This window comes from Dermacentor andersoni, chromosome 1 (assembly GCF_023375885.2).
Source record: "Dermacentor andersoni chromosome 1, qqDerAnde1_hic_scaffold, whole genome shotgun sequence".
NCBI classification, from domain to species: Eukaryota; Metazoa; Arthropoda; class Arachnida; order Ixodida; family Ixodidae; genus Dermacentor; species Dermacentor andersoni.
In genome coordinates, this window is record NC_092814.1 from 261,403,179 (window position 1) to 261,646,971 (window position 243,793).

The 243,793-nt window shown below is 47.9% G+C and overlaps 1 protein-coding gene and 1 long non-coding RNA gene across 13 annotated transcripts; both read left to right on the forward strand.

Annotated features, from left to right (window-relative positions):
• Positions 1–101,246: 101,246 nt before the first annotated feature.
• Positions 101,247–243,066, forward strand: raw (NDT-like domain-containg protein raw). Of its 9 annotated transcripts, none has more exons than XM_055063724.1 (18): positions 101,247–101,600; positions 163,500–163,579; positions 223,704–223,792; positions 223,993–224,102; positions 225,087–225,186; positions 225,377–225,453; positions 226,633–226,650; positions 226,770–226,861; positions 226,953–227,006; positions 227,161–227,239; positions 228,325–228,604; positions 230,745–230,805; positions 231,255–231,428; positions 231,548–231,614; positions 233,567–233,702; positions 239,321–239,465; positions 241,925–242,008; positions 242,665–243,066. In XM_055063724.1, the coding sequence occupies exons 1-18, from the start codon at positions 101,270–101,272 to the stop codon at positions 242,791–242,793; spliced, it is 2,106 nt and encodes a 701-aa protein (XP_054919699.1). In that variant the 5' UTR covers positions 101,247–101,269; the 3' UTR covers positions 242,794–243,066. The 9 variants fall into 9 exon arrangements, with proteins under 9 accessions (XP_054919699.1, XP_054919698.1, XP_054919700.1 ...); XM_055063723.1 differs by lacking the exon at positions 223,993–224,102 and adding an exon at positions 224,168–224,280; XM_055063725.1 differs by lacking the exon at positions 223,993–224,102 and adding an exon at positions 224,168–224,280 and having other exon boundaries at positions 226,956–227,006.
• LOC126547904 (uncharacterized) lies at positions 217,501–220,674 on the forward strand. 4 transcript variants are annotated; one of them, XR_008609365.2, is made up of 6 exons: positions 217,503–218,323; positions 218,460–218,525; positions 218,598–218,689; positions 218,816–218,921; positions 219,483–219,642; positions 220,460–220,674. It is a non-coding gene; the product is annotated as an uncharacterized lncRNA (long non-coding RNA). The 4 variants fall into 4 exon arrangements; XR_008609364.2 differs by having other exon boundaries at positions 217,501–218,323; positions 218,460–218,689; XR_007602814.3 differs by having other exon boundaries at positions 217,508–218,689; positions 218,763–218,921.
• Positions 243,067–243,793: the final 727 nt, after the last annotated feature.

Consider the following 243,793-nt stretch of genomic DNA (forward strand, 5'->3'; position numbering starts at 1 on the left):
TGTACTTTCCCATGAACACAAGGAGGAGTTTGCTGGAACCGATTTACCCACGGATGTGCAACATACGTCGGAGTAAAAAGACACAAAGGCCGCCTGTAGCTACAATCAACCGCGTGCCAGCAGCAGTGCAAGAGACAAGATGTCGTTAACGAGCGCTCCGAGTCGTCGTGCAACATATAAAGTGAGAGAGACAGAAGGAAGGGGAAATACAGGGAGGTTAACCAGATGGGAATATCCGGTTTGCTACCCTACGCTGGGAGAGAGGGGAGGGGAGGTAAGTGATAGGAAAGTAGAGAGATAGAGAGAAAATGAAGCGGAGTGCAAAGACACAATCATAGTCGGTAACTATGGCGGCATACTATCATCGTACAGCAAAGTAGCACTATGGCACTATAAACATCAGTTCAGGCTGCAACCGCTTGTCCAAGTCTGTTGTCCTTTAAAACTGCAACAGTGCTCTCGTCGCGCTCCGCTGCGATGGCTTGTAATGTCGGCATTCTAAAATGACTTCCTCTGTCAAAGGTCGTTTATCAAAACGCGTTATCGCGATTGAGAGCGATCGTTTCTATGAGTTGTAGCGCGGACAGCCGCAGAGGACGCGTTGAAGAGTCTTCTCGCTACCACAGTCATCACACGAAGCGTCGTTGGCCATTTGATTCGGAAAGTAAAAGACTTCGTAAACGCTACGCCAAGCCATATTCGACAAAACAGGGTAGCATCACCCCGGCAGACTTCAGCTGGGATGCGAAGGCGGAGAAAAGAGTCTAGGTGGAGCAGCCGGATTCGCCGCATTCGAAGTTTTCTAGCGGCATCTGTCCTTGATAACGGTATCGACTCCTCTTTGCCGCTTTTAGGAGCTCACTGAGCAGCATTATCGACGTGTTTGTTACCTATGACGCCACGGTTACTTGAAAGTCGCCGAAATGTCACGTGATATCCTTTCTCAGCCAAGCTATAGATTAATTCTTTAATCTCGAACACCAGTTGTTCGTGTGGTCTGCGACGCAGGGTGATAGTAAAGACTGCATGCTGCCTTCGAGTCACTGTATATTGACCATCTTCGAGTTTTTTCTTGGCTGATGAGACTAAGTGCAGCACGAAGAGCTGAGTGTTCCGCAGCCGTCAATGTCGTTCAATGACACGTCTTCAAACTGATGGCACTGGCTCTCGCTGGGAAAACAATTGCTCCAGAGGAACAGTCGGAAATTGCTGATCCATAAGTATAAGTATGTACCTGGTCAGCGTACTTCTGGTGCAAACGGAAAAAGGTGGTTGTTTAAGAGCAGGTGATGACAGCTCAGATTTTATTATGATTCCTGGTACGATGAGATGCACAGCAGGTCGAGCCAAGCACCATGGAGGAATTGATGGCTTAGTTGCTGGGATGAAGTCTGATGGAAGGCGGGTGAATAATTCTAAACCGTAAGAAAAAATGATGTCTGCAGCTTTTCTGACGGAAGTGTTGCAACGTGATGGGAACGGTCTCGGGCAAAGTGCTCGAGCGAAGTGCCTAATGTGCACTCTCAGCACTTCCACCCCAATGTGAGTTTGTATTGGTTGGTCTCGGGTGATTGCAATAGTCGGCTGATGCGCATTTTTGGCAAACCAAGACAAGCTCTGAGAGTCCGAGTTTGAATAGCCTGTCGAGCACGAATATTTGCCCTGCAATTGTTGGTCCGTACGGACAAACTGTATCCCAAGAAGCACAGAGAAAGGGCCCTGTACAATTCCAACATTGCATGCAGTAGCACTCCCCAGGTCATTCGACCCAGAAACTTGAAAAGCTGGGAGACTGCTGTCAGGCGCCTTTTCAAGTAGGTCACGTGTGGGATCCATAAGAGCTCTCCATCACTTATTACGCCAAGAAATCTGTGCGTCCTCTCATAAGAGATTATCTGACCATTTATAGAGATGGAGTAGGATGTCATTGGTTTGCGAGTGAGTGCCACCAGTGCACATTTGTCTGACAACATTTCGAGACCTTGGTTTTGGAGGTATACAGCTGTCAGAGTAGCAGCTTTCTGAAGCCTTGCACGTATCTGAGGACATGTCACACCTGAAGTCCATACACATATGTCGTCTGCGTACATTGATATCCTAATTGCTGCTGGCAGATGTTCAACGAGACTAATGAGTGCGAGGTTGAGTACGGTGGGGCTTAGTACTTCGCCTTGAGAAACGCCTCGGTAGGTGTATATAGTGTCGTGCGGTTTGGCCATCGCCGGTACACACAAAGAACGATCTCTGAAATAGGCAGTTAGAAATCCATTGAAAAACTCGACCCCCAAAGCCAACCATCTCAAGAGCATCGAGAATAGCCTCGTGAGATACGTTATTGTATGCCCCTTTGACGTCTAAGGACAAAGCTACAGATAACCTTTTATTTGACTTTTGATGCTGCACATACGTAGTGAGAGTAACAACGTTGCAGGTATACTGATGGGCGATCTCGTCGAAAACCAGCCATGTGATTTGGATACATGCTGTAGTGTTCCAGGTACCACTCCAAGTGGACAATGATCATATTTTCCATTATTTTTCGCTCACAGCTGGCCAGCGCTACTGGGCGGTATGAGGTGAGTTCGAATGGAGACTTGCCATGCTTCAGGAGAGGGACCAAGCGGCTTGTCTTCTACTCTTCGGGAACCATGCCATCACTCCCGTGGGTGTCGATTTCTAACAACCATTAGCACATTTTGTGAAAGAGCTGGAGGCTAAAGCTAGGTCAAGACAGCTGTCATAATTCACGCCTCGTAAGAACGTTGTGCTGCCGTCATTCACGAGTGAAAGGCCGCGGTTGCAGGTGAAGGTTGCTAGTCTTTGTTCTCTTGCATTTGTCCTCGTGCTTCAACATACGATATGTTGTGCATTAAGATACCCGATGATGACCCATGGAGCAGGATACACCGTCAAGAAGACGTTTGTTAATCTTTTGGAATCAAAATTACTTAAAGGCGATATATAAGCGCCTACAAGTGTAAACATGAGTTCGCCCTTGTTAACTGTTAGGCAAACATATTGATTGTCATCACGAGGTGGAATCGGCTGGCGAATATAGGTGAACTCACGACGAATAAAAACGATTACTTTGCTGCATGCACCAATTGTTGTGAACATAACAGCTTCATATCCCGATAACCTGACTGGTTTGGATACGTTAGGCTGACACATCACAATTATTGGGAACATATATTAATATATATAAACTGACTAAACTCAGAAAGGCGTGACTTTAGACCTCTTGCGTTCCACTGGATGATCTGCGCTGCCTTGACTTCTTGAAAGGATGGGTGATGGTTGGCCATGTCTCTATTTGAGAGATTCAAGCACCGGGCTTAAGGCGTCCAGTACTTTCAGTGGACTTTGAGCAGGCGTGGTTGCAAGGTTCGACAAAATCACTCGAATGCTATCTATGAGGGAAGGAAGCATTAAAATTACTTGACGATCTGCTTTAAGCGTATCATCAACAGTTGGAGTAGGCTCCCGAGCGGGCTTGACAATCTGTGGTTGTGCGGTAAGTTGGTGGCTCACAAACACAGGCCATTCTTCTGGAGAAACGTTCCTTCAACTGAATTTCGTGTGCTGCTCAACTCTTAAAGGCCCGCGACAATCAAAGGCCCGCGACAATCAGAAAGAGAGTGCAACGACTGCTGATTGCCTTCCTGCGAGACATGGAGCTCATCGACACCTGGTGACACCCGATCTCAACTCACAGGAGGCTCAATCGGTACGATTGCCGGCTATTTCTGCCAGGCTAAACCCGCCTGCTGCAGCAGCACCACCACCAACACCACTACCGTGATTTGTTGCAGTTTTTCCAGCGCACCCTCGTTGGAAACATCGACTGCGAGGACATTTTCTCGTGTATTTATCCTGATGCCCTTAATTTCATTAGGCACTACCCCTTCCAAGAAAACAGATAGTGCTTGCCTGTTCAACAATCGTAGGTTGCTTGAAGACTCCTCGGGCACGAAGACGGTGGCGTGAGGCCAGTGTTCAGGCCTTGACTTCAGAGTCTCCGTGCTCGCTCGCGTTGATGCATGCGCCTTGAAATTCCTCCTTTTGGCCCTCTTTCTGCGGACAGAGATGAATGCAATGAGTAGCCACCCGACACGGAGTACAGTTAAGTGTCCTCGGTGTCGCTGGGTTAGCTTCCTCTCTTTATTGCGAAAGACAGCCGTGGCGACTTCTGGCCAGGCGGGCCTCTGGAAGGTTCCGCGCCCGTGGCCACAAGACAGGGAGACGAGGCACCAGGAAATTCCGAAGACTTCGCAAAAACCAGAGAACACAGAAGCGTTCTGCGAAGAACGGTGCGTACTGTTGCGTGTGCCGAGGTGTGGCCGGCCGGAGGTCAGGACCCCACTTCACGCAGGGTCAGAGACGAGGAGAGCTTTCTCGGCGGAGAATTCTTTATACGATGTTTACATGTTGTGGTAATTAGAGTAAAAGCTCAACAGAGCAGCTGCAATCTGCTTAAATAACATCTCTCAGTCCTCAGATTCCCCAGACTGTCCCTGAGGACGATAGAAAGTCGAGGGAGAGAAGGTCCGGGCATCCTTCTTGGTAATAACTCCACTTTCGGTGGCTGGCGCTTCGTGGAACCGCGCTGCGGCGTTGGGCCGATCTGGCGTTAGGTCAGAGTGGTGTGCCGGGCGAGTTTTACGGCCCGGCATAGTCCAAAGGGAACTGCCAGGCAAGGGGTCGAAACACAGCACTAATTTGGAAACCGTCACAAAGGCAGCGGGAGTAGTAGTAGTAGTAAACATTATTTAGAAAAAAAACTGTGCGATGAACTGGGCCCCTCAGTGCAGGCTGGTGTGGTGGCTGCAGTCAGCCACTCGGCTGTAGGGGATAGGGCGAGGAAGGAGCCGTTGGGAAGTGTTGGGAAGGGAGGCCCGCAGTGTACGTCATGTATGTGCGGAGTGTTTCGGGGACCGCCACAGATCCCGGACTGTGGCGGAGGCTCTGTTACTTGTCCCCATATAAGGTGTTGTCTAGCTGGTGTATGTAAGGTGTTTGCTTGTGCTTGGTGAATGAGAGTGCCCTCTCGTCTGGTGAGCTGTGGGCTGAGAGTGGAATTATGTCTTCCGTCTTCTCTGTATGGTGCTAGGGTGGTGATGGCGGGAGCCTTGTGAGAGTCTAGAAGCGTACGGTGAGGGGCTAGTTGGTATGACATTGTGAGAGGTTCGACTTGAGCATGGGATGGAGGGGGCCTGACGCAGTGCTTCTGGGGCGAGCAGGTTAACCCCTCCATTGCCCTCCATTCCCGCGTGCCCCGCTATCCAGATGACCTCAGTGGGCAGATGCCGGTGTTTGTGGGTCGCCCACAGTAATCTTTGGGAAGTTGTCCGCTCTAAAGTATCCGGCAGGCTTTCGTCGAATCTGTAAATGTGATATATTTCTCCGCGGTGGTTGGGGCGAGTTCAATTGCCTTGATAATGGCGGCAAGCTCAGCCCACTGTGGCTACGTCTTCTTGACGGTTTGCGTGTGAGTGATCGTGCGGGGGGGGGGGGTCGGTAACGGCTAAGGCTGCTGCGCTGCTGTTCATGACAGCATCGCTGTACAGGTGTTGTGTGGGTGTTGGCTCGGTGAATGTACTTGCAGCAGTACGTGATGCGCTGTTCTCTGCGTTCATGTGCCTTGGTGTGGGGGCTATTGTGAGCAGTGCTCGGGCACTTTTGCCGAGCGTACTTGTAGCAGGCGGAGGGATGTCGTTGGGTTTGAAACCCAGTGTTTGCAGTTTGCAGTATTCTTCTGCCTAATGTGGTACTGTTCAGTCTAATTTCCTGCCTGTGTTTGTGTGTGCTAATAAACTCTTGTAGGGTGTTATCGTTACCTGCCTTGTCTAGCAGCTCTGTACTTGTGTTGGGGTCATTTTCATTGCAACTTTGGTGGCTTTGCGAATTCCCGAGAATGTCGAGTTTGTTGTGTGTTGCCTTTGTGAGGTTAATGTACGGTGCGTGATAGTGGAGGCGAGACAAGAGTAAGGCGTCACGCAATCGCGGCTTGTCTGTCTCATGAAGCCCTCGGTGGCGATTGGAAATGCACCGCATCATGTTCAAGACCTGTTCACCCTGCTTTAGCAAGTGCTGAACAGTCGCCGAACCTCCTCCATCCTGCTGCATGCGTAGGCCTAGTACTTTGATATTATGTGTTTGTGGAATGTATTCAGTGGAGTGCAACACACTGAACAGTTGCACTCCACTGATTCGTGTGCACTCCAGCGCGTGGTGTGCACACGAATCAGCTCTGACTTCTCCGGCGAGCACTCTGAGCCAATGCTCGCAGCTGCTGCTTGGGCTGCATCTATTGCGCCTTGCAAGGTGCACTGCATTTTCCTCGGAGAGCCTTTGTTGACCAACGTGTTCATGTCATTGGCGTACAGTGTGTGACGTATGTCTGGTACGTGGAGTATAGCTCTCTGTATGCGACACATCGCTAAGTTGATCAGTGTTAGGGAGAGAATTGCTCCTTGCGGTATGCCCCTTTGCAGGTGTGGGTAAGAGTTACATGTCATATGGCCACTTTTGAGGGTCTACGTAGGGTGTCGCAAGCCCCGCACCTAATTGTATATCTTGGTGCCACAGTTGGTGGAAGAGAGCTCCGGAAGCATGGCATCGTGGGCCACGTTGTCGAAGGCTTTATTCAAATCTATGGCTAAGATTGCTTTAAGTTGGGAGCTGCTGTGATGTTTGGTGATATCGTCATGTATCTGGAGTAGAAAAGGCGGGAGTCGCCCGTGGTGCGGGCGCTGCCGGACGCAGGCGGGGGTGCATTGATGCCGGCACGGGGAGGGACCGAACAGCAGTCCGTGAGCCTGTGGCCGCGTCCGTCGTGGACGCCGTGCCGCCGCGAAGAAACCCGAGCCGTGCACGCAGTCGTCGTGTGCCCGAAGCAGGCACCATGCGGAAATGAATGCGGCCTCCACGGTCGCCACACCATAGCTCTGGCCTCCCGTCAAGCAAACCCCAGGGCACAAACATAACAGTAGCTGGAGCGTATATGAATGTGCGGTCGACCTGCGTGCATTCAATTTATTATTCCCGGGCACAGTTTTCGAGAGCCGCGCGCTGCTACGCGCCGTATAGTGCGATGAGGGTAATAATCTTGGCACACGCCGACAAGATGCCGACCTAATGGATAGGGGCGACTCGGATGCTCTATCTGAATCGTGCGCTTAGTCATGGCCCTTGCACGAAGTCCGGGTGTCGGTGCATTCTTTTCACGAAACTTTAACACACTGAACAGTTTCACCAATAACCTGTTAGTGGGCCGAGGTTAACGTTTCTTGTAAATGAATGAGAGCCATTGCTTGGAAGTACTGTACGCATCCTAAATAAAGAAGGTAAAATGTTGGAGGGAGAAGAAACAGATAAAGTAAAAGAGAGATAAGAGGTGAAAGAAAGATCGCTGGAAAAGCTGCATCACTACAGGAGCAGTGGGGGTAAGGCAACTCTGGTCGCACTCGCAATGGAGGTTGGTAACATTTCGAATGCCGACACCTCAAATTTACCAGCTATTGCTGCTTTAGAACAACCTTCGAAAAAAAAAAAGAAACAAAGGAAGACAAACCGAATTTATATTGCACGAAAAGAAAAAGCTTTTGACGTAACCGGGGCGTTAGGGGGCATTCGCGTGACGCAGATTCATGAGCGAATGCGATAACTGTTTCAGTTCACGTGCGCGGTCTTTTTTTCCCGCAGAAATTACAGTGCGATGTCACATTGATGATACACACCGAGTACTTACAAAGCAGGCACTTCTGCAACGTGGACACGTTGTTACGCATTGTCCGCGTAACACCCTCAGTGCGCAACGACGTGATAGAGCTGCGTCACCCAGTGAATGCCCCGGGAAAAAAGTGCACCGCGTGAAAGAAGAAAGAAGATACTTACGGTCGTGCGCCCGTTCCCTTGTTGCAAGAGTAATTGCAGGGCTGTAACGTTCCACCGCTGTATATCATTGTATTGAGTAACATGAACCAAACCTTAGTGGAGGTGTTATTGAATTTATTTTGATTGTCAGTGGGACGGGGGTGGGGGTTGACAAGCACAATCACTTTTTATTTATTTATTTAGTTGATAAATACTGCCAGCCTTCAGAGAAGGCCGTGGGCAGGAGGGGACAGTACATATGAAGAAATGATCAAAAAAGAAGACAAGAACCTCGCACCACGCACTGAAAAGCAGCGAAAGACCGATAGTTTGCACGTCGCTTGCGTACAACCCCGTTCTACAGATACAAAATTGTGTACTGATATACTGACAGAGTGCTTGGCAAGGAAAAATTAGATAAGAACACGGACCATTCAAGCTGCCCATGCGCGTCGCACGATATGACAAACTGCTGTAATTCATCACCTATCGAAGCATTTTGCGGGTGAACCATAGCATATGTCGCGAGATGATAAGTGTTGCTGAAGGTCGAAGGCTGATGGAAGAATTATAAATCGCTTAAGAATGACTGCATGGTGGGTTTCTCGACAATGTGTGCACTGAGCCGGTTCCATTCTCGAATGGGTGCTTTAAGGGTGCTTTTCACGGCGTCGATGTAAAGAACTTGGTTCGTGCACCACCAGGAAGATTTTTCTCAACATGGCGGTTTATTCAAGCGGTCCAAGTAACAACTTGCAGAGAGCACCGCACCGTAAAAAAGGTCATGGTACCCGTTCAAAGCGGTCGAATTAATAGAATAGCAACGAGAAAGAACAGTCACTTCTCTTTATAACACCGTCGCGGTAAAACTAAAACCACAGCTCATGTGGTTTGCTTCGAAGCCGCGAAGTTTGCACGCAAAGGCCTTCAACAGTCACGGAGGTCGACGTGCACGCTTTTATACCGCCGCACACAAGGTGACTAGCGTTTAGGACTTCCTCGCCTTCAAGCAGGCTTCGAATTCTGCGTTCTGCTCGCCCAATGTGAGCCATTACGCAGGATAACGACTGCGGGCGTGTAAACTGAAGAGACATTTGAACATGACGACGCGAAACAACATGTCACTCAGCGAGACGACCGCACCGACTGCTCTAGTTCTTAATCTCTCGGACAGCCATGTTGGATTTAAGGTGGCGCCCCCTATAGGCCGTGAAAGTTGCGAATAGCGCAGCAGCAGGTGTTCCTTTTCGCCCGCTCTGTTCCGTCGAGGCCCCAGCCGCCATCGCCAGCGCGCTCGTGACAAGCATACAGTTGTTGCGAGAATACAGTTGCGCCGTATAGCGGAGAAGCGTATATGAAGTGGTGCCGACATGTTCGCTCGTTCGCGTACACACCGTATACCTTATCCCCGTACGCAGCAAGTCGGACCAGAAGTCTGACTGACCATGTAACCATGTGCACCATGTCTTCTTCTTGGCTCGTCCCCACGGTACAGCAGCGCACGGTAGAGCTCACGCATACGCACTTCGCGGCAGCACTGGCGGCGGTGAAATTGGGAGAATTCACGAATGCGCAGTTCATTTCCACCCCCCGTCCCTACCACGGCCGCTGAATAGTTCAGGTACGCATCCGCGGCCGATAAAAGATAAACAGGTAAATTAAAATAACATGTGCTGTCTATACGAGCACTACTTTTGTGGTGCGAAGGACAAGGTCCTTGTGACTTGGTCCAAGCCGTATACATATGTTGGAACTGCGACACTCTACAGTGCAGTCGTAATGTTTCCAAGTTCCAGGCAGTGAGAAAGACGGGCTTTGCTCCTGCTATCCGAAACCTTGAACAGCGCTCACCGTGTTTTTGTGTGTTCTGGTGCAGACAATCGGCACGTGAATGCACATCGCATAGTACTCGTGTTCACGCACCGTGCGGAAGTTCGTAGCCGCCTGGCCTCTTTTGTGACTACGTGTCTTTTTCGTTTTTCTAAGATTCTTTCTTTTTTTCTTCCTTTGGAGCTGCGGTTTGTTAGCAGTGGGTTCTGAAAGAATAGACTACTCGATAGCCGAATTCCCCATCTCCGAATGAGCGATAAATAGAATCACACGCAAGCGTTACTCGAACTGCAGACTGTGTGATTTTCACACAATATGGTGTCTTGCCCTCTGACACATGGGCAGTTACACTATACCTATAACCTTCGCTGCAGCGCGCGAGCGCTCAGGTGAGGCCGACGCACGAAATCATCCCTCGAGGCGACGCACCATATGTGGCAGGGCGAGCAGCACTGACTGGCCGCCGGCTGCAGCGCGTTTCTTCGCGGCTACCATGCACTGCTTCTGTATGCGTGCCGGAGCGGGCCGGGTCGGCTGCTTCAAAGGTGCGTGTGCCCCCCCCCCCCCTCCCCTCCCAGCTTAGGGGAGGGCAGGCCAGGATGGATTAATGTTCTGGCCCAAGTGGTGAAAGGCTCCCCCGCAGTGTGAGCACGACCTCCTCGTATGCACGCGATGGCCGGCAATGAGTCGCGCGCGCTCTCGCTTTCTGCGGAAGCGCACTTCGCCGCGAGCGCGCACCTACTGCAGGTCGGTCCCAATTACGGGTTACGGAAGGCGGGCGTCACCGCTTTCCTTTCCGCGAAGCTGAGTAGAAAAAGGCCCGGCGAAGCAAGGGTGCGCCGGCCACCGCGAGCAGTGCATGCGGCACCTGTGCGTCGCGCGTGGGAAAGCCGCGACGCGTTTGCGAGCCCCTCTCGGCGGCGTCACGGAGTCTGCGGGCCAGCGATCGCCGACAGCTGCTCGCGCGCCTTTCCCGCAACACCGAGCTGGCCCCGCGCTGAATGGCTTCTGGGCGCAAGGGCGCGGCCCGTGTAGTAGCCTGCGTGGCACGCGGCGAGATGCACATCAGCAGGCGGAGGGGGGGTGGGGGGGCGCACGATGACCGTGATTGAGGGGCTATAGGAGTTCTTTGCTCCGCTACTGTTGCCGTGACCGTGACCTGAAGGGAGGGGGGGGGGGGGGGAGAGCGAAATTATCTAGGTTGTTGTACCGTTTCAACCGCGCGGCTTTGAACGCAGTTGCTTCAGAAAAGAAAGGACCCAATTCGTGCTAAACGCGGTTGTCGTGAATTTCACAGCCCCGCGTGCTTCCGAAGATGTAGTTTCGACAGCGCTGGCTCGCGCAAACCCGCGAAGATCGTATTCTTGGCACGGACACAAAAGAAATACGGAACGCACTGCAACACGCCGTAGCTGGCGAGTAATTATGTTCCTTCTCGCTTTGTTTCATTTTTGCTTTCGAACAAGACAGCGCTTCAAGCCTTCTACCGGCAGACCTCATCTCCTCCGGCTATGTCACTGTTGCAATTCCAATCTCACGCTCGTCATGTGGGAATCCTTCGGCAAGTATTTCCACGTAAGTCTCGACGCCTGCAGTAAACGCCAGGGATGCTACAGCAAACGTCATCATTTCGACACAGCGCCATGTCGTCGCTTCTGGCCACACGAAGAAAAACAGCTCCATCGACGTTTGGTTTTTCGCGCTCACTAAACACCACAGTGAGGCCAGCGCTTGCACGCTCGCTTAACTGGAAAATGACCACAGACCTATATCGAACGGCCTTCAGCATACCACGCTGACGTCATTAGAGCCAGCGTCTTACGGTTCTGAGTTATCTCGAACTCGGTCAGCGTGTCTATATCTAAGCTTCAGTCACGAATTACGTTCGACTGTCGATAAATGTGTGAAATTTACATAATTTTATGCCAAGGTGCTGGAGACTCCATAGAAATCAAGTCAAGGTGTGGTCAGAATGTCTCTGCGCATTTTACAGAGAGCCACCGTAATTACATAGTAATTTATTATTAATTTTTGTACAGTCAGTCATGCTACGTTTCTTCATTAACAAAATTGAATCACCCGCTCGAATTACATGCACAGGTTAATTATTGGGCACAAGCATTGCAACTAGGGAAAAACATCTTTCGAAATTACTACCGAAACGCCCCACTTCGAACGTCCCGTCAAACACGGTAGTGCTTCCACCAAAGCGGTCGTCTAAAGCCATAAATTTCACTCAGAAGTGAAATTTTTTGTTGGTGTACTTCAGGAATTAAAGCAGAACGTTCAATTTACTCAAAGCTTAATGTTCGTTGTCTATTCCTTGCAACCACTGCAGAGTAATGGCAAAAAATTGGCAGTGGCTTAGCTCGGCCATGCCAAGATATACGTAGCGAAAGCTATAGCATGGATAGCCTTGGTTAATTCTGATTGCAAGTCCAGGTTAGTCTGGTCGTCTAGCTATGTTGCGGCGTTTAGCCAGCCGTTCGGCGCGCTGTTCGTCTGTTTCCTGTGCGATTCGTTTCCTCTTCATCTCGTTCCGATATCGATTCTAGGCCTCCTCCTGCTTATCAGAATTTTCGCCGTCCATACTGCCACCTCAACTGTGGTTGCGGCGCACGCGAGCTCTCCTTTTCAATCCTCCGACATGTTATCAGGCGTGCGACGCAGCTGGCGAAGCGAGCGGAGGTGAGCGAAACGACGAGGAACTCGATGTGACGTCATGTGCCTCCTAGGAGCACCACCACGGCGAAATCGCAAGTTCGCGGCCAGTAAAGCTTTCGCTTTAAAATAAGTCGCCTCCAGAAACGTGTACGCCGTGACTGAAGGGGATATAGCCGATTTCGAGAGCTTATCGCTGCACGACATGCTGCGGTTACGCCATCATCAGTACTCGCCTCCGTTAACCCTTCCTGGGCTAATTGTTCCTGTATAGGAATGAAACCATCCGCAACAAATATCCTACATGGAGAAAATTAAACAGCAAATTAAAGCTAATCGTAGAAATCTGAGCGTCAGCAACTCTAATTATACATGGCTTATCAATTTGTTGCTGCAAATAAATGTAGTTCCCACTGGTATTTCGCAAACGTCCATGCACCGCATCAAGCTGAGATTAAGCCTCCTTACGGTGTATTTGGAGCATGCGACCTAAAGCATATATAACTTGCCTTTGCTGACACAAAAATAATCTTAAATATTCTGTGGTCCTACTTCACACTGTTGTGATTCTGAATCGAGAAGTTTGAAGACCCCCAACGCTTTGATCGCTTTGATTTGTTAACAGCTTATGAGAAAATCCTTTGATACGTTGCCAGAAATTGCACTGAGATTGCATTTTTTTTATTGGTGCCTGTCTTTTCTCACTCAGACGCACAAAATATAAATGACTCACTTCAGTGAAAAAAATTGGACCCGAAAGGTTGAACTTAACAGAACAGTATTTTTAAAGGGAGAAAGTGTCATCCTACTGAGAGTACCGCAAAAAAAAAAAAGATAATAATAATAATAAAAAATATACGCATTTTTTACAGCGAAAGCTGTATATGACTAACCTCTAACCTTCCGTAGTTTTTTCGGCGTCCGGCAACCGAAACGGACTTAACGATTTCTAAAAAACCCATACACAATGGGTTTCATTGTTTGCTTTGTATGTGATCACGTACGGGTGCAGTGCGGCGGCGCAGATGTCAAAATGCGGAACAGATTAGAACGCTTGCCGTGAAAAATAGCGTGACGTCAAGGTTATTGCAGTATATAAGCAGGAGCGGTACCGGCGCTAAAAACAGCTGCGTTATCGATGGTGTGGACACATACGCCCGAAGAACAACATGCGTACTAGGAACGCCGGAGGGAACAGCAACGGCGCCGGCGCTAAACGACCACCGACGAAGAACGTTGCTGCGATACTAAACGAACAAATTACAACCCTTCCACTCTGTGAAAATGGAATGGCAGTGAAAGCACTTTGCTTTTCATTTGAGGGATTTGACTGTCGTCAGCTTTCGCTGCCATTCCATGTTCACAGAGTGGAATGGTTGTCACATTTCTTTTAACTGCTTCGCAGTTGAAAAATTTGCCTGAATCCGGGGATTGAAACTGGGACCACTGGTTTGCTGAGGTGGTCGCTCTACTAGGTAGCTCTGGTGAAATAGGTTTGGAAACAGCCTCTACGAACGCCTTTTATGGGCGTGATTTCAGTTTCAGTGTACTAAGAACTCACCAAGCCTGATTTCGCTTACCTGCGTTGATCCGACGAGAAGCGGCGCTTGCGGAAATGCATGGACGTTGGAAAGTTTAGTGCAATACAGTTATCCTTGAAGCTTCATTGAATAATGCATTACACATAAAATCACCTCATCAGGTTTAGTTGATTAAGATATACGTAAGACCGAGACTAACGCTGCTAACCCAGCACTATCCGAAAATGGCTTTGCTGTTCTTATTCGGCAGGTTTCACCTTTATTGGATAAGCTTCCCTGGAGATTAATGGTGCGTGTTGGAGTGTGCGGCTTTTGAATCTGGCTACTGACTGGCCCCACGGGACATTCATTCATTCATTCATTCATTCATTCATTCATTCATTCGCGAAGATACAGTTGAGATAGTATGCTCAGAAAGTCTCCCATTGACTTATGAATACAAGTAAACGACGGAAGATGGTGCGCCTTCACTCATAATTTTACCATGTGCACGCTCTATGACATATGTCGCTCGTAATCATTTCAGCCATTCATGTACGGCTCATTTGTAAAGCTCTGTTGCGAGGACCCAGCATGGAATGTTTCCTGGTGTGATCGTGTTACTTGATCGTGTTGCGTGCACAAAAAGAAAATGTCAGTGAATGGCGTTACTTTTTTTTCATAACACTCCGAAAGGCCCTCGAAAGGGATTTATATGGGCGGGAGGTGGTGCAGAAGAAATTAGGTGAGCTATATGGGATACAGAAATTACGCAGTAAAACGCATTACACAAATCCCAGTTACAGTTAAACTTTTGCAATTTTAACCTATTCACCTCCACAGACTATATTACACACATCACAGGTTTACAAATTGCACCGTTATGCAGTGGCTCTATTCCCCATCTGCGTTTTTTTTTAAAGGGACACTAAAGGTTACCAGAAAGTCAAGTTAAAGTGGTAGAGCAATGTTCTAGAACGTCTAAGGCGTCAATATAATCGCGAACAGAGCTTTAGTAACCGAGAAATTGAGGTAAATGCATGACACGATTTGAGACCCCCCAGCGACATTCCGGTACTATCCCGATGACGAAAGCACTCCTCATAATTTGTGTTACTAATACTCAACTACTCGTATTAAAAATATTATTTCATTCGATTATAAGACGGAAGAAAATGCTACTTGTCAACGTCTATTCGATTCTAAGAAAAAATAACATTTTGACGTTACCCTTCAGTAGTATGGGTGGTCGAAAGGTTTCGTTTTCGCTCGACTCTGCACGCTCGACTCTGCGCCGCGCACGCTTTGGAGTTTCAATAGTTTCGTTATCGCGTCGTGCTGTGCAGGTTCTGCTGGCTCGCGAAACTTTCATTTGGAACAAGCAGCGATAATGCCACGTCCATGTGATGTCGTGGGAAGCCCTCGTTGCTTTCCCGCTCCGGAGTACGCAACTACGCCGGCAGCGCGAGCCCTCAGCAGCAGGTCGCGCTCGTCAGTGCTCAAATCGCTGAAGTTGAGCCCAGCGTCGCGAGTCAATCTGTGGTTGTCAGGGTCCATTGCGACGAGCGTCGAAGTTTGCGTCATAGAATGAAGTAGCAGCTCATGGTCGCGCGTTTCTCCTTCCGCTAGCCACCATAGTCCCGCTTTCGCTCTGCTGTCGGCTCTGTCTTGACTCTGTTTCTGGCCGCGCGTTTGCGTTTTGCACAGAAAAGCCGTAGCGCCGTCCGCGGACGCCGTTCTACTCACCGATGGCGCAACGTCACTATGAGACCATGATGTCAGTACTCCTCGATCGGAGGGCGGGCGATTTGAACTGTGCTAGAGGTACGCGGATGCTTCAGAACGCATTTTCTCTTAAAATAAGTCTCTCCTTGGCACGAAACAAGCGTTTCGAGGTTTTTGGGATGGTATTTCAACAGTCCACGTTGACTTTATAGTAACCTTTAGTGTCCCTTTAAGTGTGCGCCAAGAACTCCGCACTACTTTGACGCGCCTGCATTTAGCGCTCACCGAAATGGCGGCCATCAAGAGCAGGCACTGTACCAGCGACCGTGTGCTGAGTAGCGGAACGCATCAGACGACGCCGATCAACTGCTGGCGAAGCCACGGCTCGATTTCCTATAGGCGTTGCTCGACTCCTGTGGCGTGTACTGAGAATTCGGTTGCCACTTACGCAAGTACAGCAATCAATGTCTCTTCCCCCGTCATTTTCATTTCCTCGCAATTTCCTTCACGCGTGCGCCCTCGCAGCTGATTGCGTTCGGCGCACAGGATTCGCGTACACCACTCGCTCAGGCATTGTCCAAAGACGTGCGAGACAGAGACAACTCGCAATTCGCATCGCAGCGACGGCAGCTGATGCCAACGCGGCCCCGTCCTTGGGCGACTCCCCATAACACACGGTGCGGTTACAGTCGCCAGCGTTATCAGAAAGGGCTTGCCCAAGCGCCGAGAAGCTCCGCCGCTCCCTTTCGCCGGTCTCCCACGTAGGCGAACGTGCCTCTGTTCACGGGCGCTTGAAACTGACTCAGTAGCTGTCGGAAGTAGGACGGACCACGGTTGTCCTTCACGGTTTATCAGAATTGACAATGGAGAACCAGCACGCGGTAATTGGAAACGCGTGACGCTCATGAAAGGATGAAATTAGCTGCGCTGAAGGTAATATGTGTCAAGCCTGGTGTTGCTACTTGTTGTGCAAGTAAATGGTGACTAGCGGTGTGCCTGTTCTTACGACTTATATGTGAGCGAATGCGCGGCCGCGTGCCATGCTTAGTGGACCTCTCCATTACGGCGTATGTCATGACCCTTGTGTTGCTCTCGGACGCTGGGACTGAACGCGTGTAAACACGAACATCTCTTTTTTTTCTCTTAACAGAGTCCGCTAACGCAATATATATTCACAAATTTAATGCAGCATCAAAAAAGGTCATGCTACCTCTTTCACACCTCTAAGCTGTGACAGAGCTGAGGATATATCTGGGTGAGAGAAGAGGTGGGGCTTGCACAAATGAACCGGCGTGCTCGCGGTATACCACTTTGATTTGAGCTCACCACTTGGTGTGTATGACAGTAATGCACTTTTTGTCGCTGTTTGGTGATCCCGCAGAAAAGAAGAAAATGCAGATCCCACGCACTGTGAGAATCAATCTTATGCGAATTATTTTGCAGGTACCTGGCTATCTAGCCTTCTTCGGGGTTATGTATGCGGGACCCGCTGGCCTTGTCAAGCTGTAGAACTGACAGCTTTTTCTGCTGGGCTCTATAGCATCGTGTACCTTCTACAATGATGCGAATAAACATTATTATTATTATTATTATTATTATTATTATTATTATTATTATTATTATTATTATTATTATTATTATTATTATTATTGTTGTTGTTGTTGTTGTTGTTGTTGTTGTTGTAATGAAGAAAGGAAGAGAATGACAAACCGATCATCATCAAGAGCGGAGGGCACGAGACCGGCGCTCGAACACCACCATCTTGCTCTCCCTGCTCACTGTTCCGAGCTACCGCCAGTTTGTTGGACTCGTCCAATAAACCTCCTTACATTTGGTGGATCATGCTGGGTACGCACATCGCCGGCACCCTGGAACTCCGATCCCGCACGTTGCACTCGACCATACAAGCGGACGCAGCCCAACAGCCGCCACCTTTCCCGGCCGCCGTTTGCCCCGGCCCGGTTCGCCAGCGAGACCCCCCGGTATTTTCGGGTACGAAAGACCAGGACGTCGAGGACTGGCTGTCGTCCTACGAAAAAGCTAGTGGACCCAACAAGTGGGATGACGCTGCTAAGTTGAGTACCGCGAACTCTTACTTGGCTGGCATGGCGAAGCTGTGGTATACGAACCACGAATCGGCATTTGAGAACTGGTCTGCTTTCAAGGAGGCAATATCTGCCGTTTTCGGTCGCCCTGCCGTGCGGAAGTTACGTGCCGAGCAACGGCTGCGCACACGGGCACAGGAACCGAATGAAACTTTTACCGCCTATATTGAGGACATAATCGACCTCTGCAGGCGCCCCGATGCCTCAATGAGCGAAAGTGCCAAAATACAGCATATTATGAAGGGCGTCGACGACGATGTCTTTCAAATGCTTCTTGTGAAGTCTCCTGGTACTGTGTCTTAAGTTGTAACTCTGTACCACAGCTATGACGAGTTGAGAAGGCAGCGGGCTCTCACCCGACGTTCATCTCAGACGTACAATCAACGGCTCGCTGCACTGGACATCATGCCTGACCAGTCATACCTTCTCGCACAAATGAAATAATTTGTGCGTGAGGAGGTGGCCCGTCAGTTGTCTCTCCTGCCGTTTGCTCAGCGTCAGGAGCTCCCACAGCAGCAGCAACTGCAGCGACCAATCCCGTTGGCTCCCGTGCTTCGACACGTAATTCAAGAGCAGATTTCCGAGGCCATGCCGGTGCCCATTCAGCAGCAACCTGTCGCCGCGCCTCTTAGTTATGCTGAGGTAGTAAAGCGGTAGCAGCTTCAACAGCCCTCACCGCCCCATGGTGTGTCGTATGCTGCAGCACCGATTCAGCCGTCCGTGACATGGGCTGCTCCCATCCCTGCAAATCCCCGGCGAACGCGCGACAACCGGCCGATCTGTTTTGCATGCGGCGGCCCTGGTCATATCGCTGGATTCTGCCGCCGTCGCGCGCCAGGATACTCAGACGCCCGTTCACCGAACTACATGGATCGTCCCCGCTCTCGTTATGAAAGTCTGGGTCCCCAAACAAGCACGTCTTCACGTGACTATCCGCAACCCACGTCTCGTCGCTCACCTTCACCCCGTCGCCGCTCCTTCTCGCCCATGCGTCGTCGACCAGCCCCTGAAAATGAGGGAAACTAGCCCCCGCAGTTCGTGAGGCAAGAACTGCGCTGTCGAAATGCTCAAGTCCTCGAAGCTTGCCGTCGAATATTGTCGTAGTTTTTGTAGAAGGCACCCGTGCATATGCTCTTGTCGATACTGGTGCTGCCGTTCCTGTTATAGACGCCACACTTTGCCTCAAGCTTCGGAAGGTGACCACGCCTCTTGAGATGATGCCCTTACGTACAGCGAATGGAGACCCTGTTCAGCCTATAGCTGCCTGCACTGCTCGACTTATTATAGCTAAAGAGCACTACATTGTTGAGTTTATCGTCCTTTCATCCTGCTCGCACGACATCATACTTGGCTGGGACTTTCTATCGTATAATCACGCCGTTATTGATTGTGCCAGATCTGAACTTGAGCTCTTCCCGTTGTGTGACCAGTCCTACAACCCCGCTCATCAAGCCGCACACAAAATAGTCGTCACAGAAGACACAGAAATTCCGCCGACAGCAGCTGTTTTGCTCCCCGTGTTCTGCAACAGCATATGTGGTGAAGCTGCATTCTTTGATCCATCACGCCTTCTTCTAAGTCGGAAGCCACTTCTTTTGCCTTATTCGACCCTCTCTATTTCGAATGGAACAAGAGCTCTCTGCCTCACAAATCCTCTTCCATATCCCATCAGACTGCTTAAAGGTGAATCCCTTGGATGCGTGCAACCCATTGATAGCGGCCAAATCTTTTCCGCGCAGCAAGATTCAGCTCGACGCGACCGCGACGTCATCAGTGCTCTTAGTCCTTCTGATGTACCAGCCGCCGACCTATTCGATTCGTCGATCGCAGATGGACTGTCACCATTTGAACGCTCTGCTCTTCTCCAGCTGCTCTACCAGTTCCGCAACTCTTTCGATGTTGCCCAACGTGCCCTTGGCCGAACTTCTACCATTGTTCACTACATCGACACCGGCTCCAACTCGCCAGTGCGACAACGCCCTTACCGCGTCTCTACCGCGGAACGTCAAGTTATTACCGACCAGGTTGACGATATGCTTAAACGCGACGTTATTCGCCCTTCACAAAGTCCGTGGGCATCCCCTGTGGTTCTCGTTAAAAAAAAAGGATGGATCGATTCGCTTCTGCGTGGATTACCGGCGCCTAAACAAGGTCACTCGAAAAGACGTGTACCCTTTACCCAGAATTGACGATGCCCTTGATTGCCTACAAGGTGCCGAGTTTTTTTCGTCGTTAGATTTGCGTTCCGGGTATTGGCAGGTGCCTTTAGCAGATTCCGACCGTTCAAAAACAGCCTTCATCACGCCTGACGGTGTATATGAATTCAATGTCATGCCCTTCGGCCTCTGCAATGCGCCTGCCACCTTCAAGCACATGATGGACTCGGTTCTGCGGGGTTTGAAGTGGCACATGTGTCTCTGCTATCTCGACGACATTGTTGTCTTTGCGCCAGATTTCGCAACCCATCTCGAACGCCTCAACCATATCCTGACGTGTCTGAAGACCGCTCAGCTACAACTAAATCTCAAGAAGTGCCGCTTTGCTGCGCGAAAACTTACAATTCTTGGTCACGTCGTATCAAAGGACGGTGTGCTTCCGGTATCAGCTAAACTACGTGCCGTGACCGACTTCCCCAAACCGACGACTCTAAAGCAGTTACGAAGCTTCATAGGGTTATGCTCCTACTTTCGTCGGTTTGTGCGCAACTTCGCCTCTATAATTGCGCCTTTGACCCAACTTTTAAGCAGCCCCTCCAATATCTCGTCATGGTCTTCTGAGTGTGACCAAGCCTTCTCCACCCTTCGCCGTCTCCTGACGTCACCACCTATACTGCGCCACTACGATCCTACGGCCGCAACTGAGGTGCACACAGACGCCAGCGGTGTCGGCCTCGGTGCTGTTCTCGCGCAACGAAAGGCTGGGTTCGCAGAGTATGTCGTCGCATACGCCAGCAGAACGCTCACCAAGGCTGAGTCAAACTATGGCGTCACCGAGAAAGAATGCTTGGCAATAGTCTGGGCGCTTGTCAAGTTCCGCCCTTACTTATATGGCCGCACGTTTGATGTAGTTACGAACCATCATTCATTATGTTGGTTGTCTTCGTTGAAGGATCCATCAGGTCGCCTTGCCCGCTGGGCTCTTCGACTTCAAGAGTTTGACATCCGCGTTATATATCGTTCCGGACGCAAGCATGCCGATGCTGATGCACTGTCGCGGTCACCACTATCCACCGAAAGTGCGTCTATATCCACTATAGACCACCCATTGTCAGCTCTTGACGTCGCCACCGTCTCCTCTGCACAGCGCCACGATCCCTGGATCGCTTCGCTTCTTGACGTTTTATCCGAGGCACCCACCCTTTCGACCACTCGAACACTGCGACGCCAAGCTTCGCACTTCAGCATCCTTGATGGCCTCTTGTACCGGCGCACCTACTCGACAGATGATAGGAAGTGGCTCCTAATTATCCCCCGAACGCTGGGCTCTACAATCTGCGCTTCCTTTCACTCCGACCCGCAGTGTGCTCACGGCTGTGTCTTCAAGACCTATGAACGTTTACGGAAAAGCTACTACTGGCGCGGAATGTTTCGCTTTGTCCGCAAGTTCATTCGCGGCTGCCACGAGTGTCAGCGACGAAAAAAACCACCGCATCCTGTCGCAGGTTCATTGCAGCCCCTTCCATGCCCAGACCGCACATTCGACCGCGTTGGAATTGACCTTTATGGACCTTTACCTTTGACCACGGCGGGAAACCGATGGGCTATCATTGCTGTCGACCACCTTACACGATACGCCGAAACCGCTGCTCTTCCCACGGCGACAGCACAGGACGTCGCCTCTTTCATCCTCAAGCGTTTTGTGCTTCGGCACGGTCCTCCTCGCGAACTCCTCAGTGACCGTGGCCGCGTATTTCTCTCCGATGTAATTCAAGCACTTCTCCACCAGTGCAACATTGTACATCGGACGTGTACTGCCTACCACATTCAGACGAACGGTCTCACTGAGCGGTTTAATCGGACACTGGGCGACATGCTTGCGACACATGTTGCATCTGATCAATCAAACTGGGACCTAGTTCTTCCATTTGCGACATACGCGTATAACACCGCTACGCAAGTCACAACCGGGTTTTCCCCCTTCTTCCTTCTGTATGGTCGCCAGCCGACGCACACTATCGACACGCTGCTGCCATACGCACCAGATGCCTCAGAGCGCACGCGCGTGTCAGTAGCCGCCCGTTACGCTGAAGATTGCCGACAACTAGCCAAGCGCTTTACTACAGCCGACCAACAACGCCAGAAAAACGCCCGCGATGATGGTCACTCTCCTGCCGCAACATTCGCTCCTGGAGCACTTGTGTGGCTGCTTGTGTCACCCTGCGCCCCTGGCTTGTCGTCCAAACTGTTCCCAAATTATCATGGTCCCTACCGCGTCGTCGAGCGTACTTCCCCCGTAAACTATGTCGTTGAACCTCTTACGCTGCACGGCGACCGTCGTCGACGTGGACGTGATGTTGTTCACGTAGACCGCCTCAAGCCGTACTTCGACCCTCTTGTCCCCACCTGTTAGATCGCCAGGATGGCTCCACCTTTCTCCACGGGGGCAACTGTAATGAAGAAAGGCAGAGAATGACATACCGATCATCATCAAGAGCGGAGGGCACGAGACCGGCGCTCGAACACCACCATCTTGCTCTCCCTGCTCACTGTTCCGAGCTACCGCCAATTTGTTAGACTCGTCCAGTAAACCTCCTTACATTATTATTATTATTATTATTATTATTATTATTATTACTAAGTGTTACCAAATGGCGCAACATACTCCTTAGTAGGGTTCTTAAGTCAATGAAATGAAACGGCAAGGCAACGCAAGGAGGACAACGATTGCATGACAACGACGGTGATAGTATGACATCGACGACGACCGCGTCACGACAATGGCATGGTAACGACGACATTGGCGGCGACAATCACGATATGATGATTTATTTATTAATGCGAAATCCCTGTGTGTTCCATGGAGCAGAAAATCCGGCGTGATCAAGCGATGGCACCAAAAGTCATCATCATTAGTGACGTCATTAGTGTCTTGTATGACGTCAGTAGTAATACAGAAGATAGTAAATTGTATGCGTCTTTTATGACGTCAATAGTAATAGTAATAGTGAATGATATAGCAACGTTATTTAGCAGTAATTGTTGGTAATTAACGTGAATTAAAGTTAATGTTAAAGTTAATGTCCTGAACTGGATCGTTTATTTTTTAACTAACCGACACCAGTTTGTCTCTGCCAATCTGTTGTTCTGCACAAACCCGTGTAAAGTCTGGTGTGCCGCTAGGTTCTGTGCTTGGGCCGATTCTCTTCCTTATTTAAATTAATGACATACGCAGCAACCTTACTTCTACTATTAGACTATTTGCCGACGACTGTGTTATTTACAGAAAGATCACTGATCCTTTTGATACTAATGCCTTGTAATCCGATCTTGACGAAATTGGTAAGCGGTGACAGATGGAGAATAATGTTTCGAAAACAAAATTCGTCCCATTTACCACGGCTAAACTCGCTGTGTTCTTCTATTCTATCAATAACGTGGCCATTGAGAAAGTTCCTGCAGTAAAATACTTAGGCGTTCACATTTCTTCAGACCTGACGTGGCATAAACACATTGATTACATCACCACCAAAGCGTCGAAGGCCCTGGGTTTTATTAGGCGCCACTTACGTAAATCAAGAAACCAAACTATTAGCATACGCAACTTTAGTGAGATCGCAACTAGAATACGCCGCCATCATATGGAACCCGCGTCAAGCACGTTGCCCGGAAACTCAAATCGTTACAGAATAAGGCCGCTAGGTTTATCACAAGGAAGTACTCTCGCTACTCCAGCATTACTGATATCAAATCGCGTCTGAACTTACGTTCACTGGAAATGCGAAGACTTGTTAGCCTGTTATCTCACTTTCACCGACTTTGTTGCAATCCTGCGCCATTCACAGAATCTCATATCAAGCCGGACCATCGCATCTTTCCCCGATTAGACCAAGGCTTTAAAGTACAACCAAAGATCCCTCGTACCAAAGTTATGCGTCATTCGCCATTGTCCCTTGCCATTTACCATTAGAATAAGCTGTCTTCGGAAATCGTTTCTGTCAACAACCACGACGCTATTGTTAGCAAACTGAAGTGCTTATTGAGTGCCGACTGTTAGAATTGTATTATTATCTATTCTTGTCACTACCATTGTAGTTCTACTTTTTCCAGTATGTTCTCAGTGTTTGCAGTGTATATTTCAGTATGTTTTATCAAGTCATGTTCTCAGCAAATAACGCTCGTGTTGCTTCTATATTTTCATTATATATTCACCGTGACATGTTATGTAATGTTATGTAACCCCCATGTAATGGCTGTAAAAAGGCCTTTAGGATACATGAATAAAAAAAATTACAGTAAAGTGAATTAAAGTTAGAACAAGTTAGAGTAAGGTGACTTAAGGTGGAGTAAAGTGAATTAAGGCGAAGTAAAGTGAATGAAGGCGAATTAAAGTAGATTAAGGGTGTGGATTAAGGTTGGTACAGATTAGAGCAAGGTGGATTAAGGTAGAGTTGTGAAGGACACGCGACAATGTATGACGCCACGTATCAGGGACGTAACCAATTAGAGAAGTCATAATGCTTTCGCATTCAAATCACGTAAGGATACTCAAGTGACTGTCAATGTTTGTGCTCCGACGAACAAACGTTACAACCTGTTCCGTTACAACTGGGAGATAAACTGGGCCGATTCCGAACGCCGGGAATTTTCACGTAGCGTCTAAAAGTGCTATAGCCGTGCCTAGAGAAGTGGGGAAAGTGTTTCGGAGAAGTTATACTTGACACAGTAGAGTATTTCGCTCACTACTCACTAACGACATACCCCCACACCCATCTTGCAATCCGCAACGGAGAGCACTAAGCTTGTGGGATATCAATGTATTCATGGCGTAAATAATTGTGTACTCATGTATGTGGCTGCAACCGACACGAACGTTCCAGCTGTGCTTTTACGTCCGTTGCACAAGGCGCCGCTGACTCCTGCAATGTTGCGGAAGGACGAATAACGCTCCATTCACCTTTACTTGAGTCCCGGCCCGTATACAAATGAACTGTGTTTCTCTCGAGCAACGTACTTGTCATTACCGGTAAGAAGTACATTACGTATTCACGACCCAATCAATAATATAGAGAAACAGCGCGGAAAACCGATGAAGACCAAGAATGGTGCACAGAAGGCACATACAGCGTTTCGTGACGCTCCTCGTCTTTGTCGGTTTCTGCACTCATCCCCTGTGCGATGAACAATCAACAAGCCCAACTGGAAACCCAATCAAAAAACTTATTTTCACCACCACCACCACCATCATCATCATCATCATCATCATCATCATCATCATCATCATACACTTAAAGGCCCTTGCTGGTATTTCGTTCGAGAAATGTTGGCGTAGATCAGTCTTGTCAGTTGTCACAGAAATTAAACATTAATAATAAAGTTCTGATCCAGTAAATCATCCAATTAACAATAAATAAAACTAAATACATTACATATAATAAGCGCTGACATGTTGGATAAACATAATGGGTGGACAACATTCGATAAATGTTGACATGCATCATACATCTTGAGTTGTTGCAAGAAGGATACATTAATATAAAAGCTAGGACACAGTAAATCATACAATTAGCAAGAAGTAAATGAATAGTAAGAAGGATAGAGTGGTTAGTGCATCTGTTTCGTTGACATCTCTAGAAATTTGTTTTTATATAGTTCATTGAAAATGAGATCAGGCAAACAATTCCATGATTCAATCGCAAAGGGTAGGAATGATTGAAAGCCTTAGTGGATCCATGCAAGCATTGCATACCGAGATTGTTAAAAAGACGGCGAGGAAACCGAGCAGGGGGCAATAGAAGTGTTCATCGTAGATAAGGGAAACTGTAATAGAGCCTGTGGAAAAGACATAGCTTGCTGATTTTTCGACGCAAGCGCAGAGTGGTAAAACCAAGGGCTGATTTGACATGCCAGATACTGGTGCGACCGTCGTAACTAGAGGAAGTGAAGCGAGCCGCACGATTTTGTATGGGTTCCAGAGCATTAATTAGATAAGTATGATTGGGGGACCAGATGGTAGACGCGTGCTCGAGTTCTGTGCGCACGAAGATTTCGTAAGCAAGTTTGCGGACATACGGTGGTCTGCTCAAAAAGCCAAGTGTTTTTGCTGAGTCAGTGTCTATTTTTAACACGTGATCACTCCAGTTAAGTGAGCTTGTTATTTTGACGCCGAGATGCCGAGACGAGTCTACTTGTTCAGTTGCTAAAGAATTAAGGTAATGCTTATAGCTGAGGTTAGAGCACTTCCGACATATATGCGAGAAGTTGCATTTCGACGTATTTTGTTCCATCTACCAGCGAGAGCACCACGTAGGTATTGCATTAAGGTCATTTTACAGTAAATATTGGCCTTTGCGAAAAGGCGGACACAAGAAGGGAGGCTGACTGGAAGATCGGTAATGAAGATGATAAAAAGGAGGGGGCCAAGAACTGACCTTCGCGGGACACCGGATGTAACGTTAGTCGTACTAGACACATGACTACCCACTGCTGAAAATTGCCTGCGATTGAAAAGAGAGCTCTGAATCCAAAATAAAAGTAAGGGGTCGAGGTAGATGCACGCAAGTTTACTAAGTTAACTGATTAAGTGACGATGCGCCACCCTATCAAAGGCTTTCGAGAAGTCTAGATATATGACATCGGTCTGCAGAAGGGAATCTATATTCAAGTGCAAGTCGGTTGTGTACTCGAATAGCTGGGTTTCGCAAGACAGGCCTGCGCGAAAGCTGTGCTGTTTTGGGAAAAGGAAAGAGTGGCGATCAAGGCGACTGACCAGATGCGAATAGATAATGTGCGCCATTAATTTACAAGCAATACAGGTTAGAGATATGGGCCGGTAATTTGAAGCGTCAGACCGATTTCTCGATTTAAAAACAGGGAAGACTCTGCTTAGGCTCCAATCGTTACGAATGGTGCTGCTAGCGAGAAACTGCGTGAAGATAAACTGTAGTATTTCGCTAGAAATTACTTTCGTAGCTTTAATAAATTTTGCTGGTATATTATCCGGTCCCGGGGCCCTAGAAATGTTAAGGTTGTCTATCAACTTCGAAATTCCTTCCACTGAAATGATAATGAGGAGCATTTGGTAGCAATTACAGCCCGGCCAAACGAGGAATATTACTAGAGCGTTGAGGCGTGCGGAAGAAAAAAAATTATTCATGACCTCGAGGCGCTGATCGACAGGGACTTGTGACCCGTCTTCTTTAAGCAAGCATATGTTGTGGGACGGATGGGACTTCGAAAATAGTAGATTCCAGATTTGTTTTATTACTTTGCAGAATAACTTGCATATCTTGGAGATAAACCTTTTTTTTTTTTCGTAGTGTGCTACAATACTGTCGTAGACATGTGAAGTACTTCTTTACATTTCAGAGGGCTGTTCGCTAGGTTTGCTTTTCGAAATGATCGCTTTTTCTTCCTTCATAGTTATCTTAGAAGATTTCAGAACCAAGGCTTGTTCGCATCACCACGAATGCAAACAAGCGGAACGTAGGATTCCAGTAAGGAATTACTCTTTTGCTTAAAAATAAGCCATTTATAGTCAACTGTTCTTATGGCAAAGGACCTACTAAAATGTAATATGAATTTCTGTAGATCTCTATTAATTTTTGTGAAATTTGCCTTTTTATAATGCCGAATGTACTTTGTTGATAGTTGACGGGAAGGAATAGGGACGGATAGGTGAAATAATAGCAGCTTATGGTTGCTTAGACCATCAATACATTTCAGCGACTTAATCAGTTAAGGATTAATCACAAGCACAAGATCAAATGTATTTTGGCCGCGAGTTGCCATTTATACTGACTAGACAAAATAAAACGTCAGCCTCAAGTTAAGGAAGTATATTGAGAGGCTGGAGTGCGCAATTAAGTTGTTCCAGCTAATATCAGGGAAATTTAAATCTGCGCAAGCAATATAATTAGCTCGTGGGAAACTGGAATTTAGGTCAAGTAGGACTGAGTACAGTTCACCAGTGAATGAAATTCCGCAATCTGGTGCACGATAACAAGCCGACACTATGTTAGTGCTTGAAGCAAGTGATACACTAATACATATAATCTCGTTATTACACTTTATATTCAGAGGCATAGAAGACAGACTGGACTTAACAAGCACTAAAGCCCCTCCTCCCCGACGCCCTACCATGTTAAGCCTATGAATCGAGTAAGATACGTTATTTTTTAGTAGCTCATTATTTTCCACGTCAGAAGTAAGCCACGATTCTGTGAAAATGGTTACGTCAGGGTCGTTGTCTTCCAAAATGGCTTACACAGTTTCCTTTTTAGCTAGACAACTTCGCATGTTTGCCATCAAAAATTTTAAAGGATGATATCAAGGAGCAGTCTTCAAGAATTGACAGGGACGAGAGGGGGAGGGATTGAAGTCTAATTGAAGTCGTCCATCGGCTGTATGGTAGTGAAGGCTACACATATAATACAGTATAAAACAAACCCGAAATGACCCGTGACATTCCATCACGCACACCTGCTATCGTGAACTATTTCTCAGAACGCCATGTGACTACATTCTTCAATTCATGGAGTTGACGTCATTACAGCGATAAAACCGATTGTTGCGTCAACTGATCGAAAGAGCTTTGTGTTGGATGGATAGATGGGCATTGTGAGACATCGTACACTCATTAATGGATTTCATAGAGCAGTATAAGATTACTAGAGTTCATAGCTCACTTGTGTCTGATTATACTCTTGTTTGTACAGAGCATTAGGTAAATTAAGTGGCGCTCTTTGGCCAGAACTGGCCTTGCCCCATTAAAGCCTATTGATCAATCAAATTAAATTCTGAGGTTTTACGGGTCAAAACTACGATTCGATTATGAAGTGCGCGGTAGTGGGGGGCCGAATTCATTTTGGCCACTTGAGGTTCTTGAACGTGCACCCAATGCACGGTACGCACGCGTTTCTACATTTCACCCCCATTGAAATGCGGCCACTGTGGCCGGGATCGAACTCGAGCTCGTAATTGTCTTCGCATGCTTTATTTTCTCTTTAATCTGTCTAGGTATACTAACCATACTGATCTTAAGAAGTTGCAATTTATGGCAAGCAGAATCAAATACAAGATCCCTAAACATGCAATCAATAAGTGGTGAACGATCATCATTGGTAAAAAATAAGAGCTGTTTTACATGAGTAGTCTTTTTTTTAAAGCTATGCATGGTGAGCCCGAGGAAAGGATTATTTTCAAGACAACTTAAAAGGTGCAGAGGGCGTGCTCAATGAATTTGCATAATATTTTGCTATGGATATTGGTCTGTAATTGCTATGATCGACAAGGTGACCAGATTTGTGATACGAGACGACCTTCTCACCCTTCCAGTCATTCGGGAAAGCACGGGAATCCAGGGAATGGCAGAATGGCTTGGGCTGGATTGGAGCAGAACAAGCTTCATTAGGGGAGTTCTAGAAATAGGAAACCCAAAGTTAGGGGACGCTATCACCCAGGCGTACAAAAGAGCGTAAAGAGAGTACAAAAGAATGCAAAAGGCGTACTAACGAGTTTCGGTGTTTGGGTCCGCAAAGCCGATTTGGGGCGCTATTTCTGAAAATCCCTATCATTTTTTGAAAACTTGCGGCTGATGCCGCCTTTACTCGGAGTACAACGCACCTTCAGTGGTTGTGGTGGCAGGGGTGTTGCTACAGGCGGGGTTAACCTGTCAAGCTTTTCTTTCTTGGTTACGAAGATATTTCGTCATGTGTCCATCAATTGAGTCCCTCGCAGAAATATTAATACAAAACGCGAGATCTCCTTGCGCTTTATTCTCGGTCCGTTCGGGAAACTTGTTCTGCGCACGCACGAGGAAGCCCTCTTCTCATGAGAAAGACTTCTTTTCAACACAGAAGCGCTTGCAGTACAATATTGACACGTGGACTTGTTCATCGTTTTCGGGTGAGCGCTTTTCCCCGTCTAACAAATGTTATCGCTCAGCACTGGACGTGCCCGCATATCGGAAGTTTCTGGAATGTTATCGATTGTTCTATGCGCTGTCTGTTGTCACCGGACCTTGTGTAATCTGATTGCATATATGCTCGAGGCGAAGGGTGTAGAACTTTCTGGAAGACACGCGGGCACCAGCGATTACTCTGGACCATTCGATGGCTCGTGTATAAAAGCCGACGCGCTTGACCGGCAGATCAGATTACTCAAGGTTCGGTGACTACAGACAGCTGATAGAACCATCGATAACATTCCAGAAACTTCCGATACATGCAGGCGCGTCCCGCGCTAAGCGATAACATTTGTTAGACGGTGAAAAACGCTCACCCGAAAAAGATCAACTAGTCCACGTGTCAATATTAAGTGCTCCGAGTCGTCCACTCAGTTACACTCAGTGCAACATAGAGGAGCAGCATGCCCGACCTTAAAGGAGAACGGACAGATTTTTCTTGTCCTGTCTTTGTTTCTTTTATTCAATAGCAGTCCACCCAGTAATTCCACTATGGAGCCTGAGTTCCACGAGTGCGCAACATATTATTAATTACTTCACCTATTAGTGCGACCAGTTCAAAACATGCGAACGTGAAAAAAGGAGGCTATTCACGCCTCTGAAACCTGATATAACGGACTAGCGGTGCCAATTCAACCTCCAGCTTTGCGGCGTGACGGCAGCGACGCTCGCTACCCTAGCGGCGAAAAGTTACAACGGTGGTCGTCTTTGCATCGACTCTCGCTTGCACGTGCAGTAAACGTGCCTCTCGCTGTTATTTTTGTCTTGTGGCTCTCAAGATGGCTGCCGGTCTTTTGCCAACGTGGAGAGTAGCCTCATATAATACTGTTGCGTCGCGAACTACTGCAACAGTCGACAGTAAGGACCGAGGACTATATACTCGCGCGATATCATTCTTTCCCGGGCAAGGTGCACGAGGAACACAGCCAGTGCACACGTTCAACTAGTGATGCATTCTTTGTCGTGTCAACATTTCCGTACGTTGCGTGACAGGTAGAACCATTGCAGTCGTTAGTTGCCCCGCCGCAAAGAAACAAAAGTGCAAGCAATACATTCGCGAATTAAAATTAATAATGAATTGTGGGGCTTTTCCGTGCCAAAACCACGATCTGATTATGAAGCACGCCGTAGTAGGGGACTCCGCAAATGTGGACCCCCTGGGGTTGTTTAACGTGCACCTAAACCTAAGTACCACGGGTGTTTTCGCATTTCGCCCCCATCGAAATGCGGCCGCCGTGGCCGGGATTCGATCCCGCGACCTCGTGCTTAGCAGCCCAACACCATAGCCACTAGAGAACTACGGCGGGTCACATTAAAATTGCCGTGGGTGTTTATGCCGACTTTACACGCGCACGTGTCGATAGACAGCTGGCCATTTTGATAAGTCCATCAAACCCAGGCGAGAATTTAAAGGCTGTGCTTGAGTTTGCGTGCGTGCGTGTGTGTTTATGCGTGTGCGTGTGTGCGTACACGATACGAAAATTATCAGCACTTGTAAGGATGTACAAGTGTTAGTCATGAAATAAAAAAAAGAGCATGTTGGAGGTGACGTAACTTATGCATGAAGCCAAACAACAAATAAGGTTTTCCTGATTTTCTTTAGATCGGCCCATAAGTCCGTCCCGGACCAAGTTAGATGTAAAAAAAGTGTCGTAAGCGGTGCAGTTGCCGTTACATGGGCGTCATAATCATTCTGTATGAATCGGGTCATAATTCTGCATGCCGACACAAGATGGAATGGCAGCTGCACATGGCGCATAAAACGCCCGAGTGCTGGGCGCCAAGTCCAGGCACAGAGAGAGAGAGAGCAAATGGCAGAGAGGTTAACCAGGTACAGTGCAAACATATATGCATATGCCCTGCATTTAGAGCACGCAATAAATAAGAAACTGCGCGGCTTCTTCGGCTAAACACGAAGGAAAAAAACGTGCGCAGCTTGCACTAGTGGTGCAAGGCTGGCGTCCACAGCGGAGCTTGTGATCGCCTAGCTTTCACGTGGCTTGCCTAAGTTGTTTATATGTTTTGCGAGGTTATGCTAGGTTTTCCTAAGTTGTTGGTAGGCTTGGCTAAGCCATTTTTTGGTTTTGCGAGGTTATGGTAGGCTTGGCCAAGTTGTTTCTAGGTTTTGCGAGGTTATGCTAGGTTTTGCTAAGTTGATGTCTTGGCAGGCTTGACGCTGGAAGTTTTCGAGCAGTCGCAGAGCCGGAAGCGCTTTCTCGGCAGCGTCGAGCGTTCAGGCGCCGACTCTCGCGTTCCCTGGACTGAAACTCGGGATCCTCGACTCGGCGTCGCTTCTTCTCAGCTGTAGCTTCGGCGAGGTGTTCCGGATCAGCTCGGCGGCGACGCATTGCTTCTCGCTTGGCAGTACGACGCTCTTCCTGGTAAGCCGCTTCTTGTTCGGGCGTCCGGACTTTCTTCGGTCTTCCCACGGCAGCAGCACGTACGCACGGAGCAGAGGAGGCGAGAGGTGTGTTGCCGCGCCGGCTGCAGGGTTTTCAGATGGCCCCAACAAAATATAGCCAAATTATCTCGAAATGTAGCTCAAAAACAGCCAGATTCAAATTTTTCGTGAGCGAGAAGTAGCCAAAAACATGTGCAGGTGCCTTATAGATGGAGTAAATGATGTCGAAACCTCACCGCGTATTTCCGGCTCCAAAATTACCTCCGCCGCGCATGCAACCAGTACAACACTGGCCTCAAGATCTGCCTTAAAGAATTCTAGTGAGAGCTGCCACTCAGACGTGGATTTGGACAGCACTTATTGTTACAATGAACCGAATGATTCCCTTTCCGACTTAATCGTAACGTTATCGGTATTTACTGAACCACGTTCTTAGCTAACTTTAATTCACGCCACGCTGTACCCGAAACATTTTTCTATAAGAGTCGGCCAAATATTGCCAGCTCCAACGTCGAGGATCAGCTTCGGCTATTCACGATCGGGTGCCTGAGAAGCGGTCCGAGCTCAAGGCATTAAAATAAGGATGGCTTTTCTAAACTTGATTCATACAATAAACATGTTATTTTTCTCCTGCTATCTCTTTTTTTTTTTTATTTACTCAAATGCAGCTCGAAGCTGAGTTCGCAAATGCTGCCGCTTGGAGGCACACTGAAGAAAACTTGAAACCTTCTCGCGTATTCCTCGTGCGATGAAGCGGAAGTTGTGACTGCAATTCGCCTTTGAGAGGGAACAAACAGAATTACCTGCTGGCCCATAAGAGAAGAGGTGAATGAAAGTTTATGGTTTTAATTGCCACCTGGATTATGGCGCTGGCAATAACTCAGGTGGTATTACTACCGAAAAGCGTATAACGGCGCAATATTTAAACAGGCATTCACTGGTAAGCTTCGTTCAATATGAAAACGTGTACGCAAGTTTCTGTGAATACAGGCCCGAATGCACGTGTTACCAAATTTCCGAGGGGGGGCTATGTACCTTACTTTCAGTGCGACTTGGAAAAATATTAAGCAATGTAATTCCACTAGCGGACACACAATATATATATATATATATATATATATATATATATATATATATATATATATATATGGGTCGCCCACGGCTGTCTTGAAGTTAAGTAGAAAGTAAACTCATTTGTCTAACAAATTCAAGCGCTATACATCAGAATAGGAAGTCAGTAGAAGACTGTACAGGATGTTTCAGCTAACTTTAGCCAGAGCTTAAAAGTATGCCGACGCACTCTAAGACGACGCGACCAAATGCATGTTGCTCACTTTTGAATGTAGTGTGTCACGCTATTTTCTGTATTTTGCTTCATAAGATAATTAGGGAAGATTAATTAAACAACTTCTGAAGCAACAAACCTAGGAAAAAAATTCCGATTAGACAGTTGCAGAGCGGTTTGCAAAACGTCCGAATAAACAGTTTCTGTTTAGTGTTTTTCAGCTTACTGCGGATGCCAGTGAAATAAAAAAGAGAACACCACGGGACATGTACGATTGCGCGTTGTGATTGCACTGCTCCCAAGCGTTGCGCGCACAAACGAGCATAGCATTTAGCCGGGTGTATTGAATTAACTTCTACTGCCCACTTGGACCATATAGAAGTGCAGAGTTGAAGCGCGGCAGAAACTGTTCATCTGGCTGAAAATCTTTGCAGCAGTCTCCGCTCTCTGCCAGACCAAACTTAACTTGAGGGAGAGCTTGCAGTGTCTCGTCCGACATGCGGTTTCTCAAATCATTCTTTGTCAACGAAACCTGGCTGAACACGCGTTGGACTGGTGCGTTCGAAAGAGGTTGCACAAGTAGGCACAAAGCGAGCTCAGGCAGCAGGGGGAACATTGGATTTCCGGCAATGTTTTTCGCATTCCTTATGCTTGTTGATGCTTGGTGAAAGCGCTGGAATGACGTATAAGTATGGCAGCCGTGACTTAACGACATCCTCCCAGCGCCAGCATTGCTAAAAACACAGCCTTCGAGATTGCCTACGTATCTTTGTAGCAGCAATGAACTTTGGGTTTTACGGCGGCCTTCCAGAATTTTATCAGGGTTGACCTGTCCTCGGGACTCGGAAGTCCTTAAGACAAAAATAGCCCCAATATAGCCATGTAGCCAACTCGGAATCTTCGATGTCAACCCGCGTAAGAAGTAGAACAATTTGGCTATTAATAGCCCAATCTGGCAACCTTGGCCGGCTGTTCCGAACGTTTACTCTCCTGTGACGTCACGACTCCGCCCTACGCATGTGGGGTGCGAGGAGGTTACGTGGCTCGGTGCTCTCGCAGGTGGTTGCTAGGCAACGCAAGGCGGCGCACATCTGGGCTGATTTTTCTGATAACGCTCCACGGCGGAACTGAAGCTTAAACAGTTCCGCTCTTAAAAAAGTTCGGCAGGTGTTACACGCTTGTAACACAAGGAGGCGAATACCTGCTGCACATTAGGCAATACATGAAGTTATACAACCGGGGTTAGACCTCCTTGTAAGACATATTGGTAATGCATTAAGTTATGCAAGGGCTCGAACAAGCACAACCGCAACTTGATTTGACCGCCCAAGGCCATGTTCCATGATTTCTTCGCACTCACAAACTCTGCGCGGGGCAACATGTCCATCATGCCGATACGGAAACAGTAGGTGTTCGTAAGAGCGACGCCCAGCCACAAGCGACACAATAAAGTTGCGTCGCATCCAGGTGGACCAGGCGGTATTTTCTAAGCTGCCATAAAGGGACCAAGAGAGTGCAGTCGCGAGTTGGCAGGTTGCGGCGAGTTTCAATATTTTAATGCACTGCGACGAGCAGGTACCCGAGGTGGCCGTGCTGAATCAGGCATTGACGATGATATAGGCTCACGCTGGACTTCTTTTGGGGGTCCATTGACTCAACCGTCATCCGCGCAGAGGGCCAGAAAAGCACTGCTGCACTTTTCGAAGACGACTGGGCTCTGTGAAGGCCTTTGACTGCGTGCTCAGCGCCGTCGGGTGTTCTTCCTTTCCTTCTCCTTTTTTATTATCTTCCCCTTGGCCTTCCCCAGTGTAGGCTAGCAAACCAAGTGCAACCTGGTTAATCTCACTGCCTTCTCTTTCCTGGCTTTCTCTCTCGTCTCTCTCTCATGTAGGTAGTCAATAAAAGAGTAGGTTGCTTTCTTGTACTCAAATGCTCGGCAGTGACATACGTTAAAGTGGGGCAAAGATAAAGGAAAAATAGAAAAATTAAATAAATAACTCGGCAGTGACAATAAGAACGCTGCATAACACCTACTGGAAGGAAATATGAGGAGCTGGAAAGTAAAAGAAAACAAAGAAGGGCGTTTTTGTTTTTCGCCGATCTGGCCTTCCTTCTATTTTTTAACAATTGATGTTCATTTCGTGGCGCTTTTTTATCGAAAGCGGTAACTTGAAAGCATACTAATAAGCAAACAACAGTTAAAAGGTAGTATACCACGATGACTACTTTCGAGCCATAAAATATTGTATGCTACGAGGATTTAGGCCGAAATCTTTCTTTGGGGTTCGCTGATGCACATCCCGAAATAAAATGTCATTCATGCAGCTAATGAACCAATATTTTATGCATCATTGAAACACCATTCATCATTTATCGTAAAAAGAAGAAAGCAGACAGACACACTCTGCATGCACAAAAGCTGGTAATCGAACATCATACACCTCTATTTCGTAAACGTCGTTGTTTTATTCTAGAAGAGGAATGAGTGGCACTCTTCAAACGTGAACATATATTTCATATTTTACTGCTTACGAGGAATATACAGCTAATTCGGGTTAACTGGAGGACCAGATAATAGGTGGATGCGATCCAACTCGCTTCTCTTTCCAGGACTGAACATCGACTGATTTGGAAGGGCACCGCTGGCGCGTCACGCGCCTAATCCGGGACCCTCGAGACAGCTTCTGCTCGTATATATGTGATTGAGAGGCAACGTTGAAGATGAAAAATCAAGTTGATGTAGTTTGGCGAAAATTGCGCGGCTGCTCGTTGCCTTCCTACAGGCAGACAAATAGAAGACGTAAAGGAAGGATGGTTAAAAGGAGATAGGAAATTTTGCGTGAGAGCAGGTCGAAAAGAACACACAAAGAGAGGACAGTACTGACAATTCATTCACAAAGAAGAAAGAACAGCTTGTCCTATGCGCTTAAGGTCTGACTGAATTCATAGCGCGCGTGCAACTGGCTTTCTGGGTTGGGGAAGGATGAGGTCAAGCGCTCAGGACGTCCTGGGCTGAATTGACCGCGCATGCAAGGGCCTGGAAGCAGCCACGCCATACTGGCGTTGCACAACAAAGTGGGGAAATTGCACTGGAGGTGTTCTGTAGTATCGTCGCGTGTGTAATGTTCGTGCAATGGGGAGTCACGTACTCAAGTGAGGAATGGGCGGATATTTCCGAGGGCTACGCACTCCCAGCAAGAGCCCAAACAGCGGTATATTGCATTGCATCGAGATATACGAGGCAGCAGTTGTACAGTTGCAGCGATGAACCATAGGTGTGCAAGCGACGATTAGAGTTCTCTGGAGTTTATCGAGGAAGGGAACGTGTCAACGAGTACAAGCTAGGCAAAGCGTTCTTGCAGAGTGCGCTCTAGACAATCGGATAAAGACACGCTGTGCGCCGTCACAGGCGGATCGAGAAGTTTTGTCGGCAAATTGGTTTCCCACAGTGCCGCGACGAGTTGATAGCAATTGAAAAAAATGTCACGCTTTTCTGAGGGGCGACAGTGAATACTTCTGATTCCGGGCACCAGCTGCTCGCTATTTGCCGGGCGTGAAGCTGTTTGTTGGCTTCGAGCGGCTGCCTTGCAATCGCGCAGCACCCTCGTCCACTTGCAGGGTGACTCCCTACCGACATCATCAACCACAGAACTAAGTCTGCTAACTGTAGACCCTGTGTATAATGCTATTCAGGAGGAAGGGAAGGGGGGAGGGGGGAGTAGTTTACACCGCAAGCACTTATACAGGGTGTCCCAGCTACACTTTAGCCAGAGTTTAAAGATACGCGAATGCCACGTAGCTGTACAGAACCAAGGTAATGTTGTTTGCCTTCGCTTGAAGATGCTCGAATTATTTTTTTTATTCTGACTAATTACATAATTAGTCTTAATTATGTGACCAATTTCTCAAATATTGTAATTAGATTAAAAGTGTTCATGAGGAAATTGTAGAGCGACATGAAAAACTCCCGATATAGCTTTCTGTTGCTCAATACGTGCTACATAAAAGCTTTTTTTCTGAACGGAAAATGCACGCAAAATTGCCGCGCGACTGGCCGCTCGAGGTACTTTCGCGGGCTTCTTTCACGCTCTGAAAAACACTTTAATGTATCACGTATTGAGTGACAGAAATATATGTCGGGAGTTTTTCACGTCACTCTACAATTTTCTAATTGACACTTTCCGTCCAATTATAATATTCGAGAAGTTGATCAATTAATTAAGACTAATTATCTAATTCGGCGGATTGAAAAAAACATTCGGTATCTCCAAGCGACGGCAAACAACATTACCTTGGTTCTGTGCAGCTACGTAGTATTCGCATATTTTTAAACTCTGACTAAAGTTAGCTGGTACACCCTGTATAAGGACTTTCCAGCTGAAGTATATATATAGAGAGAAATGTTAGAGAAGGTAGAGAGGGGTAGCCCGTACTACTGCGCACCGGTCCGCTCCTGTGTACATGGGAGGCAGGAAAGGGGTCGAAAAATAATGTGTAATGTGAAGAGAAACCGTATGTCGTCGTGTTACAACCTTAGACGTACGGTTCTTCTAGATATGTTGAGAAGCGATTATCACAGATATTACTCAAGCTGTTCGTAAATCACAACCCCGTCAAGCCAAGAGATAATGAAGCCAAGGAAAGCACAGGGGTATTTGTTTGTAGTTTTTTTTTAAGTGTAGAAATGATACTCTAAAGGCATACGGAATCGGACCAAACAACACCTTACTGCCGGTGGGAGGCGAGCCCACAACCTCCGCATTACGTGTGCGTTGTACTACAAAATTGTCTGTCGGCTTGATGTGGTTGTGGTTAACAAAAATAAGGCTCCTCGGTTCGCCCTTTTCTCGTTCAAACACGTTTGTAGTAGGAGTTAGTCACTGTAGTAACATTTACTGACCAGGAAAATGCAGCAATAATGTAATAAATAATAACAAAAGAAATCAAAAGAAGAAGGAAAAAAAAACAGTGCATCGCACACTGAAGCAAACGGGATACTATTTTGTTTTCTTCATTGCCTGATTTTCTACGTACAATACAGCTATACAGACACAAATGTTGAGGTTAACATGCCACGCTGAGAGCAGCACCCTTCCCGGGAATGTTTGATTCATGTTACCCGCACGACTGGAAAGGGACACAAAGAGGCGACGCAGACGCCACAAAAGCTGTCGGCATCCCGTTTCTAACGCGATGGTGACATGAATGAAGCCTCTAACATGCACCTAGGTCGTTTAACATCTAAGCCACCAACTAATAGGGCTAGAACTATTTTAAATGATTTCGTGGCTCCAATCCTTGGACCCACACTGGTGTTGGATTTTTTTTTTCCTTCTAGAAACTTCCATAAATTGCGCGACATATTCACGTAAACAATGAAGTATAAAGTGCGCACATCAAGATCGGCGTGAGACACGGCGCTGAGTTTCAGCCAAAGCGCAAAACGGACCTATGAGCATGACGACCTCGAACGGCATACCACCTCCATCAGAAATAGTTAAGAGAGACAAAGAGAGAGGAAAGGCAGAGACGTTAACCAGAAGCAAGTCTCAGGTTTGCTACCCTGCACGTAGGTAGGAAAAAAGGTGTTAGGAGAAGAGAGGAGGATATAGAGAGAAAGAAAAATACACAGTAAGTACTCATAGGCGCTCACTGAGTCAGGTAGATCGCAAAAAAGCACAATGCTTTAACAGTCCCGTGATGGGACACTGAGTCAATTCTATGTTGGAGGATTGTTTACTCCTGCAGAGGTTCCCTAGAAAAGAGACCAAGTGCTGAGTCTGGTTTACATATATTTTTTTTTTGCTTAGTTCTTTATTGCGTTCATGATAATTAGAAAATGAGACATACGTGTACATACATAGCGGTCACACCAGATGTAGTATAGCGCCTGCAAGCGCAGCACCAGAAATGCTGTGCAAGATGCTGACAGTTCTTCCTCCACTCATGAAGCAATCTGCGAAAGCGATTTCCGGCCTGACTGGTATCCTCTCTCGATCAGATGTTAACGCTTACCATACATTTGAATTAAATTGCGGGGTTGGATTTTCCGATGCTGCGCAGTGGATTGTGAGGGAGGCCGTAGTGTAGGGCTCCGGATTAATTTCGACCACCTGGCGTTCTTTAACCTACGTGCACCCAAAGTACGGTACACGAGCGCTCTTGCATTCCGTCCCCATCGTTGCTGCGATTGCGACGGTTGCCACGCCCGAGAGCAGCCTGAATAAACGCACACAGCATTATTGCTTGCTCCTCTTTAACTTCTTTCTTCCTTTCTTCCTTCCTTCCTTTCTTCCTTCCTTTCTTTCTTTTATTTATTTATTTATTTATTTATTTATTTAGTGAGCAAACGTTGCTCCGTGTCTTGACGTACCAATTACGCAGATGACGCCAGGTTCGACATGTCGAGACCATATTTATTACGGAACTAAAGTATCCTACAAGTGTTTTCCAAAGTTCGTAATCGCCAAGTGTGCACCTTTTACGTGCAAGAAGCACGTAGTAGAGTTTCTACTATTGTGAAAGTGTGTGTCAGTACGACTTTTCGGCCGGACCCGCCGTGGCGGCGTAGTGGTTTTGGCGTTGCGCTGCTAAGTCCGAGGGCGCAGGATCAAGTCCCAGCCAGGGCGGCTGCATTTCCATAAGGGCGAAATGTGAAGAAAAAAAAAACAGCCCGTGTACCGTCCACTGGGTGCACGTTAAAGAATCCCACTTGGTCAAAACTAATCCGGAGTCCCCCATTACGACATGCTTCATAATCGTATCGTGGTTTTGGCACGCAAAACCTCAGAATGTAATTTTTTTTTTCAGCCAGCCAGCCAGACGTTGGACAGTAAAGAAGGCGTTTGCATCGTTTTCATTTCTTGACGCTATATATGTAGGTATGACGACCGAACGCCGTGGGTCTTAAAATCGTATGTTGCACGTTGTCTTCTGACTTTTTTTTTTTTTTTCTTGAAGAGCTTGACTAACGTTAGGTGTGACACGCGGTACATACAGGGTGTGCCAACTATCGTGTATCAAGATTTAAAAATATGCAAATGCCACGTAGCTGGACAGAGCCAAGGTAATGTTGTTTCCATCGCTTGGAGATACTCAGATTGTTTTTTTCATTCTACCTAATTACACAATTCGTCTTTAATAATTAATCAACTTCTCAATTATTATAATTAGGTGAAAATTGTCAATGAGAAAATTGTAGAGCAACATGAACAACTCCCGATACAGCTTTCTGCTGCTCAATGCGTCCTGCAGAAAAGTGGTTTTCCGATCGTGAAAGAAGCCCGCGAATACACGCAAGACTGCCGCATGACTGGCCGCTCGAGGCACTTTGCATGTATTCGCGGGCTTCGCTCACGCTCGGAAGAACACTTTCATGTAGCACGTTTTGAGCAGCATAAAGCTGTATCGAGAGTTGTTCATGTTGCTCTACAAGTTTCTCACTGACAATTTTAACCTAATTATAATAATTGAGAAGTTGATTAATTATTAAAGACGAACTACACAATTAGGCGGTATGCAAAAAAAAATGATCTGAGTATCTCTAAGTGACGGCAAACAATATCACCTTGGTTCTGTACAGCTGCGTGGAATTTACATATTTTTATATCCGGGTGCATGCTAGTTGGGACACCCTGTATAAGAAAAAAAAAGACGTTTGCGTTCTACTGGAAAGAATATGTTGAGCGTGTTCGTTATTAATCTGCATATTTTGCCGGTAATCGTGGGCGTCGGTCCAGATTGCTGCATTATCAGTTCGGCGATATAACGGCTCTTAGCTTGTATTGCGGCTCTTAGCTTGTATTTCAGTATTGCGATGTCTCGTGGCAAGAAGAAGACACAAACAAAGGGATTTGTGGGATATCTCGATTCTTTCTCATAGCTCTGTCCCATCTTCCCTGTGCGTTCGCTCAAGGAAAAATCGCACGATGCGGAATCCACGCGTCCCAGACAGCTCGCGACGCGACCCATGGGCATGCGCGGGAGTGCAGATCTACGTCCTCCAGGACGCACATTGCGTCTGGCGTAGATAAGCCGAGCGCTGAACGTCACTCCTTGGTGGCTCTTATCAGCAACGGCGTCACGGGGCGAATACATGCTATACACGGGCAGCAATTACACTGCTGAATCCGATGTCCATTCGTGTAGTGACGGACATACGCTTACCCCATAGAGTATCTTGCAATTACTAGAGGGAACTCTGGCGTTTCGATCGTGCAGCCGCCATGGGAATGATGGCTACTACATGAATTTGTCTGATCTTCGTGCTTGTCGCTTCATACGTTCTTGTGGCTTCGTTCATTGCGCTTTATCTGCGTTAATTGACCTAAATTTCAAAGCAATGTACACTTCTCTTTTTTTTCTATGGAGAAGGCAATGAGACTCTGCGAGCACGCATAGTCACTGCTGATTGCAGTGGTTCCGCCTGTACATGCGACCGTGGCATAAATGTTTCAATATCGGGCTTCATGTGCTAGAGGTCTTGTGTTCGCATCCTGTTGTCGGACTATTCTAACAAGTTAATTATTTATGATGCAGCACTTTCTTAAAAATGGCCACTTTGCAAGGTCACGACTAAGCCGTTTAAAGCCAGAAGGACAAAGTTCAGGCAGATGCATGTACTACCCATGAATCCCATGCTGGCTGAACTTACAGCTCCCGTAGACACTAGCGCCACAGTTCACTCTATAGTAATTGTATGAAACACTGTATGAGTTACCGCAATGGTTTGTTGGCCCGGTGCACTGGCAACCACGGTTTTCCCAGCTGCGGTGCAATGCAGCTCCACTCGACTGCGTTATTGAAGCGGAGTTGCAACGCTACAGCTCGCTCAAACGGACCAACGATAATTTCGAATTTCTACGCTTTAAATTCACGGCCGCCTGCCGTACCTACTTTGGTGCTCGTTTCGGACGCGCGCTTAACTTGAAGATGTTTAAACCTAGCATTAACGGAACTCAATTTTAGGATCATCTAATTTAACAAAGTGCTCGAATTTCCTCGACACATATTCACAGAACCTAATGAGCCGAGAACCTCGAAGCAGCGAAATGCACTCAATCTCTCGCCTGATTTTACGCAGCTTTGCGGGAGAGATGGGGAAAATGTGCATCAAATATGGGGAACATATGGTGATGTTCGGTTTAAGTTTGCGTGACTGCCGCTATTTTCCGGTTAAGGTTTACCGCTACCATGAAGGAAACGGAAGACGCGCTCAAGGGGCTCGCCATGCAAGTGCGTACGCTGCAAAAACTACGTCTTTCTTCCTTTAAAATTCAACAAATATAATGTTATTCACATCAATGTTTTAAGTGTGGCCAATTTAACTATGTTCTCGATTTAACGAAATAATTCTCGAGCCCCGTCGACTTCGCTAAAATCGAGGTTTAACCATATAAGCAACTCGGTGCGCCTGAGCTCGTAGCTGGGCACTTAAATCTCCTGCAGCGAATTCCTCCAGAGGACTCGCGATCAAATTTTGTGCGCTGCGCACTCAGTGGTCCAAGATACAGTTGCAGCAGCCTCACATCCTGTCTCGCTAAAAGCGTGCGGTGACATGTTCGGGAAAACTATGGCTGGCGTCATCATAACCGGAGCCTGAGTTCGCAGTGCTGCTTGAGAATAATAGTACACACTGAGAAAGGGCCGGCGCCTTGACTTACGTGTCATTAGCTAAACGGTGATTTGCGAGCACATGAGTGCCTTCAGGTCCCGGTGGTGACATTTCAGATGATTCCCTAACGAGGAGCAGTTTCACTACGTATCATAGAGAACCGCGTCTTCGAGAAAGGAGATTAGGGGAGATGCCACTTCGCATCTATAGCAAACGTCTCGGGGCCCCTGGGAAACATAACGATATACTGCGCAAACAAATTAATTATGATAAAATCCACGAGATGGAAGAGCTACAGCGCCCTATAAATGTAAGCCATATGTGCGGGTTCTTCGGGAAGAAAGCTTAGCTTCTGGGGGAACAAAATAACATTCAGCTCCGTGGATCGAACCCGGTACGACCAAATTCCGCCGCAGTTCGCGAAGTAGAGGCGAACGTGCTGATCTCTCCAGCCTCTTCGCGCTACTTTATGGTGGATGCCAACATTCAGCGATGAGTGCAGTCATTCCTTTTATCTTTTTTTAAGAGACACCAAATAGCAACACCACATCAGAAACACTATTTCAAAAATCTATTTTCGTTCATTTGGAGGTAAAACGCAGATTAGTAACGGAGAAAAATGTACGATAAATTTTCATTTCTTCAATTTCGCTGCGCATTATAGAAGCGCCTGTGCTTGCGGTGTCACGGATTTCAGAGCCTTTTCTCGTATTCGGGCAGCTTTAGCGAATGAAGTGTTCGCAAGACTTGGTTGCAGCCGCGGTCTATACTACTTTAAAGTGCGAGTTGCTCTTCCTTTGTCGGTAAACAAAGAACCAGACTCGTGCAAATGTGTTAAGAAACCTTGGATTTCGTTGAAAGCCGGCACGGGAAATTCAAGGTGGGACTTCGCCAACCGTACTTCGTTCTTGCTTCCTTTCCCGTCTTACCAAACCTCCCAGCAAGCGAACAGAGGTAGGACAAGGTGTGTCGCCAGAACCACCGTTCCGACAAAAGGATATTGCCTTAGTCAAAGTTGCTGCCCTGAGAAAGACAAGTCTACTTGTCGAAACGTTGGCTCCCGTGATACACCTTGTTCTACCACTGTTCATCATTTCACGGCTTCACAAATTCCTGCGAACCTCTCCCTTGTTTGGATTTGCAAGATCGACATATTAGCTAGTGCATAGCCATAATTGAGTAATGCAGCTCCATTTACTATTCCTCAAAAGGCGCCGCAACATACCGCCCTCCCTTTGGAAGAGTTGGAAGCCGGTAACATCTCCCACAAGATCAGAATATGCATGTTGCCGTGGAAGTTCTGACAAGCTTTTATAACACCACATTTGCGAAAACTTGGAAACGCTACGCATATTCTTTTATGCATGGTCGTTTTTTCCCTGGACAGTACTCTGGGGGGGGGGGGGGGGGGGTGGAGGGGCAGGGCCCATACAAAAGTAACTTTAGTGACGATACGTGGCCCTCTACGAAACATTTAGTGAATCTTGGGTCTTCGGGAAAATTGATAGCTGACCATCGAGACCACAGGGACCATCATTACCTTTCCAGTGATCCATGCCTTCGTAGGAAAGTTGTATACCATGGAAAAAGGCGGTAATCTTTTTACTGGAGATCTTCGTGCACCCACATAATGCGGTTCCTTAGCGTGTCCAGGAAAACTGCCCCCCATTGGCCAAAGTAATGAGTCTGTTAGCACAGCTGGTTTGACCTCCTTCACACAAAAGCAGTTCAGAGCGGCACTAATAGACATATTTCAACCAGCATGTAGGGGGACGATGCGTGGGGTTCATCGTGCGTAAGACATATCGAATGATAGTTTGCAGTCTCCAGTGTTGACTGACCCATCAGATATACTTGTTAAATATATTTTAAGTGCTAGATCACTAGAGACCTCACCTCAGACGAGGAGGTTTGCGGTTTTGAGCGAGCCCCTTGTATCATCAGCTGCCGCATGCGCGAAAGTTCTCAATCTCCCATGATGGGTCCTCTCAGTATCCGCAGGAATCCAGGGGTTTGGAGTGTCGAAAATGCGTCTCCTCTATCTAAACCGGAGGCGACAAATTTTCACCATGCAGCATGCAGCTATTTCTGTTTTTCCCGCACCCTAAATTTTTTATGCAAATATGAAAAAAATATAAATCATTATAACTCGCCGAGTCTTTGTCCCCTTCGCTTAACCATCCGATTCTTGGCCAATTACTCCATTATGGGCATGTGCCACTGACCTTCAAGTTAACAACGACATGACAGTCAGCCACACGAGTAGCGCAACTCGCACGACTTACGCAACACGAGTTGCAGTAGTAACCTCACGAGTAGCCGCGTGAATTGCAGCCTGAATGCGTGAAGCTGTCGACAGTGCCTTCTTCGAGACATTCGCTGAAGACTCTTGCTGGAGGACTCTTTCTCTTCTCAGGTTCGTTCTACGGATCGAATCAATCTTTCCGACGGTGTCATGGGCGGCAGTGGGCAATTCTGTGGTAACCGCGGATGCGCGAAGCTTTAACATTAAATGAGAACTGATTCTCTAATACGCTGCTCCAGTACCTTCAACTTTGGCACCACGGCACAGGACAAGAGTTGATTTCTTCGATGACTAAGAAAGACCCAACTTGGCAAAATGTCCCTGGATGTACAAAATGACCACTCGTGATATAGTGGCCAAATGATCGTATCGGTATGCGGAGACCAAAACATGCATGCCTTCATAAATGGGTAGCTATAGCTTACTGAAGCTAGGCTATCCATTCATGGGCTTCTGTAGTAGTGCATTTGGAAATGATGCCTCTAAGCAACATCGAAAAAAAAGAACAATATTCTGTTGCGTATCTGATCGGGGCTTCTTAGCTCGTGTGGAAGCTTTGTTGCGTACAAACACCCATGTGAATTTGACCCATAATTTGGTGGCGCCAGCTCTATATTGCCAATATAGAACAGCTTAAAGGGCAAGACAGAGCTTTCACAAAGGAGGATGGAGACTCGCAAAGTGAGCAACGGTGGTCGAACAAGGGATGCCTCAAGCTGTATAGCCAGCGTTTCGACAAGAGGACTTGTCAGGGCAACATACGAAGCACGGATAGGTCAGTCCGCTGGTGTGCCCTACCATGTGAGACCGTGAAGACGACGCCGACCGTTCGTGGGTCATATAGCGGCGACGCGCGGACGTCCACGAGGAGCCGCCGCCCCGCTCTGCGCGCTGCGTGTGCCGTGCCACGCTATCTCCGGCGCGGGGTGGCCTCCCCTTAGCGCAATGGATTCGCTCCAGCGGGCTTGGCCGTCGCGCCTCCGTACCGGAGCGGCAAAACACTTTGCACGCCGCCGAGAGCTGCCCATGTCAACGGCCGGAAGCCTGGCAATTCGCTATTCGCCTTTAGGGAAGCGGCCGACTACGCACATTCCGCGAGATACGGCTCAGTTTATTGGCTCTTATCTCGGGCCCCGCTATATCGGCAACGGCTAGCGACAAAAACAACCGCGCTCTCTTCAACGAAATTGCAGGCGAGAGCACGCTCCGAGGTCGCTATCTCGTCGTTATCTCTCACAGACGACCGCTAGCGAGAGTCGTAGGAATCAATCGGATCCGTTGCCGTCGCGAAAACACGCGGCAGAGTCCGTGATCGTGTTCCCAGCAATGTGCATCTCGTGCCGGGTCTCGTGCAGTCTACGTGCTCGCCCTTCAGTGGGTAGCGGTGTTACGGTGTTATGACAGAAACATGTCAAACATATAGACTTGTCGAGCTGGATTTGACTGTCGCGTTTATGTCAGCCATGTCGATGCCATGGACCTGCTCAACCGTGAGGTGTATAGTAGGACAGACAATATTAACAAAGTCAGCGGGTCGACGTGCGTTTACTTGACCTCGCACTATAGGCCCGCTGGCGTATCCGATTCACGGAAATGAGGCAGTTGTACCCGTCCCGGTAGCCCAGTCGCTCAGCATGGCGTTGCACTGCAGTGCTCGAGGTCGTCGGTTCGATCCGGACTGCGGCGGTCGCATTTCAATGTGGGCTAAATGCAAAACTGTTCGTGTAATTAAATTTAGGTGCACGTTAAAGAACCCCAGGTCATCAAAGTAGTTTATAGTCCCCTACTACGACGTCCCTTATAATGAGATCGTGGTTTTGGCACGTAAAACCCCAGAATTTAATTTAATTTGATATAACAAGGCTAACGTATAGTGCGACTACCGGACGCCGAGCTTGTCTCGATGCCTTGAGTATTTCCGGGAGGGAAAGACACCCGAAGGAAATCAACTTCCTGTTTGGAACTGTATGCTCGCCCGTCATTTGCGCGATCATGCAGTGCTACAGTGTGGGCTTTTGCTAGAACATAGAGAGATAGAGAGAGAGAAAGAGAAACAAAGGAAAGGCAGGAAGGTCAGAAAAATTGCGGTATGTTACCCTGCACGGGGGAAATCGGAAGGGGGATTCAAGCAGATAGGAAGAGAGAAAGGCGAGTCAGAAACGGAAACCGATGCACAAAGGTAAAGTGGCATACATCATTCTCGGCCCGTAGACAACAGGAAGTGAACTGGCGCTATGGCTGCCTTTAGCGCGTATGTCCGTTGTGGCCACTGTCCCAGTATCTTTCGCTCAGGCAGTGACCGGCTGTCCAATGTCTCCAACATGGTTGATAGCATCTTCTCCGTGCTATAACGTGGACAGATGCAACCAGAATATGTGAAATATTTTCTTCACAGCCGCAAGTTTCACACGTAGAGCTGTCAGCTGATCCACTTATGAACGAGTATGACTCGGTAAACGCGACATCAAGCCACAGCCGGTGCAGCAAAGTTTCTTCGCACCGTGGTAGCCCCGGCGGTAGGTAAGGAGTTAAGTAAGCAATCAGAAAATATAGGTGACTGTTCGTGGAACTCGTTGACTTCCACAAAGACAATGTGCTGTCGCGTGCCATAAAGCGAAGTGTAGCTGCTTCGTCTGTTCTTGCAAGTGGAATTGGCACATATCTGCGACTGTGATGCGTAGAATAGGCGGACTGGTCGGACCGATTGTTTCCGGTGACATCACAGTGTGCTGCTAACCACTGATAAAGCATAGCATGTCCTTGTTCTGTTTCTCGATGGCGTAAATGTTGTATCTCTGACGCAAGTTGTTCGTGAGAATAGTGGCGCATCGAACTTTGTTTTTCTTTGGAGGGCTGCGGGATCACAAAAAATTGTCCAGCGATGAGGTAGCTCCCTGAAGAATAAACTGGAGTGCTACTCGAAGCGCAGAAAGCTCCGCTCCTGTATAACTCGTCAGACAGGATATCTTGATCTTGATTTCAACAGACTTCACTGGTATGACAACTGCTCCTGGATGTTGTGCTCCTCGTATGGAAATTGTAACACTAATTGTTTTAACACGGCTAACGGCATTACGGCTTTTCTTCTGAAGCCACGAATAGTACGGTGTACCTTGCGTACACCACATACACGTACCACAAAGGCGACAGCGGTCTTCTAGCGGGTGTAAAAACTGATGGCAGAGAGCCGTGGGGCTGTGCAATGATGTTGGCATGCAGTGCACGCGACCTCATTGTAGGCAGGCCAGCCAGATGGTGCAATAGCAGCGAGTAAAAGATTGACGTGTCTTGTACGTGTGCAAAGCATGTCAAATGAAATGTATGTCGTGATCAGGTGATCATATGCGATGACTACGGTAGCCGCTGTAGATGCACGCATCGGAAGTCCAAGACAGGTACGGAGTGCTTGAGCTTGGAGACTCTGAAGTCTACGGATGTTGGTTGAGCAAGTGTTTCTCAGCACAGGCGTACTGTGCCTTGGGAAGCCCAGAAAAAGTGCACGGTACAATTGAAGCACTGATTGCCCTGATGAGCACCAGGACTTCCCGCCGAGAAATGCGAGAAGATGAGCAATTTTTGTCACCCTTTTTTCTTATATGATATGTGCGGACTCCAGGATAGATCTGGGTAGATAATGATCCCCTAAAATTGATGTGTTCTTTTGTTTGGGATCGTTTGACTGTTGATTCGAATGACGTGCGATGCCATCGGTTTGAGGGGTGAGCACAACCAAACAGACCTTTCCTGGCGAAAGCACTAGGCCTTGTTTCTGTAGGTACATGGATACCTTCGTCGCGGCCTTTTGCAGTCTCGCCTGAATTTGTAGGCGAGTTACACTTGAAGCTCATATGCAGATGTCGTCTACATATACTTCTGCGTATAATTGTACGTTTTGTGGCAGTGACTTCGAAAGACCAATTAGCGCAAGGTTGAAAAGTGTAGGGCTTAACACCCCACCCTGCGGAACACCACGCGATGTGGGCTAGAAAGAGTTGGTCCATCTTCAGTCACAAAGAAGAAAGGTATCTTTCACATATATAGCTGCGTATCCAACGGTAAATGTGACCGTCAATTCCTACAGCCTCGTACCCGAGCACACGATGGTTGGACCCTCCCGCGTGAAGTTGTGCGCGGCTTAGCCGTGTCCGGGGAAAGGGGGATCCTGGGGGTTGAGCCGATGCCGGGTGTTCGGACCTTTAAGGCGCCCGGCGGAGACAACACACCTCTTTGGGCTCTGCTTCACGTAGACGGCACCTTCAGACTGACCCACCTGGAGGAAACCGGCAGTCGCCTTTTCCCTGTCTCTCTCTACCCTCATCTTCGTCTTTCTCTTCCACTTTTAATCTTTCCTGTCATCTCATCTTTTCCATTCACTCCGACTTTTCCTGGCGGCAAGGGTTAACCTGGTGTGGCTGTTCTACCTTGGGTATACCATATTGTGTTATAGTAGCGGCATACTGCTGGCGCTGTGCCGACTTGTTTACATGTTCTGCCACATCCCCTCGTTGGGCTCCGTGGCGGGTGGCAGACGCCATTGCCGAACAAATCAATTATTTACATGGGATCCTCGAACCATTTTTCAACCGATCGTGCCTTGAAAAGGGTACGCACCGACGCAACCTCGCTATTCTGGTCCAAAAACAAAGAAAATTTCCCGAAATTCCACGTCCTTCACTGTGAGCAATCATCCACAAAAGCTAGAGCAATTCCACCATTTCTTGTGGCTAAGTGCCTAAAAGAGACCGTTGGAACTGGTTATAAGGTAACAAAGATGGCAAGTGGGGATTTGCTTCTCGAACTAAAAGACGAGGAACAATACAACTGACTCGCACAGCTCGTAGCCTTTGGTAACATCCCTGTTTCTGTGAGCGCACACCGAACTATGAACACAGTCAAAGGCGTAGTATCAGATGAAGACTTAATGACATTGAATGAAGAAGAACTCCTGGATGGATGGACGGACCAAGGCGTAATCCATGTGCAGCGCATCAAAATCAGACGGAATGACAACGAAATCCCAACAAAGCATTTAATACTAACTTTCAGCTCGACTACTTTACCCGAAACTTTATGTTCAACCTTACATTCCGAACCCGCGACGTTGCTTAAAATGTCAGAGACTTGGTCACGCATCCCAGAGCTGCCGAGGACAGCTTATGTGCACAAAGTGCTGCACAACCGGTCATTCTGCTGACGACTGCAATAATGATGAGGTACATTGTGCGAACTGCGACGGCAGTCAGCCTGCATACTCCAGAGCTTGTCCAGCCTGGAAGAAAGAAAAGGAAATAATTACGTTAAAAGTTAAGGAGAATATAACATTCCGTGAAGCACGGCAACGGATCTCCTCGTTATTCTTGCCGAAAACATCTTTCGCTGAAGTGGTGCAACGGGGGGCGGCACCACAACGGCCTCTGCGGCAGCACGGACCACGCCTAGCGTGTCCAGGCTAACGCCACCCGCCCCTACGATGGGAGCAGCCAACGCTGCCCTGCCATCTCTCAAAGTGTCCACACCAGTGGCCTCTTCAAGATCCGGCAGCAGCCAGGGCACCGCAGAGGCCACAGGGGCCCTGTCAACCTCCGGCCCGGTGGGGACGAAGACTTCGTCGCTTGAGATGAAGTCTACGCGACGCACACATCGCTCCTCTGGAGCAGGTGTCCAGTGCCTCGCAAGAGGCTATGGAAACCAGTCCAAGCCAAACGACGCAGGCAGCGTCGAAGGAGCGGCGAGGTTCTCTTGACTGCTAAAAAAAAACAGCAATTACAAGGCCTAACAAAGGCTCTGTAAACTCTCCTCCCTTTTGAGACAGAGCACAATTTTTTTTCCAACATGGACGACATCATACAGTGGAATGTTAGAGAGCTATTAAGAAACCTAGATGACGTCCAAGAAATTCTCTAAGTTTAATCCTAAAGTGCTGTGTGTGCAAGAAACACATCTAACTTCCAAGCACACCAACTTGCTCCAACAATACATGACTTTCCGGAAAGACCGCGAGGATGCTGTCGCGTCATCTGGCGTTGTAGCCATCATTGCTGATAAAAGTGTCAGCATTTGAAGCTCCAAACAGTCCTTGAGGCACTGGTCCCGTTCGAGCCGTACTTTTAAATAAACTCATTACCATCTGCTCCTTGTATATACCACCACATTATCAGCTTCACAGACGCGACATGGAATCATTAATATAGTTGAGATCCCAGAGCCCTATCTGATTCTTGGTGATTTTAATACACACAGTAGTTTGTGGGGCGATTCACGCTGTGATGCGCGAGGTCGCATTATTGAACAGCTGCTTTTTTCCTCTGGAGCATGTCTCTTGAATACGAAGGAGCCCGCGTATTTAACTTGGCTAACAAGTCATACTCTGCCACAAATCTTATCATTTTATCACCGACGCTTTTACCCTATTTTAAATGGAATGTGCTTAATAACCCGTATGGCAGTGACCCCTTCCCAATAATCCTAAGTACGCCGAAACAAGGTCAACTTCCCCCGCAGGTCCGTCGGTGGAAGGTTGACTCAGTCGCCTGGGAACGGTACCGAACTCTTACTCACATGACGTGGACTGAGCTGTTCGGTATAACCATAGATGATGATGTTACATATTTTACAGCTTTTATACTTGATGCCGCCTGTAAATGTATTACTCAAGCGAGCGGCATGGGTTCCAAGCGGCGTGTTCCCTGATGGAACGATGCATGTAGGCAAGCACGGAGAAACCAGAACAAAGCGTGGGCGCTGCTTCGCGATTCACCAGCAGCAGAAAGCCTGGAAAAATTTAAGCATGTCAAATCCCAGGCAAGGAGAACGCGCCGACAAGCAAGACGAGAGTGTTGGGCAAAGTTTATATCAAGCATCAACTCGTACACAGATGAGAAAAGTCTGGAATAGAGTGAAGAAAGTTAATGGGCAACAAACGTATTCCCTGCCTTTAGTAAAAAGCCATGGAGAAAGCCTGGAAGATCAAGCCAACTTTCTTGGTGCACATGTTGAACATATATCGAGCTCCTTATACTACTCGGAAACCTTCCTAAAGTACAAAATGCAAATAGAACAGCAAAAGTTAGAAAGAAAATGTGCAAAAAGTGTGGCGTACAACGAACCATTCTGCATGCCAGAACTGCAGGCAGCACTGAACTGTTGTAATACATCCGCCCCAGGTTCAGAGCACGTAATATATGAGATGTTGAAACAACTACCCTCCGAAACACAAAAAGCCCTCCTTTCCCTTTACAACGTTATATGGTTTTCCTTTGGAAGGAGGCTATTATAATTCCAATTCTGAAGCACGGAAAGGATCCTTCCTCTGTACCAAGTAACAAACTTATAGCATTAACAAGTTGCCTCCGCAAAGTATTCGAAAAAAATGATTAACTGTCGCCTACTACACTTCCTGGAATCAAAGAAATTGCTCGACCCATACCAGTGCGGGTTTCGGGAGGGTCGATCCACCAGTGACGATCTCATACGTATCGAGGCACGTATCCGTGAAGCTTTTGTTCAGAAGCAGTTCTTCTTATCTGTATTTCTTGATATGGAAAAAGCCTATGATACTACGTGGTGGTTTGGGATATTGAGAGACCTCTCACACTTAGGTATACGCGGTAATATGTTCAATGTTATCGAAAGTTATCTGTCTAATCGCACATTCCGTGTTCGAGTGGGCGATGTTTTGTCACGGAAATTTGTACAGGAAACTGGAGTGCCGCAGGGCGGGGTGCTAAAAAAAAAAGTTATGGGGTTTTACGTGCCAAAACCACTTTCTGATTATGAGGCACGCCGTAGTGGAGGACTCCGGAAATTTCGACCACCTGGGGTTCTTTAACGTGCACCTAAATCTAGTACACGGGTGTTTTCGCATTTCGCCCCCATCGAAATGCGGCCGCCGTGGCAGGGATTCGATCCCGCGACCTCGTGCTCAGCAGCCCAACACCATAGCCACTGAGCAACCACGGCGGGTAGAGCGGGGTGCTCAGCTGCACGCTCTTTAAAGTAAAAATGAATTCTCTTCGTCTGCACATACCACGTAACATCTACTCAACATATGTTGACGATGTGCAGATAGGATTCCAATCAAGTTCTCTCACAATCTGTGAGCGACAGGCCCAGCTTGGTCTTAAGGTCTCCAAATGGGCTGATGAGAACGGGTTCAGACTGAACCCACAAAAAAGCACCTGTGTCGTTTTCTCTAGAAAAAGAGGCCTGCACCCTGATCCTGAAATTGTGTGGCACCGTGAACGTCTGCCTGTAAACGGGGAACATAAATTTTTAGGCATAATTTTAGACGCGAAATTAACCTTTGTACAGCACATAAAGTATCATAAAAACAAATGTATAAAAAGAATGAATATCTTAAAGGTGCTGTCACGCACAACCTGGGGCAGTGATAGAAAATGTCTTACGAACTTGTATAAAAGTCTCATACGCACACGACTAGACTATTGAGCCATAGTTTATCAGTCGGCTACTCCAACTGCTCTGAAGATGCTAGACCCTGTCCACCACTTAGGCGTTCGCCTGCCCACAGGCGCCTTTAGAACAAGCCCAGTGGATAGCCTTTACGTTGAATCGGATGAGTGGTCACTTCACCTGCAGAGAACATATTCGTCTTTCATGTATTTTCTTAGAGTGAACGCAAATAGTGAGCAGCGCGCGTATTCCACCACAAATAATTTGACCAGTTCTCAACTTTTTCGCAACCGGCCCACAGTGGCACAACCTTTCTCCCTGCGTGTTAGAGGCATAGCTGAAGAAACAAGGGTTCCACTGCTTGAATACCACCTCATGGCCCCTGCTATACGGCCCCGCCGTGGCAGTGGCAACCTATACACTGTGATACATATTTCGTAGCTAACCGAGGGGCCCGATTTTTATTAGTCATATCATGAAAGTCAACAAACACTGACACCATGCAAGGACAACATAGGGGAAATTACTTGTGCTTAATAAATGAAGTAAAGAAACGATACATTAACGGAAATTAAAGTGGATGAAAAAACAACTTTCCGCAGGTGGGAACCGAACCCACAACCTTCGCATTTCGCGTGCGATGCTCTACCAACTGAGCTACCGCGGCGCTGTTTCCCCATCCACTGTTCTTGGGTATTTATGTGTCCTAGTAGAACCCTAGGAGTGTTAGCCAGCGCCCCCACTCACAGACCTTGGCGGCGGACGTGGAACGCCCTTTTTGCCACAGGCGTCACGAGAACGTGATCTTTTTGGGTGAAGGCAACTGGTCAATAAACCCACGCATGCTACCTGAAGGCATCAATGTTGCCGGATTCGAGACCCTCGTTATGTAATAAACGAGAAGAAAGGGGGTTAACCGAGGGGCCCGGTTTTTATTAGTCATATCATGAAAAGCCAACAAACACTGACACCATGCAAGGACAACATAGGGGAAATTACTTGTGCTTAATAAATAGGCTCATTTTCATTTCATTAATAATAGTAGGCTCATTTGACGTCTAGAAAAAGCGCCACGTTTAGTCGCTTAAGGTGTTTTTTTGTTAGTACCGACGTCGCAAGATCAATAACATTGTCGATTGATGACTGACCACGTCGAAAGGCAGCCATAGCTTCTGTGTAGACGTTGTATCTCTCCAGATACCATTCAAGGTGCGTCATGACCCTCCTCTTTCACTTTCTGAACGACGTTGGTCAGTGCACATGATGTCGGGTACAACGGAGACTTGCCCGGCTGTAAAAGTGGGACGAGGTGGCCTTTTCTTTTAATTCTTAGGTTTTTACGTGTCAAAACCATGATATGATTATGAGGCACGCTGTAGTGGGGGACGCTCCGGGCTAATTTTCACCATCTGGGGTTGTTTAACGTGCACCCATTGCATGGTACACGGGTGTTGCTGCATTTCGCCCACATCGAAATGCGGCCGCCGAGGCCGGGATTCGCTGCCGCAACCTCGGGCTTAGCAGCGCAGCATCAAAGCCACTACGCCACCACGGCGGCTTGACTTCCATTGTTGAGGGACTAACTCTCCTTGCCATGTTTTGTTGTAAAGGTTGAGAAGGCTATTTCGGGCTTTTGGACCCAGGTTTCCAAGTGCGGAATATGTGATTTTCTCAAGCCCTGGGGATGACGAGCGCTGACACGCGGCCAGTGAGGCCTCCACCTCTTCCGGAGAAAAAGGAACATCCATTCGTAGATCTCATGAACAGGGTGTAGCGATTGGAAGTAATATAGCAAGCAGAGTAGGACGCTAGGGGCTTGCTACCTTTGTGCAGACATCTTCAGCTACGTCAATCTTGCGACGTCTCTGATAAGAGACGTGAAAGAGCAGCGCTGCTGAGGAGGCCTCACAAGGTCTTGTACAGTCCTCCAGACTTGTGAAAGACGCTTACATGGATATAGCGATTCTCAGAGTGATTTCCAGCGCCGCACCTGGAGTGTGTCAATAAGTCGTTGAATCTTTTTTCCGAGTGCGCCTAGCCTATTTAAGATCTATAGGATTGATTTGGTACGCCTGTATTTGCGTTCTACCCTTCGGCGGATGGCTCGAAGCCGCTGTAACTGCTCGTAGTATTCCGTATATTTAGGCAATGGCTGAAATGTGCACAACGCCCTCTTGCATCGCCTTTCCGATCCGATTTTCCAAGCTCGAAGCGAGTTCATTTTGATTTGCTTCCTCAATAAGTGTCCGAAATAGTGACCAGTCGATTCGGCGAAGCAGATTATGTGAAGTAAGGTCCTTCAAGCCTTTAATCTTCCGATAAGTAGGAATGCGGTCGCTGCTATGAGTCTCTATAGTCTGAGAACCATCGGGCGCTGTCGGCTAGACACCTCGAAACAAATGTTGGTAGAAAGTTGGCCAACCTGTCATACTAACGCCAAGTTCTTTCGAATATGTTTGCTCTTAAAAATTTATCTGTGACCCGAGTTTGGGCTTAAATATTGTGTGTGCCAAAGACACAAAAAATATACCTGTAGCGGTGACACACCGGGTACGACGTACTGCTGCTGAACGACAAGTTCGCGAGTTCGGTTCGCGACCACATTTCGACTAAATGTAGAACGGCTACGCAGTTAGATTTAGGTGCATGCAAATTAGTCCAGGAGGTAAAATGTATGCGAATTCATGCAGTACACCTAATTATTCGAGTGAAATTACCAAAAAGGGATGGGCACGTGCGCCAGTCGCTCATCTGATGTGTTCGTCCCTTTTTAGGGCTAATTCTCATGAATAAGATGCTTCGCTGGGCTAAGTAAGTAAGTGTGTTGACGTGACGAAGTGCAGCACAATAAGCGAGGAAAAAGGGAGGGCTCGAAGTTGTCAAATGAAAATGTAGCAAGATACCAGCAAGTTTGATTACTACCTCAAAGTGCTCTCAATAAAAATGCATGGCATAGTTTCTGTTTCAATGCGCGCACTGGGCACATCTGGTTGCTGAAAACGAAGTATTCATGTTGGCATTGTAGTCGTCCTTCCAACTAGTAACGTCGCGCTTAAATATGTAAAGCTATAGCAATACTCTTCCCCGAATGATGGAGGCTATTGGCAGCTGTCGACATCGCGCAGCAATATTCATTTCTCCGACTTACGCCCGAAGCACCTGCGAGCATTGGACAAGCCGCGTGCACGCACAGTGGCTGTAGTGTAATATGGTTCCCTGGCCTGTGCATACCGCCAGCGTTTTACGCGCTGAAATTGCCTTGCAACGTTCGGACTACAACGGACGCAGTCGTGGAACACCGGTGCGCACCTCATACATCAAATGCAATCACTGCAGCCCGTGCGCATGCTTCTGTTATTAGAACAGCGGCGGCTCCGCGGTGTCCCCGCAGGCGTTTTCCGTGGAGACGCGCTATCCAGAAGCTACACGCACCTTCGTGACACGTCTTCAATTTTGAGCCGAAGGGGCACGGTGTTCGTCAGCCGCTCTTATATATATAGCGCGTGGGCCTCGCGCTCCACGATTCTCGAAATGCAGCGAACACGCTGCCGCTCGCTGCGTGAGGAGCCCCGCAAAGAAAACTGTGCCGCGTTGCAGCTCGGCGACGAAAGACCGGATGACGAGCGCGGATGTTGCCTGGGAGAGCAGCCCGCAGCTGGTGCAGCCCCGCCGCCATGTGGGAAGATGCAGCCGACGAATGGGCGAGAACGCTGCGCTACACGCGCGTCACTCCTCGTTGCTATCCGCCTGCTCTCGATGCCCCAAAAACGCTCGGTTTACCAGCACCGCGCGGCTTCTATAGCCGTCGTTGAACGATTGGAGCAACGCAAGGCCGTGGGCCACTAAGCGCTGTAGCGATGCCTTCCTATACGCAACCTTCAAACAGAGGGCAACAACTTTCCACGAGTCTATATAGCCACATCATCTGTGCGTTTAGCTACGCACGGCCGAGCGTACGTCGTAGAAAAAAAAAAGCAATGCGCAAATCTGTCGCGTACGCGCCACTGCACAAGGTTCAACATGGTGTTTCGTATACCGGCTGTTTGAACGAACACTTTCAAGAATTCTTAACGGTCGCCTATGGCAGATATCACAATTCTATTTCATGAGCTGGTCTACTCGAAGAGGTGGACATTACTTATGCAAAAAAATTGAAATGCATAATCGACTAATTAAGAAAAATTCAATAATTTAGTTTCTAACTAACTATATTATGGACCATATTGCAATTTACATATTCTAGCCATGGAGTTCGCAAGGCGGATCCACTTGGAACGAATTTTCACAATGACGCCAGTTTCGACATATTAATTCCCGAACTTTGTGGAGAAATGCATTGCCGTTCCAGTTATTTTCTTAACAGAATGTAGTTTTATGCATTCACGCTCAAAAGTAACTGGAACGCCAATGCATTTCTCCGCAAAGTTCGGGAATTAATATATCGAAGCTGGTGTCCTCCTGAGAATTCGTTCCAAGTGGATCCGCCTTGCGAACTCCACAGCTAGAATTTGTAAATTGCAATATGATCCATCAGGTAATTAGTTATAAACTTAATTATTGAATTTTTGTTAATAAGTCGATTATGCATTTCAATTTTTGTGCAAGTAGCGTCCGCCGCTTCAAGTACACCACGTCATGCCACTGGCAACCTTTAAGAATTTTTGAAAGGGTTCCCTAAAACACCCTGTATATACTACTGGCATAACAAGTCTTTTATATTTATATAAGTTGTCTTCGGAGGGAGGGAGGGAGGGTCGTTGGCTTGCATTGCTCTTCTACCTGCAGTGCTTTAGGCGCGTGCTTGCTTGAGAATATAGTTTAATTTCCTGCAGTAATACATCCAGCCAGACCTTTGACAACAAAAATTTATCCCTTTGTGGTGTGCGCGACGTCCTTACCGTGTGGTTGAAGACGTGTTCGACGGCTCCAACACAGGAGCAGGAAGAAACAAACGACGGCCCGAACGAATGATGGGCGCCAAAAGAACAACAACGACAACAAAAATATACGGCAGGGACAAATAAGAGTGCTTACGTGCGGGAATGCGAAAACATTATAGTTGCTTTGGTGAAACTTGTTTTTTTTTTCTGCGCGTTCCTTGTCCGCGCAAACTCTCGCCTGCGTTTCAACTGCGCCTCGGTAACGCCGAATAAAAACGCGCCAAGCGTCTCAATGCGCTCGCTTGCCCGCGAAGATTTCATAACTCGAAGGACCGCTCAACGGCATTCAAATGGACATTAATGTTTTTTTTTTTTATGCACTCATGACGTGGCGCCACCTCCTACCCATCAGCTGCGCCGTCGCGTGCCCTACGACGCCCGCACAAGGCCGCTTGTTTAGTCAGCCAGATGGCTGCGATGTGACGTGCGCAATGACGCACGCACTCGGTACACATTTAGTCAACCAGAACCGTGGAGCCGCCGTAGCGTCGGGGAAGCGTGCTCGTCTCGCACCTCGGAGGCCCGGATTACCATTCCCACGAAGACCGAAGTTTACCCAGTATTCTTTCCAAAGGCATTAGTTTACTTGGTTTACAGGAGCCTCCCTCAGAAATTTGACCTCAATTCGAGTGTTCTTTTATGTGGTTTTACTCTTTGCCGTCGGCCATTTTTGGTACCATCATTTGGTCACGCCGGCGACTACAACGCCGGCATATAATGCTTTCGCATTAAGAGAAGGCGCATAAGAGAATGAAGTGCGAGACACGTGCGGAGGCGAGATAGGCCCTGCGGGCTTCGAAAGTTGAACCCACGGGCTGCAGCGAGGAGGTGCCTGTTCCTGGAACGAACACTTGTTTCAATTGACGCCACTTCCTTTTTTTTTTTTACAATTTAATGTCCTTCAGCGGTCAAGTTTAAATGCGATGCATCGTAATGTTCCACTCAGGCTTGCTTGCTGCATTCACTGACGGAGTTGGTTTTGAAGGGAAAACAAGAGAAGAAAGGCGCACGCAGACAGATGCATTCGTTACTCTAAATGTAGCAGGACACGTAGAGTTGTGCTACGAGCTCTTACGAGTGAGTAAGATCACGCAAGTAGTCTTGCTATATTACCTCCAACATCCCCACCTTCCACTAGCACACGCTTACTTCACCATTGTTACTGCGACAAGTTTTGGCGCTTTCTCTGACCGCCAACATTATTGTAACTAATTTCGTTAGTTTTTGGGGTACTTTTCAAGCGCAGTGGGCGCGCCTGGCGCTGTGACGCGGTTAGCGAAAAGCAGCTCGGCCGTGGCGCGCAGTTAGGTAATCCGCACTTCTGTTACAGTGACGACGGTCCACCAGTCTTGTATGTGTGTCTGCGCAGAACAAGGTGCGCGATGAGAACAGTTGGAAGCTGACCTTGCAGCTTAGGTCACAAGATAACGAAACACGGCTGTAAGAAGGGGAGGCGAGGAAGCATGCACACTCGCCCTCGCCTAATGTGGCCGTGGGGACTCGAGGCTGCAGAAGCCGCGGCCAAGAAAGAAAAGCCCAAATGCCCCGAAAAGGTTAACTGGAAGGGTCAAATATCGTGAATATTATTCCTCCTGTGGACCTTTTTTTCACGGGAGCAGCCATATTGCGTAGGCAGAGATGCCATCTATACGTGCAGCCGGCATGCTGGCTTGGGCGAGCGCTCCGTGTTGTCCGCTTCTGTTGGTTGTGAACGCGCTCGCGTGGTGTATTTAGTATGGCTTGGCATGTTCTACATGGGAAACAGTTCAGTGAGACGTACTGAAGTGATTTGAGTCACGATGGCCGTATTTTCTGCGGCTTTGTGGACGGAGCACACAGTGCGATATGTGGGTGCATTTTTGAGCCTATAGAATCAGTCTCGAAGATCAGTTGTGCATTTCTGAAAATTCGTTTCATTGATGCGACCTTACTGCAGCATTCTCACGGTTGTTTCAAGCTGTGGTTTAGCAGAAATGAGTAGTTACGAAACATATGACGAACCCAACAGCGTTGGTACCGTTCAGCTACGGAATTGGTTGCGCTGCTTAGCTTGAAAAGTGTTCAAATTCCTATCTGTAGATACATTTCGCGACCACCTCGTTTGTTCGACGAGGTTTCCACCCACGAATAAAATAGTTTGGTTAGTAAGAACAGCATACCGTATAGTGTGAATCCCGCTTGTCGAGTGGTCGAGCGACCGGCGGTGGAATGTGCGAGCGTGCAAAGCAGATGCTGGGTTATAGATCTGTTTGTTCTATATATATATAGCACATAGTCCAAGCAGGCGGCATGACCCTGCGAGGTCTTATTGCGGTGTTAGCCCATGTTCCTCTTTTTATTTTTTCGCGAAAGGAGAAGATTAAAACCTTTCTCTTTCGGAAGAGTGCTCATTTGATCTGATTGGTTCATGATTACGAGCAGTAAACAGCGCTAAACAACAGAATGAAGAGAGGGACACAGACCACAGCGCGTGACTTACAACCAAGTGTCTTTATTCTTTCAGTCAGCATATATATATATATATATATATATATATATATATATATATATATATATATATATATATATATATATATATATATATATATATATATATATGCTGACTGAAAGAATAAAGACACTTGGTTGTAAGTCAGCGCTGTGGTCTGTGTCCCTCTCTTCGTCCTGTTGTTTAGCGCTGTTTACTGCCCTTTCTCTGCCCTTTCCCACTGGAGGCTAACGTAGACATAGAGTTGTGATTTCAACTCTATTGCACTTGAAATGCGTGAGAACGATGCCGGTGCCTGACGCAAGTGTTATATAATGATTGACGCTAAGGTGTCATGGAGTTACATTGAGTTGGCTGCACACGAGCGCTTTTTTGTGTTAGTTCCCACGCCAAGGTATCAGGGAAAATATTTTCCCCGTTTCACAGACGCAGACGCCGGTTCACAGACGCCGGTTCTCTTCGACGAGTGAAAATCGATACAGCCAAAGTGGTTCCCGACAAATACACACACGGCGGCTGATGATGCACGTCGCACGCTTGCACAGCAGAGTGAGTGAGTGAGTGAGTGAGTGAGTGAGTGAGTGAGTGAGTGAGTGAGTGAGTGAGTGAGTGAGTGAGTGAGTGAGTGAGTGAGTGAGTGAGTGAGTGAGGACAACTTTATTCTCTTCGGCGCGAGTAACTCAGTAAACTCAAAGCGAGTAGACGCGAGTAAACTCAACGTCACCTGGCTAGGCCCACTCGGGGACTATCAGTTCAAACCTGACGGCCCTCTCGCGGGCCCTCGTGACTGCCATGATTTGAGAGGTCTGGTCCTGGCTCTTCATAAGCGTCAGCATTTCCTCTTGGGTGAAAGGCGGACTGGCAGAGGCGCAGCACCACAGGACATGCTCGAAGTCCGCATAACCATCACACAGGGGGCAGTCCGGGCTTGGGAACCGTTCGAGGTAGATTGTGTGCAGTGCCGCGGGGCTCGGGTAAGTGCTTGTTTGTACAAGTCTGAGAGTGACTGCCTGGGCCGTGCGCAGCAAGGAGTGCGACAAAGGCAGGAGTCTTCTTGAGAGATAATTATGCTTGCACATCTTGTACGAGCAGAGAGGCTCGGGTCGCCCAGGGGAGGGCGCGTTACCCGGCGCACGGTCAGTCAAACCTCGTGCAGCTGAGTGCGCCTCCTCATTGGGCTTGAGCGAGGCACCCTCGGTGGTTCCAAGGTGCGCAGGAAACCAGGCCAATGAGTGATGTTTGAGGTCTTTATCATTTTGGATGATACGTAGGGCCTGGGGAGCCACCATCCCCATCTGAAAGGCCCTGATAGCGGCCTTGGGGTCTGAATAAATTGTGTCATGTATACCGTCCGTCAATGCAAGAGCAATTGCAACCTGCTTTGCAACGCCGGAGCTAGAAGTGCGGCGAGAAATTTCCGCATATTGTAGTTACCGCCTCACCGAGAGGTTACGCAGTGGTTTTTCGACGACCTTGTATGAACTGACAGCACGTAAATATCTCAGAGAAGGAGCTAAAACATCTCCAAGTCGTTCGGCAGCACGTGCCGGCAACACATTCAAGCAACGCCGCGCCGGCTCGCACAAGTCAGAGCGTAGGAAAGACTCGCCACGCGCACTTTCCTCCTCGTCAGATGATGAAGTCTATAAAAGTGTCCCGTTTCTTTTCGACGACGACATCCCTGCAGTGACAGCCGTTGCAACCTCCAACCAGCCCGGCAGTCGTCGTTCCCACCTTCTCACGAGGGAAAGAAATAAAACAGCGAAAGGCGGTAGAGATAAAGGAAGCGAGAGACGCAGGCAGACAAAGCACTTTCTGTCCTCAGCGCAGGATGTGAAGCGAATGTGTACTGCTGCTGCAGCTGCGATTGACTTTTCATGAAAGTCACCCACCGCGCGTCCCTGCGAAGGGGCACGCGCACCGTCGATTGCGAGGGCAACAGAGGCTGCAGAGGACATTTCCTGGTGGTTCCCACGGGCCAACAACAACCGCCAGCCACTCAGCGCGAGGTCTAAGCACGCAACTGGCGGTCGCACCTTGACGCTCTGAGATTAGCCGGCGGCGCCGCAGCATGAGGGGACACGTGGCTACCCGTCGGCGTGACCATTGCCGGAACAACGTAAGTGCGCGTGGTCACCACTCGAACGCGAGGACAGCAAGTGAAAGCCGCTGAAACTGGCTGCCGTAAGCTAGGTGTTGCTTTGTTTGTTCGAAAGGCTCCTGACAGCCAATGACACGGCCAAGCACAAGCTCGCCGCGAGCTCTCCTGCGAGAATAAACAATTGCAAAGCGGCGACCTCCGCAGTCTCCAAGGGTCCGCCACGTCCGCGCGAGTTGCGTGTTCTCGAGAAACGTGCGTACGCAACTTTCGCGTCCACCGCGCCCTTGTCCTCGCGCGACCCTTCCCAGCCGCACGCTCCGCAGCACCCGTTTGCGTGCGCGAGCCGCGGTGACATAAGGCGAGCGGGTAAGTCTGCAGCGGGAGGCCCTGCCGTACAAGAACTTACGGAAGCGGCGGCGCCGCCGGCGCCGCGTTATAGGAGTGATTGACCTCTCTATCCTGTCGCTCGCAAGGCTATTGCACGCCCGCCCGCTGTGGAGCAAGGCGAGCACGCTTTACTAACGTACATTGAACGAGACTTCCTGCTCATTATAGAATGGCTCGAGCAGCAGCAAAAGAAGAATAACACAGAATGAAGAACACGTGGCGTTCAGCCACGGTGTGTATACACCGATAAGTATTATATCACAACACTGGGCCTTCTTTCTACTCATACCTTCCGCTCAGATCTTATAGTATATGCAGCACCCGTTATAAAATAAAACTCTGGAGCTTTTGTTTTCCTCTAGGCAATTGTGAAAGCTTCTAATTATATTTTTTTATTTCTATTTATCCTGTTCTCTTGTGCAGTGATTTTTGTATGTTTGTGTTTAGTTACGATTTTCGGATAGTGGGCTCTTCAGTAGGCCGAAATACTAATTACTGTCACGGTTAATAAACTAATCAACGCGTATGCTGCGTCTTTGTTTCGTTCTGTCCGTCGCCTTTGTACACTGTTCCCTCGCGCCTCCGAAACGATGCTCGAAGGTTGTGCAACGTTGCACGCTGATGCCGTTGATGAACTAGCTGACTGAAGAATCCAGCGAGTGCTGCTTCACGTGTGAACATGAAAGAAAACTGCATAATACTGTCGGTAAATGTGGTGAGCTGTGTATAAATGCAAGCAAAAATAAAGACAAGCAAGAACACCTGTGCAATGCATTTTACCCATGCCTTTAAGGTGATGCGTAACATATACAGGGTTCTGTGTACCGGAGCGCGAGCTTGGCTCCCCACAACAGTGAGGTGTGTTGCTTGCGACAGATGTCATGTGGCCTCGTTGTTTAATTCTAGTTCCTTTTCCCAGGAGTGCCGGAGCGAGGGAATTCCCCTATCGCAAAGATATGTATAATTCAACTGTGTCCATTCCTTCAACGAAGCGGCGACTGAGGCGGCGAGTGCAAGCTTATCGATGTGTATATAGCAATGAGGTGGCTGAGCTGTTTGCTGGCGTGACGAGAGGTTACTTTGCGCTAGGTCTTTCAGTGATTGTTGAAACGCTTACGCCACCTTCAGTGCACGTTGCGTGTCGGACGACGTTCCTAGAACAAGTAACAGGGAAACCCCCCCCCCCCCCCCATTCTCTGAAATTTCTTCCGACAAACATTCGCAGAATGCGACGAATGAGGAATGGGTTCTAAATCGCGTCATTTCCACCCAACGCTACAACTACATATGTGGTCTGGAACTGGGGGTGCATTCACACAGCTTTGCGGTCGTGAGTGTTGTTTGTCATTCGCCGAGCCCTTCCTTAATAATATGTCCAACACCACAAACGGCTGGCATCTTTCCTACAAAGAGTGGTAGCGTAAGAAAACCTTTGTAACTACCGGCGCAAGCATGCAGTCAAGTTTAACAAAAACTTGCTCTACATGTCTGGCTCTTTTTACGCATATACAGACCTGCGTGCATTTGGCCACGTTATACTGGTAGCTCTAAAAAAAAATCAAACGTTAAGTAGCTCGTCCTTAAGACCTTGGTTTTTTTCTTCTTTTGCGTACTTGAAAAAGTTTTGCTGAAAAAAGATTTCGCGGTTTGACTCTTCTGACAGTTCCGCGCTTGCTTATCCTCCGCCCAACTGCCCGGAAACATGTAGAGCTTGACGTGCGGCTATCGACGTTCAGTGCGCTCGAGGCTGCTGTGGCAGTGAGCGACACTGCGTGTACTGTGAGAACCCATCTTGAAATATAGCGCAACGGGATGGCACAACAGAAAGGAAGGAGGACACAGGCGCATGCAGTATTTGAAGTAAGGCAAGACGCAGAAGACCACGACTCAAGAAGAAGAACACAAACGACAGGACCGGTCCTGTCGTTTGTGCTCTTCTTCTTGAGTCGTGGTCTTCTGCGCCTTGCCTTTACTACTTCAAGCATGAACCAACTAGCCCAAGCAAGAGTTTTACTTGAGCATGCAGTATACTGCGTATACCAGCGCTGCGGGATGAAAAGGTCGCACTTCGCATCGTGAAAATGCAACCACCACCAGCGCGTGCGCCCACGCGAACGGGCGCGTAGTCGCTCCGACGAGACAGGGCGCGACCATTTATGTTCGAATCTGTCCGCAAGGGGAGCAATCAGCGCTGGCGTCGCGGGAGGTAACTTGAGCTTACCTAGTCTATAATAGGCCAGTTAAGCCAAACGATACTAGGTCTATTTAATATCTCACTTTTTCGTCGTTCTTTTATTTTTATTTTTTTATCTGTCTCTTCTATACCTTCTGACTGTGGCGTACTTTTGGGCACCTAAAAAAAAAAACCAACGAAAGGTGATGGTGATCAGCGATATTCCGCGGCCCCCATTAATTCAGTAATACCACGTGCACTCGCTGAAGCCTAACCTCTGCTCGTGAGAAGCCGTGGTAGATTTTTTTGAAGACTGCGAGCCCCCTTCCCCTCCCCGCCTGCAAACGGAAACAGGTAGACCAGGCTTTCTTGAGCGCTGTGAAGCCTATTCTGGCTTCCTTGTTCTCTTGCACAAGTTCAGCGCTAAGTGCTTGTCACCTCTGTAGCACCATTTATCTGCCTTTTCGTTTTTGTGTTCTCCTTCGCACCGCATCCTTTCGGCAAAGACAAAAAAGACAGAGCGAAAGAAAGGCACAGTGAGACAAAAAAAAAAAAAAAAACGCCTCGCGCTAGCAACTGTGCCAAACATGTTTCGGCACCTTCCTTCTATTTCTTTTTTCTTTACTTAGAGAGAGAGACGAAAGCTGAAGGAAAGAAAACACCGACGAGCCTAAAACACCTCAAGCTTCAACTGAGGGAGCTCCCTGTAATCTGAGCTTCTTCTACGCTTCCTTTGTTTTTCTCTTTTGTAGCAGTACACTTATGTCTCACTGATCATTCGTTTATGGACCCTGAGCTGTGCGCTGCCGAAGTGTCCATTTAATTGCTATCGCAATAATATATGCGCCTTACACTCAGAATAATAACTAGTATACGCTTTCATACCTTTAAATAACCTTAGGAAAACCAAAAGAGGTACTTCATCCGACCTCATACACGTCACAACCACGTACAACAGGTTCTCAAGAGTTATTCTTCTAAAAAGAAGAAAAAGAAAGCCCTACTATCTTGCAATGCACACAACAATGTCTTCCTCGTTCGTTACAGTATCGCCCGTCGTAGCCCGCGAAATACATGCAGAGACGCATCTTTGCGTGGCGCTGTAAGTTCGAATCCAATTGTCGGTGGTTGGCAAAGTTTTGTTTCAAACGCTTAAGAGCGTATTCTGCTACCTTCCTTTCGTTTTGCTGATGTTCGTATGTAGCTCACCTAATGTGTCGCAACAACTTAAGTGTAACGCCTTTTATAATGAAGCATTGAGTACCATGCGTTCTTGTTTTAGCAGGTTCGTGTTGCTTTTTTTTTTTTTTTTTAGAAATGCGCATTGACCGATTGTATATGTACCGGCATTGCGTCGCGATTTACCGTTTAATTGCGCAGAACAGAAATTCGTTCGCTAGCACTACTTCATGGGTCCAGATGCCGTGCCATAGACATAAGCCAGTTTGCTATCTTCCATTGCATGCAGTGGCGGTGGTATGTAAAGTTTTATTTTTGTTCGCCTTATGGCAGAGGTGAAGCCGTGGTCGCAGGTTCGATACCAGCCGCTGCGGCTGCATGCCGATGGGGGCGGAATACAAGAATGCTCGGGTACCGGTGCACTAGGCGCACGTAAGTCGAAGACCTCCACCACGGCGTCATGGTTTTGCCACGCAAGACCAGAGAATTTCATGATTAGACGGCGGCCTGACGAGAACACGATAACGGCGACTATTTTACGATGACGACTACTGCCGCCGTCGTTTTCGGCGTAACGGACGGGACTGACGAATGGACGAAGCAAAACCCAATTTTCATCTGGTGGCTAATGTCGCAGCAAAAAGATAGTGGTTTATTAAGAAAAATACAGTAATGACCAGCTTATCTCATTTCAAAAGTGCTTTGACGGCAGCGGTCCACACTGTAAAATAATTTACACGATTAAAAGTGAAAAAGGGTGTAAATGTGTCTTTAACTCACACCCTTAGGGTGTCAGTTATATACATGACACACTTAGGGTGTCAGTTATATATATCACACCCTAAGTGTATGAGTTATAGACACATTTACACCATTTTTCACTTTTAATGGTGCAAATTATTTTACAGCGCAGTTTCGGAAAGAGAAAAGAAAACTGACCTTAAAATACGCGTAAATATATGAGCAATTTAGCAACACCACCCACGGAAGATGTAAGGAACAGTTGCTATCCTTTGCCGTCCAGAAAAATTTAATGTATTTTCGACGCCTATAGTAGCTGTCTTGGAGTGTAAAAACTACTGCCTTTTTTTTTCTTCTTTCTTTCTTCTCTTATTTTTCTGCCTGCTTCGACCGTACTGTGGCTTCGGCACGGGTCACCGCTGAATGAAGAGGAAAGAAGTACCGCTGGACCGGTTCGCAGCTATACGACGCCATTCTACGGGGTCACACCTATATACCGCGTGTTTTCGCGGATCTAATCAGCGCCCCGATTAGAACCTTGAACTTCGAAAGGAGGTGGTGCCCCAGCAAGTTGCTCACCTTGTTTACAAATGTTAATCGACATTAACTGATCCGCATTTCTCTGCATGTGCTCTCCCCGCCACAGCTAAAGTAACACGTTTGTGCTTGGATTATGCGTATATACAGGGTGTCCCACGTAACTTTAGCCAAGCATTGAAAATATGCGAATGCCATGTAGCTGGACAGGACCAAGGCAATGTTGTTTCCGTCGCTTGGAGATACTCAGATTATTTCTTTTTTAATTCTGCCTTATTACCTAATTAGTCCTAATTAATTAATCAACTTCTCAGATCTTATAGTTAGATTAAAGGTGTCCATGACAAAATTGTAGAGCTCCATGAAAAACTCCCAATACAGCTTTCTGTTGTTGAATATGTGCTAGATAAAAGTGTTTTTCCGAGCGTGAAAGAAGTCCGCGAATTCACGCAGAGTACCTCGAGCGGCCAGTGGCACGGCAATTTTGCGTGCATTTGCGGGCTTCTTTTACGCTCGGAAAAACACTTTTATGTAGCACGTATTGAGCAACAGAAAGCTGTATTGGGAGTTTTTCATGTAGTTCATGTGGGACACCCTGTATGTCGTGCCCAGTTCCTTTCACCTGCGGCATGTCATTTTTGTGTTCCTTTCTTTTCTGTTTTTGTCACAGTAAAGTTTCTTCTTTCTCCTTGAAGTTGATCAAGTCTCGTCAAGGTGATAATCGGCGTTGATGAAGCAGGAGGCAGGCTGGAGGAAACAAGACTTGGAGATCTATAGCAGTGAAAATATTTACACAGTCCAATTCAGAGTTTGCACAAGAACACAGATGATAAACGCAGAGGTAAACAGCGCGTTACTCTTTTATTTTCCCTAAGTTGGAGCCTAAGACAACTCGGCGCCCGTAGCTGAAGCGTCCAAGAGCTTACATGTACACAACAACCCAGCATCATTCGGTACATTGACCCCGGCACACCCCCCTACCCTAGTTGACAGGGTGAGGGGCTTTGGTTCGGGCGAATGGACCCTCCCGGACAAGAGGGCTGCTATGAAGCTGTGTTCAACACACAAGCAACAATGTCGGTCCTCAGTGACACAAACCCAACAGGCCCTCAGATTGCCTTAACACAAAAGAGGTCAAGGCAAACAACTAGGGAGCCCACAAAAGCCGTCCCCGGGGCAACGCGACCGCATTTAGGTGCGCCATAACCGGTTCTGCCTCTGGATTCCACGATAGAGTGTTTTAGTTGAGCGTCTTTACGGTACGCTCCGCTCCGAGCGGCCCCGCTAAGCCACAGCGGAGCGGCGGGTGATTTTCACGTTTTAGTTGCACGTTTAGCGTAGCGGAGCGGACCTTTCGTAGTTGCAGCGCCCCCTGGATAAATTCAGGGTAATGAAAGAAAATAAAAACACTTTATGATCACTCTTATACCGCAAAACGTATATATGTATTTATATAACTTGTTTCTCCATGAAGTATCTAGACGTGCGCTTGTAATGCGTTACCGGTCCATTTTATACAATGGAAAATAAAGCGCCGTCTTGGGGAACGCCACGTGTTAGCCAGCGCGCTTGCTTTCTGCATCCAATCGAATCCGTTCTGGCGCCAACGTTAGCCAAAGTGCTGCGCGGCACGCTCCGCTCAGGCAGCTTCTAAGCGGACCGTGTTCCTCGCTCCGCTATCCCGCTTACTGCTAAGCGGACGGCGCATGCGCATTCGCGCTTCCGCTCCGCTTAACTGCTTAGAGGAGCGTAAACACGCTCAACTAAAACACTCTAATGACGAACGTACGCAGGTGGACCGACTGGCACACATCGCAAAGTCGAGCGGCCTTAAACGTATCCATTATAGCTTGATGAAGCGCTTTCCTCGTGCAAACAACTCTCCACAAACGCCGACGCTCGGCAGATAGCTTGCTCGTAGGCACTTTCCAGTGGGCCAGAAGGATTCACCAGTATTCACTGAACACTGCTGTCGCACTAAAATGCCGATGTGCGGTAATGAGGGCACCTCTGCGTGCCTACCGGAAGGAGGTGTCATCTATTCTGCACTCATTCCGTGGCACGAAACGTGCCCCTGCCTCCACTCGCGGCCCACACACGCACACCACATGTACAGGTTGTCCCACATAACTTGAGCCAAAGTTTTAGAGATGAAAGGCACTCCGGACGCGAGCTAAACCGAATGCATAATGTTGGCACTGGCCTAGAGTTACTCAGGCTGTCTTTCGTTTTCCCCTTACCTAACGGATTAGTTATGCTTAGTAAATCAACTTTTTAAGTATTGGGCTGCAGACCCCAAGTGTGATACGCAAAGTTGTAGAGCACCTTGAGAAACCTCTCAATAAATTGTCTCCAACACGATATATCTCACGTGGTCCTTCCTTCTTTCCGCTTTCCAGAGAAAGCCCGCGAGATATGAAAAAAATACCACTTCACGGGGAGCTTGCGCACTGTTATTGTGCTGCGATGGATGAACAAGGTCGGCTGCAGCGAGACTGGGCCGCGACAGCGCGTTACGCCTGGTGTAGGTATCTGGGCATGCGGCTCTTATCGCATGACGGCGCACATGCGCGCTGCTGGCCGAGCGTTGCCGAAGCGATAAAGTGTCGAAGGCCACGAAAAAGAAAAGAGGGAAGAAGCATTTTGATTCTGCTTGAAAGAAGGCAAGGGCGAAGCGCGTGGGAGCGACGGAAGGCGATGACGGCTGCTACAATGTTGCCTTTGTACACAAATGACCGTTTAGTAGTTTTCGAATTGAACGATGATGCTACAACTTCAAACCTTAGGGCTCGAATAACAGCTGATAAATCACACGGGGATAAAACTAACTAATGGTAAAATAAACTAGGCTATATTCAAGGAACATTACGCACGTCTTCTTCAGGCGATCACTCTTTTCGCACTGGCCCCGTCTGCTCTCCTTCTCACACTTGCTGTCAACCAGACGTTCTTTTTTGATCTCGCACCCCGCACGCGCGCATCGCTTCGTAGTCGCAGTATCGGGTGGCCGCGTCTGGCTTCACACTTGCGCCCACAGGCTATTCCAGTTTACCGGACGTAGACCATACCTTATGTACCTCGTTTGAACCAATCCCAGGGAACTGCAATATATCATGTGCTCCTCAGGCGCCCGTATCCCTGCGTGTTCTCCACAACAACGCTATTTTGCTGTGACCAATGTTGAGCAGCAGATATGGCTTACTCAAATGAGGAAAGGGCGGATATGGTTTTGGCTCTGGTGCGTCAAGTGGACATAGAAGGCGCGCAGTTGAGCTATTTCAACGCAGGCATCCGGGTATACGTCCGAGCTCAATGACGATTGTGCGTGCATATGAAACGCTGAGACAGAGTGGGACTTTTGCGAAGAAACGGCATACATCTTCAATCATGGGCGAGGACGTGGAGACAGGTATTCTGTTGAAGTTTTCTTCAGACACACATGCAAGTGCTTGTAGTGTGGGTGCTGAATCTGGAGTGTCAGAGTCTTCAGTGTGGAGAGTACTTAAGAAAAAGCAATTTCATCCGTACCACGTGCAGCTGCACCAGATGTTGGAGCCCCGCGATTTTCAAAATCGAAAGGACTTTGCAAACTGGATTATAATCAAGAAGGAAGAGGACCCAGGCTTTGTCAACCAAATACTGTGGATCGATAAAGATAACTTGCCGCATAATGCACAAGTGAACATCCACAACGCTCACTACTGGGGCGACGAAAACCCTCACTGGGTTTTGAAGACACATCACCAATATCAGTGGTCGGTTAATGTGTGGTGTGGAATTTACGGTGGCACTGGCCCCGTGTTTTTTGATAACACGCTTACAGGCGAAAGATGCGTCAACGTCATCCTTGATGGGGCGCTTGAGGATTTTCTTTGAGAAGTTCCATTGCCTAGGATTAAGGATATTCGGTATCAGCATGATGGTGCTCCCGCGCACGGCAGCAGCACAGCTTGGAAATGGCTGCATGAAGTATTCCCGCAGCAGTGGATTGGCCGGCACAGTCGCCAGATTTAACTCCCCTCGATTTCTTTCTCTGAGGCTACGTCAAGGATCAAGTATACCGGACACCAACCACAACATCAGAGAACCCAAAAGAAAAAAAAAAAAAACGTCTGCAATTCTATCCCTGATACCATGATCAAGAACGCCTCGCAAAATGTGCCTATGAGATGCCAAATGCGAATTGCACCAGATTGGTGACCTCTTCGAACACGCATTATAATAAAAGGGCGCTTTCTGGATTGAAGGTCACTGGAAAATCATTCCGGCCCTAATGCCGCCTCCCCACCCAACCCCATTACACTCCGTCGGCAGGCTGCCAGCTCTTGCCCATTTCAAGCACAAAAAAATAAAGCTATATTCCTGTTCTCTTTCGTCTCCTTGGACGCTTTATCGCTTCGGCACCGCTCGGCCAGAAGCGCGCATTTGCGCCGTCATGCGGTAAGAGCCGCATGCCCAGATACCTACACCAGGCATAACGCCTTGTCGAGGGACAGTCTCGCTGCAGCCGACCTCGTTCATCCACTGCACGCTTGAGAGCAGCACAACAGTGCATAAGCGCCCTGTCACGTGATATATTTTTCATATTTCGCGGGCTTTCTTTGGAACGCCGAAGAAAGGAAGGACAACGTGAGATATATCGTGTTGGAAACAACTTATTGCGAGGTTTCTCAAGGTGCTGTACAACTTCGCGTATCGCACTTAGGGTCTGCAGCCAATACTTAAAAAGTTGATTAATTAAACATAACTAATCCGTTAGTTAGGGGAAAATAAAAAAATAGCCTGAGTAATCTAGGCAAATGCCAACATTATGCATTCGGTTCAACTCGCCTCCGGAGTGCCTTTCATTTTTAAAGTTCTGGCTCAAGTTATGTGGGAGAACATATATATATATATATATATATATATATATATATATATATATATATATATATATATATATATATATATATATATATATATATATATAGCACAATTCTAACCCTTGAGCTAGATTATCCGTCGATGAGGCGGCCATTACCTCTACGAGAAATCAAAATGCCTCATTGAATAATTCATACAATTACACCAATTAACTTTTAATTAATTGCTGTAAGGCATATATTTCAATTTATTTGTAGCTAGTGAGTTTGCAAGGTATATTCAGTTGAAAAGAATTCTGAGGGCGACACCGGTTTCGAGATTATTATTATTATTATTATTATTATTATTATTATTATTATTAGTTTTGAAAACATATATACTCTTGACAGGAAAGGAAAATCTAGGAGCACGCTGGCAACTGCCACCGCAAAGGGCACAGCACAACGCCTGCCTACTCTTCAGAAAGGAGGAGAGAGAAACATAGAAATGGAAGATAGGAAGAAGGGGAGGAAGGAGGAAAGAAATAGCACGATGAGAAATGTCAAAGAATAAAGCATAACACACACACACACACGCACAGTACATAACGAGAAGAACAGGGGTTAACCGAGAGGCCCGATTTCTTTATTAATCATGTCATGAGAAGCCAACAAAGACACCAAGGAAAACATAGGGAAAATTACTTGTACTTATTAGTAGAAGTAACGAAATGACAAATTTATGGCAATGAAAGTTGATGAATAAACAACTTGCCGCAGGTGGGGAACGATCCCATGTCTTCGCATTACACGTGCTATGCTCTAACCAATTGAACTATCGCGGCGCGGTTTCCCCATCCACTTTCTTGGGTATTTATGCGTTGCGACTAGAACTAACCTTGGGAGTGTTAGCCAGCGCCACCACTGACAAACCTTGGCGGCGGATGTGGAAAATCCTTTCTGCCGCAGGCGTCACGAGTACGGGATCTTTCTGGGTGAAGGCGACTGGCCAATAAATCCTCACATGCTACCTGAAGGCATAAATGTTGCCGTATTGGAGACCTTCGTTATGTAAGAACGGTGTGCGTGCGTGCGTGCGTGCGTGCGTGCGTGCGTGCGTGCGTGCGTGCGTGCGTGCGCGCGCGCGCGCGTGTGTGTGTGTGTGTGTGTGTGTGTGTGTGTGTGTGTGCGCGTGCGCGTGCGCGTGCGCGTGCGCGTGCGCGTGCGCGTGTGCGTGCGCGTGCGCGTGCGCGTGCGCGTGCGCGTGCGCGTGCGCGTGCGCGTGCGCGTGCGTGTGTGTGCTTAACATTTTGCTATGCCCTTCTTGTTTAGGGCAAGTCGAAAATTGTCGTACTCGACTGTTCAAGGGTTTTTTTTTTTTAGAACTTGTTTAGAACGAATACGCGTCACGGTATTCCATCACGACTGGCAACACACACAAAGAGAATTTCATGCTTACACGCGGTGATGAGAGCAACGCTCACCGCATTTCGTTAAGCTCGCGAAATCAACGTAACTGCCCCGCAAGCCTAAAAAAAAACTTCAGCAGCGATATTAGGTGGATGAATGCAAGTCCTAAGCGATAATCCTCAGGGCTTCCCAGGCACGAAATAGTCGCGGTAGTGCTGCCAATATATTGTGCCCGTTTTTTTTTCTCGATTTAATGCACCGATATGCACCGTCGCACTATGAGATGGTAGCTTAGACGATGTTCGAACACTCGCTCACTCACGTAGCTTTGAAATCGTCGTTAGATTAATTAGATTGATTGAAATGTGTAGGCATTTTTATTTTGGAGGCGAGCCTTCCAAGTCTTCCCTTCCTCTCTCACGTTTCTACGCTCTGTATCTCCGTCCTCCGATCTACCGTAGCGAGTCGTAGGCTATCAAACAGAGGGACATAAAAAAAAAGTTCGTATAAAACAAAAATACGCAGTAACCGTCGCATTTTCAGTGAAACGCACAGTTTCTGCCTCTTTATTCTCCATAAGAACTTCGATCCTCCAACTCTCCCTCTACCCCGGTGGAGGCGCTTACGTAACTCTTCACATATGTAGTTCAGTTATATGGCACTCCGCTAAGCACGAGGTCGCGGGTTCTATTGTACTATAGCTAGCCGGCGGTGGACGCATCCCTGCGTTGACACATGTGACTCGGGTGCACGATGAGAACCGTCAGGAGGAAGAAATTAGCCCCAAGCACTCTGCTACACATCTCTCGTAGCCCACTTGTAGACTTGTGACTGACAGAACGATGAACACTTGTGAATATTTGCGGCGTGTATACTGTACGTGGACTTTTCTTCTCTTCTTCTACTCATCTTTTACTCCCCTTTCCCACTTACCCTGTGAAGAGCAACTAACCGAGCTCTGCCTGAATAACCTCCCTGTCTTTCTCTTATCACTTTTCTCTCTCGCTCACTCACAGACACTCTCTCTCTCTCTCTCGACGTAGAGAACGGCTATTCGAATGACCAATTGTTCAAGCAACCGCCAACCTGCGTTGTCAGAATATGGGCTGCGCTTCGCCATTCATTAACTCTCGGGCAGAGTGACTCCTATAACACCGTCTGCCATGTACAAGGCTCAAAGGCAGAAGCTATTGCGTAACGGGCTGACTACGCTGTCAGGAACGCCCGACCTGTGCGCGCTCGTGTTCAGCGTCTTTCACGATCGGACGTCACGTCCTCTTCAAAGCCCAACGGCGGCTGTCGGCGCAGTTGCGCTCTCCTCAACTGCGTCCGGCAAGCGCAGGCGAGCTCGCGACGGAGCGCGGAGTATCCGAAGCGACAAACCGCTTGCTTGCGTGCGCGGTTCGTCGAGCCTGCTCCGTTTATTTGAAATAGCCTGACCTGTAAACACAGCCCTATACTGACTGACTCGGTAGAACAAAGGATCGCGGCATCGGTCTGCAATAAAGCACCCGTCGCCAAACAGGGAGAGTGCGTCAGCTGCAGCTGGCGGCCTACGCACCAGTTTCGCATTTCGCCTGGAAAACAGCTCGGCCTGCAGTGACTCCGTCGGTGAGGAAGTGAGGCCGCGAAGCGTACACCTCTGTTTACGTCTCTGCGAGCCTTTCTTGCCAGATTCAGCTCACGGGGGTCCATCTGCGAACATGCTAGCTCTTCATTACACATCTGGCATGAAGATGACGGCAACCTATTTCTGCTAGTAGTGGCAACTTTCGCGCAACATCGTTTAGGAAGTTGAGCATGTGGTTAAGCGGGTGCTGAAGATTAATAGTTCTGTCAGTGTGCGTGCCTTCTGTGTACTTCTGGACCCGTAGTCACAAAAAAATCTCTTGCGCTAAAATTGAGAGAATTCCATCCAATTATGATGCTGGACATATCATCAGGGAAGGCGAACGACCAATGGCAAATAGCACTTACGAAGGAAAAGCTTTGTGACTTTAGGCCTTACACAATACTAACATACGTCTTATGTGCTTACAAGCAGTGAAAGCTACTCAGGATTGGAAGCTGGCCTACGCGAACATCAGCGCGATCTGCTATGAAGGCGCTGCTGCGATACTTGAAGAACATGGGACTTTCTGACAAATTGTGACTGTACACTGTGGGACGTAGCACTGTACGGTGACACTGCGTAAAACTATAGGAACACCTTTGCGGGCTGCGTGACAGTGCCCACAGAAACAGTTCGTGTGTACGTGCGTGTGTGTGTTTAGGTTCTTCTTTTCTTTTTTATCCTTCTCTCGCTCACCTATTGCATCCCCTTGCCCCTCCCCCAGTACAGGGTAGCCAACCGGAGATAATCTCGGGTTAACCTCCCTGTCTTTCCTTTACCTTTCTCTATCTCTCTCTACTCAGGATTTTAAAAAAAGGATATCCTAAATATTATTTCCGCATTGAGTTTTTGTGTTCAATTGATGATTGGTGGGGTCTAGGATATATTGGAGAACGCCGTAGTGGAGGTCGCCGGCATAATTTTGACCGCGTGCGTTTCTTCATCATGGCGTTATTCATCATGACGTTGTTCATCATGGCTTTGCCATGGCACGTAGACTGGCGTTATAACATGCCGCTGTTATGGGAACGCGACCATCCTGGCCTGAAATTGAACCGCGACCTCATGCTCAGCAGGTGGAGTCGCTGAGTCACTGCGGTGGGCGCAGGCTTGGCTTTACTTTGGTACCTCGAGGTTAATGCGCGTCGCTCAACGCGTGTTTGAACAAGGTTAAGTCAGGCGCTCAGCTTGCCTGCTGTTAAGCGGGAGACAAGCATCACGATTAGGAGGTCTAGCCGGTGTTTCGTCTATTAGTCTCCGTCCGCAGCCCCATCCAACAGATTTCCGACAACCGCCAATAGACTGATCCGAGCAGTCGGAGCAGCCATTTATCAGACTTGGACTTCGCGTAGCATCGCGTGTATCCTCTTTCAGTCGCCCACTTCAGTGGGCAGCGAAGACGGCTGCTCTTGTGATAGGTTGGCCGCAGTTAGCGATAAGTCGCGACTTCGCTTCGCAGCTGAGAAAGTGGCTGGCATATAGCGAGAGAGAGAGAAAGCAAAGAGAGGAAAGGCAGGGAGATAATGCAGACGAACTTCCTGTTTGCTACCCTACACTGGGGGTAAGGGAAAGGGGGAATAGAAAGATTAAAATATCTTTAAGTAACCACGTAACCTAAAACCTTGCTAAGTAGAGCGGAAGATTGAAGAGGGCTTGCCTGCTGATCTGGCAGCCAATAATGCTCAAACGAAGTTGTCTCCGGCCTTCTAAATAGCTGGTCTCGTAAATATGTCTGACTGCGAACGAAACAACTTACAATAAACAGGGGGTGCCTTGACAACAGACTAAATCTAGAGAAAAGCAGCTTGGTCAACAGATTTTACATCTGTTTGTATTTCAGCAGTAAAATGTACACTGAAACTATTTGAATGCAGCTATTCGTGTAATTCAAATCCAACTAGCAATTATATTACAGCAGAACCTAAGTAACACACGAAATGTGGAATAAAAAAATAATAAAAGAACTACGTGATTCATTTTCGCCATATTGACGGCCTGATTCACAAAGCTGGTCGTTTGTTGTAAATGCTGCTCATTGGTCGGCAGTCTTGCTTATATATGTCCGCTGTCGTGACTGACAGGGGCCTGTTCTTACGAAGCGTTGCAGCGTATACCCATGCACTGCTTTGTGAGTTGTAAGACCTTGAACCTGTTCTGTTGCCACTAAACGAACGAGAAAGATCTTGCCGTGCCTCTTGGAGCAAGTTGTGACAGCACGTAGACCAGAAGCTTCGTCTGACGAGAAAGTGGGTCGAACGACCTTCAGTCATTACGGCGGTCATTGATAAACCCACGTTTTCACTGTAACGGCACACGCAGCGACAGCAATTGCGAATAAGCATTACGTGCCAACGGCCACGGCATCACATCGGAGTGCGAGCTTGCATGCTCATATAGGATAGCGCTATCTCGTTTTTTCTACGCGTTCGGTAAGCGGCTGACCAAGTGAAGAAACAAACGGAGACAAAGAAACAAGAGACGGAGAGCGAGAGAGAGAGGCGCATCAACGCAGAAAATACGACGGCTGCCACGATAGGGCGTCGATATCGCGGCCGTGTCGCGCGACCTGCGTTCCCGCGCGAAACATTGGTTTCCCGCCTTGTCGTGGGGAGCGTGCAATAATGGCGCCGCCGCTGTAGCTACTGTCTAGCCGGACAAGAGTCATCGTCGCGGCCCGTGCCTGCACTTACGATGTGATTCACTTTTGAGCCGTGTGCGTGTGTGTACTCGGCGCGGAATCACCGAACACGCGCGATGCAGTTCCCCGGGCAACGGTTGAGCGCCGGCGCTGCAACGCGAACCTGAGTCAGGCGGAGACCCCTCGAGTAGTGCAGAGTCACCCCATGGCCACTTGATTCACCCCCGGCACGGGTTCAGGTTCGCGCGTCCAGAGGATGGCAGCAGCGCGACGTGATCGTGAGCACGGAGGGCTCGCATATGCGACGGCTGCCTCGACACGGACACCAGAAGTGTGCCCGTGTTTGCACGCCTGTTTGCGCACCAGTAGCGATACGGTTTTTCGCGGCCAAAAACCTGCTCCAAATTGCTAATGGGGTTCGGTGTCCATAGCCTAATTCCCCTACCCAATGTCTGGTTATCAGTGGTCAGCGCTGCAGCTCCGTGTTGTCTGTAGGTCTTTTGTCCGTGTTCGTTTCTTGCGTTAGTTAGTCCCTATAATTGCTGCAGCTTGCCAACTCACCGATGCACTATGCTCTTTTGATTGAAAAAAGAAATGTGGGCCTGAAGTCCCGAAACAGCACAGTGTGTTAGGAGGGACGCTGTAGTGGTGGGCGAGGATTAATTTCGATCGCCTGGTGGACGCGCGCCACTGTTTGTCGACGGGCTTTCGTATCTTTGGCGCGCGCGCAGAGAGGAAAGCCGCGCATAGCCGTCGCGCATTTCGCTCCCTGATGCCCCGGGGATGTTATCATCCCGTGCTCACAATGTAGCACAGCACCTCTCATCCTTCGCTGAATATCGCAAAGCGCTCGTAGGTTAAGCCTGCGTTCAAGGCTATGCCCGCGCAGACAGAGGTGCCAAATCTGTCTTTTATTTTTTTTTATTTTTTTTGCGTAGACTATACGCTGCCGAACTTTGTACTCCTCATAATCGCTGCGTATAGTAGCGGAAATCGCACAGTTGCTATGTTTGTTCACACCAAGGAAATCGTGAAGAAACTGAACGTCCTTTAAATATATACACTTAAGAGGCGTCCACTAAATCAGTCGCGGCGTACTCTAGTGAAGTATTAATTATTTCAAAACTGTCTGTCATTCGTATGACGGGAAGGAGATTATTATTGGTGAGAATTAATGAAAGCCAAAGCTTTTTTTTCTTGAATTTCGCCACGAAATCTGAGTGTGACGTCACGTGAGTGTGATGTCATGGATTTCAGAGTATTTTGTGGTATTTGGGTCATTTTTGCTCAAGCAAATTTCTCCGAACTTGCTAGGCTGAGTCCGGTTTTCTTCGAATGCGATGTGCTGGTTTATTTTGCTTATTCCTTTACCGGCAAATCCTTAGTAGACCCGAGTTGACGCTGTCAAAATTCATGGCGCCATGCATGTCGAGCTGGTGCCGGAATTTTTAATGCGGTGCCTTTTGTTTTTGCGCCCTTTACGGTTAATTAACCTTGCTACCACCGTAAGTATTCCTTCAACCAAATTGGGACGACCGTTTGCTGCATTTTGTTTAGACCGACGGTTACGGACATCTCGAATCCTAATGGCAACAGCTTCGCTTAAGCTGGGGATCAGGGCACACGTATCCTTAAAAACATCTTATGCTAGAATTGTTCGTAAGTGCAAACTTCAGCCAATCCTGATGCTGGACATATTATTAGCTAAGGCGGCTCACCAATGGCAAAGAGCACTTATGAAAGAAAGCCTGTGTGAATTCGGCCACACAGACCTAAAATATAAACTAAGAATTATAATTCCTTGTCAATGTAGCGACATTTTGATTCCCCCATGAACTTTTGCTTAATTAGGTTTGCGTCTGCTTTATTCGTTTCGCTAAGAAGAACCGTTCTCTCTCACCTATCGCATCCCTTTGCCCATCCCCCGGTACAGGGTAGCCAACCGGAGATAATCTCTGGTTAACCTCCCTGTCTTTCAGTTGTCATTCTGTTTGTCTCTAAGAAGAATCTCACATGTCCAAAAGAAATAAAAGAAAATAAAACGGGCCAGTTTTCAATGTAATTTCTTCAGAAGTCACTCCACCGAAACACAAAAGTAGTCGCGACTACTTTCATCTTAATGTTTCAATATAGCGTCTTCCGTGTCGCTAAGTAATCCTTGCGCCTGTCGTGTCATGGTAAGCTTTATCTAGGTAGGTTAAACGCTAAGTTAATCTTCAATTTGTTCCCCTCTTGTAGCACAGTTCTCGCGAGGCTGATGATAAATGATCTGGTTTTGTAACTATAGTGTTGCCATAGACTGTCGTAAAAATGCACGGACAGTTCTTCTAAAGCAGGGTGTTTTAATTTCACATCAGGCATCGGGTAGCCTACGATTTATTATGGCACTCAAGTTTAAGGCATGAGTTCCGGGGAAAACGAATTCCCGCGCAGCTTGTGCCTGCAACCGGTAAAACATAGAATGCGGTGTTAGTCGCATGTGTATACCCAGTGCAGGCCACACGTCAGGGCGCGGTTCTCAAAGGTCGTCTGACGTATGTGCAGTCTACCGTCGACGTCCTTATCGCCTCGTTACCACGCTGATAGCCGTCGAGAGCGGTGGTTGCCGGCGTGCTGATAAAAAAACTGATGTAAGGGAAGTTTTGGGAATCTAGTCGCAGAATTCAAAGTTGCGGGAGCCCATGCGCATGCTACTGAAACATTCAGCTGTTTGCGGAGAACTTTTGGGTGCGCTAGTACTCAATTCTCCTTGGGACGCACGTTCTGCCTTCTGTCTGTCTGTCTCTCTGTTTGTATGCGTGTGTGTGTGTGCGTGTCTGTGAGTGCGTACGAGGGCGTACGTGCGTGCGTGCGTGCGTGCGTGCGTGCGTGCGTGCGTGCGTGCGTGCGTGCGTGTGTGTGTGTGTGTGTGTGTGTGTGTGTGTGTGTGTGCGTGCGTGCGTGTGTGCGTGTGTGTGTGTGTGTTTGCGCGGGCGGGGCCGGGGGGGCAGCCCTCACCCCCCCCCCCCTCTGACCACACCACCACTCCTTGCACACATTCCTAAAGTGCCGCCAAATCAAGCTTGAGACTTGACAGCTATTCGGCGGTCAACATTTTGCTACCTCTTTCACTCCTGTTCGATGGTGGTAGTTATCGGCATCTCCTGGGAAGTGAAGGCCATTCTTCTAATCGATTTGGTGCCCTCGCGATTAACTCGAGGTGCGTTCAGTTGTCCCCATCTATTGCAACGGTCACGCGCATCGCTGTTCCTCGTTAGTTCAACCTTCTTTGTTTAGACTCAACCAGGGACCAGGAAAAGGATTCAGTTCGTTGTAAGCTGGTCTGCATGCTCTTGGAACGAGTTGCGGCAGGAGAAAACGCCAGCTGCCTTTAACTTTTCCTTTTGCCTCATCACTTCCACGAGTGAAGGCTCACCGCAACGCTGGCAGATCCTCGGAACCATGGTATAGGTTAAAAATAAGGAAAATTAGATCATGGGAAACAGCGTCCGTCATCAAGCCCTGCATCAACCACTAAACCCATAAGCAATATGAATGTCACCCGTTACCTCGTCTGGGTTTTCTCTAATTGTAGAGCACTTCTCGCGCAAATTGGCAACTGGAAACAAGCGTCGCAAGCAGTTGAAAAATTACGCGATCGACTAACGGAGAAAGCCTAGGCAACAGCCGAACAGGAAGGAAAAGTGAAAATTATGAAATTAGCCGTTGTTTGTGAAAACATTTATGCATCAACATCGTTTTATTTAAGAAAGGGAGTAGAGAAAGCGCCGCCGGAAGTGGAGAATGATTCCGTGTGTTTTAAATGATGTTTCTGTAGTTATCGATTGAGCCGCCTGACGTAGCCACTTCTCTGCTGTGCTTATGTGGTTTTTTTTTCTAACCTTCTACGGTGGGCGTAGTACGTCTAGAACCGTAGCGTCCGGCATTCTACGCGGCTATACGGGACCGGCGGCTACGCATCGTTACGCAACTTCCTAAATAACAATACGAGTCGATTTTGGCACTATGGTAGAGCAGTAAACGATGGATTCAAAAGAACTGTGATTGTTCCGCAATATATATTTCTATATAATTCTTCCAGAGCCAATTCAAGAAGCACTACCAGAAACCTTTATTTTAGGCTTTCGCTTGTGTACTTGTTCTTGGCAGTGTTCTTCCTGCGCTTCTTTCCTGCGCGAGAACATTTGATGTGGTTCCCTGTTCGTCACGTAAAGTAGAAGTGCATCTCACAGGCGTACCTGTGGGATACACCTTATTTAATTTCCCTTTTACGGGCTTACGCGTCTTTATGGCGAACGGCAGGCATTATTCATGTTTGTACTAGTAAAGGTACCCCCCCCCCCCGCCCCTCATTTTCATAGAAAAGTTACCTTGGGTTGGGCCCCTTCCGAAAAATAAATCCTGGGTACGTGCCTGGTAAGAGCCTTTTGTGAGGGCAGGCCACGGTGATTTCTATCGTTCTCTTCAAACTTGTATACGTTCGACACGAAGATATGACAGGGTGATGTGAGAACAGACGGGGGCTTCTTATTAATTTTTGTCACACGGGCCTCTTGACGTTCGCCGGAACCATTGCATTCGGTCGTAATTAAAATGCGCCCGCCACGGGCGCGAATGGAAACCTCGCGCTCAGGATCAGACTCGCAAGGATGTTCAAACTGGCGTCAGACCAAGAACGCACACATCAGGGGACGCATTCTCGGACGGTCACTTTCTGAGATATCACTTTCGTCATCACCATCATCATCATCATCATCATCATCATCATCATCATCATCATCATCCTGGTTACGCCCACTGCAGGGCAAAGGCCTCTCCCATACTTCTCCAACTACTCCGGTCATCTACTAATTGTGGCCATGTTTTCCCTGCAAGCTTCTTAATCTCATCCCCCCACCTAACTTTCTGTCACCACCTGCTACGCTTCCCTTCCCTTGGAATCCAGTCCGTAGCCCTTAATGACCATCGGTCGTCTTCCCTCCTCATTACATGTTCTCCCCATGCCCATTTCTTTATCTTGATTTCAACTAAACCCGCCGTGGTTGCTCAGTGGTGTTGGGGTCTCGGTGCTGGCGCCCGTTATTGCGAATGGGTCGCAAGCCCCAAGGGTAGCGTTGGCCTGGCGGCCTGGGGCACTGGAAGCATCCGAAGGTCCCGGCAAAGCATGAGAAGACTGGTAACAGAACAACTTGTTTATTCTAACATAGCAAAAGAGCGGCCGGTCAGGTCGACCGAAGTGGAGAGACGGGAGAGCACGTAACTCAACAGTACAAATCGGAGCCTCTCTCCTGGCGTCCGGGGGCAGCTGCTCTTATACTCTCGGCGTCGCGGGCCAGAAGGAAGGTCACGGGATGAGCCCACGCGACGGCGGAGCATGAGCCCACGACGGCGCGCACGGTCGAGCCGAGAGACATGGTGAGCCGAGTGTAGTGACGCATCGCCAACCCGCCGACGGACAGACCTCCTGGCACCTCACTTGGGGAGCTCCGCTCCCCGGCTGCCGCGCTTTGACAAGCGTGGGCACACACACACACACGCACATACGAAGACACGTGGCACTGAAACACGCCTGGACACGCTTGGCGGGGAGGCGTTGCGGCGGCGTCGAACGGCCCAAAATGTCCGCCGCTTTGAACGAAGCCCCGGCGTCCGTTGCATCCGCGCCGGCATTACCGCGCGTTGTAGGCGAAACGTAACAGACCGCCCCGCCGGGGGAAGGAGATCCCGATGGTCAGGGGACTGCATCCGCTGTCCGGAGGGATGTCGCTCGATGATGCTCATAACCGAAGTCGGGCGTCCTTTGGCGTTTCTTGAACGCAGCGCACAGAGAAGGCCTCGTTCTCACGTTCAGGTGCACACAGGACACTGCAAAGTGACTTCGGGAGAGTTGACATTTTTGTTCTCGTTTCCGGCAAGCGTTAGAACTACGCCGAAAGTCAACCGCTCAGTCAGCAAGCACGGCACAACCCTCACTAAGCCCTGCCAGGCTCTTTCCCCTTTTATACTGCTGCCTAGTTCCTTACAGTAGTTTAGCAGCACTCAGAACGCGTCCACAAATCGGAAAATTGCACTAGAAAGCACATCATCACTTTGAAACACTACACGAAAGCAATAGGTTAAAAATCCTGCCTCAGGAAGAAAAACATCAGTAACAAGCAATTTTGAGGCTGATTCCCACGTTAGGGGCTTCGACTTAAGCCATCGGCGTTACCGTTGAGACTCCCCTTTTTGTAACGCACCTCAAAGGAATATTGTTGCAAAGCGAGGCTCCAGCGCAGGAGGCGGCCATTTTTGGGAGAGATGGTCTGCAGCCATTGGAGAGGGCAGTGATCCGTCTCAATGATAAACCTCGAGCCAGCTAGGTAACATGACAATTTCTGAACGGCCCACACGATACACGCACACTCTTTCTCGGTGGCGCTATACGCCTGCTCACGACTCGTCAGCTTACGACTAGCATACAGGACGGGGTGTTCTACTTCTCCATTTTCCCGTTGGCACAGTACAACGCCCATGCCTCGCTCACTAGCATCACACTGAACAACGAACCCTTTTGTGTAGTCGGGCGATCGTAGCACAGGCTGGCTTGTTAGGGCGCTCTTTAGGGCGCTAAAAGCTCTTTCCTTTGTCTCGTCCCAGACGACTGTTTGCGGCTCTGTCTTTCTTAGAGCATCCGTTAGGGAAGCCGCGATATCAGAGTACCTGGGGATGTACCTCTGATAGTAGCCGGCGACACCTAAGAACGACCGAATATCGGTCTTCGTGCGCGGTTGCGGGAAGTCTCGCACAGCGGCCACCTTTATTTCAGAGGGGCGGCGACGACCCCGACCAATCACGTGTCCGAGGTAGACAACCTCGGCCTGTGCTAACTGGCACTTGGGAGCCTTGACTGTCAAGCCCGCATCGCGCAGGCGGGTTAGCACTGCCCGCAAGTGCGCCATATGCTCAGGCCAGGATGCGGAGAATATCGCTACGTCGTCTAGATACGGTAAAGCGAATTCTTGCTGTCCCCGCAACACTTTATCCATGAGGCTTGAAAAGCAGTATGGCGCGTTCTTCAAACCAAAACTCAAAACTTTAGGACGGAATGTCCCCATTGGTGAAATGAACGCCGCATACCTACTAGCCTCTTCTGTAAGTGGAACCTGCCAATAACCCCTGACAAGATCTAGGGTGGAAATAAACTGAGCGCTACTCACTCTCTCAAGGCGCTCCTCGATGTTAGGGATCGGAAAAATTTGATCCTTAGTGATGGAATTAAGCCTGCGGTAGTCGACGCAAGGACGAGGTTCCTTGCCCGGTACCTCAACTAAAATCAAAGGGGAGGTATAATCACTCTCACCCGCTTCAATAACACCGAGCTGTAGCATTTTCTTTACCTCAGCCTCCATAATATCGCTCTGGCGGGGTGACACCCGGTACGCCTTGGATCGTACTGGCTCTGGGGAGGTAAGTTCTATGTCATGAGTAAGGACAGAAGTCCTACCAGGCCTCTCAGAGAACAGACCTTGAAACTCTTGTAAGAGCTGGTGTAGTTCGGTTTTCTGCTCAGGCGACAGCGATGCTTTACTTATTAAGTCACTAATGACTTGATCGGTGTCTTTCCTGTTCGTCACTGAGCCTAGTCCCGGAAGCTCGACCGGAAGCTCTTCTAACTTTCCCGCATCGGGAATTTCCTCTCCAGTATCTGGTGCCTTTAACGCTACAGGCTCAATTTTATTTAGTTCGGGCGTGCTCTGAATACCAGCTTGCTGCGCCTCTGACCCTTTTTCATCGTTCAACAACGTCGGCCCCGCAACTACCGCCTTTGCAGCGAGCTCCCGAACCTTCGATCTGGTTAAGGCCTGAACGCTAGCCTCACCAAACAAAAGCCCCTTCTCGCGCAGGAGGTGATCGGACCTGTTCGAAAATAGGTACGGGTACTGGGGGGGCAGCATAGATGACACTGCGGCCTCCGTCTCAAGTGCTCCGAAAGGTCCTTCAATAAGCACTTTTGCTACCGGCAGACACACGCTATGAGCTTCCACTGCTTGCTTGATCCATGCGCACTCGCCCGTGAACATATCGGGTTCTACGTAAGAGGGGTGAACTACATCCATTGTAGCTGCGGAATCGCGAAGCACTCGGCACTCTTTCCCGTTCACGAGGAGGTCTCGCATGTAAGGCTCGAGAAGCTTCATGTTCTCGTCAGTGCTGCATAAAGACAAAAACACGACTTTTGTTTTTGTTTCTGGACACTGCGCCGAAAAGTGACCCGGCTTCTGGCACGTATAACAAACGCGCGCTTGCCTCGTCTCGAACCGCTTTCTGCGTTCGGCTTCGGTTGCCGCCGTCTCCGTACGTTCGGTCGGACTGCTTTCACTTGCATCCGAACTACGTGTGTCCCCCTTTGCTCTCATGGGTGTGAACTTCGGCCTCTCAAACTTGGAGCCAAATTCACCCTTTTGACCGTCCTTAGCTCCGCGAGCCCGACGCGTCACAAACTCCTCGGCTAACTCAGCGGCTCTAGCCACCGTACTAACGTCTGGCCTATCCAAGACCCAGTACCGCACGTTCTCAGGTAACCGACTATAAAACTGTTCTAGCCCGAAACACTGCAGAACTTTCTCGTGGTCACCAACCGCTTTCTCTTCTTTGAGCCACTCCTGCATGTTTGACATAAGCCTGTACGCAAACTCTGTATATGACTCACTTCTGCCTTTCTCGTTTTCCCGAAACTTCCGACGGAACGCCTCCGCTGACAGCCGGTACTTTTTTAGCAGACTCGATTTCACTTTGTCGAAATCCTCTGCCTCCTCTCTATTCAAGCGAGCGACTACGTCGGCCGCCTCGCCGGGTAGCAAAGTGAGCAAGCGCTGTGGCCACGTTTCCCGAGAGAACCCCTGCTTCTCGCACGTTCGCTCAAAGTTAACCAGGAACAAACCAATGTCCTCTCCAAGCTTAAACGGCCGCATCAGGTCAGTCATTTTGAACAATACTCGTTCTCCTGCACCGTGTGCCTGACTTCCATTACGAGCGCGTTCCATCTCTAACTCGAGACGCTTCATTTCCAATGCGTGTTGACGGTCGCGCTCTTCTTTTTCTTTCTCTTTTTGTTCTTTAAGTTCGCGCTCCTGTCTTTTTGCCGTCTCCCTCTCCTCAATGGTCTCAAGGCATTCCGACAGCTCGTCATCCTCAGCTTCTAACTCAAGAATAGCCCTTAGCAGTTCTGGTTTTCTGAGTTTGTCTGAGACATCCAGACCCAACTCTCTTGCAAGCTCCAGCAATTTCGGTTTGCGCAACGACTTCAAATCCATGGCTGCTCTGAATGCTGCTTTCTCTACTGCCTACTATTGTCTTGCCGCAAACTAACCCGGCAGCAACGACAACCACAATTACCAGCTCTGTTTCTGACACTAACAAAAGCCTGGCAAAACTCAGAAGAAGAAAGTCCCGCACTCACCAAACCTCGCAGCCAAGAATTCAGCGCAGTCGTTCCGCTGCAGGCAACCAGTCATCACACAGGGCTCGTTGCACTGCTCCCGGATGGTCGTTGTGCTGCTCAGCATACATTCAACCGCATCTCTTCGCTGCTGGCCTCCGTTGTCGCGATCTCACCGCTGGCAACCAGTTGTTGGGGTCTCGGTGCTGGCGCCCGTTATTGCGAATGGGTCGCAAGCCCCAAGGGTAGCGTTGGCCTGGCGGCCTGGGGCACTGGAAGCATCCGAAGGTCCCGGCAAAGCATGAGAAGACTGGTAACAGAACAACTTGTTTATTCTAACATAGCAAAAGAGCGGCCGGTCAGGTCGACCGAAGTGGAGAGACGGGAGAGCACGTAACTCAACAGTACAAATCGGAGCCTCTCTCCTGGCGTCCGGGGGCAGCTGCTCTTATACTCTCGGCGTCGCGGGCCAGAAGGAAGGTCACGGGATGAGCCCACGCGACGGCGGAGCATGAGCCCACGACGGCGCGCACGGTCGAGCCGAGAGACATGGTGAGCCGAGTGTAGTGACGCATCGCCAACCCGCCGACGGACAGACCTCCTGGCACCTCACTTGGGGAGCTCCGCTCCCCGGCTGCCGCGCTTTGACAAGCGTGGGCACACACACACACACGCACATACGAAGACACGTGGCACTGAAACACGCCTGGACACGCTTGGCGGGGAGGCGTTGCGGCGGCGTCGAACGGCCCAAAATGTCCGCCGCTTTGAACGAAGCCCCGGCGTCCGTTGCATCCGCGCCGGCATTACCGCGCGTTGTAGGCGAAACGTAACAGTGGCTATGGTGTTAGGCTGCTGAGCACGAGGTCGCGGGATCGAATCCCGGCCTCGGCGGCCGCATTTCGATGGGGGCGAAATGCGAAAACACCCGTGTACTTAGATTTAGGTGCACGTTAAAGAACCCCAGGTGGTCGAAATTTCCGGAGTCCTCCACTACGGCGTGCCTCATAATCAGAAAGTGGTTTTGGCACGTAAAACCCCATAATTTTTTTTTTCAACTAAGAGGTCATTAACTCGCGTTTGTTCCCTCGCCCAATCTGCTCTTTTCTTATCACTTTCAGTGAGCGCTAATTGGCTGGTTGATCAAAACCGGTTGAGCTGATTGGTTGTTTAAGCAAAACCGCTCGACTCTGTACAACGCGCCGTGTACTGTACGTAACGCGAAAACGATAGTATTGCCGAAACTGATCGTCTCAGAATACACCCCCAGGCCTGACAAAGAACGTGCAGCATTTGTCTAAAAAGTACACGCGACGAGAAAGCTGGACCGTGCATCTGGTGGTGCGGCACTCCTCTGTAGGCGCTCTCCACACAGGCCACCCTCTTCCAAAAATATATTATCGCCGCCGTCAGCTCACACCAATGCAGACTTTTTTTACGCCTTTATTGAGCTATGTTCTAAGTTGTACATACTGTGCCGCATGATGTATAGTTGGTTATATTAACTCTATGGCAGGAACGGAACGAGCCAATGTATCATGACGCCATGACGCATCCGCATCCATCCTGCGTATCGAAACCAAAATTCGCAGGAACAAGTGGTACATTATGTTATTCAGGGCGCTCCGACGCTTTCCAGTATGCTTCTTTTTTGTGTGTGTGTGGTTTAGAAGGTATTGACCTTGACTTAACATAATTAGTCTTGACCTAACCGTAAAAAAATTGTCAGAAACGTCATTTCACTACTACTTAACATTATCACCTCCTGTTTTCCAAAGGCATCCGCGGTGACAGCGCGGATGTCCCCATGGTTGCTGATTTATGACACGTGGCCTAGACAGGAGCAAGGCGATGAGTCAGCGCATGCTCTGAGAGAATGGCGCCGATTTTGTCACCAGTGGCAACTGAACGTCGCGTGCGAATTCGCGACCTTAGTCACTGTATCGCTGGTCTCTGGCTTCGAATGGGCAATTAAAGCAAAAATTAGAATGTGCGGTATTCGAGGAAAAAACTACCTATAATCGCCGCGCGGTGCATGGGTAAGCAATAGCGTGCAAGCAGCGCTGAATCATTTGCGCGTAAATGCCAGAACGCGTGAATCACACTGTCTAATTTTTCCTGGATGTCTCATCAAAAACAAAGGGACGCGTATTCTGGGAGAAGTTGTCTCGTAAGTTGTACACTGCTCAGAAAGTTCATGTTTGCACTATTAATCCCTGGGCCGGTCTAATGTAAGGATTCCGTGCTTCTGAACTTATGCGCGCGGTTATGGTATAAATATAATGTTTGTCCGTTTCAAACACTGTAATAAATACGGTTTACATAATTGCGTTATCAATTTTTGCTGCAGTTCAAAGTTGTAAATGGGGTACTTCATTTTTTTTTTTCGCCAGTTTACGGCAATTGTAGGAAAAACAAACGAAGCGCTAAAAGCGCTAAATCAAAATGCTTCTTTCAACAGTCGGTCAGGTTAATATCCTGAATGCAACTAATGTCATTCTAATCAGTCCAGTGGTTGTCTAATCTGACCGATAGTGCGTTCCACATGAATTTGTATAAGGAAGTGGGACTTGCATATTGCCTAAATAAGGTTGCCGATTAATAAAGATTACTCTCCGGCCGACTATTGAGCCACGGCTAGTTGGTTATGGAGATTACGAAGCGAATATGTGTCACGAGTCAAGTCGCAGTGATATGAGTTTTCACTATACGGGACAGCTGTTGAGTTTTAAAGAAAGCTTCTATTCCATGTATCTCAACCCGTACATCACGGGTGAGCAAGCCACAGCGCGCCGCCTCCTATCGACGTGTCCTGGCCTAACCGCACTGCGAAACATCTGCCTTGCTGGGCTACAGGGCTGTCGTTACATTAAAGGACGGGATACTTTCAAGAGGGATCCCCTGTCCACCGGAAAGCCATCTACGACAACTTACTGTATTAGCTGAGGAGGAAAAAACAATAGACTTACTATATTCAGAAATGCATCTTGACTTGAAGCCCATGCTTGAGTTTATCGAAATGACGCCTGGCGTGGACGTGCCTATAAGACTCTCATTTCGTTTTCCTCGGCGCGTTCACGACAGGCGTCTGTTAGATTAAGCCAAGCATGGGCTTCAAGTTAAGGATGCATTTCTGAATACAAGAGTAAATCTATACGCATCCCAAGGTAAGCACCTCAGGGATTGCCATTTATTGTTTTTTTTTTTCCTTCTAAACGTTCCTGTCTCATTCTCTGTCTCTGTGTACGTCAACGAAAAACCATGAGCCCGTATTCCCAAAATTTCTTTTACGCGAGCGCGTTTGCAAAGTGGGCGTTTTGAGGCACTCGTCACTTATGATAGCGATCGGCGTGATGAAGGGAGTACCGCCGTGGCGAGTGCCAGTCGTGAACAGCACGTACGTAACAGAGGCTTTCTGAATACGGATTCTGCACTCTATAACGCTTGCGCGCATGTTTGGCGGCGCCACAGGCAAACCGCCCAGATAAAATGCAGCCACCACTTGAGGAAGTTGCCTGAATTTTGATGCCCAGAATACAGCACCAACAACGGTGCTACCGAGCTATTATTCAGGCTGATATTCAGGCATTCTTACAGCGTGAAAACCTTTAAGACGACATCCGTAAGGTCGTAAAGAGCGCTCTTGCGCGCACTGCAGGTCATTATAAGATGTCCCTATCCCGTCTTGACCACTATTTGATTATCTGATAGTACGCTGAAGCCGAGTTTTTTTTTCCCCCCTTTTTTTTTTCTTTCTTTCTTTCTTTTTTCTTTTTTTGAGAGAAGGTCCGGCTCTATGAAGCTTAACCACGGATCGCGTACGGAACCAGAGAACCTTCAGAAGTAAAGCATAATTGCTGATACACACGTAACGCCTTTTTTTCTTCAAATAAAGAAAGAAAGTATATACAATTAGTCGGCGAAAGCACATGTCGCAAGATTTCGTGCTTTGAACCTGTGAACCTTCGCGTAGCACGGTGCGTATAGATAACGACGGCAAGGGCAGAGCTGAGCTGATTTCAGTGTTTACACGTAGCGAGTCCAGTCGTGTTATGAGTCCCATAAATGGGGCCCCTCGTTTCGTCAAGGTTTCCGGTCGTAGGTCTCATCGTCGAGAAAGGCGCGTCGGTGTGGTGAAAGACTGATAACGAGGCTGAGAATTAAACGCATCAGCCTCAGTACTACGCCCGCGTAGGCTTGTTGTTCCATGGCGACGATAAGATGGCCGCGGCGATGAAAGGCGGCCAGAAAGAAGAGCGCTTCTCTCGAATCCAAGTGCTTGTTTTCTCTGATTCAGCTCGTCTGGCTGGAAAGCAGGCCAACTCAAGAACTGTTTCAGCCTGGCTCCATTACGAGTGGAAGATATCGCCGTCCTAATCGCGAGCCGCACTATATAGCCGCCTGGTCAGAGCGTTCCTCTCTTGCAGACGTCTTAGTCAGATTTCCGGAAGGTCGAGGCTGCTGGCATTGTATGCTAAGTGTTCGCGAGTAAAGGATAGCGGGGAAAGACCGTCTGCTGCCGAATGAAACAATCACTTCCTTTAATCGAGGCGTTCCGACCACGACGGCATAGTCTTTTCACGGAGCACCACTGGGTGTCGGTGACTACTATACTTTGTGCCCTTCCTTGTTTCAACTGTAGAAAGTGTGACTATACAGTTGTACAGAGAACGGAGGCATCGGAGGAGAACCAAAAATATTTTACTCAAAGCGCTAACACTTTGGCTACTAGGACCTGATACGCCAGCATCGCGTTCGTGAGAGTGCAACGAAATAAAATATTTATAATAAAGCCACCTCACGAAAGCAACCAGGCGAGGCACAATTACCGAAAGAGAGAGAGGATCGATTGATTGCTCTAATACGAACGGTATGATTAAACTAAACGCTTAGGTATGTCTAATGACACTGTAACACGGAAAATGCCACGTTGACCCCAACTATGGTGCAATTTCTAGCGCTTGAATGAGTCACCAAAGGGCTTGCACCGCACTTTTTTCACGCCGTTCGCTGGCAGGCGGCCTGATATGCGTCACGATCATTATCCCCACCATCTTATTTGCCTCGTTTCCACTTAACTTGGTGACGAATTTCTCACATCGTTAAACTTCGTCCTCTTTAAACTGTAATGTGCGTAGCGTTCGAAAAGATGTACGGACCAAGCGGATACGTATGTATCTTCACGTTTAATCATGGCATAACCGGTATATCCCCCTCAGACCCTTTGTGCATAATTTATATTGCACCATCCGTTCAATCTTCCTCAAACTTAACTAAGAAGCGGTTGCGTAACATGTTTACCCCCCCCCCCCCCCCGGATATGATATTGTATGCATACGGAACTGTATGAAAGAAGTTCAGTCCTATTCTTGCCACCAGACTTTGAGAAAATTGGCACTAATTTGACAAAGGGCGCTGCGTCATGACAGACGATGAAAAGCAGCCATGAAGTGCGTTTCGAATACCACGAAATGACGTGAAAATCCCAGAAGCAGCGTCAACATGGGAACCCACCACACGATGTTGCTTCTTTAGCTCTGTGCTTATGCAAAGAAAAGCAGTTTTTACCCTATCAAACATTAAAAGATTGTTTCTTTGTCGATGTACGCGGAGGTGCTGCATGCTTCTGGTTTCTTATACAGCGGCATTTAAACAAAACAAAACAAAAAACATTTAATTTTCGCTTTCGGAACAGACTAATCAGTAATATCATCAGCTTGTAAAGTCATAATGTCTCTGTGTTGTATTCCGTTTTCGGGAAAATACGAGAAATTCGGTTAAAAGAGGGTGAAATATTTCTTGAGATATCCTCTAGCTTACAGTCAGTTAAAGCCGTTTTTCCCTGTATCTATAGAATAACCACTGCTCGTGTGGTCTATAGCCTAGCATATTCAGAGGCTGGAGAATTCATAAAGAATATAAAAACCGTCCTGACGCCTCTTGCTACTTCCCAGCAGCCTTTGGTTTTCTGCTGTGATTTTATGATAGAGTTGAAAGGTGACTGCATGCAATTACATGTTTCTCCTGCATTATCTCAAGTTGAAGAATGTTGATTTCCCCGGTGCACATAGTTACAGTCTGCTTCCTTCATTGGCCAGAAGCTGTGCAGTGGCGAGGAGGAGGAAAGAAAGAGAGAGAACGCAGGGATATTAACAAGAAATGCGTCTGGTTGGCTACTCTACACTGGAGGACGGGAAAGGGGGAATAGGAAGATGAGGTAGAAAGAGGGAGGGGGGAAATACGCGGTGAGTTCGCGCACGCGCGCCGAGGGTCTCATTAAGCTAAAGGCGTTCACACAGACCAATCGCGCTCAAGAAACACAAAAGTGCCTTCACAGCTTTGTGGGCCGGAGAGCGACGGAGACGGTCTTCAAGTATCGCCTGCACGGACAACGCCCCATCGTCCAGTCGTCGCAATGGGCTAGATAGTGTTTGTCTTTCCGACTGAAATCGACGACAGTGGCACAATAAATGTTCGATGTTCGCTTCCGCTGACGTCGCAAGCAGCACTGCCAGCCATTCCAATCAATGCAGTGTAAGCCTTCGTGACAGCCACTCCTAACCACAGCCGGTATATAGAAGCAATGCCGCACGTCGGTGAAGCCTGGATGGAGGTTGAAGTTGGAGCGAAGGGTTCAGTTCGTGTAACCTGGTGCGCCTTATATTTGGGGTGTTGAACTCTGTTGAACAGAGCTTGCGTGCCAGGTGACGAAGCTACCTTTCAGCGTCTGTCCTGGAAAGAGGAATGCGAACGCTGTGCACCTCTTGATGTGCAGTGACGAAATTATAGTGTAAGTGCTGGTGCAAATGAAGCGTGCATTGCTGAGCACCTACATATGTTTTACAGCGAACGAGAGTTGCGAACTATAGCTCACTCAAACGCCAACTCAGTAAAAGCTATTCAGTTGGGGCACTATATTATACCCTCGGTAAATAATGGCTTCATAGATTGAGGTAATGCGTGAAAGTTCATTTCACGCTCATTAGACCTGCAACTGCGAAATATACATATGCCAGCCTGTACATTACATACAAGACATTTATTTCACAGCATGAGAGGGCACGCAGCATTCAGAGTCAAAAGCGGGCACCAGTGTCCTTGCACTGATGAAGGAATTATGGGCAACATGAAATATTACCATCACTATAGGAGGCCGCCATGCAGGGTAGTTCATTTACTTACCCAGACATTCCTACGTCGTCAAATAATTCCATTTCCAGCTGTTTATTATGTATTTATTTAAATAATACCGGTTCTCCAACGTGCACCTAAACCTAAGTGCACGGGCGCTTTTGCATTTCGCCCACATCGAAATGCGGCCGCGCCACGGCCAGGATGGAACCCGTGACCTCGAGTTCAGCAGGGCAATGCCATAGCCACTGGGCTACCCCGGCGGGTTTCGTTCCATCAAGAAAACCCGTGATTGTCCCGTTACCTCATTAATCACAGTTAAGTTGGCTGACATAATCAGCCTTACATGCATTGAAAGCCCGGGGGCCACATGCATGATAATCGCACCGGTAGTTTATTTTTTCGCTGACGACGGTCGTCTTTGTTCTTGGAACAGCGCTAGCTCTTCGAGACAGGGATGGCGCACTTCCACTGCAGCGCCCAAGATATATGGACACTTCACGGGCAAGCGTATGTAACGAGAGGCCAAGCAGCCGCCTCACCGCACGCATGTCGCTCAGCAGCGTACATAGGCACGTTCTTGCGGGCTTAACACAAACACAGGCCCTGCGGGGAGTGGCGGCATTGTTGTTGCAGTGTGGGAGATAGACAGTTTACTCCTTCGAGCATACATGTGTAACGGGAGGCCTGGCGGAAACGCCGCGCGCGAGTGCGATTATGCAGCATGTCCGGGGTTAGCGGCTCGCGGGCCGATTTATGTATGCGCGGGACATGCGATTGCACCGGGCCAGCTGTACCGAGGTGTGTGAACTTCGAGCAAGAGGGCCATATGTGCCGTTCATTTAACTGTTGGGCTGTGTGTCCCAAAGACCGGACTAGAGAAAGGAGCGGTCACAGTGCGGATTGTCGGTGGTTCCACCTACTCTGAAAAGACATGACTGCTTTGTTCCAATAAACCAATGTATTCCTAAGTTGGCCTCCCTGAGTGCAAAGTGTTGCTGGAAGGCGACGAAGGCGCTTTGAAGAATCGTCTGCCTGGAAGGCCAGAAGAAGCAGAAATTGAACTGTGACTATCCTGAGTGGAGGTGCCCTAAGCCGCCAAATGAGGAACAGCGCTAACCTATAAGAGTATTTTTGTGTCTATGTAGGAATACGGGTCCAGATCTTTTGAAAAATAAATAAAAAAAGATAACGCACCTGACAAATAACGCAATTGCCTCATCGGGTGGATAACATGAATAGGGGTATATTACTTGCATGATAAATGGAGTTGTCGAAAGCGACTTGCTCTAAGAGCCTTAATAGTGTCCTTGCATGAACGCCATATTGCGTCAGTGAGTATTGAGACACTATATGTAAAGAATTATGTTCTATCTTGTTTTATTTTTTCTGGATTTAATTGTTGTTCGTGCCAGTTTCATTTTCTCGTATCTTGTATACCTCATGGGCTGTTTCATATGTAGCGCACATTTGTATTGTTTTGCTTACGGCTTTTCTTGGTGATCTCTTTGGGGAATTAGTTTCCCTGATGCGCATAAGCTTTGATAAACGTGACCTCTCTTTATTTGTTCTTGGTCTTCTTTTGTGTGTAGGTGACCGCACCGTGGCTATTAAGACAATTGAGTTTGTCTCGCCTCACGTTATCATTCTTCACTCGTTGAATAATTTGTTGTCGTGAAAACGCCTGCCGCATATTATTGTCAGCGTGTTTTATTTTGTCTAAATAAATGCATATAGTACACTGAGAAGTCGAGCGAAGCCCAGCCAGTTAAGCGCAGGTCCGGGAACAAGACACTGTGGCTTTAATGGCGGGCCAATGTACAGCTGATTACAGTTCTAATGCGACGCAGGCAAGAAATGTCGGGAAATCGTGCAACAAGGCTGTGATTTCGGTGGTGAGATTGGGGTACGCATAGTGCACGCCTGTAGCCTTCGGGAATCAAGCACGAGTACGACTCGAGACGACTGTGAATAACGTTGCTCCGTTACCGGGGGACATGATTATCGAACCCCGCCGCCGCACCGAGGGTCTCGATGAGTGGTTCGTTGTGAAAGCGTCGCCGACTGAGCTTAGTAACACGCGACGGTAACGAGCGGTGATCGCAAGGGGTTACTTGTGACTTCAACAGAACGACACCGTATAGTAGTGAAGAAAAAGTCACAGAATGCTGGTAGTTGTGAACAAGAAGGCTGCTACGGGAGTGACTGCGGAACTATATCTTTACGAGCGCCCTGACTGACTGACACAACCTTACGACCTCAAGGAGCCACACCTGCATCATCGGAGTCGCCGATTACAGTGGGTGGCACCTGGTTCATTTCGACGGCCCCAGCGTACGCGTGTACCAGCGCAAAGTGAATGATAGCCCGCAGGTACACAAGGGCGGCACCGCGAGCGGTACCAACGCCCAAAGACAAAAAAATAAAAAAAAAAAAATTCCTGCGGACGGGACCCGCGCGCGCCGCTCTACTTGTTCGGTCATCATCCGCGGCACGACATGGCCCGAACGACTCACTCGACCGACGCCGGCCGCTCAGAGCAGCGGAGGAAGGCGCGAGCGCCGGAATAGAGGGGGCACCCATCTGTACGGGCTAGGGGGGAAAAAAGAACACGATGCAAGGCAAACGTTCAAGGCCGCACTTATTGGCGAAGAGAGCTTTTGCAGAAGTGTGTGTTCGTGTTTCCCAGGGCAACGGCGTTGTACGGCCGCATCGAGCCAGCGGCATAAAGGGGCGCCGGTGGGCGACCATCGATTCGGCCGGCCAGCAGCGCACCACTGTAAACTCGGCGCGGCCCAGATTATGCTGCTGTTCTTCTTTCAGCGCAGCACTCTGCCAAGAAACCCGCCCGCCGCATGCACTGCGGCGGCTTCCGCTCGTGCGCGCGCTGCGAAGCCGATCGATGGGGCAGCGCAGTGAGACGCGCGCTGCGGACCCTGCGCGTTGAAATGGGGCTCGAGTTCAGGGGAGAAAGTGGGTGGGAGTGACACGAGGCCAAGTGAACATGCGCGGTGAGTGAGAAGACAGGCAAAAAAAAAGAGAGTATCGCGTTGCAGCGGAATTGCTCGGCACGACAATTGGATTGACCCATCCTCCTCTCTTTCCCACCGCTGCCTTCTCGGAGAGTCAATCCAAGCGCTTGCGTGCGACACCCGAAAGAACAAGCGGCGACAACGCGGGCAATAAATCGTAAATCGAGCGCGCGACGTTGCGTCAGCACACACGCGTCATTCCATCCGGCGCAGGGCCCATGTAGAGCTTTGGGCCCGAGGTGGACGTGTAGCGAAATTAGCTGAAGATAGAGATAAAATTGCTTAAATGCTGGGTTAGAGTAGAGGCCGCTTCCGATATTAAATATTTGCGACGTAATGCGTAATTTCCACAATAAAGTGATCGTGCTTGCATCGCAGAGAGACACATATGTTCCGTGTTCTATAGTGGTGCTGGCTTTAGGGTGGCTATAGTTTGTTTGCCAACTTTCACTTCGCTACATAAAGCCTGCGAAAATCATTGCCAACGTTCTTCCTCGTCTTTCATTTGTTCCTTATTTATTTTTGCAGGATTACGGTTCAGGTTTAAGTTCAGGTTCATAAGGTAACATAGGGCACGCTGTGTACAATGTGCCCTAATATCAGTGCCTATTCAATCGCTAATAATTTACAGAACTGGTAGAACAATTTTAATTTGTACAGCGAAGATAAAGAATTATCACTGAGTCTAAACCTGTGCGTAATGCACAGCGTCGTACTTAGGTTCGCGGAAACGGTTGCGTGGCGTCGTCGGCTTTTGCTCAGAACTACTCGGATGCAGAGCCTCAGGTTAATCTCGCGTCTGTGACATGGCTCGATACTTTCTTCTTGATGGAGCCACACAAAAAAAGATATGATAATCAGAGCTGCGACTACATGTGGCGAAGGGCGGTTGAGCGCGTGTTCAAGCTCAAATTTATCGTCGTCCAACTGGCTATACCATACTAAAACCGTGCCGTCGCCTTCTGCTGCCGTCTGACAGAGTTCGCGTGTGATAAGAATTCTCGGTTCCTCTCTTCCCTGATAATGCTTCCTGCTCGAACAGGTGCAGTTAAAGATTTCCAAGCACGCAAAGTTAACCAGGAGCGCTCCTTGGCGTCTCTAACAGCCCACAGTGCAGCTTCGGAATATTAAAGCCCACCAACTAAGTGATCCTACCGGTCACCTGTTGTACTTCCTTCAGTTCTGCAGCCTTCCCCGAAGAAAGCTAACAATGAATATGGCACGCATCCACATGCATATCACGTCAACGTTCCTACAGCTTCCTTGGCTTCACCGAACGTGTTCGCGTCTCCGCTAGTATATACTTCGTTGATTGCGTCTATCCCCTTCTTCTCCCATGCCCCTCGAATTCAATGTGGTTTGTCACTCAGAGCACGACCACAAGCGACTTTATCCTCAGCGATAAGGATGGCGGCTTAGGCTGGTTGGTTTATAACACAAAACGTAAAACAAATATCCCAAGGCAGAGAAGACCGTGAAACACGGCTCTGACCTACAATCGTTCGGATTTATTTCTAAGAGCTCAGAGCGGAGTAAGAAAGGTAAAAAAAAAGTGAACAAACCAACAAAACAAAACTAGGTGCAAACCACTTCAAAGCCACAGGAAGCTAAGGGGTGTGCCGTTCTTCCCACAAGCAATCTCTTCTCGAAGCAGCAATATATATCCAAGTTACACTGTCACAAGGGTTCCCGGCACCGTGCACTTGAAAACTTCGCTTACCAAACAGGTGACCAACCACTCGAGCAGATGGAGCAGTGAACGAACAAAAGGCTCCTGGGCGACGAGGGAACCACGCTAGCGTGATCACGCCGGAGGTTACTGTTATACAGCAGTCATACAGTCTTCCGCTTGCCTGTTGCGGCGCACCTCATGTTGAGTCACTGTTAAGACGTACGGCAGTAAACTTTTCAGTGCCATGGACTCCTTTCCAATGGTTATGTTTTGTCCCTTTGTGTGTGTTCGTAAAGTACGCAACCTTTATGCAAGCCTCCCCGTCTCCCCTTCCTTCCTCTTTCCATTTCATAGCGAAATATAGCGCACGCGTTTACCAAAAGACGCGGTAATCCTGCTTTATTTACGCTCACAATGGAGCTCAAAAACACAAACCACAAGAAAATATTTTTTTTAAAATCGAAATTGACCGTCGTAGCAGCGGCGGTGGTGGTTGCGGTGATTATGCGACTTTCTCATCTGATTAAGAAACTGGAGGTTCCGCGGCAAATGTCGCATATTTTTTTTTATTGGTACAGTTCAAGCTCAGAAAATCTCCCGGGCGCAGTGTTTCATTTTTTTTTCCCCCTTTCCTCCATGGGTGACAAATTTAGGCTGTGAGGATGAGGTACGCTTTCCGAAAGATACCTGCCGCTCAGTTATTGAAAATTCAGTGACTTTGCCGGGCAGCGCAGTAGCTTCGTCCTGTTATTTCGTCCCTCTCACAATCCTCCTCAACCGCAGCGTAGGTGACCAAACTTTGCCTCTGCTAAGCATGCTTAACTATTCCACGACACTCCCTTGTTTTCTAAGGCGCCGTCCCGATTATACTCATGCGAAAACTATATAGCGTTACGGTTTACACGCCAGTTGCACCAGTTCGCGGTATTCTTGGACAGGTATACCCCCAAAAGACGCACACAAGAAGAACTGGAAGGACAACACAAAAGGCCTCCTCGTTTTTCTTGCGCCCACGTTAAGCACGCCTGTATGCCTTTCCGTATACACCCATGCATGAAACCTTAACAACTTCCTCAGTTTCCTACCTTTCTAAACTTGCGCCGCGGTTCTAGCGATGGCAGCCTCGTGCTTTCGTTGTCACGCCTGCAGACGCCGTGTCGCCGAAACACGGCCGTCTCGAGGCTACCCAAATGCTCGGCCCGCAAAGCGCGGCTTCAAGCCAGAAATGCGGCCCCACAGCGGCAGGCGGGAAGCCGCTCCAGTGGCTGTGTTGTACGCGCGCCGCGCTCGCAGCTGCCGCTGGGGTCCGCGCCCGGGGCCGCCGAGGGCGCTGCACATGCGCCGCCGGGCTCCTCAGAGGCGCAGCCGCTCCGACGGCTTCGTCCACGAACGACGACGAGAGCGCGCCTCCGTGGATTCGGCAAAGCAGAGCGGGCCTTCACCACGTGAGCTGGCCATTTTCGCTTGCCGCGTTCTCGTGGCGCGTTCCCTCGCATGGAGACGGCGTGTCGCGCACTGGACGACAGCCCTCGAGTTCGTGCAGTGCGCGGCAGCGCTGTCCTAACTTCCGCATGGAGGCGAGTTCCGCTTGTTCAGTTTGCGAGCGAGTCAGCTGATTTGGCTCGCCCCACGGAGTTCTGACGTTTCGTCGTCGATTACGCCCTATCGTGCGTAAAGCTGAGGCAAACCGCCAACACACGAAGGGCTGCCCGTGCCCGGTATACATTTTTTTTTTTTCTTCCATAAGGTCTCCGTTGTACGACGTAAATACGCGAATAGCATGCTGCAGGACTATAATCATTCGAAAACGTATGAGCGGTTTAACGGCAGGGGTGAAAGAAATACTTTACAGGACACGTACAGACGCATACGCCCTGTCAACACGGGACAGCGCCTGTCCCGTTCGTGTCCCTTTGTGCTTTTTTTGTACATTCTGCGGCAAAACAGTGTTAAGTGTCATATAGTCTTTCGAATTTTGCAGCACCGTCTTTGCTCTTTTTTCGCCTCAACTCTTGAATTCACCGCCGCAAACAGAACGAAGTGGCACCGTTCGTTACGTACCCGATAACGATCAATGTACCGCCTATTCATGTACGCCGTTGAAACAAACACGCGAAAAAATCCTCTGGTGAAGACACCGTTCCACCCCACCCTCCCCCATCCTCTTGAGGTCGCTTTCATTATGACGTGCGAAGGAACGCTTGCGCCGACGTTACAGGTTCACAAAGCCGCGCAGATGGTCAGAACACGGATACGCCGATCGCAGAATGACAGCTGCGCGTTTGACCCGCCATGAACCCGGCTGGAAGCGGCCCGCACTCTGTGATGGCTAACCTGGTTGCACTATTATAGCGCGTCCGCCCGCCGACTCATGTGATGAACGAACGTGCGTCCCGCATGCCATGCAGTTTATCGCGCAGACTTGGCGCGGGAAGGCTGACACTTGAATAATAGCACAGCTGCACCAATCTGTCTCTTCATACGCTGCGATTACTCTGGAAAGGTTCATGAATATTGTCACGGGTATAAAACTATTTAAGCGATGTATTTACAAGACGTACATAAACAGCAGCTGAGAATCCCGAGAGGCTGTTGCCACTTCGTTGTCTTCACCGTCGTCGACATTATTCTCTTTTCCCACTGTAATACGAACCCCGGCGGAAAAAGCACCGTCCCGGTTCTTCAGACGGGGCCATCGGTAAGGGCATAGTAAGGCTTAAGTCGAGAGACGTGTACGACGTCAGATGATGTGGAACCGGGTGGCATGACGGAGGTCACGGGGATCATGTAAGTGACATTGGTCACTCGACGTAGAACGCGGTAAGGGCCTTTGTAGCGCGGAAGGAGTTTCTCGGAGAGCCCCACTCGGCGTCAAGGGGACCAAAGTAGCACGAGAGAGTCTGGTGAAAAATATATGTCACGATGGCGGTGATCGTAAGCATGCCGTTAAGATTCTTGCGATGCGAACAAACGAGAACGGGCAAGCTGGCGCGCATGGTCAGTGTCGGCGATGGCGTTGCGGGCATACTCGGTCCTCGAATCCCGTACCAAGAGAGTGGAGTGCCCAGTGGTAATACAGGGTCTCGACCGAAGAGCATGTAAAAGGAAGAATACCCAACAGTATCGTGGCGTGATGAATTGTAGGCGAACGTGACATAGGGCAGCGCCACATCCCAGTTCTTGTGGTCGGGTGAAACATATTTCGATAGCATGTCAGTAGTGATCCGATTAAGTCGCTCAGTAAAGCCGTTGGTCTGGGGATGATAGGAGGTAGCCAGCTTGTGCTTGGTAGGACATGGTAGAACAGCTTGGTAGGATATCGGCGATGACTTGGGAGAGGAAAGTACGGACGTGGTCGGTGAGGAACTGTCGCAGGGTGCCATGTACTAAAATGATATCCCGGAATAGGAAATCTGCGACGTCGGTTGCGCAGCTCGTGGGAAGTGCCCGAGTGATGGCATAGTGTATCGCTTATTCAGTAGAGACAGCGATCCACCTGTTGCCGGAGCTGAACTCGGGTAAAGGGCCAAGGAGATCCAAACCCACGCGAAAGAATGGTTCAGGTGGAATGTCGATCGGCTGTAAGTGCCCGGCAGGAAGCGTTGCTAGCATTTTGCGATGTTGACAGGGCTTACAAGCAGCTACATAGCGCCGTACGGAGCGTGCGAGGCCTGGCCAGTAGAAGCGGCGGCGCACGCGGTCGTAAGTGCGAGTAAACCGAAGGTGTCCGGAAGTTGGGGCGTCATGAAGCTCCCGAAGCACGGCTGAGCGGAGGTGTTGAGGAACGACAAAGAGAAGGGGAGGACCGTCAGGATGAAAACTGCGTCGGTACAATATCCCGTCGTTGAGGACGAACCACCGTAACGATGGATCAGTAGGAGCAGATTTCATTCGGTCAATGAGGGTCGTCAAAGTAGCGTCACGGCGTTGCTCGTTGGCCATGTCCCCAAGCTGGGAAATGGAAAGAACACTTGCGGAAGCGTCCGTGTCGGCGTTAGCGGGCGTGTGTACAAGATAACGGGACAAGCAGTCGGCGTCCTTGTGTAGGCGACCAGACCTATACACCACCGAGGAGGAATACTCCTGTAGCCGCAAAGCCCATTGTCCAAGCCTCCGTGTGGGATCTTTTAAGGGCGAAAGTCAACAGAAGGCGCGGTCGTACGTGCGAGCAACTCCAAGGTGTCCGGCAGTTGGGGCGTCATGAAGCTCCTGAAGCAAGGCTGAGCGGAGGTGTTGAGGAACGACAAAGAGAAGGGGAGGACCGTCAGGATGAAAATTGCGTCGGTACGATAATATGTGTACATGAAAATTACAGCCTCAGCATTTGCTTTTGGTGCAATCTGTGACTGAAACAAAGTTTCGAGGAACTTAGTTTAAACATTGCCATTGGTATCTTCTACATAACAATCGATATCTGAGGCTGTAATAGTGCTATTTCGTGTCAACGTTTACTATATATTTTGTTTCTGTCGCTTTCTCAACGTTTTCAACTTGTATTTTTTGGCATTTTGAGACATCTCCCATAACGCGTTTTCGAAATAAGTGCTATTTCTGTCGCTTAGTAAACAACTCTGTGATGATTCTCTACTTGTGTTATCGGTACTATGTAAATGAATAAGTCGTGTTAAATTTCCCTGAACGTTCTGAATGCAGTTGTGAGCATCATTCACCTGACGCTGGTTATTCATTCTGCTGTTCTTTCAGAAAAAAAAAAAAAAAAAAAAACAAGGACTTTTAACAGATGACTTACAGACGCGACTCAGGAGCGTCTCCGAGATTGAGTAACTCACTTGAGGAAGCGGCGCTTCGTCAGTGCCGCTTCGCGTGTACGTTATCGCAGTCACTGACCGGTTCTGAATGGTGGATGATAAGAAAGTGTTGTAATCGTACCGCTGGCACGAGTTGTTGGGGTCTCGGTGCTGACGCCCGTTATTGCCAATGGGTCGCAAGCCCCAAGGGTAGCGTTGGCCTGGCGGCCTGGGGCACTGGAAGCATCCGAAGGTCCCGGCAAAGCATGAGAAGACTGGTAACAGAACAACTTGTTTATTCTAACATAGCAAAAGAGCGGCCGGTCAGGTCGACCGAAGTGGAGAGACGGGAGAGCACGTAACTCAACAGTACAAATCGGAGCCTCTCCCCTGGCGTCCGGGGGCAGCTGCTCTTATACTCTCGGCGTCGCGGTCCAAAAGGGAAGGAGGGAAGGTCACGGGATGAAGGTCACGGGACGGCGCAGCAGGGGCCCACGACGGCGCGAGCGGTTGAGCCGAGAGACCTCCAGGCCCCTCATTCGGGGAACTCCGCTCCCCGGCTGCCGCGCTTTGACAAGCGAGGGCACACACACACACACGCACACACGAAGACACGTGGCACAGAAACACGCCTGGACACGCTTGGCGGGTAGGCGTTGCGGCGTCGTCGGACGGGCCAAAATGTCCGCCGCTTTGAACAAAGCCCCGGCGTCCGTTGCATCCACGCCGGCATTACCGCGCGTTGTAGGCGAAACGTAACAGACCGCCCCGCCGGGGGAAGGAGATCCCGATGGTCAGGGGACTGCATCCGCTGTCCGGAGGGATGTCGCTCGATGATGCTCATAACCGAAGTTGGGCGTCCTTGGGCGTTTCTTGAGCGCAGCGCACAGAGAAGGCCTCGTTCTCACGTTCAGGTGCACACAGGACACTGCAAAGTGACTTCGGGAGAGTTGACATTTTTGTTCTCGTTTCCGGCAAGCGTTAGAACCACGCCAAAAGTCAACCGCTCAGTCAGCAAGCACGGCACAACCCTCACTAAGCCCTGCCAGGCTCTTCCCCCTTTTATACTGCTGCCTAGTTCCTTACAGTAGTTTAGCAGCACTCAGAACGCGTCCACAAATCGGAAAAATTGCACTAAAAAGCACATCATCACTTTGAAACACTACACAAAAGCAATAAGTTAAAAATCCTGCCTCAGGAAGAAAAACATCAGTAACAAACAATTTTGAGGCTGATTCCCACGTTAGGGGCTTCGACTTAAGCCATCGGCGTTACCGTTGAGACTCCCCTTTTTGTAACGCACCTCAAAGGAATATTGTTGCAAAGCGAGGCTCCAGCGCAGGAGGCGGCCATTTTTGGGAGAGATGGTCTGCAGCCATTGGAGAGGGCAGTGATCCGTTTCAATGATAAACCTCGAGCCAGCTAGGTAACATGACAATTTCTGAACGGCCCACACGATACACGCACACTCTTTCTCGGTGGCGCTATACGCCTGCTCACGACTCGTCAGCTTACGACTAGCATACAGGACGGGGTGTTCTACTTCTCCATTTTCCCGTTGGCACAGTACAACGCCCATGCCTCGCTCACTAGCATCACACTGAACAACGAACCCTTTTGTGTAGTCGGGCGATCGTAGCACAGGCTGGCTTGTTAGGGCGCTCTTTAGGGCGCTAAAAGCTCTTTCCTTTGTCTCGTCCCAGACGACTGTTTGCGGCTCTGTCTTTCTTAGAGCATCCGTTAAGGGAGCCGCGATATCAGAGTACCTGGGGATGTACCTCTGATAGTAGCCGGCGACACCTAAGAACGACCGAATATCGGTCTTCGTGCGCGGTCGCGGGAAGTCTCGCACAGCGGCCACCTTTATTTCAGAGGGGCGGCGACGACCCCGACCAATCACGTGTCCGAGGTAGACAACCTCGGCCTGTGCTAACTGGCACTTGGGAGCCTTGACTGTCAAGCCCGCATCGCGCAGGCGGGTTAGCACTGCCCGCAAGTGCGCCATATGCTCAGGCCAGGATGCGGAGAATATCGCTACGTCGTCTAGATACGGTAAAGCGAATTCTTGCTGTCCCCGCAACACTTTATCCATGAGGCTTGAAAAGCAGTATGGCGCGTTCTTCAACCCAAAACTCAAAACTTTAGGACGGAATGTCCCCATTGGTGAAATGAACGCCGCATACCTACTAGCCTCTTCTGTAAGTGGAACCTGCCAATAACCCCTGACAAGATCTAGGGTGGAAATAAACTGAGCGCTACTCACTCTCTCAAGGCGCTCCTCGATGTTAGGGATCGGATAAATTTGATCCTTAGTGATGGAATTAAGCCTGCGGTAGTCGACGCAAGGACGAGGTTCCTTGCCCGGTACCTCAACTAAAATCAAAGGGGAGGTATAATCACTCTCACCCGCTTCAATAACACCGAGCTGTAGCATTTTCTTTACCTCAGCCTCCATAATATCGCTCTGGCGGGGTGACACCCGGTACGCCTTGGATCGTACTGGCTCTGGGGAGGTAAGTTCTATGTCATGAGTAAGGACAGAAGTCCTACCCGGCCTCTCAGAGAACAGACCTTGAAACTCTTGTAAGAGCTGGTGTAGTTCGGTTTTCTGCTCAGGCGACAGCGATGCTTTACTTACTAAGTCCCTAATGACTTGATCGGTGTCTTTCCTGTTTGTCACTGAGCCTAGTCCCGGAAGCTCGACCGGAAGCTCTTCGGGCACGTTTACCATCATGCACACCACTGCTTCCCGTTGCTTATAGGGTTTGAGCAGATTACAGTGGTAAACTTAATTTGCTGTGCTTTCCGCTTTCCTGGCAGACTCACCACGTAGTTAACGTCCGACAGTTTTTGAACAATCCGTGCTGGGCCCTCCCACTGCACGTCGAGTTTGTTCTTTAGCGATGTGCGCAATATCATGACCTCATCGCCCACCTCAAAACGACGGGCCCTGGCTGTCCGATCATAATAAACCTTGGCCCTCTGCTGGGCCTCTGCCATTGCTTCACCTGACAACTCCTGTGCCCTTCTTAAGCGTTCGAGGAGCTTAAGCACGTACTCTACCACGACTGGGTCGTCGCCCCTGCCTTCCCATGATTCTCGAAGCATGCGAAGCGGAGATCGCAGCGAGCGACCGTACACCAGCTCAGCTGGCGAGAACCCCGTAGCCGCATGCGGTGCGGTTCTTAATGCAAACATCACTCCAGGCAGACACAGCTCCCAGTCAGTTTGATGTTCGAAACACAATGCTCTCAACACGCGCTTCATGACGGAGTGGAGCTTCTCAACGGAATTCGACTGGGGGTGGTGCACTGAGCTGTGTAATAGCCTTACCCCGCACCTTTCGAGAAAGGCTGTCGTCAAAGCGCTAGTAAACACTGTGCCCTGATCTGACTGGATTTCTGCAGGAAAACCAACTCGCGCAAATATGGACAGTAGTGCATTGACTATCTCAACTGAGCTGAGTTCTTTAAGCGGCACTGCTTCAGGGAACTTTGTCGCTGGGCAGATCACAGTCAAAATGTGTCGGTACCCCGTGGCTGTTACCGGGAGAGGTCCCACTGTATCAATAACGAGCCGTCTAAAAGGCTCCGTAATGATAGGTACCAACTTCAACGGCGCCCTCGATTTGTCCCCTGGCTTGCCCACCCGCTGACAGGTGTCGCATGTCTTCACAAAGTGGTCTGCGTCCCGAAAACACCCTGGCCAATAGTACTCTTGCAAGAGACGGTCCTTAGTTTTCTTAACTCCTAGGTGTCCGGACCACGAACCCCCATGCGACAAGCGCAACAGATCCTGACGATAGCATTGAGGCACGATCAGCTGATCGAACTCCACTCCCCTGCGGTCTAGATACTTCCGGTACAGGACCCCACCTCTTTCCACAAAGCGAGCATTTTTCTTGGCGATACCTTCCTTGATAATGCAGCGTATGTTTTCTAGGCTGCCATCCTTCTTTTGCTCGGCTATCAAAGCCGACCGGCTGACTTTTAGCAACCTGTTAAGTCCGTCTGACGTAGGCGCGATGAGCAAATCTGGAGACAGCTCTTCTAACTTTCCCGTGTCGGGAATTTCCTCTCCAGTATCTGCTGCCTTTAACGCTACAGGCTCAATTTTATTCTGTTCGGGCGTGCTCTGAATACCAGCTTGCTGCGCCTCTGACCCTTTTTCATCGTTCAACAACGTCGGCCCCGCAACTACCGCCTTTGCAGCGAGCTCCCGAACCTTCGATCTGGTTAAGGCCTGAACGCTAGCCTCACCAAACAAAAGCCCCTTCTCGCGCAGGAGGTGATCGGACCTGTTCGAAAATAAGTACGGGTACTGGGGGGGCAGCATAGATGACACTGCGGCCTCCGTCTCAAGTGCTCCGAAAGGTCCTTCAATAAGCACTTTTGCTACCGGCAGACACACGCTATGAGCTTCCACTGCTTGCTTGATCCATGCGCACTCACCCGTGAACATATCGGGTTCTACGTAAGAGGGGTGAACTACATCCATTGTAGCTGCGGAATCGCGAAGCACTCGGCACTCTTTCCCGTTCACGAGGAGGTCTCGCATGTAAGGCTCGAGAAGCTTCATGTTCTCGTCAGTGCTGCATATAGACAAAAACACGACTTGTGTTTTTGTTTCTGGACACTGCGCCGAAAAGTGACCCGGCTTCTGGCACGTATAACAAACGCGCGCTTGCCTCGTCTCGAACCGCTTTCTGCGTTCGGCTTCGGTTGCCGCCGTCTCCTTACGTTCGGTCGGACTGCTTTCACTCGCATCCGCACTACGTGTGTCCCCCTTTGCTCTCATGGGCGTGAACTTTGGCCTCTCAAACTTGGAGCCAAATTCACCCTTTTGACCGTCCTTAGCTCCACGAGCCCGACGCGTCACAAACTCCTCGGCTAGCTCAGCGGCTCTAGCCACCGTACTAACGTCTGGCCTATCCAAGACCCAGTACCGCACGTTCTCAGGTAACCGACTATAAAACTGTTCTAGCCCGAAACACTGCAGAACTTTCTCGTGGTCACCAAACGCTTTCTCTTCTTTGAGCCACTCCTGCATGTTTGACATAAGCCTGTAGGCAAACTCTGTATATGACTCACTTTTGCCTTTCTCATTTTCCCGAAACTTCCGACGGAACGCCTCCGCTGACAGCCGGTACTTTTTTAGCAGACTCGATTTCACTTTGTCGAAATCCTCTGCCTCCTCTCTCTCCAAGCGAGCGACTACGTCGGCCGCCTCGCCGGGTAGCAAAGTGAGCAAGCGCTGTGGCCACGTTTCCCGAGAGAACCCCTGCTTCTCGCACGTTCGCTCAAAGTTAACCAGGAACAAACCAATGTCCTCTCCAAGCTTAAACGGCCGCATCAGGTCAGTCATTTTGAACAATACTCGTTCTCCTGCACCGTGTGCCTGACTTCCATTACGAGCGCGTTCCATCTCTAACTCGAGACGCTTCATTTCCAAAGCGTGTTGACGGTCGCGCTCTCTTTCTTTCTCTTGTTGCTCTCGTTCTATCTGTTCTTTACGTTCGCGCTCATCTTTCTCTTTCTGTTCTTTAAGTTCGCGCTCATCTTTCTCTTTCTGTTCTTTACGTTCGCGCTCCTGTCTTTTTGCCGTCTCCCTCTCCTCAATGGTCTCAAGGCATTCCGACAGCTCGTCATCCTCAGCTTCTAACTCAAGAATAGCCCTTAGCAGTTCTGGTTTTCTGAGTTTGTCTGAGACATCCAGACCCAACTCTCTCGCAAGCTCCAACAATTTCGGTTTGCGCAACGACTTCAAATCCATGGCTGCTCTGAATGCTGCTTTCTCTACTGCCTACTATTGTCTTGCCGCAAACTAACCCGGCAGCAACGACAACCCCAATTACCAGCTCTGTTTCTAACACTAACAAAAGCCTGGCAAAACTCAGAAGAAGAAAGTCCCGCACTCACCAAACCTTGCAGCCAAGACTTCAGCGCAGTCGTTCCGCTGCAGGCAACCAGTCATCACACAGGGCTCGTTGCGCTGCTCCCGGATGGTCGTTGTGCTGCTCAGCATACAGTCAACCGCATCTCTTCGCTGCTGGCCTCCGTTGTCGCGATCTCACCACTGGCAACCAGATGTTGTAATCGTACCGCTGGCACGAGTTGTTGGGGTCTCGGTGCTGACGCCCGTTATTGCCAATGGGTCGCAAGCCCCAAGGGTAGCGTTGGCCTGGCGGCCTGGGGCACTGGAAGCATCCGAAGGTCCCGGCAAAGCATGAGAAGACTGGTAACAGAACAACTTGTTTATTCTAACATAGCAAAAGAGCGGCCGGTCAGGTCGACCGAAGTGGAGAGACGGGAGAGCACGTAACTCAACAGTACAAATCGGAGCCTCTCCCCTGGCGTCCGGGGGCAGCTGCTCTTATACTCTCGGCGTCGCGGTCCAAAAGGGAAGGAGGGAAGGTCACGGGATGAAGGTCACGGGACGGCGCAGCAGGGGCCCACGACGGCGCGAGCGGTTGAGCCGAGAGACCTCCAGGCCCCTCATTCGGGGAACTCCGCTCCCCGGCTGCCGCGCTTTGACAAGCGAGGGCACACACACACACACGCACACACGAAGACACGTGGCACAGAAACACGCCTGGACACGCTTGGCGGGTAGGCGTTGCGGCGTCGTCGGACGGGCCAAAATGTCCGCCGCTTTGAACAAAGCCCCGGCGTCCGTTGCATCCACGCCGGCATTACCGCGCGTTGTAGGCGAAACGTAACAAAAGGAATATAATCGAGCCAAAAGCATCCTTACATTATATACCGGCCCAGGCCGCGCCCATCGTTTTGGGGGAACGATATAAACAAACACTATGAGGTGTAAATGAACCATAAGATTTTTCTTATTGCCCATGGGGTATCAAAAAACGCTAATTATATTGGTTTCTGCATAATAGTTCTTCAAATAATAAACAGGGGCCGAATTCACAAAGCTTTTCGTTTGTAAGTGTTCTTTGCCATGGTCGTTCGTCTTCGATAATAATAGTATATCCAGCAGCAAGATTGACTGTAATTTTCTCTTACGACCAATTCTAGCGTAAGAGCTTTTTACTGAATACGAGCGCAGGTCTTTTTTTTTTAATTCAGAAGTTTTATTCTATGGCATAAATCGTAGCCCCGCTCTAGAAAAGCAAATCCTGGCCGTCCGGCGTGCCCGCGACCGGGCCGGTGGGCTAGACCTGCCGGTCCCGACGTGGGACTAGCCGGGTGCGCGACGAGTTCGCGTCCTCGCCGGACCTGCAATAAAAGTTTCTTCACTCAAATCGTGCATGTATGCCTGCATTTCATATGTACATGTATACAACTTGTTGCGTTCGATGAAGTCCAGCAGGTATCTGTGGTGCGGACCATAAATCCACAGGTGTTAGTCAGGTGGGTGACTTCACTGCAGCCCCACTTATTACAGGTTATACGTGACTTTGAGAAATAACAAAAAAAATTCACAAGATTTTCGTTCGTAAGAGCTGTGTGCCATAGTGGCTGGTCGCATCGATAATAATATCTTCAACATCCGGATTCGCTTGTACCCATGCTCTTAAGAACAGTTCTACCATAACATTTTCTTTTTCTTTTTTGTAAATTCGGGTTCTGGACTGCGCATGTAGTGATTTTTCTCTTTCTTTCTCCCTGCCCCCGCTTCCTGGCAGCCGATGTTATTTATATCCGCCATCCTGAAAGGGAAGACGTCCGCTCCATGTACACCGTGTTGTATACCGGTTTGTTTCCAGCAGCTCGTCTCCGAAGAGTTGGTCGAGCCATTCAGCGTTTTGCTGGAAGCTCGTCGTGCTACCAGCGTCCGACGCCTAATGAGATGAACAGCGCACCAGCCTTATCTGCACGCAGTGCCGATACTCCGGTAATTTCCGACTCGTCATGATGCAGTCTTAAAGGGCCTTAAAGATATGCCATCCGGAATATCTCTCGAGGTCGCGGTGCCGGCAATAAAGTCATGTTTTAGGATGATCGATACAACCCCGACGCATAGACTAAAAAATTATGGGGTGTATGATTACCAAAGCTTTTCGTTCATATTAGTGCTGTTTGCCATCGGCCGGCTGTCTTCTCTAAAGATATGACCATTATCAGGAGTTGGTGTCATGTACTTTTACTATTCTAGCGCAAGAGCTTTTTTTTGAGAATAGGGCCCTTGTTTTTCATTAGGCAAAAAAGGGTTGCGCAAGTTGACATGAGGTGACACTCTGTCTCGGTTGAGCTGTAAATATATATGTGTATACCTAATATAAACCTATTTTCCTGTTCTTTATTAAGTTCGCTTTTTGTAATATATATAACGGAACTTTATCCAATGCCATTGTTGATTTTGCGCTTTTAAATGTTCTTTTTTTTTTGTCATATACTGCAAGTTTTCATTAAAAAGTGGCCCTGCTTTCGCACAGGCGAGTGGAAGGTCGCGCTGTTGTGCATGCCTCAATCGCAGTGCCTTCGCAGTGGAAAAAATATTAGGAGGCTAAAGGTGGGTTGTGCTATGAAGGCATGACACTGTCGCAGCTGCATCATCTAATTAAACATTTACTGACATTCCACGATATAAAACACATGTTTGAAACACGTACTCAGTTTCTGCGGCGTGCTATCGCCATCGCTATCAGCTGCTGCTGTTGGCTTAATTCGTACACGGTTACTTAATCTAAAGAGTTCGCAGTTCAAAAAGTTCAGTTTACGAAATGTCCAAACGTCAGCAGCTGCGGGTAGGGGCCGAATTCGCGAAGTTTCTCGTTCGTAAATGCTATTTGCTACTGGCCAGCCAGCCACCTTCACAATCGTATGTCCGACGTCATGATTGTTTGCGCAAGAACATGTTTGTGAATACGGGCGCTGGTACTTCAAACTACAAGCGTTTCCTTTCGCTACCATTTAACGGTCCTTCAGTATCGGTTGTCGGCACCTTCAACACTCTCGTCAGCTTATGTTAAGCCATTGTTTGCTTTCACTGGAACGATATGCGTCTGTCACACGGGCACTTTTGATCGACAGTCAACACGATCCGCATCAAACTTTTCGAGCACTATCAAAACACGAGGCATACACAGGAGGTCCGCACTTGAGCGTGCTTGAAAATTGCTTGTAGCAGCGGTCGATATGCACCGAGTTCAACCTTAATTGACTCGAGTATGCTCGGGATTATCTGTGTGAAAGGAACGTTTAGACTCATTCGCAAATGAACCAGTCGCGAACTAGTGTCGGGACGAATCAGTCAGGCCCGTCGGTCATCGAGTACATATCGTCTGGCTTCCGCACGAGTTGGCAGCCCACCTGCACGCGGCAGCTAATCCAGTTACTACTCCTAACAATGTTGCGCGCATAGCTGCCACGTGATGCAGCAGTGCACTGCTTCGGAAAGCAGGCAAATTGAGGATGCCGGCTCTTATAGTCAAACGTTAGCTGTTTAGCAACGCGTACACGAATAGCGGGGCAGCTGCCAACAAGCTGCGACGGCCAAGGACTCTTGCCGAACTCTGGCAGCGGGCCGGGAGTCGCGTTATGCGGTCAACCTCACGTCGACTCTACTGCGACGGCCTCCGGAGCCGGGAAAAGAAACGGGTCAACACAGTCGGCGTCTCCAAACATCGTCGCGAGTCGGCCGGCCATTGCGTCCGGCTTTCGAGCGCCGGAGAAACGCGCATCTGCCGGTTAGTTCTTGCGTACACATGCGTCCGCAGATCGTGCCCAGCGCGCATCACAAGGTAAGGGCCAGTCGCCCCGGGGTAGGGCGCGGGATGGGCGTCTGCAATGCGAGGGGATTCCCCCCCACCGATCCGTGCACAGAGCTGCCGGCGAGAGCCGGGGGCTTTGTGCGGCGCCGCGCCCATTGCAGCCCTCAGCCCAACCACGGCCGGGGAAACCTTGCGGACCAGCGCCGAACCGCGCGCCGCCATGTATGCAGGTCCATTTGACGCATAACAGTGCATCTCCAAATATAGCGCGCTTGTATACCCTGTGTTCGGATATATACGGTGGCGACGCGACAGTCTTTGTTTGCGTGAGCATTGGAGCAGTGGCGCGGCCTGAGCGCCTCATTAAAGCGAAGCTTTCTCTGGCTATGCCTTCCCAAGCGTTTTGCGTGTGTCGGTCGGTTGCTGGGTTTCTCGCCTCGATGGCTCGGTGGGGTGTCCCAGCGCTCCCAATAGAAGCGTAGGTACGGGCAAAAACAGCTGCGTGTTAACGCAAGCTGTCGCTCAACAATAATTTCAGAAAGCACAGGGTCTCTTAATCACGGTCCCCCAGAATAGCCGTGCAACAGCCGCACAAGATGACGACGCTTTAAGTCGATATTAAAAAAAAAAAAAGAATGAAAGAAAACACAAAGACGTGCGCAGTATAGTACAAAACAGTTAGATATTCGCCTACTTTGACAATGTTCTTCAATAGTTTTACCGCAAATATTCTTTTGATAGTTCTTCACCGACTGCGAGGGGGATTGTGGCTTAGCACTCCCTCCCTCTATCTCCTTTTGTATCCTCAGGTAGCTGCGCGACGCGCTCCTGCACTCTGTCTCTGTCACGTGCATACGAGAGCATGACCAGCTAGGTATGTTTGATGCATGTCGCGCTCAAGCCTATCGATACATGACGTATAAATTACGTCTCGTCTGTAGCCGTGCATCAGCTCTATACGCACGTCTGTGTATAGCATAATATATCCGTCGCTCCACCTATTCGGACACCCAATGCACTAAGAGGGTCTAGAACTTGTGGCGCTACATGAAACAGCCGCAAGTTGGCACCCTGCTGGCTGGTGAAAAAGGGGATACGAGAAGCGATCGCCGAATGACAAAAAGCATCCCGAGAGGCAGGCAAAAAAGGCGCAGTTGCCGCAGGATGAAGTGGCCAGTAAATGGTAAATATACCGGGAGAAAAAGTCTATGCTTCAAATACTGGTGCAAGCAAAGATAAAAGGGGAAAGTGAACGTTGGTTGTCAGAAATGCGTGCAAAAAAGAAGGCCGTACCTAGAATATTTTCGAAACACATAAAATTATTAGGCAGGAAGTCAACAACAATACAACAACATAGACTAAACGAAGATGGAAGCAAACTGGTATACCACCAAGTATAACAATCGACGCCAGCTACGATGAACCGGACACCAGGGACTATGCCTGCCGTTTACGCACGTTCATTATGTCACGTGCTGGCTACATAAGTGACGACAATTTCCTGTCCAACTCAGTGAACAAGGAACTCGTACGCGGTTCTGAAATGTCGGATTATACATCAGACTTGGTCAGTGACCGTGATCCCCTTCATATCCATGCCTGACCAGACGAACTTTCGTCGAACCCTTGATTATGGAAGGGGAAGCGGTTTTAAAAAAAAATTAAATTATGGAGTTTTACGTGCCCAAACCACTTTCTCATTATGAGGCACGCCGTAGTGGAGGACTCCGGAAATTTCGACCACCTGGGGTTCTTTAACGTGTACCTAAATGTACACGGGTGTTTTCGCATTTTGCCCCCATCGAAATGCGGCCGCCGTGGCCGGGATTCGATCCCGCGACCTCGTGCTCAGCAGCCTAATACCATAGCCACTGAGCAACCACGGCGGGTGGGAAGCGGTTTTAAATTACATAAAAAAAATAACAACCGAATCTTTCCAAGGCAATGACGAGGTTGTATTCGAAGAAACAAAGAGCATGAAAGAGAACCAGATGGAAAAGAAGCTGGTGCTGACAAATTTCAGCTGGAAGAAAGCCGAAAAGAAAATTCCTAAGCGCAGAGCCACAGGGCTAGACGAGGTTCCCGTTAGGCTGATTAATGAACTAGGACCAAAAAGTAAGGAAGCTCTGGTGAAAACAGTGGAAAAAACTTTAAAAGATAGACGAATACCAGAGAGTTGGCGACAAAGTAGAATGAATTTAATTTATAAAGGTAAGGGGGGAGGAAGATAGAATTCACTCGTATAGACCGTTGACCATTACATCGGTAATATACAGGCTAGCAATGCAGGCAATCAAATTAAAGCTGCAAGCATGGGCAGAGAATAATGGCATTTTGGGAGAACTTCAGAATGGCTTGAGAATAGGTAGGCGTTTGGATGATAACTTATTTGTTCTCACTCGGTGTATTGAAATATCAAGAGTAGAAAGTATACCGGTATATGTGGCCTTTTCAGACATTACAGGATCCTATGACAACGTAGACCGCAACATCTTGTGGTATATTTCTGGAAGGGGAAGGCTTAGGTGATGATTGTCTACAGCTTTTGAGAGAGATTTACCTAGAAAGTACCGTTTGCGTTGAATGGGAAGGGATGAGGAGCGAGGAGAACGCTGATATCAATAAGGGACTGAGGCAAGGGTGCCCTTTATCCCCACTGCTGTTTATGATGTACATGGTGAGGATGGAGAGGGCGCTAGAAGGAAGCAATATCGGGTTTAATCTCTCATACAGACAGGCGAGTACAGTAGTAGAGCAGCATCTTCCAGGTTTATTTTATGCGGACGACATTGTGTTGCTGGCTAACAAGCAAAGTGATTTGCAACGTCTGGCTAATATCTGTGGACAGGGAGGCAAGAATTTAGGTTTGAAATTTAGTGTTAGTAAATGAGGTGTTGTGGTATTCAATGAAAACAGGGAACAGGCAGTGGCAATACAGGGCCAGGAAATACCTCGGGTGACAGAATATAAATACCTTGGTATATGGATAAACGAAGGCAATAGATATATGGAAATGCAGGAAAAAAACAATAAAAGTGAAGGGGAAGAGAAATGCAGCCATAATGAAGCACAGAGCGCTATGATACAATAGGTACGAGGTGCTCCGAGGTATGTGGAAAGGTGTAAGGGTTCCAGGACTTACTTTTGGAAATGCGGTTGTTTGCTTGAAATCAGGTGTACAATCAGGACTCGATGGGAACCAAAGGTCAATGGGTCGCCTCGCATTGGGCGCTCACGGGAAGACTACAAATGAAGCTGCGCAGGGTGATATGGACTGGACTAGTCTTGAAGTGAGGGAAGCTCTTAGTAAAATTGATTATGAAGAAAGTCTGAGGAACATGGAAGAAAGTAAATGGGCTGGTAGAGTGTTGAGGTATCTGTAGAGAAAAAACATTGATTCACAGTGGAACAAAAGAACTAGGAAGCTTACCAACAAGTATGCGGCCTGTAGGGTGGGCAATACAGCAACTAAGAACGTCAAGCGGAAAGTCAGAGAGGCTGAAATAATCTCATGGGTGGCGGCAATGGAAAATAAACCTGCCATGAGTAACTACTTAAGAGGAAAAAACGAAATCAGGAAAGAAACAATTTATGATAACTCAAAGGGAAGCTCATTACTTTTTGAAGCGAGATCAGGATACCTTAGAACACTGTTGGGGTCTCGGTGCTGGCGCCCGTTATTGCGAATGGGTCGCAAGCCCCAAGGGTAGCGTTGGCCTGGCGGCCTGGGGCACTGGAAGCATCCGAAGGTCCCGGCAAAGCATGAGAAGACTGGTAACAGAACAACTTGTTTATTCTAACATAGCAAAAGAGCGGCCGGTCAGGTCGACCGAAGTGGAGAGACGGGAGAGCACGTAACTCAACAGTACAAATCGGAGCCTCTCTCCTGGCGTCCGGGGGCAGCTGCTCTTATACTCTCGGCGTCGCGGGCCAGAAGGAAGGTCACGGGATGAGCCCACGCGACGGCGGAGCATGAGCCCACGACGGCGCGCACGGTCGAGCCGAGAGACATGTTGAGCCGAGTGTAGTGACGCATCGCCAACCCGCCGACGGACAGACCTCCTGGCACCTCACTTGGGGAGCTCCGCTCCCCGGCTGCCGCGCATTGACAAGCGTGGGCACACACACACACACGCACACACGAAGACACGTGGCACTGAAACACGCCTGGACACGCTTGGCGGGGAGGCGTTGCGGCGGCGTCGAACGGCCCAAAATGTCCGCCGCTTTGAACGAAGCCCCGGCGTCCGTTGCATCCGCGCCGGCATTACCGCGCGTTGTAGGCGAAACGTAACAACACGCACCTATAAAGCGAGATATAAGAAAGAAGAAGAAGCATGTGCTTGCTGCGGTAAAGCTAGGGAAACGATGGAGCATGTTTTATTAGAATGTGAAGACATCTGCCCAGCGGTCGATTTAGGCACCACTGGCCTCCATGAAGCCCTTGGGTTCATCTAGAGCAATGGAAAAGTAAACATGTCCGCAATAGAGATCAGTAAGAGGCGATTGGAAGATTGGTTTAATAAAAGTAGGGAAACGACAAAAAACGGAGACGTACAGAAACAAAGTTCTCAATAGGGCGTCAGAAAATGTTGTGGGAGTTCATAGTGTGTTTTTTTTTTTTGCTTTTTTTCTTTTTTCACTTGGGTAGCAGATTAGGCAGTATAATAGCAAGAGCTTGATGGCGCAACCCACCGCCCCGTTCCAAAAAGGATGCTCATAACATCCATCCATCCATCCATCCATCCATCCATCCATCCATCCATCCATCCATCCATCCATCCATCCATCCATCCATCCATCCATCCGTCCATCCATCCATCCGTCCGTCCGTCCGTCCGTCCGTCCGTCCGCACCGTATACCTGCAGCGCCTGTCACATAGTCGCGTATATAGCCAGTACGTAAGCAGCTGATTGCAGGGCTTTGTTTTGGATTTCATATGGCATGTGCAATAAATGCAGCTGTCGCCCTGAATTCGGCTCGTAGGAAACGGCTCAGACGTATGCATGTTTGCAGCGAGTAGACAGGCATTGAGATAGAGCTTGCCGACGGAAGAGCAATATGAGATGCATCAGTAAATGTACTGGCTCGAGATCGCTTTGCTCATTATTTAGACAAGATGTATTTGTGCTGCAGAAAAATCGGCCACATTGATGATGTTATAGAGGGTAAGATTTCTGAAATTTGTCAATATCTGCGCCGTGCGGAGATTCGTCCATTTGTCGTTAGGGTAGTTCTTGTTTACTATAAGCTTTGACCCGCAAGTTGAAGATAATTTTGCTGAATTTCGTCCCACTGCGCATGAAAAGTGTGGGCGGCACCGTTGCATAGAGAGCTATACTCCGAGGAAACGCGGACAGTCGGTGTACGCTTCCAAGTAACTCCAAGCGCCAAGCATATAATTAAGGCCAGAATTTCACTGCGCCATTGAGTGGATCTGAGAGCGTGGTAAGTTCTTGTGGGTGTCTCAGCTCACATATTCTCCATTACAAGCTACGCTGTCGATCGTCTTATAGCGCGAGAGTGCCCATCTTTAGATGTCTGGACGTATGCCCCGTCTTCTTCAAAGTAAGAAGACTGCGCCCACAGAACAGGCGTCGCTTCAATCTCTTGTTCTGCAGTGGCTTAATTTGGTGAACGTAACTGACAAGTTTTCGTCGATGACAGCACAACTTTTCTCGATAACTGACATATTTTGTTCGAGGGCATTTCGAATGAGAAAAATATAGCTGCGTAAGTACCTGGCTCACTGTTCGATGTAGATAAGAAGCAAACAGAAAAAAAAAGACATCGCATTGGAACCTCCAAAGTGTGTTATAAACTCGTATCACTGCGTAGCATCGAGAAATACTTATCGAAGCATCGATCGAAGCAACGCGTAGCATCGATAAAGTTCCATCGCGCTTTTATGCGCACCGTAAAAAGAGCGCTGAAGGCCAACTTTCAATTATTTAATATATATATATACTTTCATTTCCATGCCATTTACCATTTCTTTAATTTGGTTAATAAGTACATGTGATTCCCCCTATGCTGTGCTTGGTGTCTTTGTTGGCTTCTTATGATATGACTAATAAAAATCAGGCCCACAGTTTCTTTACAGCAAGGACCGTGCTTCCACGAACCTCTTTTTCATTTTTTACGCTACTTAAGAAACAAACTGTCCACATTGACATTGCCAGGAGCCTCGAGGATAAGCCGTGACGGCAACCAAACTCCAGACACTCACAGGTGCTGGTCCTGTGTGCTCACAAGTCGTGTCTCCGAGGTTGCAAACGCCCGCGAAAATTCTGTACTGTAACATAATAAACATAGCTACCATGCGCGCCTTTAGCTCCAGGGACCAGCGTATACTTAATGAAAATGTGGGTAAAACTGACTTTGGAAGTTTCCTTTGTATACATTTGGTGGTAGACCATGAACACAACGTGGTCATTTCCGTCGAGGAATACGCTCTATAAAGGACACCGCACAACCGTTGGCTCAAAACTAACTCGTCGCCTCTTTGCCGTTCAGGTGACACTTTCCGACTTCGTTGGCAATCGCATGCGTGGTCCACTTCGTTCACTTCACCATAGCGCACTTATGCTCGTCTTTCCATCGAGCTTACATTCGAAGAACGCCACAGAATCTTCCTGGGTCGGCTATATATACCGCTCATACGCTCACATTTCATTATGTTTAGACAGCCTAAAGAATACAGTAGTTTAGTGAGTTAGTCTGAATTCTGAACTACGCCGTTACTCTTCCTCTACGGGCGCAGCTCTCCTGATGTATCACTGATGTATCACTGATTCTTCTGATGTATATACCTCTTGTTCGTTTTATGTTTCCTCCTGTACTTAGATTCTTGACATGCCTTCGGGAGCGAATACTCGCCGTTGTTGAGGACCATCATCGTCGTCGTCGTCGTCGTCGTCGTCGTCGTCGTCGTTGTCTTCACTATCGTCATCATCTGGAAGGGCTGCCTTTGATGAGTTTAATTCCTCCACCTCGTTATGTCACCACTTGACCTCCTGTGACCGTCCCTTCCGCAGCCTCCATGTCTTGCTCGATATTGTTTCGCTATAGCTCTTCTCACGCCGAGCCCGCGCTTTGCTTCGCAATTCTGCGCACGTAACCTACTGAAATACGGTGCATTTTCCAGTCGGGGATCGAAACGAGCTGGGTGACACTGGATGCGCCGGAAGCGTTGCCACGTTTTCACTGGCACAAGTGGGAGCACAGGTGTGGAGCTAGCGCGAGTGTATTTTCCTCACTTAATTGCTCTCGTGAATGTGTCCATGAATGTATAAGGTCGCGCCGCCGTATACGTTTAGAGTATAGAGTTTCCTAAAACTGACGATCTTCGAGGAGTCTGATGGAACAGGGAAGGGGCTCTCGCCACGACGCTGCGGCCGCTGGAAAGAAGAACAAGAAGGATAACGAGTGGAAGCATTGGCGCACTGAGTGACACGTTCTCCATTCCTCGAGCAATTCCAACAGAATTCCAAAGCGAGTCAGCGAAGGGGAAGTCCTGCAGCCCAAGATTCCGCGAAAACGCCGCGTGCGTATTCGGCGACCTGAGTGGCACACTAACTTTAACCGCAAAAGACGGAGGTTCGCAAGCCGTCGGATATAGAAGACATTCGTGGTGTGCCGGAAGATACCGTTCGCTCCACTGTAATGCTGCAAAACGTGAGTAAACGGGCGGCTTTCTTATCATTAATATATATATATATATATATATATATATATATATATATATATATATATATATATATATATATATATATATATATATATATATATATATATATATACAGAGGGAGAGAGAGAGAGAGACAGAATAAATAAACGAACGTTTGTACTTTCCCCTTTCAATGCCGGTCGACTGTCAAGTGAACGCAGCTTCAATCGTGTATATACTGTGTGCCGACGGTGAGAACGGAGCGTTTCCGACGAGCAAGCACTTCCGCGTTGCATTGTCCTCACTCCCAGCTTCAGTGGATAAGACAGAAGTGGTAATCCTTGAGAAGGCAGGTCACCGTAAGATGTAAAAGCGTTCGGCCTTTCGCGAAACAGAGAGCATACGTGTACCGGTGCACGGTGCTTATAGCTGAGCAACGTTGCAGGCGGAGTGGATGTCGCCGAAAGCAAGAGCGAACAGTCGCCGTGTACTCTGAGCAACAGAAGAAGCGAATTGAACGCGCTGAGAGAAGTGGTCAGTTGCCTTTAAAACCACGTAGGGTGTACTGTTCCGTCATCGGTGCTCAAAGAAGCCCTTTGGTGCTTTGTTCTTCGAACGCATCTTATTCGACGCCCGAGACGCAGGGCGACAAATTCATAGAGCTTTTCGTTTGTAAGTGCTGTTTGCCATTGGCTGGCTGCTTTCGCTAATATTAGGTACACATCCCGGTTGGCGGGCTTCCGTTCTTACGAACGCTTCTATAGCTAAATAACTTTCTTGCGAATACGGGTCTTAGATCCGTACTCACAAAGCACAAGCACTGAACAATCACCTATAGCGGACAGATCTTTAGTGAATGCGGCGGACCAATAACAAAATCTTCTTACAAAACAGGGGTCGAATTCACAAAGCTTTTCTTTCGCACGTGTCTTATGCCATTGGCCGGTCGCCTTCGCTAATAACATGTCCAGCGTCAAGATTGGCTCGAATTTTCTCTTACGAACAATTTTAGTGTAAGAGCTTTTTATAAATGTGGGCCCAGAAGCTTTTCGGATTCGGCCCCGGAGTTCACCGACTCGAGCGCCATATCTAGAACCATGCTCGAGCGCCAGCGACGTGACTCTCACAACAAGTACTATATGTCTTTTATATGTGCAAAGTTAGCGGTAGTGCCGCACGAAATTAACCGTTTTTGCGACCAGCCTTCACAGTTGCAGCAAGCAGGGCCCGTATTCCCAAAAACCTCTCACGCTAGAATTGTTAGTAAGATAAAATAACAGCCAATCCTGATGCTGGAACAATCATAAGTGAAGGTGGCCGACCAATAGCAAAGAGCACAGAGCAATTACGAACGAAAAGCGTTCTGAATTCGGCCTCAGGTTGGCTGCATAGGAGCGCAGCTACGCGCTAGAGATTAAAGCGAGCATGGCGATGTCACTAACTTCACGCTAAAAAGTGGGAGAACGCCCGGCGAGATTGCTAAAACTCGCGATGCTTCCCGTGAATGTTTACTAAACGTTGCGAAACACTGCAAGGTGGTAATTCGGGCTAGCTGGTTTGTCACACTGGGATCCTAAATAGCTATAAAAGGACAAGTATGTACATAAGAGTACCGCGTGTTGTCATTCTTATGTCTGTCCTCGTCTCTTTAGCGCTATTTAGGAAACATTGCAAGTCTCACTACGCATAGCATTGCGCTAGCTATACCGCTGTCCCTGTACTCACTTTGAAAAAGCAACTGCATGCCCACATTTGAGGAATTGAGAGAAGCCGAGTAGTCATTATTTTTTTTTTCAACAATTGCGCAAGCTCAGATTACCGAGAAAAATAGACGACGAAATTAATTTAAAGCGTGTTTTTTACGTCATGTGCTGGTGTAGGTTCAACTGCGGCCTATTGTGATGATGCCGAACGTCATACGGTATGGGTGACTTCGGCGCCCGTACCCAGGATGAGCCTACAGCGGCAGGAAGCTTTCAGTGTTTGAGCAGGCAAGCAGCAACTACTGCAAGCTCGTCAGCAGCTTCGCACAAATCACACCTTCGGCGCGATCGTTCGCTCGTTCGCCTTCGAAGCTCCGCCGCCCACATCTGCAGATCCCGAAAGGCGTGCAGCATTCAGTCACTTCTGAACCGATATGTGCCGAGTCGGAGGAACCTTTCAGCGTACTTCAGCAAGAATACTCATTCTTGGAGGCGAAACGCTGTAATGCTACGTCGATCGGACTGTCCACAGACGCACGAAGGCGGCGTCCAACGGTTCCAGGCACGGCGCCGCATATGAGAGAACAGGAAAAAAAGAAAGAAGAAGGAAGAGATAAAAAAAAGGGGGGAAGGGGGGCATTCGCAGAAAGGCGATGTCGTGCGTGCTTGACTCCAGGTGGTTGCAGTGCCGAGACAACACGTTCTTTTTCCTTAAACCCACAGCACAGTCTGTCGGTAAGAACAATGGCGTGGTCAAAGCCCATAAAACATTTTTCTTTCTTTCTTTTTCTTTTTTTTTCCGTGCGCGGTTACAACCACCGCCGCGAGAAGTGCGGGGAACGACTGGTCCGCAGGCGCGCCAGCGCAGGGAACGTGGTTATTAGCGGTGCGGAAAAACTGTCATTTGGACCGCAGTTGCACAGCGAACCTGGACGCGGACGCCCGTTTCTGGGAGATATCCAAGAATCGCGTTTCGATCGAACGCGCGCTCCTTGGCAGAGGCAGCGTCGGCCGCGGGTAGCTGCGGCAGTCGCGGGACTTCCCGACGAGTGCAATGCACCAGGATGCGGTGACGGCGGCGGCGGCAGCGTCGCACTCTGTCCTGTGAACCGTCTTTCCCACACGGCCCAGCGAGGCGTGTTCACCTGGCGCATGGGACTGCCGCGGAGAAAGTTGCAGCACTTGTCGTGCGTCTCCGTGAAGAGCAGAGCTCACAACGCCGTGGGCGATGCTTATGGAGAAGAGCGTCCTATCAGCCACTTTCTAATTGGTTCAGAAGGCGTTCACTTTTGTTATGATTCCTGATCAGTGCGAGAGCCAGAGAGTAATTCCTCTTGCCGTGCTATTCCTGACCCTTTGCGTCCGTATTCAGAGAAAGGGGGCCGAGCTCAAGAAGCTGCTCACTCGTGATAAAAGCTACTTGTCATTTGCTCAACCACCTTCGCTAAATAACGTGTTCGCCTACCGTGTGAACGTCCAGTGCCTCTTCTTACTAACCTGGGTAGAGTATACGAACTTCTTTAAAGTTCGCAGCGAGGCTTCACTCAGACATGTCGTCGCCAAAGTCTCTCCTGCAGACGTTTCGTTCGTTCTATTGGTAGACGGAGCTCGACGACCCTCTCGATGTTCCTAAAGCGAGAAAGAGAGTGGAAGGGAAGAGAGAGAAAGAGGCGAGCAAAAGGCAAAATATAACTTTTTTACCTTAGGGAACACATGGACGAGGAGAAATAGACGGAAAGACAGGGAAGTTAGCCAGTTCTCAGACCGGCTGGCTACCCAGTGCTGGGGAAAGGGGGTAAGAGGAATAAAAGATAACGGAAAAGAGAAAAGAGATATTACAAAAAGAAGGAAGATAAAAAATAAAAGAGAGAAAAGGAAAGGACAATACGTCACTGCTTAAAGTCTGTCTCTAAGACCAGTCCTCCGCAAGAAGCGCAACAACGCTTTCAAAGCCCTCTGTGATGAGGACGGTCTCGGCCAGTGTCCCAGGACCTTTTCCTCCGACAAAGGGCGTTAGTCAAGACTATCTATCATTCTTGAAAGTTCTTTCCTGGGCTCACTGAAGCGGGGACACTCACATAGAAGGTGGGCGATTGTTTCCTCGCAGATACAGTTATCGCATGTAGGGCTGTTGGCCATTCCGATCCGAAATGAGTACGCATTCGTGAAGGCCACGCCAAGCCACAAGCGGCACAGAAGTGTCTCCTCACCTCTAGGTAGTCCTGACGGAAGGCGGAGCCGTAGATTCGGATACAAGTTGTGGAGACGAGCGTCGGTAAATTACGCCGAGTTCCATTGTGCGAGTGTATGTTCACGTGCGAGCGAACGAAGCCCTGTAGCTGCGTCTGTTCTCGATAACGGTATAGCTACACAGTGGGGACCATCGTGAGCAGATCGGGTGCCCTCATCTGCACGGTCGTTTCCGTAGATACCGCAATGGCGCGGTATCCACTGATATGCTATGTTGTGTTTATTCTCTATTGCGGAATGATGAAGAAGTCTTATGTCACTGACTAATTGCTCGTTCGGTCCATGACGAAATGGCGACATAATGCACTGGAGAGTGGCCTTGGAGTCCGAGAAGATTGACCATGCCTGTGACGGTTCTTCAATTACGAACTGTTGAGTAGCACGGAGGGTGGCGTGTTCTGCAGCTGTCGATGGTGTAAAATGCGATGTCTTGAATTTTATGGGAACCGACTTCGCGGGAATAACCACTGCTCCTGCTGAGCTTGCAGAAGAAACTGAACCATTCGTGTAAATGTGAAGGCGTCCGCTGTGTTTCTCATGCAGGAGCAGTCGTGTGGGAAAACATATGTCCACAATTACAAATGAGTTTGACTCGTTCTTCAGTTAAAAAGCTCTAATTTCGGCACCGACAGGGCCGAAGTGGACAAGCGGCAAGCACACTTACGAGAATTAGTGCAAGTAACTTGACGTAAGTGATTAATTTGCGGTGGTGACCCCCCACACACACGCGCGCGCACACACGCACGCAAACAAAATACGCTTGCGGAACAACTTCCGTTGATAACTAACGCGGATGATGGAAAGGCGGCCGTGACGCTTCGGCGCCGCGCAGACGAAGCCCACGGGCGGCGACGCCACTCGACGCTCGCCTTGACACCGTCGCTCGTGTCTGCGCCTCGACGTCCGCATCCAAGACGATCCGCCCGCACACTCCTGTCAAAATGTCACACTGTAGCATCCTCAGACTCATCTGTGCTATGACCGTAAAGAAAAAAAAAAGAAGAAAAAGCTTTGGGATTAGCACGGGAGAGCAATCAGCTAAATAAAGCTATCAAGGCATGGACTTGCAAAATCGTTCTTATATGCGGAGAGTGTGCACCGCGGTTATTGATGGCATAGGCAGCCAATGATATGATTGCGCATGCACCGTTCATGCTAAATCCTCTTAAGCAACATCGAAATTCCGCCGGTAAGGCCCTCTCCTCGCCGCTCGGTCCCTGGTGTGTAGCGAGGGCGTTTTGTAACTATTTCTCTATAACTATTTAGTCGTATTTTCGTAATTCATTTTCGTAGCTGTCAATGTACAGAGAACGTGTACCGTTAGCAAACATGTTGTGCGCGGTCCGAAAGATGCTCCCTTTGTCAAGCTGTGTGATCAGCAGAGATAGTTACATCGCTCGCTTCGAGTGTCTGTCGGTGCGCGCCTCTTTCGCAGGTGCGCACAGAAGTCGGGTAGGGCAGTCGATCAGGCCAGTCACGCTTAAGAACTATAAGGGAACGCTGTCAACTTCTTTCTACACTGACATAACTGCCCGTGAGCTATTTAATTCTAATCTCGAGAGGAATGAAAGAGAGGTAATTTATTTGAAGGAAGATATGAGACGTATAGGTGAAAAGAGTGAATAGAGGCCGTTCTGAACTTATAGCGCATTGTAGTGTGCCAGCCTGGCACAGGCCCGGGCGAGAGGGGACGGGGACGCAAAGGTGGAAAGAGGGATGGTGATAACATAGAAAGAGGATGAACAACAGTGGCGACAAATTCAGAATTCTGTTGATTATAAAGAAAGTCCGAAAATATCCGTCATAAATGTAATCCTAAAAGCCACGGGGTCCCAGATCTTGGCTTGTGTGACTGATCCAAATGAAACTCCAGAAAAATGTGTAAAGGAGTGACTATGGTGTGAGGACTTCTCCTGAATGAGCAGCCACGGAGAGGCTTTACAGTAAGGAGCTGATATAAATAGCTCCAGTTCGGCGAGCACTTGCACGGTGCCTTTAGTTGCCGGAGTCTGGAGGCCACCGATAATCACGCGCCTTGATTCTGGCGCATGCTTCAGCATTTTCTCGACGCTTTCGTTCTCATTATTTCGATCTCCTTGCATGCTTGCCTCGAGCGGAATGAACTTTCTCCATCGAGACTGAGCACGCGAATGTGCGAAAAATGGGTTCAGCCCCGCTGCAGTACGCGCCTTGTAAAAAAAATGACAGTCACTTTAGCATACGCTGAAGAGGATGAAGGCGAAAGCCGGCGTGCTCACGATACATTCATTAAATTACTTTGACATTCTCATTTGAATGCGTTGTTATTTCCTATTACTTGTTTTCTCGTTACTTGTTTTTCTCGTTTTCGGTCACGTAGACATCGCCACTGGTTCTGCGTGGTTAATGGTACGTTATAACGGTCCCGGAAAGTCTATGAAGACCATTAAGACACATATATGGTGCCTTCTACTTTCTTGTAGCGCAGGCAGAATGAGAGGGACATGGAAAGGCAAATTAGACAAACACACAGCGCCCCCAACTTTTAGCTACAGATTTTCTTCCACTTCTCGCAGGCATACTTATGCTCCTCAAAACGTCATAAGACACGTGTACATTGCTCGGCAAAGAACAAAACAGGGGAAACCATACGCAGACACTTTTGTGGCCACACTGATTATTTAGAAGGGTGTCCGTTCAACGCGAACAGCTCTTTTTTTTTTATTATTGATAAAGAAATACTTGCCCATGCGCTTCAGTTTTGGTTCCATAACGCCGGACGGTCAATTTTTCGACCCATGCGCCATCTAAGGCTTTCGCCTTAATAACTCCTTTCGACGACGGTAAAAAGTTGTGTCGCTATATTGATTCAATGCTTAACGTATTGCCGTTGACAGTCATCGTGAGATGGGTTCTGCTTATATTTATAGCGGCACCCGCTCCTGCGCTGAGCGGCGGCGGCGGCGTAACCGAGGGAATGAGCACAGCAAGAGATGAAAGAGCAAACGCGGAGCGTGAGATGAAAGCTGCCAATGGCGGAGACCAATGAGAACAGCCCCTTCAATGACGTGCGCGCGCGAGACTTCGCCCGACCGCTCGATGCGTACTCGTATGTGGTCTCAGCCGGACCGCTCGTTTCGTACTATCGTCTGCTCGCGTCAACTCTAGCTAGCGTCTGTTTAGTTCCCACGCTCCCATGCACACGCTGACAAACAAGATCGATGGTCTATACATCTCGGACAGTTCAATTATAGAAGGAGAGAAAAAAAATCTTCGCAAATATGTGTGAATCCCACCAACTGATACATCAAAGACAACAAAGGTACCACGCGTGTGCAAAGTATTTCTCGCGCTCTTCGGAACCGCTATATACAGGGAGTCTGGTTTGCCACTGCCCGAGATCTATTTATATACCCGACACTTTGCGAATGCTTTAGTAAACCGGTGCAATCATTTCGCTGTGCCATACTATATTCAAATGCTTCACTATATATATACCAGATATAATTACTTATACATTCGCTAGAATAGCACCTTGGGCTTGTTGGTTTTCCGTCCCTTCTACGTTTTGCGCTGTTAATGCCAGGGTGCTTATATATTATCTGCTGTAACCGACACCTGTTCCTGTGGGATGCGCCGTTTCGTCGACTCCGCTCTGTACAATATACATGTATACGCACGTGGCTTTTCGGTATCTATACCAAGCCGCCATATATACGCTACCGCCTCCGCGCGAGAACCGTTGTGGAACTTCCCTGCACAGCTTCGCTCTACAGTGGATGTTTGCACATGCTATGCGAAAATGACGTCAGGTCTTAGCGGAATTTACACGGCCCTATCACGACAGGGTGAATTGTAGAACCTGTAAAGTTTACGCGCGTCGTAAGGCGACATTCGTCGAGTTTGACCACCAGGCTATAGCGCCGCGTTGGCACTGTGGGAGGCAGGCGTTCCCAATGGACAACCGTATCTAAAGTAAGATATTCTTTGGAGCGTAACTGACACCCTAAAAGCCTTATGCGCTCGCGACGTGTCGTCCTTTGAGGGCACTAACAAAACTGTAACTTGGTGTTTCATTTGATCAGGTTACGTCCGAGTTCGGCAGGCATTATATATATATATATATATATATATATATATATGTTATTGGGCGTCTTTACGAAGAAAGATGTTGCATATGCAGTTTCCGCAAGCCCGCATACATAGAGGTTGCTGTATCTTCGGGGAACACCCGCAGGGGGTCTTTCTTCTGCCTCGTGCACTCGGTCCCTGTATTTCCGCGTGCACGAAACGGTAAAGTAGCGCGGCAGTCGTCGAAGTCCCGCTTGTGCATCGAGGCTCGCACTGCATGCACGCCGCGGGCGCTCCGCCCGCGTTTTCGTCTCTTCATTCCTAATTCTTGCGGGTGAGAACCGGATATTCCAGTCGCGTCCACGGCAGCATGCGTTGAGTTATTGGCGATAAGGAAGACCTCGAAATTTTATTTTTCCCGTTCTCATAACATATTGCACAACGGCCGCCCTCGCTCTTCGGCTCGCACCTCGGAGAAGGGAAAATCCCGCCCTTGTCTGTTTACGAGGCTATTAAGGAGACGTCGGCGACTCGGCATGAGAGGAGGTTGCGATACGCCGTCGACAAATGGTACACAAATTAGAAAGTATCGGTTTGTGAGGTCCTTCAAACCTTTCGCGCGTAGTCTCTATAAAAATACATATAGCGATTTTAGGTCCTTTAGATATGGTGTATCACAAGGGTTCGATTCCGAGACCTCTTTTATGTATCATTTATGCCAATGACATTGCCAACCTACATCTGAATGCTGCATTATTTCAATGTGCTGCCGACACGACACTACTAATATCACGCGAATCATATTCGGAGGCCGAAAAATTACTTCAATATCGTGTGGTTGATTGGTTAAATGCGAACAAACTGTATTTAAAGAACGAAAAACCTATCCTGATATCTTTTAAAAATCCTCATAGTTAACCGCAGTCCTGTCCATTTAGCGACATGGTTCTCAGTGTTTAGGGTACTCGCGTTTCTCTGCCATTATCCCCTTCTCTTAAGTACCTTGAACTTTATTTTCACGCGCTATGTTGTGGGATCTTCACATTGACTACGTAATGAAACGTTTACGCACGGTAGCAGCGCGGTTAAATGCACTTAAATTCAATACCCATCTTCAGTTGCGTAGGTTAGCTTTAGTGGCTCCGGGCCAGACTGTGCTCCGATATGGTATTTCAGTTTACGGTTCCTGCGCAAAACGAAAATAGATCGACTGGGCAAGCTATTACATAGAATATCTGTAAGCATACTGTACGGTACTGCTTATCAGTCAATAACGCCAGATATAATGCTGCAGGTGCTGAGTCGTCTTCGAATCTCTTTGTACAAGTAATACCTCGCAATTTTTGTCGAATCGTCACAAAACAACACAGAGGAAACCTATAAAGCGCTAAGGAAAACACGCCTTTATAAGGTACCGCGTATATTTAAGAACTACGGTGAAAAGTGTCGATAATGTTAAGGTCCTTCTTATTTTGACCAGTTACCCAAAGAAATAATTGGAGAACATTCCCAAAAGGAAGCCTACAAAATGAAGAGCTAGCACCTCGTGTGCGTGCGTGCGTGCGCGTGTATGTGTGTGCGCGTGTGCGTGCGTGCGTGTGAGTGCGTGTGAGTGCGTGCGTGTGTGTGTGAGCGTCTGCGTGCGTCCGTGTGGGTGTGTGCGTGCGCGTGTGTTCGTGTACGTGCGTGTGTGTTCGTGTGCGCGTGTGTGTGTGCGAGTGCGCTGTGTGTGTGTGCGTGCGTGTGAGCGTGTGCGTGCGTGCGTGTGTGCGTGTGTGCGCGCGCGCCTGCGCAAGACATTGTTTCTGAGCGAAAAAGAACACACAACTGGGCTCGTGTAAGTACTTCGTACGCCATATCGTTTGGTAAAAACAAGTGCCAGTTAGTCGTGATAGCGAACGCATTACTTGCAAAGGTAGCCATCTATGAGTACAAAATATGGGCCGAATTCACTTTTTTTCTTTCTTTCTTAAGAGCTTTTTGTCACTGGCGGGTCGAGTCTGGTATATCGATACGTCATTTATAACGATTGGCCTGGTACCTTTTTCTATAAACGAACAGTTGTATAGCTTGAGGACTTGTTTGTCAATACGGTGTGTTCTTCAATTGATTCAATTTCCCCTTTTATATATACTTTTTTTTTTCTGGTCTTCCTTTGCTTCTTTATCATTCGCAACTGCCATTTCACGGTGCGCAAAGCGCCGGCAATGTCGCCGGCGTCTGTGAAAGCTTAGTAGATTTGCTGCTGCCATTGAGACAGTTATTTTATTTCCTTTTCCTACACGTACAACCAATAATATAGCATTAAATAACAAATATAAATGCAGCTCCGTGATGTCATGTCGCCCTGTCCCACGCCACGCAGCGTCGTGACTGGGTGGTGTGTCACAGTAGTTTACATGCTGCCAGTTGCACTTGGGAACGCTGGGTTTGAACATATTTGCCTTCTAAGCACGCCTCCTCTTTTCTCATTCGATAAACAAATGGATTGAGTTAGCTTTCCCGTGAACTCCCTCGAAGTTCCTAAATTCCAAAATTCCTTTCTTTCGCTATGGATTTGGCTTCCGAAAACGCTGTCAGTAAAGAGTAAAGAAGCGCATAAAAGGGCGGCCAGAGGGGACCCTATAGCTGACGGAATTGGCTTCTTCGAGTGACATTGCATTCTCCATGCCATATATAAAAAAGTAAGACTGGGCGTTTTACTGGAAGCCTCTTGACTGATTTTAACCACCCGACATTCATTAGCGCGCCCTGAGATACCAGCGGCCACATTTGCGCTTCGCTTCTGCGGCGATCTCGGTCGCCTGCAGAGAGTGAAAGCGCCACGGTACAGTTCGAGGTTTGCGCTCTGTATTAGGCCCCCGGTGAGCCCGTTCTGTGAATCCGTTTTCGGGAGTGTTTCCACATGTCGGACGAGTAGCGTCGTACGCACGCTGGGCTATACGAAAAGCGATGTCTTGGCGCGGTGGACGCTGTCGGCCTGTTGGCACCCTGCTTCCTTTAGAATGACACCAAAGGACCCTTGCTCGGGGCCCGCTGCCCCTCCCATCGGCTGCTAGTCGAGCGGCGTCTAATCTCGACTGGAAGTGTTTCTCCATGGGGGCGGACACTGACCTTCCCGATCGGCCGAGTGGGGAGCAACCTATCATTATAACCAGCTCCCGCGATCGCTCAACGCTAGTGGGTTCGAGGCTTCACTGAATCTTGCGTACTCTGTTAATACGCCAGGTGCCGCATTTTCTAAGGATTAATTGTTTTCCTCCTTTTATAGCTATGGTGTTGGGCTGCTGAGCACGAGGTCGCGGGATCGAATCCCGGCCGCGGCGGCCGCATTTCGATGGGGGCGAAATGCGGAAACACCCGTGTACTTAGATATAGGTGTACGTTAAAGAACCCCAGGTGGTCGAAATTTCCGGAGTCCTCCACTACGGCGTGCCTCATAATCAGAAAGTGGTTTTGGCACGTAAAACCCGTACTTTAATTTAATTTTTTTCCTTTTATAGTCTTTGTTTCTTTTATCGTTCACCGTTTCTTGTGGCCGACTTTGGCGTCAGTGAGGAAGTGATTTCGAACAAGTCGATGAGGACAGACAGAAAGAATGGATAATAAAAATGAAAAGAATCGTTAAAAGGGTTAGAATTATGTTATCTGCCACAGGCAACTTTTTTTTAATTGGCAGCTAAAAAAAAAAAGTCACCTGGTATAGATAGGTGGGCGTTCCTCGGTGTGTTCAGAACTCGTTTACATACGCGTTTCAATATTGTTATCTTGTCAAGACGTGGGTTTCCACGGAATGACATAGACAAACACCTGTCTGCGCTGCAGGTCACGGAATTTTTTTTGCCGCGCCTGTCTCACGCAGAATACGGCCCTCTTCGCCGTTTTGAACCCTTCGCGAGTACAGCCGTCACGTTCCGCGAAAGGACGTGCAAGCGTCGGACACTGCCGCTGTCGGCAATCGTTGCCCTTTTTACGCGAAAAGCATTCGACCGCACGGGCGCATGCCAGGCGTGAGAGCCGGAAATAAGTTGCCGCTTCACGACCCTCGGCTTTCCGATGCGAAACGAGACGACCGCCGCCGCAGCCAGCGGAGCACGCAAGCACAATTGCCCGCACTTGCAACGGCTGATCGTCGTCGTTCGGCGCAAGGCAAAGTCACATTTTTTTTCGAAACGAAACTGTCGCCGTTTGCGGGCGCGCGCATAATTGGAGAAGGCAACTCTTCTCGCTATATCGCTATACACCACGCCCCAGGCGTTACGAGCCCTGCCCAAGGGTTTACGCTTCGCGCATCGTCGTCATCTAATTCGGCGGCGAAGCCTCTCTCGTGCGCATGCTGCAGTCACAAGATGAATAGCGCTGTTTGCGCAATGGCGGCAGCGCGCTGACTGCATTTGGCTTTCGACCATCGCCACTCCATTACGCGCGAAGCCTTCGCGACGCCGCGGCGTTCTTTCCAAGCACTTCTAAGCACACGCAGTTCAGAAGGGATGGCCCCTCTTCCAAGGAGTGTCGTCTGCTCAGGCGCTGCGCGACGACGCCACACGCGGGGCGACGCGTGCCAACCTCGCGCCGCCGGGCCAGAAGCGAGAAATGTGCGCTGGCGGACGCGGTCCCTGCACATAAATGTGTCTACAGTAGGCGCACAGCGGAGACCCGGCGTTCCCGAATGCATACGTTGCCTCCCTGTCGGACCGAGCATCGTCTCTGCGCTTTCCGTGTCAATTTGACATAAACGCATCTGTTTTTGTGCTTTTGTAATAAACGCCGCTACTATATAGTAGCAGTACTGACTACTACTACTACTACCATTACTTACTACTACTACTATTACTACTACTATTACTATTACTACTACCATTACTCGTAGTAAATTATTGTTATTATATATACTGCTGGCGCTAAGTTGAAAGTTAGTACTTCGTGGACCTGATGGTAATTTCTGTGCTCGTGGCCTGGAGTTAGGGACAAAGAGCGCAGAACCAAGTCCCCACTATTTTGTGAGAGGCAATACCCTTCAACTGGCTTCAACTTCATATACTGCCGTGGGCAATACTTCCGGAAAATATTGCATCAGCGTGCATCATTATTATTCTATAATGATCGGAACACTCGTAATTGAAGCTGTCGAGATGAGAAAGTAAAATAAAAACATGGTCGGACAGTGCTGCTAGGTCGAGCGGTTCCTAAAGATGGGCTAAAACGGGCCCTTGTATTCATTTCCCTCGCCCATAAACCCACGCTGCGTGCGTACAGTGTTTCGTGTATCCGTATTACCTTGTTACGTGCGTCAATGTATAGCTGATAAGGTGCTGTTATAGAACATATATCCACGTCGCAACGAACCGATCGAATGCTGGTGTCGTGCAGGTCCTGTCGCGGCACGGGTGCTTCGGCAACCGTTTATACCTATCGTCATTTGTGCTTTGCTCACGGCGTCATCGTTTGCCGCATTTCGCCGTGCAAGCTCTCGCAACATCCCTACACGAGATAGCGAGGGATAAGGAGCCCCGCGCCATTTCCGTGACAAACATTTCTGGACAGCGAGGGTCGTATAATCCTCTGGCCTTCTATCGTGTAACCTGCGCGTAGGCTGCTCAGACGATATTTGCGTGGCAGATGCACTTCCTGTCGATGCCAGAGCCCACAACTGTCCAATCTTTCACCCCAGGCTTTGTCGGGACTTCCTGTTTCAGACAGGCCGGAACTACGGATCGGTAGGTGCGGCTTAACCGAGTGCGTGCAATGCGCCTATATAACGGAAGTGAACCAATAGGACAGGATTCGCAAAGCTTTTTTCTTATTAGCAAGAACTATTTCTCATTGGCCGGTTCACCTATTGTCGTGGTAGCTATCGGGATCAGGTGATGCTGATTCTTAGGAATTACCCTTGCGTATACAAACTGTTTTGTGAATTCGTGCCTGTTGTCACAACTAAAAAAAGAAAACAAGCTTTAGACCTTTCCATCTGCTATTTTAACTTCAGTTCTGTACGAATCGCAGAAAGATTTGAAATGCAGCGAGGTTCACCAGACTCACGTTTGGTTTACTACCCTGCGCTATAATGGGACGAAAAAAAGAGAGAGAGCACTAGCTACGCGCGCACGTAAGGCTGCGCACCCAGTCAATAGGTATAAACGGTCGCGGAGACCTGTGGACTAGAGGAACTGCAATAGTGCTTCTCTATGTTTTCTGCGGCAGCGACGCACGCAGTCTCAATGACCAAACAGAGTCCTTCGCTTGTGAGTCCACGGTTTTGAGCCTATACCCAGTCGCATGCAGAATGTACAGTTACCTTGTACGGCAACATTTCTGCTAGCTTCGATTTCAAACCTAAGCAGAGGACTACTGCAGTCATTCTCATAATGATCATAAGGTAAAGCTGAACACTTGAAATGCTTTGTCGCAAGCGATGTGTCGCAAAAGGAAGGAAAGCGATTCCCAGGCCGCAGTATACACCTTCGGTGACGTGCCGTTTTCCACAGCAGTAAGGTAGAAGCATGCAGGGTAATGACAAAATCGCGCACATAATTTACCCCACTACTTGGGGTCGTATCTATAAAGGGACTTTTTTTTCGTTCTTTTTGCAATTCGTCATTGAATCGCGAAAAGCCACGCTATCGCCGGAATCGGCCACTCGGTACTATACGGATGGCGATAAATTGATGACGAATTACCATGACGATCATTGTAAAGAAACTGTCTCTGCAACATACGGCCCCTGCGTGTTCCCTTCTTATACACAAATGTCTTCTAAACTGCATGCTGCAGAGATGAAAGCCAAAGGACATTCAAGGAAACGGTGCCTTGGAAGTGGATATATTGTTCTACACTGTTTCACGCGTGTTAAATATACGAACGAAGTATAGTGAAACACCGCAATTTGCTTTTGCTGAGAACACGGTTATCGTCCAGTTATGCAGTATCCTGGGCGTGTGAAAGAAACTTCATTTCTCTGGAGCTTGGACTGAGCGACGTGTGGAATCCCTCCTTCGCACAATTAGACGGAAAGATGGGCGTGCGCGTCGTATATACGCAGACGGTTATGTCACGGGTGGGCGTTCCAAATTGTCCAGCGTGTGCAGATAAGACGAAGAGATAATACGGCTTCGCGGTAAGGATTATAGACGAGTGATGGAAAACTTTCTTACGGTCTGCAGCTTTGTTGATGCGAGCGACTTCCGTACAGTTAACGCCGTTTCGCGTTTCCTCTTGCAACATATCTCGCCTCTGCAACTTGGGCGAGGCACGCCTGACCTCATCCATGCTTCGTCAGAGCAATTAAATGGCTGCTCGGAAAGGCAACCCTCTAAACAGACTTGCGCCATACGTTCGGCTTGGGTTCTCCTCGGCAGGGTCGTCATCACCGAGTGATCGAGTGCCACTTTGGAAACGACACTCGCACGCGCATAGCGCGAGCGTTGATCGGCGCACCAGGCGATAGCAGAAGAGAACGTCATATTGGGACAATTTTTTTAGTAGCTATGGCGCTACCACACAGTTTGACAGCAGCATGCCGGCACAAGCCGATTAACATGAGACAATTAATTAAGGCGGCTCCAACGACATTCGTGGCGTCAGTCGTCGCGAAACGCAACAATCCTAAACTATATAGCAAGTGTCGTGGCAGCAGCTGTGCCTACTGGTGCCTACGCATTCGTATACGAATGCGTCATAATTTGCACTCCAACCAGCGGATGTGCAAGTTCTATCGGCTTTGTGAGGTTCAGTACTGCCGGCTGCAGAGAACCGCCCCACATTGCTATAACCGGCTGGGAGTCACGATGGTAACTAAGTCGCCCCGCTACATCGCTACCGATGAGCGTTGCGTTTACTAACACCCGCGAGCAAGCTACTGCGCACCGAGCGCGCGAAGATTCCGGTCTCCTCGAGGCCACGTGCACACTCGCCGCATATATGTATACAAGCGGGAAACGCGTTCGCCCCCGCGTGTGCTCGTTTATCCTCGTGCTCGTCTGTTTACGTTGCCTCAGCCAGCTGCTGCAGGAGTCTAAGCGTAGCAGCATAACAATCATGACACCTGCACACAACATGCCTCGTGCGCGCACATCTCCGCACCGCAGCGACAGCCGATGCTGCGCGGCGTCAAAACTGTGTCACGCTTGCGGGTGGCGCCGGGTCGTCGACACGCACAAGTGATCGTTGTTGCGGCGATCTATTTTGCCCGACCGACTGCCCAATGGACACTTGCAAAGCTTATACTGGATTTAAATGCAGTACGAAACACGTTGCTTGTTTTACCGAGGTGCATATTAATGTTCGTGGCCTACATTGACAGCTGTGGCGGCCACCACAATCAAAAATGCTTGTTGAAGTACGTGAGCTCATTGATCATAAATTCACGCTGCTTGCGGCCGACAAAAAATTAGCCACAAGGGAGGAAAGAAAGCAGTAAAGGGAAATGAATAGAGGTTAACCAGGATCGCACCCGGTTGACATCGCTGCTCTTGCGGACGAACACACGCATGCAAACGAACAAACACGTGAACGTGCGGCTCATCACCAAGTATATAGCCGCAGACAGTCGCACAATCCAGCGATGTCTTCAAGAATCACCACGTCGATTCTGAAATCAGCATGAGAGGTGAAGGGTGTGGACAAGGGCTATTGAGTCATATGAGTGCTGAATACAGGGTGTCTCAAAAAATGCGTTGAGAATAGCTTAAAAATAGGGACGTTTCTTGGTTGTTTTTACCAAGGCATTCAGTGTAGCATGACACGAGGTCGTAATTAAATAAGTAATAATGACAATGAGCCTATGTATTTAGCCAAAAAAAAAAATTTCAAACGATTGATGCTAATGCAAGACTTGAACTGCGTCTTCCGGAGAGTTTGTAACCGGTTCTAGACACTGTTACGGTTGGCGTGTAGCACCCCGTGCAAAAAGGATGCTCGACCACCATGCCTCATCGAAACGAAGGGTGAATTCCCAATTTGTTGTGGTTGTCTCGAGGGGTTGCCGGTCTGGCTGGCACCCCGCAGTGCTTACAGGCCCCTTTGTGTGTGTGCGACTTTAGAGGGACCCTTTCTTCGAACTGTCAAGCTCTACAGGAGAACTTCCGCGAACCAACGTCGCCTATAAGAAAGCATCAAGCCACGACGAGGACTTACAACGTCAACTGGGAGAATGTATCAATCGCCCATCCACAACCAGACACCCCTTTCCACGAACTGTCAACACTTTCCGCGAACCAAACAGGCCCCGCGGGTTGCCTCCTGCGGAAGCAAGCCCGCACCACCTCACTTGGGAGCATGGATCAGCAGCCCCATCGCCGACCAGGCATCAGGGTTGCCACCTGCGGAGGCCGGGCCGTGCAAGCTCATCGGGGAGGAGTGATTAGCTGCCCATTCACAACCGGACTCAGTGCCTGTCACCTGACGCTGACGTGAGCAAGATCACGCCTACGACTTTAGTGGGCCTATTTAAAGGGCCCCGCAATGTACGTTTTCACTGCATTCTCTTCTTCTCATTTTTTCACCAACCACTGAATAAACGGTGCAAGTTTCGCAGTAGAAGTCGTCTCGTCCCTGCCTGATCGCCATGGTCTACCGGACGCCTGCAGCCCGCCGACAACGCCACGCTACCCAATAGTAACGTCGATCGGGCTTCGAAAAACAGGCGTCGCAACAAGTGATCAGCAGCGGTGGGGTACTCTAACCTGGAGAACGCAACAACGCACACAAAACTGATTTCTGCAGCGTAACTAATTCCGGCAAGTTTCCCCGTAAAACCGAAACTGTGTCCGGATTCACAAAGCTTTTCGTTCGTATACGTGGTCTTTGCCATTTTCCGGTCACCTTGTCTGATGATAAGTCCATTATCATGGGTTGGCTGAAGTTTTTTGTTGCGAACAATCCTGGCGTAAGAGGTCTACGAGAATGAGGTGTCCTCAACTTTCACGCCCTTAGTAGGCGTCCATGAATGACGACTCAAGCGCCTCACCGCCAACCGAGCATGAAGTGAACAAGGTCGCGGCTTCATAAGGACGCTCGCTTTATGCGCACCCGACGGTGAGGCGTAACAGCCCCGTCACTTTATGACTTTTAAGAAGAAGCTGCAGGAAGCAAGCCTCAAGCTTTGTCAAATGCCCACCGTACCGGGCAGCCGTACTCAATATTCAGTCATTCGTTATTCGCTGCAATACATTGGACAAACAGCCAGTATAATGTAGGGATTCCTTTCGCTCGATAGCCTTGTTATCATCCGCCGCTCACGACTGACCGATGCCGGTAATAACGTAGGCCGGTCGCCACTTGGACCGCTGAAGAAGCGCGAAAAGGTATTGGAATAGAATCGCTGCATCATCCCGGCCGAGAAAAAAAGAAACTCCACTGACTCATTCCACGTGAAAGGTCTCAGACCCCAAAAGTGACGAGCGCCGATTTTCTAGGGGAAAAATTGGGCTATTTAGTGATTGTGTGAATAAAGTTTCACCGAAGAATTTTTTTCTAAAACAAATTTTGGTGGCGTAAGGGCCCTTTGAAGTTTCCGAGAAGAAGCAAAAGTTGGTTGGAGGTCTCTCTTTTTTTTTTTAATCGAATGAAAAACTGGGTACAATAGCAAATCTTATTTAGAATATTCTACTGGCGTGGTTCTTTCACATGACGTCGTAAGTTAACACATTGATGAATTTTCCGCGTTTCATTCGCTCAGTAGAAAACAAGAAATTGTGTTTTCAGATATTATTTTTTTTGCACGCGCATCTATTACATTTCAGCCTCAACATCTTGTCACTACTTCTCCCCTTTGCCAGAGCTTATGCTAAAAGTAATGTTTGACTACGAAATCAAGTCTTTTTCCAGAAAATTACTTCCAAATCTGCCATAAAGTCACTTTTTGACGGTGTTTAGACTGAAATTAATTAAGCATTAAGGCCCTCCAGATAAAAATGCATGAGATAGTTCATTATACGCACCAACCTTTCAGCTCTAAAAAATTTTTATTTGCGTCACTTTTATTTGAGGCGACAAAAAAAAATGATCAAGTTCACAACCAATCTCGCCGGTATGGCACTCCCAAATTGTCTTCACTGCGGAGCACGTACTCGCCGTCGGCTATTTTTCTGGCACGCATGTGCACTCCGGCTATTTGCCAAGCGAACGCGTTGTGTCACGTGACATCAGTATAAGTACATCGTAAGAGGCGAATGCTCGTCAGTTCACTTACAATTTGGGGGCCTCGGGGCGGTCAAGCAGGCGAATGCGACATAGATGTGTGCTTTCTGCGGTGGCAGATAGTGGCTGACTTAGCCTCATTCTGTTCTACAGGGATCCAAAATAATCACATGGGCATTTCTTCTCTGCTGTTTCACACCAGAACGAAAAGGGTGCTTGGTCAGGTCCACGGACACTGACAGCAGACTACGTATAGCCTGCGAAGTGGAAATTTCTTTGCTCTTTGTCTCCTGTGCCATGGTTGGCGCGAAACGTCGATGATTTAGGCTCCTGTATAACTCGTAATCTGCTGATCTGTAGTAATTAGTACCGTGCACAATATTTAGTGTCTGATAACTATCCGCTCCTGATGACCACCTCGAAACAGTCGTGGTTTACTTTCATCGCACAAATGTATAGTTGCAGGGGCATCCACGTGCAAACAGCGTAAACGGACACTTTACCGCCATTTGTCGCGCATAAAAAAAAAAGCGTGCGTCCATATTTCATGCTCAAAGAGTTCATAAGCACGGCAAGATCCGCACGTGCTTTGCACTGGAGGCACAGTTCGGGAGTACCTACCGGTGAGATCGGTTGTGGATTTCAAAAAATGTTTTTTCGCCTCAAACTAAAATTACTCGAATCAAAATTTCTGTGCATCAACAATTGATGCACGTAATGAGTCGCCTCGTGTATGTTTACCTGGAGGGCCTCAATGCTTATTATAAGTCTCAACATCGTCAAAAAGTGACTCCATCTTCGGCGGCCGCCTAGAGGCACGCCTACACTTTTTATGGACGGACGGATTTGCGAGTCTTGCCCAGAAATTGGCTGCTACTCGCGGTTCCTACATGCGCACCATGGCGAATGCAGGAACTCACCGCTGTAGTGTTGTGCGAATTGTGTGCATTGAGATTAAAGTGATATTTCACACTCATCTATATTTTTTGCTACTTGACCAAATGTTTTGTGTATCCGGCAGCATATAAAGCGCTTTGTAATCTGCGACAATCACTTTCGGCGACAGTGTCGGATCGGCTATAGTATCCCCGTCAGGACACGTTGATTGGCTGGTTGAACAAAATCGGATGACGTAGGGGTCAATCAGCCAATCAGCGCACGCCGAGGCCAAAGGCATGGCCAAGGCGTTAGTATCGCCGAAAGTTATCGTCGCAGATTACATCCCACGAAGACTATGACGAAGGCTGCAGTGTTCATTGACACTTAGCGCCGGTGTAGTTCGGAATTAAAAGTCGACCTTTTGAGAACGCGTTAATGGTATTCTGACGTGTAAAGCACCGCATAGACACGCCACCGTGCGCATCGGCAGAGCTTAAACACGCGGGAGCTGAAGAAAAACTCAAATGACTAGTGCGAAGCATTCCGAAACTATGCTTTCCGGTGCAGAGACTTATGACAAAGATAACAAATGACAGGCGCGATTTTTGTAACCCTCAGCGCCGTAGCTGTTACTGATTCCGACAAACTCGAAAGTATGAAAGTGAGGCCAAAATTTTGGGTTAGAAGACAAGAAAAAAAAGACGAGTACCGACTTTCGCGACGGTGTTTTGTCTTTATCGTTAACCGCAGGACCTCTAGCAGCTCAGATGACAATACCCACATTTTTCCACGTCCGAAAACTGTGCACTGTTTGGCGCCGAACAGACAAGAAAGAAAGACTGGCTCGTGCACTCACTGCGAGGTGAAGAACCACCATTACGGATTTTTTTATCCCCTCCCCCACCTTTTCGGAGTCAACTTGGTTTCTCACGGCAGGTCGCAGGTAGTGCGATCCTTTGCATATGCGAACAGTCATCTACGGACGGGCGGTACGTACTAGGTCATTTACCTGCGTGGCCTTGTTCGCATTTCTGTGAAGTCGGCATTGGCTGGCCAGGAAGGGACAAAAGGGTTTGTGTTAGGAGGAGAAGTGAGAGGCGTTCCGCGGCGACACGGATACTCTTGTCGCGTTTCACCTCTTTTCGACTTATCCCGCGCCTTTAGTTCGCACCTGCTTTGTATGAACCACAATCCCAGTAAAAAACTTTTTTTTTTGCAGGATTACTTTTTCGCTGAAGGCAATTTCGTGGTTGGGGCCCTCTGCGGCGACATCGCTGCTTTCTCTGACGATGCTTCGGACGTCGTATTTTTTGTCACCAGACTCAATGATTCGATGATTTTGCAAAGCACGCCAAGTTGCATTAACAATGCTTTGAGCGTTTTTCACTGCTCCAGTGGCCCTAGGCGAGTGTCAGCTCGCAGGAGCCGGTTACTCGGATTCACCGGCTCGTGGGTGGCGCTCGGGTCTTCTTTCTTCAGGATGCCGGTGATGGCCTCGCTGGCGCCTTTAACTGGGGGTGGTAGAAGTGCTTCTCGTATTGGTTCACCACTTAGTGGCTCGCCTTGTTCGCGGACGTGTTTTTGAACGAAGTGTCTTGGATATTCTGTTTCCACTGGGTTCTAGTGAAGGCTGTGCTTTACCGTCAAAAATGTTGCCTGTAAACGTATTTTGATATGGAAACCTGTCCCACTGCTTAGCTCCGTCTGGTCAGGTGACGCGATATGCTGAGTGACTTATGAAGGATACAACGAAAGCGATGGGATGGTAGACGAAACCACACAAACGAACAAAAAAGAAAGATGAACCCATGTCATTTTTTGATTAAGTTAAATATTCTGCTTCTTCTGCCACAAAGACCACCATTCGATGTTTTAAAAGAGAAAATCATAAATGAAAGGCAGGTAAGTTAATCGTACAGGGCTTATCTCGGTTGAGCATTTTGCACATGGGGGAAGGGGCAAGGGGAGGAAAATAATGAAGGGAGGAGAGAAAGTCCAGAGTGAGTTGATGTGCGCTGAAGTCACCGACGTAGTAAAAATTCCCAGCGATGTGCCACACGTGGTCGCTCAGTCCGGTTGCCTTCAGAAATCGCAGCAGCGCTGTGATGTGCGAGACCATGTTCCCAAGAGCTTGTCCAACGAGAGAGGTCTTCCATCTGTGTAGCTGGTCTGGAGCCGCGAGGGCAAGCTTCTCATTGTCCAAGCAAGGGCAGTAACATGCACGGTGTTCTACAATTTCTTCGCAACCACGGGCCCTGAATTTGGTGCTATTAGCCATTCATATCAAGAATGAGTATGCGTTGGTGAATGCAACGCCCAGGCATAAGCGCCTATAGATGTCTGTCAGTGAACTCTCGTCTTTATACCATCGTCATCCTCATCGCGCCGTCGTATTTGTGACCGTCATTGTCGTATTGCGTTAGCCGTCATCTCCAGACAGCCGTCGTTGTCATGCCGTTACCTGGTTTTTGGGTCATACAAATTATTTAAGAATTTCAAAAGTGTTTAAGCATGTTTCCTTTCTACTTTACGTTGGCTTGCTCGAACCAAATACGAACGAATGAACGAAGGAACAGGGTCGGCCCCTTTCATGGCTCATATTCGCAGTAAAGGAAAGAACAACAATACAAGCGGCTCGAGAATCCTACAAGCGAACCGGGGAAAACAGCAAGCGCCAAATCCCGCGGACCTGCCTGAATATACAGAACTGGTCGGCCATTCTGGTTTCAGAATCAGTTCGGCCACCCCACCAGAAGTACACGCAGTCTTGTCGACCCCTTCGCCTCACGCTTATGCGCGACTCAAAAAAAAAAAAAAAGAAAGAAAGAAAGAAAACCTATTCCGCGTCGCGTGCCTGGTCGGCGACTGTCTGTCTGCCGTCTCGTCGTTGGCCAGAATGTTGCATGCGCCGTCGGTAACGTTCCGTCCGCTCTCGTGCGCTGCCGCTGCCTCTATGGTCTCGTGATTGGTCCGAACCTGCAACCAATTGCTCGAAGGCGTGTCGGCAGCTCGCCCTTGCGCAGGGTCGGGCTTGTCGTTCTTTTTGTTCTCGCGAGGGGCCGTGAGGGGAGAGAGGCAGAGATTACGAAGAGAGAAAAGCTGGAGTCAAAACCCGCAAAAATGGCTCCGTTCGCCGCAGAACAGGATTCGAGGCCTCAACCGAGCGGAGTACACGACGCGCCGATCATGTTTGCGATCAAGTGGCTCCATTTTATCCGGGTAAGCGCCCCTTCCCTCTTTTTTTTTTTCTAAAGTAAGCCCTAATTTTGACCTTGTGCTCTGCAGTAAACTCTTATCGTCGTAAAACTCAAAACATATAGCGAGTAGTTCCGCCTTGCAGTTTGCGAAGCTAGCGCCATCAAAGTCTGCTTCGCTGGCTTTGAGCAACTCGCGAAAACATTTAGCGTCTTTCGGCACTTCGTGCGATAGGCGACGTCCTAGATGGAGCGCATTTCCCCCAGTTTTGTCAAATCGAGAGGTCAGTAAGACTTTGTTCCGGGCTAGCCGGCTCATTACAAGAAAGGAGCGAACTGCACGAAGCGAACGAGGAGGACAAGATGAGAAAACATGCGGCGAGTCTGTCGCACGTGTAACTTCTTTTTGTGTTCTCCTTCGCTTGGTGCAGCTCGCTTCTTTTTCATGAAAGCACACGAGCGTCTACGATACAAAGCTTGGTGTGGTATATCACATTAAAGGTAACTGCAACCGGTTTAACATCCGTCGTAACGTTGTTAACAATTCTAACGCCACGCAGCATGCTACGGAGAAGGGATGACATCAAGCACTTCGCGTAAGCATTAGGTAAACTGCAACCGGAACTATAGAATTTCTCGTGGCCAGATATGTGCCATACATGCTAGATCTCCTTCGCGAACAGCGTCGCGCCGAACAGGAAAGATCATAAACGTCTTAAAAGCGGGGCTGGGTGACAGGTCGATTAACCTTACGGCTAATCAATTATTGCTTTTACACCACTTATTTTGTTTATTGTTGTTACCTAGAAGGTACAAGTCGAGTGAGTCAAGCTAGAGCCTCTAGAGACGCCTTCTTTCTATGCTAAGTATCAACGTCTTCCTCCTCCTCCATACCTGCTCCTCCTCCTCGCAGCGAGTGTCGTCCGCCATGTTTTTCCTAACTCGCGTGCGTAGAGCGGCGTAGTACACTACGCCCACGGCCGTTCCTACATTAGGATATATAACGCGGAGCAGAAAGAAAAACGCAATAATAATAAAAGAATATAAAATAAAATAAAGACGTTAAAAAGATAGAACGTAAGAAGTGCGGCATTATGCCGCCAAGACCGATTATTGTTCTAGCGGTCACAACTTACAGAATTGTGAATAAGGGTTCTTCTGTGTTTTTTTTTTTTATCCCCGAGTTGTAATTTGATGCGAGCTTTCTGAAATTTTGATATATTAAAAAAAAGTGTTGTAAGAATATTGACGGTCTAAATAAAAAGCCCGCTTCCTACAGTCAATAGATTTTAACTTGTTCTTTAAGATACAATAAATCTCATGAAAATCGCGCGGTCCATTGGTTGCCCAGAAAAACGATCTCAACGTTCCTATGTTTCTTGAAAGGAGCGGTAGAGCTATAAAAATTCCGCTTAAAGATCTACTTGAACTCGTCTAGCGATAGTTTTCGTGCTGAACTAGCATTACCTCAGGTTGCAGCAAGAGTATCAACTTTCTTCGCCTGCACGCACTCTGAGCGTGCACTCATGAAAGCCGCAAAGGTGGAATGCTAACCAATATATATATATATATATATATATATTTGTAAGCGCAGCGTTTTCATAGTACTATAGTCACCTGACAGCAGTAACAGAAAGTGTACGAAATTACAGAAAACGTGGATCATATAATGGATCATATAATATAAAGGAAAATGGGGTCGTATAAAGCTGGCGGCGTGTTTCAATTGATGCGCGCAGGGAGAAGAAAAATGCAGGCAATAAAATGCGGCGCCTGGCGTTCGCTCCTCACCACCTCGCGCGATGACATTTCGTGACGCCGCTCTCCATCGGACGCCGCGCGCGCTATATACTCGCGCAGTTCCGCTCCTTCCGCGCGAGCACAAGGGCCAGTCTACGCAAATCGTAACGGCAAGCAACGGAACAGTGGCGTGTCCTGCACACTTCTGTGCCTCGTTTTGTTTCCTATTTGCGCTGCGCCGGCCAGTGGTTTGTAAAGCCTCGCTATACATAGTCGGCGTCGTGCTGCGGCGCGTCCAAAGTGCCGCGCGTCGTCGCATGCATGTGGCCGAGTCGCCGTCGATGGCCGCGCACAGAGAGACGACGCCAGTGACCCGCGATGTGCGCAGTTTGCGTGCGTGGCCGACCTCGTCGGTCGACCTTGCGAGCGGCCGTTTCCGGCGACGGCAAACGCTCGCGCGGTTCCCCGCGACCGCCGAGAGGCACCCTCTGTCGACGCGAAGAAAGCGAGGACGCGGGATCTCAGCGTCGCAGATAAACATGGGCGCAAACAGCGCGCTGCATCCGACTGGGAAGCGTTCGCTCACGAGTCGCGTGTATATACGCTGATCTCTGATGATACGGTGAGATAATAGCTGAAAGAAAAAAATAAGTACCCGTGCGCGTAACTCGGAAGCCTATGTTCATACGCGCTTTGCGGGATTGCTATACTTTGTGCAAACGAGAGTGTTTACAAGTCGTTTGATTATTAGAGATGGCGAGCTTAAGAAATTACTGTCGTGCGTATATCTTCGGGCTCTTTTATTCTGGCGACCCATTATTCCTCCTTTCTTGTATTTCCTCCTGGCTGCGTTTGTGCCATCTTTCGTATGCCCTTTTCTATTTTTTATTTCAATCGGTTTTAGCCTGCTGTTGCAATATTGTAGGTGCGAGACTTTCGTTTAACTTTATTTTGTATTCCAAGACAGGGAACAAGAATTAGACACTGGGGCATTACGCGTTAGCCCACCCTTCGTTGAGACGCGCGACATTTCCCCGACAGTCGCACTGAGTACAAAAAAACACACACACACACAAAAAAAATCGAGGTGATGGTTTAATTGCAACCCGTCTGCATGCGTTCGCGAGTAACGGCGTATACAGAATAATGGATATAGAACAGGGTGGTGGCGGTGTTGCTCGTCTAGTCAGACAAACTATTTCTAGTGAACGCTGCTGCAACGCACTAAATGATGCTTGTGCTTCTTGTTTCCCGCGCGCTACGGCGTCTGCTAGCCAGATGATCACTGACGCTGACTTCATTACGATGAATTTTATCTCCGTCGATTCGGTTGGGGGGGGGGGGGGGGGGTGCGCCGCCTAATTGAAGATTCGAAGATGTCTAGCTGGGGGGGGGGAGTAGGTGCTGATGATATTAATCGAAAGTTTTTGAAAAGTACCAAAGTGTATTCCTGAATAATGCTTGCCGCAGCTTTTTCCCCGTCGTCGCAGACTTCAACTTTGGCAGACGATTGCAAGACGGAAAAGGTACTTCTGATTCACAAATCGAATAACACTTATTAACACCTTAAGTGACTCGTTGCAATGGCTCATACCCGAAAAAAAGCGCCGTCTGGTCCAACGATGCAAAAAATCAGGGATGCAAAAATATCATCATCAGGAATGGCTCATACCTGCATAAGCAAACAAAGATGCAATGGCTGAATATGAATGAAGAAACGAAAGAAAGAACGAAGGAAAGAAAGATAGACCGAAAAAAGGAACGAAAGAAAGAATGGAAGAAGGAAAGAGAGAAAGAAAGAAAGAACGTTTAGGTAGTGCAGCATTAGGTCCTCGCATGTGTCGTTGAGGGGGTCGACCTATATACGGCGCCATACGTTTACTTCACACTGCGGCTCGTTACGTCTTGCAAGAAGTCTGACCCCTCCTACCGTATAACTTAATGCATTACCAATTGTGCAGCAGGCTTTCGCCTTCACGTGTTACAGGAGTGTAACATGCTGCAAAAAATTTTTTCTCCTCAAGTGCAGGTCAATATATTGAACCAGAGTACCATGCACCCTTCTTGAACGTATAATCTACTCCAACCTGGTATCTTTCCTTGAATAAAATCCATTTTCTTCCCTCCTGTCAACATGGCTTTAGAAAGTACTTTTCTTGTGAAACGTACTCAGTTGCTCTTGTTAACGAATAACGTTTTTTGTAGTTGTCGACAAAAATCCAATAAGAGATTATATTGTCACGTCGTGACGTCAAAGAACACAGTAGCAATACTGTGAAAGGCAAAACTAGCTTTTATTGGGCGAACCTGTGCCCACAAAACAGGCTACACTTAAAGCACAACGAGAGCGGCGAACACAGTCGGCGATCGTCGAAAATCTGATCAGCGGGTCAAGCGCGTCGGCTTTTATACAGAATCGTCGAATGTTCCAGACTAATCGTTGGGACCCGCGTGCCTTCCACAAACTTCTACACCATTCGCGTCAGGCGAATAAATCAGATAACACAAGGTTCGGCGACAACAGACTGCGGATGGAAGCATCGATAACTTTCCAGAAACTTCGGATACATGCAAGCGCGTCCCGCGCTGTGCGATAAGATTTGTTAGGCGGCGAAACGTGGTCGCCCGATAAATATAAGTACACGTGTCAATATCTTACTCGACTTCGCTGTCATAAGAAGCCAACAAATAATGACACCAAGGACAACATGAAGGAAATTATTTGTACTTACTAATTGAATTAAAGAAACGATAAATTAATGGAAGTGAGAGTGGATGAAAAAACAACTTGCCGCAGGTGGGGAACGATCCCACGCTTTCGTATTTCGCTTGCGATGCTCTACCAATTGAGCTACGGCGGCGCCGTTTCCCCGTCCACTTTCTTGGGTACTTATGTTTCCTAGTAGAACCCTGGGAGTGTTTGCCAGCGCCGCCACCCACAGACCTTTACGGCGGATGTAGCACATCCTTTCTGCCGCAGGCGTCACGAGAACGTGATCTTTTTGGGTGAAGGCAACCGGGTCTATAAACCCACACATGCTACCTGAGGGCATCAATGTTGCCGGATTCGAGACCCTCGTTATGTAAAAAAAAGAAGAATGGGGGTTAAACGAGGGGCCCGATTTTTTTTAATAAAGTCATAACAAGCCAACAAACAATGACACCAAGGACAACATAAGGGAAATTACTTGTACTCACTAATTCAATTAAAGAAATGATTGTATGTAACATGTAAATGATTGTATTAAAGAAATGTGTGTTGTATGGTGTAACTATATATATTACCCACGGGATGTTTCTGTCTTGCAATCTTAAATTAACGCAATTTCCAGCTGGTCTAGATAGATGGGTAAACATTTCTAAATGCAAGATTATGAGAGTAACGCATCGTAATGTTCCCTAGCATTAACCATGCTCACACTCATAACCACTCACCATTAACTTCCGTCACTTCGTGCACGTACCTTGCAATACTTATAACTCGAAACCTCTCATGGAATACGTATGCATGCTGAACGTACTCTTAATAATACTAATCGCTTGCTTGGTTATCTACGCCGAAACTATCGCACTGTTCCCTCCCGCCTGAAGCTCATTTTGTGTAAATATTTAGTTTTAGATCAAAATTATAAAATGATTCTTACGTCTGGGATCCACATTAATAAATGCCCTTGAATCTGTCCGAAACTGCGGCGCTCGTTACTTACTCTCTATTGCCGTTACGCAATCGTTTCATCGGTTAAAGTCAACTTATATCTGCCGACACTTACATCACGCCGCACATGCTCCCGCCCTTAAACCTCTTTCATAAGATTCATTGCACTAACTCAGCTCTCGAAAATTTAACTTTTCCTTCCCCTATAGTCTGTGTCTTCGCGGAACGATTATAGGCGACAGTTCCGTCATGCCGCATTAGTACCTGCCATGCTTCTTTTTATAGCGCAGCGCTTAGGCGCTCGTTCCTCCGGCTAGCGACGGCATTCCCGGTGTAACCGAGCGAACAAGTACAGCGGAAACATAAGAGCGAACGCGGCGGGCAGCGCGTGATGAAAAAACCGCGAGAGAGGAGAGGCGCGAGGAAGAAAGCGGAGGAGTGTACGGCTACTGTAGTATGGCGAAAGCGCGCGGAGAAAATCGTAGCGCGGCGGCGGTGGCTACGAGATGGCGCCAGAGTAGCGCGCGTCGTCTGGGAGTTCTGTCGGCGCCGGCTTCTGAGAATCGCGCCCACGCGTCACCCACGCGCTGGTTTTCGCAATCTCCAGATTAGCGAGGCAGGGGCACCACACTTCCCTCCGTTTGTGAAGTGTCGCACGAGACCGATTGTTCGCGTCAGCCGATATATCGCGAAATGAAAACCCGCGTGGAGCTGCACTCTATACGTGTAAATCGTAAATCGTAATCGTCGGTGAATTTATTTTGCCACAAACAAGCAGTAACTGAAACCACCCATGCCGTGACCCATGAACTCCGTCGCTGCGACCCATGATTCTGCCGCCTTCAAGAAGGCACTAAATGCTATATTTTTCTTAGCCGCTCCTCTTTGTAATGCTCGCAGGTCCTGAGAGTACGAATGAATAAATAAGACGGCCATGTATTGAGGAAATGTATTCAGTTTGGACACCTATCCAGATGCTCGCCGGCGTCGGCAGACTATACGATGTGGAATACTATACAGTGCAGCCTGAAGGTATACAGCGAAGCAGCAAGTGTAACATAGGCACTATCTTATCGCCAGTTTGCGTCAGCAGGAAGTTGTGTAGCCTTGGTTTCTAAAGGATATAGCATGAACAACGCAACGCGGAAGCTTTCGTTGGCACGAAAACTACGATAGGTTGCGACTTGCCCTCACAATACAGCCTAAAGAGAAGTCGGTTGAAGATTAGGGCGACTTGGCAGTCGTTACGGTATAGATCTGCCAGGCTCAGCTTAGGCAAGAGATTACGAGGGAAAAAAAGCCCTTTGAAGGCGCCTCCATACCATATCTGACTAATCTTAACGTAATTAACCTTAACGTAATTCGGATGAGACAAAGTGGAGGGTCAAGTCTTCAACATATATGCGCGAGCGCGTTATTTTTTCGTGCGCGGATAATGCGAGAAACAAAACATGGATGTGTTTTACGCAGTCAGTCCAGAGCGCTACGGAATATTAGACAGAACGCAGGCCCGCGCCCACCGGACCGACCACGAAAGAAGTAAGGAGAAACATGGAGTAAAGGTTAGTTTGTACACATGCATGTTAAGGTGGCGCGTATAGCAACATATGTTCTCGTTGGTTCTCACCATATAATGTGTGCGTATGGGCGCGCTTAGAAGAGTCCATCCATATAGCATTTCTCTGACACGGTTCTCTAATACAGAGGCACCTCATTTGTTCCAAGATAATTATCAGCGCCGCCAAAAAGACCAAATCTACTCTCGTACTATCTTAAACATTCAGTTCAGGATTTTAGTGCAATCTGATATGTGCAGCCGGTACTGAAAGTCATTTGCGATTAACATGGCGTATGGTACTTGGTAGGCAGCAAAAGCAAGAAAAAGAGCGAGAGAAAGAAAATCAACCCGTAAAAATCACGAGTGATGGCCCACACTCATAAATTATCCCACCGACATCACCGGCACGAGTTTCTAATATTGATAAAGCACCGGATGAACTCAGAAACGAAAAAAAAAAAATAACGCAGGCAAGAACGTCCAATAGACGGCTAATACTGTTCAAAGAAAGACCGGAAGACCGGACTCAGAGTTCCCAGGAATAGAAGCGGGTTTTAACGACCCACAAGGTATAAAAATAATCTTCGCAAACGTTACAGATATTTCCTCACAAGCTCGGCATTATTCCAATTATTCTTATCACATATCTTTTCGTTCGACCGCCACGAATCAACTCAGTCAATTCAGGAAGCTCAATCTGTTTCCTCGATTTATCGATTGGAAACCTATAGACGGCGGCAATGTAAGCATTCCTTTGCATGCCCGATTACGTTCCTATCTTATCGTCCACCACCGGCCGATCCTGCTGATTGATAACGCATAGGCGGAGCGCCGCTATAGCTGACGAAGAGCGAGAAGCAAAAGCTGCAATAGGATCGTTACAAATTATTCTGGCCCGTTATATATTCCATGAGGGAACATTCACATTTCTAATGACCATATATTCTTCTGAAACATCCTTAAATTTATTACAATTTTCTTCATTATCAATTTCTTTATTGAATTGCTCTACTAGAGAAATATGGAGTAGCCGAGGTGCTATCTACCTCGATCTCTCCACAACAACTACTGATTTATAACAGAACATAACTATAGTATCTGTACCGAATAAGTCATTTTCTATATTTTCCATTAGCCAATTTTGTCTGTACACCAAAATCTAGCCAAGCATTTCTTTTTTTTTTTTAAGCGAAGCTTTCTTTGCCTCTTTCTCCGACGTTCCCACTGCTGCTGCTGCTGTCCGCATGGATGACCATTCTTGCATCTAGCCACCGGGGTCTGGAACCGAACTTGTCAATTCTTATGCACGGCATCTCTTCATCAGCCAAGTTCCACAGCCATGTAGTTTATAGCTGTTGGGAGGTCTTCATGAAAGTTGGGTGGAGCAAATCTTTTCACCGTCACTGGTATTCCCTAGCTACTCTAGATTCGGTAACATTTATAAAGCTGCTCATTTTCCAGGTTTTAATATAAACGACACTGTTCGCACTAAATAACAGTAACACGCCCCAAGCCCAGGTCTGTGGGTGCGCAAGAAAGGTTTGTCATATATATATATATATATATATATATATATATATATATATATATATATATATATATATATATCGACTAGTAATCGTGCGCAATCTCCTCGCTCGTTTATCTTCTATACATATTCAAGAAGCATGTTGTTTATTTAAATGTGTTTTCTTTGTTTATGGTTCAACTCCAACTGCTGGTATTTCTTTTTTTTATTCTGTAATTATACTGTCAATCTAACCCCGATCGAAGTTACGGTCTTTCTTTCCAGTTGCGTACTTTTGCGAAAGAGTGTACTACTACGGTTTTATAGCAGTAGCCTGGCGCTAAAGTTTACTGTGTATTGCGTCTGTAAACTTTAATAATGTATCGATGCTGCCTTCAGACACAACGAAAAATGACCAAAATATTCCAACCTGCGTAAATTTGGCTAAAAAGCACGGCTTTCATTCGAAAAAGAAAAAGTGTGTGTGGGGGGGGGGGGGGGGGGGGTCGCTGTGTGTATAGAATGTACGAGCGGCCACATGCAGACATCGAGCAAGTCTCGTGGAGTGAGTGTCATCATGCCGGAAATCTGATAGTAAACTAAAAGCCCATTGTTACTCTCCCGGACAGCGCTAAGTCGGTCAGGGCTGCCGCCTTTAGCTATTTCTCCAGTTCGTTTGAATATTGCGACAACGGGCGCGTACATTTCGCATCCACGTTAGAAAAAAGAAAGCGAGGACGTTTGGTGACTGCGATATGCAAAATCGCTCCCAGGCTTTCCCTTTTAATCGCTACATCAAACGAGCGCGACAGCGTTCCTCAATACGCGAAGTGTGCGGGCCAACTTGAGTCTTTCCCACAGGGTCCCACGGCATCCTTCCAGCCCAGCTGCGAACGCAACGACTGACTCGAATAAGGAAAGCATTTTGAAAAAGTCGCAGGCCTGCACGGCACACGCAGCACAGTGACAGCGTAAGCTGGAGCAGCGGCTGCATAGGAGCTCCATTTTCACCACCATGCACTACAGGTTCTTAGTGGCGAAGTCTCTTCGCGTCGTTCTCACGATAACGATTTGAACTGTCCGCCCGGCGTCGACGGTGAGCTGCGGCTTATCCAGGGGGGTATTCGGTAAGAGTCCGCCTAGTGGACTGTCCATTCTGGCTGCTGCTGCTGATTGGATGCAGCTGTACGAGCGAGGAGGAGACGAGCGGCCTTAGCCAATCTGCTGCAGCTGAAATGGACAGTCCACTAGGTGGACTCTTACAGAATACCGCCCCTGCTCTCTGCACAGCAGTCTGCCGAGCCCGATGTTGCCTGGTTGCAGCGGCGCGCGTATCTCTACGATTCGCTTCTTCAGCAGCAGTCCGTACCTTGCGAGGAGGCGCCATAACGCGTACCAAAGATTGAACACAGGTATCCAGACTACGTAGCGTAGATGTCACATCCCTTGACCCGTGGCACGGTACGATGCTGTTGATGATGATGGTTCATCGCCATTTCCTTCGAAACGGGGGTGGTGACAACTAGTCACTCAGCCTGCTTGAGTTAGCCAGGTCCAGCTTCATGCAGCATGCAACTTCTATATGCAACTGCTACCTGTCGGGACACCTGGTGGAATATAATAGAACTGCAATGCAAAGTTTGTATGTATCGACGCCACGCGGCGCGCATGTCACAACGCGTGTCAAATGGCACGATACGATTATGATGATGATGATGATGATGGTTCATCGCCATTTCCTTCGAAACGGGGTGGTGACAACTAGTCACTCAGCCTGCTTGAGTTAGCCAGGTCCAGCTTCATGCAGCATGCAACTTCTATATGCAACTGCTACCTGTCGGGACACCTGGTGGAATATCATAGAACTGCAATGCAAAGTTTGTATGTATCGACGCTACGCGGCGCGCATGTCACAACGCGTGTCAAATGGCACGATACGATTATGATGATGATGATGATGATGATGATGATGATTTAATGATGTTTCCTTTGGAATGGGACGGTGACGAACAGTATAGTCTACTTGAATTAATCAGGTATACGCCATACATGTTTTTCATTACATCAATATTTATACATCTCCATAATCTTCCTTGTAGCGCTACCTATGCAGTTGCTACATGGGCGTGCCACCTGGTGTAATAACGTGTAACTGCAATGCAAAGAGCGAATACGCGGCGCGCATCTGACATCCTAAGACAAGTGGCACCATATAATGCTAATAATGATGATGATTTATTGGCATCCCCTTTGAAACGCGGCGGTGACATAGTCACCAAGCCAGCTTGAATCTATTAGGTGCGCAATGCATATTTTTTAGCATTCTTGTACACATCTCTTTAAACTTCTTTTTCTTCATCAAACCTCCTTAACCTGCCTGTTACCGCTACATGTACATCTGCTATACATGGCGGTCTACCTGGTCCAATACTACCCGCCATGGTTGCTCAGTGGCTATAGGGTGCTGGGCTGCTGAGCACGAGATCGTGGGATCAAATCCCGGCCATGGCGGCCGCATTTCAATGGGGGCGAAATGCGAAAACACCCGTGTACTTAGATTTAGGTGCGCGTTAAAGAACCCCGGTGGTCGAAATTTCCGGAGTCCTCCACTACAGCGTGCCTCATAATCAGAAATTGGCTTTGGCACGTAAAACCCCATAATCAATTAATTAATTAACCTGGTGCAATACTCGCAATATGCAACTGCAATGCAAAGTGTGCGCGCATCGACGCCGCGTGGCGCACATATCGCATACCGTGTCTGTGCGCGCGCTAGGACGCGTCTATAGACCGTTTCATCGGGCGAGGAGGATAGGGCGCGCGGAGAGCCTTTCCTCCTCTCTGGCTTGGGCGATCCGGCGCGGCGCTCCTTGAAAGTATTGCTGTCGCGTGCTGCGGAACGATTTTGAGATGTTTTAGATGGTACTTTGTGAAATTTACGCCATGTCCGTTCATATAAGGTCGTCAGGGAAACCTCTCGGTGCATCGGTAACTACAGTAGGCGGAAATATCATTTGGGGGCGCAAAAATGTGACGCGTTTTATCAGCCGCGGTGTACGCACATTATCAGTCGCGGTGTGTGTATGTGTTGTGAACTATTTTGCTTATATCGGTTTTAATTCAACAAAGAAAACCGGTGTCTCTGTATTAGCAGCATGAAATGGTAAATCTGCTCAATATCTGATCGCTTGGCGTAGGGAGTAAAACATAAAGTATAAGAGCGCATGCTCGTGCACGGCCAACTAGGATACCACGAAACATCTAAGCGGCAGGCGCAATCAAATATTTGTGATGCACCGGCATCGTTCTCGCGCATTTCAAGTCTAGTAGGCTTCAAATTACCATATGCCTATGGTAGCCTTCCTGCATGAGGCCGATGGCGCTGCTCAACACAGCGATCACTGCGGTTGGTGAACCAGCACGGTACATATGTAAGCTGTGCGCTTCGGCATTGCCTTTTTTGCCTGCATACAGCCATAATATATGAGGGATCGCATAAAAAGAATGCGATGCCTATTTTCGAGGACAAAATTTCCGTAATACGTGTGAGTGCGTCGTAGAGAACGGAACGAACACAACCGAAAAAGAAATTCGGTTATCATCCTCTTTCTCGAAAAAGCAAGAGAAAACGGGCTAACGCCGCAATAGGGCCTCGCATGGTCACGCCGCACAACGTTTATAAATATATAACCGCTGATGCGGTATGCTTGGACCATGCGGTATATATAGAACAAAGATATATATAATCCAGCACCTACCACTGCTTAGGACGCTCGCGCAGTTCGTAAACAGTCCCTTTGCTGGACAAGCGTAATTCAGACTGTAAGGTATGCTACTATCACTTGCCAAAACTATTTTATTCGGGGGTGGAAACCTCATCCATCGAACCAAGTAGTCACGCGATGTAACCTACAGCGAACAGTTTGAACGCTTGTCAAAGTATAACATCACAGCTCCTATCGTAGGAGAACGTTACCCACACTCACGCTGTTACGATCGTCGCGTGTGTTTCATGGCTCCTAAATCGCAGCTCAGAAATAGAGGATAATACTGCAGTAAGGTCACATTAGTGATTGGAACATTCAGAAATACACAAGTGATCTCCGAGGCTGATTGTAGGCACGAATATGCATGCGCGCACACATCGCACTGCGTGCTCCGTCCACCTCAACGCCAGCAGAAATTCCGGCCATGACGCCTTAAACCACTTCAGCACGTCTCACAGAACCGCTTACCACGTAGAAGACGCACGTCATACTAAACAGACCGCACGACCGCGGAAACAAACGCCAGAACCTGCCGCCTAGCGTATACCTGCCATGCAAAAGACCGCTTTCACCCAAGCCAGTATGGCGCTGCTCATAGGCGGCGCCACTGCGTTCACAATATGGCGGCGCCTACGAAAAAACGGTCTATAGGGCATTTTCCCGCTCAACGCTAGCGGGTGCTGACGTGGCGAAGTGGTAGACAAGCTGATTCCCACGCAGCACGCCTGGGTTCGATCCTGGCGGGAACTGGGTATCTTTTTCCCCTCATTCCCTGCGATAGCTGCTACAGACACCGGCAGCTGAGGCGGCGGACACCATCGCCAACTGAAATGGCTATTGGAATGAGCCCCATAACAGATTACGCTGAGCCCGACGATTACGACGCTTCCGAGCGCCGCTCTATACGTGTTCTCATTTCCCGATATATCAGCTGGCGTGGGCAATCGGTCTCGTGCGGCACGTTGCAAAAGGATCAAAGTGTGGTGCGACAGCCTCGCTAATCGGGAGATCGCGAGAGCCAGCGCGTGGGCACCGCGTGGGCGCGATACCGCGGGCCGCCGACCAACGTCCCAGACGACGCGCGCTGCTGTGGCGCCATCGTCGTCGCACTACGCTTTTTCTTCTCCCTCCTCCTCCCGCCAATGCTTTCGGGGCAAAGCAACTGTATACTTGTGAAAAAGGGTAGAAATAAAATACAGCGTAAGGCGCAACAAGAATTTACACCAAAGACGCCGCGAATTCTGTGGCGTCTAGGCGACAGGGCACAATGAGAAATGAATACAGGTACGTATGCTGCATTCACTGTGCACGCACCATTGTATATGCATTAGGCACGCTGTGAATTATGACGCCATGGCGATAATCTTGAACGTATACAGCAAAGTTGCGAATGCATACCGGTGCAAGGAAATAGAACGGCAGCGCGTGAATATTGCAGATCTCGAACTACGGCGGGCATATGGAAATGGTCGCGCGTATACGCTCCGATAAATGAATAAAACGCCAGCGACAGCGCGCGCATCAGTGCGGAAGTTCCCGGCCGGACATGATGCGCACCGCGAATGCCCACGACATGCCTAGTCGTGCGTCGCCGTTGACGCTGTTCGGAGCGGCAATTTGTTTCATCTCTCTCTTTTTTTCCTCTTCAGTACTTTGCTGCGCCGCGCTCGGCTGCTAAACTGTCTGCGGCGCGGTCGGGGGCCCATTAACGTAATGGCTATGCACGTGACTGCGGAAAGCGGATCTTCTTGGCACGTTGTTTGCGCCGCGAGCTTATGAGATGGGTCGATATCGGCGGCCCGGCTTTCCCGCTTTTTGCCAGAGGCGAGCGGAGTCGCGCAATGAGAAGAGCGTCGCCCATGCGAAATCCAAAAGGTTGCGCACCGAGGCGTGCCTGCAGTCGGCTGCTGTTTCTCAACCTGTTCGCGCACCTTCGAGGGCAGCAACGCGCGCGTGCGGCTTGATCACTACACTCTGTGAAGCTATGCGTCGGTCGCCATACTGTCTGGCGTTTAGTCTCGTTCGTCTTCTTCGTTTATTGTCTTCACAAGTAAGCAGACGCGAGTCTCTCGAATCGGGATGATGTCGTCTAATGCCCACAAGGTTAGCATCCACACCCATCACTGCGCGGACTTCGGGAGACCGATGGGACGAGTCCACCTTCCGGATTTACATATACATTAGGAAGGTTCAGAATAGTGGTCCATGTATAGAGCGTAGGGCGCCCCAACGAGCGACCTCATTGCGTACGCCATCTGCCCCGCCGGGAGGGTGCTTTAGAATTGGGTTCCCGACTAGCGTTAGCGTCATGCGATTGCAGCGCCTTCCCTGCACACCGAAGGAAAATTAAAACGTAATGCCAGAGAAAAAACAAAGAGCATGAGATAATGCAATCCGCAATATTTTACAGGATGAAGAGTATACCTGAGAGCTTATCGTTTTCAATCAGGAGGCGTTGACCCGTTTTTGATATGTTCGCGGCAACGTTGGGACGACGCAAAGCAGGTTTGGGGTGTTTGGGGCACCCACACTATTTTTGAAATTTAGCGTCAGGGGCGTGCGAAAACCCAAAGATACCGTTTGGGTTCGGCGCATGCGCTGTGGCGAGACGCTAATAGAGGCCCCCTGCCTTTGGGGGCCTTTATTCTAAAGCAACCTATATTGTTTGCCAGACGTTGGTAACGTGGCAAGTTATTTTGATATCCTAGCGGCGTTTTGGAGGCCGTCATCGAACACTCCGTGAACGACGAACTCACGAAGAAAAAAAACATACTATGATGCAAATCACGCGTTTTAAATGGACTCACGTGGCGTGCCTTCCACCCCAGTACTCGCTCGCAGCTGACCATATAGACCGGTAGCGGGCGGCCTGGAACTCGTACACAATCTGGATGTTGTTGCAGTTATACGATGAGAAAACACTACAAAGGGACACAGGGTGTTTTATTTATTTATTTATTTATTTATTTATTTATTTATTTATTTATTAGACTGTAGAGATAACTTTTTTTAAATCACGTACGGCAGATAGCACATTACTAATCCCTGATCTGGATCACTCAAAGAGGTGGACATTACTTGCACGAGAAACACAAATGCGCAATCGACTATTTAATAGAATTGCACTATTTAAGTTTTTACTTAATTAATTTACGGCACATGTTGCAATTTACTATTTGTAGCTAGTGAGAACTCAAAGCGTGTGTACTTGGAAGGAATTCTCAAGGTGGCAGCAGTTTTCGAGATATTAACGTCCCAAGTGTGCGACGAAATGCATTGGCGTTCCAGTTATCTGTGCTTCAATGCACTGAACGCGTTTTCTTTAAAAACAAAAGCGTATCAGCGGAATAACAGCGTATTTTTACTTCAAGCTTGAAGGACGCATATCTCAGAATCCATCCTCATGATTCGCTACACGCTCGCCGGCTACAATTCGCAGATTTACAATATGTACCACAAAGTAACCATTAGAAAACTTCAAGTGATAAATTTCGTTAATTAGTCATTGCGCAGCTTGATTTCTCCTGCATGTAATGCCTGTCTCTTAAAGAGCATTCCAGTTCAATTATTGGAATTGTGCTATCTGTCATGTGCGTTTCTTAAAATTCTGTATAGTCGAAAAAAAAAGAAACGTGCATTGTTAGTATATCCATACTACACACGCAGGAATAGTGAAACGTGGCTCTTTTTTTTTTTTTTCCTGAGCCGCTGGCTTCCGTACAGCGTCGCGCAGCCACCACGTTTGCGTGCAAGAACGCGTGTGCCTGTTGCCGCAGCAATGCGACCGAAAGTGGCGGAATGCTGGCCGCGTGTCGGCGTGGTTCCGGGGTATTTAGCTCGACTAGCGTGACAATGGGCCACCCCATTGTGTGGTGATTGAGCTGCAGGCGAGCGGCACCGCATGCTATAACACGGCAGTATACAGCGCGCTGCCGTCTACATACGCGTACTGCAGCGCGCAGAAAACAGCCGACAGATTCCACGGCCTGATAACCGCGCGAGGAATTTCTCTTTCTATACCTCCACCGGGGGCCCGGCTTCGTCCAAAAGCGCTACCGATGGCATGCGTTGGTTGCTCGCCTATTACACCGGCCGAGCACTCCGGGGCAAAACAGCGCGAACGCGCGCATATATAGGCGGTGAAACTCGAAAAAGGAAAATAAACAGAACAAGAAATGAAGGCGGGGGGGGAGGGGGGGGGGGAGAAAGAAAAAAAACTTGTTTATCCGGGGCGTGATCGCGCCGGTGGTTGTGCTGCATGCTATAGCTGCTATACACTACGGTGTTGCGACCCGCCGACAAAACGTGTCATTATATCGCCGCCATACAACTCTCGGCGGGATCTCCACTTCGCAGAAAAAAAGAAGGCAAGAACGGTGTCCCTCGTTGGTCCATTCACAAGGTTAACCGCGATGCGCGTAGACGACGCGCGAAGGGCTTTCCCATTGCGGCTCGGAGAAAGATGGAGCGAAGAAACGACGAAAGACAGCAACTGAGGCGAACTACTCGAACCACCGGCTCGACATTTCGCTCGGACACGAAGGAAATCCGAACGCTTTTACCGACGCGTCGCTGGCTAGCTAGGCTAGATAAAAAAAAAAGATAGAGATAATATAATAGATTAAAGGCAGGGAGGTTAACCAGTGTAACTAATGCTTTTCCTTGAGCGCACACGGTCATGAAAAGCTGGTGCGATAACTTCAACGTGGCATCTCAGCTCATATGTTTTCATCCGTCCGTAAAACAACCCTGTATCGAAGTAATCAACCGCTCTATAGTTAATAAAGGGAAAATCAGACATCCACCCGTTCGTAGTATTTGCAACAAAGGAAACCCATACGGGTTCCTCGAAAGAAAAACCTCACAGATGAAAAAAAAAGAATATGGTCCTGGTACGGGACTCGAATCCGGGACCACCGCCTTTCCGGGGCACTCGCTCTACCATCTGAGCTAATCAGGCGGCTACCTGATGGCAGGGCGAAGTCGAATTTGTCAACAACTCGAAGCAAAGGCAAGAGTTTGAGGTAATAGTTAGCGATGGGCTTGGACCAGGGTTAATGAATTCAGTTCTCACTAAGGGGACGGGCGTCAAGTTTGTCGAGCGTGGCTCAGAGTGCTGTTCTTTATGGCTAGGAAACAAGGGCATTCACATAAGAGGTGCGCAATTTTTCTTTTGCACCCACAAACGTCACGTTTGGAGCTAGGCATCATACATATATATGACACATTAAAAAAGTAAACGTGACTTTTCCTTAACGAAAATAATTGGCTCATTGTCATGCCTCTCTAACCAGGGCCGGTGTTCTCGGGCGATCACTTTCGGAGATAGTTTACTTTCGCGAGAATTTGCGAGACTCAGCACCGGACGCGTCCGCGTATGTACGGCCGACAGCGTTTTACGCGTTGCGCTACGCCAAGGTCGCTATCTTCGCACATTGCCAAGAGCGCCGTCAGTGGCCGTTACTTCGACGCGTTCATTGCCCAGTCTCGCGAAATCTCGCCAAAGTGAAGCTATCTTCGCAAGTGATCGCCCGAGAATAACGACCCATATAGATAAATTGCTTTGAAAGCACCACTGAATTCCCTCGTGGACGGCAACCTAATAAATTTGATAGAAGTTGTAGGTTCTTGGAGAACTCTACTGTGAGTGTTAACACTCTTAGGACTGCTTGAATGATGACATTCGTGTGTGCGCGTATAACAAATAGCGCTTTTATAACACAGCGGGCATGAACTTAACGCGGGTGCTTACGGAAATCTTCTTCTGGTTAGCTTCACTTTTAGTCTCGTTTACATTTACTTCTCTTTTTACAGCGAAGCTGTCTATGGCTAGGATCTGGTGGATCGCGTCCACGCGTAGACCAACAATTTTTCATTCGTGGGCCCATCCCGAAGTAAGTGCAACACCGGGCCGACCTGTGGCGGAGGTGCAGTTCGCCATTAAGGGGCCCACATACACAGCTTCGCTAGTCATCCTTCTCCACAGAGTCGAATGGCGCCGAGTTTTTTCATTCTTTATTCTTTTTTTTAGATTTAGTGTATTTGTGTGGTATGTGTGTGTGTGTTCATAAATAGATAGGTAGTTTCAATTTCTTAACGGTATCTCGCAGTAGCCGGCTCTAGTGTAGCCTACGTACCCATTTTGTCGGCTGTTATTAAACAGCAAAACAAAAGAAGAGCTTAATCGCAGAGTTTTTAATCTATTTGAAAACAGTCCCTTATCGGTCAGCGTCCTTAACATATTCAAAATATGGCCGTTCCACGCGGAGTGGCCCAGCATATCTTTCTTCTTTTTCGCCCCCTTCGACCAGCATAGATTTGAGCGCGGAAAAAAAAAAATTTGCTACAAGTTGACGGATACTTGAAAGTAGATTTCTCAGTTTATTTTAGCCACTAAAAAATTTTACACACATTACTTTCTTATTGTTTATGATGTACCTGAATATTTGAAGAAAACTGCATTTGAACAGTCAGCTGTTTTCTAAAAAAAAAAAAAAAAAAAAGCTGATACCTGGCTATCTGGACAGGGGGGAATTTTTTAGATGGCTCAAATAATGTGGCAAATTTATTTTTACGCAACCGCCTACACGCACAAATTTCTGTTTGTTTGTTTTCACTTAAACCCATGATGGTCGAAAAATGGCTGCAAATAACTTTGCCTGAAATGACCTAATAACGACTGACTTTCTATCTGTTCATACAAGCCATTGTTGTGTTTTGCGAAACGGAGCGCAAGCATTTTCTTTCACATTCTGCATCAGTACGAGCGTCCTTATAATTTTTGCAGCAAAGAAGCTTTTTCTTCTTTTTTTTCTATTCCAGCCAATATAAAATAATAATAATAATGATGACGATAATGATTAGTCATAATTATGATGATAATGAAAAAAAAGCAATTTTATTCTCGGTAATAAGTTTGAAAACGAACCAAAGTGACACCCCCATGCCCATAAATCAATACACATAATAATACATGACGTAGTACGTGCCTCAAGCAACACACTGCGTATCTAATCTGTATCGGTGTCACTCTGGTGTATTTCAAATGTACGGGCTGCGAACTACTGCTCAACAACAAAAAAAGGCTTGAAAAGGGTGTTTTACCGCGGCACACAATATCTTCAACGTCTTTTTCATCTTCGTATAGGATTTCCCTTTCTCTTAACAGATGTCATGTAAATATTATTCCCCTTCTCTCGATCTGTCTACATCTCTCTGGCTATTTGAACGTCGTCGTCAAGCAGGCAATCAAACAGCAGCAGAACAAGTAACTGGCGGACGCGAGCCGCATGTGATGACGCAGTGCCCTTACCATTCGGCTCACAGCCAAGGACTGCTCGGAGCCTCGAAGGCTCTGTCGTTCTCTTCAATGTGTGCTTGCCGAGTACGCTGGGTGAGCAACGCTCTGCAGAAGGCCGTGTGAAATTGGCGACGGTGACCTCCGGGGAACCAACGCGTTGCTATAGCTCATCCGAAACTGCATTTTCATCTCCAACCGATCTATGTAACGGCACTTGCACCTCAGTCTCGCAAAGGTTGCGAGACTGAGGAGCATGGCTTCAGCCTGTAAATTGGAGCTGTTCTGCCCCCTTGTCACCTCAAAAATGATCGACACCGAAGGGGCTTTAAAAATGACGAACGAAGACCCGCTTCCCAACGCGCGCTCAGAATACATCGGTCTGACGGGCTAACGCTCTCCTCGCGGCACAGCTGTTTGTTTTCGTTTCGGAACGCCAGTTGTTCGCACGTGCGCTTGCTCAGCCGTAAGTAAGTATGCACGCGGGCGGCCGGCTCAGATCTATACCTCAACCGAAAAACGTCACGGCAGTCAGTCGCTACCGTGTTTTCTCGCTCTATACGCTGCAATAAGCCCGACGACATCGGTTTGGGTAAAAATCGTGATTTGACTCAAACCCTGCAGCGTTTCGGCTGCAGCAGAAACGCTGCATCAACATCCGCGCAACGTGCGCACAGAAGGGCGCGTTTACGAAATTGTCGGCATGCAGGCAGGAGGCGCGACCGCATAGTCTGAGACCATGCGCGGATAATTTATCAACAGCGGTTGAGCAAGAAAAGCCCCAGATTGGGATCTTAGAAGCCACGAGCCAGCGTTTCGACGAGGAGACTAAGACGACAAGTCCCCTTGAGTATACGATGACTCGAAGCTTCTAAGAGATCCATGCTGAGCGTTGCCTTGTTCAACCACTGTTGATAAATTCACGCTTTCTTCTCTCTTTGTATTGTTTCGATCCTGCATGGATTATGAGCGATATACCGCGGCGTGTTTCATGTCTACGACACTTGACAACAAAGTATTTTGAGGTGGTCGGCACTGGCCAACTTCATGGGCTGCTGAAGGAGAAAAGATGGGAGGTGGGAGACGGCCGGGGATGAACTCGAGGCCGGGGAGTAAATGTATACATGGAGGGATTTAGTCAAGTAAAAAGGAAATATAACCATGGACGAGTCGTTTTTGTTTGTTAAGAACGCCAGAGCATAAATGCTGCGCTTCATTTCCATAGAGCGTCCTCTAGCGCAAGAACCCCTGCGGATTTGTCTTTCGGCGCTGAAGAGGCTTCGACGTCGCTGCTGTTTCATTCTCGTCTCTATCGCCTTTCTTTTATTCGGCCAGTCCGCCTATGTTAATCCATTCCGTGCGAGTCACGAGTGACCTATACTGAATCTCTTTGTGGCTTTTCGTGGACGCATGTCTGTCCCCGCGTGGAATTCATGGCGACTTTCACGCCGATCTCACCCTGGTCACGCGGCAACTCGGCCGAACTGCGAAAGCACAAACTAGGCAGATATATATATATATATATATATATATATATATATATATATATATATATATATATATACACGTCGCTGGTGCCGCCCCGCGGTCGAGCCAAATGAAAACGTCGAAGGACGAGAAGCGTAGCTAAAGCGCTCGCGGACCGGTTCGAACGCGGTGGGCCATGTGCTCTAGACTATATTGCGGCCGTTTCTCATCAAGCGGGCAATCAGGCGGCGCACATCGAGACGAGCAGGTGGCGCGTTTTCCGATTGCGAGCACTGCCGTGATGAGTGCTTCCCTCCGACCCCTCTCGGCGTCCATCTCCAGCCCCGTCTTTCTTCTCTCGCTTCTCAAGTACGCAAGACCGCGGCGTCATGCGAAGTGGAACTTGCGGGATCACGCACTGTGGGCGAGACGCGCGCTCCTGAAGTACGCTATACATGCTCTTGATTTCCCGGCATGCAATAAGCAGGGTATACCGTTGCTGAACGGGGAACGCAGCCATCTCGATCGTGGACATCTGCATTCCACGCGGGAGCGAGCGCGCTGTTGCGCGGCGCTGCAACAACGTTTCGCCTGTGGAACCTTCATGCATACTTCTGCCTGAGCATACCTGCATCCGTAATGCGCGCACTGGCGGGTCAAGGTTCTACAGTGGCGCGCATGGATGCTGGCTGCAATACGGGCAGACCGCCGCAGCTGCATGCGGGTGCGTTACCTCCTCCCCCCGGTCCTTTCCTCGTAAGGGTGGGCGACGCTGTGGCTTCTGACTGAGGCCGGTCATGCAACACACATCCATGCTTTTCGAGGAAGCGTTGCGCTTTTAATCGCTGGGTCGTCAACGCTGTGTGCGAAGGTCGGTAGCGTATGCTGAACCAAAATCAAGAAAGGGATTGTCATCTCGTGACCGATGCGACACGCTTCGTCCGAAGGAATCAGTATCTACAGCGTGGCAAGGCACGTCCTCTCCGCTTCGATGAAGCAACGCTACAACTCCGTCTCCAGCCTCCTATTTTCCCTTTCTGTATTCAGCTTAAGCAATATATATGTATATATGTATATATATATATATATATATATATATATATATATATATATATATATAAAGGAGAAGTGGTGCCGCCTTTCAGTGCGGTAGCCTATACTGCATTGGTTGTGCCACAAGTTTTTTCCTATGCATGTGGGAGTTATCGGCCGTGCACAATTTGCAATACTGATAGCTTCCGGTCGACACTTGCTTTTACTGGATAAATTGGCAGCACGAAATACCACCAATAACTTTTGCTATCTTTGTTTTCTATTAAATCATTTATTACCCGCCATCTCTGATCAACTGTACTGTAGGCATACACCAGAAGTGGTGTAATCAATCTCGGGCCATATCAATGGCACAGCGGAAGGAACTGAAGGAAACTTGATAATCAGTATCACCTTAACGAAAAAAAGAACAACAGAGATTGGCAGTTTCGGCCAAAGGGCGGATATCATGAAAAGCGATAGCAAGCTTAGTTAGGTGCGCATTGGACTGAAGTTCCTTGGAGGGTGTTCTAACAATACAAATGGGGGCAGGGTGGTGGGGTGCTTGACGAGACACAGGACGCGAGGCAACTGCTGCTGCTCAGCAAAAAAAAAAAGGTCGCAGTTTCGTACGAAAGGCGAAGCATTGATAGCGATAGCAAATTAGTAGACAGCTACGCGAAGTACGGATAGTAGCTTTATCGGCTGTATAAATTTGTAAGCATTTGCTTAGTAAATAAATTAACGAGCATGGTGTCACGCGCGCATAAGCAAACATGAACACATCTCACTCGATGACCGCGCACACTCACTGTCAAAATGCTTGAGTGAGGAAGCGCGGCAGCTGCAGCGAGCGAATTGACCTTCGTGCTGCATCTCGCTTTAACGCAACTATGCGGCGAGAACAGAGCGCACACGAAGCTATTAGCCCTCGGTGCACGTAGACTCTGTACTCATCGCTGTCGCTTTCGAGGTAGCTATAGGGCCCGCGCGGCCGCCGGAGTAGAACGCCCTCCCCTCCCCTGGTGCGGTGCGCGCGACGGAAGACGGCGAGCTTCCTCCCTGATTTCCTCCCTTCCGCGCTTGACATTTGAGCCACCATCGTCGGCTCACCCTCGCAAGCTTTCACTCACACATGCATCGTACGGCGCGCGGCGAGGATGCTATCGCCCTTGGACTTTATACGGGACATCATGGCGACGCCGACGATAGAAATGCGCCTAGAGTATCCATATAATTGAATAAAACAGCGCGCTAGCTTCCTACTATAGGAGTCTTAAAACGCTGGCGTGTTGATCAGCTCCGCCAGCGGCGTGCAAGCATCGCACCTCGATGGTGCATGAGATGAGACCGAAGGAAAACCGTCAGTGTTTGTAGCTAGACGTTTACTGGCCGTTCCACTCAGGCCACTGTATGCACAGAGCTGCACAGATATAGTATTTGTGCGCACAACGCTCATGTCAGAATCGGAAGGGGGAATGCTGCCCTGGCCCCGCTGCAGAACCAATATGAAACAGAGCGTGACGGTGAGCCCACTTCGTCGTTTTTGTCGCTCAACGTGACAGTTACGTTGATGGGGATGGTTGTTGTCGCCGATGATAATTATCTTTATAATTAACCTGCGATAAAACAGGAAATTTCTCCGCTGACAAACCTGATATCCCAACGTAATCGTTTAAGAATCCGAAGATCTATGAAAGAGAACACAAGATTTCAAAAATTACAAAAAAGCCAACATAATTCGTCTGGTTTCAAGAAAAAAACAAAAGCGAAACAAGGTCACCCGCAATATAATTTGGTGATCCTTGCACACAACGGGGCACAGCCGACGTGCTCCGCGCAGAAAAGTGGATCGCGTTTGCGGGCAACTGCGCACAAATCTGATTACTGACAGCGTTCGTAAAAATCGCCAATGAACGACGGCAACATCCTTGCCATCTGGCAACTGGCATCTGGAAGGACTGGCAACGTGTGGTACGGTGTTGAGTTCACGGCAACGAGTCACAAGACACGCCAGCGTGCGCGGGCGTTTGTTCACACGCGCGCACGCACGCACGCATGTACACGTTAACGAAACGACCATGGCAGCACCAAGACGTAGGCGGCTGTTTCATGACCTACATGACACGCATGCCATGACATTCATGTCTTGACTTATCATTTATGTTCGTCATACACTCTTGTCACACTATGCCAATTTTGGTACATACCAAGTAAACGAAACGACCATGAGAGCACCAAGATATAGGCGGCTGTTTCATGACCTACGTGACACGCATGTCATAACCTATCATTTATGTTCGTCATACGCTCTTGTCATACTATGCCTAGAGAGAGAGAGGAAGAGACAGAGGAAAGGGGAAAGGCAGGGAGGTTAACCAGGGGAAGATCCGGTTTGCTACCCTACGCTTATTTTCGTACATACGTAGGCGGCCACATAGATAGATAGATAGATAGATAGATAGATAGATAGATAGATAGATAGATAGATAGATAGATAGATAGATAGATAGATAGATAGATAGATAGATAGATAGATAGATAGATAGATAGATACTGTCAAAGTGGCAAATGTTCGCCAAGAAATGCTTCGCATTTAAAAACGCGAACCTAGGTAGCTCCGAAGGTCTGGCAATGCCATGTCGGAATCTGAAGAAAAAAAAACAAAAAAAGAAGGAAACTACTGATGAGTAGTTGGCAGAAAGCGTTTACGTTTTATTGAGCTGGTATTCGCGAAGAACATGGTTACAATAGAAAAAGAAAATGTGTCACCAAAGGAAACAGAGAGAGAGAGAGAAAGAAAGATGAAGACGAAAGGCAGGAAGGTTAACCCGATTTAACCGGTTTGCTACCCTAAACTGGGGTTGGGAGTTAGGAGTTAGAAAGGGGACAGAGAGGTAAGGGTTAAAAAAAGGGGGAAAATGAGCACACAAAGGGCGTTCCTGTTAAAGGCGTTCACAAAGGCCGGTAGATCGCAAGAAGCATAGTAGCTCTTGCACGGCCTTCTTCTGTGACGTTAGGTCCTGTTGATGGTGTAGAATTCCTTCTTCTGATAGTGGTCGGTCGTCCAGCTGGTCGAATTCGTGGTGAAGGGATTCCCTCTGTGGACTGTACTGCGGGAAGTCGCACAAAATATGACCAATCGATTCTTCATGGCTGCAGTGGTCACAAGTTGCGGTGTCGGCCATCCCTATGCGGAACGCATAGGCTTTGGTAAAAGCAACCCCCAACCACAGTCGATACAAAAGCGTGGCGTCTCCAAGGCGAAGCTTTCATGGGACTCGAAGGCTTAATGTGGGATCGAGGGAGTATAGTCGGGAATTCCTGAAATGTGGCTCATTCCATTGCGACGTGGTGTAGTGGCGAGGAAACAGGTAGAGCTTCCATGCTGCGTCAGTTCTAGAAAGCGGTATTGGTCAGTGCATGGTGGTTCTCAGTATGGGCTGAACGGTCAGCTTGATCGGCACGTTCATTGCCGATCATAATCCCGCAGTGACTTGGAAGCCATTGGAAAGTTATTTCATGGCCTGCGTCACTTATATGGTGCATCGTCTCTGTAATCTGAAATACTAGCTGTTCGTGCAGTCCGCGTCGTAAAGGTGACAGTATAGACTACAGTGCCGCCTTTGAATCGCAGAAGATCGTCCACATGTGTGGTTGTTCATCACCGATGTAATGAAGGGCGGTAAAGAGCGCTGCGAGCTCTGCTGCCGTCGATGATGTCGCGTGAGTCGTCTTAAATTTGATGGTTGTAACTTTCGCTGGTATCACGATTGCCGCAGCGGAGCTGTTTGGCAGGACATATCCATCAGTGTAGATATGCGTAAAGTCACGGTAGTTCTCGTACAAAAGTAGTAACGTGAGCTATTTAAGGGCTGGTGATGATAGATCAGCTTTTTTTCGTGATGTCAGGTATTGTGAGGTTGGTTTTCGGCTGAGCTATGCACCATGGAGGAATCGAAGGTCTCGCAGCCAAAGTTAAACAGGCTGGCATTCATCATATGCAGTTATCGTTTCGCTGAAAGATGTGCGTGGTATGTCCGCTGGTAGGGAGGCTAGGTGGTGGAGAGGAGTTTTGGCAAGATGCCTTATATGGGTCCTCAGCGCTTCAGTTTCAATGTGGGTCTTGACAAGGCGGTCTCTAGCGATTGCTATAGTAGCCACTGTTGATGCACTCTGAGGTAGGCCTAGACAGATCCGGAGCGTTTGAGCCTGAACACTTTGCATTGTGCGTAGATTCGTTTTGCCTGTGTTGGTTATTACTGGCAAGCTGTACCGCAGAAAGCCGAGAAAAAGTACCCTGTAGTTGTAGCATAGCACTTGTCGACATTCCCCAAGTCTTGCCAGTGAAAAACTTGAACAGGTGGCCGATGCCTGTCAACCGTTTTTCCACGTATGATACGTGAGGGCTCGATGGCAAGTCCCTGTCAATTATTTCACTTAGAAACTTGTAAGATCGAACATATGGTATTATTCGGCCATTTATCATTACGCTGTAGTTTGTCATGGGCTTGCGCGTAAACGATACTAGTGCGCGTTTCTCGGAGGAAATTTCCAGGCCTCGATTCGGAGGTAGATAGCAGTTTGGCTGGCAGCTCTCTGAATTCTCGCTCGCAACTGTAGGCGTGTTACTGCAGACGTCCATATGCAGATCTCATCCGCGTACATTGATAGCCTGACTGCGCTTTGCACGTGCTCAACGAGAGCAATTAGGGTTAAATTAAGTGACACTGGGCTAAGTACACCGCCTTGGGGGACGCCACGGTAGCTATAATGTAGAGGAGTATGGCCTTCCTCGGTGCTTACAATAAAGGACCGTATGGAAAAATAGCTGCGTATCCATTGAAACATCCGACCACCCACTCCTACCTCTTCGAGAGCAGAGAGGATGGCTTCACGCGTAACGTTGTCATACGTTGTCATGTAGAGGAACGAAGAAGCGTAGATACGATTACGGCATTTCTCATGCTGAACGTAGGTGACCAGTTCGACGACGTCATCGATCGTTGATCGACCAATTCGAAAGCCTGTCATGGAATCCGGGTAGGTCTTGTGGTACTCCAAGTACCACTCCAGGCGTCCTAGGACCATCCTCTCCGTTACTTTGCCCACACAGCTTGCCAAAGCGATCGGGCGATATGATGAGAGCTCCAACGGCGACTTGCCAGGCTTCAGCAGTGGAACAAGGCGACTTGTCTTCCAGTTTATTGGTAACGTGCCATCTCTCCATAATTCATTGTACAGCTCAAGGAGAACAACTCTCGCTCGCTCACCCAGGTGACACAGAGCTCGGTAGGAAATTCCATCAGGTCCTGGCGCTGATGTACGGCAATGCTGCCTTGAGTCTGTGGATTGAAAATGGTAGATCCATGCGGTGATCACGTGGTGGCGGACAACTACTCGAAGGTGGTGGAATGTTTGGAGCTGTGAGTTGGCCGGATAATCTGGCGCAGAACTCCCCTGCCGCGTCAATTTCCGGTCTCTTTTGAGAGAGGGCTAGAGCCTTGAATGGCAACCGCACTACGGGAGTGTCCGGAGGCCGCGCACCGTTCTCCATAATTGTGATAAAGGCTTGTGTGGATCTAGCGACTCACAATAGGCAGTACAACGTTGCGATTCGAGCTTGTCTAACCGGCGCTGGATCTTCTTTTGCGTGCGTCTGGCGGTCCGTAAATCGTCAATTGCTTTCGTGCGTCGGTACCTTCGCTCAGCACGTCGTCGGAGCCGCCACGAGTGGTCGCATCCTCTCTGCCCTTGCGTGCAGGTGGACGCACGCTGAACGCTTCTGTATTTTTTGTCTTGGAGCGCACCGTCACCCGTAATGATGTATTAAACTTCTGTTATTTGTTTTTACATCATCTCGTCTTCCCTGCCGAACCCTCTCCGATGGTCAACCTGGTTCGAGCTCCAAGCAGGCGCTGTTGAAGGTTCACAATACCCCGTCCCGTTAACGCTATAAGCAAGTACGGTTTTCGCACTTCTCTGTCCACAGTAAAGAATCGTTCTTTTTAGCAATCTGCTGAAAACGTTTCCGGTCTGTTACAAGGCCATTTTTTTTTTCTTATTCGAGCGAGGATATATGCCCATCAACCGAATAAAAAACGATCCCTAAAAACGCCAAAATTGAATTTTGTTTTCTGGTACCCGTTTTCTTTTATCACCATTTCACGTCACAGCATTGTGAGTATAATTCCATGATAATCTGTACTCGTATTGCTGACACCTGTTTCTTGGCGCGCGTAGACGAGAGGAACAGTGACTTGCACACCGACGTTCATTGGCGAAACTGGCGAGAACGAGAGCAGTGAACTTAACCTATAAGCGAACGCGAGCGAGTGTACAAGTTTCTCGTGCTGACAGACGCGAATGTGGCAACGCGTGACAGTCGCTCCTGGACACAGCGTTCCCTTCGGGGTCGCCGTTGCGCAACCGCGTGCATTTTAAGAGCTTGTGCGCGTCTCAAAGTTATGCGTATAGCTGTCAGCCAGACTCGCGTTGCGTAACGGTGCTCTCGTAAACGGTTCCAGGAATCGCTCCCGTGCGGGTCTACTACTGCCGCATGCTGTGGCGGCGCGTGTTCATTGGCGTTGGCGTCGACTCGTGCGAAAGGGCGCCAAATGCCGCGCTGCTTTGGTCACGCTGACGCGCGCGCGAGCGAAGTGCGCCTGCGGTACCCATTGACGGCCCCCGCTACCGGAACATCGCAACGCGTGCTTTCTGTAACGCGCTGTCAGGAAGAAGAAAAAAAAAAGGAAAGAAAAAAGGGGGGGGACCTCCTTTGAGCAGCTCCTGATGACTTCCTGTTTACTGTCACCGGTCCACTTGCCATTGACGTAGACAAAATATATATCCAACAAAAAATACAGGGGAAGCGCGAGAGAAGGACAGACCAGCGACGTACTTTTGACGACAGAACGACACACTATCTCGCGACTAACGTGACACGGCGACGACCGTACAATGCACATAGCGAAGAATTACATTGTACCCGCCCGCCGAAGGGCCCAGCGGCTGCCTATCCCCGAGAGCTCTTTTTCGACAGACAGTGCGCCTCCGGCACTCCACTGTGGCTCTCTCCGAAACATTGTTGTGGCCTTTAGAAACACGTGACGAGAGTAAAGAATGAATGGCCCTATCAGCCTTTTGACGGAGGTAGCGGAAAACCATGTCTGCTCCGTACCTCAGATGATGCCTCAGACCTATTCTCGTAAGGCGTGAAGGTACTCACACTGCGACTCTCTCTCAGCACGCACTGCTGTTCAGGTGTGCTAAAAGGGCGCCATGTGGAGAGGGTGGAATATACTCGGTTTGGGCTTTTGAACCAGCGTGGAAGTCGAGAAGTCTCTGACAGTGACAGTGACAAGAACTTTCTCTCTCCGGAAATTCTTGAACTGGGGCGGCCCTTATAATTTCCGTCATCTGGCTCTGGTGTCCAGCAGCTGAAGGCTACGTTGAACTGCCCGAATTACTCTGGCCCGTCGTCTGCAACGGATTCTCGCCATTTGCTTGCCATTACATTGCTGTTTATGCTGGATCGGGTAAACAAATTCATGAGTGACGGGTGAAACAAACTGAAGGAGAGAAACAAGTGCGATCTTTTTTATTATTATTATTATTGCGAAAGCAATTTTATATGGACACTCCAGGCGCATTTCTGCCGTCGGCGTCGCCATGAGGTTCCGTTCCCAGGGACTTGACGATGGCTTAATGATGCCTTTCGCTAGCATCTTGTCTGCTTCCGTTTTGATGACGTGACGCTCCGAAGCTGAAACTCGGTAGGCCCGCCGATGGATGGGTGGATTATCGCCTGTATGTATACGATGTTTGACAAGTGACGCCTGGCCTAAGGGTCGGTTGTTCAGGTCGAATATGTCCTTGTATGCAAGCAATAGACTGCAGGGAAAGGGAAAGGGAAAATAAATATATAATCCAAGATGAAAAATAAACTGTGAGTACATGAGATGAAGTAGTTGAGAATCCCGAGAGGCTGTTGCCACTTCGTCGTCTTCACCTTCGACGACATTGTCCTCTTTTCCCATCGTAACGATATATTTTAGCAGGTCCAACATGATATAGGCGACATGTCATTTCGCCGTTTTTTTCTGTGAACTTCCTTTACAACTGTCACTTGTTTTTATTCATTTCGCGGTCTGTCAAGAGAAGAGAACGCCTGGACATTCATAAATTAAAACACCTGTGCTGGCGCCTTCCAAACTCTCGCCAACTTCGCCATATCACCACGCTTATGTAACGGAGCAAGAGATCGTGGCACGGCAATTCGTGCGAGCCAGGGAGAAAAAAAGGCGAAGCATGGACGTTTCCTTGGATGCCGCCAGATTCGCGTTTCCCTTCGCTCTATGCGATAAACTGGTTACTTGTGTTACTGTTCGCATAACTTTTGTGTCTCTTGTACACGATGCAGCTGTGTGTAATGCCCGCTGCGCCATGTGAGCAATCACCGTGGCTGATTAGCGCCGCGTCAGCGCGGATAAGTAAGTCGATACGTACGGCGGACTTAAGGCGGTGCTTTCTGGTCGTGGCCTGCACCGCAGTCCGTGTCAAAATAAGCGAGAAGGGAGCGCAAGACAGGCGAGCGCCGTGTGTGTATGCGTGCATGCATGTGTGTGGCCGGGAATAGCTGTCCTGGGTGGTCGCGGCCACTCCTGGCAAGAGCGCGCGGTTGCCGCACGTGGCGCAACGGCACCCTTTTGTTTACGCGATGCCTGCGATGGGGCACGCGCCGTCCATGGTCGCCGCAGAGTGGCCACCGCACGGGGCACGGATCGCCGCGCTTCCGTGAGCGACGATGGTACAGTGGACTGCCGGCGGACGGTCGCCACGAAGGCAGCCCATGGCGTAAAACCTGGTCGAGGCATGCATGTCACGAATGGTTCTCGGATCCGGCATTCCTCGAGGACCATCGCACCTTTGAACGTACGCCGCCGTGAGCCGACGTAGCCATGTAGGCACGTGTCCTGTGCACCCACTGGCCGCAATGGCCCTGATCTTTATCGGGGCAGGGACGGTTCTTTGAAAAGACAGTGCTATAGACTGATTCGGAACACCGAAAGACCTCTAATGCGCCATCCATGCGCCAGTACCGTATGTACACGTTAATTTCCCGCAGGGCCTAGATTTGCGAATCTCGTTGTCCAACGCTTGTGCGAACGTCAAGTCAAAGCGCGAACTGTGGCGCTACATGCTGCAACCCACAAAAAGAAGACACTAAAGGTGCATCGCAAAAGGCGAGTGCGTAATTTCACACACCCACAGAACGCAGGAATGGCAACGGTTGTCCTGAAAGCTTTTCTCCAATTAGGGAAAATTCCAAATGCGATATCAGAATGAAACTAATCGAGTCTGGATGCCAGAGGCTCATTTCGCAATCGCTCAAACCGCCGTACCATGCACGCATGAGCCGTGGTTGGTGCCCCCATTCCCTTGCTATCCATGCCCGCATGACCGGGCAAACAACGGAGCCAGAAGAGCGCGGAACACTGCCCGATGTGGCAATGCTTGTGTCGGCCTCCCACGCTGCGCGCGGAAGTGCGTGCACAGCGCTGGTGCGTCGCCCTGGCGCACTCGGGCCTGCGCATCTCGCGCGCCCCCCAGCCGTCCTGCGAAACTTCACTGACGCCAACGCGTTGTGCGTTGCATGTGCTTTCCCTGCTCGGTAAGCCTCTTTCGTATCTGTCAGTGTGCGTGTGTGTGCGTGTATGTGTGTGCGTGCGTGCGTGCGCGTGTGTGCGTGCGCGTGTGTATGTGTGTGTTTCGGTCAATTTATTTCTCGAGACATCACAGAGGTTCACAGAGCATCACAGCGCCAGAAATCTGGAGATAGCCTCCACGCTTCGCCTTTTGAAAACGTTGGCATTGCACTGTGACGGTCGTGTCATTCTTTGTGCTCTTCCTCGTGTGTTTGCGTGCAGTTTTATCTTTTCATTCCTTTGTCTCTTTGCCACCAGTACAAGGCAGCCAGCCGGAAAGTGTCCTGGCAAACTTTGTGTATTTCCTTTCGTCACTCTATCTCTCTCTATCTCTATCTCTTTCTCTCTCTACGTAACCTGCTCTTATCTGATGAATGACAAGCACGCTGCCACGGCTGCTAGCGCTCCTCAAGGTGATTTTCTCTTATCCGAGCAACAACTTTTGTCAACGTGCTGGCGCTTGCGATGCCCACGATGGTCGCGTGGCCATTATCCACATCCACACCAGTGAATTAATGACGACCGCAAGAGTGCAGCCGTGCGGCGACTGTACATTTAAAGCCATTTAATATTTCTCAAATAATTTAAGTTGAGAAAAGTTCATATTTACACTTCCAAACACGCATGTTCATAGCCCCCCATATCGGTGAACATATAAGATACAGCCTTTGTTAAAAGTATAAGAGCTGCACAGTGCCTTCACCATATATATCATTCGGCTGTGTAGCGCAGTTCTCGTGGCGTTCCCGATACTACAGACCTCTGGGTGGCGAGTACGAGAATTATTTTCATTTCCCACGTGGCCGTTAAAGCTTTTGACATATGCCACAGGAACTCCTTTAAACATCCCGTAGTCAGCATTGCGTTCGAAGTCAGCGTAGCCCGTGTACTCTTGACAAAAACTGCACATCCGCAGCTATTCCGTAACATTGTCGTGGTCTCGCTGTGGTAAGTGCACTAGGAGGAAAGGGTAGGAAGGGAAAGGATGAAGAAAAATATGCCGCAGATCGAACGAGTTGGCGTCAAAACATAACAAAGTTTTGTGTGAGTGCATAAAGAGTCGAAACACGAGTACACACACACACAAGCGAAGGCGCACACAAATTATACCAAGCCTTTTGTTAATGGGAGTTGCTGACTACCAGCAAGTATACGACGGATGCTTTGAACGCATCATTGTTTCAGAGGCAGCATGCGCATACGTATACGTAGCGCAATTCGAATTCATTCTATCTGCAAGAAGCGTTTACTTCCTCATTACCGTGCAGCCGCGGATTCGCGGGGGCGAGCGCCATCTGGTGGTGGTGCAAGGAACCCAGCGGCGCGCGTACTACGCTGTGATTGGTTGGCCTGTTCGGCAAGAGAACAGCCAGGCCGCAGCCATGGTCACGAAACCTGGCGAGGTTCGAAAAGGAAAGCGTCGCTTTTAGCACAAATCGGGAAAACATAAGCGAGACGTGAGCGCGCGCATTTTTCGTCTTCGTTGCCTTCGCATCCGCTTTGCCCAGCGTACTTCATGTTCTTCCAGCGTGTCCTATATGCACTCGACATGCCTAATGCCGTCGGAGAAAGAAGCTTGTGGCCTAACCAACCACCTTGTATTTTTTTGCTATGCACTTTAACTGTGGCGCTTGATCGAGCTCGACGATCTACTGGTAATGAGTGTTGCTAAAGGCAAGGGCCATTGTCAGGTCACGGCAGTCTGTACCAGTAATGGCTCTGCCTCAGAGTTTCTTTCCGCGGCACAGAGATATGTCACCACGTGTCCATCAGCTCATTTCCTTGCAGAAAAGGGAGCGGTCACTTCTTTCATACTGTCCTCGGCCTTTTGGACAATACTAATTGCCGTACTCATGTCATGAGGAAATTCCCTTCTGAAGTTGTCGAGCATTTTCTTCCTCTCAACGCGGAAGCTCTGGCGAGACCAGGTGAAATGCTTCGCGCTGCTAACGTCTTTGTACTCTGGGCAGAACGGAGATAGAGGGCGGCCAGTTTTGAACGCTCGTGCTGGAATGCTGGTCGCCCTCGTACGCGCTGTTTGGCCTTTGCGCGCCTTGCAACCTCAGAGCTTCGGGTTGTCAGAACTGCGAATGCCACTTCCACCCAGCACGTACGAGTGAGGCAGTGGAACAACCTTGCTGGGAATCTGAGCCAAGAAGAGCCAGCGCACGTTGCCTCGAAAACTGGCTCACCGCAGCAATTTGTTCAAGAAACACCCTACTGCTCGTTTTCTTTTTAGAAACTTATCAGTCACCGTGGGCAGAGCGCAGAACTTCAGTTGGCTCAGTTTACGGCGCCTCTTATACCCGCGGTACCCCTCGGGTAGTTTTAGCAGTTTGACCGCGGTACACATTATTTGCGAGCACTTATGCGGACTGGTGAGCGTCAATATAGCTCAGTCTCAGCTCATTCCAGGCCTTTGATTCGCTGCGAGCACCACACCACCCGCTCAAAGTGCCAGCATGCGGGACCACAGCAAGCGAATGCGGCAAGTGAAGACGGTTTAGGTTGAAGGAATGCAAGAAAAAAAAGAGAGAAACAGACAACAGGGAGCAGCACAAGTGCAATGCGGTTCCCTGTCTTGTTCTTTGTCGCTGTGCTGTCCCCTCAACAATGTCGAAGCTAGAGAAGCGTTAGTACAAAATAATTTCTTCTTGTACCTCATTTCGCTGTCTTGTGCTTTCAAAAACAAAGGATTCCCCGAACACGCTTAGCACCCGTACATAAGCTACACCCACACTCGAGTTCGCCTGACCTTGTTATGCTGGAAAGCCGCACAAATGTGCTGCTTACGAGAAGTTCAATATGGAAAAAAAATAATAGAAAGAAAATCACAGCTTTGTTTGAGCTGCGAATTAGTCATATCAACACCATGTGTGTCGGCGTCTACTGCCTGTCCAACGACACGTGTACGGTACGCATAATACGAGTACGGGACATCTTATAAAACTTACAGAAAAAGCGCTACCGCGAGAGTTATTCAATTGAACCAGGCGAAGATAAAGTTAGGCACTTTCGAGGTTACTTTTTTCCCATGCAGAACACGAGTTCTTTTTCTCTTCCAAAATGGGCGTGTTCTAGAGTAAATCAAGAACAAAACTCCATTTTGACTGTTGCCAGCTAAATGATTTATTTGGACCGAATATGAACATCCCAGGTCGACGATCAACTTTGTCTCAGCATTGATTTGTCACAGGAAAGCCACTGACACAAAGACACCTGTCTAGAGAGATAAATTTATTTGCTAATCGGCGGCGTATTGGGTTACGTACGCATCAATATGCATATATAACCGCCGCGAAGAGCAGATAACATCCTTCGTTGTGAGAAAGTGCCGAGTGGTATATGCCGGTGCGGTGTACACGCTCATTCGGCGGTGCTCGAGGTGAAACAATGGCGTTGGCATCTGGCCAACAAGCTCCGCAGCACTACATCAGTCATAGAAAGTTGTTGCTTGAATCGCGCCGAACGTGGGTACCCAGGTTGCCCATGGCGGTCGTGGATTCGATCCTGGTGGCGGAAGCCACGTTTGGATGCGGTAGGGAAACGCCAATACAACGGTGTATTGAGAAAATTCTGGTGACTGAAACAAATCCGAACCTCTCGGCTACGGTGTCTCCCATTGCCTGGGTGTATTAAGCTTTGAGAAGTAAACCGAAATGTCATTTGCTATCAGCCCCCCCCACCCCACCCCCTACCCCTTCCGTAAGCGACGTTCCAATCACGCGCGCTATATACCGTAGCCGCCGTCAGTAACCAAAGAATTTTTGCCATTGACGTCCGTTTTGCATCGCGTGCTACAGGGCAGGTTCGTATCACTAGCGGACGCGATGTTTGTGGTGAGTGTGCACAATGGCTTTGCAGCGCAATTACGGGTTGTCCGATGTGGCGCGCGGTCGCTCGGTCACCGCTCTTTGTGCACCGCTCTTCGAGCACGTTTCTCGAGCTCCGCGCAGTATGTACTCGGCCCGCACGCAGGCGCACGCATTGTACGATGCAAGCAGCGCGTTCCCGCATCGCCAACCGGTAGCCAGCGTAGCGCGAGAGCAGAATTTTTCCACGGCGCCCTAGAGTCGCGAGCGACGTCTGCGCGGATTGCTCGAAAACGGCAAGTATTGCATGATCCAGTGTCAACTCGGGTGACGACCGAAAGAAGTAAGCAAGAAGAAACGCGCATCGGGGGCCGGAGAAAAAGGAGAGCGCGCAGCAACATCGCGCATAGCCTTGGCGCCGCTGCACTATCTGCGCATGCGGCGGAAACGTGGACTGGGCCCAGACATAGTGGACCGCGCTAGCACACGGTCGCCGTCCAGCGAGCCTTCATAGGCGTGACCTGGACCCTGCGCGTGCCCTTGCGCGATCACCGCTCCGTCGACGATAGCGTCGGGACCGACGCTAACTGCACCTGATGGCGCGCTTCTGCAGCGAGGCACCATTGTCGCACGCACAGCGCGAGCACAAGCGCCACGCTCGGTGCGTGCACTGCACGAGTCTGCACCGACGCTTCGAGAGCGGCGCCCTGCTGGTTGAAGCGGGGAATGCCGCACGGAAGATCTTCATCTATCTCTAGCTTTGTATTCGCGCGACGGTATTCACTGGAACAAGAGATATGATCCGCTGACTCAACTTTTCGTATACGAGCTATACATAGTTGAGCGGAGCTATATATCAGGACGCGTATCCTGCACAAGCACAATTGCTAACGCATGCAGAAATTTGGGTGAATGCAAACAGGCGCACGCACGCTCTTCGCGAAGCGACCTTTCGTGCAACCTAAATAGGATATTTAGCACAGCTTTACCGCTCTTCAGTAACCGTTACTGTCTATGCGGCCAGGTGTGTCCTGTGCAAAGCGCGGCGCGGATTAGATGTGCGTATCACGCTCCTAGCAAAGGCTGTAATGGTAAGGTTGCTGCAGTATAACGCTGCATGTGCCAAATGTTTCATTGGGAAGACCCGCATTATTGGTCCTAACTTGCGAAATCAAGATATGTACTTCATTTGCACGAATAAAGTCACAGTACGTTCTTGAAATGCGCTTATAGGACTCTTCGGTGCTGCAAATTTTCCAGTCTATGCATCCGTACAGCTTTCGCTTGGAGTGTGCTTGCAACGGTGTGCCATTAACCGTGGCCACGTACGGAAGCATTTGACACACGGCCACCAGAACTCGTGATTTCCAAACTGCGCCCCCAAGCCATGCGTCGATGATAATCGCATCTGCTGCATAGGAAATGCCGCTGTTGGGCCCGCATACCTGAACGTATGCGCTCGCGCGAGCTGAGCAGCGGAACGTCCCGACGGTTACTGAAGATAAAGTGTGATGCCGCCATATATACAGCCTCGTAGTGTCGGTGTGATAACCCTAGCTTCCTTATCGCAAAGGAGTTTCGGTTGCTGCTCAGCGTACAAAGGCTTAAAATATACAAGCGACAGGAATTGCCACTGGCCGCTGAAACGTCCAGCGTCCACATTTCCAAGCAGCTATATATTCATCGTGTACTTCGGCTGATAAGCCTTTAGTGACGCCTATCTGTGATGCAGGTAATTGTCGTTCCCGTATCGCTCCACAATCGGATGGTCACGACGATTCCACATGGAAGAAGCGTGCGACCGCTACTGAGAAGCGTCGTCTAGCGCACAGCTCGCGGCCTTTGGAAAAGGTAGTCACTACTCCGGCTTGATTATGCAATATGAGCAGAGGTGGCAAGGCAGGAGCAAAAAGTGCAAAAGCTGCCAAAGCCACGCACTGCGGCGTGACGGCCCCGTCGTATATATTCCGCACGAGCCGTTTTCACTTTTGCCGCTCTCTCTTCAACGCTCGGTGGGTGCACAGGAGTTTTCTTGAATTGACGCCAGCAACGCGGTATGCATGCGTAATCCAAGCGCTCACTTTCTCCAGCGTGGCTGAAAGCCTGCGCCCGTTTTAGTCGCTTAATATGCCACTGAAATATCCAGTGCATATTAACGAGGCGGAACAAGCAGCGCATTCGACATTGTGCGCGACGCGGTTGGATCCTTTCGGGAAAAGATCTGTCAACATTGTGTGTACCCATGCAAGGGCACTGGCTTGCGCGTATTCAAAAAGCAGTTCGTTCGCTATTAGAACGGACCCGCCGCGGTATGCATCTCAGTGGCGCTTTTTCACACCGCCTACAGCCAAACGTATATGCAGCCGGCAGCAGCAGGAAAACAAATCCGCCACCTCGCTCTCAGATGAAAAACGTTTCAGCAGCTGAGCTATTTCGACAGGTTTATACAGTGTGGAGTCCGGATACTTCTCGAACTTATATTCGGCACAGGGCCAAGGATGCAACATCCATTATCTGATAGATTTTAGTTCTTTAGAAAAGGGGTTTGTCAGACATCACACGGCAGTGAAAGAGATATCTTGATTGCTCGTCGCTCCATAAACCAGCTGCAAGTAAAATTAAGAGTATGTCTATAGGGCACACGAGCACTAATTTAAGACGGCTCACGTTATATTGTGTTATGTTTTATTATGTTGCTATAGTGTCAAGTGTTCAGTCATGTTATGTTGGATTTCCTGCATAGCGGCATGAACGTGGAGGCGATATCAATTCCTAAATGGAGCGTCTTCTGGTAACTATATGCCAGAGATTAAGTGTGCAATTACTGTTTCTGAGCATTGTGTATAGCGCGCCAGGGCTCGCGGAAAACAATCCATCGCTTCAACAAGCTGCAGGTCGCTACGTTTTAATGCGAATCATTCTTTCAATTAAAGAGCAAGGAAAGCAAAGACAACTCCAACCAAAATTTATTTTTCAAAACGCCGACTTTTCGGAGCCCCACCGGCTCCTTCTTCATGGGTGAGATGGCGTGAGGCGTATATAGCAGTGTTTATTTGCTGTGTGCGTAATTTTTTTTTTCAGCGCTTTGACAGGCGCGCGCTGACACTTTAAAAAAAAAATTATGGGGTTTTACGTGCCAAAACCACTTTCTGATTATGAGGCACGCCGTAGTGGGGGACTCCGGAAATTTCGACCACCTGGGGCTCTTTAACGTGCACCTAAATCTAAGTACACGGGTGTTTTCGCATTTCGCCCCCAACGAAATGCGGCCGCCGTGGCCGGGATTCGATCCCGCGACCTCGTGCTCAGCAGCCCAACACCATAGCCACTGAGAAACCACGGCGGGTGTACTGACACTTTTCGCAGTCCTTGAGAGCAAACGGCAGGTAATGTGTTCCCGACGAACGACCGATGTTACAAAGGGCGTCTTTTGGATGCGCCAGGGTTCCCAAAGGAGCCGCCGCCGGTGGTTGTTTTCTCTCTCCAAGGCGACGGCGCCGTCGGGGTTAATCAGGTGGTGATCGAAAAGCTCGTAGTGTTCTGCCACAGCAGTGCGTCCTCCCCTGTTTACGTGGCCAAGGTCATTCATGTGTTGACGTTCCGGGATGTTTTTTAGTCTCGCGAACATACGACGCGGGTCATTCAGTGCTGGTAATCTCGTGCACGACGCCATGCGCTTTTCCTAGAGGACGATGGTCTTGTGGACGAAGGAGGAGGCCACCGACCGCGGAGAGAGGCTTGTCTGCGACGTTGACCCCCTGCCCCTCGCAGCACACGTGCCGTAACGTATCGAAACACGGTGCCGTGGCCGGGGTAGGTCGGCAGCCGCCGTCTTCCTTTCGTTCTCGCCCTGTCGGCAGCTAATGATTGCCTTTGTATAACCGTCCATGCTAACGTCACGGATTGCTGTGTTCTTTGCTTCCTTCTGAAGTGCGGGGACGACTAAATTGTTTCGGCGCTCTTGACGAGGCTTCGGACTACAGAAATCTTGTGGCAGGTGGCGTGATTCGAATTAAAGTGAAAATATCGCCCTGTATGTGTCGGTTTTCTGAATACTGAAATGGCCAGGTTCGGTCGCTCTCTTTTTCCTCAGTCTTGGCACTTTGAGGCCGGCCGGTGGGTAAGTATGTTCCTGCCTCGCCTCGCTTTAATGAAAAGAAAATAACCTGCGACCGACAGCGGAACGGAACCTCTGCCGTCGAGCACGGCGTCCCGGCGCTCCAACCATTGGGCCCCCACGATCGCGCTCGTTATTTCTCGTCTCCATTGCTACGCACACTTGTCTCGTTCCAAAGCCAAGCCAGCTGTCTGAAACGTTCGACCGCGCGGTCCCCGTGGCACTTCCTCGTCTTCATTCCTTGCGAGAGCTCGCGTTCTGAGGCGCCGTGTTAGGAGTTCACCATATCAGGGACCGGCCCACTTTCCTCAGTACTGTATTTTCCTCGCAGCACGCTACGTATAAGTTATGCGACGCTGTACCGACTTCATGATCGCCCAAGTTAATTAACATTTCTTCTCCAGAATACAAATGCTATTCGTGGTTTTGACATACACCAACCTGACATAGCCGCATGTACGTATACGACTGCATAACACGTAGTCGCTGATGACGTCACAATTTGCGTTTTTGTTTTAGCTTACGCGCGTCCACTGCTCGCGCAGGAAGCAACAATCGACATGCGTGTCGTAAGCTCGCGTCGCACGGCCGGCGCAGAAAGCACGCCGTTGCCCGCCATGCGATCGTCTTCAACGTAGTCGTCGTCGTGCTGCTGCCGTTATAGAAACGCACGCTCGCGACCCACACGCACACACAAATACACAGTTTACACAAACGCGTTGGTCCACCTGATATCGCTTTGCGGAACCCGAGACAATGCTATATAGCCGGGTGCCTGAAGAGTGCTTCGCATAACATCGATTTCCACAGGGCGTGGGATCTGCACACTCTTTACGTTATGTTAAATTGGAAAGATTGGAGAAGCAGTGAAGGACGCAGCAAGCATGAAATCAGCGAGAAATGTTGTTGGCATTGGCAGAAACAAGATATATATGTAGTCGAAGATAAACGAAGCAGTGACATCAGCAGCTTCGATAATATAATAAAGGCAGCAGAGAAATTATACGGGGTGATCATTTTTTTTTTTAGTTCTCCGGGGTTCTTAAAGATCGTGTTGCAGTTAGCATAATTCTGGTCCTTGAGCTGGATTATTCGGAGAGGCGGACCGGGTCGAGAAATGGAAACTCATATTCAACTAATAAAAAAATTCGCTAATTCTTAATTAATTACTTTGCCCCACATATTGCAATTTGCGGATTGTATCCGGTGAGATTGCAAGGCGTATCCACTTGGAATGTATTTCCAGAATGACACCAGTTTGGACGTATGCGCCATCAAAGTCGCCGTAAAGATGCACTGTTCCACTTACCTTTTTTAACAAAACGCTCTTTCATGCATTGAAGCACAAAAGTATCTGGAACGCCCATGTATTTCGTCCCACACTTTAGGAAATAATATCTCGAAGCTGGTGTCATCCCCGAGATTCAAGCGTGTATAATTCTTACAAGCTCACCAGCTACAATTCGTGAATTGCAATATGTGCCGTAAAGTAATTAAGAAGTTATCTAGTTAACGTTTGTTAGTTAGTTGAATATACCTTCATTTCTCGTGCTAGTAATGTCCGCCTCTTCGAATAATCCAGCTCAAGGACAAGAATTATGCTATCTGCCGCAGGCGATGTTCAAAAATTCCGCAAAACTTAAGAATGTTCACCCCGTATACTGAACTGTGCACACAATAGCCGCGTAGCCGTGAGAAACGTTGTTGCTGAGATATCGAAGTTCCGCGTGTAACTGTATAGGAAAGAAATTAGAATGCCCTTGCAAGCTACACCCAGAAGAACTCGCGGCAGGAGAAGGGGGAACAACAATAGATCTAATAGATGACGGCGGAGATATTGTACCCGAAGAGCTTGCAAACCTTCACACGGAATGCTTCATCACACCAAACGTGCCAGAAACTTGGAATAAGGCCAACATGTCATTAATCTACAAGGAGGCTGATGATAAATAATTGAATAATTATAAACCTATTAGATAGATTTAATTGTTGTACAAATAATTCACTAAGGTGATATTGAATAAAATCAAAGCAACACATGGCATCGTACTGACTTTACCGAAGGATATATGCATCGATAGATGTTATCCATCTCGCTAATCGAGTAACTGAGAAGTCTCCGGAATATAACCAACCCCACTGTATGATGGATTACGAATGCGTTTCGGTGGTGGTGGCGGTATTGACGGCACAATGTAGAAAAATATTGTAAATAGAGTGACAGATTCGTAGATCGTCTTAGCTCGAGAATAGACTTCGCGGCGGCGACGCCAGCTTGAAGTCTCCGCAAAAGCGTCTCGTGCCGTGGCGCCGAGGCTGGTAACTTATTAGTAAAAAAATAGCAACATTGCATTAGACAGTAAACGCGAGCACAACACGGCAAATTTCATCGACTTTTCCCTGCACCAGAAGGGCTCAAATGGGAAAAGTACCGTGAAACTGCAGATGTCATTACGAGATCATAGAATCGAAATTCAAAAGCAAGTTTCTTTTAGCTTCGGTCTTTTTTTCTTTTGTCTTAAGCTAATGAACAAGAGCTTTGAAAGAATTGTTTAGCAGTCTAGACTGATTTAGTGTTTCTGTTAGGTATCCCTTTATGAAAAATTATACCGTGCGAAAAAGCAAGCTTAACCTCTGTAGAAAGGGTCGGTAACGAAATCGCGCAGGCAGATAGGCTATACCGCATCTCTTGACTGCCAAAACGACGATTGACGAGGTCGCGAGCGCTAGAAAGCAGCGTTGACGTGAGAGCAACGAGGAGGTATACACTGTCACCCGAACGCTCGAGCGTTGCATCCGTTTGAAGCGCGAGGTTGCCCGTGTCAACAGAAATCTGTAGCGCAGAAATTCAAGGACATAAAGAACAGACAAGCGCTATTACGCGAGGTTACGGGCAAGTTACGCTGTTTATTATTTTGCTTTTGTGCATAAACTGCAGATTCACTTATGCAATGAGCATTGTAAGATTGTGTCAACCCTCCCCACCGCATTTTCCGTTATTTCGGAGTAGGGATCTATTATTCACGATGCTGGGGCAGCCAACACTTCGGCAGGCTATATTTCCGGACTTTTGTAAGTCAAAAAGCAACGACGTCACGATAACTACGTTGAATTCCAACAGAGAATCATTTTCTACATCACGTACTTATAAATTCTTTGGCGCATAAGTGTGTTGTCTTCTGTTGTTCACATGGTGCTCGTTTCCGCTCTATAACTTTTGTAATATCATGCCAACAGCCCAAAGTGTCACACAATCCTGAGATTTACCATATTGTAGTTTCGTCAAACGATCCTTGCAGAGAAGCCTAGTTGCGGGATTTCTGATAAGAGCGTATACGCGCTAATCAGGAAAGCATGCTTTGAAGAGAAAGGGGGGAGGAAGTTCTTTTTTTTTTTTTTTTTTTTCACGCGTCGGTAACGTAACCGACACCTTTCTCTGGCAGGCGTCAAGACATCACTAATTAGTGCATATATTTACTAATAATAACAATAAAGATTCTAAAAAAAAAAACAGACCAGGTGGAGGCGACTCAGCGTTAATCTTCCTGTTAGATGCAAACACTGTACAGCTGCGTTGCCCATACCGGTGACCGGTTGCTCACTCGGTGCACACAGCTTCGACTCCGCTCTCTGCAAAGCAAACTCGAGCGCGCTGCAATCTGTTTCCTGCTGTTAGTGAGACGCGGTGCCTACGAGAGTTCAGTGTTTTCCTTTTTGTTAATTCGTTAAGTGTTTGCTTTGTTCTGTAACTGGTTGGGGCCTAAGCTCGTAGAGCGAGAGAGAAATAAAAGGAAGGCAGGGATGTTAACCAGTCAAGAGTCCGGTTGGCTACCCTGCGCTGGGGGGAAGGGAGTAGGGGAACAGAAAGAAGGGAAAGAAAGAGAGAGATGGGGATAGAGAGACGTCCACGAACAGCACTACAGAGTCAAAGGCGCTCACACAAGCCAGACGTTCTCAGAAAGCACAGAAGTGCCTTTAGTGCCTTCTGAGCCGATGATCGGTGGGGACGGTGCTCTAGTATTGTCTGTTCACTCAGAAGATCATCGAGTCTCCTGAATGCGTTGGAATGGAAATTCTTCCTACATAGTGCATTTTGCAACGGCACGCGTTCAACATTAATTGTGTTCGGGAAGTCTGGCCAGCCTGGGCTCCTATACACAAAAGGCTCTTAGCTTGAATTGTTCCTGAGAGCGAATCACAGCCACTCCTCATGCTTGTCATGTTATTAGCGAAGGCAATAGATCAATGGCAACGAACACTTATGAACGAAAAGCTTTGTGAATTCAGCCCCTGCTTACGATCCTTGGCTTTCTCAGGCGTTTTGTTTACTCGATTATCCAGGTCGTTTTGGAAAGCAAGCTGCCAACAACGCGCGCCTCAATTGTCGCGCGTGTGATTGGGAATACAGAAGTGGGCGTAACGATCTCCGATTGCCGGTTGAACACTCCGCCATGGAATGCATTTAGCTGCCCGTCCGTCGACACCCGCACAGACGACAACGTGTTGCAGGCTCGCGGTCCGCCGAGTCGGCGCGCGCGCGCGGTCACCGCGTGTCGGGCGGCGGCTGTTGCAGCGGCAGCGCCGTCTGCGCGCAGGAAGCGGTCCGACCGCCCCGACGAGTCGGCCGGCCAAAAGGGCCGCGCATCGGGTGCGCCGGCCACAGTCGAGCGACTGGTGCGCTCGCGAGAGATACGCGTGGCATTGCGTCGCCCCCCCTTCCTCCGTCGTTTGCTCGCCCGAACAGCGCTCACTCTGGATACGACGCAGTCGCTGCACGCCTCTCACTCCTGCGGGCCCACTAGCCATTGGAGACACCATGCGCCCTGCACGGGGAATGGGTGAGTGCCGCCAACGAAAGGGCTGCCTCGCGTGCTTTGCGAGCGCGCAACCTGTCTGTTTTTAAACGACCGAGTCGTGCTTGTCAACTTCCGTCATTACCTTAAAGGCTGCGCGACGCCTTTGTGATGGCGCGCACAAGAGTGGGTTTTCAGCGAGCGCAAAGCGTCGAGTCGGAGGCAGTCGGCAGCAACGAAGCCAGTGCGCGGCGTTTCGTCAGAAGGAGCGGCGCGTCCTCCACCCACGCATCGTCCCCATTCCGAGCGGCGCGTCTATTTGAAAGGCGCGCGCGCACAGCCGCTTGACTGGTCGCCGCTCGGCGTCAGGCGGTCTGCTGTGCGGGCGCTGCTCGCGGATATCCTGAATGCGTTCCTGCAGAGGAAGCCAGTCCGCGTACAGACCCCGGCCCGACGGCTCGAGTGCGTGCGCCGGCGCATTGTCGCGGAGACAGCACCGCCGCGCTTCCATATCAGATATCCATGGCGCAAACCACCGCGCTTATCGAGGCAGCAGCTTCGCAGGGACTGCATCTGCGCGAACGTCTCTATCATTCTTTCTTCTTTTTTTTTTCCCGTCGACGCTGTCGTCTGCGTTGAGTAACATAACTAAGTTTCACACATCCACTGCGTACCGTAATCTAGCGCGAGTACCACCATCTGTTCAGTCCTCGCACGGCTCGGCCGGTACCAGGGAACGTCACTGAGGGACTTTATCTGGTTTAACGGCCAGGTGCGCGCGGCACCGATGATAGGACGAAGCTGTGAGCGAGCGGCAGCAGTAACTCTCCGTGCAGCACCTCCGCGATATGGCGGTCGGGTCGGTTGTATACCTGCAGATGTAGTGGAATAAAGCAGGTGGCTGCCAACGTTCGTCTTGCACGTGAACGTCGATAGTTGGTGGCCGCAGTGTGCGTTGTTTACGATCATACATCACGCGACGTTCGACTACTGCTTTTGATCTAGCGCAAACGATTACGTGACGTTTACGATGATAACGGTGGGAAAACGGACACACGAGCGATACATCAATCTGAGCGAAGCTATCGTGGCCCCGAAGAGGCTGCAGCTGCAGCCTCTTCCGAATCCAAGCTTCGAAATTGAGTTCATGTAGAAGGAGGTAAGGAGTCTGTAATATTTATTTATTTATTTATTTATTTATTTATTTATTTATTTATTTATTTATTTATTTATTTATTTAAGTTTCCGAGGAAGGCCGGAACTGCAAGTTCGGTGAGGAATGATCTGTCGAGTATACGAAGCGAGAGCAAACGGAGAATGGTCTAAACAATGACCATAGCTTTCTGGGTTCGAAAGAGCTGCCGGGGGGAGGCCACAAGGACACATCCGTGCCATGCTGACCGCCACAGCGCCTATCCTCGCGGCACGACCGGTATAGGCTCACTTGTCGGCAGCACGCACTGCGAGCGCACTGCCAACGCAACCCATAACGGTGGCCGCCGGAGCATCTCGGCGCTCCACTTCATTCGAGCGAGGCCACATCCCTGCCTTGCGGAAGCCTCGTTGCTGCGACCCTGGTGCGTTTCCTCGCAGCCGCAACAAGCTGAGCGACCGAGCCGGAAAGAGGCGTCCCACCCAGGGCGGCTGCAAAAGGACGCCACGACGTCTGAGTCGCTTGTTCGATGAGGACACTGAGAGGAGGGGCACGTCGATGAATCAACGCCTGTCCGAGAGCACGCGACGATAGTGGTGTCGTCAATCCCGGGCGGCGGGTGATCATTGCTGCTGGTGCGGCGAGGGGACATCGTATGAGGCGCGCGTGAATTGCGAATCAACCCAGACGACGGTTGGGTTCGCCGTCGCCTGCTGCAGTCGCGATTTTTGAATGCACGTAGCAAGGATTAAAATGGTGATAACGTTGCTACAAGCGGGGTTAGTTCTACAGGCTATAGGACGGCAACCTCTCCGCCTGAGTCTCTCTTTCCGAGTCATAGGTACCTTGTCACTACGAGTCAGTCAGTTCAACCTCTCGTAGAAATGTCAGTAAAATGTGCAACACTTCCTTGCGGTCTTTTCCCAATCCTTGCGGCATATAACTAACTATTTAGAAGATTCTTCCTTTCAGAACAAAAGCGCTTGGAGGACCAGAGTAAGAACGGGCGATAATGAACACTTCTAGCAAGAGCTAATTTCGTTCGAATCGCTCGTCGATGCATCACTACGCGCGAGTCCAATGTCGTTGAGTCGTGCGTCTCCCGTAATTTTTTTTTTTTTAATCTCCTAGTCGCACTGTGCGACCAGCGCACTATATTCCAAGTGAAAATAGTGGGTTATTGTCAGTCGTCCGTGAACTTCATTACGCAAATCAGTATACCCAGACGCACGACGTGACGTGAAGAAACCTCGCCGAAAAAAATTACAAACATATATTCGTAAAAGTCTACCATTTCGTTGTGACGAGTCTTTACCTTACGAGATGTGGCGGCGACGATATGCCGAGGCCGGGAAAAGCAAAAAGAAACTCTGAGATGCTTAGCGAGAACGCGAGGCCAAAAATAGCCGGAAGCGCGTCTCCTCCGAGGCCAAGCACTCTTCCTGCCAAGGTCAGGAGGATAGCGCAGGCCCTCGGTGTCGGCGATGGCTCGACTGTCGAGCCTGACGCCGCTCTCAGGTACGTCTCGAAGACGCCGCGCCGCTAAACGGTGTCCGCGGGCGGTCTCTATTAGCGGGACGTTTAGCAGCAGGGGGGACCAGGTGTGCTATATGCACCGAGCGCGACCTCAGCGGGGCCGCAGCTTGTGTGTACACACCGCCCGGGGAACGCCTTGTCGGACACGCATCGCCAGCCAAGAGAAGCGTGCAGTGGGGCACGCATCACCGGAGCGAGATAAATGCGCGCGCATTCGGTCGTGCGGCGACGCTCGAGCGCTGCAAACAACAAGGCGCGCAATCAACGACGCGGCTTCGGACAGCGCTGGCTGGGCTTCGTTGTTGTGCCTCTCGTCGACGTTATGAGCAACTTGCAGGTTGTGCTGCAGCACGGCGCAGGTATCTCTTCTTTGCGGGAAGTACTATGTGTGAAGGACAACTTGACCACGTGAGGGCAGCCTGACAATGACCCTCGTCGTATATTCGTGTAATTGGCTTATAGCGACGTAATAATGGGATGGAATTCTTGACCGTGTACAATGCGCGCTTGCCCCTAGGCGGTGCTAACCCAGAAGGCAAGCACGAAGTTGGTTCAAGCACCAAGTTAATGGTGCGGCCACGCCTGGGCGCGAAACAGTTTTCCTCGCGACTTGCGTCGTTGCCTCTGTCGATAACGCGTGCCAGTGCGCAAAAAGTCCTATAATTCTGCGGGAAATCTCAGACGAAAAATATAATGCCTCTTGTCACTATCGGTTCAGCTCAAGCGGCAGCCGTTTGTTTATTTGTATTTCCTACTTATTCCTATTTGTCCTCGGTTTACGCATCGTCAGACTAGAAAAAAAAGGGAAGGCGGGGAGGTCGGCCTGATCTGAAGAAGGGATGAAGGGAGTCAGGTCTGAGGGATATGTGCGTATAAAGCTACAGATACGCAGCCCTGCAGCACTGCTTACCGTGCCGGCCCACTTCAGAGTAACTATAGCTGACAAAGCATACGTTGAGAAGCGTGCAAAATGATTATACATACACATAACGACAGCAATGAGAAAGGATAAGCGTACCCGCTCACTAAATATGCGGAAGAAATAGTGTGCCCATATTCTCGTTAGATCTCTTTTGGAGCATACTTTATCTTTCTGCAGCGTAATGTTCAGCGCGACGCCTCATTGGAGTGACGAAAAAATCTTGACAGTGGCTTAGCCAATCAGCGCACACTGGAAGATATATCCCCGAAAGGAGAGAGGGAGAGACAGGGAGGTAACCAATGTATATAGACCGGCTCAGGACCGGCTCAGAGACCTCAGAACCGCCGACCGAATCAGAAAACAACGCTCTGGACAAAACGTCACTCCGACAGTCATTGGTCCACCAACGCAAGTTTATGTAATGGCAAGCTAAACGCTTCATATGAGGTGATATATGTGTCAGTCGTACGCCTTTCACGCCCCATGCGACATTCCAGCTCGAACAACTTTTATGAAAGCCAACTGGGTTATTTCGATCTGTACGTTCGGCGTTCGGAAATGTTTTTCTTCATCAAAGCCCACTCTCCGGTCCTGCGATCTTCAGTAGGGGCATTTGCCTGCGCGGAAGCCATGAGCCTCGATCGGTTGCGCCGGACCCTTCTATACGCATACCCATCCAGGTGCGTGCGAGCTCTTCTCTGCCGCTGCATTTTTGTGCGGTCGTTCTGCCGATTCATTCGACGGCCGTTACACGTGCTTACACCTCCACGCCAAGTTGTCTTTTCAACAAATTTCCCGCGCACATGCACGCAAGGCAACAACACGAAGAGAGAGGGGGGAAACAGCTGGAGAAAGCGGTGTCCCGTATTGAAGCTGACGGCGCTTGGAAAAGGAGAAGGGCGCGATGGGCGCTGCTGCACCTGCAGCCTATTTCGAAACAGACTCTCGTCGATGACCTTTGCAACTTGAATAATATCTTTATTGCCGCAGGCGAGGGCAGAAAAAACACCACGATGGTAGCGGCGCCAGTGATGCTGCGTGTACTATATACGTAGTATACGCGCCTGATACGGCGGCTTCGGCCCCTCTGATTGGCAGCTGCGGCGATTCGCACAGCGCAGTAGATATGCCGCTGGAACCTTTATTGCCGGCCGTGGCTTCAGGCAGGAACGCCTGCAGACGGGTGCGGGGGGACGACTCCCTCCGAGAGGTTCGAAGTGGCTCCGAATCGATGCAGAATGCGTGAGGCGAACTGCGGAGAAAGGCGCGCCCCGAGGACGACGCCCCTGTTGCACCCTGACGAGAAATGGATCCCTTTGGCGGGCATTCCTTTCCCCGCCGCGCGCGCTGTGTGCGCTACGTCGGCAAACCTGCGCCAGCGCGGCGTTCGGGACGCGACCCCTTGGACGGGCGGCGGTCGTCGAGCGCCTCGTTATTCTCCGCAGTGATGATAAGTGAAGCGCTGTCGGGCTTTAGCGCGGAGCTGAGTGCAGAGCAGTTAGACGGTTTACACAACGTTGCCGGAAACGCCGAAGGCCCCTTCTGTATTTATTTATTAAACTAAGCGAGTGACCCTCCACTTTTCCGTATCGGGTATGTGTGTTTCTACCCTCTATCGTGGGCCGATCCCGAGGATAGTGCAGTCTAAAAAATGTGAGACGATCCCGAAGGCAGTGCAGTCTCATAATGTGGACTCTTCCTGTAGGCTTATTCACTCTAAATATGCGAGCCGATCCCGAAGACAGTGAACTAAATATATATTAAGCAGCCCGACGTTCCTTCTACTCCCCTCACGCGAGGGGTGACGCGACATTGAGTGCCGTGCGCAGCGACTCCTCACCATTCTCACCTCAACTCGCTCAGGAAGACATTAGAGACTTTTAGCGTGTCCGGTATTCGGGCAAGCGCGGGCGGTTTTCCGGTTTAGCGGGGGCGTCAAGGTGAGCGGCCAGATTGGTGGCGCCAGCTGGTGGCAAAGATCAACCACACAAAGACAGAGCTAATTACTATATTCTGCTTAGCTGCTGGCGTAAATTTTCGACAGTGGCGTAATCGTGTTCACAATTACGCCGCTGCCAAAAATTTGCACGAGTGGCGAAGCAGGATATGGTGAGTTACTGCAGTTTTAGCTATGCGTTTGTCTGGTTGAGCTCTACAACACCAGGCGGCTTCACCGCTCACGTTTACGCCCCGGCCATCCGGTAATCCGCCCAAACCGCTCCCGTTTACCGGAATAGCGTACAAGCTAAAAGTCTCTATTATCTTTGATGAACTTCAAGTAGATGTTTGAATCGCCTACCAACTTGTTTTATGTATTTTATTCATTCATTCTTTCAATTCCAAGCACTAAAGTTTCGCCTTGGCTGTTGAAGAAGCCGCATTGAGGGCTTTAAGAAGTGCAAACCTAAGCATTCGATCGATCATTTCCTACAGGTGTAAGGCAGCCGTTGCCGGGAATCGAACCCTCGATCTCGCACTATAGGCAACAGAACGTCATGTCCGCTGAGCCACCGCGGCAGGACAGGTCTTTATTTACGACTCCGTACTAACGGGACTTGTGCGCCGCCCGTGGTCTGTGAGGAACGGAAAATTGTCAACAAGTGTGCTGTTGCAGTTGTCGTCCACAGTATAGTGCACGATAACAGCAACAGCACGCGTAATGCGAAGACGTGGGATCGTTCCCCACCTGCGGCAAGTTGTTTTTTCATCCACTTTCATTGCCATTAATTTATCATTTCTTTAATTCAATTAGTAAGTACAAGTAATTTCCCCTATGTTGTCCTTAGCGTCTTTGTTGGCTTCTCACCACACAGTATAGTAGGTATTTCGTGTTCTTGCAGGACTGTGAGCTCTTAAATATGACACGTTTAACAACAACAAGAGCACAAAAATTGCATTGCTTTCTTATAGTTACAAGAGCACATAGACAGAATACTCGAGCGTTTTTCCAATCAATTTTATATACCGATCGTCGGTCCCTTTCGCTGTCTGCGGGGTGTCTGTTGCCTTCACTCTGTGATGTCAGCAAGCAGGTTGAAGACGATTCTCGGCATGTTTCCCACGATGGAGTCGAATGTCAAGTCTCGAACTATCAAGTCTCGAACCGCTATTGGCCAAACCCCATATACCGATTCTAGACTGCATGGTCATTTCTACGACTTGCTTCCTTCTTTGAGAATTTCATTCTTTCCATAGCCCTCTTTCTTCCTGCATTTTCCGAGTGCAAAATTGTATCGTGACCCAAAGACTCTGCAAAGCGGGTTATGACACCATGCATGATGCCCCTTACTCTATGACTACGCCTGTGAGCGGGCCACGGCGAAATGTGTAATGACATATTTTCATCGACTGAACAGGAGAAGAAAGTGTCGCATCTTTGCGTCTGCGGCTCGCATTCAGAGCTTGCGCTGAGGCCCGCGAACAAGTCTCACGAACTGTTTCAGCGAACCTTCTACGACGCTTGGACTGTCGCGACGCCTTTCGCTAAGACCAGATTTTGTGTCTCAGGGGCTGTGCTGCTGAGTGCCAGGTCCTGGGTTCGATTCCCGGTCGCAGCGCGCCCGCATCTGAATGCAAAAGCGTTCGTGTACTTTGATTGAACTGCGCGTTAAAGAACTCGGATGGTCAAAATTTATCCAAAGCCTCCATCTACTGCGTCTCTCGCATATAGTGTTGCGTTAGGGTCTTAAGATCCACAAATCAGCCGACTTTCGGCCGTGCCGGCAAGTGTGCACGTGCCAAGGCTGAATTTCGGTTTGATGTAGATTGTCCCCACATGCCTTGGAATACTTGCTGATTAAAGACAATTATATTGGCTCGGAAGGTCCACTTGTGAACGCACGCACACGAACGCGCTCAGCTGGCTTAACGCGGTTGACGGTGCATTGAGCGCGCTGACAGGGCTTCGGTTTATATGTGAATCCGTTGAAGGCGCTATAAATGTATATGGTATACATGTACACGAAGAAAGGTCAGACAGCACTGATCTGTGTTGTTCGGCCTTAGCAATAACTGGTATACTAACGCTCAACTGAATTTTTCATAGCAGAACGAGTGAGGACCATGTGGCGCCATTTGTGTTAACTCACGCACGTCACATACAACGTGGGGAATTTCACTGGTCCGCTTGGAGCGAATATTCCGGCCTCTCAACGTCTGTCCGCGGGGAGAACACCGACAACTCGGTTTGCGCTCCCTCGCCATGTTAATACTGACGCTCCAATTGAGCCGGTGGAATTCAACCACAACAGAACACACATATAGAAGGGCAGTGAGTCGTCATTCTCCGATGCTGGCACGAAATATATCAAAGCTTCTAAGCCGCATACTTCATATGTTGTAGCTTGGGTTCACAGACAGACAGCACGAAATGTCTCGCGATCGCTCCCTGCGCGCGCTCGCACCTATACTTTCGCACCGAGCGAATTTGCGTCTTCGTAATGACACAGAACAAAGGTCGAGATAGTACGCGTTAAAGGAGAGGCCTCTGCGTCTAATTTACCTCCAAGTGGAGAACATTTTTCAGTACCATCACGACCAACAGGTCACAAGCGAATCTAAGCCTTCTACTCAGTGCGCACATGGCCTCTCGCCTATTTTCATTTTCTGTTATTCTCAAGCTCTCGTCACGTGGGCGACGAACTCTCTACAGCTGTACGATCGTAATCAAATGTACGTAACGGTGGTATCAGCTCTGGCAACGTAGTCCATGTGCATTCACATATTCCAACTCCTCGCTCCGACGCGCCGCCGATTGGTTCGGCAGTTTTGCGAATAATGCGGTCGCACAGCTGAGAAGTCGAGCCGCGAGCGACTAAACTGAAACACTCGCTTTTACAGACACGATGCCCGCGGCCTTTTCTTTTTTAACCCCCTTCCAGCAATAAATTACTTCCATAGCGTCCGTCGCTTGGCGTCCAAGTTGGGCGCGCGACCTGCGCTATACTCGCCTGTGTCCGATGGAAGCCGACGCTCTCTTTGGGTGGAAGAGTGTTACCTGGTTTGGGAGGGGTCGATTGCCTCGTGCTGTGGGAGTTTCACGGATCGCCTGTCACTGTAGGACCGTCGTGTGCCGTAAGCTCGCGCAGTTTTTTGTGCTGGAACTACGGCAGGACATCTTGGCCATGGCGTTGTCAATAGCCTACAATGGCCATTTACGAAGGCAGCTCGAATGCTGCCACATGGCTGGACCAATAATCCGGCAATAATGCATCATACGTCACAGTCCTTTTGAGTCCGGAATGGTTCGTGTGCCTCGTATGCCCCCCAGCTCTGACGGTCTCTTCCGTCATTAGCCCGTTTGTTCGACGACGTCTTAGCCGACTAATCGAACATGCCGACAGGTGGGGTCGCATTTGCGTCTATAACGACACATAGAGCCTTTATTGATTTATTATTATTGTTTGTTTCACCTTTTTCATTATGCCATAGCGGCACTGTGGCGCCTTCTTGTTGCCAACACTGTGTCGGGAGTATCAATCTAAAGGAAACTTATATTATCACACACAGAAGCAGCAAGGCGCGAGTTCGCGACCGATCCGTCTGCAGCATGTCCGCAACCGCCAATGGAAGCAGATGCGAAAATGAAGCAGATACGTGAGCCCGCTTCAATACGATCAGTTCAAAACGCGCGCCAATTGCAGGGCATATATTCAGGCTTGTCCTCGTTACATCACTGAAATCGGAAGTGGGTGTCACGTGTTATAACAAACTGCGGACTTAGCCCGTCGAGTTAGCCCTGTCCAACGGTTGGCAGCCGCACCATAAAATCCTGACCCCCTCGACGAAAGCTGGTCGCTCACCTCCACATAGACCATTATTTCCTCTCTCTTTCAAGACTATTCTGCATTCGACACGGGATAAACATGATCCTGTGCTGTCGCTTTTCTTGGAACACTGAGACCTTCTATCCCTATCACAGTGTGTCCTGCGCCCACTGAGACGGACTGACCGATACAAGCAGGTTTATTTGATTGAACCGAGTTTATTATATGCTGCACTTAACTCAGAGTTAGGAGCACCTAACTCTGAATGTACAAGCGCTTTGGTATTTTGCCCCCGTCGAAATGCCGCTGCCGTGGTTGGGATCCAACCCGCGACCTCGAGCAATGCCATAGTCGCAAATCTACCGCGGCGGGCACAGAAGTGTTGATTTGGCGTGCGGCCGCTTCCGTAGTGTTGATTATACGCTACGGTGTTGTGGCTTTGCGTCTCCACGCCGTGCGTCAGTTGTCCGCGTTACAAATTTGCATTGCGTTTATTTTTCAGAAATAGCACAAACGTACGGCACCGTATGTTGAACTTAAATTTATCCAGTTTGTCCACAACCGCTGTCGTTTCTAGTAGTAGCGTTTCCTCGCCTTCTAAAGTCACCTTTTCCCCTTCCCGCCCTCCTCCACGTATATGGGAACTGCGAGCGAAGGTTGACAAGGCTGTCATTCACTCGTTTCGTGGCTGCGTCGGTTCTACCACTTCTGTGTCTCCTCTCCCTACCTTCCCTCTGGGCTGTAGCAGTTTCTGCAATGCTTTTGCGGGGTGTCACGGATAATTACAACTTTCACGATGATATTGTGGCGACGCCCAGGGAGCTCCAGAGGCCATTGTGACGACCGTCGATGAAAATGTCAAAATGAGTTTCTCGCGTCGCCTTTCGTCTCTGCCACGCTCCTGCCATGTACCTGCATGTTCTGAGTCACCTCCCGACGCGGCGTGCAAGACAGCAGCAGCAGCAGTGCAAAAGTCGAAGGAAGAGGCAAAGAAAACCTCGCTTTAAAATTTCACATAAACGCGATGCAGCGCGCGATAACTCCTAAAAAAGTAGATCACTCTGTCCGCATTTCCTTGAGGAAAGGAGCAAACCGTTTATAGGCTTCTGTACTGATGACGATATGGACCGACGGTTTTCTACTCCGTCAAGGGGCGACCGTCCAGTCTATCCAGCGTGGTCGCAGAGATGACAGGCCGTTTCCTCGCAGCCCCGGTTCTCGCGCGCATGGCTGTTGGCCATTGCGGAATGAATAGGTATTTTTATTCGTCAGCTCGTGTTATCCCAGGAGGAAGATGAACCTGCAGATCCTAGTCCAAACTAAGGAGAAAAAAATAGTGGTAAAATTGGTCCAGCTCCGCTATGACCAGTGTTAACTTGTGGCTGTGCCCCTTCTAGACATTGGCCAGGAAATGCACTGTAGCTGAAGCAACATAAAATCCCTATGTGGCTATAGAGCACTACTGGGCTTTTGGTTACGGATAGGCTGCGTCGCCGATGTAGAGTTTATACTCTCACCAACGCCAGTAAAACGGGCCAGGCTCAGGCACGGATAAACATTGCTCGCAGGCGGAACGTTGTTAGTACAGCGCCTAGACTTGAACTCTTGATTGCTGTACCGAACCACGCAACGAAATTATGAAGACAAAGCTTTACTAACAGCGAATTGCGATATGCGAACAGGTGCATTGTTTAAGCTCCTGTTCGCCCAGTGGTGTTCGCCGCAAGGTTACCATTCGTGTATGACTGAAGCGAAATGGAAAGCAGTTTACTGCAACAATGATCTCTTTGCAGTTCATTATGGTAATTTATAAATTGCAGTATAGCCGCTGTAAAGTTTAGCTGCTTTCCTCCGCTGTGAGTCAGCAGTTTCTCATCGACAGCTTGAGGGCAGCACGAGGCATCGATGCGCGGACATGCAGCTGTGTGAGCTCACACTCCGGCGCCGAGCAAAAACGCATCTTGCCTGCAGCTGCACAAGAACCGCATTCGCCTAGGTTACGATCTGGCACCCTTGCTCGGTGTAGCCTATTACCTCGCTAGCCAAGCTGGCTAGTTCCAGAGTAAGAGAACGTAATGTGTCTTACCAAACGTTATAAGCAGCGCTCATTGTAAGGCTAGATTCGCGCGACTGTCGTAACGTTTCCTCGCGGATGACGTTCGTTGGCCAATGGCGGCTCGCGTACCGGCGTTCGTTACGTTACACTTCCATATGGCGTTTCCGGTGGCTGTATATAGTGTGATTATACATTAATTCGTGGAAAAAAATCGTGCGCTCAGCCCCCACATTCGTAGCCCAGAGGCTTCACATGAACCGTTGCTTGGTCAGATGATCGGAACCTTCTGTGGCAATGACGGTGTCTGGCGAGCAGCAGCGATGGTAGCGAGCAGCACACAGCGGGCTCGCACTCCTCCCCGTCTCTGCAGCAGCGCCGCCTATACACTCAAGCGTCACGCGACGGCAGTGGGGGTGACCTCGCGGTTGCGTCACAATACGCTATCTGCACGGCGGCTTGTTGGCACGGGCCTCACTTTTCTTTGTTTTCCGCTGCCTCTGACTTTATATGGCTTCTACGTTTAATCGGCGTCGCGTCACCCGTCGCGGAGCTCCTCCAGCAAAAGTCGAGGCTAATCGGTGCTTGGCTGCTGCCTCCACGCGAGCAACTGTCGGAACGGGACAAAAAGTAGCGTCCATGCAATGTCATCTTTCTCTCTCTCTTTCTTGCTGGTGTTTCTTCGCTCTGCTTAGCAATGAATAGCGTACGCGAGAAAGAAAAATCGCCAGGGCTTCATATCGCGGGCAGCGTTAGAACAGTACGTCAAAAGTGAAATAGACGGCTCGGACCCATAGAACGCAGGCCGGAGAAATGGCTCCTGTCATCAGTGTCTTGCGTGAGACAGATGAGAGAGTGCAGTGGTAGCTGAGAAGATTCATAAAGCGTTCCTTTCGCGTATAGCTCGCCGCATAGCGCAGTCATACTGTGCGTTGCAGCCCCTTTTTTCCCCTCGGGTGCGACTGCTGGAGAGTGTACACGCCAACTTAGCTGCGAAAACTCGGCTGCCAGGCTCACAAGACAACACGGCACGGCGGCGGCCCACATGAAGCCCCTAGAAAGTGCGCGAAAGGTCGCACTCCTACTAAAGGAGGTGTACGCGTACACACCTTCAGAGCGCTTACGCGCATTGCTGTCTGCATTCCGGCTTCGGTGGTGATCGCCTGTTTAGCAATGAGTCCAAAGCTCGTCCATATATACTGTCCAAGACGAGGCTGCGGCGTTATCCCAGCAGATCACATAAGAAATGCTGAACTGTATTTTATGACTTCCCGGCGCAATCCAACTCAAGCTGACTGTGTAAATAGAGCAGACTTGCGGAGTACTGTCACATTTAACGCGCGCCGAAGTTAACTGAAACATCAGTGAGACATACCGTAGCATTACATGCCGTTGTGAAAAGTTCCAGATCATTTTGGACCGTAGCAGAGCCAGCTTGAAGAGGCACTAGTAGAAAGTGTTAACTGCGCTCATGGAAAAGCACGCAGGTGGCAGGTAGCGGGAACAGATGGTTGGTGTTGCCACTTCGAAATGCCCGCTCTAGCTTCCCGTCAGGTCACTTCGTTGACTATGGCATCACGTGACCGAGGCCACAGGTAATCGTTACAGCGCGTAGAAAAAAAAGAAAAGAATATTCTGACAGGCGATGAAGAATTTTTTTTCTGAGCGCTAAAGGATAAAAAACGCACAAATACCGCGAAGTTCTTGACGTCACACAAAAAATATCATCGGCGTTGTTCTAAGTTTGGGCGCGAAATTCAAAGATGAAATTTTCAAGCTCACGTTCTCCTAAGCCATCTTTTTCAGCCGGACAGAGTCAAACGTGTTCTAATAAAAGTAACCTAACAGTGTATCGTGCTTTATTGTTTTCCTATAGTATATTTTAAACTTGCGCACGAACGTCAGTTGAGAGCAGTTTTCGTCATTTCGCAAGCTACCTGCGAAATGTTGCCACCGTGGACATGTGTGGAAATGGGGATTCCGTGTTGAGCTACGTGAGAGAGAGAGAAAGAAAGAAAACAATAAATCTAGTCTTCTCTGTTTTTACGTTACAGACATATCGAAAAGTGGCACAGTTCAACGGCGTGCAGTTTTCTCAGATGCCATACCTTCGGTGAACGCAGGCCTTCTCTGTCAGGGAGAGCTTTGCGTCTGGTTCGTATAATCTCTCAGCTTATCTTTTTGTCTTCACCGCGCCGCCAACGAATCCCGTAGGGTATAATCCCAAGATCAGGATAGCTTCTAACCGATCCCCGAAAGGACGGCACTAGCGGCAATCGCAACACAACTCACCAACACCTGCGCTACAGGTACAGTCCTGCAAGTTAAAACGGTCACATTTTGCGTCTAGTGTCGAAAGGATTGTGAGGGGGAAAGTGGCAGGCGCTCATATTTTTACGCACGCGAGCGACGCTTCCAATCGTCCTACTCTCCCGTCGCGATGTTTCTCCGCTGCCGGCGTACGTGCGTGCGTGCCCGTGGGAGAATTATCGGCGAGAACCCAAACCGCACACAATGCGGCCGCCGTCCTAACAAAGAAAGGAAACGTATGTATATACATACAACATAGGCCGTCTCCTCCCTCTCCCCTTCCTATGTGACGTTTCTGTGACGTCACGCGCCCATGATGTCACCCTGGGAGGCATGGCAGATATAACCACGGCCGGAGCGCTCGGGCGGCATTTCAAGTTTCCGCTTGGAGCTTTTCCGGAGACCGTGTGCCGCCGCCGCTGGCTCGCTCGCTCGCTGATCGCACGGCCACCCGCGTGCTCCGACCGACGCACACGTGTTTGACGTTTGCCGACCGGCCATCCGCGATGCTGTCACGCACCGCTCCAGCCAGGTACGTGCCGTGGTGGACGCCGCTTCTCGGCGCAGGCGACCGGCCTGAGCCCGTGCTGCCAGCCGAGAGGTCAGCAGTTGTCCCGAAAGTGCGGAGGCTTCGGTGCTGTCGAACGCAGTGTCTGTTGTGGTTGCTTTAGCAGCGAGATTACTTTTCTGTAAATTGGCAGAGCCACGAGTGAGTGTTCGTCGAGTGAGTGTTCGTCGAATATACGTGTTGACTGTGGTTCATGTACAATGCCAACGAGTGAATTTTTTTTCTCGCCACGTTTTGTTTGAAGGCGACGCGAATTAATACTAGCTTGCTTCTTCTGCTGTAGTTGTTTTCCATGGTTTCCTTTAGTAGCCTAAAATGGATGGATGTACCAAACGTTCCAAGTAATGTTTCGTCTTAAGCATGATATTTGCTGAGGAAGTGAGATGAGCAATCGCGAAGTTTTGTCCTCACTTCAATGTTATATATATATATATATATATATATTATCGGAAATACATTGCAGGCCCAACAATGGGCATTGAGTAAGCGGCGCTTCACAATGACTATCGTTTTTCATTATATGCGCAATATGAATAAACGCTATATAATATGTACAACTGATGATAGAATTCTTGTCAAGCACGCATGGATGCAAAGTTGCGCTGCATAGTCCGAGCCAACGTGAGCATGTTCTGCCGGCAAAAAGAACGAAACGAATAAATTTGGATGCGACATGCAAAAAAAAAAAAAAAAACGACATATAGCTACTTGCAACAAGACTGTTAACACGTAGTAAGACAGTGTAACTGAAAGAAACAGTGTAGTAAAGATCAACAAGTGCTCATCTAATAGCGGTAGTAAACGAGTACAAAGATTAAAGCTCAGAAACAAAAACGCGGAATCACTTTACTTCAGGCTACGTCATTTTCCCTTGTATCTGTCACACTGAATGTATCGGTTTTGGCGCATTTGCGACCTAATTTCTCACGAGCTCAGACGACAACCACGCACTGTGCTGCTAATCCCGACCGCGGCGGTGGCCGCCGCTGTTGACGTTAAAGGGACACCAAAGCGAAACAATAAATCAGTTCAGACTAATGAAGCATTGTTTGAGAACCCTGCAGTCAGTCATTAAAAAAAAATAGTTTGATTATAAAATGAAGGTCCAAGTATCAGTATTTGAATTTCGCGCCGATACCCCAGCGCCGGTACGTCAGCGTGACGTCAGGGATTCCAAAGTATGTTTTCGCATTTGGGCCGCGTTGGCTGAGTGAAGGCTCCCGAAACTTGCCATGTTTAATATTTGGTTACTTTAGAACACAATGTAGTTAATCTATACCGCTATATATAATTAGTAGGCGCTAGAAGACGCCATCAAAATCCAAGACGTCACAGCCACGAGGTGCGGGAACTCAAGTAGGCGTCGCCACCCGTATTTCATTCTTGCGCTTTTTCTGGCTTGCCAAACGTCTTATTGTTGTAAGAGTGGTGTTTTTTTGGTGTTGTAGAAAGGTAATTTACTGATGCAAAAGAAATCATTTTTTCACTTTAGTGTCCCTTTAACGAACCCCCCGGTGATAAAGATTATTCCGCGGAGTCGTTTTATTAGGTATATATACAGGGCGTTTCTGCGAATACCTTCAAACATTTCTTAAAGGTTGCCCGTGGCAGATAGCACAATTGTAGTTCGTGAGCTGGTCTAGGCGGACATTACTTGCACAAGAAATTGAAATGCGTAATCGACTAATCAACAAAAAAGCACTAATTATGTTTTTAACTATTTACCTTATGGCCCATATTGCAATTTACAAACTTTAGCCGTGAAGTTCGCAAAGTGGATCCATTTGGAATGAATTCTCAGGATGACACCAGTTTTGAGATATTAATACCCGAATATTGCGCAGAAATGCATTGGCCGTCGACTTACTTTTGTAACATATGTAACAATTTTGTAACACACACACACACACACACACACACACACACACACACACACACACACACACACACACACACATATATATATATATATATATATATATATATATATACACGACCAGTAAGCACAAAAAAATACAACAGGAAATGTGTTACCAGTATGTCCTGGGCAGCTTCGCAATTACGTTATTGCCTATCGTTATTTAATACTTCAAAGGCCCCAACTTTACGTGCTTAGTGCGGAGGATGCTGAAGCTGGTCACTCCTGCTAGCTGAATGGATGCACGGCTGCGTGCAATTTCCTGGCTGATATTCGTCGGTGTGAAGATCTCCTCGGGTCGAACGACGCACACATGTCGATACATGTGCGGGCTGCACGGAGAAAAAACAGAGCGCCCACGCCTGCCCGCTGGTTGGTGTATATCACAAAGAAGGCACTCCCAAGCAACCTTGGCCAACTGCCGCTGCTTGGCCGATCGTCGGGAAATGATCGTCAAACGACTATATTGGCCAGCGAAGGTTGGCGAGAGGTCGGTATGACAACGGCCGCCGCCTTTACCGGCGGGCCGTCGGCAGAGGGCGTCTTGCCAACCTCTCTGTCAGACTGACTACCGACCCGCCAGTTGGTCGCCGGCTCGGTACGATGGCAACGCGTCGGACCAACGCCCGAGGCCGATGAGTAGCATAATTTAATTTTTATATCAATTCCTGTCTGTCGGTCTATACTTATAAAATTCTCACTAGGGAAATTTGTTATAGGTGAAGGTAATACATTGTTATGCTTACAGAATTTATACTTTTCGTGACTATTACATATATACACAGCTGCATTATAGCGCAATGCGTTCAGAAACAGCGATATATGTGTGTGGGACCGTTTTCTGAAGCAATATGAAACTCGTCGTACGCGTAAATATGTGAATTAACCTGCCATGCTTCTTTAAGGGAAATTCTCGGGATGCTTGCAAGGATTAATTCTGTAAACATGCGGAATTTCACGTGGGCTGTGGTATATATTATGAATTTTCGCTAATTCTTTTTTACTGTAATTTAAACACTAAACTTCTAGAAATATTTGGGGTTTAACAAAGCAAACGTCACTAAATTAAACTTGTACCTACCACCCTAAACATGGCCTCCGAGATGCCATCATAGAGCGCCGACGAATCTCTGGGGCGGAGCGCTGAAGCGGTTAGTGCGACCAGACATCGCATCGCTCTGTTAGCGCTGCCCTCGGCGCGCTGCCACGTTCGCTGCACTGCTAGTTTTCCTCCTACTCCCTCCCACAAGCGTCTCCTCTCCAGAAACGTCACCCCCCTCTTCCACCCGGACTCTCCGCCTCCGCGCCAAGAGCTGCAACACAGAGGCGCCTCCCCACCCACTGCATTCAGCCACCACTAAAAAGAGACGCGTTTTACGATGCTTGGCATCTTTCTTTGCCTCCCTCAAGCTCCTTTATGCATCAACTAATAGCGCTTTCACTCGTGTGAACGACAAGTGCACCAGAACATACGTATGCTCAGCCTGAAGTTAACTTATGCGAAATGATTACAGACTGTGGAGTTAGGAGTCCTTGAATTCCGCTCAGCAGGCAGTACCGAGCGGTGATGCTTTCATTCCCAAACAGAAAAACTAATGCAGGCCTTGCTCCACAGTGAATTTTTTATATTTCATTTATCACGGCAAGACTATTCGTATCCTCCTCTTTTGGATATTTGACGTAAGGAAAGTGTCAGAAAACTAGTTAAACATCTATTTACTACAGCTGGCGCAGATATATTGTTTACTCAAAATGAATTGGTCAGATATGAATTCACAATTTAAAATTTCGGAAGAACATGCGCGACGAGGTGATAACACTGAACGCACGCTGAGCATTTGCCAAAAGGCGAACGCGAATTGTATTGAACCAAGAATAGAACTACGGTTAGGAAAATGCATATTATGTGGAAACCGCTGGAAACAAAAAAACAGTGGCGCAAGAAAAAAAGAGGACTAGAAACAGAATGAGCCCTGTGTCCTCGTCTTTCACGCCATGATGTTTCCCATGAGCCAAATAGCCCAAGCAAACGTTATGCGACATACTAAGAATTAACTTCCCCCAATAAAAGTGCTGATGTCTTCATTTTGCAGGAGATGACTGGGGAGCGCCAGGGGTTTTCTGTTCCTGCTTTGCTACGGGACTGTGAAACGTAAATGCATAAATAGTATAACTTCGGTGTTGCACCTACAGCAACACAATCTCGAAATCTTCTCAGCCAATCTTTTCTTCCTTTTAGTAGAAATGATTTGGCTACTACGACGGCGCAATTCATCTGCTACGGCACCGAGTCCCACTACCCATTCTCTAAATTTTTGTTTCTTCTTTCAAGAAATGGTTTGCCAAAGGCTCGAGGATCCCTTTTTACGAGTGCGTCCCAGCAAGACTTTCTCTGTTGCACGCTTCTGCAGCAGCACTTCGCGCTCGCCCAGGTTTTCTCGCATAGTTTCCGCGTGGGCGATTTTCAAATAGCAATGCAAGGTTTTCCCTCATGGTGCGGGCTGCCGATTTGACACTCGGCACGCCGCTTTCCGGTTTTCCAGTTGGGCTGGCAAGCGCTCTGTTAGGCACTCATACATAACAGACAACTGTATCCTCGCAGTAAGCGCGTTTCTCTTCGGTGCAACAAAAAATACGTTCCTTCATAAAAAATCTAACACGTATGATTTCGGCTCATATGTATATCTACAGCACACCGACCTCTTAATGGAATAGTGCTTTATGTTCAGATTCATGATTTATCATTCGCTATGTGCCACTGGCTGCGCGCAATTCAGTCTAATCCTTCAGACTGAGCATGTGCCATCTTCGGGTGATTCGTGACGGACGGCGCGGCGCTGCTCGAGACTGTGAAGTCTCCTTTCTTTTCGAACTCGCGCTGCTGCTTGCGGACGGAATGCTTTTCTCCGGAGCCTGAGGGGACGAAACTTGTTCTGGCCTTTTTTTTCTTTCTTTTTCAGCTTCTTCTTGGATCACTGGTAAAGAAAGCTGTGAGTTCGGCGGCAAGCGAACCGCCTGGTTTCCGCGACCCCGAATGTAAAGACGAACACAGCCCCCTCACTCCCCCCACCAACACGTCGCGCGAGAGCAGGCGGGGACCATTCATGCCGTGCAGGCGGCGATCATGTTACAGCGGGGCTGGAGAGAGGAGCGGGCTTCCTGCCGCCGAAACGCGCCGGCGCGCGTATACTACTCCTTGCCCCGCAAAACACACAGTGGAGAGTGCGTGATATATCCTAAGAATTTGAAAAGGCGGTAGCGCAAGAAGACACGGATGGAGACGAGAGGACAAGGATGGGTGCTGAACTTCCAAAAACATTTATTGTGAATGAATCACGAATATATACATGCTGTCCGAGCCCGGTGTAATCATCTGCGCATTCGTAAATATGCCAACTATTTGTCTGACAGCGTGATGGATGCCATGTTGACACATCCCCATGCTTACACAGCTTTTTTTTCCTCTCCTCCATCGATGATGGAAATAAAGTTCAAGTTCACTTCTAGAAATCGGTTCAGATTCTGCGATTTCCCGTATAACACGAGTTTTACTCTTCTTAATAACGAAAATGTTTACAAGGTCGGGCGAACAGTCCCTGCAAGTCAGACAATGACTTGCCAGAAAACCTTCGAAATCTTTTCCTTCACGCGGATTTTTTTACATTGTTTGCGTGCTTCCTTAACCTATCATTAACACATCTCCCAGTATGGCCAATGTACACTATTCCGCACCTTAAAAGAATTTCATAGACTACCCCTTATGCGTATTCAATAAAAGGCGGCCTGTGCTTTATGCAGCAGTCACGTTACTGGCTTGCTTCCGGGTCGGTCATTCTACAAAGCTTTTACAGCTTATGGGGAGCAGCGAACACTCGTAACGCTGAGCCACCTTTTCCAAATTGTGGCATAGTGTGTGAACGTAAGGTATCACAGCTACATTCTGCCTACGCTGTGCGCGGGTTTCGCACGTTTGTGGCTTTGTGCGCATATTTCTCAGCAGGTTCCCTGCAGTATTCTTAGCAAAAAAAAAAAAAAAAAAGCCCTCCTCCATTGCACCCTGTGAAAGTGGATGTACAACGAAACGATTGCCGACGTTAGACGACGTTACTCAGAAACCAACCACCACTAACACCACAAGCGACGTACGTAACGCGGGCACGCATGTATACGGAAGTGCAGCATACATGGCCCCCGCCAAGCGCAAGAGCCTTATGGAACTAAATGAATCTTTGAGGGTAAATTGTCAGAAAATGCGTAAAATACAACTTAAGCACAAGCTTCAGACATGATAACTTCGGATTGCAAATCGAGTATGCGGGAAAACATAATTCTGTTACGCGGAAACTGAAAGACAAAGCCCTTTTCTAGCTGCCATTTGAGGTCTGTCTGAGTGGCCACGGCCGGTAGGTGGCGGTACCTCAGATTAGTACCACAGAGAAAGGCGGAAAAAAAAGCGAGCTCGCCATGCAATAGGCTGCATAAACATGCAGGGCGCCAGAAGAAAGGAAAAGCGCTTTTAAATTGAGGAGCAGTTAAATAGAGAACAAATCGGGGTGTATGCGGTTATAAAAAACGCACCTTAGAGACTTAAAAAATGCACCAGTCATTGAGAATTATGTTTGGGAAGGTTGCAACAGAAGTAAATCGAAAGGAAAGGGAGGGGGGCCGGAGTGTTCAAATGGGAAAAAGCATATTCAAAGTGTCAAGGGCATTCTTTGGTTTTCAGGCACAATGAGTGGAAATAAAACTTGGCTGGGCTTAACGTATTTATGAACGAGAAAACATTGCAGAGAGAAGAACCAAGGCTTAGCGGAATGCCTAAGTGCTGATATTAGGCGTTTTCGGAAATAATGCCGAAATTACCCTGTTAGGTGACATGAATGCCCACATACAGGATCTAGACGTTTATACCGACAACAACAGGAAGTTATTGCTGGACCTTTGTGAGCAACGTAACCTCGTTATCGTAATTACGGGCCGTAAATCTGATGGTCAGATCAGATGGGAAGTTGGAAATAGGCAATCGACTATTGGTTACGGTCTGATGACGGAAGATATTTATGATAAGTTCAGATCAGTTGAGATAAGTTGAGCCATTGGCGAGTAAGACTGTAGTAACACAAGGACTGGCCATAAACGCACCATTTTGAAAATGGGATATGTAGTTGTGAAGGAGAGCACGGAGCGAAGAATGGCCAGTCCAAATTTGAACGCTTAACAAATAACAAATATAGCCGCGGGAGTCGAGAAAGAACACGGCAAATGGCCAAGCAAAAAGTGGGAATACAATGAGCTTCTAAATGTAATGACGAGAGAAATTAGGAAGGAGAAGCAACACGTTTGTTGGAAAACAAAAAGGAAGTCAAAAAAGCTGGTGGAACAGCGTGATACCCGAAGCGATCGATGAACGACAGAAAGCATTACGAGAACATAAGCAGGCATAGAAAGTGCAGTTGCCACAGGTTGAAGTAGACAGAAAATTAGAAGTATACCGGAAGAAAAAAAATCTATTGTTATAATACTGGTTCAAGCAAAGTTCAAAGGTGAAAGTGAACGTTGGTTGTCGGAAATACGTGAGAAAAAGAAGGCCGCGCCTAGAATATTTTGAAAACACACAAACTTATTAAGAAGAAAGTCTGGAAAACAACAGCATGTCCTAGACTAAGATTAAAAAAATGGAAGGGGATGCGACATTAAATTACATCCGAAAAATAACGACCGAATCATTCCAAGGGAATGATGAAGTAGTTTTAAAGAAGAAGAGCGTTAACGAGAACCAGAGAAAATTCTAAAGCGCACAGCCATAGGGTTAGGCGAGGTTCCCGTTAGGCTGATTAGCGAACTAGGATCAAAGAGTAAGGAAGCTCTGTGGGAAGCAGTAGAAAAAGGCTTACAAGATAGGCGAATACCAGACAGCCGGAGACAAAGTAGAATGAATTTAATGTATAAAGATAACGGAGAAAAGAATTGAATTCACCCATATAGACCGTTGACCATTATATCGGCAATATACATGTTAGCAATACAGGTAATTAAATTACAAGTGCAAACATGGGCAGAGAATGGTATGGGAGAACTTCAGAACGGGTTCAGAATAGGCGTCTGGATGATAACTTATTTGTTCTTATTCAGTGTATTGAAATATCCAAAGAGAGGAGACTGTTTTATGTGGCTTTTTTAGATATTACCGGAGCGTATGACAACGTAGACCACAAAATTTTGTGGGATATTCTGGAAGGCATAGGCAACGACTTTATATAGCTTTTGACAGAGACCTACCTAGAAAATACAGTTTGCGTTGAATGGGGAGGGATGAGGAGCGAGAAGCAAGTTGATATCAACTAGGGACTGCTGTTTGTGATGTACATGGTAAGTATGAAAAGGGCGCTAGAGGGAAGCAATTTTGGGTTTTATCTCTCATACAAACAGGCGGTTAAAATAGTAGAGCAGTAGCTTCCAGGTTCGTTTTATGCGGACGACATTGTGTTGCTAGCTAACAAGCGGAGTGTTATGCAACGCCTGGAGAATATATGTGCACATGAAGGTGAGAATTTAACATTTGAAATTTAGTGTTAGGAAATCAGCTTTTATGGTAAACAGTACTCAATGAAAACAGTGAACAGACAGTATCAATACAGGGCCAGGAAATACCTCGAGTAAAACAACACAAATACCTCAGTATACACTAACAAAAAAAAAAATCCACGCTTAATCTCACGCTAAACTGTGAGTTTTAGCGTGACACGCATGTAAGTGAGGCGCGGATGACGTTTCAGGCACCCGTGACCGAAAATAAGCTTGACATTCCTTTGTGTAAGCATGAGGACAAGACTGCCTGCCATGGTTCTGTCTTGTGCGAGCGTGAGCGAGCCGCGTACGCGTGAGAAACGCAAATTACACGCTTAACATCCCGCAGAGCGCTCGCGTGGGAACTTTCCATCACCCATATAAAAAATCCGAATAGCGGATCCGTTTTATATCACGGGATCTGCGCGGAGCGTGGGCGAGGGAAAACAACGCTGTGTGTCTTCTCACTGCCCTGCGGTGAATACGAAACTTTTCTAGGGGGGGGGGGGGGGGGGGCTGAAGGAGACCGTGGTGTTTTGAAGACTGCACCCGGCCATTTTTCGTGTGGATTTTCCGGCGGACTGCCACGAGCGACGTTCGTTCATTGCAGCGCAGAGCTTCCGGTCTAATTGTCAGAGTTGGTGTGTATCGCCATAGTATCGCCACGCTCACTTCTACAGGCCTTCATGGCGTACAACGCCGGTGGTGTCTGCAGACATTGTGCACTGTGCCGAGTTTACGAGAGTTTACAAGAGAGAATCCACCGCGGTCTGACGGCTCCAGCGCCATATGGATAATGGATATATGTAGCGGTCCCTCACCTGCTATTCATGGACGATTTAAATATACAGGTAAGAACAATACTCATGGTTCGCTTTTGTTAAATAGCGGCTGACTGCCAATTGGTCATGATTTCCGGTATGTGCTTGTATGATGTGTGGTGCAAAATTTGCCGTAATGGTGAATTTATTGAAAAGCGAGCAGTAGCGTTGATCGAAATAGATAGCAGTCATCATCGTGCTTGTTTAACAAGTTTTAACACCGGGCTGTTGGATTTTTCTGAATTGTTCAGCTAATTGCGCTGAAGTACCAAATTCACACCATTTCTATTGTTTTTAATTTATCTTCGCCAACTCACCGTTCTCTCTGTGCCCGCTGCCATTTCGCCTCGGGCAAGGGTGGCGAGCTTGGAGTTGTCACTGCATTTTGCACTGTGCTTCTTCTCATGGTTTAGAACTCTGTTAGTGACGCATCGATGTGGTGTGCCGTGTATGCCGTGTAGTTGCCGCGTATGCCGCTCACAGTATACTGCGGCCTATAATGTGAAAATTCATAATTTTGTGAGCTATTTGTCGACTGACAGTAACCTGCATCTCCGAAGCGCTGCATGCGAGGTTGCAACCACACGCGCTACTTAATTTGTAACCTCAATTGCACTCTGCATTAGGATATCTATCTTGTGTAGCTCTGCATATCTTACATTTTTAGCTTTAAAAAGAGGAAGTGTGACTGTGTTCGATGAACACGAATGTACTCTGCCCGTTGCAGCTCTTGATTTCCAGCTGTAAACATTAAAAAAAAAAATTATAGGATTTTACGTGCCAAAACCACTTTCTGATTATGAGGCACGCCGTAGTGGAGGACTCCGGAAATTTCGACCACCTGGGGATCTTTAACGTGCACCTAAATCTAAGTACACGGGTGTTTTCGCATTTCGCCTCCATCGAAATGCGGCCGCCATGGCCGGGATTCGATCCCGCGACCTCGTGCTCAGCAGCCTAACACCAAGCTGCAAACATGTCTATGTCCTCAGTGAAAGTTCACGTGTGATAAGTTCACGTAGAATGCCATTCTTGTCAGAATTTCCATCTCCATTGGATTTAGAATTAAGCGTAACTACGTTTTTATAGCTCATTTTTGCTTCTATAATGAAAGCTTCTATCAAAAGCGTTGCCACTTGTGTTCGAACTTTTAAACTTTATTTTTATCAAGAGTATAATGGAATAATATCAGTTGCAGCTATGTGACTCACCTAATTGCGTTTTGCACATCGTTATTTTGTTTTTCAGGTCCCATTTGAAAGCAAATAAATGTTTGGAAGTAGGATTGATAAAAATGAACAAAATTGAAAATGTTCCTTCTGATCTTATCAAAAATACTGAAATTTTCTGAGCCTTCATTCGTCGCTTCAGAAGCAGGCTTGCAATGCATGCTCTCATTAATGCGGTGATTTGACCATTTTTCCCATATCCCCAAATTCTAAAAACTTCCGGACCGCAACATTTTAAGAGCAGTCAGTAGGAGAAATCTCAGAAGTGCAATCAATGTTAAAGCAGTGAAAAAGCAAGAGGTACTAGTTTAAACACATTTAGCCTAAAGGAAACATATTTTCATCTCTAAAGTATTATACTTTGCGTATAAAGAATTTTTTTTTTCAGATAGCGCTAAGCGACCTTATAAGGTCATGCAGTGTCTGGGGGGAAACAAGGCTCCTCATATGCGGCCGTCAGCAGGAAAACGCTGAGATGAGCGATGACACATCCCTAGAAAAGGCACTAGTGATGTGCATATGCCTTAATGGTGTGCAATATGTAACATATCCGGTGGCATATGGCCAATTTTAGTGCAACCAACTTAAAGCCAAGAACAAGCAAAGAAATATCATGGGTGCAAACTACATTAAAGGATTTGTTTACTGCGTTGCGCATTTAAACCAAACTCGTATAAAGACTTACGCTTTCTCAGTGATCTGAAAACGCTTTAACTTTAAGTTTTGCTTTTAAGCATCAACGTTTCATTGTATCATATTTTCTGGGAATGAATATTATGAATAAAAGATTTACCCCAGGATGAAATATGTCTCATACTTTTTTCGCTGCCTAGAATGTTCGTCCTTCTTATAGAAAGAGGCCAGTGAAAAAAATATTATCAGGTATCAAGAAGGCGCCGTGACCCTGCTTCAAGCCCACCAAATATGAACTAGTGTTTGAAACTTGTGAACGTGTCGGTGTACATATACAATTACAAGAAATAAAGACCTGTATCAGAATCTTTTGCCTGGCATTTATGTGGCATGAAAAGTACAAAAAAGCGTTCGCTTTCGTGTGGTACTTCTATGCCGGCCACCACACAAGCATGATGCATGATGCGCATGCGCACTTCGTGTGTATATATATATATATATATATATATATATATATATATATATATATATATATATATATCGTTTTTTTTTTTTTGAGACCGAAAGTCCCCTCTCATGTTATATTAGTGGTCGCATCATTTTGTGCATATACGCTAAGCGTTTAATTGGTTTTTTAGTGACGTGCCACAAGGGACCATGCACACTGTCCGACAGCCGCTGAGCCAATTCGTGTATTTAAGAAGCTGTGTTGATGCAGCTTAGTCTTGCAGAGGCCGCCAAATTTAATGTCTTGTCATCGGTCACAAGAAAAGCTAGCATAATAAAGTAACGGGGCACGAAAGGTCTTCACGAGTGGTTCAGGCAGCAATTGAACAACACTTTGAAATTGAACCTTCAGGCCATGCGTTCACACGCGCCAGTGCGTTCCGACAGGCTGCGCAGTCCTTTGAAGAAGTGAGAGGCAGCAATTTTTTGTTGTTGTTGCTTTTGCGTAACAAATGTTGAAGGACGAATATATATAATGACGGAATATATACCAGCTATACAAAAGCGATGACGGCGGTTCATCACACGGGGAAAAACAGCAACCATCACATACAGACGTCAGTGACAGTTCATCTGGCAGTTAGATCACCTTCCGGCTAAAGGATGGTTCTGTGTTTTGTTCTGGACTGATAGAACTCTAGTAATTAGAGTGAATAATGAAATCAGAATCAAATTTATTTTCGCCATATATGCGGGTGCGCATGCAACGACCACTATTATGAGAGCAAGAGTACGTGGAGACCAGTGTGCAAGTCGCAAGAAGAAGACATATCGCTTAAGTATTACATTTGCTTTACCAAAAAGCACAAGATTTCAATACTTCAAAAACGGATATGTTTGCAACACTATTGTGTCGTTCATTATTGCTTTCTTCTTTTGTAGTTAAACTATCGAGAAAATAACTATTTAACGGGGAACAAAATTTAATCAAGTGGATATTGCATTAGACAGTTCTCGTAATAGTCATCTGAACTGCAGAAAGAGTCAAGCAAAATTGTTCGCGAACGGCGCGTTAATTGTAAACGGCCCTGTCGCAGCACAGAAAAAATCGTCTAACGAACTAAGCGCAGGCGACTCGTGGACTGTACAGTTCTAGGAAACATTTCAGTTGAATGTTTTCACTGGGGAGGGTGAAAGAAGCGATTATACGAAGGCGAATTGTGAAGAGATGTCAAAATCTGCAATTTTTCTAGCTATTGTCGATTCGTCTAAGAATAATTAAGGCTGCATGCCAATCAATGTAAATCATAAAATAGAGCATTTCTGCTGTCGACGTGGATTTGATTGGGAAGAACTAGAGTTAGATCAAATTCTTCCAATTTTCGCTCAATTAACTAATGACGTTCAACAATCAAGCAGTTAAGAATTAATAAATTCATGGTATATCATGAGTGTTTTTTCAAGCGCCGTCTCCTGTGAAGCATATCTACCATTTTCGTGCAAAGCTCTCCGGAAAGCGTATTGACTGTGTATGCATGCATGCACCTATCGAACTTCGTGCACATATAGACGTGATGCTTTGACGATAAATACTTATTAAAATTCAAATTATTTATTTCTGCCTTGTAAAGGTACAGACAGCAGAGACGCAGAAAAAGCTGTCAGATACAGATTGACAAAGCCGCAGCCCCATTTCGCTTGGCAGAGCCTTTACAGCGACACTTTTAAAACAAAGACAATTGCACCCGGTAATAACAGGTATACAATACTGAGCAAGTACAAAAGGAAACCAATCAAGATTATACGATATTTGTACAATACTCCCAAACAAGAAAACAGAACCTACATGCTAACGTACATAGCACCCAAAGTACTGTTCGACACGTTGAAGAGGTCAAAATTATTGTTCACATAAGGTATATACATATTCGTATAGCGCTACCAATCCCTGCAAAATATAGAACGCAGATTTTCATTACACACACGCACGTGCACAGCACACACACCAAAAGGAAACGGCAACGCGCTCACAGGAAGCGCCTGAAAAACGAAAAAAAAAGGAAAAGTGTGGGGAACCGAGGTCGTCTTGGGCTGTCGCCTCTCCCTCTCCCAGAAGGAATGAAGAGGTTCTTGGAAAGCAGGGACGGGCGATTCTCTCTGTCAGCATCAGCTCCCACCAGCGAGGACGGGGGCGAGAAAGCGAAACGGGACTTTCCTTGCTGTCTATTTTTTCTTCGTCAGGCCAACGCCGCTTGCTTGCAGGGGCGCAGGCGAGTTCCCGCCAAATGGCGCGGGTGCGTGAGTTGCCGCCAAATGCTAGCTCTGGATGCCAGCTCGTTCCGCGTCTCTTGGTAGACTAGTTGGTGCATTTCTGTTATCATGGACTGCGCATATAAACGCAAGCTACACAAAAGTGACATGGACAAGAACAGCGCAAGCCCTTTACATGCAGTGGAGCCGCCGTATCTCGCCGTTCAAGATATGCGTACTCGTAAGTGGCATTTTAATTTCACGTTGTGTAATGCATGACTGTCTTTTTCAAGTGAACAAAGGTCGCTTTGTATTGTGTAAATGGTTTTGCAACGTATGATAAACTCCTTGTCTTTCGGGCTTATTTTTTCTGACAGGAAGAAAAAAAAAAAGAGGCTTTACATGAGAACGGATCAAGCGTTCGAGAGTTGGGACAGGGAAATGTGAGACGTACTTTCATGTATATATTTCTAATATTATTTTTTCGTCTTGTATTCTCGTTAATTTTTCTCTAGGAAACACTGGAACGAGACTGCTTAAATTGAAGCACAGTGTGCGAATGACCTGCTACGCTCGGAACTGTTATCACCATTCGGGAAGAAATTGGGTAAGACGCTTGTCTGGTTATTATTGCGGAAAAGTCATAATTAATTAGAAGTTGCTTTCGTTCCTTCCCACAGATGAAAAAACATAACTCTAAATACCTGTATGATATACGTCTGGTGCATTGCAGGTAAGAATGGATTGTGTGTGGCGCGCTTCACCGCATGTGGACTAGAGTAGATCTAGGAACATCAGACAAGAAGACACGTATGTGAAACCCTGCGGATAGCCCATATGTAAGTTCTTCCTCAATTTTTCTTTTGTTGCATTTTCGTAGTTTACGTGTAATACTTTGTCACCGCGGTCTCGACGTTATGTATACCTATACATTTGTCTCGTGGCAGTCTGCGTGCTATTTTGTTTGTGCAACTATGTGTTGTATTCATTTATCGCGCTGCCTGGATGTTTTTTTTTTTTTTTCACTGATATTCCGACCAAAGTCGGTAAACCTATCCTTCCTGTCCTCATGTTTCCTTGGGCGGCTCTAAAGCGTATCTTAGAGGAATATTTAGCTTCAGATTCCCGCATGGAACAGATGGTGAATGACATGCTGTGTTTTCTTTTTAGAGAAACTATGTATTCATGTTTAATATTTGGTTGATTTTCATTTTGTCATTCATACAATACCGCAGCCATATGCCATTCTGTCATAGAACGTTGTTTCTAGATATATTTGTTTTATGTGGTTAAAACATTTAAAACGAGAGCGTTTCTTATCCTGGCCATTATTTTTTACAGACCACGATAACCACGTATTTGGATGTCTGGTTTAACTCTACGTGCGCTGGTTCGTGCAGGTGAACTTTTTTTCCAGATACGGAGGAACGGACACCGGTCGTGCCGTGAGCACTATTCTGCAGGGCATACTTACAAATGAAGCTGCACTGCAGTTCAGCTGGAAAGGGTCGCAGGGGAGGAAGCACGCCTTCGTGAAGCTCATGGCCATCACGAATATAAGTAAGAAATATGGCATAACAATCAGCTTTCTAGTGCACGTTGCGAACATCGGTACCAACTGCATGCTTAGTTTTTTTTTTCTTCATTCAAACAAGCTGCTGCTTATTGCATCTTGCTGCGTCCAGTATTAGCATTTTCTTTAATAAAATAATGCCGTAATAAGTGAGTTCTACTTGCGGCGTCCATATTTTGCCACTGCTTTTGAGGAGTTTGTTTTGCTTCACCATATAATATATGCTGTATATGCTGTTTCTGCTTTAACCCATGTATGCTAACTGTTTTCTGCAAAACATAGACCTATCATCGTTGCCATCATGTCAGCAAGTATATGTATCATGCCATAAGCTTCCCCTCTTGCTTCTCCAGACATTTACCTATTCACCTCCTTGTGCCGCTTGGCGCGCTCCGGGCTCCGGCGCGTTCTTTGTCTCAGCGTTTCAACTCGGCTGTTTCATACAGTGCTCACGGGAAGCAACAAGACCTATCGTGGTGTAAATAGCCGCGCTACCTATAGACACAGTAGCCACCGTGTATGCGTGTTTTGCTATGGTTCCGTGTTCAGTTCCCCCTATTGCTAACGACATATAAATTACCAACTATCCGGTACTTACACGATTTGTGTCGTCCAGCCACTCTTCCTGACAGCTTCGATACTGATTTGCACGTCCCTAATATTGCTTTGTTGTCGTTTCTTTAATGTTTCGTGAATATCTGACTTATGATCTTTTTGATTGTTTCACTTCTTCAAATGGAATGCGACTCACCAACTGAACTATAAAGCGGGGGCAGCTTTCTTATATGTGCCGCTTTTTTGCAGCATCTGTGAGGAGCACGTTCCCTGACGCTTCACTAGCATCAGTGGCTGGAGTCGCAAAACGCTGGTTGGTTGGAGCAGCTGACAGGGATGGAGGCCGGAATGAAAGAAGGCGCCGTGACCCTGCTTCAAGCCCACCAAATATGAACTAGTGTTTGAAACTTGTGAACGTGTCGGTGTACATATACAATTACAAGAAATAAAGACCTGTATCAGAATCTTTTGCCTGGCATTTATGTGGCATGAAAAGTACAAAAAAGCGTTCGCTTTCGTGTGGTACTTCTATGCCGGCCACCACACAAGCATGATGCATGATGCGCATGCTGTTGTAAATGCATGATGCAAAAGCTACGATTATTCGGGGCGTCAAAAGCAACGTCGGCTTTCAGCACCGGGCCGGTGCAATGCCGACCATTATTGTCGTCAGGGCCATGGCTGGCCCGCGTTTGGCATGCGCTCGGCTGCGTTGGCCAAATAGAATGGCCCTACGGCTGGCCGACTGACTACGTACCTAAAGCCTTGGTAGGCCCTCGTATGGGACGCCGTCGGCCAAGTCGGCCACAGTGGTCGGGCCTACATCGATTGCCGACGATCGGCCGACGTTAGGCCAATGTCAATCCCCAAAGCTGGGCCGCCCTCGGTTGCCGAGGTCGGGCCAACCGTTTTGCAGTCGGCCGGAGACGTCGGGCCGACTTTTTGCCACGGTCTTTTTGTTGCTTGGGCTGATACATTAAGGCTTCTCTGCGGCGTGGCTCGTGCTGAATGCGACCGAAAATGGGGACTTGCTTCCGTGACAGCAAGCGCAGTATTCTGTCCCGCAGACGCCACGCTACAGTGACAAATACCTTTTATGCATTGCCGGATCTATCCCATATTGGGGATGGTCGATTAATTTTTTTTTCTTCGATTAACGATTAATCGTTCATCATTTTAACCTTTAATCGATTAATCGCTTTCGATGCAGGGTTTTGTCATCGATTAATTAAATAACTAACCAGCATTTTTGTCAGGCACTTTTAAAAAGGTTGAAACACAGCTGTATACTTTTGTATTGTTTGAGAGGTAGAGCCAAGTTTGAAACACACGTGTATAAACGTTTGATAAAGGATAATGTTTAACTTGGCAACGACTAAATATGCTAGTTCGCACTAGTGGCTTTTGAAAGGATAAACAGTATATGTTATAAGATGGCAGTTAGTGCTGAAGTAAATAAGATACATGGCACTAGTGAATCCCTGCACTGTACAGTTAAACAAGAAATAAGAAAAATGGCAACAGTGAGAGGTGAATTGAGAAGAAAAACAGAAGCGCGAAAGAAACAAGGACGCGACGAGTGGACACGACAAGCGCCAGTCCTGTGTACTCGTCTCGACCTTGTTTCTTTCGCGCTTGTTTTTCTTCTCAATTATGAACCAACTCGCCCAAGATGTTCTGAAAGGTGAAGTTCAACTGAAATATATGCCAGAAATTGCAATATGCAGAGGGGAAAAGAAAATTACTGGTTTAGCATTTTAAACCACATGCTCTTTTTACAGAGCGAAGGAATGTCAATTGGCTGGGATGTTTGGGTGAAACCGACACCTTCTCTGAATGGCCACAGAACCAGCATGCGAGAATAGACGTTGGGACGCTATATAGATTTGCTGGAATCGACATGAACTCCGTCGCTATGTCAAATACATGCTCCAAACCGGCACGCATGCTGCGCCACGTCTTCAGCGGACATGCAGTGGCACGACGATCAACGACAGCAGGGGTTCCTTGAATAGCGAGGGCATTTCAAGCCCCCGGCTTCGGGTGGCGTGTGGAGGAAGAGCGCTCGGCGCGGCATCACTCGGGACTCTGAAAAACAGTCGCTCCACCACAGCCGCACAGTCACAGCTCGTGCGCCGCCATTCCAGTACGATTTCAAACTTTTCGCGTCACTCCTGTCAAACTCTCGAAAACGAATAATCGACCAGTCGATTAAATGAAAGGTTGACATCGATGAATATTAATAGTTTTGCGGGATACATTTAATTGAATAATCGATTAATCATTCATCGATGTTACCTACTCTAGAGCGTATGATTACGGATCTAGCATAGAATCATCCCTAGACCAGCTGCAACAGAGCTCGTGTAGAATGTGCGGAACTTTGTCATATTTTCCAAGTCAGGAAAAAAAATATCTTTCTGAGGAACGGTTGTCTGATTAACAAGCTCGACACCACGACATCGAACAAGTTTACGATTCTTTCTATATTTCTTTTCCTCCGTCTCGCCGTCTTTCCCAAAAAATAAGCGCACGCTTATCTGTTCGCCCTGCATAGAACGCCCATGAGCCATACCTTTTTGAGCCATTAATTTTTGTAAAGCACTCCAGTGTTACCAAGTCCAAGCGCTGGAAGACGGTTTTCAAGGTATACACTGAATCAGCGAATATGGCATGGATTGCAGTTACATCATGATCATTGAAAGCAATCGCTGACTGAGATATGTGATCGCCGAGGTAGTGTTCAAATAACCAGCACATGGAGAAAAGAAAGGGGTGTTTGTGTCCAGTGCAGTTCAGTTGCCAGGGGAGAAAAACGAACGGCGACAAATATACGTGCTGGCGCGTTAAATCGATGTAGCAGACGACAGCTCCGTAGTGTCGTGCTTAATATTCTTTCTGCTAGTATTGGGCACATAAAGTATTTCATCTTATGTTTAAAACTGTTCTGACATATTTAACACGAGTGTATGCTGATTAAAATTGTGGTTAATAATCGGCTTACTGACACGTGACCTAAGGGACATTACGTCAATAGCATTGTTGTGTTGTCATGGCTATCATGGCTCGTCGGGCACCTCCGCAGCTGTGATGCGCTTCTGGTAACTGCCTACGGCAAACTGAAGACGAAACCTACGAAACCAGTAATTTTTGGGCGTTTCTGTTGGACCCGTGCAGCAAAATGGCTTCTTTTAGTGTCTCGTAAGAGCTCGCTAACAATTCCATGCCTGGCGCTTCAACGGTGCAACTTCATCGCATGCAAAAATGTGGTCTCCGAAATGTGAGTTCACTCTGGCGAGCGAGTGGCCACTATTCATGCCTCACATACTTTGTGAACAGTCATTTATGAATACACACGTTTCTTAGTTCCCTTAGCCTTAACACTTTACTGACGATGTGTTTTGTGTGGTCTCGCTCGCTTCGGTTTTATAGCGTACTACTTGACTACATGTGCGCTTATGTGTGCTCATACCACTCTGTTTTCTCGTTACAGTTCTTGGGCGTTCTCCTCGGGAGTGTTTTAAGAACAGCAAGGGAAAGTTTTTGCACCATGACAGCTATTCCGGTTGGATTATTCTCTAGGTGAGTTTTCGTCTGTCACAGTTTTTCAATTTTTTCGGAGGTTAGAGTCGTGCCAATAGGAGTAAGCTGTCTTAGCAATGGATGCTTGTCGCGATTGCTTGCTAGAAGCGTCTATTTCATAGAGGCCTTAGCGTCTTAAACGGTACTTCGAGTACACTAAGCTTATATTGGGGCCATGGTTGCTGTCTGGCAATTTTCAGCAAGGCTCTAGAGGCATGGAGCAAGTTTAGTGGGGAAGCTGGGAGCCTAACTCAACAAGATCTCTTCCCATTGTTTCACACATTGGAAATCTACCCAACTGAATCACAAGGTAACTATTTGCTTCCCAAAGCCTGATCCCCTCCTTTTTTCGTTTCTTTTTTTGCTGTTTTTCAGCGCTCTGTTTAGTACCCATGCAGCAGCTCCTCCTTTTTATTTATGCGCTTTTTGTAAATTAATTTGCCATGGAAGTGGACTGAGAGCGGAGTTCTGTAAATATCTGTGCAAAGGTAAGCAACAGCCCTTATGCTAGTGCCTGAGACAAGTTCTGTGCTCTCTCCCTTCGTTGCTTTCTTTCTTAGTTTTCTGCTGACAATGCTTTTTGCCTGGCATCACTTCCCTGATTTGTCACTTCTTTATTTGCAACTTCATGCCATTTAACTGTAGTTTACTGGTAGCCTCAGTATGGAAGCCTTCAGTATCACATAATAGGTAATTACTCATTGCCAAAGCAGAGCTTCCGTCACTGCCACTTGGAAGTCACTGTGAGTTTTTGTGATAGGTGTTAGGTTGCACATGCATAAAAGTAATGACAGATTGTTGGTGCCAGGAGATCACATTGTTGCCGGCCAGATCAAAGTTTACAGTGTACAAGTGGCTTTTCTTTTTAATGCTAATAGTAAATTCCTTCCTATTTGTGCGTGAAATTTTATATTTTAATAATATGAAGTGAACTTTGCTATTCTTTATTTATGAAATGATGGCATAACATGCTTTGGTATTGTCCTTCCTAGCACTTCTTTTCTCTTTTACTTGTGTACCTACGTCTAGCATGCCTTTTGAAGCACTAGTAACACTAATCATTTGCCAAAATGTTTACAGTAGTCTGAAGTGGAGAACATAGGCCAAAAGCTGGGCAATATTAGCCATTTATTATGTTGTGCTTTCTATTGTTTCTCTGCCTTTGGGCTGATTAGCTTTCATCTAAACCTGTTTAGCCTAGTGTGCAAAAGGTATCAGCCTAAATATTTACAAGGTGTTGCACAACACAATTGTCACAAAAAGATTTCATGTTTCTTCCTTTTCTGTTTTGCAGTTCATGAAATGTGGCAATGTTCTCACACCCATAATAACACTTTCACTGTGGGAAGCTTCTGTTTCTTCGCTTCGGAAATGAAATATGCGCATGAAAGACGGTAAGCAGGAGACCAGCAACATAATTTTCGAAACCAAAAGCATATGTACTGCCCTTTGTAATTAAGACGCTAAAGATCTTTTAAATCAGATTACCAGAAACGTTAAACACTTCAAAACCAATGATAAATGTTATAAGGCTTTTTTTTTTCTCTTGAGTTCTGACTACGCACCATGGTTGACTATGTGCAGGTTATCCAGGTCCCAACCTCTCTCAAAGTCTGTAAAGGATGTACGTAAACTTCTCATGAAAAGGAGGTCAGAATCTGGTAAGTACTATTTTACTTATATTTTGATAGATGTTTACAAGTTGTTGTCAAAGGAATAGCACAAAAACAGCATGAAAGATCAGCCACGAACACACAGACACATGCTTCTTGTGGTTTTTGTGCTTTCCTTCATAAATATACGTTACCAGTGTGCCTATGCTTCAACGTTACCTTACAAATTGCATCAGTGATGTGAAATTTTGTGTTATCTATTATGCACAAAATTTAAAAGCAAATACATTGCTACGTGCCAACATATTGGTAACAGCATAGCCAACTTTTATATCGCCAGGCATTTGCATAGTTAGTATTCTCGATAGTGCGGAAGAAGGCGACGTGGCTCCTGTGATGACACACAGCTGTTAAACATATGGTGCACCACTGTCAAGCTATAGCATGAGTAGCGGGCACATTATCCTCATTTGAGTGATGGCTAACGCTACGGTTAGCGCTACACTCGATATGGCACTGCAGTTGAAGCTATAGCAAGCATCAAGTAATCAGGAGCACAGGCGGGCAAATGCACATGTCCTTGTGACCCGTGCCCCTCAATGTCAGAGTATTGTCTGCTGTGTAGCACCAGAGAAAGCCTCATAGCTTCCACTCAAGTGCTACATTTCTGTGAAACAGAGGATGGCTTAATAAGGAAGCAACCTTGACAGCTAGCAAAACAGGTATGCTGTTGCAAGCTTTTTTTTTTTTTTGCTTGCACCACTATGTTTGGTTTGTTCAAGAAATGTTAGTTGTACGGAAAAATTGTGTATGCTTTGATGTAAGGGGCATAGAAGAGCCGCTAAAGGGGCTAAAACTTTATTGTTTGTAGTTTGTTCTCAAGCCTGCATAAAAAATATAGTATCCGCTCATCTTATTTGCTCCTTCAAGATACCCATATGCCAGCCTCAGTTCCTGAAAAAACAAATTCAGACTGCTACAATACTTCACATAACATTTACTACGTAACCTTACTTTTTTCATTGTAGATAGGAGTTTGAGTTCATTACTGCTTAAGTAAACCTGTATAAGCATGCCGAAACTTTGTAGCTGTAAGCTTATTGCATAATACATGGCAAAGCACGTAATGTGCAGGTTCTTTGTGACAATTGGCGGTCGTTTTATCTGTTCCATTTATCGAGGGCTAACCTCTTACTTCCTTTCTTTCCCCCTCTTTTTTTGTTTCAGTGGAGAGCTCATACGATGGTGAGCATTACATGCATATATCCGCATGCTTTATAGACAGTCGTTTTGTTATCTCATTTGTCCTGCAGTGTTGAAGCTGGCTTTAATTTCACTAATTTAAATTTTTTTTATCCATTCAGTTTTCCTTGGCGGTTCTTGCAATCCCACCACATGGAGGAAAGATGTTGCTATACCAAAACTCAAATCATATGGCATCTCATATTACAATCCAGTGAGTACAAAATATTGGTAATACTGTTATGCTAGTGTTTTTAAACATGTTTATATTTCCCTAATGTGCAAATTGATTGGCTTATTTCCAGCAGGTGACTCAGTGGATACCTGAACTGATTGAACTTGAAAACCAAGCAAAAGAGGTGTGTAATGCAGCTCACCTGGGACCCTGTTTTCACTGACAGGATCAAGATGCATGCAAAGTGCCCCTGATAGTTTGTTTCTCTTTGTATCATCACTTCCTATAATTTCTTAGGTATTCATGGCTTTCTCCTGTTTTCTTTTTTGCTCTTGCAGAATGCTAAAGTCATGATGTTTGTTATTGACAACCAGACGAGATCAGTTGCTTCTATGATAGAGTCGGCTCATATAGCTGGTATGTGCATCTGCGTATTTTAATTGTTTGTTATTTTAGTGCTATTTCAAATACAGTGTGATATTGTCTGTTGTGCATCAGTTGTATTGGCATTAATATTTTCAAGCTGACCTTGCACATCAAATAAACTCTGTTTTTAATTAAATAGCTTAGTGTTGAATTCAGTGTGGCCAACAGTTGGGCCTTTCTTTTTTTCATGGTTATAAGAAAGAGAGGCGCATTTTCAACCTTTCTACATCATGGTGCCTGCAATTGAAGGCCTGTAATTGCAGGCATCTGAAAGCTCCTTCATATCGCATAGCATTCCTGCATTTGCCCTGCACAATGACCGCTTTCACCTTCATTAAGGAAAATGCCTTTATTTGAATATTTTCATACTTGCCTTGTCTAGTAAAAATATAGAGAGATCACAAAGAAAATGGTGGGAGAAAATGACTCATGTGACACCCTGATATATTTTGTTATAACCTGATTACCAGCTCTGTGACAGTTTTTTTAAGTGAAAAAGTTATGGCACACTGTTTTTTGGCTGGCTGCATGCAATGTGTAGTAGACCAAGCAGGTTGTGTCATTAAGCACAAATCAAACGTGAAGCCACAATGTAGAAAAACCTGCTTTAAATTTATAAGTTTTAGTTATGCTGTACTTGGTACTATTTTAGCTTTCTTTTTGTAAAGTGCATTCACTGCTTCTTGTCTAAGCGGCTGCATGGATCCACTGTGAATTGCTTCCTGATGTTGCAGTCTGGCTACTTTGTTCTCTCTTAGCCAGGTACAAAGTGCTGCTAAAATGTGAACACCTTATAAGAGTCCAGTGTTATTTTGCTTTGTATAAAATATGTATTGCAAAATTGCACTATATGGGGAAAGCTTCCATAGCTGGTGGCTCTTAATGACAAAATGGTCTAATGCAACAGCAAGAAACATATGCTGAAGGTTCACTTATTTGTTCATTCAAATGATTTGGCAACCATGCAGTGTATTACTAAACACGTTGCTGGCAAACTTAGCTTCTCTGTGCCTGGTTATGTGCGGCATCAACTTAGTAGACAGATGCATGGCGCTGAAGAGAGGCTGTGCACACAGGCACCCGGCGCAAGCTCATCCTGATCCTCACTGAGCAGTCACCGCCAGGCAGCCTAGTGCTGGGTGAGCCTATCTCGGAGAAGGAGTACCGGGACCTGCAGCAGGGCCGCAACTACTTGCGGGACTTGGTGGAGATGCGTGGCATACCCGTCTTCCAGAGCATGTCTGATGCCCTGGAGGTGACCAATCGCTGCCTCAAAGAAGATCTCTGGCCTCAGGATATCCAGGGCCGCCAGGACCTTGTCCAAGTGCCACACCTTGCGCTTGGTGACAAGTACCTGTGAGCATACCTTCCCTGCACATTCACCCACTTGGGTACAGATTGCCACATCCCTGTCCAGAGTGCCAGAGTAGTGTGTTTCGGAGCAAAAAGAAACCGCTATTTGAGAGTAGATGCTGGGGCTTGGGTGATGGTGCTTGCCTGCAGACGCAGCCACATGGACACACAGGCTGCGTAATATTGAATACCGTACCTTTAACCAGGCTATGTTAACCTGGCTTTAACTGCCAGGTTATGCTTTCGGTGCTGTGTAGCACACTGCCCAACCACTGAAGACAGGATTGTGGCAGTCCATTCTAGAATGCTTAAAGGCTTATTGCTGCTTGAGAGCTTATTTCATTAAAGCTTTATTTGTGCTTCAGACAGATTAAGCAGATTCACATGAAGCAGAAGTTAAAATCTGCGTATTGTGCCTTGTGCAGATACAGTCCTGCACAGTGCAGTTGTGCGAGATTAGCCTTTTGGCTACTGTCTCAGGTTTTTTTCACAGGCTGGTTTTTCTTCATGTCATGCAGAATTTGCACCATTCTTCCTGGCTTTCTTCAGTTTTCATAGTGTTCTTCAGTTGCTTTATTTGAATTATCGTGGCTCTGTGTGTACAGCCAGCCCATCTCACCATCATAATCAGTTCAAATCCTTATAAAGTACAATCTGCTATAAGTACTGTAAAAGGTTCATTATGCAGGAAATGGTTGTCCCATTAGGTTAAGCAATATGAGCAGTTAGTATCATGATAATGGACTACCCAAGCTTGCAAGTACAACTCAGGCATTTATTTAAGCTAGGTGGCTTAGGCAAGGACAGAACTAACACAAATTTTAAGTAATGTGTTAGGTATGTTGCATGTTGCAGGCACTTTATGGGCACTTCAAAAAATTTTGTGCATAGTTGCCTAATATTTCTGTGTGGTTCATGGAGCCCTGTGCGAGCACAGTCCTTTAATATTTCTAATTCCTTCCATTTTCCCAGTGTAAATGAAATACCAATGCTGCTGCTGTAAAACATGTCAGCTGTTAAGTTAAACAGGGCAGCAAAATACTTCCTTATTAGTGGCATTATTACTTTGAAGTCAGTAGGATCAAATTGGAAGATATGAGTACCTCGCTAGGAATAAAATAGGCTAATTGCATGACGGGGAAGTTTGGAAGAGTAAAAATAATTTGAGACCATAGCAGAGGCATGTAATGCTATGTGGCAGTCAGCGCCAAAAGCTTTCCAAAAGCTCATGTCAATGTGTTTGGGAGAGTATAGACTGCAATAAAGTTTCTGACCTGAAGTGTTGAAATGATTTTAGTCATTTTAGATTTTCTTTTAAAATGGCTCTTTCATCACAGTGGTGCTTGATGCCACAGTTTGTTCCATTTGGCAGTGTCTGGCTGTAAGAAAGCATTGTCACATATCTAGTTGCATTTTCACAGGCATCAGACAAAACAGCTTTGAGGCAACACAGTTTCACTGTGACATCCTCCCCTATAACTGAAAATATTTGGTGTTGCATGTTAAGGATTACTTTTCTTCTCTCTCTCTCTCTCTCTCTCTCTCTGTCAAATGCATATGTAGTATTGATATTTTCATTGCATTAGCATTATATGTACTTTGACCTGTCTTTGCCTTGTCGGGAATGATGGTTACATGGCCGGGCATTGCATTTTATTTCTGTCTGGGAAACTCTATACTCACAAACAACTTTCTGTGGCAATGAAGGGACAGCTACGGGGGCGGAGCCTCTGCACATGTGTTACCATGCCAAGTAGTCTGCCAGTGTTTGACAGTGCTTTTGGTGGCTCGAAACGGACGCTGAATCGACACAGATTCCATGTGCGACAGTTTTGCGTTTGCCCAGACGCGGAAAAGGAAAAGCCGCAAAATAAGTAAACGTTTACATTCAGTGGTGTGTTTTATCTTGTTTAACTGTTGCCAATAAGGTGTTTATATTTTCTCTTCCCCAGCTTAAACTAACATGGATGAAAATGCGGGACTCTTTTCAGAAGTGCTCTCACTTGTGCGTGCATTGCCTCCGTAGCTTTTCCTCATTTCCACAGAAAGTTGTCCGCGAGTATAGGTTGCATGTAAATGTCTCAGAACCTGTTGGTTATGCTTATTTACTTGCATTGCAACACAACTTTTTCACCATTTACAGGAAAGTTCAAGAAGCATTCAAGAGCTTCTCTTCAGATGACGGGAAAGTTCGCATAAGAGACGTAAGCATTGCTTCTTAAACTTAAAAGTGCATTGTTCAATGCATCTTGCTTTGTTGTAATTAGCTGCAATAATGTCTTATCTTGTTCTGGCCCCCGTCCCATGCTCCTTCTATCACACAATGGCTTGCCAGCATTGCACCTAATCTCCACACTCTGTATTATAAAGTAGAAATGCATGTAATTAAAGAGGGTTATCAATAATGCACAAGATTTCTTTGATCACTACTGTTCATGGGAGACATTTCCAGACGATAAATGCAGCCTCTTGCTTTGCATATTGTGAGGTATAAAGGCTTGCTGGAGCTGTTTGAGCTATCGTGGAATACTGCTGAGGCAGCTTTCACTGTGTGCAATCTCTTACTGCATCTACAAGCACTGCCTTTGCTACATAGAAAGTTTGTTTCTTTTGGACTCAAAACCTTATGTACTTTTGTTTTTGCTTCTGTTAGGTTAAAATGGCATTCAAGGTGCTAACAGCAAGAGATCTCCCACAAGAATGTTTGGAGGTACTCAGAAGCAACCAGCAGCCCACTGTGGCAGACACCGTGGTTGAAGGGGGTATGGACGATATTCCCGTCACATTTGATCAGTTCTGCCTCATCCTGTCAGAATTCAAGCATCAGGTAAGGACTCCCATTTATGCTGTGGTGCTATACTGCAATGTGAGGATTTATCTTGGCATTTGTTTCACCATTACGAAACGTCAGCCAAACTGGCTAAGCTTCTTTTCTTTCTTTTTCAGGCCAAAAATGGCATCTGGCTTACAGAGTTCCTAACTTCCATCCAGCGTCTCTTCAGTCAAGTATATGGTACGCTCTCTCTGAAATGCATTGCACTACCATTGTTGGGTTTCTAAATGCTAACAGCCACAATTCACATACCATCATAGCGCAAGTAGCCAGAGTAGCCATTACTGAAAATGTATGGTCTGTATGAACTTGTGCAACATCCGTACTGCCTGCTATGAAGTTAGCAAAACTTAATTATAAATTTTTATATTATCAATGTATAATGCCCTGGTCAGATTGGCAAATTTAGTGTCACTATGAGAAAGTGCACTATGCTTTGCAGAGTGCCATTCTGGCAGCCCTGTATCATCAGAATTGATGGCAGTGATGGTCAGTGCTACAAAACATACCTAAAATGATTATTAATATTTGGAAGGTTGTCATTAATGTTGCTTTTTTTTTATGAAGCACTCACTTTAAGTGGTGTTCACAGAAACTTCTTGAACAGCAGCAGCATGCATTGCACAACTAGGCAGTTTTCTTATTTGCTGTAAACATTAGAAGCACCCCCCCTCCCTTTATCTTGATTGAAACAGACGTGGTTGGAATAATTACTTTTGAATGCACTCACTGTTGAATGCAGTCATCATCACACACTTTTTGCAGTGAGTGTTGCTACGCTCTTGTGTGACAGCTTCCAAATGACACTAACATCGAGCGACACTTACTGAAAGTGACAGTAAGTTTACCCATTTGACAGAGTTGGAGAGATTTCCAATAAGAACTTTCTGGTCATCGCCATAATAACTTTGAATTGTTAACAGTGAGCACCTGCTCAAAAGCATGGAGGACAGCAGTAGCAGTTGCGCTTCATATCCGCGTGCAGCAGTCCAGAGAGGAGTGTTTTTCTTCGAGATGGACATGCCCAAGCGTGTCTTCCTGCAAAAGAAGCGCCGAATCCAGCTGAGCCATGTACAGCTGTCGCCATCATCCTGTGTTAGTACATGGATGAAATTTTTAAGCTAAATGGTCCCTTTGAGCCAGCATTCATGAGTATCTTATTCTTGTAAATATGAACTCACACTTTATTGAACAATTATCAACATAATGGAACAAAACTGGCATTTTTATTTGCGATGTAGCTGTGCCCCAGCTTTTCTCCAGAGTACCTGGAAAAAGAAAGGTGTGGTTGTTGTGAATATGGTAACTGACTGGAGATCTCTGCGTTATCTTGAAATAGCTATTCTTACTACTAAAGAATATTGATGGGTCACCTTAATGCCTATATTTATATATTAAGTGCATTCCATGTGCATACTAAATGAAGTTAAAGGGCTTGAAGTTGAGAACAAAAAGGCACTGCAGTATCTGTGATATCTAGTGTTTTTGTTTATCACTAGCATTCTCTTTTCACGCGTATTCTTTTGTAAAAGTGTGCATTGGTCTCGTCTCTTTTTGACAGAAAGTGCACTCGTGTGAACTGAATATGTCGCTTTTTCTCAACACTTCTTCTAAACACTGCTAGTTCAACAGCACAAGCATTCAGTGTGCTAAGTGTGGTTAGCTAGGTAACATTTGTATTGGCAAATATTTGCACATTGTTGCCTAGACCTATTATACAATCTCCAGATAACTGTTACAAATTTGGATTTGAATTGTACAAACAGTTCTGCCACAAGCCATTATGAATTTTACACGTTTTCCTAGTATGAAGAGGAAAACATATTTTCTCCAATTAAGACTTTACAAATAGTATTGATTTAAAAGTATTAATGGGGATGGGTAATTCTGACTGCATTTATATTTGAATTCATTCAAGTGAGGGTAACAGTGATTGATTTGTAAGTGGCATTGCATATATGAAAAATGCTGCATATTTGGAGTGTAAGCAAGAATAAATTATGAATTTAAGTTGGGTAAACTGCTAGTTGCACGTAGCATATAAGCTTGTGTTTCAATACAAGCAATTTGCACTGTTATTAGACAGGATGTGCATGGTGCTGACCAATACATTTATGGGTTTCCTCATGCAGATCGCATTGTTCCAAGGTCGGCCCTTTCTGGTGGAGTAGCAGATGCCCCATTACCACCGTACTGGAGCCATGTTTACCTTGGAGGCTCCACAAAAGACTGTAGTTGGAGAGATGAGATTGCCATTCCACTTCTCAAGTAAGCAGGCAGTCATGCTCTGTCCCTGTGGTGTGCTGAAGGCTATTTGTTGCACCTGTCTAGGGTTTTTCACGCATTGTTTTACTAATGTTACCCACGCTGTGGCAGTAACGCTGAACCTGTCTACGTAAATATTCTAATAAGGAAATTTAGTGCACAAGCACAGTCGCCAACCTATAATTTGGACTTGGTTGGGACTGCCTTAAAGTCAGAATAATCAGGAGCCTGAAATATTGGATTCTTAAGAAATTAAGTCACTTAATTTCCCAAGTAGCCAAAAACAGCTTGTCAACTTGTTCCTGCACACATATGCTTATATGCAACCTGGTCAGTCTATGTTTTGACCTACTGCGGTGGCTCAGTGGCTGTGGTGTCACACTGCTGAGCGTGAGGTTGCGAGCTCGATCCCGGCCACATCTTAATGGAGGCGGAATTCAAAAACGCTTGTGTACCAGAGTGCAAGTTAAAGAGCCACAGGTGGTCAAAATCTCCTGGCAACTTTAACAGAGGTTGACTGCATTCCGACAGCCGAATGATCGCAGGTTTCTTTGCAGCAGTCACTGTGCAGCATAATGACTGTTGGACAAAGCTTCGCTGCTTTCGGTTTTGAGGCGGCACCGGCGACATATCAAAACAAAAACTTTGCTCTTTCTGCTCAACTCAGTCGCCAAATTATCGAATGGCACATGGTAATGTGTCTGAAGTTTGTGTTGTTCATATACCGTATTTACTCGCATAATGATCGCACTTTTTTTGTCAGAAATATTGACGCAAATTCAGGGGTGCGATCATTACACGGGTTAAATTTCCCGCGAAAATATATATTTTTTTTATTCCGCGTTTGCTGCGGGATGACAACAGGTCAACAAGCAGGCAGCTGCCACTGTAACAGTGCGGGCCACCAAAACAAATATGGCGGGCGGGCGGCGGAGCAAGCCGAACGTGCTGAACGCGATTTTTTTCTTCTTGTGAGTACATTACGCACGTTTTAACAGTTTCTTCCGTATCAGTAATGAATAATATTGTTAATATCGGCAAGTTTACGACAATAACATAGCCATGTCTGCTTTGAGGGGACAGAAACAGATGGGCGCGCTTAGCTGCCAGTGACATAGAAACACATAGCGGCCATGCTGCGGAAACCGCGGTATTTGTCTTCACTACTATCCTAATACGGCACGTTTCTGCTAAGGGTGGGCGAATATCTTAGCTGCGTTACAAGCATTGGCGAATGAATAGGGTACACTTCTAACGTATCTGTGTAAACGTGGCCACTGTATTTGCCGCTCGCGATTTGTTGCGTGCCCATGAGTGCAGACGAGAAGAATCGAAAGACGCCTTTTTTGTTGTTCTTGTTGTTGTTGTTGTTGACCAAAACTACTATGAAGCCTACAAATAATAAAGCCGAGGCAAGTTTGGTTGTAGCTTTTTCTTTTTCATGGAAGTGGGGAAAGTGATGAAAGGAATAAAATGGGGCATCTGCTTAAGAATGTTTGGTGCACGCAGACCACTTGGTATGTCTTGAGTCGTTCGTGTAGCATTCTACAGCATTCGGCAGATCGTATGCGCGATCATCATTAGCTAGACTTGGCACATGACATGTCTCTGCAACAAGTTCGCGGTGCGATCATTACATGAGAAAGAAAAAAATCTAATTTTGACGACAAAATTCAGGGGTGCAATCATTTCGCGAGTGCGATCATTATGCGAGTAAATACGGTACATTGTATCAATGTGGTGAGTGGCAGTGCTGTGAACCTGTCCGAATAATTGAGCATGTCCGATTTATCTGTGTCTGAATACAGTAGAACCTCGTTCACACGTTTTGGAGAAAACAAAATGCGGGAAAAATTTATTAACTGAGACAACGTACGATCTGAAGTCGCTGACAAATTTGCATACTCAACTGTAGTTGACAGCTACGGAATGTGAAGCATTCTGCAAATCGTTGCAGCGCAAGACGATGCATGCTGAGCTGGTGGGGACTGAGCGGCTCGAGACACGCATTGTTGTTTTTGTGGCTTCAGCATGCATATGTTTGCATTCTTTGAATTTGGCCTGGGTTGGCAGCTCGCTCAAGTGGGACATTTTCCCAGGAAGTTTCCATGTGCCCACTTGGTGTGAATCGTTGCAGCACAAGGCACCAACACGTATTGTGCTAGTGGGGCCTGAGCGACCCGAGATGCACGTTGTTGTTTTCGTATTGTGTAGTGTATTAAAGGGCCCCTCACCAGGCCCCATAGCAAATTTTGGTTATACGCTGGAAGTGGCTACATGTCCTCTAGGGAGCGTTCTGCCACAAAAATGTTTCAAATCTGCTCATTAATAGCCGAGATAGAAATATTTCAGTGCTGCGAACCCATGATTTCAATAGGTGGGCTCCACTGCCAAGCAAGACACTTTCTCCACTCGCCCCATCTAGCCTACGCCAGCGAAATTCCTTCCCTGCGTTCTCCCATACATGACCTTCAGGGTCGCGTGACGCATACGTCACAGGCCCCACCTTAATTTTTTTGCTCCTCGCTTTTTTTTTTTTTTTTTTTGACGCTACACATTTCCGCCAACGGCCTCGCGCACAAGCTGTTGTCTTGTTCGCACAGCGCACGATTTTGCGCGCTGTGCACAAGGAAACATGACCAGCAGTATAAATCAGTGCTACACGATTACTGAGGCACAACAAGTGGATCGTAGAGCATGATCACGCACTGGAACACGTTAGAAAATGGCATAGTTTCTGTACCTGTGCACGTGACTGCACGACCGTGGGAACAAGCAGATGAAGCAGAAGTACATCTGTCTTGCTTCGGTGTGAAGTAAAACAAAAAACGTGCAGACATTCTATTTGTGTGTTCTATTATTTCTCTAAACTTCAATTCGTCAATTGAAGCAACAGATCGCACAGATAACAGATGATGTCTTGAATAATTCTCAAAGTCGCATGTCACCACGAGCGGTGTCACACTGCGGTCCCGACTACGTAGGCGCAGGGCACAACTACGCCACCGTCTGGCTTGGAGCGCGGCGGCCAGAAGGAGAAGGAAAAACGGCGTTCAGTTTGAAATTTCGTATCTTTTTGCAGCACGTAGCGTTGTATTACTTTACAGCCATGATCGGGAACGCGCAATGTATGCTCTGCGCTTGTCAGCTCAAAATCGTCAGAACTGGTAAGGGGCCCTTAAAACTGTGACATGAAACTGAAACGAAATCGAGCTGGTGGACCATCCTGGAATACGATGCCGCCAGAGTGAAACACAACACTCACTTTGCACCGCCTGCAGCAGGGAATGATGGCACATTTGGGTTATCGCTTATTAAAAAAACATGCAGTACGCTTTCAATGGCACCACGCTCCACGTGCTGTGAAAAGATGGGTGAAGATGCTTATTGCGACAGGGTTGGCGGCGATAGCTGTGACTGTGGCGTGTAATGACCCCGAGGAGATTTGCTCGTATTGGAAAACAAAACTTGAGTGCACGCCGGTGTTCTCACACGAGATGGAAGGGTGAGTATTGCAGGGAAGCTGCTGCGGTGGGCGGCTACTGTTATCGATTGCGCGTGCCTCGCACCTTTTCTTGTTTACATGGGATGTAGCAGCTGGAAAACGTATCATATGATTGCAGTTTGGCAATGTACTGAACACTGGTGCCGAAAGATTGTGTTTTCTGGGAACATATAAACCGGCAAAAAGGAAGTGTAGCTTTACTTGGTAATTTTTTATGTCCTCGATTGTGAACGTTGGCACTGTGAAATCGTCATAACAGGATCATATCACCGAGGTTCTACTGTAATCAGTCAGTGGCTATACCATGTTGCCTAAGAAAGAGCAGACACTGTATTAAAACAATTTGACTGTGGTGACATCATGTAGACTGCAGTGTGCTGCATTTGTGAAGCAGTATAATGCACACCTTCAAATGGCACTTTACTATAAAAATTTGAATAACTATTTATTGTGGCATTGCACTGTCAGTGTAATACTGTATCATATCTTGAACTATGATCTGTTGATACAGCAGCACCACAAAATTATAATTGTTGAAGGGTCCATGTCATTGCACTCATTTTGGTGCTCTAAGAATATTTTTGTTTCTTTTACGTTCCTCTAGCCTAACGTGCTTGTTGAGCCCTACAACTGTTTTTCTGTGGGTATTAAGAGTATAAATGTGCAGAATACAAAGTGCACACTCATACAATGACTGACAATGCACGCTGTGACCTACATGAAGAATATTTGTGGACCACTTTTTCTGGCTCTAAATTGCAATGTTATGGGGGTAGAGCTAATTAGTCTGGGCAAGCTTGGTACCTCTTTCAGTTTCCCTGACCTTACTTAACTTTAGTTTCATGGAGGCAGCAATGTTTAAATTGCTGTAAGCATTGAACACCATTTGCTTCGTCCTTTTCAACAGCCATTTGTAGCTCAATTTTGTCATCAATCTTTAGCGGTATGTCAAGTCAGCTAGATGATGAACGGGCAACAGAAATTGCAGGCACGATTTCGCTTTTGTGATGTCAAAACTTACAAGAGCAGACTAAAAATGAAATGTCTTGAATGACATGCAGATATCACATCTCTTTTTGAGTGACATAGTGTAGTAATAAAACAGTTAGGTATGTTTTCTGTTTATCGCATTGTAAAATATGGACAGAACCGTTTCCTTCATAGTGAAAAAAAGTTGCCCACGTGTCGTGTATAGTGCTGGAAAGGTACTGCATAGACTTGTATAAGGGCCGCGCCCCCAACTTGGCAGCCCAAAATGTGGAAAAAAACAAATTTCCTTTGGAGGAGCAGTCGCATTTCGTGCCCAGATGCCACGCAAGTGCATCGGCAAATTTTCATGCGCCGCATGCTTCCGTGTGCTCCTACTAGATGGCGAGAGCTGCGCGTTGACCTCTGATGCAATGGTACATTCGGGTATCTGGGGTGTACAGTAGTCACCAGTTGTGCCGACACCATTATGACCAAGAGGTTCAGTCCCATGTAAGGGCCGCACCTTAACAAAATTTTGAAAGATAAGTGCAGTCCTTACGCGAGTCTATACGGTATGCTTCTCTATTGCATTTAGTCGGTTGGCTGTGTTTATCACATTTAGACAGCTTAAATTTTAATGGGATGTTAGTGGTGCAGTAATACTGTCACCAGGGCAAGTTGGTATAGCTACATATTTGGAATAATACTAGTGTAATGTTATGCATAAAATAAAGGATTGGATGACATAAGTGCTTGTGGCAACTCACATACATTTTTTTCTTTTCTTTTGTCCGCATCTTCTCGCCTTGTTATTCCAAATATACAGTAATAGCGACAAAACAAAACATTTAGACATTAGATGCCCATCAGAAAACTTCGTCATGCTCTAAGAATTTTGCTAGAATTTTTGCTGGTTTTCTTACGATAAAAATATACCCTTTTTTTTTTTTCATTGTGCACTTGCAGCATTTCTGCTCATGCTTATGTAGCCTGTGTTCATGCCAAGAAATACTGCCATTTTTTAATGCTGGATGAACACCTTCAGCTCCCAAACATCTGGCTTCTCATTACAAGCTAATTGCTTTCGTTTTGTTGTTTTTGGTGTATGTTATCAAATTTCTTTCATATTTTTCTTGGTCATGTGCAGGAAACATGGACTGACACATTCCATCCCATTTCGCTCCCCTTGGAATGCTCGCCTGAGCCCACTTGAAATGCACATCATCAACAGTGCTCAAGTTTTGCTCTTCGTCATCACCAAAACTGCACGCTGTGTAGCCGAAATGCTAGTGGTTAGTGAACTTTGCTTTCTCAATTAGAGTCTTAGTCTCTTAAGTGGCCTCTGGCATGGACGTGGTCATTTGCACGCACATTTCTGTGTTAGATCTTGTCATTGCCAGCAGATGCACGCAGGCTGCTCCATCTGTCAATCCAATATTAAAATTGTCTGAGCACTGCAGCAACTTGAAAAACCTGTTGTGTGATGTGTGCTGTCAAAAATTTGCTTAATTTTTGCTGCGGGCTGTACAAAGGAACTACATTTTGTACCAGCAACTACGTAAAATATATTTCCATTGCACTTTTGATGTGGCGTTTTCTGGCGACTTATATTACACTGCTTAGTAAACACATAACTGCAGTCAGAGATGTTTACTGTGCTGCGGTCAGACAAAATAGACATAATATGCATTTTACTAGCAATAAGAGCTTAATTATTGTGCGGCGTGACGTGGACACGCCAACATAGGGTGATGCCACGGCACAAAGGCATAGAAAATGTGCTCCACGTTGTGGCATTTTGCTACTTTTAGTGGCACTGAGAAAGACCCTTTTTGTTTTTTGCTATTGCGAGTGGTACCAAAAAGGAACCATTGTTTTATTGGTGCCAGTCGTCACAGGAGTGTACATTTCATCCCCCTCCTCGTTGCTAGAGTACTACAATATTTCACTGCAGCGCTGTAAACAAGCAAGAGAAGGAACTCTATCTCTGATGATGCCACCAACCAACACTAATTTTGAGCACTAGGTGTGACCCTGTATACATCTGTGCCTTATCATACGTTACACTTATACAAAACTATGGCTGTTCTGCTTGAAAATTAAGTTATTGTCGCAGAGTTCCATGAGGAATTTCATAACTGCAAACTAGCTTTGACCACCAGAAGTGCTCCAGTAGGTGGTTGTGTGTTTGTTTGCACCACTGAAACATCACCACTGAAACATCACACCACTGTAACCTCGATGTAACTTAATTCTCAGTATAGCAATGTTTTAATGGAAAGCATGACTTCAGTTTCAGTTCAGTTTCAGTTTATTATTTGTTCATAACAATTGGTTACAAGAAATGGTGTACAGACAGGGGTCCCAAATTCAGAGACTGCACCGGGACCCTTGGATTTGAAGTTATATAAAAAAATAAAGCGGAATACAGAGCAGAGAAACAAAATATGAAATAGGCAAAATATAACCAATAAACTGAGTGATGACATTAAAAAAAAGAGGAAAGATGCACAATCAATGGTAATTACTCAGCTACTAATTAGCAAAATAACATTATAGGAAATTAAATAGACAGCAAATAATTCTTGAGTTCGTATTTGAAAGAGTACAAGGTAGATGACAGCTTGATGGAATATGGCAGACTGTTCCAAAGTTTAAGCGCGCAAAAAAAGGAAGCTATCTTTCTGTAATTAGTATGAAATAAAGGCAACAGGAAATTTCCTTCTGCTGCAAACCTTGTGTTATTAGGATTAAAAATGAGATCAGAACTAACGAAGTTGTAAGAAACTTGTTGAGTTAGTAATTTGAAAAATAATATCGCTAAATGATAGTTAAATAAATCAGTAACTTGAAGAATGTGGTTTGTACATTGTGAAGAGGCGTTACAGAAAAAATGGCTTTGCGTTATAGTGCGAATAGCCTGATTTTGAACATGCTGAATACAGGAAAAATGACAATAAGTATTACCCCAAGCAGCGATACCATAAATGATATGACTATGAGTGAAAGAGAAGTATAACGATAATAATGCTTCTTTGGAAAAAATGCACGTGATTTGAGTAGTGCTATAATGCCAAATGCTGTTTTTCGTTTGATGTGTGCAATGTGGTTAGTAAACTTAAGGTGGGGATCTAATTTGATGCCGAGGAAAGAAACACAAGTGGAGGCAGGAATGTCGTGCCCATTGACAGTTATGGTCCTAGAGCAAGGTAAATGTCTGCAGGCAGTAGAAGTAGCAGGAATTAGCGTACGTTCTCTTTGTTGCGACTGCTGCTCAATGAAGCTGGAGCCACAGTGGATCCATTTATATCCTCTCCGTGCCAAAGTAGCACAAGCGCAGCATGGTCCAGGGAGGTGAAGCACGTGCCAGATGATTGTACAGATGACTCGACGATATATGAACTGCACAGGGCGCAGATGGCGGGAATCACACAGAAACGAGGCAGCGGCTTATAAGAACCTGCAGGCAGTAAAAGTAGCAGGAATTAGTGCACATTCTCGTTGTTGTGACTTCTGCTCAATGGTTGAGCAGCTTGTTTGTTTTGAGGCTCGAATAGTATATAATTATATCAAAGTCCTCATATTATTTGATGATATGCTGACATAACCTTTTTGGTAATATATATTGTCATTTGCCACACTTTGGTATGTGTACATACAGTGACGATAATGTGTAGCCTGCAGCAGTTTATTAGCAAGTTTGAATTGACTGGTGTTGCGAATTCTAATGAGAGTTGCTTGTTTTCGCCAGGCTGTGCACTATGTTGGCCAAGGCTGCAACGTCGTCCTTTGTATTCAGTACCTGGAAAGTGATGTGGTCATTGATGGAGAAAAGGTAATTGGCCTTTTATCTCAAGCACGTACTGTCTGGACACATCCAAAGTACATACTGCTTTAAGCTTGGTTTAAATATTGAGCTAATTGATGTGGTCAAACTTCAAGGCTCAGCCTATAGCATTTTGCTGCTGAGCGAGTACTATGGTGTTGCGCGCTGAGCTGGGGGACATGGGTTCGATCCCAGCCACAGTGGCTGCATTGCGATTGAGGTGGAATTCAAAAACGCTCGCGTACCGTGCATTGAGTGCTCATTAAGGAACTCCAGGTGGTATTTAATCCAGAGCTCCCCCTCCTTCCCCCCCCCCCCACACTATGGCATGCCTAAAAATTGGATCGTGGTTTTGGCATGTAACACTCCAGAATTAGATCGCTGAGTGAGTATAAGATCATGGTTTCAGTTCACAGTTGCACTCTCATTCACATAGTGGAGAAGTGCAAAAGATGCCAGTGTATTGACATTTCATTGCATGTTTGAGTAAGCCCAGGTGGCAAGAACTAACTTTCTCTTATGATGTCCTTCATAATCTGGTGTAGCTTTGGAATGGTTAAACCTCATCACTCAGCCAAATCTAAAAATGAAAGAATGTGCTTGTGGCGCATGTTTGCATCTACATATGCAGGGTGTATGCAATGCTTTCTTTTCTTCTGATGTAGCTCTCTGAACTGGCAGTTAAGGACTACAACCGTGGACGGATGTACCTCTCGGACTTGGCGACACGAGCTGGGGTTCCTGTGTTCAGTGACATAAGTGAGGCTGCACTATGTGCTGCAGAAAGGTGCTGAAGCAACCGGATCCGACAACAGTCGTTCCAAATGTCCAAAACCAGCCCCTTCATGCTTCACCATTTTAAATTTTGACAGCGCTGTCAGAGTTGCAGTCTGTTCGCCTTGAACTGTCTTGTAAATGTGCTCATCAAGAAGTGAAACTGAGAACTATCATGGTAGTGTAAATATGAACATGCTGAAGTCTGTATAGTCATTTGTACAGTTTCATTCCTGCAATTCACTCAATGAAAACATTGCAGTCATACCCAAAATAAAGTGCATTTAACAGTGTGTCATTGTCTTACCCTGTAATCAGCCATAGTGAATGTAGTCCGATGGCTGTAAAAGTGCTGTATTATTGCCCAGATATTCATGGCTTGTTAACTTAACAATGGTTTTATACTCACCTACTGGTTAAGATTACTGCTCTATTCAAGCAGTGGCAATAGAAAACGTTTACATCAACGATGTGCAGGTCCTTCCAGCTTGTGTGAATGCTTGACCATTCAGCCATGCCCACTCCGTTAGAGTAGTATTCAGTCGTGTCTGTGAAATCGTTACACGAGTGCACAAAATTTTCACATATTGTATTTTCCAATGCAATTAACAATGCAATGCTGTGTTTTCCACAAAATTGTGAGGCACACCGTCCATGCATAATATCTTGAGTATTGTATTTTTGCAGACATTTTTGGCTAATCAATTTCAATCCTTGCTTGATTTTGTCAAGTAAGGATGGAACTTGGTAAAATAGACCAAAATGAACTTTTGGGGTAGCTGTGTGAAGCAGCTGCACTAACCTGCACTTGATGTTGATGGCAGGCATCTTGTCATAGTAAAAGATTGCACCAGCACTCGTCATAGTGCTGCAAGTTTGTGATAAGTGGTCATTGTTGCATCTGGGTCGCAAGCCCCAAGGGTAGCGTTGGCCTGGCGGCCTGGGGCACAACTGGAAGCATCCGAAGGTGCTGGCAAAGGATGAGTCGACTGCTAACAGAACAACTTGTTTATTCTAGCA

Bases quoted from the DNA above. Each gene is read 5' to 3' on its own strand.
- raw (XM_055063723.1), top strand. From the start codon at position 101,270: ATGGCAGCCTCGTGCTTTCGTTGTCACGCCTGCAGACGCCGTGTCGCC. The intron at 163,580-223,703 runs GTAAGTGCAACA...TTCTCGTTACAG, and splicing joins ATTCGTGGGCCCATCCCGAA to TTCTTGGGCGTTCTCCTCGG. The intron at 231,615-233,566 runs GTACGCTCTCTC...TTCCTCATGCAG, and splicing joins TCTCTTCAGTCAAGTATATG to ATCGCATTGTTCCAAGGTCG.